This window comes from Saimiri boliviensis, chromosome 15, assembly GCF_048565385.1.
Source record: "Saimiri boliviensis isolate mSaiBol1 chromosome 15, mSaiBol1.pri, whole genome shotgun sequence".
In the NCBI taxonomy this organism is placed as follows: Eukaryota; Metazoa; Chordata; class Mammalia; order Primates; family Cebidae; genus Saimiri; species Saimiri boliviensis.
Genome location: NC_133463.1, coordinates 78,140,922 through 78,429,279, shown reverse-complemented (window position 1 = coordinate 78,429,279; position 288,358 = coordinate 78,140,922). Strand labels below are relative to the sequence as shown.

The following is a 288,358-nucleotide window of genomic DNA, read 5'->3' as shown; positions in this document are numbered from 1 at the left end:
CAGCTACTCAGGAGGCTGAGGCAGGAAACTAGCTTGAACCTGGGGGGCGGCAGCTACAGTGAGCCGAGACTGCGCCACTGCACTCCAGCCTGGGTGACAAGAGCAAGACTCTGTCTCAAAAAACAAACAAGACCCCAAAAAATGAAAAATAAGGAATTGATTGAATGTATATTCTTACAGTAGATTGCTCCACCACTGTTTAAAATAGTAGGTCATATCTGCTAAGAAGGAATGATTTTCAGGATATATTCTTAAGTTTAAGAAAAAAGCAATTCGCAGGAACGTATATATGGTATGCTGCCAGGTACAGGAAAACAAGAACAGGGTATAAGTGTTTATACACACCCACCCACACACATACTCATGCTTGATTATGCCTAAATGATTGCTGGAAGGACACACACACACACACACACACACACAGTGTCGGGGGGAATTCTGTATACTTCTTGGAAAAGCTTAGGGGATTGTGGGTCTTGGGTGGGTGGGAGATATCCTGCTATATGTCCTTTTATATTTCTTTGAATGTTTAGAGGAGATTTAGCAGGTCTCCTAGGTGGGGTTGCATATCCCCCATGGGAGACCAATATTTATTGAGCATTTTCCAAGCACCAGGCAATTACCTGTGTTATCTGCTCACAGGTAAGATAGATCACACAGGTCAGGATGTGAGGATGTGTCCTTATACATCCATAACAAACTCTCCATTGCCTGCTGATAGCTGGACTACAGAGTTGCCCAGTAAATGTGTAATAAATGATCATCTCATTTTGCTTTTCTTTTTATTTCTTTAGAGACAGGCTTTTGCTTGATCACCCAGGCTGAAGTGCAGTGGCATGATCACGGCTCACTGCAGCCTCGACCTCCCAGGCTCAAGTGATTCTACCATCTCAGCCTCCTGAGTAGCTGGGACTACAGGCATGCGCCACCACGCCTGGCTAATTTTTTTCATTTTGTAAAGATAGGGCTCTCACTGTCTTGCCCAGGCTAGTCTTGAACTCTTGGGCTCAAGCGATATTCCTGACTTGGCCTCCCAAAGTGCTGGGATGACAGGTGTGAGCTGCTGTACTTGGCCCATAATCACATTTTCAAGAAGAGGGGTGGTACCTTTGTTGTGCAAAGACCCGTGGCATGCGGATAGAGGAAGGGAAATACATGGCAGCCTGCAAGGTATTTTGGAAACAGGGGTAACCCAGCTGCTTCATAGAAATCTGAGTTATCTGGGAGGCATCTCAAGCCTTTCTCCTTACACTAGTCCCTGACCTCTCTTGAGACCACATGGAAGTATTCAGTCAGTACTAATTTTTCCAACTGTCAGATTCTTTGTTCTGGAAAGCTGTAGCTTGTGTTTCTGGACCACATGAATTGCTGATGTGTTTAGAAACAGCAAAAGCAAGGAGAATTAGTCCTGCGATGTCCTCCTTTTCTGAATTATTTTATCTTTACAACTTTCCCGTTGAGTATACATCATCAAAGGTCTAAGAGGCACCAGCTTCTGTTCACTTAAAAAGAGTGCCCTTTAGGACCTTTCTTCTCAAAATAGATGTTCCCAGAGGTGCTTTTATTGTTATTGTTGTTTTCTGCAATCAGTCACATTTCTAGCCCATCAGGAAATGTTTTATAGAGCCAGAGGCTTTCTCTCTGCCCCTTCCCTTGATCATTTGGAAATAAATTCAGTAAGTAGGTTATTCATCTTGAAAGGGCTGTTTTGATGCTGTTGTGATCTGATCAAGGCACAAATGGTCAAGAAAACTGGAATGAAAACTTAAGCGTATGGAATCAAAATCACAAAAAAATACCTGTGGTATTTAAGAGCGTAACATTATCTGCACAATTCAGATGAAATACATGCAAGTGAGAGTTATTTGACCTTAGCACTTTGCTGGTCTCTTGAGACAGTATTTTGTAGGCTATGAGAGAGCCGTTAAGAGCTTTAAGTATCATTACCCTTATGTGCGACGTGGGATGTAGTGGTTTTAGCTTACTGGAAGATGAATGTGAATCAACAGTGTTATCTGACTCCCCCAAATAGCAATTCCATCTTCACTGCCTGAATAGAGATAGGAAGTAGCTGTTGCTGCGTGAGGCCTTCCTGGACCCAGGTGCTTTGCTGTGCTTATATTGCAGTGTGTAGCATTTAATTAAAGCAATTATCTTATTGGCTTTAAATAACTGTAGTTGTTTGTAGCTATCTCCACATCAGCCTGTGAGTGCGGAAGGATGGTATGGATCACCTCGCTTCATCTGTGTATAGCCAGCGTGCAGCCTACACCACAGCACTTTGGATTTCATTAGTCAGGATTCTGTCGACCTTGAAACAGAATCTCACCTCGAACTGGCTTCCGCAGAAAGGGGATTTGTTGGTTTATGTAACTGAAGAATCTAGGAATGAAACATAAGGCATGGAGGATCCAAGGCTTAAAGTGTTGCCAAGGCTTACACAGTTTTTCACCATCTTCAACGCTGCCTCCTTTTTCTTTTGGATTGTGGTACAAAATGGTTGTCAGCAGTTCTAGCAGGAGGTTAAAAAAAAAAAAAAAAAAGAAAAGAAAAGAAAAGAAAAAAGCCAGTGTTCCAGTAGTTCAACTGAGTCCAACTGTCTCTCTGATTGGTCTTTTCCGGGTAACATGTATGTCTCTGAACCAATCGCTGTGGCAAGCAAATGCGATGCTCTGATTGGCCAGCTTGGATCAAATGCCCTCCCTCTGAGGGAGATTGGGTGCAGCCTGCACCTGCTCAGGTACAGGGACTGAGAATGAGGGAAAGACTGCAGGTTCCCAGGGAAATGAGGGTGCCGTTTGTGAATGGTGGGTAGGCAAAAGCCAAGGACGTCCAATATAGTAGTTTTTTAATCAGTGTTTACTCAGTGAATGAATTAACAGATGAATGAGCAAACAGGAGCGTGCTGCTGATTCTGTGAGCTGGTTATGCAATACCCCGAGTGGGGTTTTAACAGATGGAGCCTTTGCAGAGGGGAGGGATAGAAGAGAGCTCTGAAATCAAGTCATCTGAGGATACCATTAAATTAGCTGAAATATTTAACAAGAAATAGGAGACAGAGGAGACATAAGATCGCTGTTTCCAAACGTAAAGGGCATTCATAAGGAAGGGACATTTTCTAGGTCCCAGATGCTGGGCTAGACACGTTAACGGACATCACCCTACTTTTATTTTCATTTTATTTTATGTTATTTTATTTTTTTGAGATGGGGCCTTGCTCTGTGGCCCAGGCCAGAGTGCAGTGGTACAATCCTAGCTTACTGCAGCCTCAATCTCCCAGGCTTAAGCAATCCTCCTGCCTCCCTCCTGAGTAGCTGGGACTACAGGCACACACCACACTCAGATTTTTTTTTTTTCAGACAGGGTCTCACTGTGTTGCCCAGGCTGGAGTGCAGTGCCACAATCACTGCAGCCTGGACTTCCCAGGCTCAGGTGACCCACACCAGCCTCCCCAAGTAGCTGGGACTGTAGGCAAGCACCACCATGCGTGGCTAATTTTTTGTATGTTTGGTAGAGAGGAGGTCTCCCATGTTGCTCAGGCTGGTCTCCAACTCTTGGGCTCAAGCCATCCTCCTGCCTTGGCCTCCCAAAGTGCTGAGATTACAGGCAAGAGCCGCTATACCCGTCCGCAATTTAAAAATTTTTTATTTAATCTTGATAATTGTTTTGTTAAAGAACCTAGCTCAGAGAATTTAGGAACTTGCCTGGGGTCCTAGGCCTGGGCTCTGACAAGGCCAGAATTCAGTCTAGGTCTGCTAGTTCAGAAGCCCCTCAGATTTCCTGGTATTTGATTTAGCTGCTGCATAGCCAGCAGACTGTACTAAATAATAGGGTTTTGCCATAGTTCTCTTTTGAGAATCTTGATTTCATCAATCTTTGTTTATCCACTCATCCATTTTCATTCATGTACTCAGGAGATATTCCATTGATTGCCTACTGAGGTACTAGAGATAGACCAGTGAATGATTCAAGCCACTGCCCTCCTGGAGCTTATAGTCTGGCCAAGTTCCATATTACTTCTAAGTGGTTCAATGACAGCCTCTAAGGATGTACAGATCTATGATAATACCAGTCACACTAGTCCCACCCCTCTATAAGAAGGCAACCAGCAAAACCAAGAAGCTGGATGGCTCAGTTCTATCTATGCTGTCTGCCTGGGATGCTGCTCCTTAAGGGGCTGATGGATGTTGAGGTATGGGAGGCTCAGTGTGCCTCACCTGTTCTCATCCTCCCAGGCTGGCTCTGCTGGGTGATCTGGGCTGTGTCCCACCACTCTGTCCATATGATAACTTCCTTTTCTGAACCCCAGAGCAGAACCCATGGAATGAAGCAGAGTTAGCTGAATAGGAGGGAAATAAATATTTCTTGAATGAGGCCTCCCCTGCCCAGGGAAGTAGGTATTATTATCTCCATTTTTCAGGGGAAGAAGCTGAGGCTTATTAGAGTCATGATTTGAGCCCAGGCCTGTCTGATGGCTCCAAAATGGTGTGGGCTTCCTCTTGACCCTTCTTTGATCTAGACAGGTCTCTGGAGTTGGGTTTTCAAAGCTTCTGAACTGCAAGATGATCTGCATAGCTGGGATTACAGACGCCTGCCACCATTCCTGGCTAATTTTTGTATTTTTAGTAGAGACAGGGTTTCATCATGTTGATTAGGTTGGTCTCAGTCTTCTGATCCGCCCGCCTCAGCCTCCCAAAGTGCTGGGATTACAGGCGTGAGTCACCATGCCTGCCTTTTTTTTTCCTTGAGACGGTGTCTTGCTCTGTCACCAGGCTGCAGTGCAGTGGCATGATCTTGGCTCACCGCAACCTCTCCCTCCCGGGTTCAAGCTATTCTCCTGCTTCAGCTTCCCGAGTAGCTGGGATTACAGGTGCCTGCTATCATACCCAACTAATTTTTGTATTTTAAGTAGAGACGGGGTTTCGCCACGTTGGCCAGGCTGATCTTGAACTCCTGACCTCAGGTGATCCGCTCACCTTGGCCTCTCAAAATGCTGGGATTACAGGAGTGAGCCACTGTGCCTAACTGAGTTGTTAAGTTTCATTTCATGTATTTCTCTAAAGAAGTACTTATGGAGGGCCTAGGTACAGGAACTGTTAGGCCCTGGGTGACCATGACTGACCAGGGTTTCTGCTGCCAGGGAACTTAAAGTCTGAGTTAAATAATTGGAAGTGCAAAATCTTCATTCAGTGATTTATTCAGCCATGCACCAGGATGTACCAGTTAGGTGCTTTGAATTGCAAGTGACAGAAATCCCAGTTCAAATGGGATAATTGATAAAAGCAGTTAAGTGGTTCACACAACCAGAAAGTGGAGAGGGGAGGATAGGTCAGGGCTCCGCCTACATTTCTTTGTGATCCTCCCAGCTCTGTACTTCTGCCTGCTCTGTTCTCAGGTTGACTTCCTTCAAAGTCTTAAGAGAAAAGAGCTACCATCTCTCTCTAGAGTCACTGAACAAACTTCCTGAGCTTTGTCCTGATTGGATCATTTCAGGACATGCATTCATTTCTCAATTAATTGTGGTGGCAGGGGAAATGGGATAACACTGATTGGCTTAGACCATTCAGGACCTGTCCTTGGAATTGGAGATGAGGTGTGTTTGACTGAAGGATGCGTCTCCATGGGGGAGGAGTGGAGTAGATGTTGACAAAGAGGTGATGACAGCTTCTTAGTGGGCAGTGTGCTAGGATTGGCATACAAATATGAGTAAAAGTATCATCTCTTATTAGACACTCATCTTTTTCTTATTTTTAGAAATATTAATAATAGAGATGGGATCTTGCTAAGTTTCCCAGTCTCAAACTCCTGGGTTCAAGCGATCCTCCTACCTCAGCCTCCTAAAGTGCTGGGATTACAGGCATGAGTCATCACTGGACCAGAAACTCACCTTCTCTAGTGAGCTTCCTGAGAAGGGCATTTACCTAGCCTTAATTGAATGCTAGGTACTCGACAGACATTTTTCAGAGTTAATTCTCATAGTATCCCTGTCAAAGAAATAAGTATTTCCAGTTTACAGATGAGGAAGCAAGTTCAGAGAGCTGGAGTTGCTTGCCGGCGGTCACACGCCACACACACCTAGGAAGCAGGCATGGCGTGGCTGTAGCTGTGGCTTCCACACTACTTCCTCTGTTTTTTTGTGATTGTGGTAGAGAAAATAAATTGTCAATAGAGACCCTAAAAAGGTTTGTTGAATGAGTCTTCTGCAATAATTGGAGCCTTGGGAGTAGTTACTGCTTTTCATTTCAAGTTTTTGTTAAAGGAATCCTGCCTGCCTCTTTTTTTTTTTGAAGCAGAGTCTTGCTCTGTAGCCCACGCTGGAGTGCCGTGGCATGATCTTGGCTGACTGCAACCTCCAACTCCTAGGTTCAAGCGATTCTCCTGCCTCAGCCTCCTGAATAGCTGGGACTACAGGCGCGTGCCACTGCGGGGGGCTGATTTTTTGTATTTTTAGTAGAGACAGGGTTTCACCATGTTAGCCAGGATGGTCTCGATATCCTGACCTCGTGATCCGCCTGCTTCAGCCTCCCAAAGTGCTGGGATTACAGGCATGAGCCACCTTGGCCATAGTTTTTTTTTTTTTTTTTTTTTTTTTTTAAAAAAAAAAACTAGCTGTAGATGGGAGGAAAATTCTCCATCCAGGTTGAGGTAAATAACAGAAATTGAATGAGTTCAAGAGAAAAAGCAGAACCATTGTCAACTGACAATGTCTCCGAAGAGATGATTGCATCAGATAATTTTACAGAAATGGTTTCTCTCTCCTTTTGACTTTTCTGCCTGAGGCTGCCATTAGGTTTTAAAGTAATAGAGCAGCTATTATGTAATTGTGTACAATGCTTCCTTCCCTTGGGCCCACAGTTAACTTGTGCCTTCAAAATACAGAATACAGTTTTTTTGGTAAAGAGTTTATGTAAAGCCAGTGTGATTCCTAAATTAAACTGCCAAAATGAGGGCAAACAAGCTGGGTTTTCGGGCTTTCTCCAGGTTCTGCAGAGATGTAACATCCGACAGATCAGGAAGACGATTTGCTGAAAGTCATTCGTGTGCATGTGCAGAATGTGTTCACACCGCTCCTGCCCACAGTGTGCGTGTGCTGTACTTCACTGCCCAGTGGAAAGGCTCTCATTTGTTCATAGGTCGCCCAGCCTCACTTACTTCCATTCCATCCAGGCATATGCAGTTTCATCCGGGGATAAATCAATAATTTTTTTTCCAGAGACAGAATCTCACTCTGTTGCTCAAGCTGGAGGGCAGTGGCATGATCTCGGTTCACTACAACCTCCATCTCCTGAGTTCAAGCGATTCTCGTTCCTCAGCCTCCCAAGTAGCTGAGATTATAAGGGCGTGCCACCATGCTTGGCTAATTTTTTGTATTTTTAGTAGAGATGGGGTTTCACCATGTTGGCCAGGCTGGTCTTGAACACCTGACTTCAAGTAATCTGCCCGCCTCGGCCTCCCAAGGTGTTGGGATTACAGGCGTGAGCCACTGCGCCCGGCAATAAAAAACTTTGAAAACCAAATGGTGGTTGGTGACAGGTTGATGAATAAGGTTTTCAGCTTAGATGCTGTGCTTTTTGAATTTTTGTGTCTGTTTTTTTTTTCCAGGTTATTACTGATGATAATTGATTTATCTATCCAAATTTCTAGCACATTATGTACAGTGTTTTAAATCTTGGGGACAGAGAATTGAGCAAAGCACAGCCTTAAAAAACGCCTTTAGTGGCCTTCCTCCAACCAGATTTCCCCCAAGTCTGTCCGCGTTGGTGTGATACGTGGGTGCTGATTTACTCTGGGCCTAGCAAACTTTAACTGGACTTGGGGAAAGGTATGAAGTAGAAGTAAACAGAACATGAGAAAGGTCTGGGGTTAAAATGCAGAGGCATAGGCCATCCACAGCGCTCATGCCTGTAGTCTCTGCACTTAGCGAGGCTGTGGTGGGAGGATTGCTTGAGCCCAGTAGTTTGAGATCAGTCCTAGCAACATAGCAAGGGTATTGTTCTCCTGAACTCAAGGGTATTGCTATGTTGCTAGGACTGATCTAGCACCGATAATAATAACAGAAAAGAAAAAAAATAGCCCGGCGTAGTGGGGTATGCCTGTAGTCCCAGCTACTTCGGAGTCTGAAGTGGGAGCGTCACTAGTGCCCTGGAGGTGATGCTAATGCACTCCGGCCTGGGTGACAGAGCAAGAGCCTTTCGAAAGAGAGAAAGAGAGAGCGAGAGGAAGGAAGGAAGGAGGGAAGGAGAGAGAGAGAAAGAAAACAAAAGAGAAAAGAAGAGAAAGAAAAGGCTTAAATGTCAAGTAATGACCAGAAAAACAGGGCTCTGGGCTCATTGTGACCCGGCAGAGGTGACCAATTGGTTTTCATTAGGGATAAAATTTACGGGCTTTGTTACCACACCATAACCCAGCTCACCCTAAGTCATGTAACCACTACTGTCATAGAGGGAGCACGATTCATGGAACCTGGGAGCAGGTGTGTGTGTGCGCACGTGTGCATGCAAAGACATGTATGTGTATATATGAATCTTGCTGCCTCTTGAAACTGGTTTCCAAACTTGTCTACACGTTAGAATCACCTGGCAATCTTTTAAAATCCCAAGCCTCAGGCCATACACTAGATGAATTACTTCATAGACTCTGGGGGTGGGACGGAAGCATTAATAAGTTTTCTTAAGCTCTCTAGGTGATTCTAATGTTCAGGACAAGTTAAGTTCAGGAATCACTGTTCTGTGAGAATTATAATAATATCATGATGATGATTATTTGAGGAGGAGTGGGCATAATGGTAGTGACAGGGGAAGTAGCCATCATTATCATTTACTGGCTGCTACCTATATACCAGGCAGTATCCTGGGTGTTTTACAAAGATGATCACTTCTGATTCTCACTGTGCTCCACTGGACAATTTTGTAGGTGGTTGGAGAAGGAAAGGAGAGGGTCATATCTCTTTTTTTTTTGAGACGGAGTTTTGCTCTTGTTGCCCAGCCTGGAGTGCAATGGCGCCATCTTGGCTCACTGCAACCTCTGCCTCCTGGGTTCTGGCAATTCTCCTGCCTCAGCCTCCCAAGTAGCTGGGATTACAGGCATGTACCATCATGCCTGGCTAATTTTGTATTTTTTTTTTAGTAGAGATGGGGTTTCTCCATGTCAGTCAGGCTGGTCTCAAACTCCCGACCTCAGGTGATCTGCCAGCCTTGGCCTCCCAAAATGCTGGGATTACAGGCATGAGCCACCATGTCTGGCTGAGGGTCATATCTTTCAAACTGATGTCAGCCACAGAGTTGGCTAACCAGATTGTCAGGTGAAAATGAGTAAGATGGGGTTGCTGGGCTTACCTTCTTGACCCCAGAGGGACCATTGTGGACATCCTTAGGGCTGAGATTCAGGGTTTCTTTGTTACCACAGCATAACCTATCCCATCCTGATAGATGGGCTATCCATCCTTTTAATAACCACAGTGGATTCAGGCGTTGGTGTTCAGAAGGACGTTTTGCAACGTGATAAATTGAGGGTGGTTTATTTTGGCTTGCGGCTTGGAAAGAGAGGAGAGTGCAGTAAACCAGGCTATTAATCTGGGGTTGGTTGGTTCATCCATCAAAACCACTTTGTATGTGTCTCAAGGAATCACATTTAATAAATTGATAAAATGCTACCTTGTGTTTTGTAGCACTTTTCTCAGCGGAATACACAGTGCTATGCAAACCTCCTACTGTTGTTAGTCTTTTTGATACACCATAGAAGGTCTGTAAGAGGTAAGTAGGGCATTTTACCATAAGGTAAAATGAGGAAGTAAGTTACCTTGAAATGCTTATCTAACATCTCTATAGATTTCTGAAGTCTGCAGAGATTTCTGATGGGAGCCTTTATGTGTAGGTAGGAGTTTGGCTGGGAAATATGGGAGTGTTGTGAAAAGTGTTCCCAGCAAAGGAACAGCATAGAGAAAGGTGGAACAGCAAGAAACAGTATTTATGTGAACACTGTAATCATTGTTAGCGTTATGACTGAGAAAGATACCATTCCTCGATACTATGGGTGATTTAGAAATCTAATAAAGCCTGCATTTCTACTTATTTCTTCATCATGCAGCACATGTCTTTTTTCTTTCTTTCTTTTTTTTTTTTTTTTTTTTGACACGGAGTTTCATTCTGTCACCCAGGCTGGAGTGCAGCGGCACGATCTCGGCTCACTGCAACCTCCACCTCCTGGGTTCAAGAAATTCTCCTGCCTCAGCCTCCCAAGGAGCTGGGACTACAAGTGTCTGCCACCACGCCTGCCTAATTTTATATTTTTAGTAAAGACAGCATTTCACTATGTTGGCCAGGCTTGTCTTGAATTCCTGAACTCAAGTGATTTGCCTGCCTTGGTCTCTCTTGTGTGTTGTGTGTAATGAGGGCCAAATAAGGACAGCAATTAATTGACCTACTTTTTTTTTTTTTTTTTTTTTTTTTTTTTGAGACAGAGTCTTGCTCTGTTGCCAGGCTGGAATACAGTGGCACAATCTCGGTTTACTGTGACCTCCACCTCCCAGGTTCAAGCGATTCTCCTGCCTCAGCCTCCCGAGTAGCTGGGACTACAGGCACACACCACCACGCCCAGTTAATTTTTGTATTTTTAGTAGAGACGGGGTTTCACCATGTTGGTTGGGATGGTCTCAATCTCTTGACCTCATTGTTCACCTGCCTCAGCCTCCCAAAGTGCTGAGATTACAGGTGTGAGCCACTGCGCTGGGCCTAACTGACCTACTTTTACCCTGAAAGATTATACCAGGTACCATACCAAATGTTGCACACTGCTTATTAATATAGCTATTTCACAGGACTTTATTGATGCCTCAGTGATATAGAATAATCTTTGGAAATAAAGACAGTGTAGACATAAACCCCTCTGATCTTCCCCTGGGTCTAGAGTTCATGACTAGGGGATTGCTCCCTGGACAAGTTCCGTAACCACTTGGGCCCTGTATTTTCATAAACAAAAGTGTTAGGTTGAAGGTGAATTCCAGAGTTTCTTCTGCTTCTAAAATTAGTTGATTTCATCCAGAAACTCTGATGCCCAGGCACTTATAAGTACAAATGGCCTATTAAATTAAGAAGCTTGGGCAGGTGTGGTGGCTCAAGCATGTAATCCCAGCACTTTGGGAGGCTGAGGTAGGCAGATCATGTGAGATCAGGAGTTCGAGACCAGCCTGGCCAACATGGTGAAACCCTGTCTTTACTAAAAAGATAAAAATTAGCTGGGCATTGTGCCAGGCACCTGGAATTCCAGCTACTCGGGAAGCTGAGGCAGGAGAATCACTTGAACCTGGGAGGCAGAGGCTGCAGTGAGCTAAGATTGCACCACTGTACTCCAGCCTGGGCGACAGAGTGACAGTCTGCCAAAAAAAAAAAAAATTTTAAAATTTAAATAAGTACTGAGATGATAGACATTTTCTCCAAGTCTGTGGATCAGGGTTAGACCAGAGCTTGAGCAAGGTAACATTCTCCCCTTTGCCCTCTTCTGTGAATTACATGCTGGGGAGAAGTATGCATTCTCATTAAACATGAAATTGGCACCAGGATTTTAGAGCAGAAGCTTGCTAAACCAGTTACACCTCTTCTTAACTTGGACCATATTGGTTATTTTTTTTAAAAAGCTTATGCAATATCTTTACTTCTGTAGCCTCAAGAAGTGACTGTGAGAACCCCAGCTCTTTCAGAGTTTTAGTTCATGTTTGACTTTTTCCCATCATTCTGTATAAATCTCTGTGTTTCAAATACTACATTACGCACTAGTGACCTGATCATTTAGGCTAATTCTGGGCAGGGTTAAATCTTACCTCCTTGTTTTGCTTATCTGATTCTCTAGTTCTGGCTCTGTGGCCATGCTAGCGATTCACAGTAGTGTTAAGACTTAGGCCTGTGTTGATTCAGGCTGGGCCAATGTCATCTCCTTGACCAGCTACAGCTGTTAAGTGCATGCCTTGTACAGACTCCATGCTCTCACTGGGGATACAGTCATGACAAAACAGTGTGGCCGCTACACCCTCCCGGAGCTCACAGTGTTCAATAACCGTACAATTACAGTGATGGTGTGTGCTGTAAACAAGGAGCACAGAGGTTGAGAGCAGCCCCACAGGGGATCTGACCTGGTTTGCTCAAAATGGCAAATGCATGGCCATGATGAGGAGCCCAGGCAAGCAGTTAGGGGCTGGAGGCATTAAGAGCAGCAAGCGATCTTGAGTACAAGTTGGGACCAGGTCAAGAGTCAGCTAATGAACAGGTCCCTGTTATTGGATAAAGTGCAGGACAAGTCCTTCATCTCCCTGCTCCCTCCCCTGACCTTCCAAAGCTGGAGGGAACTCTTCTAGCCTGTTAATTTTACAGGATGTATTGATATTATCCATGCCATTTATTTGGCAGTTGTGTGTTGCTTTGTATTGGAGTAAGTAGTATGCCTTTCATCTCCTGGAAGAGAAGTCTGTTTCCTACACTCTGTGTTCCCCTAAGTAGGTGGCCCTAGATGGAATGGTTGATGCATCAACTGGCTAATGAAGATGCCTGTGGCACTTCATTTGGTCTCAGAATGTGGGCCATGGTGAAACCCCGTCTCTACTAAAGGTACAGAAAATTAGCCAGGCATAGTAGTGCGCGCCTGTAATTCCAACTGCCCAGGAGGCTGAGGCAGGAGAATCACTTGAACCTGGGGAGGCGGAGGATGCAGTGAGCTGAGATCACACCATTGTACTCCAGCCTGGGTAACAGGGTGAGAGTCCATCTCAGAAAAAAAAAAAAAAAAGAATGTGGGCCTTGTTCTTTTTGCCTTCAAAGTAGCAGATCAACAGAAGGTTCAGAATGGAGGACAACGGTAACACGTAACAGTTCCAAGTGTTCCTTTGTGCTGAAATTTACCAACACTTCTGTGGATTGAGCCAATTAATGGGGGAAATTCTATCAACCTAGGAATAGTTTAATAGATACTAGCTTGTAATTAAAAGTTCAAGGTAAATTACCTTCCCTTTATCTGCATGCTATTACCTACTTTTCTTTCTGCCTGTGTGATTCTATTCCCATTAATAGAGTAACTGCCAGCCATGAGCCTTCTGTTTGCTTTTGCCCCTCCTGTGTTTCCTCATTTTCTCTATCAGGTTTCTCCTTTGACCACTTCTGCTTCCTTTTCTTTTCCATTTTTCTCCGGTCCACACTCTCCCTTTTTTAAATGCCATCTTTTTGGGCAAATAAAATGGTTCAAAACATTAAAAGAAAATAAAAAAAATATGATTTTATTCCCACATTCATCCTGTTATCATTGAGTTTTAACTTCTCTGACCCATTCTACCATTCCCCATAGGGGTACATATTTTATATTAATGATATACATAACTTTGCTTTCTAATATATATGTAACTTTATTACATATTTATTATCTACCTATGTATACATGTAATATACATAATTATAAATGTAATTTTGCATTTTATGATATATGTAGTTTTATACTTTTTTTTTTTTTTTGAGATGGAGTCTTGCTCTGTCGCCAGGCTGGAGTGCAGTGGTGCGATTTCTGCTCACTGCAACCTCTGCCTCCTGGGTTCCAGCGATTCCCCTGCCTCAGCCTCCCTGATAGCTGGGATTATAGGCGCACACCACCAGCCCTGGCTAATTTTTTTTTTTTTTTTTTGTATTTTAGTAGAGACGGAGTTTCACTATGTTGGCCAGGATGGTCTTCATCTCCTGACCTGTTGATCTGCCCACCTCGGCCTCCCAAAGTGCTGGGATTACAAGGTGTGAGCCAGCATGCCGGGCCTGCTATATGTAGTTTTGTACTTTGTTCTTTTAACTTAATATTCACATTTTAAAAATCAATGAATGCTAACTGAGCTCCTAGTATATACCAGACATTGTTCCAGGGGCTGGGTACGCATTAGTGGACAGACCAGCCATAAACTCCTGCTGTCATGGGCTTAGGTCTAGTTCATGGAGAAAGACAATAAACATAATACAAACGATGTTACGAGGTGACAACTGTTATGGAAACAAAGAGTAGGGTTACAGAAGACTGGGGATATTAATTTATAAAATAGTTTCTTGTGTTTCTACCATTTTCTTATGTACTCAGTTGTATGTTGTCCTTGATGTTGATGGATTTTAATTTCCTGAGACCCTTAGGACTAAATAACTTTTTATTTATTTTCTAGACAGAGTCTCGCTCTGTTGCCCAGGCTGGAGTGCAGTGGCACAATCTCAGCTCACTGCAATTCTGCCTCCTAGGCTCAAGATTCTCCCACCTCAGCCTCCAGCAATTCTCCTGCCTCAGCCTCCAGAGTAACTGGGACTACAGGTGCATGCTACCATGCCCAGCTAATTTTTGTGTTTTTAGTAGAGACGGCGTTTTGCCATGTTGGCCAGGCTGGTCTCAAGCTCCTGACCTCGAGTGATCTGCTTGCCTTGCTTCCCAAAGTGCTGGGATTATAGGAGTGAGCCACCGCGCCTGGCCAGAACTATATAACTTTAAATCACGAGAGGACATATGAGTCCTTGAGAGCAAACCCTTTATTTCTGAGGTGAGAAAACAGGTCCAGAGAAAAGAAATGACTTGCCCAAAATCAGACTGCCCCCAAGTAGCAAAGCAAGGACTTACATTTTAATTAAAGTGATTTGCATTAATTCTAAAGATGGTTCTTTCAGAATCCTACTATGCCATTTCCCTATAGTGGGAAATTTAATTTGTGTCTGGTTTTTATTAGAAATAATACTGCAGCTTTATTAAATAGCATCTTAATGAAAGCAAGTCTATTAATAAAAACCATAATAATAAATAATAGGAGATGCTAATACTTATTGGGCTCTTAAATTTTCTGTGCCCTGTGCTAAGCACTTTACATGAAATAATCTACATCTAACAATGAGTACCATTAGCTTCTTCATGTTTTTTTTCTTTTTTTGAAACAGAATTTTGCTGTCGTCACTCATGCTGGTGCAGTGGTACGATCTCTTCTCACTGCAACCTCCACCTCCTGGGTTCAAATGATTCTCCTGTCTCAGCCTCCCAAGTAGCTGGGATTATAGGTGCACACCACCACGGCTGGCTAATTTTTATATTTTTGTAGAGATGGGGGTTTTGCCATGTTGGCCAGTCTGGTCTCTAACTCCTGACCTCAGGTGATCTACCTCCTTCTTGGCTTTCCAAAGTGCTGGGATTACAGGCGTGAGCCACCATGTCTGGACACTTTCTTCATTTTATAGATGAGAAAATGAAGGGATTAAAACTCAAGACTGGCTAAGCCCAGGGTCTGACGGTCAGCTTCTATGATTACAACTTTCCGCATGTGAATAGTAAAACAACTGTCGACAAAAAATCCCCCAAACTCTCAAATTAAAAAAAAAAAAAAAAAAAAAAAAAAAAGCAAATGTCAAAAGCCAAGATAATCAGGTACATGCCTTTATTTAAAACTTTACCAGCCAGGCACGGTGGCTCACGCCTGTAATCCCAGCACTTGGGAGGCTGAGGTGGGCAGATCATGAGGTTAGGAGATTGAGACCATCCTGGCTAACACGGTGAAACCCCATCTGTATTAAAAATGCAAAAAATTCGTCGGGTGTGGTGGCATGTGTCTGTAGTCCCAGTTACACAGGAAGCTGAGGCAGGAGAATCCCTTGAACCTGGAAGGTGGAGGTTGCAGTGAGCCAAGATCGCACCAGTGCACTCCAGCCTGGGCAACAGAGTGAGACTCCATCTCAAAAAAAAAAGAGTTTACCAAATATTTAAGTTTTACCAGCCTTTTACAGATTGTTTCATATGTAATTGTTGCTTTTTATAGCCAAAGACGGTTCAAATTGGCAATTTCCTAAGTTCTACTTATTATTGTAGTCAATGCTCACAATTGACTACAATTGTTAAAGTAGCTAATAATTGTGCCTGTTTTATAGATAAGTAGTATAGTATTTCAAGGGGAGCTTGACACTGAGGGATTTGGTTAATGTTTACAGAAAGGAAAAAGGGATAGGGAAGCAAGGCCGATGGAATGATTTATGCAAAGCAGGCAGCTAAGACTCGGGCGAGAATCCTGGTTCATCTCCTAGTAGGTGTGTGACCTCTGGCAAAGTACTTGAACTGTTTGTCCCTCTGTTTTCTCATCTGAAAATAGGGAGGGAGTAAGTCTCTTTTATAATGTTGTAAGGATTGCATTATAAAAGTGTAGAAATCACTTTCTATAATACTGGCAGAAACTAAGCAATTGATCAGAGGTATTGGCGGTAAAAGTTCCTTCTGTCATTATATTTCCAATTAAATTCTTTTGTCTTTCTTCTAATGACAGTGTTTCTGTAAAACACACAAAAAAATCTTATTTTAATGGCATTGATAAATTAATATACTTTATCAATCTTTTAAAATGTCATTGATAAATTAATGACTCTGGACACAATTAAGAATTCTTTTTCTTTTCTTTTCAGACAGGGTCTGACCCTGTCGCCCAGGCTGAGTGCAATAGTGCAATCACGACCCATGGCATTCTTGACCTCGTGGGCCAAAACAATCATTCTGCCTCAGCCTACCAAGCAACTGAGACCACAGGCTCACACCATCATGCTCGGCTAATTTTCCTTTGTTTTAAAATTTTTTCTACATACAGGGTCTCATCATGTTGCCCAGGCTGGTCTCAAGGAATTCTGGGCTCAAGCAATCCTCCCACCTTAGCCTCCCAAAGTGCTGGGATTACAGGTGTGAGCCACTGCACCTGGCTGGAATTTTCTTTTTCTATAGGCAAAGATTTCATCTAATCCTTATAGTATGCTATGTAAAGTGGGCAGAAAAGTAGAGATTCACTAACCTCCCTGGGTTTTGGGGTCACAGTGGGGTGAAGCTGAGAAACGAATGGCCTACCCAGCCATTTTTCTCCCTTCCGTTCCGCTGGAGCCATCTGTGATTTTGTGGTATCTTGTCCCTTCCTTCAGGTGATGCCTCCTGTGCCTGTGCCTTTTCCTGATGGGAGGGATGGGATTGTCAGAACTAAACATGTCAAGTGAGCGGTGCTTCATGCTGCCGAACCACACCACAGGCCAAAAGAGCTATTCATGGAAGGGGTAGCACTTTCTGAGCATACCCTCTTGGAGTTTTTTTTTTTTAATTTTTTGCAGCCAGTGAGTCTGTAAATGGCGCCATGGGCTTGGTCTGCAAACTGCTTACAGCATCAGTCAGCATGGGGAACAGCCTCTCCCTTGGGAAAAAAACCTCTCCTCGAGGGTAGGGCTTGGGAAGAAGTGAAGGCGTGCAGAAAATCTTTTCCTCTTCTCCCTATTGAAATCTTGGCAAGAAAGCACACTCTTCATTTCTGTTTCCTATATCAGCAGCAGATTCCCAATTTGAACTTGAAGGCATCATCCTTGCTTCGTCATACGTCAGCTTTTCCGGCTGCAAACAATTTTGCTTCTTTAGTTGACGAGGACTCTAATAACTCCAGGTGGTGAATGGGCGGTGGGAAATGCAGTTCTGTAGAAATACAGCTCGAAAGCAATACAAACACAGAGGGAAAACATGGGAAGCTTGGCAAGGGGGAAGTGCTGGAATAAAGCATTTTACCTTTATTGAAATTGAAGAGACTTCCCCTCAGCTGAATTCCAGATTCATTCAATGCTTCATGGTTTAGCTGCTCAGTGGAGTATTATACAGCCTTTAACAGTGATGTGGCTGAAGTTCCTTGGTTAAGGAAGGTTGATAAAGATACACTGTGAGATGAAAGACAGCAGATGACAATTCATTAAATGAACCATTTTAATAAAAATATGTGCTGTCTATATATAGATATAGACAGGAAAAACATTTGGAAGGGTGTCCACATGGTGTGGGTTGTTGGATCATGGGTGTTTATATTTTCTTTCATTTGCTCATATGTATTTTCACATTTTTTGCTGCAATCAACATGTATTACTCGTATAATCAGGGTGAACAGTGCATCGGGCATCTCATTTACTGCTTGGATCCTCCCCTTTTTTTAAAATCCATTTTTTCAGCATATTTAGGGAGGCTCTCCTAGGGGCTGGGGACTGTGGCAGGAACTGCAGTGGGCACAGTGATAGCTCCATCTCTGCTGTCATAGCTGGCATTGTAATGAGAGGTGGTTTTTGTTTGTCTGTGTGGGGATTTTTTAGTTAAAACTCTTTTTTTTTTTTTTTTTTTTTTTTTGAGATGGAGACTTACTCTGTTGCCCAGGCTGGAGTGCAGTGGCACCATATCTTGGCTCACTGCAATCTCTGCTTCCTGGGTTCAAGCTATTTTTCTGCCTTAGCCTCCTGAGTAGCTGGGACTACAGGTGCTTGCCACCACGCCTGGCCAGGCTGGTCTTTAACTCCTGACCTTGTGATCTGCCCACATTGGCCTCCCAAAGTGCTGGGATTACAATCGTGAACCACTGCGCCCAGCCAGTTAAAACATTTTTAAGCTAAACATTTAAAATAATTAGAGTGCCGGGAGCAGTGGCTGACACCAGTAATCCTAACACTTTGGAAAGGCAGGAGGATCACTTGAAGTCAGGAGTTTGAGATCAGCTTGGCCAACACGGTGAAACCCCATCTCTACTAAAAATATGAAAAACTTAGCTAGGCATGGCGGTGTGTGCCTCTAGTCCCAGCTACTTGGGAGGCTGAGACAGGAGCATCGCTCTTGAACTTGGGAGGCAGAGGTTGCAGTGAGCCGAGATCGCACCACTGAACGCCAGCCTGGGTGACACGGCAAGTTTCCATCTCAAAGAAAATAAATATAAAAAAATTAAAATAGAGTTTGTGATAAGCGCTGTGAAGGAAAAATGCCAATGATGTGCTAGGGAATGAGTGAAGGTAGGTGGGGGTTCACCTTTGGAAGGGTGATGGGGGGACCACTTTGAACCTGAAGGTGGAGAAACAGCCAAGTGAGGAGACTGGAAAGCTACTCAAGGTATAGAAAGGAATAGCCAGTGTGAGGCGGTGGGACCCTTTTTCCTTCCTGCAGGTCACCTGAAGGGCTGGGGAAATGAGACTTGGAATTACCCCACTTGTGAGAAATATGTTAGGTTTGCAAATGTATTGGAAGCTCATCGATGAACCTTATGACTCGGAAAATAGAGCCCTAAGGACAGCTTTATGGCTCCTGTGAGATTGGTTAATGTTTTGCTAAATAACAGGAAGGTGTCGGTTTGATTGGTTGCCTTCTTACTTGGGTTCTTTTTGAATAGCGGCTCTGATGTCACCTTTCAGTGCTGGATGAGTTTCTAGCTCTTCCCAGGGGATACTCAGGCCTCTGTCCCCTGTCCTCTTCCCCTTTCTTCATTAAATACTCATCCAGTCCTCATCCCTAAGGCAACACTGCAGTCCCTCACTACAGTAGAAATGTTTGGAAGCTGTCTGTTTCCTCAAGGATTCAGTGTTCATTCATCCTGTGAAAAGAAAGAGGGAATTAGTTGATAGAACTCCCTGCATATTCAATTGAGGAGTGAGAGGTATAGAGAGGCAACAAAAACTCTAGGTGCTTAAGTGTATTGAAAAATGTATTTGAGGGGCTGGGCGCAGTGGCTCAAGCCTGTAATCCCAGCACTTTGGGAGGCCGAGGTGGGTGGATCACGAGGTCAAGAGATCGAGACCATTCTGGTCAACATGGTGAAACCCTGTCTCTCCTAAAAATACAAAAATTAGCTGGGCATGGTGCCTGTAATCCCAGCTACTCAGGAGGTTGAGGCAGGAGAATTGCCTGAACCCAGGAGGCGGAGGTTGCAGTGAGCTGAGATTGCGCCATTGCACCCCAGCCTGGGTAACAAGAGTGAACCGTCTCAAAAAAAAAAAAAAAAAAAAAAAAAAAAGGAAGATGTATTTGAATGAAGACTGGCAGCAAAATATAGAGCCTTCCCTAAGGACAACTGGGCAATAAATCGGGAACCAAAAACATGTTCAGATCCTTTGACCCAGTAATTACAATCCAGGGAACTTATGCTGAGGTCAGACTTTTTTAAAGGGGAAAATAAAGAAAACAAAACGTCTCTAGCAGCAGCAATAGTCAATATTGACATGTGTTTTGGAGCTTTGAAAGTATTTTCTTATACAGTCTTTATGAGAGCTTCCCAACATTTCTGTGAAGTAGATACTCTTATCCCCATTTCACAGATAAGAAGTGAAGATCAAGTGGGTGGTCCCAGTTCACTCTGGCAGATTCAGGCTCTGAGCTCCAGCTCGTGAATGGTTACCCAGTGGGTTTGGTCAGAAACTCAAGGTACAGCTGGGTGCAGTGGCTCTTACCTGTATTCTCAGCACTTTGGGAGGCCAAGGCAGGTGGATCACCTGAGGTCAGGAGTTTAAGATCAACCTGGCCAACATGGTAAAATCCTGTCTCAATTAAAATTACAAAAATTAGCGGGGTGTGGTGGCATATGCCTGTAATCTCAGCTACTCAGGAGGCTGAGGCAGGAGAATCACTTGAACTGGGAGGTGGAGGTTGCAGTGAGTGGAGATCGCGTCAGGCCTTCTGGCCTGGGGCAACAGAGCAAGACTGTCTCAAAATAAATAAATAAATAAATACAAATAGAAAAAAAGAAACTCAAGATATAGTGGTGGGAGTCAAAAAAGCGTAAGGAGAAAACCAAGACTGATAACAGTTATTGAGCTTAGTCTGTACCTGGTTCAGTTCGCAGCATTTTACAAGTTTTTTTTCTGAGTTAACATTACCACAAACTTGTGGGGGAAACTGAGGCTTTCCGATGTTGAATAACTTGTGTAAGTTGTAGAGCAGGTTTCAAGCCTAATCAGGTTACATCCAGAGAGTAGAGGTGGTGTCAGCTCTGCTGTATTGTTCTCTGCATTTGCAAGAATGCTTTGTAGAGGGAGTGAATACATGAACAAATAAACGAACACATGGATTAGGGAGGTTAGGACATTAGAACCAGCTTGTGTGGAGAATCGAACCTCAGGCTCCCTGTGGATGACAGGTTCTTTTCCATAACTGTGCATTTTCTATGTGCAATATAGCAGTGCAGTTGTACAGGCCTCTCCCAGGAGAGCTGGAGCTGTCCTGGCCCTCGAGGCAACACTTCTCCAGCACCTTTTGCCTAAAGGCTCTTTTTCCCTAAAGGCTTAACTCATCCCTTGCCAAATACCCAAAGCCAAATCAGTCTCGGGGGTAAGCCAGGCATGTAGGGTGTGGACCTTTAGCAACTGAAGGAAACTGAGCTATTTCAGCATGATGAAATACTCTGCAGTCATTAAAGTGATAGATGTGACTGTGTAGAAATATGAAAAAGTATTAGGAAAGAGTTACATATATCTGAAGATACCAGTGAAAGCAATGTGCATTTACTTCTTTATTATTATTATTATTTTTTGGGATGGAATCTCACTCTGTTCCCCAGGCTGGAGTGCAGTGGTGGGATCTTGGCTCACTGCAACCTCTGCCTCCTGGGCTCAAGCGATTCTCCTGCCTCAGCCTCCTGAGTAGCTGGGAATACAAGCGTGTGCCACCACGCCTGGCTAATTTTTGTATTTTTAGTAGAGACAGGGTTTCACTATGTTGGCCAGGCTGATCTCGAACTCCTGGCCTCAAGTGATCGGTCTGCATCAGCCTCCCAAACTGTTGGGATTACAGGAGTGAGCCACTGTGCCCGGCTGAAAGCATTGTGCATTTACATGGATGAAGATTGGAAGAGAAGAGGAATGAAAATTGTGTAACAGTATTGGGATCGGGTGGTGTCACCCTCCAGTTTGTCTAAGCCAGGAGCCTCTGGGTCATCCTGACAACCCCAGTCTCCTCTTCCCCCAGATTGAACTTGCAGATTCTGCATCTTAATTCTGGTGTCTGTTCTTCATCCTTATTACCAGTTTCCTCCAGCAGACTCCCCTTATCTCTCCTGGACCCCACAGCAGCCTCTTAACTGGTTTGCTGGCCGTCTGTTCTCTGTACCACTGTAGCCCATATTGGACTCTGTGGTCAGAGTGATCCTGATATAAAACACATCTGATTCTGTGTCTCCCTTGGTTCGAAGCTTCTCTTTATTTGTGGTTGCCTTCAGAAGGCAAGTTCAAATTTCTAACATGGCGTATGATGTCCTTTACAATCTCAGTGTGTCACAGCACCCCCACGATCCTCCCCAACCCTTGGCCCTCTGCATTTTCTTCTTGGTCCTTTCCCCTTAGCTTCCAGACCAAGCTCAGATGTCCCGCCCCCTGCTTTTTTTTTTTTTTTTAAGATAGAATCTCACTCTTGCTCAGGCTAGAGTGCGGTGATATGATCTCGGCTCACTGCAACCTCTGCCTCTTGGGTTCAAGCGATTCTCTTGCCTCAGTCTCCCGAGTAGTTGGGATTACAGAGGCATGTACCACCACGTTCAGTTAATTTCTTTTTCCTTTTTTTTTTTTTTTAAAGTCGAGACGGGGTTTCAGGATGTTGGTCAGGCTTGTCTCAAATTCCTGACCCCAAGTGATCTGCCTGCCTTGGCCTCCCAAAATACTGGGATTCTAGGTGTGAGCCACTGTGCCTGGCCAAAGGTCTCATTCTTTGTGAAGCCTTCACCGCTGTCCCAGGGAAAGTTAGTTCCTCGACCCTTCTAAATTAACGAGTCATGCTATGTTTTAAGTGCAAGGTTACAGCTGTCCTTTCACTAAACTCTCAGCCCCTTTGGAGCAGGGACTTGGTGTCTTACTCTCCTGCTTCCCAGACCCTCAGCCTGATGGCCAGGACTCAGTAAGGGGGCAAAAATGTGTGTTGATTGAATGGATCAATGATTGAGGAAAAGCATTTATTTTCTATAGTGTTTTACAACTGATTCGATAATAAATAAAAATTTCTAAGAAAATAGCACTGAAGGAAAGCCACGGGACCTTCTGAGATGTAAGAAAATAGACAGAGACAATGCAGTGTAGATGGAGAACATAGAAAGTATGGACAGGGTTTCACCATGTTGGCCTGGTTGATTTCGAACTCCTGACCTCAGGTGGTGCACCCGCCTTGGCCTTCAAAGTGTTGGGATTACGGGCGTCAGCCACCACCACACCTGGTCCAGTATTTTATTATTACCACTCCTCAGTGGATTGTTTTCTTTGCTGGACTGTAAGCTCCCTAGGCCAGCGTCATGTCTGTATTGCTCTCCATAGATAAAATTAGGATCAGTGGGCTGGGCGCCGTGGCTCACACTTGTAATTCCACCACTTTGGGAGGCTGAGGCGGGTGGATCACGAGGTCAGGAGTTTGAGACTATCCTGGCTAACACAGTGAAACCCCGTCTCTACTAAAAATACAAAAACTAGCTGGGCATGGTGACAGGCACCTGTAATCCCAGCTACTCGGGAGGCTGAGGCAGAAGAATCACTTGAACCCGGGAGGCAGAGGTTGCAGTGAGCTGAGATTGTGCCACTGCACTCTAGCCTGGGTGACAGAGCTAGACTCCATCTCAAAACAAAGAAACAAAAATTAGGATCAGTGGATGAAAATTGTTGTGCATCAGATTTTTGCTTACCGTAAAACAGGTTCCTCACAGTCAGAGGATGATAATTGCAATAATGAGTTCCCTATAATTGGAGATATTGGAGCTGAACTGGATATTCACATGTTGAAGATACTATGAAAGATTTCTGGTTTTGGTGGGAGATTGGGTTAGAGGTGTATGGTTACTCAGAGCTCATATCTAAGGAACTGTGAACATGTATGAACTCCTCCTCTGGTTCACATGGAGCACAGTGGTCTGTCTGGACCCAGGTTTTCTAAGATTGGATTTTAGTATGTCAGACGCGTGGACCAAGGTTCTTGGATTATGAGGACTTTTCCATCAGCATCAACATTTGCAAAATATCATCTCCAGTTTAATTGAAATTGATGAAAATTATAATAGATACAATATAGAACTCTTGAGTCTTCCTGAAGTATGATAATTAAGGTAAAAGTCTGAGGCCCAGGAATGCTGCCTTTAGCGTGTGCCTTGAAAAAGCCACTTAATCTCTCCATGACTCAACACGTTTCTAAGTAATATGCCCACCATGTTACATACCATTTGGTCTCTACATAACTCAAGAGGAAGACAAAAAGGCTAAATAAGGTAAGGCCTGCCCTTCTGTGTTTTGTGGCAAGGAGTGATTTCTTGGCCTCATATAGTAAGGCGCAGATAGTTCCTGGGACCTTAGCTCTTTGACTAGAGCTTCGTTCATAATCAGGATTTCATGGATGACTCCCTGGTTGCATGAAATTCCTGAAATTTTATGTAAATGTGTCTGCATGTATGTATTTTTCCGGGGAGGGGGCAGGGGAAGGCCATACTTTTGTGGGATTTCAGTTCTGCCTGTGACCCCAAAATGCTTATAATCATTCACCACCATCTTAGTGATCTCCCCAGCTTTCAAACTGAAAATAACCCTGGGAGAAGTAACATTGTCATCTTTTCCCCTTTAGCGTTAATGAAAAAAAAATCAGCTTTGTAACAGGATTAGGATAAACTAGCTAGATGGGATGTTCTGTTTTTGTCTGTAAAGGGGAAGGGATCAGTTATGTCCAAAGAGTGAAAGGGGAATTAGGGAAATAATTAAGAGGCTGCGCCCTCTGTCACATCCAAGTTTCTGCCCACTAGTTATTTTTGCCCGGTGTCGGCCCCAGAATAGGGGTCTGATTTATCTGAGAGTGCTTTAAGTGGCGTCTGATTGTTAATTCTCAGAATCATCATTTTTCACCTCCCAAGGGCGACTCCGCGATACTATCGCAGGCGATAACGGTGCCGTCCCCTGGCGCTGGGCGCCTGCCAGGCACACGTGGGAGGCTCAGTACCTGACCCGAGGGGGAGAGGCGCGCCCTGCAGCCCAGCGGTTCCAGGCGTGGAGGGACTGTGGCAACTTCTCAGGGTTCAGCAACGAGTCCCGAGGTCCAGTTCCCGCCATTCCCAAGCTCGCTAATATGAGGCAGGTCACTGCCACCTCTGAACCTCCGTTTCCCATCTGTACGTCAGGAAGGGTGGAAGACACCAACTCACTCAGACGTTATCTCGGCGCGAAGGTGCTACCCCTTTAAGGAGGCCAGGGGTACAGGGGGGTGGCCACGCCTCCCTCCTCACGCCGCGCCCGCCGACCACCTGTCTCCGGCTTCGCCCCGCCCCTTCGGGGGGGCGGGGAGGAGGGGCGGAGAAGATAGGCTAAGCCTTTACCTTGCGGGGCGGGCGTGCAGCGCATGCGCACGGCCCGACAGGTCCGCGGCGCCCTCACTTCCTGGCATTCCCCCCTCCCCCTCCTCGCCGTTACCCTGTACATCCGGGTCACTTGCCCTCCCCGCTCGGAGCCGCCGCCGCTACCGCCTGGCTCATCGCGGCTCCGCCACAGGGGCAGGTGCTGAGGGGCTCCCGGTCCGGCTGCTGCCGCTCCGCCGCTCCGGACCCGGGGCTCCCCCTAGCGCCGCTGAGGAGCCGCCTCTGCGGCTCGAGGAGGGCGGAGAAGCGGGGCTGAGAGCGCCTGGAGGCTCGAGCGGAGGGTGAGTGATTGGTTTTTGCCATTTTCTCCTCTTCGCTCATTCCTTGCTTTCCTGATCCGCGACCCCATTTTGACGAAGAGGCGGGTGGCGCGGGGCCCGCGCCGGCGCGGGGCTTCCTGCTTCCCCGGCGCGCTGGGCCCGCCCCCGGCCCCGCGGCGCCCCTGGCCCGCTTCCTCCCCGGCCGGCGGCTCCGGCCTGCCCCCGGCGCTCATTCATTCGTGTCTTCCTTTCTTCCGCCCCCTTCCTTCCACTGGCACCTCCACGCGCGCGCTCGCCGCCCCCTCCCACCCCAGTTCCTGCGGCGGCCTGTGACCCTGCGCTCCCCGGCTCGTCCCTTCCCTGGTCCACATTGTCGCCCCACCCCGACTCCCACCACTCCTTCCTCCTCGCGGCCGCTTTTCCTCCTCCTCACCCCGGTTCCTGTCCTCAGCTCCACACCTCCTTCTCCCCCGGGCTTCGCCACGCCCCGCGTCGACAGCCAGTCCTCCTGGTCCCTGGTGTTGAAGTTGGTGTCTTCGTCGCTCCCCATCACTTCGCCTTCCACCTGCGCGGCGAGACCTTCCAACTTAAATACTGCGTTGTTCCTTTGATTAATGCTCAGCGTTTAAAGTCCAGATTCTCAGTCGTAGGGTGTGGTCCTAGTGTGTTTCCAAAACACACAGTTTCTACTATAATTACCCAAATCTATGACTGTCAAACTCTAGTGGAAGTGGCAATTGCTGTGTGTGTGTGTGTGTGTGTGTGTGTGTGAACCTCATGGCTATTTTGGGCCGTACTGAATACCTTTTTTCTTTTTTTTCCTGGAAGACTTCTATGATGGCTTAATTTCCTCAGAGTGTAAAATCTGGCAGAAGATTGTTCTTCTTTCTGCTCCTCTGGATTCCTCCTCACTTGCTCTCTTGACTGATTTGCAACATTACCTGTTAATACATTGCTGTAGGAATGTTTGTTGGTGAGACTTTCTTGTCTAGTCTGTCAACAAAATTTTTTGACAGCGTTCGCGGTGTGTGCAGAATACTGATGCCTGAATACTTGCGGTACCACAAAGTACCATTTTGAATGAGACAAAGGTTTTTGAAATTTGCTTACACTTTTTTTTCCCTACTTCTCTGTAAGTGTATTGAGTTTGCCACCTTTTTACTCTTTATGTGAAAAATGTAGTCAATCAATTTTGTGTTTTTTAAGTCTTAGGGTTTGGGAGATTGGCGTTCAAGAGGAGTGTTTTATATAGCGAAAGGAATTTCAGTCGCTCGGATGTTTGGTGACTTACTATTACAAATTATTTAAGACTAATATTCCTCGAGAAAAACCATGATCCTTTTAATTCTTTAATTGTATTTAATAATAGAAACAGAAGCTTTGTGTCTAGAGCTGCTTGATAACTGAGGCTTATTTGATAGCCTGTTTGTAAAATGTTGCAGTTAACTGAAACTCCCTAATCAGCATTCATAAAATGAAATGACAGCACTTTTTTTTTCATGTGACTTTCATAGTCCATAATAACGAACTCCAAGAGAGGTTCTTAGTCCTGAAGCACACCTAGCTGCATATCTTTATGATGATGCTATTGCTGTCAGTATTTGTGTTAGCATTTTCTAACAGCCTTCGTTTTGGGGGAGGTGGGTGTTAAAAAGGTACTTGGCCGTTTGTCCCTGCTTAGGTTTTAGATAACCACTTCAGCAGTAAGATTTCTTAACTCAGTTGAGAGAGAGAGAGAGAGAGAGAGAGAGAGAGAGAATGTGTATTTGCAGAACAGTTTTGCTAGATAATCTTTAAAAACTTTAAAACTTTGATAGTGATGTAGCTGTTTTTGAGAAAACTCTTGCTTTGTAAAATGTTCTAGGATATGTAGTATGAATTCTAGATTGTATAATTGGATAGAGGCTAGATTTTTCTTTCCCATGAAAGTGGTTGGTTGATCAGAGGGAGGAGTGGTTAGTAAGTTAATTATAGTTTGCCCCAGAAAAAAAATATAATTTCAGATATTAAGTAAAACTAAGTCAATGCAGTTTATTTTTGATGGATTTTTGATTGCTGTTTAACTTAATAGAACTTAAAATTCATTTCTCTGAACATTCCAGGAATAAACAGGTTTTTAAAATTTACAGGTAAAATTAGTGCCCCTTGGGATTATTTCACTCATATTTGAAATGGTCATTTGTCTTTACATGGTAAATAACAGTTGATGGAGAAGCATAGAGAGGTGCCTATTCTACTCCTAGTCTCCATGGGGGAAAATACTGGATTGTCCCTTACATGAGGTTGCCAACTAAGTATAAGTGCATTCAACTGTAAGAACTTAACAATTTTCTCTTACATTGTTTAAGGAAAACAAGACTATATTAGTTGGAAATAGCGTAGTGGCATACATCTTCTTGGTTTTGGTCTCTTCTGTAACTACACCAGAGTTTAGCACAGTGCCAGCCTGGTGCATAGTGGATACTCAGTAATTAGGTTTTGAACAATTGAGTGAATGGCAAGGTCAAAGAGTGTTAGATTCTAACGGCATTTTGTAATTATATGGCAAAAGTTTTTGAAAAAGATGTCGATTGCTCTGAGCTGTAGTTTTTTCAAGTATCTTGTAAATTTTGAAGACTGCTGTATTGAGTTACTTAAGTTGCTTTGAAGTCTTTGGGGGAGGAAGTATAGACATAATTCTGTGTTATACTTTCGTTCATAGAATGGATTCGTTTACTTAGAATGGATATTTGATATATGTATCTTGTCAGCATTCATGAACAACAGTAAGTTCAAATAATTTCTTGTGGATTTAGAGTTTCTAAAAGTCCACATAAATGTTCTTGGATGTGTGAGCTCATTCTTTTATTATGGTTAGTTCACTAAATCCTGGCTCTTAATTATGCGCGATATTGAAGATCTACTGTATGCCAGATTCCTTATAAGCATTAAGTCAGTTTTATACCAACTCTGCAATGTGTAGGTTAGTTGCTATTTAATTCTTAATTAACATTAGGAAAGTAAGGCTCAGAAAGGTTAGATTAGAGGTATGCCATTAGTCATAATTAAATATTTCCAATTAGGTCTACTTGCTCAAGTATACTGCCAAGTGAGAGATCTTGAGACTGGCATTTGAACCTATGACATTTACTTAAATTCTATTTCATTGTGCTAATTTGAGGTCTTGTGTTTTATATTAAGTATTCATAGAGCATACTTAAAACAGCAAATCTCGAAACTTTTTATTTGTTCAGCTGCCATGCAGGATGGATACTGTTCACTTGTTCTGTACTCTCCTGTAAGAGTATACAGGATTAAAAGCTAGCTATAGTTTCATCCCTTTTCCACTTATGCAAGTAATTAGAATGCAAGTGAGTGACATTTGTAAAACTTTTTAAACATGGAAGTCATTCTTAGAATTTTGATTATTTAAATATAAACATTTCTTGCAACACAATGTGGATAATGGTACCATGGGTCAGAATGACTACTTTCAAAGATATTGTGTGATTTTGTTTAATTAGAAGACTTAATGCAGAGATATATTTTTGCAGCTGTTTAATTATTTTGAAAAGATTGATCTTCAGCATAAAGGTACTATTGGATGTGACACTGTGAAGCTTGAGTCCTATACAGTTATTTTCTGCTAATGCAGTCATCTCTTGGTATATTTTAGTTGATGTATTATGTATGATATATATTAAATTCTAAATTGATACAAACTCTTTCTACTGTGTCTAGAGCAGGGGTCCCCAACTCCTGGGCTGTAGCCTATTAGGAACAGGGCTGCACAACAGGAGAGTGGCAGGCCAGCGAGCATTACCCTCTGAGGTCTGCCTCCTTTTAGATCAGCAGAGACAGCATTAGTTTCTCATAACATGAACCTTGTTGTGAACTGTGCATTAAAGTGATCCAGGTTTTGTGCTCCTTAAGAGAATCTAATGCCTGATGATCTGAGGTGATACAGTTTCATCCTGAATCCATTCCCTCTGTCCGTGGAAAAATTGTCTTCCGTGAAACCAGTCCCTGGTCCGAAAAGGGCTGGGGACCATTGGCCTAGAATATTTATTCCTTCCAGTCATAAATTGGCATGTCCTCAGATAATCCAAATTAACCTGAATACTACTTTAGGTCAAGCATTTTCAGAAAACATTTGCTAAGAAAAAAATTATGACATAGTCCCAGATGTCATAATACGGACATAGTATGTCGTATTGTTCCCCAACCAAACTGAGGGTCAGGTTGCTATTTCTTGTGGCCCAATAACGAGATGCAGGTGAACTGGGGAGGAAGCAAGTCTTTATTTTCTGCAACTGATTACAGGGAGAAGGCTTGGAAATTATCGCCAGACCAACTCAAAGTTACAAAGTTTTTCAGAGTTTATATGCCATCTAAGCTGTTTGTCTACATGTAAGTGTGCATTCATCTGAAGATATAAGTGATTAACTTCTTCCTGAAGACCTTCCTCTGGAGCCTCAGTAAATTTACTTAATCTAAATGGGTCCAGTTGCTGGGGTGATTACCCTTATCTTGACTCCTGTGAAATCACAGAGGTTTGGGGAGTTCCTTTAAACCTCCAATAAACTTGTTTGTGGAGACCTGGGGAGTTTCTTCAGGCCCACAATAAAACTTATTTAATCCTAAAAGGCTCCTGCTAAGAATTCCTTCATTATTTTGTCGTGTTTAAGGCCCAGGAAAAGCCTAGGCAAAATTCTTGATGGCCTTTTATTACATCCCATACTTTGTATAAGGGCACTGGCTTTTCATATTTAACTTAATCACTTAGTACTAAAGCACTTGTTTTGGAGGCCTGCATTAGTGAGACCTGGTCTGCCTCAATATGATATAATATGTATTTTGACATATCATAATATGACATACCATAATGTGATAATATAATTTAAGTATTATTTATGCCATTTCTCTGTCTTAGTGAGGATAATAGAGAATCGAATGCACCAGTTTAAATGAAATCAGAAATCTATGACTTGAGGTACACTTTTATAGTTTGTTGACTTGTACCCCAATTGAGAGATTCTTCTCATTGTAACATTCTAGTTTGTATGGACAAAAACATTGAATTTAATTTGACAAATTTGCTTTGTATGATAATGTGAAAATCCTCAGATTATTAAATGAGAATAATAATGTCCCCATTACATGCCTCATTAAACTGTTGTGAAATTTTTATGTTAATTTCAATGCAGCATAATAGGGAAGGCAGCATATAATTTTATTAATGTATTTCTAAGTCAAAGGATTATTAAAAATAACTTTGCTTTTTATCACCTAGCACAATATGTGGAATATAGATTGCCATTAACTACCCAAATAGTTACTGAGCATATAAGTAGGGTTATATTGCAGTGAATAAATAATTTGCGGTTCTTCCTTAAAATAGAATAGAAGGTACGGAAGGAGTGTGAATTCAGTAATATGTGTTACATGGGTACTTAACCTTTTTTTTTTTTTTTTTTTTTGAGATGGAGTCTTGCTCTGTTGCCAGGCTGGAGTACAGTGGTACAATCTCAGCTCACTGCAACCTCTGACTTCTTGGTTCAAGTGATTCTCCTGCCTTAGCCTCCCGAGTAGCTGTAATTACAGGCACACACCACCACGGCCAGCTGATTTTTGCATTTAAAAAAAACTTTTTTATTTTTATTTTTTTGAGATAGAGTCTCACTCTGTCTCCCAGGCTGGAGTACAGTGGTTTGATTTTCAGCTCACTGCAACCTCTGCCTCCAGGTTCAAGCCATTCTCCTGCCTCAGCCTCCCAAGTAGCTGGGATTACAGGCACCCACCATTATGCCCAGCTAATTTTTGGTATTTTTAGTAGAGACGGGCTTTCACCATATTGGCCACGTTGGTCTCGAACTCCTGATCTTGTGATTTGCCCACCTCGGCCTCCTGAAATGCTGGGATTACAGGTGTGAGCCACCACGCCTGGGCCAATTTTTGCATTTTTAGTAGAGATGGGATTTCACCATGTTGGCCAGGATAGTCTCAGTCTCCTGACGTCATGATCCACCTGCCTTGGCCTTGGGTACCTAATCTTAACTAGTCATGATAAAAGCCCCTGTTGTGTTGTCATCTAAACTCTGACCTGAAGAGTAGACCAGTCAGGCCAGAGGGAGAGTATACATGGGGGTACGGAAGAGAGAGAGAGGCAAAAAGCCTAAAGATAAGGGAAGTCGTGTTAGAAACTGATAGGGGTTATAGTATGACAGTAATAGAGACGGTAAAGGAAGAGTGGGAAAGATGAAGCTGAAGAGATAGACAAGAAGTAAACCATTAGGCCAGCTGCGTGAGTCATGTTAACAAAATACTCGAGTTGTCTTTAGGACAGATTGTCCTGACTGCTTTTGGAGAATATATTAAACGTGAAGTGAGATTGGATAGAGGGAGACAAGTTAAAAGTCTGTTGCTTAAGTCCAGGAAAGAATTGATAAGGATCTGACTGGAATATTGATGATGTCAAATCTATAAGATACGATCATTTACTGGATGCAGGCTTCATTGAGCCATTAACTTTGCCTACAGTGGTAGAGTAGGGGATAAAGTTTTCCCCAAAGGGCTAGGTGCCTGCCCTTTTTCTTGTAAAGTTGTGATCCTTCTTGGGGCTAAGGCTAAGCTAGGTGTGTTTCACATAAGTATTTTCCATTGATTTACCACATTGTTAGTCATTGAGTGTAAGGGAACTCACCTTAAAATAGGAATATTAGGCTGGAGACTCGTGAAGCCTCCATGAGTTAGGCATTCAGTTTCCAAAGGAATCCAGAAGCAAGCTAATAGCTGCCTGTCAGGGGGTAAACTTGATTGCTGTGTCAGGGAGGCAAAGTATTCAAAACCCAAAGGGGCACCTGTAGGTGGAGGCTGCCTCCTTTTGCCAGATCCTCTAATCAGTAAAATCATGAGACTTAACAGCTCAAAATGGTCCTTAGGATTGTGGGGCCCCAAAGGTACTAATGCACTTTTTTACGTACAGCTCTTTCTGATTGGAAAGAAAACCCTCACTGGCTCTTAAGTGAGACTTTTAGATAGAGGCATATAACACATCAGTTCTTTTTTTTTTTTTTTTTTGGGAGACAGAATCTCACTCTGTCACCCAGGCTGGAGTGCAGTGGTGTGATCTTGGCTCACTGCAACCTCTGCCTCCTGGGTTCAAGTGATTCAGCTGCCTAAGCTTCCTGAGCTGGGATTACAGGTGCACTCTACCATGCCCAGCTAATTTTGTATTTTAACTAGAGACAGGGTTTTATCATGTTGGTCAGGTCTCAAACTCCTGACCTTAAGTGATATGCCTGCCTCGGCCTCCCAAAGCATGATGAGCCACCATGCCCAGGCTCATCAGTTCTCACTATACATTATGATGTAGAGGCAACAGTAGTACATTGAATTAGCCCAAAATATCCCATCCATAAGTCACATTTATTTCCCTAACTACTGTAAAGCCTGCCCAGACCTTGTTAGCTGAATCTGGGTGTCCGCCTGACAGGACAGATAGAATGGTTACCTCGGTGCCTATTTCCAAGAGAACCATAAAATTTTGAGTCTCTCCCTAAACTTCTCTGGGCAAACCTCCTGGGTGGTATGTCTGGCCTTCAGTTCATCTTGGGGATCAGGGAGCCCTCAGTTCCAGTCCTAACCATCATTGTCGTTAACGCAGAAGAGTCTGGGGGTGGAAGCAGACAGGGATCATGAGTGTGGAGGAGGAGGGAGCAAATCTGTGTGGGTAATCAAGGCTTTATATTCACTTGGGGTCCTTCTCTTGCAGTTTAATGTTTTTGGTCTACTTGAAGCTCTGTAGTTGGCAGCAAGGCCATTATTACTTAGACCATCTCTTTTAGTTGGGAGAATCCTTGGCTCAGCAGTCACAGCCAGAGCCTTTCACCTGGGACCAGGGAGCTTACTGCCCTTACTATGAGGCTTCCCTGCCTCCACCAGCACAGAGGATAGTGAACAACCACCAAATCACCATTTGGGTGGCTAATTTCAGCCTCACTTCTCACTGCTCAGTTTCTAAACATTTAATTCCACTCTCTTCATTAAAGGTAGACAGGTAGGGGAGTCTTTATTCCTACCTTCTTCTTATCCACTACGATGATCACTCTCAGATCCCAGCGTATCTTCCCATGTCCCAGAACTCAGGCTGCAGGGCCTTTATTCTTTCTCTAAGAGTGTTATGACTGTGTCAGCATCCCATCTTCTTTCCCCAAAACTGCCAAGAACCATGATGGTCTGAGATTTTATCCAACTTGCAGGCTAATAAGTTATCCAGCCACATTTTCATGGATTCTGGTAGAAGACATGAAACTCCTATGTTAAAGATGAAGGGCAAATTAGTATTCTTTATAATAGCAGTAGCCAGAGCATCAATCAGCATTTGTTCTTGTTTTCTAAGCCTCAGTCTACAGGATGACGTGAAGAGGACCAGGCAATACTTGCACACACAGTGGGCTACCTTATTGGAGAGAAGCCCTGAATTAAGAGAACCCATATCTTTTCTAATGAGCAATAAGCATGCCTGTCCTTTGCTCTGGGGCAGGCGTCCCCAAACTACGGCCCGCATGCCCCCCTCTGCACTTCAGGAATGGGGGGCACCTCTTTCATTGGTGGTCAGTGAGAGGAGCACAGTATGTGGCAGCCCTCCAACGGTCTGAGGGACAGTGAACTGGCCCCTTGTGTAAAAAGTTTGGGGGCGCCTGCTCTGGGGGGATACATTATATTATACTGGACGGACAGTAAGCATGCTTGTCCTTTGCTCTAGAAGGAGATACTATCTTTATTTCTCAAGGCTGGTTCACTCTATAAACATTCTTGAATAGATACTCTCTAGAGCAAAGAGCAGCTGGTACCTCTGCCAGCACTATATGCAAAAGAGATGCCTATGAAGAATTATTTTTCCTAACGTATGTAAATTATACCTTGTTAAATCTGACATTTGAAAAGGTGGCCAGGCTCAGTGGCTCATGCCTGGAATCCCAGCACTTTGAGAGGCCAAAGCGGATAAGCCACTTGAAGTCAGGAGTTCGTGACCAACCTGGCTGACATGGTGAAATCTTGTCTCTACTTAAAATACAAAAATTAGCTGGGCATGGTGGCGCACGCCTGTAATCCCAGCTACTTGGGAGACTGAGGCACAAAAATCACTGGAATCTGGGAGGTGGAGGTCGCAGTGAGCCAAGATCGTGCTGCTGCATTCCAACCTGGGTGACAGAGTGAGACTCTGACTCAAAAAAAAAGTTCTTGGCATGTGATAAGAACATGACCCGTATTATTATTATTATTATTATTATTGGTGCTGTTCACTTTTTGATCTGTTTTTTTGGGGGCAAAGTTACATGTAATGACCTTGGTGGAAATTTGAGATTAATTTTCTCAAAGACAAGTTTGGTTACTTTAATAACATTTACCAAAAAGTAATGACTGACATGTTTAGACATCTTTCAGCTTGAAAGAGATCACATGCTTTTGAGAATTTCAGGGACATCAAATTTAAGTGAAATATGAGAAAACCACCTTGGGTGCAAGGTGTGAGATTAGTTTGCTTTCGTTGTGTCAAATCACAGTTCTCAACTTTGAATTCTGGCAAATTCCAACATAAATGATGTTAATTAAGCACATTTTCAGGTAGGCTTCTTTTTCTTTATATAAAGGGACAGTATCAATTTAGGTAAATAAGAGAGGCTAGCATAATTAGTGAAGAGAATGTTTACATTCCTTGTTGTTTTTTTTTTCCTTAGGGGAGTAGGGCTCCATAAAATTAGCATTTTATAAATTATCCCCCCTTCCAGTTATTTTCTGCAAACAAGTCTTCTAGAAATGCTATTTTGAAAGCTAACTTGCTAAAGATTATTTGTTACGTTTGAACTTATTTTGATTTAAATGTTAAATACTTAATGTGTTCTGGTATTTAGTAAATATATTTACCAAGTTTTTTTCAGAGTATGGAGAAGTCAGCTTCATTTATTCCATTCATTTGGGTTAAAGCCTATACGAATTTAGAGACTTGGAAACTTAAAACAATCTTCTAGCTATGGAGCTGGTTCTGAGTTGCTAGTGGGTAAAAGCAGGTGGATCCTCGAAAATGAGGGATTTTAGAAAGTCTTTTTGATAATTGGGACTTCCTGTATTAAAATGTGAATATAGTTAAACTACAGCTTTGTCTTTTTATTTATAGAACAATACTTTGAAGCAGTAGTCAAAATATGTAGCCTGGTTGGCAACCCTTTGAAATGGGTGTGCCAGAGTTCCACTATGGTATGTGCGATGGTGACAACTGGCCAGCATTCAGTCTTTGGTATGTGGCAACGACCTCCACATACCAAATTAGCATATTAAATGTGTGTCTTTTAAGAACTTGGTTTTAGCAGATTTTCATTGTTCATGCCTTATAAGCAACTTTTAAAAATAGTGTTTTATTAAAATTTAAGTTTTTAAACCATTTTCAGTATGCCTAGTTTGGGTAGGAAGGTAGCCTATGCATTTAAATAATTTTTTAAAGCAATATTTAAGCACTTCAGAATTCTTCTTAGTTGAGGTCTGCAAGTGGAAATTTTTGTGAAATTCTTTCACTGCCCCTCGTCTCTCAGATCTCTTCTAGGCTCTTGTTAGGGTCTCATAAGTAAGAGATAAACCGTTTTGTTTTTGAAAGAGTAACTGGCTAACAGTATTATAGAAAACTATCCTAAGTCATAAAGTAGGGCCAAACAGATAGCCTAAGACTGTTTATCTGAGGTAGTTTTTAACTTCTGTGTCCAGGTGATATCGCACGTAAAGTCTTGTAGCAAATTTCTGTGCCTTATCTTTAGTTACATCCTTTGCCTCATCTTTTGTAAAATAGAAATTGTAAGTCACCTTTTCATAAGTTATTTGGGGATAGTGGAAAGGAGACTGCCAGAACTATTCACTCACTACTTGCCTTCAAGCCCCTTCTCTTTAGATACAATTTTACTGGATTTCTATCCAAATAATGTTCTAGAGCAGGCTTTGGATAGCTCTGCTTTATTTTTTAGTTTCTGGTGTAGGAATATACATACATAATATACATATTTGTATTCTTTTATTTATTTATTTATTTATTTTTATAAGGTGGGGTTTCACCATGTTGGTCAGGCTGGTCTTGAACTCCCAACTTCAGATGATCTGCCCGCCTTGGCCTCCAAAGTGCTTGGATTACAGGCGTGAGCCACCACACCCGGCCTATACCTGTATTTCTCTTAATGATTCTGTATAGCTGGAGGGCATAATTAATATGGAAGAAAAAGGTGACCTTGTTTTAACCCCCCAGTCTTCTTTGGTAAAGATGTAGAGCCAGTAGTTAATCAGATAAAAAAGATGTACTCTCTACAGGTGAGGGGACGGAAGGCAGCAAAGCACACTGCCATGTGTGTACCTATGCAACAATCTTGCATGTTCATCACATGTACCCCAAAACCTAAAATGCAATAAAAAAAAAAAATAAATATAAAAAAAAAAAAAAAAGATGTACTCTCATGACCCTTAGAAGTACTCCACTAAAGGGTAGAAGGTAAAAATCACTTACAGTACTGATAATGGAGATAAGTGGTATGTGTGCCATTTTGATAAACTATTTTAATTTATGTTTTCATTTAATATGTTTTGTTTTCTCACTGGTTTTTGGCTTTGGCATCTAGAAAAGCCTAATCATTCCTTCAGTAAACATAATTATGTACTAACTTTTTTCACTGTCTTTTTAAAAACAATTTTATTGAGGTGTACTTTATACACCGTAAAATTCACCCATTTCAAATTCACAATTCAGTGATTATTAGTAAATTTATTCAGCTTTGCAACCATTACCGTAGTCTAGGATATTGTCTATTAACGCAGTAAGATCCCTTGAAAGCCAATTCATCTTCTATACTCCTCCCAGCCCCAGGCAACCACTTTTCTATCTTCTAGCTCTTGCACACACTCTGTCTCTGTCTTTGTGTCTCTTGCTCAGTTATTCTTTCCTGGACGTTTTTTATGAATGGAACATAAAGTGACTTTTGTGTCTGTCTTCTTTCATTTAATTTGCAGTTCATGCATGTTGAGTGTGTCAGTAATTTGTTCCTTTCTATTGCTGAGTAGTATTCTATTCTGTGGATATGCCACATTTTGTTTGTTCATTACCAGTTGATGGGCATTTGGATGATTCACAATTTTTGGCTGTTATAAATAATGCTGCTATGAACATTTGTATGCAGATATGTGTGGACGTATGTTTTCTTTTGCATAGATGCCTAGGAATAGAATTATTGGGTCATGTGGAAAACTTATATTTAATTTTTAAAGAAACTGCCAAACTGTCGTCCCGACTATTGGTACTATTTTACGTCCTACCAGTAGTGCATGAGGATTTCAGTTTCTCTGAGTCTTTCCAGCACTTGTCATTATCTTTTTGATTATAATTATTCTACTGGGTCTGAAGTAGTATAGCATTGTAGTTTGAATTTGCATTTCTCTAATGACTAATGATGTTGAGCATCTTTTGAAGCCATTTTTTTCTTCTCCTTTTTTTTTTTTTAAGAGAGTCAGGATTTTATTTTGTCACTCAGACTGAGTATGGTTGCGTAATCACACCTCACTGCAGCCTAGAATTCCTGGGCTCAAGCAGTCCTCTGCATGTTGGCTCATGCCTGTAATCCCAGCACTCTGGGAGACCGACGTGGGTGGATCTTGAGGTCAGGAGTTCAAGACCATCCTGGCTAACACGGTGAAACCCCGTCTCTTTTTTTTTTTTTTAAAAAAAAAAAAAAAAAAAAGGAAAGAAAACACAAAAAGAAAAGCAATCCTCCTGCTTCGACCTCCCAAAGTCCTGGACTATAGGTATGCCCCACCAAGCCATTTTCTCCATCTGTTTTGGTGAAATGTCTGTCAGATCTTTTTGCCTATTTTTAACTGGTTTGTCTTTTATATATTCTGTATCCAGGTCCTTTGTCAGATATATTATGTGCAAATATTTTCTCTCAATCTGTGACTTGTCCTTTGATTTTCTTAATGGTGTCTTTTTTTTTTTTTTTTTTTTTTCTTAAGAGATGGGATTCTTGCTATGTAGCCCAGGCTAGACTCAAACTTGGGGTTCAAGTAATCCTCCTGCCTTAGCCTCCTGAGTAATTGATACTGCAGATGTGTGCCACCATACTTGGCTGTTAATGGTGTCTTTTGAGTTATAAGGGTTTCGACTTGGGTAGAGTCTAGTTTATCTTTTTTTTCTTTTTCCTATTAAGAATGGCGCAGTGTATGAAATCTTTGCCTAACCAAAAGTGATGAGATTTACTCTTGTGTTTTCTTCTAAAAGTTTTCTAGTTTTGGTCCTTGCATTTAGGTCTGTGATCCATTTGTAGTTAACTTTATGGTGCGAGTTAAGTTACTAAGTTCAACTTTTGAATGTGGATATCCTGTAGTCTCAGCACCATTTTGGAGAAGACTATCGTTTCCTCTACTGAATTGCCTTGATATCTTTGTTGGTAATCAGTTGACCACAGATGTTTGGGTTTATGTGTATAGACTTTTATGTATGTTTCATTGATCTATCATTCTTTTAGTACCACATGGCTGGATTACTGTAGCTTTCATACTGTATTTTATTAATGAAAATTCTTGTAAACGTAAATGCTCATATTTATTTAAAAAATTGAAACAATATGGAATAATAAAAGTAAAAAGCAAGAATCGCTATCTAGGTAGTCACTGTTTTGGTGACCATTGTTCTAGGCATCTTTATGCATATATACATGTTATATGGGTACGCACACATACTCTCCACGTTTATTCATAGAGACACATCAGTATTTGCCCACACTCATTGTTCTTGTTTACTTTTTGAGTGAATACATTTATTGTCAGCTTTAAGAGAGAACTGATTATTTTTCTTTCTGCAGGCACTTTTGTAATTCTATGCATTTTTACTGATTTATTCTTAGCAGACTGGAGCTTCTTTGAGCTAAGAACTATGAGTATATTTTTCTTGGTAGCATGTTTAAATGGAATTTACTTCTCATTTCATCTGGTAAAAGATTACCTTAAAACTTTTCTTTCTCTCTTTTTTTTTTGGGGGACAGAGTCTTACTCTGTTGCCCAGGCTGGAGTATAGTGGTGTGATCTTGGCTCACTGCAAACTCTGCCTCCCAGGTTCAAGCCATCCTCCTGCCTCAGCCTCCCAAGTAGCTGGGACTACAGGCACCAGCCACCATACCCAGCTTGCTTGCTTATTATCTATCTATCTATCCTGTCTTCATCTATCTATCTATCTATCTATCTATCTATCCTGTCTTTATCTATCTATCTATCTATCTATCTATCTATCTATCTATCTATCTAACTAACTATCTAATCTATTTGTATTTTTAGTAGAGAAAGGGTTTCACCATGTTGGCCAGGCTGGTCTCAACTCCTGACCTCAAGTGATCAGCCGGCCTTGACCTGCCAAAGTGCTGGGATTACAGGCGTGAGCCACCACACTTGGCTCTAAGACAGAATTTTAAATGTGTGCTCTGTGAATGGATAGCACATTATGTGTAGAACTTGTAACAAAATGAATCCCAAAATCAAGTTTTAGACATTTAAAGTTTTAAGAAATCTGCTCTTGAGTATTAGATTAACTTTTTGGCAGTTGGTGATAATGAGTGTGAAACCAGTGTATATATATGTGTAGTGATACAGAATTTGATTTGCAGTCGTACGAGGATGGATTCCCACTGCAAGCTTAGTTTTATCATGCTAATAAAGGAATAACTACCTTTGTTCTGTAGCATTTCGGAATTTGGTCCTAGTTCCTGTTGAAAATATCTCAGGATCCGGCTTCATTGAAGGGTAACAAGATTGAAATCGCAAATTCTGAAATGTTTCCCTCCTGCTAGTGTAGGTCACAACCCATTATTAGAAACTCCTCAGACATCTACATTTTTCTTGTAGTATGATTTTATGTGATGCATTCATGGTTCAAAATCATATTTAGAGATGTAATGGCTCTAGGACAGGAGACTGTATAGATTATGCTTACTTTTTCAAGATTAAAGTTTAATCTCCGGTGGTGGGGAGCCATTAAAGGTTTTGGACTTCAGAGTGGCACAGTGAGACAAGTTTTAGAAAGACGAACACACTAGTTCAGTGGAAATTTGAGGCGTGAAAAAGGTGATGTGCTTAAATTAGATGATAAACTTGATTGCTTAATGAAATTATGAAGTGTTATCGTACAAGGTTTTAAAAAATTTAAACTTAAATTTTTAAGTGGCATAAAGCGAAAGTGTTAACATTGGCTAACTCTGAGTGGTGAGGTTGTGGATTTTTATTTTCATCCTGCTTTTCATGGGCAATTAGGAAATGTAAAATATGTAATAAGGTGCTAAAATGGGTGGAACTCTTGTATTCTGAGTTTGGCCCTAAGTCAACAGATGCACGTTTCTGAAGTGAGTTGTAACAACACCATGTGTGTGTTTGAAAGAGCCAGAAAATGAATCTTTTGACTTCCAATACCTATCCATCTGTTTGTATAAAAGGTTTCATTCAAAAAGTTGGAGATTAGAAGAGAGTTTTTGACATGAGTTGTTGGAAATTGGAAAAGTTTTATAACCCAGTTGTTGGTATTCTAGGAGACTTCCTAAGTGCTTTCTACCATCTTTGTGGGAAGGATGGGAAGTACTCTCCCTGCAGTAAAGTTAGAGGGGTTTTATAGTAAGACCACTTGGGGAGCTTAATATATAACTTCTGCAATTTGAGGGACACTGGTTTGTTGTCTGTCTAGTGCCTGGAAATTTTAAAGGGTGAAAGAGAAACTGTCTGCTTTGGCAGCACAGCAGAGAAAGCAAGGTTGCTGTGTGGATGGACTGCCAGTCCTCCCGAAGTGTTTTGGACCAGAGATCTGTGTTTCCTAGGGATCACATGAGGGCCACCTGAGAGAAGCAAGACAAATGGGGGAAAACCAGAAAGGATTCCCAAAGGAGATGCAATATAGGAATTGGAGTGAGAGATCCCTAGGTCTGGGGTGGGTGAGAGCTCCCAATTTTCAAGGAACCCCTGAAAATATTCCTGAACAGAATCAACTTTAAACTTTTTTTTTCTTTTTTAGGACAGTCTCATTCTGTCACCCAGACTGGAGTGCAGTGGCATGACCTTGGCTCACTGCACAACCTCTCGGGTTCAAGCAATTCTCTTGCCTCAGCCTCCTAAGTAGCTGGGATTACAGGCGCACACCACCGTGCCCAGCTAATTTTTGTATTTTTTGTTGGCCAGGCTGGTATAGAACTCCTGATCTCAGGTGATCCGTCTGCCTCGGCTTTCCAAAGTACTGGGATTACAGCCATGAGCCACTGCGCCCGACCTAAACATTTTTTGAGTCATGAAGGTGTCTAAGCCCTCTGATAGCACATAATTGCACCACCCAGGGTTAGCAAGGTGTAAAGGAGAGGAGTAAAAGCATAATGCTCTTGTACTGTGTAGACTGAGCTGGGAAAGTGGAGATACTAACTTTAAATGAGAAAAATTCAATAATTATACTAAGGATCTTTCAGTCACTGCAGTCTCGACCTCCCAGGCCTGAGCGATCCTCCCACATCAGCCTTCCAAGTAAGTGTGACTATAGATATGTCCCACCACATCTGGCTAATTTTTTTTTATTTTTTATTTTTTATAGAGATGGGGTCTCCCTGTGTTGCCCAGGCTGGTCTCCAGCTCCTGGGATTAAGTGATCCTCTGCTTCAGCCTCCCATATTGTTGGATTATAGGTGTGAGCCACTGTGCCCAGCTGGGTCTTTCAGTTTTAAAACTCAGATTATTTTTATAACTTGGGAGTGACCAAATTCATAATCATTCACCTAAATGAAAGTTTAGGGACATTAATTGTGGCTACAGAATAACTTTAAAGGATAGTGGTGGACAAAAAGTTGCTTTTTATAGTTACATCCCACAGGTTCAACTTGCTCAGTGTAATGGTTACAATAGTTTTTTTAATTAAAAAAAAATCAAAGAGAATTAATTTTTAGAGGAATATGCTCATAGAGGCATTTTGTTGTGAATAAAATGGCATCAACTTTGGGATAGGCGGATCTGTTCTGGAAACAGATCAACCCCTTATTGACACTGACCTCTTATAAGCACTGATGCACTGATGTGAGTTAAGTAAGCCCCCCACCCTTTTTTTTTTTTTTTAAAGGCACGTTCTCACTCTTTCCTTCTGGTTGGAGTGTGGTGGCATGATCATAGCTCACTGCAGTCTTGACCTGGTCTCAAGCAATCCTCCCACTTGAGCCTCATGAGTAGCTGGGACAACAGGCATGTAAAACCATGCCTGGCTAATTTTTTTTAATTTAAAAAATGGAATCTCACTTACTGCCCAGGCTGGTCTCAAATTTCTAGGCTCAAGCAGTCCTCCTGCCTTGGCCTTGCAAAGTGTTGGGGATACAGGCATGAGCTACTGCAACTGGCCTAAACCAGTTTTTGAAATTCATTTTCCTCATTTACTTTTTGTAAAAAGGTAACATCCCCCGTTTTGCATTGTTTTTTTAAAAAAAGTATGGTCTATAGCAAAATGCATCGTACATAGTAGATATTCACATGTATTAGTACTTCATTTTTCCTTAAAGCCAATATTCCCTATTAAGTGTTTTTACGCATTTTTCATGTTTTACTTCTTCAAAATGTATGCCTTAAAAATACTAAATGGAGGTAGGGAGTTTAGTATATAAGTGGTGTACAATCAAGGTTCTAAGAAATGTTCATCTTAGTATAGCCAAAATTCTACTTTTGATTTGAAATGTGAAAAGTTTTTGGAAAATAAAAAGTAGTTTTACTGACATGTGTGAGGGAAGTGTATGAAATAGAGACTAAATGCAGACTTGGCTGCGTGTGGTGGCTCACGCCTATAATCCTACTACTTTGGGAGGTGGAGGTGGGTGGATCACCTGAGGTCAGGAGTTCAAGAGCAGCCAGGCCAACATGGTGAAACCCCGTATCTACTAAAAATATAAAAATTAGCTGGGTGTGGTGGTGGGCACCTGTAATCCCAGCTACTTGGAAGGCTGAGACATGAGGATTGCTTGAACCTGGGAGAGGTGGAGGTTGCAGTGAGCCAGGATCGCGCCATTGCACTCTAGTTTGGGTGACAAGAGTGAAACTCCATCTCAAAAATATATAATTAACTAAATAAACGTAGATTCAGGTGGAGAATTTTTCCATTACTGTTCTTAGTAGGAGCAGTTTGGAATGTATAACACAAAATAAAGCATCTTGTTACAGAGAGAACACTTTTTAAAAACCAGTATTAGTCTTGTGTTCTTATATTCTCTTTTTTTTGTTTGTTTTTTGTTTCTCGTATTTTCAAAATCTATTTCATCATTCTTTTTATGAAAAATTTTTTAGTTCTTTGATATTTTTTAAGTGATCTTGGTGTTTTGTCATCTTTTCTGGATGTTCTAATGTTCAAATTTTATACTTTGGGACTTTAATTATCCTGGAATCTATTAAATATCTCAAAAAACTGATTTATACCATCTAATTTTTGAGTATCTTTATTATCTGTATTTATACTTCAGAGTTAACATTTGTAACATAGATTCTGCTTGTTTGTAGGAATGCCTTTAAATTGGGAAGGAAATTACAGTTAGTTTTCTATTTGAGACCAGAATATTCTTTATAATTCATTAATGGGTTCTTGGTTGCAAGAGCAGAAACTGACTGGGTAATTTGCATATAAAAGGAGTTTATAGGGATGATGACATGTAGCTCACAGAATTGATGGAGAGAGTGGAAATCCAGATTCACAAAATGAGCAATAACCAGAGGCAGCTGAGCAGCAAGAAAATACTGCCCAGATGGTGTTACCCGAACAGTATTATTAGTGCACTGTGGCCTCTGGTTTGCCACTGTGAATCGTTTCAAGTGTCCTTGGTCTTTGGATACAAGGTCTTGGGGTGTAGGTGTAGTATTTGTCATCTGACCTCTTCCTTGAACTCCATACTTCTGTTTCTGTCATTGCCTTCACAGCATCTTCAGATTGGTGGCTCATAGGTCTCTCAAATTTAACATGTCCAAAACTGAACTCCTCTTCTTTTATTAATCTTCACACCTACTCCATTTCATCCAGTCAAGCTGTGTGACAGAAAATATTTCCTAATCTGGATTTGTCTTGCTTTGTTTCCTGATAGAGTTAGTTTATATATACTTGACAAGTTTATTACATAGGGTAATGTTGAATACATCCCATTGCATTACATCAGCAGGCATATACTGTGTACATTTTTGGTGATACTAAATTTTATTCTTAAATTAAGATGGTGTCAGTGAGCTTGGGCAACATGGTGAAACCCTGTCTCTACAAAAAAATACAAAAGTTAGCTGAGTGGGGTTGTGTGATCCTGGAAGATCGAAGCTGCTGTGGGCTATGATCATGTCACTGCACTCCAGTCTAGGCAAGAGAGTGAGACTTGGTAAAAGGTCTCTGGTGATACTTTCAGACCATATGAATACCTGGTTGCCCAAAACTTTTAACTGAATCGCGTAACATAGGAGAGGGCAGACAGTCAAATAATGGCTGTTAATGCACATCCAAATAATAGCTATTAGTTATTATCAAGAAGTTATGGAAGAAGAAGACCCTCCTATGTTAGTTTCAGTTTTTAATGCAGTAGAGGAAAGATAAGTAAATTATGAATTTCAAATTCTAGAAAGAAGCCAATTTAATCAGGATTAACAATCATTCTCCAATTCGGACTGCAAAGGTGACACATGATGGCTATAAGTAATTTAACTTTTTAAAATAGATAAGACTAATGTCTGAATAAAAGGTACAATAGGAAGGAGGCTGAAAGAAATGGCTAAGATATTGATGATCTGTTAACTTTAGTGATCAGTACTTTCTCATCTATCATTTAGCATATATCAACATTTTTCTCCATTTTTATAGTTTTAGTACCTAAATTTTTTTTCGTTTTCTTGCACTTTACAAAATATTTTTTCTGTTAATTCAAGGAAGCAAAGTCTACTTTCTAAATGGCTAAAACTTTGTCTCTTGCTATAATAAATCTATCTCTGTAAATAAATTCCTAGATACTACAACTAGTAAACTAAATAAAATCTAGGATATGTAGGTGCTTCTACATTTGTTGAAAATCAAATGAAATGGGAAAGGGGAAATTCTAAAATGTACAGGTTTTTGTAAGGTATTAATGAATGGGTAGAGTAGCAGAAAGTAAAACATCCAGGATGTTATGAGTTAATGGTTTCAGAATTTATTTTAAAATCATATTTTGTTTATTTTATCTTTTCCAGTCTGAAATACCTAGGTAAAAATTACTGATGATACAGAAGTTTGTGACATAGCAGTCGAAGTACAGCTATGGCACTCATTCTGATTGTGGGTGCCTATCTGTTAAAAATCATTTAAACTAAGATGTTTAAGTCTAGGAAATAAAGAAATAGCCAAAATGTGAAAACACTGAATATTTTCTGCTTAATTATCTCTCTGAAACTTAAAAGTGCTAGGAAAAATAAAGTTCTTCTACTGAAGAACTACAAGCTCTTTTGAGAAATTAATTGAACATATCTGATGTGATACATTTATAGTTGTGTTAATTTGAACTAATTAGGTATCTTGTGGCTGTTAATGAGCACTTGGGAGAAAAGCTCATTAAGACACATAAGGTAATTTTTAAAAGAGAAGAAGATAGACCAAAAAAACCCCCACTACATAGGACATTTAACAGGTTGGACTATGTGTTTTAAAGATAAAGGTTTAATACATAAATATATATTCTAACCATGAAAGAGTAATTTTTAGAATAGTACGTGTTCTTTTTTTGAAAGTGTTTTCCCCTGACTTGGCTTATAAGTTCAGACTTGATAGTCCAAATTTGGAATTATATAAAGCTATCCAATAAGCAGAAATAACAGAAGGGCAAACAGATTAAGGTTCAAACATGTATAGCAAATGGAATAGAAATTATTGAAAAAATTAGTGCAGTTTTGTATTTATTTATTTTTCTTCTTTCCCGATTAAACATGTCAGGAGGTTTTGTATTTATTAGGACTAAAAAGTCTTATTCAGTGTTCTTCTGAATTCTTGGAGATGCCTCAGTCTCAGTTTAACAAAGCCTTTTTTTTAAGGACTTTAGTAGTATTTTATTATGTTACCCATTATTAATCAGATAGGTAGTAATTAAAATGCTTCTTAAGGAGAAGAGAGGATTTTCCTTTTCCAGTTTAGTGAATATGCTAATATAAATCATAAACTTAAGTTATTTGACTTAATTTGAAGCATATAAAAATGTCTTTGGAAGTTACTAGTAGTACTGGTGTTTTTTAAAAATACGTAAAGCACCCAGATTGCTCCCTTCTCTAGCGTTCTCTGACGTTCTCCTCTAGACATAATTAAATTACTCCCTCATCTGTTTTCCCATAGCAGTTTAACCACAGAACTCTAGTGTAGCATTTTATTTAATTGTACTGTATTGTAGTAATTTGTTTACATGTCATATCCTAGACTATAGTCTTCACAAGGACAGGTCTTATTTTTACACTACATTGTCCGTAACTGATCTTTGTTGAGTTTTGAGGACATGTTAAAAAACATTATGTGACAAAGTATTTTTTGTAGTCTTAAACAAAAATCTATTGTTTTATTGCTACCAAGACATGCAGTAACATATATTACCACATATCAGATATATAGTATCTCTCCCGAATGGTTATCTATGCCTGTTGTTGCAGTTGAGTTTTGTCAGTCCAGAAAAACTGTATCTATCTGTAGGCTGGGCAGGCACAGTGACTCACACCCATAATCCCAGCACTTTGGAAGGCTGAGGAGGATCACTTGAGGCCAGGAGTTCGAGACCAGCTTGGCCAACATGGCAAAAACCTATCTCTAAAAAAATAAAATAAAATAATTTAAAACTATATACAACCATGGTGGACACACCTTAGAGTATTTCATTTAAAGTCTCTTTAATTTTTAATAGAAGAAATTATATATTTTTCTAAATTTTGTCAGTTATCTGCTACCAATACATTGACCTCTCCTTATCTCTCTTTTCCCCAAACAAATCATTTAAGCAGAATGGCAGCCTTTTGGGACCTTAACTCTAGACAAGTTGCATTTATTCTAGTGTACTTACGTCTTTTATTATATTTGCTTACTCATTCAGCGTCTATACTTTGAAGCCTGTGTGATGTGTCAGACATTGTGCTTAGTGCAGAGGGGAGTATGGTAACAATGAACAGGCTGTGACAGCCACTTTGAGTCACGGAAAAGGGTCCCTCGTTTTGATGAGTGATATGATGTACTCTGGGGCCTTTTGAGAAGATTTTTAGCTCGTACATGGAATATCCTTTTCTCTCACGCTGTCCTGTTCTCTAAATTTCTATTGTAATTGTAGTCTGTAACAATACTTTGGTCTTGACATAATTATTATGGATTTGTTACTTTTTATATATGCAAGTGTTATCTTCACAGGAAGTCCTTAACTTTCAGGATACAGATTGTTGTTTTCTTTTTTCAACCCTTAGAAAATGTAAAAATCATTCCTAGTGTACAGGTAGAACAAAGAGCCTTGGGATTAGGCATGGTCTGTGGGTGGTTTGCAGACCCTGGCTTTAGATAGACAAAGCAATATTATCATATCTGGGGTTGGTCACTTTTCTATGTAAAGTTTCTTAATCTGGGATTGGGCAATCCTGGCTATGTATTAGAAACATTGTAGGGCTTCTTAAAAAAAAAATGCCATGGCATATGGCAGGCTTGGTGAATAAGAATCTGCTGTGGTTGCTTTGTGGCATGCATAGTTAAAAACAGGATGGTTAAAAACAGGGTGACGGTGTTTGTGGATGATTGCGGGGCAGCCGTTATTGATAGTACTGGCCAGCGGTCACTCATAACACGTGAAAATGAAGTAATACGAGGTAGGGTGGATTTTCTTTTCCCAAATTTTTTGTTATTAAATCATTGCAGTAGTAGGATGGATTTTCTAATAAAACTAGAGCTGAAGTATTTAAAGCAATAATTATGTTTCTTATCAAGCTGCTTTAATGGCCAGGTGAGGTGGCTCATGCCTGTAAATCCTTGCACTTTGGGCGGCCGAGGTGGGCGGATCACCTGAGGTCAGGAGATTGAGACCAGCCTAGCCAACATGGCAAAATCCCATCTCTACTAAAAATACAAAAATTAGCCAGATGTGGTGGTGTGCACCTGTAATCCCAGCTACCCAGGAGGCAGAGGCTGCAGTGAACCAAGATTGCGCCACTGCACTCCAGCCTAGACTTCTTCGTCTCAATCAATAAATCTAATTTAACAGTACATAAACAAGACATTTAAGAGCAATCTGGGAAATATTTCTTTAAAATTGAGTCAGCCTGAGATCTCTGTGTTCTATGCCATTGCAGTTATGGATATATACTACTCAGAAGGATGATGTGTCGATATGTGATCAGGTTTCTGCATTAGGAAGATTGTTCTAATAATATTATAGACAATGAGTTAGAATAGGTTAAAGTTGCAGCGGTGAGACCCAAATAGGCTACAGTAGGAATCCTGTCTTGAATTGCTAGTTCAGTGGTTGTATGAATAGAGATCTTTAGGAAATAGAATGGTCAGTTTTTTAGGTCTTAAAGTACAGGTAAGAATGATGATTGTTGTTTTCTAACTTGGATGGATGAATGGTATTTACATATATTAATACATCAAATTCTTTAAGATCAGAGCTTAAATCTTAAACATTTTGCTATTTCTAGAACCTAGCACACTATCTGCCACATGGTAGATATCTAATAATAGCTACAATTAAGTGAATGTTTTCTTTGTGATTTTTCCTAAGCACTAAACATGCATTCTCATTGAATTTTATTTAATGCTTGCAACAGTGCTTAAAGTCTATTAACTCCATTTGAACAGTGAGGTAACTAATGCTTATTAGCTGTGTGATCCTGAATTACGGTAATTGTCAGAACTAGGATTCAAACTGGTATTTTACTGGTTTCAAAGCCTCTAGACCAGGCGTCCCCAAACTACGGACCGCTGAGGCCATTTATCCGGCCCCCCGCCGCACTTCAGGAAGGGGCACCTCTTGCATTGGTGGTCAGTGAGAGGAGCACAAGATGTGGCGGCCCTCCAACGGTCTGAGGGACAGTGAACTGGCCCCCTGTGTAAAAAGTTTGGGGACGCCTGCTCTAGACTAAAACTTTTTTACCTATAATGTGCTATGCTGTTTCCCTTTGTTGTAACATGCTTACGTACTGCATATTAAGTAGGGTACAAAAGACCCGAGAAACAAATTTTGTCTTCCCTCAGTAGTATAACTAACATCGGCGACCAATGAGTAGCAGTGTATTATTGGGTGAAAATGCTTCAGAATTGCGGGGATTGAGGTGGGTGGGCTGGATGGAGTCCTAGGGAAAAGCCTGTTGAAAGTAGGCATAGCTTTAAATTGACCTTAAAGGATAAGACCCTTTTTAGGAAGAGAGGAATACCTTTTCAAGAGGAGGAAACAGATTTCAGGACTGGAATGGGCATAGGCTGTTAGGGGGCTCTGCTCTAGTAGCTTGCGTATTGGGAGTAGTCTGAAATCAGAAAGGATATTCCTAAGTGTGCCAGTTTGAGAATGTATCCTGAAAAGTATATAGAGCAGTGATAAGATAAAATCAGCGTCTCATAGTGCTTGACTAATGCTAGGTATTCAGGTATTTGTGAAACTGAAATGAAGTGGAGAGAGAACTACAGAAGTAGGTTAACCGTTTAGGAGATTATTGCAGTAGTTAGGCATGAGAACAGAAAAACCCGAGCTACAGGAATGACAATAAATACGAATTTAGGAGAAACTGAAAGCAAAGGAATAGGAACCCTTTTTAGAAGGAGGTTGGGTAGATGACTTTCATTTCAGAAGAAAGTAAAATAGAAGATTTGCATTTTATTACTGACTCTGCCCAAATTTAACCTTTCTGGGTCTCAGCTTTCCCATTTGTGAAATAAAATTGGGACAGGATATGATTTTAAATTGAAATCCTAAAGCTTTGTTTTTGGCTTTAAAACTTGTCTCTGTGGGCTTTTCTTTTATTGAACTACTTCAGAGATTACCTATATGCCAGATTTCAAAATATAAATATGAATGTAATAGGATGTCTCAAGTTCTAAAGCTCTGAAATTACGGGCTTCATCTAAGACCCTGTTGATATAAGTACTAATAAAATAACTTGTCAAATGCTAATTAAATTTTGATTAAATGAAATATTATTGGACTAAAATTCTAAGTGTTTTCGTAGGAGATGAGTGAGATAATTCTTCTGGAGACTCTAGAAGTTAGATGCTCTAGATTACAGAGTAAATATGTACATTAGAGTAACGTGGGTCTTGGAAAATGCAATTTCTCTGGCTTGACCCCCAGAATTTAGTGGGTTGTGGCAAGCCTGAGAATCCCCTTTTTTGGCAGATACAGATGGTCCATGGGCCATTTAAAAAAGTTTTATTAAGCATACAGTTTGTTGAGCTTCAACATAGTTAATCACCCATGAAATCATCACCACAATCACGATAATGAACATAATCACCTCCAGCGTTCTTCCTGCCTCCTTCAAATCTATCCACCCTACTTGCCCCTAGACCCCAGTCAACCACTTGTTTATTTTCTGTCATTGTAATATTAGTTTGCATTTCCTAGAATCTTACATTTTTATTAATTTTTTTTTAGAAATAGGGTCTCACTCTGTTGCCCAGACTTGACTCCTAGAATCTTACATATGAGGACTCATAGAATATATATTCTTTTATGTCTGGCTTCTTCAACTCAGCTTAGTGATTTTAAGATTTATACTTATTATTGGATGTGTCAGTAATTTGTTTCTTTTATTGCTGAGTAGTATTCCAGCATATGGAAATACCAGTCTGTCCATTCATTTGTTGATGAACATTTGGGTTGCTTGCAGTTTGAGACTACTATAAGTAAAGTTGCTGTGAACATTAGTATATGATTCTTTATATGAACATATGCTTTCATTTTTCTTGGATAAATACCTAGATGGAATGTCATATGGTAGGTGTATATTTAACTTTTTAAACTGGCTTTGCACAAGTGTATAGGAATTCATTTGCACCGTATTCTCACTAGCACTTGGTATGGTCATTTACAATATTTTTTTAGCCATCTGGTATGTTTTCAGTTTGCATTTCTCTAGTGCCTGATGGTGTTGAGCATCTTTTCAAGTGCTTATTTGCAGTCCATTTCACGTTGGTGAATTATCTGTTTAAATCTTTTGCCTGTCTTTAAATTGGATTGCTTTCCTTCTTAGGTTGTAAAAGTTCTTTATACAGGCAGTTCTCATTTTGTGCTGTGGACTGTAAAAATACTCGTGCAGGCTTAAATTTTGCAGAGCAATCTTAGAAATTATGTTGTTCCATGATTGTTAGAAATTTTCATCAAAACATACTCTTATTGTTGTAAAATGTATTGGGAAATGGATAAAATAGTAAAACTAGTATTTTACTTAGTGAAGTGTTAATTTAAACCTTGAGAAATAAAGTGTTTTATTTTTTCATAAAAATCTTTTCAAGAGTAGTTAGAAACATGCCTGGTTTCTTCTTCCCTGTTGTACGGTGTGGAGTGAGCATCATTTCTAGGCTTTGGACAAGTTGTTATACTTCTAAGTTTGGATCAGCTTCAAACATTTTATCCATTACACCTTGACTATCAAGAAATATATGTGAGTTCCTTTAATATGAAGGTTTTTTTTGCTGGCGTGACTTCCTCTGAGACTGTCATCCTTTTCACCATAACCACTCTCTTCGTTTATGTTAATCAGTTTACCTTCAGAAAGTTCCTCTGGCTGCATATTTAGTCTCCCTGTTGACAGCAGTGTCAGCAATCTCACAGTCAACTCTTTCTTTGTAACTCCATTTATATTCCATTAGAATTTTACTTCTAGCATTATTGATTTTGTTTCTTTGCTTCACTTTCATCTTTGTTGGCAGATCTTCTCTTTCAGGTACCCTTGTAAAAAAAGAATCTCATTGGTTTGTCACTGGGAGACAGAGAAGTAACACAGCTACATGCTCTGCAGTCTGTGCATTTAGTGAATAACAGGTGTGCAGTGACCAGACACTGACAGACTTTAAAAGAAGTGATATGATTGGCCATGGATCAGGGTATAAAAGGTTGGAGAAAAATATAAAACTATGAAGTGTTCTATATTTTCAGTATCTTCATTTCTCATTACATTGAAAAAAGACAAAAACTAGACGTTTTAGAAAAAGTGTGTTTACGGTTATGGTCTATATAATAGTAGTGATGATAATGACATCAGCTTGCATTTATAGAGTACTTACCTGTCAGGGACAGTTTTAAATGCTAAACATATTCTTATTTAATCCTCATAATAACCCAATTAGGTGGTAGGTATTAATATTATCCCCATTAGGGAGAGAGAAATTTGTCCAAGGGTAAACCTCACAGTTTGGCCCCAAAGCCAATGCTTTATTTATACTAGTGCTACTTGAAAGTGCACTTTGTAAACCAGCACTGACTGTTCACATCTAGTCTGTAAAGAATTGGAATTTACATTTTTTAATCTTTAAAAAATTTTTTAAAAAAGATTCTTTTTTTCCCCTAATAATTTCTACAAAAGCATTGGATCATGGTAGCTGGAAATATTCTAGCAATGACTTGTCATTGAAAAATGTACTTTAGTTTTCTTAAAAAGAATTAGCCAATGAATACATATATACGTATTTTAAATGTTTCTATCAAGAATTGCAGGCTGGGCACGGTGGCTCATGCCTGTAATCTCAGCACTTTGGGAGGCCGAGGCAGGTGGATCACGAGGTCAAGAGATTGAGACCATCCTGGTCAACATGGTGAAACCCCGTCTCTACTAAAAATACAAAAAATTAGCTGGGCATGGTGGCGCGTGCCTATAATCCCAGCTATTCAGGTAGCTGAGGCAGGAGAATTACCTGAACCCAGGAGGCAGAGGTTGCAGTGAGCTGAGATCGCACCATTGCACTCCAGCCTGGGTAACAAGAGCGAAACTCCGTCTCAAAAAAAAAAAAAAAAAAAAAAAAAGAAGAAGAATTGCAATTAATTGAACAACTTCTAGTTCTGATTACTATGGAAAAGCTTTTACTGTAATTAAAACACCGTGATGAAAGACCAGGTTTATCTAAAGAGCTTTTGCTTTTTTAGGTGTGATTTTGAAAGTGGAGCAGATTCCTGAAAGTCAAGGTATTGCATGGTAGGATTAACTTTTGTGCTTTGTATTTAATCAGTTTCTTTAGTAGCAGTAAAGAACATACTTGTTTTCTGTCACCATGACACATAGATTAGGAATTCACTGAGTCATGTTACCTGAATGACTCTTTAATATGCTTTCATTAGTTCATTTTGTTAATATATAGAATTTTTTGGGAAAGAAAAAAATGATTTGCAAGACAACAAAGGCCCAGCCTGGGCAACTTAGTAAGACCCTGACTCTAAAATAAAAAGATACAAATAAAGAAAGGCAAATTAAAATAACCCAAGTCTTTGTTTTCATTCAAATGCACCTTCTCTGTTCCCAGTTCTCACCTATCCCCAAACCCAGAGTGCATCTCTGCATCTTTCGAGGCTGGTGGATCACCTGAGGTCAGGAGTTCAAGACCAGCCTGACCAACATGGAGAAACCCCGTCTCTACTAAAAATACAAAATTGGCGGGGCTTGGTGGCGCATGCTGTACTACCAGCTACTCGGGAGGCAGGAGAATTGCTTGAACCCAGGAGGTGGAGGTTGCGGTGAGCCGAGATCATGCCATTGCGTTCCAGCCTGGGCAACAAGTGTGAAACTCTGTCTCAAAAAAAAAAAAAAAAGGCTTTGATAGAAAAATGGGAAGGACTAAGTCACACAATTGTGAAGAAAAAATAGCTGACCTCAGTAGTTTAAGAAACAAATGGAGAGAGGATGGGCTAGGTGACTTGTGCCCATGATTCCAGCGCTTTTGGAGGCTGAGGATGGAGAACAACTTGAAGCAAGGAGTTCAAGGTTACAGTGAGCTATGATTGTGCAGCTGCATTCCAGCCTGAGCAACAGAGCGAGATCCTGTTTCTTTTGTTGTTTTTTGAAATGAGGTCTTGTTCTGTTGCCCATGTTTGAGTACAGAGGCAGTCGTAGCTCACTATGGCCTTGAACTCTTGGGCTTAAGCCATCCTCCTCAGCCACACCTGTGGTTGGGACTACGGTTGTATGTTACTAGATCTGGCTGTTCATTTTATTTTTTTGTACAGATGGTCTTGCTATGTTTTCTCATCTGTTCTCAAAATTCTGGCCTCAAGCGATCCTCCCACCTCAGCCTCCTACAGTGTTGAAATTACAGGTGTGAGCCACTACACCTAGCCCCTGTCTCTTTAAAAAAAAAAAAGGCGAAAGAAGGCACCACTTGTCAAGGATTATGTGAGGTTGGCCAGTGCATCATTCTGTCCAAAATTACATTCTAATTAACATTCTAATTTAATTCTAATTAATTCTAAAGTTTGGGCCAGGGTACCTGGCACTGACTTAGGTGTATTTGTGTCTTCATGTTTGGGGGTTATGTTTGTCAGTAGGCAAGAGTGTGACCCTTGTGTGCAGGGGCGTGCGTATGCACAGCCAGGGTGTTTGCTTGCTGAGGTCCTTAAACCCCAACCCAGGCAGAGCTATATTGTATAGATGTTCAGGTTGTGTCATAAAATGATAGTTAATCAACATTTTTATATTAGACTGGGATAATATTTTCTAATCACACAGATATTTATGTGCTTATGGAAGTCTTGGGCATACGATTGTGTATAAGAGCAAAAGTTTAGAAAAACCTGAATGTCCAGTAGTAAGAAAATACTTGAAAAAATGTGGTGTACCCATGTGACGAGTTGGTACGTAAAGACTAAAAGTGGTATTTTGGCAGCGGTTTTAATGATTTGAAAATATTGCTCATGATATGAATGATAAAGCAGGACAAATACAAATAAATGGTGTTAAATTTTATAAAAATATGCATAAGAGAATTTAGAAGAGAATAATTGTTAAAGTTTTGGTTGTGGGATTATAGGTAGTGATACTTGTTTCTTTCCACTTTATGTATTTCGTACAGTGAGCATGTTTTACCCTTATAAAAAAAAGGGAAAATGAAGTTTGTAAGACATTTTTAGAATCTACAAAAATCAAGTCATGTTCTGAAAGCCTGGCGTTACCTAGTTAACTGCTATGGGAAATTTACTTTTTCCTGGAGATAATTTTGAAAAACTTTAAAGATAATGAGAAATGTTGGTATTTCAATTCTTCTGGAGCATGGGTTTACAATAGAGATTAAGATTTTCTTGGCCAGGCATAGTAGCTGATACCTGTGATCCCAGCACTTAGGGAGGCTGAGGTGGGAGGATTGCTTGAGGCCAGGAGTTAGAGACCAGCCTGGTCAACATAGTGGGACCCCATCTTTATTTTATTTAAAAATTAAAAAAAATATATCTGCGAAAATAAAATTTACTGATATTGTACTAATATTTAGTATTAATATTTGTACAATATCCAGATTTCTATTTTTCATATATACTTTGATACTTGTTTTTATATAAAAAATGTACTTCTAAGTATATCAAGGAGTGAGGCTCTACATGTAACCATTGAACTTTCTTCTGATCAAACTATTTTGTAGTAGTAAGCATAGTGTAGGATGACATAGAGGAAGCCTTGGGTGTTTGAGCTCTGGTGCAGATTAGACATGGTTTCCTTAACAATACTATACTTGAGATTTAGTGTCAATAGATATATATTATTATAATTTTAATATTAAAAGGTAGTGACCATGTTCAACAGAACTAACAGTTCCATTAATCTGTACACTTTGAGTTTATTTTTGCTCTTTTACAAAGGAAAAGGATGCATAGATAACCTAATTTAAATAAGTGAAAAATCTGCATTTTACAAATAACAAAGCATGCTCAAATAACTTAATAATTTAAATAATTGAAAATGCAACCCAGGTCTGTCTCATTTCAGAACCAGTTCTCTAAACGATTTTACTGTATTTGCCTTTTATTATTAGGGGCTATACATTTTTTTCATATTTATTGTTTTGCCTTCCTGTTACAAATTGTCAGGGTTATTTTTTTTTCTGTTGTCTACGTGGGATTATATACACTCCCATGAACTATTTAAGACATTTTAGTATCCTTTATCTTTAATTTTTACGAGATTGATCTGTCTTTCCACTTTAAATTTCTTATAGTGCTTTATATTTTAGCATATTATTTCTCCAAAGATAAGTAAGATTCTGTGTTCTATTTTCTGAGATTTAGTTTTGAGAAATTATATTCAAATCCATGTACTCAGACTACTATATAGTCTGAGAAGGGTCTATCTTAGTTTTCCATATTAATGGTACTTATTTATTTTTTTGGAGACGGAGTCTCAGTCGGTCACCCAGGCTGGAGTGCAGTGGTTCGATTTCAGCTCACTGCAACCTCTGCCTCCCAGGTTCAGGCAATTCTTGTGCCTCAGCTTCCGGAGTAGGTGAGATTATAGGTGCACACCACCACGCCCAGTTGATTTTTGTATTTTTAGGAGAGATGGGGTTTCACCAGGTTGGCCAGGCTGGTCTCAAACTCCTGACCTTAGATGATCCACCCACCTCAGCCTCCCAAAGTGCTGGGCATACAGGCATGAGCCACTGTACCTGGTCAGCAGTGAGATTTATGTACCATCATTTGAAATATTACAGAACTATAAACATGATTGACAGAATGGTCTGAAGTCATAATTAATGTCTTGCTGGAGGCAAGAAAATTTTAACGCTTAACTTGAATAATCTCTAGGTTTGTAGATTTTGGATGCCTGGATTATCCAATTTAAATATTAGTTAATATTTACTATTTATGACCTGATATTTGATTTCTAAGGGTGAATACAGTTACAAGTGTTTTATTGTTTCTTGATTTATTAAGGATTAGAATTTTTCCTCATGGTTTTATGCAAGTGGCCCTGTTTTTTCCGCTGTGGTTTATAAAAGTGGTCAGTCAAGCCACTTTGTTTATTTCTGGTTCCCTGGAGTGAGCTGTAGGGAAGGAAGTTTTATCTTTGGCAGAAAAAGCAGTAAAGTGTTTATTCATTTCACTTTTAGTAATACTGATCCAAGGCAAGCTTTTGAGGAAAACTAGAGCAGTTAGGCTTCGAGCGTGACTCACATTTATGGACTAACTCATAAAAGTGAAAGATGAAGGATTAATACAATAATAAAATGTAGACAATGTGAGATTCTAGAGCAGAAGTCGCAAACTAATGGTTCGTCCACGTAGCCCTCAGACTGTTTCATTTGGCCTACTGGGTATGTCTGACTTATTTCATTAGTTGCTAACGTCTAAAATCTGTTCACGTGAAGGTTGAGCTCTGGATCACCTGTATTTTTAGCATGGCATGTTGATAGCAGTGGCACCATTTAGATAAACACACAGTTGTCTGTTTGCCTAGTTAACACTTATCTCAGGTGGCCCCAGCCAGCCAACTTCATATGCATTTTTGCAAACTCTGTTTTAGTTTCTCGAATATGAAATAATAGTAGATCTATAATGCTCATGCAACAGAATCTTCAGCCTTGAGTTAGTAGAGATAGTAGGCTCAAGGATTTTAGGTAGTGAGAGTTTGGGTGGAATATGGGGTGTGCAAGAAAGTGTAGTGGAAATTAAGAAGTAGCATCCAGTGAGGTAGGATGAAAAGGGATTATGGTATCATGGCAATCAAGTGTCTTGACCTAGTTTTATCCCAAAAGCAAAAACTGAGACAGCTGCTTTTTTGCAGGTAATTCATTTGCACACCTCTCAAGAAACAGAAGTTGAAGGACTGGAGCAAGTGAACTAGGAAAGAAGGAACACCAATCCAAGGGTGCGTTACTGAGCTATTCAGTTTTGTGAGCAACTGGGGCATGATCCTGAGGAAGTCCTCTAAGAAAGCAATAAGTATATCCCTTTTTTTGGGAAGAAGGTGATACTTATCTGCTAGATCCCATCTCGGTGTTAACACTTTCAAATTTTCAGATTTGTTTATGTCTCTGGATAGCTGAAGAATTCATGTAGACATCTCGTATTGCAAAGCCCCAGAGCAGAAGGTTAACCACAGATAGTGCAGTCAGGAGGAGGTACCTCAGCTAGAGTGAAAACATGAGGCTTTTTCTTGGTAGAGTGATCCATATACCTTCTCCAAGGGGTTAATATCTTTATTTGCCTCTTATAACCTTTTTTTGCAAAGTTATAATAAACTCATTCTGAAGATTTTATTTTACCGAAAATTGTGTCTTTGGAATTGTAAAACCCAGCCTGGCATGGTGGCTCATGCCTGTAATCCCAGAACTATGGGAGGCCAAAGCAGGAAGCCCACTTGACCACCAGGAATTGGAGACCACCCTGTGCAACATAACGAGACCCTTTCTCAGCAGAAACAAATGAACGAATTGAGTGAATGAAATAGTAAAACCAATCCTAGAGAGGCATTTGTGGTTCACTTGAATTTTGCCAAATGTGTCCTTGGCAAATAATAGGTTATTGTCATGGAGTAATGATTTTAGAACCTTTAGTAAAACTGATTATTAATACACTGAAACTGAATGAACTTAAACTGTGATAAGAATATATAAATATGCCTCTTTTGATAGTTTTAGGCCCCTGCTAAAGAGGAATTAATGACTTTCCTTTTCCTTCTTTTTTGAGACGGAGTCTCTCTGTGTCGCCCAGGCTGGAGTGCAGTGGCATGATCTTGGCTCATTGCAACCTCCACCTCCCAGGTTCAAGCGATTCTCCTGCCTCGGCCTCCTGAGTAGCTGGGATTACAGGCATGTGCCACCATGCCAGGCTAATTTTTGTATTTTTTAGTAGTGACGGGGTTTCACAATGTTGGTTAGGCTGGTCTCGAACTCCTGACCTCGTCGTGATCTGCCCGACTCGGCCTCCCAGAGTGCTGGAATTACAGGTGTGAGCCACTGCGCCTGACTTTGACTTTCCTTTTCTTACCCTTTGCTTCATAAGCTATAATGAGAATTGTGTACTTGTCTTGGTACACTTTTTACTCTTTGAGTGTATTGACGATGACAACTGGGTTGTCTTATCTATTGTTGTTTTCCAGGGCTTAATATACTGCCTTACTCTAAATAGGTCCTCCCTAAATGGTGGTTGAGTTAATTCCAAGGAAATAAATATATGTGTATATGTATAAAATGTGCATGTGATGGTGTTCGTAAACTTTAAAGTTAGCTGTAATAAAAACTTGTTTTAAAGTATAATCATGTTTTAGACTTTCTTCCTTTTTTTCTTTCTTTAAACAGATAGAAGGACAAGGACAGAATCACCAGCACTGGCTGAAGGTAAATATGTCTTTGGGGGAAATGATTATTCAAATACAAATGAAAAGTTACGATTTCAACAAAAACTTAACACATTATATATAATTTAAGGAAAATGTTCTATGCACAATATTGAGCTACTAAAAATATTATTATGAAATATTGATTGTTTAGTTTTGGCCTCAGAATAGGAACTGGTGGGGAAAATGTAAATTAATTAGAACTTTTTTTTAACAGCTTTCTTTCAGTAGGAGAGGTATGTGTTTTCCTTTGAATTAAGTCATTTTAGCTATCACCAGTATAGTTGATCAAGAAGGGTCTAAGCCATAATTTTAGTAAAGTATATGTATGTACATATATATATTTTTTTTCATTGAAAACAGAAGGGAAGACACTTTACACATTACCTGAAGAATTCTACCTGTTAGTGGTTTTTGTCCATTTTTAAAAAACATCTTAGAAGCAAAGAATAGTTATCAAAAAAATAGTTACTATTTTATTTTTTTTTATTTTTTTTATTTTTTTTTAGACGGAGTTTTGCTCTTGTTACCCAGGCTGGAGCGCAATGGCGCGGTCTCGGCTCACCGCAACCTCCGCCTCCTGGGCTCAGGCAATTCTGCCTCAGCCTCCTAAGTAGCTGGGATTACAGGCACGCGCCACCACGCCCAGCTAGTTTTTTGTATTTTTAGTAGAGACGGGGTTTCACCATGTTGACCAGGATGGTCTCGATCTCCCGACCTCGTGATCCACCCGCCTCGGCCTCCCAAAGTGCTGGGATTACAGGCTTGAGCCACCACGCCCGGCCAAAAATAGTTACTATTAAAGGGTCCTGAGCACTTAAACATTTGTAATCCTGGAATTATTTTAATTATAACAAGTTATTAAGTATTCAAAAGGTAATTTTTTTTTACAGACAGACTTTGTGCTCTTAAGTGAAAATGACTAGTTTAAAATCCCTTTCCATGTTCTTTTTTGTCATAATCAGAAGATATTTTTTTAAGACTAGCTGGTCAGGCCAGTCGTGGTGGCTCACCTGAGCCTGGGATGTCCAGGCTGCAGTGAGCCAGGTTTGCATCACTGCACTTCAGCCTGGGCGACAGAGCAAGACCCTGTCTCAAAAAACAAAAGCAAGCCTGGGTGCGGTAGCTCATGCCTGTAATCCCAGGACTTTGGGAGCCCGAGGTGAGCAGATTACCTGAGGTCAGGAGTTGGAGACTAGCTTGGCCAACATGGTAAAACCCCATCTCTACTAAAAGCACAAAAAATTAGCTGGGTGTGCTGGCACGCACCTATAGTCCCAGCTACTAGGGAGGCTGAGGCAGGAGAATTGCTTGAACCCGGGAGGTGGAGGTTGCAGTGAGCCGAGATTACCAGCACTCCAGCCTGGGCAACCGAGTGATACTCTGTGTCAAACAAAAAAAAAGAAAAAGAAAAAACAGCCCATCATTTTATTAGAGCTGGTATGACAGTTACTACCATGACAGTCCTTCAAAATTGTCATAACCTTGCTTACTCTTATTTTACAGTTCAGGGGTTCTTAACGAGTATTTTTTGTGCAAAGGACATCTTAGGCAATCTTAATGAAGCTTGTGAATCCTGCCTCAGGATAATGATTCTAATAATGATTCATGATTATATGAAGTAAACTACATAGGATTAAGAAGGAAATGTTATATTCAAAAACCATTAGCAAATACTATATACAAATTTGTGATAAAGTAATATGTGTGCTTCTTACATTAATATGTATGTTTTTTATGTTAGAGAATAAGCATTAGTAAATGTGCTGTGTATCATAATTTTAAATAGATATTGTCTGCAAAAATTGTATGAAAATATCCATGGTTTCTATTAATGACAAATTCATAGGTTTTCTAATACTACTGTGGTTTGTTACTTACATTCTTGATTGAGGGAATTGCTAATTTTTGCATAGAGGTTAGTGAAAATGTTGCCCTCCATATTTACAGATCCCTGAATTCTCTCTGTGTACCCCCATATTAAGAACCTTAGTTAGTGAAAATTTAGCTAGACCTTTTTCCATCATACTTCAGTAAGTGTAGTTTTTCATGTTCTATTTAACTGATATTAAAGAAGTAGTTTCGGGCTGGGCACAGTGGCTCATGCCTGTAATCCCAGCACTTTGGGAGGCCAAGACAGGCAGATAACTTGAGGTCAGGAGTTTGAGACCAGCCTGGCCAGCATGGTGAAACTGAAACTCCGTCTCTACTCCAAACAGAAAAATTAGCCTGGTGTGGTGACACCCCCCTGTTATCACAGCTACTTGGGAGGCTGAGGCATGAGAATCACTTGAACCTGGAAGGTTGCAGTGAATGAAGATCTTACCAGTGTACTCCAGCCTGGGCGACGGAGCTGGACTCTGTCTTTCTGAAAAAAAATAAAAATAAAAGTATCCTAATAGTGTAGGCTAGAAGTTTGTGAAATAGCTTTGAAGAACCTTCTGTTTGCTGGTCCATAATAACAGAAACAACGAATTCTGTGGAGAAAGAAAGTAGAAAATGAGTTTGAAGCCTTGGCGACTTCCTGCCTTCAAAGAACATGAAGTAAATATGTGAAAAACAAGTATCAGGGCTGGGCGCTTGGTAGCACACATCTGTAATTCCAGCACTTTGGGAGGCTGAGGCAGGTGGATCACTTGAGGCCAGGAGTTTGAGACCAGTCTGGCCAATATGGCAAAATCCTGTCTCTACTAAAAATATAAAAATTAGCTGGGCATGGTGGTGCACACCTGTAGTCCCAGCTACCTAGGAGGCTGAGGCACCAGAACTGCTTGAGCCTGGGAGACAGAGGTTGCCGTGAGCTGAGATCATGCCACTGCACTCCAGCCTAGGTGATAGAGTGAGACCTTGTCTCAAAAGAAACTGCCATCCCAAAACCCAAATATACAAAACAGGAAAAAACCTATGTTTTCTTAATACTTCAAAATTTTAAGAAGAGAAATGCGATCATTGTCATAGGAAGGATACAAATGGTAGTGCCCTGATAATTGTGTTCCTAAAACATGAAAAAGGTAGAGACTTGCAGAAAGTCACCAGCTGTGTGGCAGTTCCGTCAGTAGTATAAGCTGTACGGTGGTAAGTGCCAGCATGATCTAGAACAAGCCTAGAATCATGTCCCCGAATCCCAATCCTTGCCCAGCAGCTGATAGCTGACTACAAATAAAAGGGAATGACAGGTCTGTTGAAGTTTGGTTAATGCAAAAACAGCATTAACAATCATTTTAAAGGGGACATAGTGGGAGACTTGACTTTCGTTTTTATTTCCTTTGTTGTGGTGGTACTTGATTCTTCTGATGTGATGTGGGCCTGATGCCATGTTTTAAAGATGTTCTCAGAAGCTGCACTGCCAGAGTCAGTGGATTAAGCCTCACATTTTGTTTTGTTTTGTTTTGTTTTGTTTTGTTTTGTTTTGGTTTTTTTTTTTGAGACGGAGGTTTGCTCTTGTTACCCAGGTTGGAGTGCAATGGCGCGATCTTGGCTCACTGCAACCTCCGCCTCCTGGGTTCAAGCAATTCTCCTGCCTCAGCCTCCTGAGTAGCTGGGATTACAGGCACGCGCCACCATGCGCAGCTAATTTTTTGTATTTTTAGTAGAGACGGGGTTTCACCATGTTGACCAGGATGGTCTTGATCTCTCGACCTTGTGATCCACCAGCCTTGGCCTCCCAAAGTGCTGGGATTACAGGCTTGAGCCACCGCACCCGGCCCTAATTTTTCTTAATTCTTTTGGATGAATTGTATGTACCACAGTAAGCTTTCATTTATTGACTTAACATTTATTTAGCACTAACATCATGCAAAGACCTCTGCAGGGTGCTTTGGATACAGAAGTTAAGATCACACTCAGGGAGAAGGTTCCACTGCCCTTAGTCCTGTAGCCCATAGTGTTTAATAAGGTCTTTGTTATGCATATTCCCTTAAAAAAAAAAGAAAATTAAAATTTTAAATTGAGGCTAGGCCGGTGGCTCACGCCTGTAATCCCAGCACCTTGGGAGGCTGACGCAAGTGGATCAGCCCGGCCAACAAGGGGAAACCCTGTCTCTACTAAAAATAGAAAAATCAGCTGGGTTTGGTAGCAAACGCCTGTAATCTTAGCTACTTGGGAGCCTGAGGCAGGAGTATCACTTGAACCTGGGAGACAGAGGTTGCAGTGAGCCGAGATTGCACCACTGCATCCATCCTGGGCAACAAGAGCGAAACTCTGTCTCAAAAAAAAAAAAATTAGTTGAGGTCTTGCTGTGTTGCCCAGGCTGGTCTCAAACTCCTGGGCTCTAGCAGTCGTCCCACCTCAGCCTCTCAAACTGCTGGGATTATAGGCATTAGCCACCATGCTTGCCCCTAGAAAATCACTTCTAAACTTGATTCAGAAGCTAAATTCTTGACATTACTAAATAGGAGATGTCTTGTTTGCAATTCTGCCAATGCGAACATACTATGTTGGATATTATATAATTGGTAACTTTCTTTTGACCTCATTTGACTGTTGTTTTAAGATACTTTATATATTTAATGGTTTGTTCAGTAGTACAGGGATTGTGTTTAGTTTATTTGCAGGAGGTCAATGAAAATTTAAACCAAGGAGAAAAAATTAACAAGTGGGTAACTTGCAGTTTAGTACAAGAATTGTGTGGTTCTCGAGGGTAGAATTCATGTCTTAATTGTGCTTATTCAGTCATTGGCTTAAGTATCTACAAATTTTTCTAAAAATTGACAAAAGTCTAAAATTTAAGTTACGTAGAGTTACTTAAGCAGTGGCAAGATGGCTGCTTGGCGTAGATATATTGTAGAATAGATTCATAGCAAGATTAAACTGTCAAGATTGAGTCTTCCATTTGACCATGGGACGGTCCCTTCCTGGTCTGAGAGTCTCTTATTTATTGATAGTGAGATATAAAGCCATTCTGTCTGCTGTGTTTCACTCCCCACAGTGACTATAATGTTGAGAAGAGCCCCCCTAGTCAACCCCAGAAATTAAGGGATACTTCAGAGAATACCTTATCTTTTAACTCAAATTATGAATGAAAGAAAGCAGAACAATTTTTAAGGATCTCTTACCCATTTCAGTCATAGAGAGGTGACTAGGAAAGGCATTTTACTTCTATATGCCAAATTCTGGCAGATTTCCTTTTGATTGTGGGCCTCCTGCTTCCCGCACTTTGTCCTTTTCCTATGAAATCTCCCAGGAGACGAAGGACTGATGGACAATTTGTCCTTTCACTGCTACAGGCCTCTTGGCAGTGAGGACTTTTAAGTTTCTTGCTTTTTTGCTGCTGTTTGGTGACTGGAAGAGGCACCAGAGACTCTCAGTCTGGGGAGATGGGTGGCATGTTTATAAGTAATGGATGAGAATATCTTTGTAGCCCATAGTTACTCTCTGCAAAAACAGAAAACTAGAATTGCTTCTTCTGAAGATGACTGTTGAAGATTTTAAGGATTTGAACTCTATAGTGCTAATGCGTAAGAACATGAGAAACACCACTGAAGATTAGTTCAGAGGTAATAAAGAGTGTTGTGGGAAAATACCATTGCTGTCTAGGCCAGCTTTAATGTTTTAGCAATAAACCTTTGCCTGTTAACCTTGTCCTCGATTTTCCTAATGTTTATAGAGCTTATATTTGAATTATCCCTTCATAGGTAGGACCAAGGGATTATTCCATAAACTTAGTCCCTAATTTGTTAAGTTGCACTTTGTTTCATTTGACCTAAAACTACTCTTTTTATGGGATGCCCTTAGTTTGGGTATTCTCTTTTTGGATAAATAAGCTGTTTTTTACTTGAATTGTCCATTCATTAATTTGACAAATATTTATTGAGTACTGCCTTTGTGACAGAATATCTGTTAGAGGCTAGAGTTTCAAAGATGAAAACAGATATAGACTTCTTAGACGTTCGGAAGAGCTTTCCTATAAAACTCATTGAATAACTGACATGGTATATTGTTTATAAATGGTTCTAAAGAATAGGAAAAGCCTGTGTATACAAATATGCTTGACAGCAAAACCAGACAGGAACAGAGAGAAAAATTATAGGTCAGTCTTATAAAATAATCCAAGGTGAAATGTTAGCAAAACCAAATCTAGGAATGTGTGTGTTTTTTTTTTTTTTTTTAATGACCAAATAAACCAGGCGCAGTGGCTCACGCCTGTAATTATAGCACCTTGGGAGGTGGAGGTAGGAGGTTTGCTTGAGCCTAGGAGTTCAAGGCCAGCCTGGGCAACAAAGGAGACCCTGTCTCTACAAAAAATAAAATAAATAACCAGGCAAGGTGGCATGCACCTGTAGTGTCAGTTGCTTGGGAGGTGGGGACAGGAGGATCACTTGAGCCTAGGAACATGAGAGGCTGCAGTGAGTTATGCTTGTGCCACTATGTTCCAGCCTGGGCAACAGAGTAAGACCCTGTTTCATTCATTCATTTATCATAAATAAATAATAAACAACCAAGTAGATGTGATCTCAGGAATCCAAGAATGGTTTAGCAATAGAAAATGAATTTATATAATCTGTCATATTCATAGATTAAATGACAAAATGATTGAAATTAGAGGTGGCAATTATATATTTAATACAAAGTCAAATCAAAACCCCATCAGAATTTTTCGTAGAATTTGACAATCACATGAGTGAACAAAAGGGCAAGAATAACTAAGGCATTTTTGAAGAATTGTTACTTAAACAAGCACAGACCATGAAGAAAAGGTGAAAAACTGGACTATTATGACAAACAGCACCGTACACCAACTTATGTTGGAGCGTAGGAGAATAGGAGAAAGTATCTTGTATATAAGCACAAAAAGATTGGTATCTAGAATTTCTTTCTTTTCTTTTTTTTTTTTGAGATCGAGTCTCCCTCTGTCGCCCAGGCTGGAGTACAATAGTGCAGTCTCGGCTCGCTGCAACCTCCGCCTCCTGGGTTCAAGCGATTCTCCCACCTCAGCCTGGCATGTGCCACCACGCCCAGCTACTTTTTGTATTTTTCTAGAGATGGGGTTTCTCCATGTTGATTGGGCTGGTTCTGAAATCCCCACCTCAGGTGATCACCTGCCTTGGTTTCCCAAAGTGTTTGGATTACAGGCGTGAGCCACTGTGCCCAGCCGGTGTCCAGAATTTGTAAAGCTGCCACGTGCGATGGCTCATGCCTGTAACCAGCACTTTTCGAGGCCGGGGTGGGGAGGATTGCTTGAAGCCATGAATTTGAGACCAGCCTGGGCAACAGGGTGAGACCCTGCCTCTGCAAAAACAAACAAACAGCCCCCCCACCCCCAACACACACACACACACACACATTAGCTGAGCATGTTGGCAGGTGCCTACTCAGGAGGCAGAGGTGGGAGGATCGAATGAGCCAGAGTGATCAAGGTTGCAGTGAACCATGAGCATGCCACCACACTCCAGCCTGGGCGACAGAGCAAGACTCTGTCTCAAAAAAAGAAAAAAATTCCTGAAACTCAATTTGGAAAAAAAAACAAAAGAGTAGTATGACAGTTGAAGTTGAGTTAAGGAAACGTATCACTACAAAGATATTAGAAAAGCTGGAAGAGCAAAAGGAACAAGGGAGAGAACAAAGTAGCAAAGATAAAATAAATTTTGGTGGGCGAGGTGCGTTGGCTCACACCAGTAATCCCAGCACTTTGGGAGGCCGAGACAGGTGGATCACGAGGTCAGGAGATTGAGACCATCCTGCTCAACATGGTGAAACGCCATCTCTACTAAAAATAAAAAAAAATAGCTGGGCATGGTGGCGTGCAACTGTAGTCCCAGCTACTCAGGAGGCTGAGTCAGGAGAATCACTTGAACCCAGGAGGTGGAGGCTGCAGTGAGCCGAGATCATGCCACTGCATGCTTGCCTGGGTGACAGAGCAAGACTCTGTCTCAAAAAAAGAAAAAAGAAATTGTGATGCTGCTATTACCAGAGACAAGCTGCTGCCACCCACTAGGCTGGACCCTACAGGCTGCACCTGTCCCTAATTAGGGTATTGGATGCTGGGATCACCCTATTCACACTGCTCCTACAACCGCTAGCCTGTTCTAATCAATAACGTCTCTCTTCTCCTGTCTTCTCACCCTCCGGTGCCTCCTATTGACATCATCTAACAGGAAGCCAGCTGGCAAAGATGTCTGGGAAATGTCATTTGCATTCTCAGCCCCAGCAGTGCAGAAAGGTAGAAGTGGCGCTGAAAAATCAAAAAAATAAGCATCATAAGTGGCAAAGGAAATGAATATATACTTCACAGATGGCTCATGTAAACATAAAATACAAAGAGGTGCTACTGATAATCAAGAAACTACAAATTTAAACATCAATGAAACATTTCAGACTCTAAAAATTAAACTTGAGGTTTTGGAGGACAGGAAAAAGGAAATCTTTCTACCTGTGGAACAGAATTGATGGAAGTACTTAGGAGAGCAATTTAGCACCATCTAGAAATGTTATAGTGCCTTTTCATTTTTAGATAGCTGCCCTGTAGAAATCTTGTACATGAGCTTAAGTATGTAGTGTGTGTATGGAGGTGTAAAGCATAACCGTTAATATTTAAAAGTGGAAAACAATCTCATTGTCCGTCATAGAGGAATGAATAAGTAAATGGGTTTCTCTGAATAACTGAATAATATGTAATAGCTAAAATGAATGAACATATTAATAGATAATTTTTAAAACCATTGAGTGAGAAAATCCAGTTTTCAAAGAATATGCACAGTATATCATGTATGCAGATTGAAAAGCAGAGTAATACTATATTGTTTATGATGAATACATACCTTTGGAATAAAAATCTTAAAATATGTTTGGCAAGGAAACCATATTGGAAAAAATAAAAAAGGCCTAGTGTGATGACTGATGCCTGTAATCCCGACACTTGGAGAGTCTGAGATGGAAGGATTCCTTGAGGCCAGGAGTTCAAGAGCAGCCTGGGCAACATAGTGAGACCTCCATCTCTGTTTAATAGTTAAAAAAAAAAAAAAACAAAAAAAAACTGATTATTTTCAGTGAGAGAGGAGAGAAGGGGAGGAAAGTTAATTGAAATAAAATTTATTATTTTGCATTCATAGATTTTAAAATAATGTTGTTTGCAAAATGAATTCACAATACTGTATTTGTCTAATGATAGTGCATTTTCAAGAGAAACTTTCGTAGTCAGTCCTTATAAAATAGGTCATTTTGAGTTGTTTGTTTTGCCTATTTCCGTCACATCTCATTCCAGAAACTTCTGTATTACTTGCCTTAAGACTTTGTGCTAACCCTTCTCATATTCTTTGTCTGTGCTTGATGCAAGCCATTGTAGCAGGATGTGTTTCTGTGCTTTCATGGTCTAAATATGTGGCTCTCACACTAATTTACATTGGTGGTTAAACTCTTCTTTTATCTACCTCCTGTTACACAGAAGGTGGTTTAACTTTTTATGGCTGGAATCACGGAAAAGTGCCGGTAACCTTTGAATCATACTCAAAAGATTTCGTGACAGTCTGATCTAATACTGTGGTTCACTTCCCTGTAAGGAACAGTATTGGTTTCCTAATTTATTATATCCATTGCACATGACCCAACAGAAATAGGTGAAATAAGATTTTTCATTCTGTAATATGAAGTCTAAGTGTATCCATCCACTAGGTGTCAGCATTAGGTAAGGTGCAGTGGAATGGATGTAGAATAATGGCCAGAAGCTGGGTAAGAGATTTAGTCTAACAAGTAAATTGACTTGTATAAAGTCACACATTTTGTGGTAGAGTCAGAATCAGAAATCAAGTCTCCCAATTTTCATTCCATTGTTCATTCATGTCACATTTATTTAAGTCACATAACTTAACTGCATGTCATTTAGTAGCTAAAATTAAAATATATTGATCTTGACATTTGCTAGGGATTCATGGGGAGATTTTAGTATTACTGTGTTGCTGCTAACACTGGCACCCAGGAATACCTGAATCCTGTTGTGCTAATCACTCTGAGTCTTACTTTACATTTCGCAAAAGATGGAGAATGAAAGGACCACTGTATTAATCGCTAAACTGGTACTTGATAGTGATGAGTTAGATAGTGTTAGTAAGGTTAAGGATTAAGCTATTCTCTAGAACTTCTCTGAGATCAGTCAGATTCCAACCAGGAAAGCAGAACCATTTTTAAATGAGGGATTTTAATATATGTATTTAGTTCACAAGTGTTGGAAACCTGAGCCAAAAGAGATGCCTGAGGTAACTTAGATATTAATAGAAACCACAAGAAGCGGCAGTTACTTTTTGGGCTGAGGGAACAAAAGGGAAGAGATGGATTTGGGAGAATTTAGGAGCTTAAAGGAAGAACCCGATAGGCCTGGAGTTTCAGACCTTTGAAGGGGACCAGACAATGCACTGCTGCTGGGAGTTCCACAAGAAGCTAGAGCTTAGCACTCTAGCCGTCTTGCTGCCGGAGGAAACTATGACAGGACTTGAAAGGCCCCTTTGTTTTTCTTCTTCCCACCTTTCAATTTCCATTTGGTGACATTTTCTTTTCTTCTTTTCTTTCTCTTTCTCTCTCTCTCTCTCTCTTTTTTTTTTTTTTTTGACAGTCTCACTCTGTGGCCCAGGCTAGAGTGCCGTGATGTGATGATCTTGGCTCACTGCAGCTTCCACCTCCCGAGTTCAAGATTTTTGTGCCTCAGCCACCCCAGTAGCTGGGACTATAGGCACGTGCCACCACACCCAGCTAATTTTTTATATTTTTAGTGGGGACACAGTTTTACCATGTTTTCTAGGCTGGTCTTGAACTCCTGACCTCAAGTGTTTCGCCTGCCTTGGCCTTCCAGAGTGCTGGAATTACAGGCATGAGCCACTGTGCCCAACCTGCTTTCAAGTGATGATACGGTTTCTTAGAAGCAGTTCAATAAACAGACTTTGGGCAATATTTGATGTGGATGGTACCTTGAATATTTCAGAAGGGTTACTGAGATTGCTGATATGATGTAAGTCTTTGTAAAATTGTTACTACTTTGGCTTGTACGTGCAAGTTTCTACAGTCACTTAAGAAATGTTCACCATTAAGTCTTAGATCTAGAAATGTGGCAGTGGAGTGATGAGAGGCAGTTTAAACTGCCTTTTCAGGACAGCAAAGCTGTGTAACTTTCTGCCTTCTTTTAACCTTTGATTGCATCTACCTATCTTCAGCATTTCCCGTGGAGTAGATCGATCAAAAGAATCTTTTCCAAATGCATCATATCATAGTTCTGTAATTGTTCTCTAAGAGCCCATCAATTTTATTACTTATTAAGCAGATGCCAACAGGTAGATTACTTTCTCTGAAAGAATTGCTTATTAGTAATTTTTTTCTGTTGGCATTATCTTCAGAGCACAATATTAATGCTTTTTAAATGTTAAGGCAGCCTTTGAAAATATATGATAGCTGCTGATCAAAGCAGTTTCAGAATCTCATATATTTTGTGGTATGTCTTTGGATGAATAATTAGGAAAGCAATTCACTATATTTTTACTTATAAAAATATTTTATTTTGTTATGTTTTTGTTATAATTGGCCTTCATCATGTTGTTCCATTGTCTTTGACAATTGCATCATACTTTTCAGTATTGATTCTCCATTTTCTTAATATTTTTTAGGGTTCACTATATGTGTTATATGAGCACCAGAAATTTCTGTGTTTTTAATTAACTTGTTTAAGTGACAGGGTCTCACTCTGTCTCCCAGGCTGGAGTGAAGTGGCATGATACTGGCTAGTGAGCTGTAGTCTCAAATTCCTGGGCTCAAGCAATCATCTTACCCCAGCCCCCCAAGTCACTAGGACTACAGGGGGACACCACTGTGCCCAGCTAAAACTTTTTTATCTTTAGTAGAGACAGGGTCTCACTTTGTTGCCTGGGCTGGTCTTGAACTCCTGGCTTCAAGCATTCCTCCCTCCTTGGCCTCCCAAAGTGCTGGGATTATAGATGTGAGCCACCTTGCCCAGTCAGAAATTTCTTGGCAGATAAACAAAGCAGAAACAGTTGAATTCCACATTAATCCATCATCTCAAATTTAGATTCCACTAGGTTTCACATGTCTCAATGTCTGATGTGTAAGACAAAAATAGCATATTTAATATTAAGTAATTTTTTTGCACGGAATACAACTCAGGAATATTTTATAGTAAGATGTTTTCTAGAAGACCTTTTTGCCTAGGATTCACAGCTTAGATAAATGTTAGAAATTACTACTTTTTATTTTATTTTATTTATTGTGACTTTTTAGTGATAATTTTGATAAGTATTCACATATTTTTAATCACCATAGATTCGAAGGTGTAGGACATTAATACAGTGTCATAATGTCATACAGTGTCATAAAACATTCTTCTGAAATTTGTTTTGAAATTTTCTTAGAACAAAGTATGTTTTGAGTATCTCCTTTTTTCTCTAACAGTTCATATTTCTTTTCATTTTTTATTATATTACGTGGGTTGAAGGTGATACTGTTGTAATTGATTTTGGAGTTTGTCCTCATAAAATTTTGACAGAATTGACAATCTGCTTTTAATTTCTTCTCAGAAGATGTGAAGAGCTTTCAAATAAGACTCTATCGGAGAACTTGCTGTGCAGAGGGAATTAATTAAAACTTAAACCTACGTTTTGAAGCTTACTATGTTTAACATTATGCTGTTCTGTTTTACAAAGATTGGAATTATGACATAGGCTAGTCTTTATTTTTTTCTTATTTCTATTTTGGAGTCACACTTATGCAGCCGTCCCCAAACTTTTTACACAGGGGGCCAGTTCACTGTCCCTCAGACCGTTGGAGGGCCGCCACATACTGTGCTCCTCTCACTGACCACCAATGAAAGAGGTGCCCCTTCGTAAAGTGCGGCAGGGGGCCAGATAAATGGCCTCAGGGGCCCGCAGTTTGGGGACGCCTGCACTTACATCTCTCAAAGGATATACAGACTTACCTCTTGAGATATTGTGGGTTCCATTCCAGACCACTGCAATAAAGTGAATCATGTAGATTTTTTGGTTTTCTGGTGAATATAAAGGTTATACTTATACTGCAGTGTAGTCTATTAAGTGTACCATAGCATTGTTTCTAAGAAACAAAGTGTATACCTTAATTTAAAAATACTTTATTAATTAAAAATGCTGACAATTATCTGAGCCTTCATTCAGCAAGTCTTAACCTTTTTGCTGGTGGAAAGTCTTGCCTGGATGTTCATGGCTGCAGACTGATCAAGGTAGTAGTTGCTGAAAGTTGGGTGGCTGTGCAATTTCTTAAAATAAGCTAACAATGAAGTTTGCCACGAGTTGACACTTCCATGAAGGATTTCTCTGTAGCGTGTGATACTGTTTGATAACATTTCACCCTTAGTAGAACTTTCAAAATTGGAGTCAGTACTTTCAGACCTTGCCAGTGCTTTTTCAGCTTTCTTGATGTAATACTCATTTTAACAGTCTAAACAACATCTTCACCAAGAGTAGATTTCATCTTAAGAAACCATTTTTGGCTAGGCATGGCGGCTCACGCTTGTAATCCTAGCACTTTGGGAGGCCAAGATGGGCAAATTGCCTGAGCTCAGGAGTTCGGGATCAGCCTGGGCAACATGATTAAACCCCATCTCTGCTAAAATACAAAAAATTCAGCTGGGCATGATGGTGTGCTCCTGTAGTCTCAGCTAGTCAGTAGGCTGAAGCACAAGACTTGCTTGAACCTGGGAGGTGGAGGTTGCAGTGAGCCAAGATTGTGCCACTGCACTCTAGCCTGGATGGCAAAGTGAAACTCTGTCTCCAAAAAAAAAAAAAAAAAAAAAAAGGAAAGAAACCATTTTCTTCACTTACCCGTAATAAGCAACTCCTTGCCCACTCAAGTTTTTATCCCGGGATTGCTATAATCATGGGATTACAGCAATTCAGTCACATCACATCTTAAGGCCCTTCTGAGATGAACTTCTGCTGTAGTTTCCTTGGTATTTTCACCACACCTGCGATTCCTTTCTCCGTTGAAGTCTTGAACCCCCTCATAGTCATCCATGAGAGTTGGAATCAACTTCTTTCAAACTCCTGTTGCTGTTTTGATCCCTTCCCATGAATCACAAAGGTTCTTAATGGTATCTAGAATGGTGAATTCTTTACAGGAGGTTTTCAATTTGCTTTGCTCAGATCCATCAGAAGAATCAGTATCTATGACAGGTTTAGCTTTAAGAAATGTATTCCTTAATTAGTAAGACTTAAAAGTCAGAATTACTCCGTGATCCATGGGCTGCACAGTGAATATTGTGTTAGCAGCATGAAAACACCATTCATCTCCTTATACATCTCTGTTAGAGTTCTTGGGTGACTAAGTGTATTGTCAGTGAGCAGTAATTTATTGAAATGATTTTTTTTTTTTTTTCCTGAGGAGTAGGTCTTAATAGTGGGCTTAGAATATTGAGTATACCATTCTGTAAACAGATATGCTGTCATCTAGGCTTTGTTTTTCCATTTAGAGAGGACAGACAAAGTGGATGTAGTGTAATTCTTAAGGATCCTGGGATATTTTATTTTGAGATGGAGTCTCACTCTGTTGCCCATGGAGTGCAGTGGCACGATCTTGGCTCACTGCAATCTCTGCCTCCTGGTTCAAGCAATTCCCCTGCCTCAGCCTCCTGAGTAGCTGGGATTACAGGTGCCTGCCACCACACCCAACCAATTTTTGTATTTTTAGTAGAGGTGAGGTTTTACCACGTTGGCCAGGCTGGTCTTGAACTCTTGACCTCCGGTGATCCAACCACCTCGACCTCCCAAAATGCTGGGATTACAGATGTAAGCCACTGTGCCCAGCCTCTCTTTCTGTTTTTAATCATGTATTTTTTCAGCAAATACTTAAGAATACCAGCTATATCCCAGGCAGTGTTCTAGGTGCTCACGATAGAGTGGTGTACAAAACAAAGCTCCTGCTTTCTTCTCAGAAGACAGAGTAAATAGATAAGAATAATAGGAGTATGTGTTAGATGGTGCAGATCATCAGTTTGGGAAGGGGATAGAGAGGAGGGTGGAAGGGGAAGTTATAGATCGGTAGGTAGCCCAAGGATTCTCTTTGAAGAGGTAAGGCCTTACTGAGCAGCGGAAACAGCAAGCAGGCTGTTGTGGTTAGATTCACATGTGTGCAGTGAAGAGTGAAGGGAGATGAGGCCAGAGTATGTCAGGGGTAGATTATCTAAGATGTTGTAGGACCTCTGTATTAGTCTGTACTCACATTGCTGTAAAGAACTACCTGAGACTGGATAATTTCCAAAGAAAAGAGGTTTGATTGGCTCATCGTTCTGTAAGCTGTACAGGAAACATGGCTGGGGGTGGGGGTTTCAGGAAACTTAGAATGATGGAAGGGGAACAGGAAGGAGGCACATCTTTCAAGGCTGGAGCAGGAGGAAGAGAGATGGGGGAGGTGCCTCACCCTTTAAAACAACCAGACCTCATGAGAATTCACTATCACAATAGCAAGGGGGAAGTCCACCCCCATGATCCATTCTCCTCCCAGCAGCCTTCTCCTCCAAAACTAGGAATTGTAATTCGACATGAGATTTGTGTGGGGACACAAATTCAAGTAATACTCTTCTGCCCCTGGCCCTTCCCAAATCTCATGACCTTCTCACATTGCAAAAGACAACCAACGCTTCTCAGCAGTCCCCCAAGTCTTAACTCATTTCAGCATTAACTCCACATTAAGTCCATAGTCCAAAATCTCACCTGAGACAAGGCGAGTCCTGTCTACCTATGAGTCTTTAAAATCAAAACGAAGTTAGTCACTTCCAAGATACAATGAGTGTAGAGGCATTATCTAAATACTCCCATTCCAAAAGGGAGGAATAGGCCAAAACGAAGGGGATATAGGCTCCATGAACACCTGAAACCTAGCAGGGCAATTGTTCAATCTTAAAGGTCCAAAATAATCTTTGACTCCATGTCTCACATCCAGGTCACACTGACGTAAGGGCTGGGCTCCCAAGGCCTTGTGCAGCTCTGCCCCTCTTGCTCTACAGGTCTCACCTCCTATGGCTATTCTCTGTGGCTTTTCTAGGCTCATGTTGGTGGATCTACTGCTCTGGGGTCTGGAGCATGGTAGCCCTCTTCTTGCAGCTCCACTAGGCAGTGCCCCAATGAGGACTCTGTGTGAGAACTCCAACCCTACATTTCCCCAGCACACTGCCTAGTAGAGGTTCTCCATGAGGGCTCCGCCCCTGGAGCAGACTTCTGTCTGAACATCACAGCATTTCCATACATCCTCTGAAATCTAGACAGAGACTCCCAAGCCTCAACAATTCTTGCTGTCTGCACACCTGCAGGTTTAACACCCATGGAAGCTGCCAAGGCTCGTGGCTTGTACCCACTGGAACAGCAGCTTGAGACATAATCTAGGACCCTTTTAGCTGTGACTGGGAGCAGTGTCCCCAGGGCAGCCAGGCCCTGGACCTGGCCTGTGAAACCATTCTACCCTCCTAGACTTCTGAGTCTGTGATGGGAGGGGCTGTCACAAAGGTCCCTGAGATGCCTTCGAGGCATCTTCCCCGTTGTCTTTTGATTTGTCATTGAATTTGGACAGAGACACAAATTCAAATCATGTCAACCTGGTAAAGGATTTAGATTTTATTCTGAGTGTGATGGTAAGTCATTGCATGACTTTGAGCAGACAAAGGATGATATATATGTTTAAAAGAATGCTTTGCCTCTTATAGTTAGAAGAGATTGTAGGAGAAGACTGGGTTAGAAACAGGGAGACCAGCAACCTTGGCAAGAAGTGAGGGTGGCTAGAAGTAGGGAGGTGTGGCAGTGGGGGAGGTGAGACATGCTGCCCTTTAAGCTAATGATAAGTGTGTTGAGAAGGAGGAGGAGAGTGTCAGGGCAGATGCCCCTGACAGGCAAGGTAAGGTGTGAGGGCTGAGTATGGACGTTGGAATTAGCAACGTGGAAGTTACTTGATGGCCTTCTCAGTGCAGTTTTGATGGTGAGGTATGGGGATAAAAGCCACATTGCAGCAGGTTTAACAGAGAATGAAAGGAGAGAAATAAAAGATGCTGAGTGTTAAGACTATTTCTTTTAAGGAATTTTGCTGCAAAGAGAAGCAAGGGAATAGGGTGGGAACTGGTGAGGGAAATAGAATCAAGGAATTTTTTTGTTTATGTTTTAAGATGGGAGAGAGAAATGCATATATGCCGAACAAAGAGTACTGAAAAAGAAAAACTGAAGTAGGAAGGAAACTCAGGAGAATATATTGTGTAGAATGTCAAAATTGGAAGAAAGCATTTTCAGGAAGGGGTGGGTGATTAACTGGGTCAAGAGCTGCTAGTTCAGTAAGTTGAAGTGTGAGCATTGTCTTTTAGATTTAGTCAAATGTAAGTTTTGGTGTCCTTGACAGGGACAGCTTTATTGTAGTGTGCATAAAAGCCTGATTGGAATGAGTTGAAAGAATAGGAGTTTGAAGAGTGGAAAGAAACAGCTACAGACAGTTCATTTGACATGTCTTGCTATAAAGGGGACAGGAAAGGTGATGTTGTAGTAGAGAGCACATGAAGTCCTTGAGCAGACGAAGGCAGGTTGGAGAAGTGGTGCCTCAGAGGAAAGGTGGTCCTTCAGGAAACAGGTACAGAGGGTGGGCATGTAGTTACTCATGAAGAAAGAGTAGTAGAAAAGATAGATGTTTCTGTGTTTCACGTGTGAAAAATAGGTCATTTCCTGCAAGTGAGAATGAAGGATGGGTGGGTTGTTGGGGGTTTGTGGTTGGTCTTTCTTTCTTTCTTTCTTTTTCATTTTCTTTCTTTTTTTTTTTAAAGAGATCATGAGGAAGATAAGATTTTTTTTTTTTTTTTTTTTTTTTAAATGTGTGGAATAATCACCTGGGAAAGTGGGAGAGGAGATTGAATGAAGTAGCAAAACTGAGAGTTCACTTCAGGTTGGTAGTCCTTTGTTAAAAGCAGAAGCTCTCAACCACAGGCAATTTTGCCTCCCAGGGGACATTTGACAATGTCTGGAGGCGTTATTGGTTGTCACAGCTAACAGCAGAGGTGATAAGAAGGGTCTCGTGGGTGGAGGCCCAGAATACTGCTAAACAACCCATAAGGCATTAGACAGTTCCCCACAGCAAAGAATTGTACAGTTCAAATGTTAGTAGTGCTGAGTTTAAGAAACCCTGATTTAAAGTGAAGTTGGTCAGTGTATTTTTTACCTTTCTGTCCTCCCCCTCCTTCTCACGAGCCACTTACACGTTTATAAGCTGAATGTGAAGAAAACTTTCACTAAACAATTAGAGTAATTCAGATTGTGAGAAGCATGCTGAAGAAATAAGCTGGGTGAAGAGGTAGGTGGAAGATTATCACTGGTAGGAGTTACAGCCAGTGCAACTCCTTTGAGAAGATTGGCAGAGAAAAGTCTTCAAAGAGATGCCTTTTGAAATGAACCCTGAAAGATGGAAAGAAGCCAGCCATGGGAAAATCTTTGGGACTAGCATTCTAGGAAGAAGAGACAGCATTAAAAAGTACTTGAGGAGGAAAAAGTGCAGTAACAACATCTCTTAGGAAGTTTCTAGAGAGAGGAAATACTATAGTAATTGTAGCATGTAGTTCTGTTTCTATTGGCTTCTGTTCTGTAAGGAAACTTAATTTTAAATGTTTTATGGGAAAGTGGTCTAAATGTATTTAAGTGCCTTTTGTGAGCTTAAAAATACATGCCACAGACTACCAGCCAGGAAGGGCATGTTCCTTTCCAGATAAGTTGTCAACATGGAAATAAATATCTAAGGGCTCATAGTGAAAATATTTCACCATACATAGGACAACTCTTGAGTAAACTGGGTCTGGATTCTATGTATTTGTGTCAAATATATTTTTAGCTTATTTAGTAAATGCAATATTTAGTTTAAATCCAAGGATTACAATAAAAAGTAATTTGAAAGAGAATTCTTTAGCCTTTTCCTTCTAAATTCAGATAGTAAGGCTTAGTTTATTATTCTAAATTATAATGTTCGTTATTTACCTTAAAGTAGTACCACCAAAACATATCAATAGTGTTTTGGGTCAAGTTTTATATAGACTGTTTTAAAATCTTAAATCCTTTGGTATCGTTCATGTCAAATGTGTTTATTCATTCAAAACTTAGAAATCTTACTAGACTTCTTTAGATGAATGTGGCAGAAATCCAACTCAACTAAAGAGCTAAAAGGGATATTGGTTTAAAGAAACCAGGATGTCTTAAAACCAGAGGAAAATCAAGCAACCTGACCAAGAGAAGTGATAGCTGGAACAAGGGAATGAATGGAAATTAATGACTCCAGGACACTTTCTAACACTTTGTACTGTAATATTGGTTCATTCTCTTGTGACCGACTGTCATCCTCTATGGCAGGAAGTATGACTGTGGCATCTGCCCATGCCTCACATTCCATAGGTTCTGCTACTGGGAACAGAGCCTGCAGTTACATTGCTCTGACAGCTGCAACAGTAATAGTAAATAAACTGCTGGGCATGGAACTAAATGTTGTGCTTATATTAACCCATTTAATGATTTTGGGAACACTCTGAGGTGAATATTATTATTATGCACCTTTTATACCTGAGAAAACTGAGGAATGGAGAATTTGAAAAAAATTGACTAAAGTCACAAAGCTTGGGAGTGGCAGAGCTGGGTTTCAGACCCAGGCAGTCTGGTCCTACCTAAGCTGATGATTAACCGCTGTCTTGTTAGTTGAAAACAGTCACAACGAGAGGACAGAAGGGTTTATTTTGGTTTTTGACTGGGTTAAAATATAGTAAAATAGGATTATGGTTTTAATTTTTTGTTTATTCTTATACAGGATAGGAGAACAGATAATGCTGCAATGGAGCTGTTTTTAGACTTTTAAAACTTTCATGACTTGCTGTTCAAAGAGACATTGTGATATGGGCTGCCTACGTAGCATCTGTCCTGTGTGCTGTGTGGTAGAGGGAACTTCTGCAATGGACAGCAGTTGTTGTAGTGGTTCTTAGGGGTGATTTTGCCCCCAGGAGACATTTGGCGGTATCTAGAGGCATTTTTGATTGTCACAGCTTGTGTGGGGGGCAGCTACTGGTGTCTAGTAGATCGAAGCTCAAGATATTGCTGTTTTTCCTACAGTGAGAGACAGACTCCCATAACAAAAGAACTCCTCAGCCCAAAATATTAATAGTGAGAAACACTGTGTTAGATAAACTGAGCCATTTTCAATCTAAGTATCTGTGTATGGTGTAAAGAGGCAAGAGATTCTCAATTCTTAAGAGAGTAAATAGGTCAGGACCAAGTCTGCTGTAGTGGTCATATGCCCAAGTATGAGGATCACATTAGCCTGGGGTGCCTGGAAAGAAGGAACCATATACAGAGGAAGAAGTTTACAGAAGGAGCTGTAGGAAAATGGAGCAGACATACCTGGCTAGTTCCAAAAATTTCCCCAAGGTTGGACTGTGCATACAGGTAAAAAGGTAAGGAAACCTGATCTCCCTCTTCTTTATACCTGATGATGGTTTCCTGTTAACACTACTAATTTTAGGACAACATTCCAGCAATATTCTTGACAAATATGGGCTTTGTTCTGATTTATAACATTGAACTTTGTTGATAAAGACTCAGGTTTATGTTGAAATAAATAGAGCCATTATTACTTTTAAAAGGTTGTTTTGTGATATTTAGGTTTTAATTACAGCAACAGCCAATATTTATTAAATGTTTTCTGTGTGCCAGACACTAAGCTGAGTCAGTGCTTAATCTCATTTAACCGTTATAAAAGGCATTTAAGATAGTTACTATAATTATCTGTGTTTTACCAATCAAGAAATGAGTCCTCAGAAGGGTTAGCCACCATCCTTAAGGTCAGACAGCTAATAAGCTAGAGTTGAATTTCTGGTGTGATTTCATAGATCAAATTCCTAAAACCAAATGGTGTGCTGCCTTTTTCCTACTAAAATAATTATAGTCCCTTCTCATGATATATTTTTCATCTGTAGTTACAATTTTGATACTATGAGGTAATTTTTTTAAAAATTTGGTCTCGGTTCTTGTTAGTGAGAAAATTTGTATATGTTTGGAAACAGTCATTCCATGTATGTTGGAAAGCTTTTAAAAATTAAAGCTGTGAAATATGCTATTTCCAAGTGGTTTCTTCCAAAATGTATTGAATAACTTTAGTAACCAATTTCAGGTAATTATTTGGGTGTGATGATTTAAAAAAAATGTTTTTCCTTTCCTTTAATATAAAAGCTTGGTATTACTAAATGTTTTACAATGTATAAGGTAATTAAGATGAAATATTAAATATTTCTCTCTTAGCTTTAATGTCACCTAATCCATTTGTGTAAAATATTGTACAAAATCAGACCACTGAAATTCAGTGTAATAAAAATATTAATATAAAAAAAGATAGATCTCTCTCTCTCTCTTCCATTGGGGGAATATTGTTTCAAAAGAGAAGAACCATTCAGTACTTACCATATGTGAATAAATTAGATTGCTTTTGACATTTTATAAAAAATTTCTGTTTCCATACATCAGACTTTGATCTTTAAAGCAGGTAACTATTACACGCAGGCATTTATTTCCTCATGGGAAGCTTACAGTTAGAAACAAATGCTAATGTGTAAGAAGTAGGGGATGCCACAAGTGACAAGAAGTGCTAACTTTTTTCAAGCTTTTTGTATTGAGAGTGAGTGGCAAGTTGCATTTTTTTTCTTAATAAAAATGTTGTTTTATGTTTTGCTTTATTTACATTTGCCAACAACGGGATCTTTGGAGAAAAACATTCAGCAGTTGGAGGATGAGTGTAGCAGTTGGAGGGAGGAGAATGTGGGTCGCTGTGATACCGTAGCTTGCCTTCCCTTTTGTCACTCCACCTTCCAGGTTTGAACCTGGTTTCCTGGATGTTTCTGACCCCATTTTCCACTTTCATCCTCACTGCATTGTGGCAAATCTTGGGCAAGATTTATGCCAATGCTGTATATTTACTTTTTTTCCTCTGCAAACTTAGTAACTTGAAATAATTGCTGGCTCCCAGTTGTGCTTGTTTGCTGTGTTAACTTTTAAGTTCCATACGTGGTATAGTTGTATATAGTTGATTATTCAGTCTAAGAGTTAAATAATAAATGTTTGATTAATCTTAGGAGATAGAAGATATCAAAAATATTTTATGTGTGGTAAAGTTTTTTTAGATGAGTCATTAATTGATAACTTTCTTTAGTCTTTAATGGTTAAATGTGGTTTGTCTTCTTTGTATTCCCAATAGGATTTGATTCTGCAAGAAGGAAAATATCCCTATTATTTAAAAAATAATGGTCTCTATATTTACTTATTTGAGAAATCTAGTTTTGCTGTTAATTTAAATTGAAAAATATATGCCTCAAAAATTTTAAAGGAGTAACACTGACATAGATAGCAACAAAATGTAAATATTGCAAGTTATGTGTCGAAATCTAATCCTTTTTCCCATCTTGCTTTACGTAACTTTTTTGATAATGTGGAAAAGAGGGACAGGAGCTATAAACTCAGAGCCAAATGTGCTTTTGTTGTTCCAAATTCTCATTGCCAAAAGCATATAAACCTGCACCTGTTGATAATTATGAGCAAGCCAGCCTTTGCCAAATCCCAGGCCTCTGCTTAAAATTTTTTACTGGAACTAAATGATGTTGCCATTTTTATTTTTAGGTTTGCTGGCATGGGTAATCTCATTAAGGTGCTAACCAGGGACATAGACCACAATGCAGCACATTTTTTCTTGGACTTTGAAAGTAAGTCTCTTTAGCCCTTCACAGCTGGTGCATAATGGTAAAGGTGAAAGATGAATTATACTCACACCACAGTGAAGGCCAGCCAGAGTATTTGTTAATTAAACATGGGGATCAAACAAAGGTTGCATGATTTTTTTCTTAATTGTAGGCAAACATCACCATCATATGTATAATTTAGTTTTTCATTTGCTAAAATCATGTTGAGTCTGTAGCCAGTGCTGTCCTTTCATTAGTCCATGAAGCAAGTAGCCTTATGATGAACATTCTAATAGTATGCTTTAGTGACTATGTCAAACAGTATTCACTTATAATCCTATAACAATTTCATTTTAAAAATCAGAATTGTGCTGCATATCTTGAATCAGTACTCTCCATAACCTCCACAAATTATTAACAATCCAAATTTGGTTAGAAATATATGCTTTATTTAATCTCATGCAGGAAGTAAGTTTTACATTATACTGTTTTAAGATGAGATGAAAAGGTGAGCTGCGGCCAAATATATTAATATTTGGCTTTGAAATAAATTGTTATTTCAGTGCTATGCTAACAATATTAAATGTAAATAATTCTTGATCAGAAATTTCTTTTTCAGAATATTAGCACTATTGGAATACTTAAAGAATTTTTCATTATAAGGCCATTAATGAAACTTGTCTTGGGAGAATTTTGAGAAGAATTAGAGCAACAGTTGTGCCATTGTGTACAGGAAAACCACATTTCACCTCTAGGTCCTACATACCAACACCTTGAGAACCCGATTTGCTGTCTGCCAGAGCACATTCTGGGTAACCTGAAGAATGAATTCATGGCCTAATGAACACTTACCCTGTGACTATTTTTCTTTAAGTAAACTTCAGATGTTCTTTTTTATAAAGGGATATTTTCTCTTTTCTCATTCTTGTCTTGACAGGTACCTTAACATGGGGAATCTTCTTAAAGTTTTGACATGCACAGACCTTGAGCAGGGGCCAAATTTTTTCCTTGATTTTGAAAGTGAGAAGATGATTTTATATCTATTTATCTTTGCCTGCAGTAGACTGCGTTTGTCTTGCACTAAATGAATGTTTCCACTTCGCCATCTTTTTAACTGCTTTGCATGACTGAGCTATGAATTGTTTGTAAATTTCTGGTGCCTTCTAGAACTGGAAGTCCTATTTTATAGATTAAATTGTGATGATAAAATGTCTTTATTTGAGTTTTTATAAGAGATTTTATATCTCTTAGTTGGAGATTATTTTGTAATTTGAGATCTATTCTCTAATGAAAACATTTTTATGCAAAAATTTTGTTGGAAAGGTCAAATATTACCTCAAGATTTATTAATAGAAGCAGTATTTGGGGAAAACTTTTATTGTAGTCAAGAAAAATCGACAAGGTTTCAATTATTCTAGTGTGCATATTTAAGTATTTCAAATATCAATCTGTTCATGAAGGCCATTCAGAGCTCAGTAATTTGGGCATAATATTAAAAGGTAAGTGTGAACCTAAATTATTTAATCTTTGCAGATAATTTGAAAAGTTAAAAAAATGGAATGTATTTATTTCAGGAATTTATTTTTTCTAACTCTAAATAAAAGGAAAAATAATGGGTTCACAGACCTTTAAGTAATTTGCCTTCTGTTTGTTTTATGTTGCATGACCTATTGTAATATGGTCTAAGAGTGGCAGGTAAGTGTCATTGACCTCAATGCATGTTGCAAAGCTTTTGCTTTTGTTGGCTGTTGATACCGCTTTAGCTTGTCTGGTTGTCCAATTGAGAAAAATGATTAAATTGATGTTTTAGTATGAATGATGCTATTTTAACTGATCAATAGAAAATTGTTAGGAAAGGGTGAAGAGGTATTCCTTAGGTTTTACATCATGTGATCCCTTACATTTTTATTTAAAGTGTTTGAACATATTTTTATATACTTAAAATTTAAGGTGTTTTCTGATTTTAAAAACAAAACAAACAAATCATTTAAAATAACCCCCCAGAAAGTCATTGCCTTCTCCTGCAACTTCAATTTAGTTTTTATGATTTTATGTAATTTATTCTATTTTATGAATCATTTTAAACCAGGGCAGTTCATATGAACACATCAATTTATAGCTTATCTTCATTTTGTAGAATAATTTGTGGTCTCTGGTTATTTTTTACTTTTATTCCATTTCTATAAAGAATCTGTTATAGTTGGGTGCTGTGTACAGGCTGGTAAAAAATAGTAATATCAATATCAGGTCCATATGAAATTAGGTTTCAAAAGAAATTGGGTTTTTAGAGGAAATACTGTTAAATATTAGATAAATATTAGTTTTCTTGACCCTTCTCAACAATTTACCAGTGCTATTTTAAGTGCATGTTTAGCATGACTTTTAATCAGCTTGGGGATGTTGAGCAGATTGCTGACTTGAAGATATTCTTTCAAATGAGGCAACTTACATTAGAGCTGTATTTTAGTTTATTTGCATCTGTTTCCAACTTGGTCTTGTGTATTTTTCTGCTCTTCTGTCTCCCTTTTCCTCTTTGTCTCAAATTCCTTATGTTTACAGAATCTTGGCTTTGATTCAGTCAAGATCTTGTTCAAGACTTGGCACTTGATCTTTTTGTAAGCCTAGCATTATATTATGGTCAAGTGGGAAGCATGAATTTCAATGTAGTATTTAAAAGATTATTTGCTCTTGGCTTTCCATTTTGTGGGAGTGTTTCAATGATTTTAGATACATACACACACACACACACTTTTTTTTTTTTGGATATGGGGTCTCACTCTGTCCACCAGGCCAGAGTGCTTTGGCTGTATCTCAACTCACTGCAACCTCTGCTTCCCTGGCTCAAGGGATCCTCCCACCTCAGCCTCCAGAGTAGCTGGGACTACAGGCACATGTGACCAAGCCCAGCTAATTTTTCATATTTTTGGTAGAGATGGGGTTTCACAATGTTGCTCAGGCTGGTCTCAAACTCCTGAGCTCAAGTGATCTACCCACCTTGGTCTTACAAGGTGCTGGTATTACAGGTGTGAGCTACCACACCTGGTACATTGTTAAAATTTTAATAATAGTGACAGGAAATGGTTAAAATTGCAAACAACAACAATAATAACCAATAATATAGAAGTACATATAAAATATTAACTGTAAAGGCAGATATTGTTGCCTGTGTCAGCCAGTGTAGATCTTTTGGTTTTATACTTACTGGCATACTATAAATGAAATTTAGTGATGACATACTGTATACCAGACTAGAGTTTGCCCATTGTTATTTCTTATGTAGATTTTTAGATAGATTTTCTTTTGATTCTAACATTGGCATTATCTTAATTTCATCTCTCATCCATTTGCACATTTTTCTTTTTGGAAATAATTCATTTGCGAAAGCTGGCCTTATCGTTAAGCTACTATAGTGACCTTGGCCCATCAGATGGGTGCTCTCTGAAACTGTTTTATACTGTTTTGTAGCAGACCCCAAATTGTCAACATAATTGATTTGCTAGTTCCCAATAACTTAAGATATAGCCACATTATTTTTGCTGGAGTAATTCTACATTGTTTATTTCTAGATGCACCTTAATATTCATGTCACCAGGGTAATTTAGTTTTACTGTTTCCATTATTCTAATTGGTTAAGACTATCCCAGTATATCTCTGCAGTTGGGACACTATAGAAATAATTCATGCAGATTTCCTGGCTATTTGTATCATATTATATATAAAATTGAAACGTGATTTAATGGAATCTTGTAGTTTGCAAAGTAAATGATTTAAAGTAAATCATTACTCTCTTAATTTGCTACTCCCCTCTCAATCCCTGTAACTGTTTTTCACTTCGGTTCAACATATCTTTATGGCTTGCCTCCTGTATACCAGTAGGTGCTGGGGATGCAAAATAACTAAGATACAACCCATACCTTTGGGAGCTCTCAATCTAGTAGAAGAAGATAGAATTGAAAGCTCATAATTTTGTTTTGTTTTGTTTTTGAGACAGGGTCGGTCTCTCACCCATGCTGGAGTGCAGGGGTGTGATCTCAACTCACTGCAGCTTTGACCTCCCTGGCTCAAGCGACCTTCTCACCTCAGTTCCCAACCGAAAAGTAACTGGAATTACAGGCACCCACCTGCCAGAAAACTCATAGTTTTACTTACATTATTTATTTTAAACATTATTTTCAACGTGTAGCTCAGGAAGATACTAACTTTAAATGTCAGTCAGTAGATTGGGAATCATCGTGGAAGACCTTTTTTGAGATGGAGTCTCACTCTGTCACCTAGGTTGGAGTGCAATGGCGTGATCTTGGCTTACTGCAACCTCCACCTCTTGGGTTCAAGTGATTCTTCATCCTCAGCCTCCTGCCTCAGCCTCCTCAGCAGCTGGGACTATAGGCATGCAGCACCGTACCTAGCTAATTTTGTGTTTTAGTAGATACGGGATTTCACCATGTTGGCCAGGCTGGTCTCAAACTCCTGACCTCAGATGATCCACCACCTTGGCCTCCCAAAGTGTTGGGATTACAGGTATGGGCTACCACACTTGGCCCCTCATGGAAGACTTTCTGCTGTTGACGTTTGAATTGGGTTTTGGAGAGTGAATTAGAATGTTTTGAGCTAGTACAGTGAAGAACGGTAGAAGGAAGGAACAACATGGACAAAGACCTTAAGGCATGAAATGTTTTTCTGCATTCAGTGAAACATTATTTTTCGGTCTTGATAGAAGAGTTTTTTCCTTAGAACAGATTACACCTATATGATCAGATTTTATTTTGTTTTTGTTTAATAATAGTTCAATTAAAATAAGCCCAAAATTACTCCATTAAATTTGGGAGCAGTTATGCTAATGACAGCATATAAAAAGCTCTGAATGGAGCTAGGTGTAGTGGCTCATGGCTATAATTCCAGCACTTTGGGAGGCCACAGCAAGAGGATCTCTTGAGTCAAGCAGTTTGAGACCAGCCTTGAGCAACATGGCAAGACTCTGCCCAAAAGATTTTTTTTTTTTTACAAAACTATCTGGGAGTGGTGGTATGTGCCCCTGCAGTGAGCTATGATTGCTCTGCTGCCCTCTAGCTTGGATAGCAGAGCGAGACCCTGTCTTAAAAAAAAAAAAAAAAAGGGGGCACGGTGGCTCACGCCTGTAATCCCAGCACTTTGGGAGGTCGAGGCGGGTGGATCACGAGGTCAAGAGATCGAGACCATCCTGGTCAACGAAGTGAAACCCCGTCTCTGTTAAAAATACAAAAATTAGCTGGGCATGGTGGTGCATACCTGTAGTCCCAGCTACTCGGGAGACTGAGGCAGGAGAATTGCCTGAACCCAGGAGGCGGAGGTTGCGGTAAGCCGAAATCGCGCCATTGCACTCCAGCCTGGGTAACAAGAGTGAAACTCCGTCTCAAAAAAAAAAAGGAAAAAAGGCACTGAATAGGGGCCTCTATAGCCTCTTCTAGTTCTTGGAATTTCCCATTTTATAACAAAATGCTAATTTATAACTTATTCTGATGACACATCTTTACCTTAGTAACTCCTGTATCTACTGGGTCACTAAATTCTAGTTCTTGGGAGGAAAGAGAATTTTATTTATTTTTTGTGTCCTTTCCCAATCTTAGCATAGTGCTTTTTAAATGATAGAAGTTCAGTATGTATTTGTTAAACTTGATTTACTTATCTCCAGGTAGATCAAAATAAGAGAGTAAATAGTGTTAGTCATTTGTTAAGGGAGAAATAGCATGTATTTTCTCTGATTCTGTTATAGTGCCTTTCCATTGAGTCATACATTTCCTCTATTTCTTGTGTCCTTTGTGTTACTTGTTTCCCCTTTATCATTTAGAAATACTGGGACCTGCTCTCACTTATTTTTCCATTTATCTCTTGCAGAGTTTCAATTGCTTTTGTCCTGCACTTTGAAATATCTTTATTCTGGTGGCATCTTTCTTATATTTATTTTTCTAAAATGATATAGGATGATATTTACTCAGAAATCAAAATGCATAGTAGTCTTCCTTAATTCATGCTGGAGACTTATTTATATCTCTGTACCCTCTCATTCATTCAAAATGTATTATAGAAAATCTACTAGGTACTGCGTTTACATATGTACCAGTGGAACATACTATACTTTCTGGTCTGTGTCTTGATGTAACTTAGAGGTAGATTGCATAGATTTATTGAATGAATTACTGTAAAATTAAAGCAGGAAGATCTCTTACCCCAATTATAATTTTTATGTTGACTTTTAATTTTTTCATTTCATAGTTCTTGCTTCCTTTTGTACTATAATGACTTCAATTTTAGCCGTTACTTTTAGTGACTCTTTTTCTACCCTCCACCCTTAAGGTAATTAGTGTGAAGTTATTATAATTTTTTAATTTATCTTCAATGAGAACAGTTGAAACATGCCTTAATTTCCTTTGAAGAGCTTTAAAAACTAAGCTCGATGATTAATGAATATGTCTACTCTCAGTAGTAGATAAATTATTTTACAATTTTGAATGTGCTTTTGTGAAATGTCTAAACGATACTTTATTTATTTTTTGAAATAGTAAAGCCATTTTTTTCTGTGGAATATCAAAGTGACAAGTCTTGGTTGCATTATATAGTACCGTTTTTCGGGAAAATCAAAAAAGCTTTATTTTTTTCCAGCCTTTCCCCCTTCCTAATATTTCACCCTTTTGCATGACTTGCTTTCAGTAAAGTAGTGCTTACCTGTCTGCTATTTTCTGTTTGTCTTCATTTCTACAGCAGTCTTCAGCAGCTTTCAAAATTATAAATGTGACTTTCCTGTGACAGTCTAAAAAATGTTTAATCATTGTGGTGCTGGGTGTTTTTCTCACCCTAAAGGGAAACTTAAATCTTCTCTATTTTTAAATTTCTTGGTACTTATTAAACCTTTACTAGTTACTAACCACTTACAAGGTCTACTTAAGTCTACTTGATAATGTTTCGTTTGTATGTAAGTCTCAGTGTCACATTTTTATGTTAACAGTCAGTCACCACAGCCAAAATACATAGTCTAGCATTTTCAAACTTCACAAATACCTTTGATACATGATAGCTAAAATATTGTCCTTTGTCATGAATTCCCACTTCATGAATTCAAACTAAATACATGTCTATTATTGATGTTACGTCTGTAGTTTCACAATTCCATATGAAAAAGTGTAAGACTGTCGTTTTTTGCATGTAAAAATTATTTTTCTTTGCTACATCTGATGTAAGTATAAAAGTTATGAAGTGTGTGTGTGTGTGTTTTTTTAAAGTGTATGTCTAACTATTACATTGGAAAATACGGCAAAATGTAAAATATTTAGCAGTAAATCATTACTGCTAAATAACAAAGCTTGATCTATAAGAAAGCTAACCATTTAGTTGCAATATCAGTATTTGTTCCTAGTAATAATACCTTTGTAGACTTGGATAAGAGAGTCTTTTTAATTTTTCAATTGGCTCCTCTTGTATATTTATTTTGTCACAGTATTTTCTTCCTAAAAAAATGATTTCTGAAAAGAAATTTGAAAAATGAGGGAACAGTTATGTGAACTTGTTCTTAAGTTGACTTTGCATATGAATGTTACTTTATTATTGTTGCTGTAGTACTATTTTACATTTGTTGAGTTTAAATTTTGGTAATGTAATTGTTGATTTTTAAAAAATATGTTGTATATTTTTGACTATTTGGCAGGTTGAATTATGACTTGCTGCAAGCACAAAGTAAAGTTACAGTTTTTGAGGATCTTTACACCCAGTTTCATGTGTAAACAAAGTTTCTTTACAATATTCTAAGTAAAGGAATAAAAACATCATTGTGTGTTTGTGATGAGGTGAAAAGGAGCAGAAAAGTCTAGTTAACTAGTTTTATATGATTGGTAGACAAAGATTTATCAAAAACCTTCTTTTTTGTTAATATTTTTCAACTTAAGAGACCAGTGTGTTAGTATTAAAAACGTTCCTACTTCATCTTATAAATTTGGACTGATTCCTTTCCCCTCATAAGAGAAAATTTTAGCATGGAGGAATTCTGCCAGTCATTTTTCTCTGAAACATTATAATCATAATGTTTATAATTTTAAGTGCTTTATGCCTTACCTGTGGTGCTGAATGTGGCCTGCTTGGAAAGATTTATGAAAAAAAATCTTCATTTTCTCTTTGAGTCCCCCTTTTTTCTTAAAATAAGAAAGATTTGTCCTTAGAGAACAAATGACCAATATTATTAAAAGCAACTGTTAACTTGAGTCAAGCAGAGATAAATCCACATTTAGTCATCCATTAACATATATTTTGCAGCTAACACCACAGGTGGTGAAAATGCCCATATGTTTGTGTCCCTGATTCTGCTTTTTATAACTGTAATTCTTCCTTCATTTTTCTGTTACTCCCAAGTGTGTAGGAACTCAGATTTTCCTTTAGTATTTCAAAATTTCAGTAATCAGTTTGTAGTGTAGCTTGAAGTATCTTGTTTTCAGCAGCTGAGTAATTGTGGAGCAGTTTTATAATTTGAACTCCTCTGCTTAGGAAACTTGACCTTGTTACATCAGCACAATAGTTCAGTGATATTCTCTTGGGTTTGTTTTTAGATGTATATATCCTCCCTTCTTTAACCTACACTATCATATATGTTGAGACACTTTAGAGTGATCCCTAGAAAAGGGGGAGCGCTTAAAAACGATTCTTTTAAAGTTTTTACTTTTTTATATCAAAACCTAGTCATTAAAAGTAAAATGAACTTCGTAGGAAAATAAAAATAGTTTGTCTTAAACTATAGATAGGCAACATGCTTTAGTAGGCTTTTATTTCTTTTGCATTAAAATTGATCATTTGATGCATTTACAGTTATAGTGATGATTGTAGTAGAAAAAGTCATTGTTAAGACTATCACAATTAAAATTTTTAATTGCAATTCTCAGATTGGTTTAATACACCAGGTCCTAATTTGGAACTTAAACTAAGTAAGTTTGGTGTTGCCTTGTTTTCTGTAGTATTTATACACTTGAAGCTAGTCATTTAAATGTTGAAATTGGAATGTTGAAATATGGAAAAAGTATTAGTCTTTTCTTAAAAAATGCAAAGTTAACCATGAATAGAATTAACTCATCTTTGGAAATTGGGGTTGTTAATTGCTTACAGCTACATATGTATTTAAAAAAAATCATGTCACTGTAAATTTTCTTGTGCTTTCCTGCTATTTAGATGCCCAGCCTACAGAGTCTGAGAAGGAAATTTATAATCAGGTGAATGTAGTATTAAAAGATGCAGAAGGCATCTTGGAGGACTTGCAGTCATACAGAGGAGCTGGCCATGAAATACGAGAGGTAAAGCACATTTATGTGTTTTCTAGTTAACTGAAACTTACTGTCCCACCTCTTTGTAATCTCTATTGTTTTCTAGACTTCAAAATTCTATATTTTATATTAAGTATTATATTTGGAGGATGATCACTTGGCATTGTTTCAGAAGTGATTGCAGTGCGTTCAGCGTAAAAGGAAAAGCTGTGTTCCATTAATAGGTAGTTTTTATATATTAAGACAATTTTATTTACTTTTTGGTTTGCTGTTCCACCTGTAATTTGCAGTATTTATGTGGTGCTTCGTAGGAGAAAGTTGAAATCATCCTTGTAGCCAGGACACCTTCCCCATGACTTTACACCACAAAGAAAATACGTAATGTGGGTCACCCTCAACTTTTCTCTCCCAAAACTCTGAGCTTTTTCAAGTTTTCATTCATCTCATTTTTTTGTTTCTTCTATTTTTCAGAAGAATTTGTGTCCTTGTTTCTTTCCAAGACTAACTTCTTTACCTATGTTCTTCATCCCTCTTTTAATTATTTCTTCTGTTTATTAAATGTTCTGTCTTTTTTCTTTTACTGACTCCTTCCCTACAGCACATCCTTAGGTGTCCAGTACTCCCCAGAGGAACTCCCTGTCCCCTGGGCCTTCATCTCTCCCCTTCTTGTTACTACATTTCTTGAAGCCATTGCCCATGCTGTGTTTCTTGATTCTTCCCATCCTCTGCTTTGCACGTTATTCTCTATAACAAAGAGTGCAGAGGTCATCAAAGTCACTCTTTGGGACATACATTCCATATCCACCTCAATTTCTCTTCTGACATTTAGAGTACTAGTGAAGGCAGAATCAAGTGCAGACACCAAGAGGTGATGATTCAAAACATATGATAGTGATTGACTGAATGTTAGTGTAAGGGAAGAGACAGTTAAATGGTTCCATGGTTTTTATTTTATTATATTTTATTTTATGTGTTTTACTTTGAGACAGGTGCCTAGCCTGGATTTTTTTTTTTTTAATTGCAGTATTTCCCATTGGGAGAATTACTCTGCTTCTGTGTGTGGGAAGGCTATGCTGTTTCCTCTAAAGTCTGTTCATAGATTTGATTGCGTATTAAGAGTCATTTATAATCTTCTAGAATAGAGTATAGAGGTAGAAAAGTTTATATATAGGATATATCAAAAGAGACTTTCTGGGGCTGTGAAACTAGGGGCTCATAAAGCTGTGAGCTAAGATTGAAGTTTTGTATAGGATGCCGTAGTCACTTAGTAGTGCTGTTTTCCTGAGAAAATAAAAGACGTAGCCATACATAGTTCACTCATAAATAGTCCATGATTGGTGATGTCAGAAAGTAAATAAAGTTTAAAGGAAAAGAGAAAGTTTATATAGAAAAGTAACACTGAAGAACACCAAAATATAAGGGAAGAATTAAAAGCAATGGTAAGTGATTCATCTTACCAGGCTTGAAACAACATATAAAGGTACCATTGTTAAATGATGGTAAAGGAAGTAATAAAAGAGAAAGAGGCATTAAAATATAAAATATGTAAGCTAGAAAACTGAAAAATTTCATTGAAATCTGTAGATGGGGAACAAAATGTAACAAGAGTTGAAGAAATTTCTGTTGAGAAGTTGATGTGGGTTTAATGATACAAAGAGGAAAGATTTCTGAATAATAGATACAAATTAAGAAAGAAAGGTACAAATAAAAGTTGAATATATACCAAATATTCAAAGAACTGATGTGTTACAACAGTCGTAGGTCAGTATTAAGACTTATTGTTGCTAAGAGTTAGAGCAGCCAGCCATTCTACCTATGAAAAAGCACAGACAATTGAAAAAATTGTCAGCTTTTCTAATAAGGGCACATCACTGTGAAGAAGTTTTGGTTGTTTTATGTAAAAACGATAATCTCAGTCAGTGCAAGAAGTATTGTAAAATGGTAATCTTTTTGGAGGTCAGCTTGGCAGTATATTTAAAAAAAAACTAAAATTGTTTATGCTCCTGCAGCAGGTACTTTTATTCTATAAAACATTTCAAACAACTAATTTAAGAGGAAATGTCAATGTAAAAACCTGTATGGCTGCCTTATTCATAGTAGCAAAAATGTGGAAGCAATTCAGTTATTATGAAGATAAAATTAGACAATCCATGTAAATAGCATAGCACTGTGTCTGATACAAAGCTAACTTAACATAAACTGAGAGTTTTCTATTATTACTATACTCATGATGTTCAATTATATATTAATATATCTTAGTTTAATATTTTATTAAACATTGTAAAATAGAATATCCTTTGATATAAGATAGAAGGTATTAAATAAACAATGCTTATTGTCTAGGATTGATCACCTAGAGCAGGCGTCCCCAAACTTTTTACACAGGGGGCCAGTTCACTGTCCCTCAGACTGTGACTGTTGGAGGGCCGCCACATACTGTGCTCCTTTCACCACCAATGAAAGAGGTGCCCCTTCCTGAAGTGCGGCAGGGGGGGCCAGATAAATGGCCTCAGGGGGGCGCAGTTTGGGGATGCCTGACCTAGAGGGAAATAAGCACTTTCCATTAATGTAATATGTCTATAACTGTTGTAACATTTTTTGATAAATTTTTTTAAAAATACAGATGGGGTCTTGCTATGTTGTCCAGGCTGGTCTTGACCTCCAGGCCTCAAGCGATCCTTCTGTCTCAGCCTCCCAAAGTGGTAGGATTATGGGCGTAAGCCACTGTGCCCAGCCAATTTTAACATTTTTGAAAATGAGTTATACCTGCTCCATAATAACCTCACTATTGACATTTACTAAGTGCCCTTTTGCATGTTGGTCTATGATGGGTATTGACCCCAGACCTTATCTAACAGAAGTGAAATTGTTGTGAGAGGACAAGAACTTAGAAGTATGAGGAAGAACCATAAAATGTTTATTATAAGAGAGCAGCCAGTGTCTTCAGTTCTAAATCTAGGCAAGGCAGGGCCAGGGAAATAGTTAGCTCTGCCCAGTTATGAAAATGGGTGACATTTGCTAGAGCATTTTTATGTTGTGAGAATGAATTGATATTTAGAAAAGCATTTTTAGATCCTTGCGCGAGAAAAATTGGATAGACTTCTTTAAGAAAAGAAAATAACATTTTAACATTCATGAATTTGCTTTTTTATGGTTGTTATTGTTTTTAGTTTAGACATTTTTTTAGACATTTGTTCTTTTAGTTGAACAACCTCTATATAAAGTCAAAATGTATGGTTTAAGATTTTTTTTTAGTAGAAAGAAATTTAGATCTCAGGAACTTCATAACCAAGCCTTTTGAATTTCATAGAGAAGACAGGAGAAAAACTGGTCCAGAGAAACAGCGTTTAAATTAAAGCCAACAAATCCAGAATTTAGAAGAATTATGCAATTTCTTTTCTGCATTTCATTCACACTCAAATTTACCCTGGGAGCTAGTAGCCTAGTCTACCGAAAAACATGGTAAAAACAGAAATGCAGTGCATTGTGGTGTGTGGATGTTGGCACATACCTGATGTTCCAGCTTTGTGGAATGATAAGGATTTTAGGGTAGTTTGAACAGGGACAAGAAAAATAACTGCAGACAACACATATGGTTCGATTGGAAACCATGAACTTATATTGACTTCAATTATGACTAGTTTCTCTGTAGCCTATGAGAGTGGATGGAGTGGGTTGGCTCAAGATATTTTTATTTGTAAGGCTAACTGGTCTAAGAATGATGTGCATACTTCTAAATAGCCAACTACTTTTCCACTGATGTGGCTGAAGGGATTCATAGTGGTCACAAATTAGTGTTATTGATAAGTATTTTAAAAGCTTGATTAAAGTTGACTTTTTCTACCCTCACACTAAAAAGGTATTTATCTAGAGCTTACTGGCTTCCCACCCTAGCATTGATTACTAGTTTGTAAAACTTTAGGGTAATAATTCATATTTATGTAACATTGAGTTTCACAATACACCAGTGTAAATAGCCCTACTGACTATTAGCCATTGATTTCTGTAGAGTTGTGGCATTGGAACTTTTATGTGAACTTAAAATGCTACTGTGGAGACTGAGGCAGTTTTGTTTAGGTTAACCCAGATTTGTTTCATCCCTAAGAAAAGCTTCTTGCAACACATTTATTCTTCAGAGAAAGAAGGCTTCTATTGGGTTTAAGCATCATTTAAAAATATTGAATAAAACATCAGTTTGAAAATAGTGTCAGGTTTATAAATTGCTGAACCAATATATAGCCCATTAATTCAGTTTGCAGCTGATTTGTTCCACACATCCTTTAGATCTGTCTGGGTTCTATTTTGTTTTGCTTTCCTGGTTTTTTGTTTTTGTGTGGCTGGAGTCAGAGTGCTAGTGCCTTGGGAATATCAAGACATGTCAAATAAGCTCTTGTTTCTAAGCAGGCCCCTGCTTTAGTTCTGAATTTCAGGTGGTGTGCTTAGTTTGTTTGAAGTTGTTAGTGGAAATAAATCAGGTTGTTGAAAAATGTGTTCACTTCTGTAAAGCAGTAAGAAAAGCATATATAGGCAAAGATATAGCTAAGAAAATACTATTTTTGGAAATAAACTTCTACATTCAGAAAAGATTACTTAATGATTTGAAAGACTGGGTGTAGAAGAAGTCATATAAAGATTATGTTTTCTCGCCCCTTTCAGATCTGAAAACCTACACCTAGGTTTTCATTTTCTTCTTCAGGAAAGCCTGAGAAAAGTTGGCATGTAAAAGAGGATTTTAGTTACAGAGAATAAGTGGCTGTGACAATTCTTTTTTTCTGAGATGGAGTCTCGCTCTGTCACCCAGGCTGCAGTGCAACCTCCACCTCCCAGGTTCAAGTGATTCTCCTGCCTCAGCCTCCTGAGTAGCTGGGATTATAAACCTTGTGATCTGTCCGCCTTGGCCTCCCAAAGTATTAGGATTACAGGCCTGAGCCGCCACGCCCGGCCGACAATTCTTAAATCACAGTTTCAGCTTGATTTAGGTTCTTAAGTGGTAGGTAGTTTTCTTAATGCAAGTTTGGACCCTGGAATTTGAATTATTGGAAGTTTCTTAGCTTGTTCCCAGAGTTGGCATCTTCAGTTATTGCCTTACTTTCTGAGTTTTTTTTTTTCTTTTGCTGAAACAATTCTTTGACAAAGAAATACTAAGAGACTCTGTCTGTGATACGGGAAACAATATGAAGTATTTTCTTTTTATGGATCTGCTAGGCACCAAGGCATAATATATTTAACAAATGTATTGGACCCTTTTTAAGATTTTCATTTTGTTCTTATCTATTGCAAGGATAAATAAGAATGTATTATAATAGGTTGAAATATCTATGGAATTGAAAAGACCCGCTCTTAGCTCTCCTTTATGGAGTGTCTGTGGGGTTGAGAAGACTCACCCTTAGCACTCAATATAGAATATTCAATGCTCATCTGGGCATGGTGGCTCACGCCTGTAATCCCAATACTTTGGGAGGCTGAGGTGGTTCTAACACCTGAGGTCAGATGTTCTAGACCAACCTGGCCAACATGGTGAAACTGCATCTCTGCTAAAAATAAAAAGTTAGCTGGGCATGGTGGTGCATGCCTTGTAGTCCCAGCTACTTGGGAAGCTGAGGCAGGAGAGTTGCTTGGGCTTGGGAGGTGGAGGTTGCAATGAGGTGAGATCATGCCACTGAACTCCAGCCTGGGCGACAGAGTGAGACTCCATCCCAAAAAAAAAAAAGAATAGTCAACACTACACTTGTGGTTCAATATTCTGTATTTCATAGATTATACCAGGGTTTCCTGTGTTTGCTAAAACCTGCATTTTAATGTAAAAATGAACCTTTTTGATTTTTAAAAAATCTAACTATTTTTATTCTTTGGATTTTGAAGGCAATCCAGCATCCAGCAGACGAGAAGTTGCAAGAGAAGGCATGGGGTGCAGTTGTTCCACTAGTAGGCAAATTAAAGAAATTTTACGAATTTTCTCAGAGGTTAGGTAAGTTGAAAGTTTTGTAATTATGACTTCCCTAGTGAAAAAGATGTTTATTAGTTCCAGAAGTTTAGAGTAATTTATGTTCATAATGCTGAATTTGGCTTAGAATCTGTTTTCTAAGTAAAGCAATCTTGTTAGACTAGAAGATTACAATGTAATCTTATCATTTCCTTCAATCCTGGCCTTTTAGTTCATTTAGACCATTTTTGTCCACAAATTATTTTCCTCATCTTCTGTGGTTTTACATACATGAACCTGAGCATAATCAGCAATGATTTTAAAAACACAAAAGTTTAAATAACCAAGGACTTGAGGATTAGTTTTCCATATTTGGGAAAAGGACTTACTGTAGAGATGGAGAGAGATTCTACCAAGAGATTTCTCATAGTAGGACCTACCTTTGTCATGCAAAGAAATCAAGGAGACTTTCTTGAAATTTTTGCTGGTTATGCTCAACGCATGTATCTAAATAGAAGATGAGAAATAGGCTGGGCATGCTTGCTCATGCCTGTAATCCCAACACTTGCAGGCTGAGGTTGGGAGATTGCTTGAGCTCAGGAGTTCAAGACCAGCCTGGGCAACATGGCAAAACCCCATTTCTTAAAAAAATAAAATAAAATTAGCTGAGTGTGGTGGCACATGCTTGTGGTTCCATCTACTCTGGAGGCTGAGGTGGGAGGATCACCTGAGCCCGGGAGGTCAAGGCTGCAGTGAGCTGTGATCACCACCGTACTCCAGCCTGGACAACAGAATGAGACTCTGTCTCGAGAAAGAAAGAAATAGAAAGCTAATGATATATTCAACATTGTCTAGGGAGTTATTAAAGCAAAAAGAATTTAAAACAGTGTGCTTTTTCCCTTGCTTGGGAAAAATTATTCCAGGTCAAAATTGTGTCTGCAATGAGTGAGCAAAATTGTCACTCTCTTTTTTGTAAGAGGAGGGGGCAGAGCAGGTAAGATTTAGCCAGTTAGCTCCTTGTGTGATTGTAAAGATGTAAATATGAAGCACTTTATTTTGTATACACATATGCACAGGGAGGAATAGTATAGGTGTGTGTCAGAAATTAGGATGATTTGAATGTAGTTAATTCCTTAGCACATACTTCCATATAGTTTGAATTTTTGAAATGTATAAACATGTTACAAATTCATCATAAGAAAATTATACTGTGATTGTTTTTTAAATACCTAAGCCAGAAACCAGGAAGTATGTACTGTAAGATCCCCAAGTCATACTGGGGATCCAAAGGCTGAATTTAGACTTGAGATGTTATTGTCTGGCCCACATAATTGTAAAAACTTCTAATTAGTTGCCAGATTTCACACTTGGTCACTGTATCATTTTTTTTTCTTTTAAGCTTCCAACAGTAATAATTGATGTGCATGTTAGCCAGAACCACATGGCAAACCATTTCTGTCTCCATTAGTTAGGACCTGTGCTTCCAAGTTCATGATAAGTTTTATTGCTTCATATTTTTTAATATCTTACTCTGTTTATTTATATTTGCTACTTGGCCACTTGTGTTTGTAAGTTCCATTTTTTGAAAATGCTTATATTCTTAGCCAGGTGTGGTGATGCATTCCTATAGTCCCAGCTGCTTGGGAGGCTGAGGCAGGAGAATCAATGAACCCGGGAGGCAGAGGTTGCAGTGAGCGGAGATCGTGCCACTGCACTCCAGCCTGGGCAACAATGCGAGACTCCGCCTCAAAAAAAAAAATGCTTATGTTCTAAAAAAGAAAGTAAGACAATTGCTATTTTCCTTTTGCTGCAGTACAGCCTATTAAATGTCATGTTAAGACAGGCAATAGTTTGGGTAGAAATGATTGTGTAAATTATCTTTTTCTTACTGGAAATAAGAATTTATTTTCCCAATTTTAGAATTAGTTCTTTTTCAGTGTTTGTCTTTCAGTCAAGTGTCCTTATAGCTTTGTGCTTTATAACCCAGTCAGCCCGGCTTTTTCGTCTTGGTTGTCTTGTCTACTACAGACAGCTTTTCTTACGTAGGTTTCTGGCTCCATTTATAGTTAAATTGCTTTCGATGGTGCTCAGGTGCTTTTCAAGCTCATCTTGGTCTTTTAGCATTTCCAATAAACAGAATAATTGTAAAATAGGCCAAACTAGTTGAATTTAAATGTTATATTTTTACCATGGAAATTAATTGGTCTTGTGGTGTATGTCCCATCATGGGTGCTGTCCCAGCACATGTGGTATATGTCCCATCATGGGTCCTGTTCCAGCACATGCAGCACCATGGAGCACTATGCAAGTATGAAGATGCACATGGTCCTTCAGAATCTCTCAGTTCTAAGAAGAGGGATTCTTGGTGTGAGCACTACAGATAAACCATGGTTACACTTCAGAAGACGGACCCTGATCCCTTGCCAGTCTGCATATTTATAATGGGACAGGGGAAGGATTACCTGCCTCATTTGAAGGTACTCAGTTTTGCTGACAGAGTTTAACCGTACTGCCCTGGGAAACTTGCTGTACTTGCTTGTTTTGGTCTGAGGCCGTCGAGCCCCTCCTGTTGAGGCAGCTGAAAAAGAAGGTTGTATGCTCAGGCAGTAGACAAACTGCTTTGTCTCTCCTCAGTCTTCCTTGTGCTTTAGGGGCTTACATTAGGGACTTCCTCCAAGGGTCATAATGAGTAAGTCCCTCCAACATGTTAGCTTCTTTTTGCTGGTCTGAATTTATCAAAATGTATTTTAAAGGCCCCAAATGCCCACCTTACTTGTGGTCCTAACTCTCGGTTGTCATAAATCCTCTACAGTCCATGTCCTTGGGTTCTCCTCTGAGGATCTGAAAGTAGATAGATAGCAGTTGGTAAGAATAAATGGCTGTTGTCTCTAAAGAGAAACTCTCTCCAGGGACCGCCTCTTCCTAGTCGTCTACTTACTCTTCCCTGTCCTAGTTTGTGGACTGATTTGTGATCTTAATCATTCCATCTAGCTGTCTTTTCCTTGCAACCTTCTTGTATGGTTTTGGCTCCCACATTCATCTGTCAGCTTCCTTTAGTTCTTCCAGATTTTGGGGCTTAATAGACCATTCATTTTCTCCTGGTCATGTGCTTTTTAAAAAATCATAATCACATGGTTTTGTTTTAGGAGCTTCATCCAAGTCCAATCCCTAGGTCATCTTGTCTTTGTCCTCTGTCTCTTTCCAACTCATCCAGAGACTTCTGGGACACTTTCTGTGGGGTTCTTTGTCTCCAGTTTCTCTCTTGAGACAAAGCGTTTTAGGCTAGTAGGACTGACTTGTGCCAGCACAGGCCTGCAGGATCAGGCTGATCTAGCTGCTTCAAAGGCAGATGAGCAGATTGATCATCTTGAATTTCCCTTTCATCGTAGATCTACCATTGAGAGTCCCAGCCATTCATAAACAAAAGTTCTGCAACTGCTGGTCACTGACCATCCCAACTGAGCCAGGTGACCTGACTCTAATCCCAAAAGTGGTAGAGAACTTGAATGCTGAAATTAACCCTGAGACTTGATAAAGTCTAGGCAAATGCAGTTTGTTTTTTTTTTTCTGTTCTGTGTCTCTCTTACTTTGTTTTCCACTTAACACCAACAGATGGAATGAATCTTGGGAGAAATAAATCATTTTTTAAAAACCCAAAATGTTTGACTTTTAATTGATCTTCTTCACATCCACCGTCATACCTCGATACACCATCCATACCCTTACTATCCATGCTCCACACTGCAAATGAAGTAGTGTTTTAAAATGCTATCTGATAACGCCACTCCTCTGCTTAAATGATTTCTCCAGGGAGGTTAGGATGCCAAGGCCAGACTACTTAACGTGGTACACAAATTATGTGTGTATTATCTTAGTTCTGGTTATCCGCCTCCTTGCCCTCTGTATTCCATCTACATTGGTGGTCTTGCAGTTCCTCGAGTATGTCATGCTCTGGTCAGTTCAGGGTCTGGCTCCTTGCCTTTCTGTCTGCAAGCTCATGTTCATCCTTGCTATATACTTCAGTCTCAGTCCAGGAGTCACTTACTCAGGGAAATCTTTTCCTGGGTCTTCCATTAGGTGAGGTCTTATTGTTATACCTTTACGCTGTACTGTGTATTTCTTTCCAGCACATATCACAACTGTAGTCATTTGTCTGTCTTTTCTCTATATAATAAGGCTCCATATAGGCACAGGGAGCATGTCTGTCTACATCCATTTCCCAGTGCTTGGCACAGGGTAGCCAGTCAATACGTTTTCTGACTTACTGGGAAAAAAAAAAAAAAAAAAAAGGATGATAGCTGTCATTTGGAGTAATTGCAAGGATGAGAAATGATGTTGGTGAAGTATCTAGTTCAGTACGTGGTATATAACAGACACATAAGAAGTACTTACTATTGTTTTTAATCAGTAATGTTTATGAGGTTACAGAAGTAATTGATATTATTGGTGGTTATCAGGAGGTTAATGTTTTATAAGGTTACAGAAGGCTACATACAATGTTGCTTTATTTCAGAGACAGTTTATTGTGGTGGAAAGAATAGGGCTTTGGAATCAGAAATGCCTGGCATTTACTAGCTATAACTTTGGGCTCTAAGCTCTTTGAAACTCATCTGATCCATCTGCAATGACCATGGCATAGTTGATAGTGAAAATTATTTAAGTTATGGGCTGATGACCTGACATAAAATTTTAAATTGATCATTAATATTTGTTTATTAATCTGACATTTATTAACATCAGATCATAATTTAACTCTGTAAGCTCTTATTTTCTCTGATCAGAATCTAGCATTATTTTCCAGTTCTGTGATCTGTAACTGAATTAGTTTGATTTCTGTGGCTTTTTGAAGTGAAATACTAGTATTTCCATTATCAAACACAGTATTTATTAGTCTGGCATTCCATAAGTAGCACTTATTTCAAAGGGACCATTTTGCTCACGTAATGAATTAGAATATTTATATTGTAGTCTTGAAATACCAAGTTCTAAGACAAGAAACTTACTGAAATACATATTTTGTTCTCTTCAGTAGCTGAAGGAAAACAGTTTGTGTTTATGAATAAATGACATATTCAAAGTATGAGAAATTGGTAATTGATTCATAGGCATATGCAGACAGTTTGGGCACAGTGCCACTGAAGAAGTTACTCAGTTGTAGGTAATAATTACCATTTCATAAAACCAAATTCCACACTATGTGAAATGATTAAAGCAACATAAAATTTGCCCTTTGATCTTGGTGTTTAATTCAAATTCACTTCTGCACTATTTTCAGTCTGGGTTTACAGAATTGTAAACCCTTGAATTAGTCCCTTTAAGGTTTTTATTCTGTTAAACAGTATTCAGAATGTATGCAGTACATTAGCAGTGGCAACATTTAAACTTCTTAATTAGTTTTGATTATATTTAGATCATCTGTTTTTTAAAGAGAGCTTTTCTGAGAATTAATATTTATGAATTGTTCACTTTTTAATAAATATCACACAGATACAAACAACTTAATGTTCTTATCAATTTTTTTCTTTAGAAGCAGCATTAAGAGGTCTTCTGGGAGCCTTAACAAGTACCCCGTATTCTCCCACCCAGCATCTAGAGCGAGAGCAGGCTCTTGCTAAACAGTTTGCAGAAATTCTTCATTTCACACTCCGGTTTGATGAACTCAAGGTAGAATTATCTATTGGCCCTGATTGTTACGAAAAGCATGAATCTTTTAGTGAGTACTAGGAGGAAGAACCGGGAAACCTTGTTAAAATGTATTTAAATAATGACTACTAGACCTTAATAAAAATGGAAAACTGGATTTAGAAATTATGACTGGTCTTTTGATATATGGCAAAGACCAAATTATTGAATATTCAGTCTCAATCTTTTTATTTTTTTTTGGAGATGGAGTCTTGCTCTGTCACCCAGGCTGAAGTGCAGTGGCATGGTCTCAGGTTACTGCAGCCTCTCCCTCCTGGGTTCACACGATTCTCCCACCTCAACCTCCAAGTAGCTGGGATTACAGGCATGCGCCACCACACCCAGCTGACATTTTATTTTATTAGAGACGGGGTTTCGCCATGTTGGCCAGACTGATCTTGAACTCCTGATCTCAGGTGATCCACCCGCTTTAGCAGTCGTCATTTAACTTTGTTTAAAAATTACCTCTGAAAGGAAATGTTGAGCTTCTTTTCTCATATTGTTTCTTTTCTGCTCACCCACCCCCCATTTTCAACATTCTTGTATATGAACATGTTGCTAAAATTTCCTCTTTTCCCCTTCCTCCTTTCTCTCTTCTTTTCTTTCTGTTTATCTCTGTCATTGTTAGTAGTGTTTGGAACTATAAATACTTTGTTGTTAAAAAGAGTGAACCTAAAGGAATAAGCACTAGGTGTCATACCAAGAGACCTGAGTTCCAGTTTACACTCTGCCACATATCCCCAGTCATGGGATCCTGGGCAGGTCCTTTGATTCTTCAGGGTCCCTGGTACCCTGTCTAGAAAATGGAAGAGCTGGATTCAAACTTCAACATTTTATGATTGTATCACAGTCAGATTTTTATGTAAAATTCTAGTCTGAGGGTTGCTCTGTTGACCGTATCTACATACTTTTATTGTAATAACTAAAAAGTGCCTAAGTAGTCCTTTTTGGTTTTGTTTATTTTATAAACAATCTTTTGGTACATTACCTGAAATTACTGAAAAGGGAAGATATACTGCCTGTGACTGAAAAACAGTATTTTGTTTTATATGTTCAGTAAGGACTGAACACAGTTGTAAGCCATCTTGGATTATACCAGTTCTAGTTCTTAAAATGATAGTATAAATTAGGGAATGTTTTTTACTAGTTAAAACTAAAGATTTTTCACTTAATTTTTTACATTAGCATTTAGTACCTAACACATTTTTCTTCACAAATGTCTTCTTCAGATGACAAATCCTGCCATACAGAATGATTTCAGCTATTACAGAAGAACATTGAGTCGTATGAGGATTAACAATGTACCGGTAAGTTAATATTTTGAATTAGGGGGATGATAAGAATAACTTAACACTCAGTCTGTTCATTTTATTATTTTATTTGTTCATTCAGATAGTGTTAAAGCTAGTAATAAAGTTAGTAATTATGGGCAGCCACAGCTGTAGGAGGAAAGAGCAAACTGTAACAAACCATATGGTGTTTACCTGTTTTTCTTCACAGTCTCAAATTCCCACAAGTACTTCAACAAAATTGCTTTTCTGTATAACATTAATACTTATAAAATTTCTTGATGTACTCTCTTTAATTGTACCGAAATTTTGTGAATTCATGGTTAGGAGTTTTTTGTCTCTATATTCTTAGAATGGAAGAGTCTTGTAGAGAAATTGATGTGGGTTAATTTCTTCGAGAGAAATCTTGAACCCAAGTCAGTTTTCCTCCAAGAAATTAGTGGTTAATGCTGACAAGAGGGGGTAGTGAGGTCATGGCCTATTAGCACATCTGTGTCTGATGTGGCTGTTTGAGAAAATGGCTTGTGTCTGCTGCTTGGCTAGTGTAGCATCTCTTCTGGCTCCTTTAGGTCTGTTAACTTCTCACCAGCCTCCTCTTAAGCTGTTTATTACTTTTTTACCTCCAAGGAACTAAATACCTTAAGTAAAACCAGCACGGAAGAAAATATTAAATTGTTCTCTATGTATTCTGAGAACCTTCCTGGTGATAATTGGTCTGAAAATTTTCAAACATCGACCCTTGTTTCAAGTAGATAGTTTAATAGAAAAATACTGTAACTCTGTAAGAAGTGATAAGTGCCATAAGAGATTTAAAAATACATATATCAAAGACAATCATTTATTTTCTTTTACCTTGAAAAAATATTTTAGGAAGTGCTTGCACTAAGGCACTGAGTTGGAGGAAAAGATTCCACTTTAAGAAACATCTGTTATTTGCATCAATTTGATTTTGCATAGACCAGTTCCTGGTGTGAGACTGACCTTAACATCTGTCTTTTTCATACCCACCATGTAAAATAAGGTAAAAGCAAAACAGCCAATCCGATACTATAGCCATCCTTGCCATCACTTAAGGCCAAAGACATTAGTCATCTTAGTTCTGCCTTTTACCCTCAATAATTACAGGTAAAAGCCACTTGTTTTCCACGGAAATATCTCTGAAATGCCTTCTCTCTCCATCCTCCTTTTTGTCTCCCCTCCTGCTATTCCAGTAGGGAGCCTGATTCTCTCTTTTTCTGGCAGTCATTCTACACAGCATAACTCGTTTTCTGAACTACCGTCTTTTTCCATTTTGGTACAGTCCACCCACTATCATCAGTTAATTTTCTTGAGGAAATCAACTTAGTTGTCATTCCTTTTGTCAAACACTCTAAATGGCTCCCCATTCTACATAGAAGAAAAATATCAACTTATGCCAGCATTTAAAGCACTCTGCAGTCTGACCCCAACCTGTATCTTGCATTGATTGCTGCCCCTTACTATGCTCAATTACTGAATATGCTGAATTACTCTCTAGGGAGTCATTTGAAAACATGCTCTTTCCCCTGCCAGGTTGGAATACCTTGTTTACCTGCCCAGTGTCCCCTGCAAAAGCCTAACTCTTCTTCTGCGAGTCCTCCTTAGTTTATTCTAGTCCAACTTAATGTTCCTCCGACTCCCTTTTTCTGTCATTACTTGTTCGAATCTTACCGTGGATGTTGTATGAGTACTTACTGTTCATAATGGAGGACAGGGTACACGTTTATAATCATTTTTCTGTCCTCCGTAACATTTAGAATCTCTTGTATATAGTAGACAGTTCATCAAGGTTTTATTTAATTCCTTAATATCATTTAAAATATTTTTGAAGAGGTTAATTTTTTTTTTAAAAGGTGCTTCAGATCATTTGTAGTCTTTTTTTTTTATTTTAAAAAAGAATATTTCAGTATTATGTATACATGAGGGTCATAAATGTAATTGAGGCAGGCACCCTGTCTGGGTTCTTTTATAATTCTTATTATATGTAATAATTTGTGAACTGACATCAGATGCTTTTATCTCCCTGCAGGCAGAAGGAGAAAACGAAGTAAATAATGAATTGGCAAATCGAATGTCTTTGTTTTATGCAGAGGCAACTCCAATGCTCAAAACCTTGAGTGATGCCACAACAAAATTTGTATCAGAGGTAAGCATTGTCTAGGCAGGTATTCTTGTTATTATTCGTGTTGTTACCCATCCCCCTGCTGCAGCCATGATCTCAGCAAGCCCAAGACGTTAAGTACCATCTTGAAGCCAACAGACTCCCACATGTATGTGTTGAGTGCTGACTTTCTTCCGGGGCCCACATGTGCACACCTGTACACCTATTTGCAGTGTCTCTGGAGGGATGGTCAACTTCTCAGTGATAGCTGATAGCACGGCCAAACCAAACTCTGGGTTGCCTTTTGCAACCCTGCCCTTTCTTTAGTTTTTTTCTCTCTCAGTAGTACCAGTGCAGGTAAGCACCTACAAGTTATGTCATCTTAAATTCCTTTCTGTACCTCACTCCATACATGTATTCCATCAAACGGTCTTGTTGGCTTTCCCTCCAAAATATTAATGTATCATGAATCTGAAAACTTACTATTTTCTTGCCACCAGCCACATCAGACTTCTCTTCTGGATTACTGCATTGATGTCCTGACAATTCTTATTTCTTCCACTCTTGCCCCTATATCGTCCTTTCTCCATAGAGCAGCCAAGTAATCTTAAAACATAAACCGTTTTCCCTACCTCCTCCACATAAAATGTTCCCAGTGACTTCCTAGCACTCTTAGGATAAAATCCAACTATTGCATAGCCTATAAAACTCTGCACCTTTCACCCCCCGTCTGCATTGTTGGAGTTGTTCTTACACAGCTAGAATGCAAGAGCCTTTCGGAAGAGTGCTGTCCTCGCTGTCTTGCTCATAGCTGTATCTTCAGTGCTTGGAACAGTTGCTTTAGAGTCTAGTGCATTATTTAGGAAATTAGGAGTAGGAACCAGGTTTTAAAGTTAATAAGTTTTCGTATTATGCTAAGTAATAACTGTTTTTTGAATTATGCTTAAGTAATAACTTGGTTACTTTTACTTTTTTTGTTCTTCATATACTTCTACAGAATAAAAATTTACCAATAGAAAATACCACAGATTGTTTAAGCACCATGGCTAGTGTATGCAGAGTCATGCTGGAAACACCGTGAGTATCAGCTGATCTTTTTCACTTTAACAGTGCTGTTGAGATGACTGGCATTTCAAAACATGTTTATATATGAACATGTTTTAGCTGGAAGGTAGAAAGTAAGTATATTCCAAATATTGAATAGTAATGTATGAACAAACTTAAAATAATTTGGCCACTTAATGTAACTTCTGGTTAAGTGTAAAATAAAGTTGGTCTTCAGGTACCTCAGACCAGTCAGACTGACTTAAATTCTTAGTTCTCTTCTCAGACAGAAATGTAGTGGCTTTTTTGTGGCTGGGATGTAGGAGAAGAGCTTTAAAGCTCCTTGGTTATACTTACCATAAACATTCTTTTTCCATATTTAGAGAATTCTGTGTTTTGCCAAAGGGCTGGAATTACTCTTCTGTTTATCTCTTTTTTCTCTCAATTATTAGTCGTCACTCTTTTTTTCCAACACAAACCTGAATTCTCTTCTTTTTCTCTCTCCTCTCTAAAGCATTTATGATGTATGACAACAGTGTGTCCTGGCTGGATTTTTTCCTGTTAGCAGGCAGAAAGATTCCCTCCTGGATTCTAGAATAATAAATACAGTCATGTGCTGCATAATAACGTTTTGATCAATGAAGGAGCACATAAACAATGATCCAAAGCACTATGCTGTACATCATCTCATTGGAAAATCTTAGGAAATAGGAAGGCAACTATCCTCATAATCCTCTTCCTCCCCCCACCGCCAGTTTCAGGGAGTGAGGTCCTGGCAAATGAAGGGACACCATCCATATGCTTGGATGTCTCTATCCTGGTTCTGTACTCTTTCTACTATGATATACTGCCTTCTATATGTAGATAAAAGTTTAATTTTCTTTTTCTCAAATGAGAGAAGAATATGATTGAGTTTTAGTAAAATTGAAATCCAGTAACACTAAAAATGTGTTTAGATTAAGTTAGCCTGTAAATAGCAAACCTGCTTGCTCTATTAAGCTAGTGATTTTTTTTTTTCCCCCTCAAAAGTAGTAATAGCCTTTACATAGTACCCATTCCCACCTTTTACTTAGGGACTACATCGATTTCTCTGAAATTGTTGCTATTAGTCAAGCAGCGGACTAACACACTAATGTTGGTACAAATATTATAGAAACCAGAATACATGGGTGATGACTTTTCCTCTCACCACCTTCTCATCTCTCTAGGGATCTCACTGTGGAATGAGGGGTATAACATTAGTATCCCTTTTTAGAGATCAAAGGGGCAAGTCAGCATCAGCTGAAAGTTGCATCAGCTCATTAAAGAATTTTGTATCTCTTTCAGGGGGTTGATGTGGAAAGGAAAACAGACATAAGATTTGAAGGTATCAGTGTAGCTACTTGTGAACTTACTGCATTAAACTAATTGATAGAAATTTGAATAAAATATTTTAGAAGAAGGTTTTTTTTTGTTTTGTTTTGTTTTTTTTTTTTAATTTGTAATGCACTTCTTCCATGCATATCTTATCTACCCTTCAGGGAATACAGAAGCAGATTCACAAATGAAGAGACAGTGTCATTCTGCTTGAGGGTAATGGTGGGCGTCATAATACTCTATGACCACGTACATCCAGTGGGAGCATTTGCTAAAACCTCCAAAATTGATGTAAGTTATTTATTGTTTGATATAAATAATGTCAAACAAGTTTCTCCATGGAAGCCATAGGCTTTTATAAGAGCCAGCAAGCTGAACTGTCATAAAACTCAGATTTATAGTTTGTGAAGTGTTGGGCTTTCGTCTCCTCTGTCCTCGTGCTGTATTTTCTGTAGCCTGTGTTCAGGTGGAATGGAATGATTGTAGGATATGAGTGCATTGTCTATTAAGTACCTTCTGGAAGGCTCCTACTACATATTTGGCAATGTAAATACATAATTAGATATTAGTTTGAATCATGGCCTTTAATTCCTTTGGACAAAGGCCATTTCGAATAAAAATGTTTATTTCAAAATGCATGTAAAAAGTCAGTCGTGCTGCTGGGCATGTTGGCTTTGTGCCTGTAGCCCAAGCACTTTGGCAGGCTGACGTGGGAAGATCACTTGAGCCCAGGAGTACAAGACCAGCCTGGGCAGCATAGTGAGACCCCCATTTCTACAAAACAAGAGAAAAAATTCGGCAGGTATGGTAGCACACACTGATAGTTACAGCTATGTTGAGAGGCTGAAGTGGAAGGATCCCTTGAGCCCACGAGTTCCAGCCTGCAGTGAGCCACCATCACACCCCGCTGCATTCAGTCTGGGTGATGGAGAGAGACCCTATCTTAAAATTAAAAAGACAGCCAGTAGTGGTGCTCCAGTGGAAAAAGATGAAAAGTTAACGTATTTTCCCTCCCCTACCCAGTCATAATAATTTGTGACTATAGTTGGGTTTCTACTTTTCTTCTCTCTGTAAAAGTTTGTATTAGAAATAGTTTTCTAATTTATCTACTTTGTAGTTTCTTTCCCCATCCTCTCATGTCTAGTTCATTAATGTTTGATGAGAATTGTCTTTCTGTTTCCCTTTCATATCTTAGCATTTCAGATCTCGATTACTGATTGTTAGCCACACTTCCTGTGTAAAGAGAAATTAGCTAATAGTTACTGTATGGTTGCCATGTCCCAGGAATTTACATTTGTTCTCTCTTGTGACTCTGGAAATACTCTTAGGATGTTAAGTGTCATCTCCCCTTTACTGACAGGGCAACTAACGTTTAGCAGATTCAGTAATAGAATTGCTAATAGGCTGGGCGCAGTGGCTCACGCCTCTAATCCCAGCATTTTTGGAAGCCGAGGTGGGTGGATCACCTGAGGTCAGGAATTCAAGACCAGTCTGTCCAACATGGTGAAACCTCATGTCTACTGGAAAAAAAACTACAAAAATTAGCTGGGCGTGGTGGCACACGTCTGTAGTCCCAGCTACTTGGGAGGCTGAGATGAGAGAATCGCTTGAACCCAGGAGACAGAGATTGCAGTGAACCGAGATCATGCCATTGCACTCCAGCCTGGATGACAGAGCGAGACTCTTCTCAAAGAAAAAAATTGCTAGAGAATGGTAGAACCCACATCTCTCTGGCTTCTAAAGCCTGTGCTTCTGCTATACCATGCTTTTTCACAGTAACCAGGCTAATACATCTTAAAAATCATCGTCATCAGGTCATTACCTTTTTAAATAACCTATAAGAGCCTCCTGCTGCGAGGCATAACAGTTCCATATGACTCATCCTGGCTTTCAACTTCTCTGTACCTCCAGTTCCAGCCCTGAAAAATTCCTCTCTGTCCTCTGTGTGATACTTTATGCCATGGATTTTTCTGCCTGAAAGCTCCTCTTTTCCTTAGTACCATATTCATCCTGTCCTTTAAGTTGCCACGCAGCACCTTTTGCAGGAAGTCTTCGCTTAGCAAACCCTTTGTTTTTCATTGCATGTGTGGTACTTTTAGTTTGGCTGATTTTGTTCTGAAAAAGTTTGTTTCACCAAGTGAGAATAATAACACTTAGGTTGGTTTTTTCTGTTCTAAGAATAACTAATTTGACACAGTATGTAACCTCTTGGGTTCCGTAGTTGTGATCTTGATTTATTTTACTATTTTGAAAAGGAATGTTACATGAAAAAAATGGCTGTTTGACCTTTTCTGTTTTCTTCCTTAGATGAAAGGTTGTATCAAAGTTCTTAAGGACCAACCTCCTAATAGTGTAGAAGGTCTTCTAAATGCTCTCAGGTGTGTATATGTATGTGTACATACATATAGAAAAAATCCGTAAGGAAAATGTTTGGTTTATGTTTATGTAAAGAAAATGCATTAAGTATGATTAGGACATAAAAATAAATGTTCAAGCTAGAAGTAAGATCTTATTTTGCTTACTGGTAATCTTGCTTCCAAATACGGGTTACTGTATCTTACAATGAGGAATGTGTGTGTATATATGACAATACCGGCTTCATTTTCTGGTTGAAGATTTTGGCTTTTACTTGTTGCTGCTCTTGAAACAAGAATTACTTTTTTTTTTTTTTTTAATAAAAGTAATATACGCTAATTATAAACACAATTCAGGAAACATAAAATATAAGTAAAAAGAAATAATGTAATTTCACCATTTTGAGATAAACCACTATCAGCAGCTAGCCTTCAAGTTTTTTCTTTACACATGTAGCTAATAAGAGCTCTATGTAGTAGTCATCCTTTTACAAAATGATACCATACAAAGTGTCTTGTAACTGGCTCTTTCCTCTTACTATAATTACATTTGTGTTTGGACTTGTGTTCTATTATTTTTATGTATTTCTTAGAATAAAAATTAAACAGCCATTACTTAATGTCTTTTCTTAGCTTAGTTTTTACTTAATTTAGTTGCTAAAGCTTCTTTGAATGCCGGAACTTTATTTAAAGACAGAGTCTCGCCGTGTCACCCAGGCTAGAGTAAAGTGGCACTATCTTCACTTATTGTAACCTCTGTCTCCCAGGTTCAAGTGATTCTCCTGCCTCAGCCTCCCAAGTAGCTGGGATTACAGGCATGTGCCTGTATTTTGTATTTTTAGTAAAGATGGCGTTTCAGCATTTGGCCAGGCTGGTCTCAAACTCCTGACCTCAAGTGATCCACCCACCTTGGCCTCCCAAAGTGCCACTGTGCCCAGCTACTAGAACATTTTTAAATGAAAATCTCAGTTCTTTATAACTACATGACTACAGAGATTTTTTTGACTACAGAGATTTAATTGGTAGTATTCATATGACATAAAAGATGATGTCCCATTACTTGATTATTTTGGGTTTAAACACAAAAATTATATGAACACAGAAATATTTAATGACATTTACTTCATAAAATGTAGGCTGTATCATTTCAGCTAAGTAGAACTGTCAAATGACTTACGAGAAAATTTTTAAAATAGGTTTTAAAAGATTATGTAAAGTGTTGTATAAGCAGTTACTGCCTGTTACTGCCTGAGTAAAGGAGATCTGTGATCCATCAGCAAAATTAAGGAACATAATTAAAAATTCTTAAAATGTCAAACTATTTTAACCACAAGCCTATTTTTTAGAGTTCTGTATTCTTGGGGTTTTTACAATGCACACTTCAGTGGTTTTACCAATATTTAAAGATATAGAGTCTTTCTTCCTTGGTTTCTTTCTGAATACTCCCTGTGTCTTAGCCTGATTTTTCTCACAAGCCTCCGTCTTTCTGATTGGTCAGGCTGTTTAAAGCCAGCAAGCAGCAGGAAATCTTTTTTTAAAAACTTAGAGGTAATTGAGGTCTAGGAGGTTTTAGGATTCTCCAGCTTAAAGGGAGTATGCCTAACACAGAATCTGCTTTTTCCTTTAAGCGTAGTTCTGTTTCCTTTTCCTTAGAATGAAAGCAGAAGAGGGCAGTGATGGCGAGTGAAAGACGGTCCCACACAGTAATCTGTGTTTGAGGGAGACGGGAGGGAAGGAAAGTGCCATAGAGGCAGAGTCACCTGCCAGTTAGGAACATTTTCTTTCCTGATAATAATAGCTAATGGAAACTAGTCTGACTTGGGGCTCAGGCACTTTCCTTTTAAACAAACACCCTAGCTGATGTAGGTAATGCTGATACTTTGAAAAACAGTGCTTAAAGTAAAGCCATCTAGCCTTTAATATGTTTTACTGAGAGCAAAGGTTTAGAAAGCATTTTGTAACCCCAAAAGTACTACACAAGTGTTACACATCTCCACAGAATAGAACTTACTTTTGGAGAATTAATGACCAAAAGATTTTAAATGAGAGAATAATTGCATATGTATTTATAGGTTTGTTTTGAATGGTTTTCTGTAGTAATTATTCATATAGAATTTTCTGTGCTACTAAGAGAAAGCATCAAGCCATATGTCCATTTTACAGGTGGAAAAATGGAACCAAATACATTTAACCATAAGAGGGAAAGAAAGAAAGAGCTAGAGCCGGGAGTTCAGGTTCAGTAGTAGATAATTGTCTTCTTTATTAAATTTAAGAGTAAAGGTAAAAATTGGTTTTCTTTGGTAGAAAAGTCATGCACTTGGAAAAAAACTTTTGTTTTTGTGCACAAAGGGAAATAATGCCATATATCTTCATGTTTTGTTTTCACATATATTAGATATTGGCCTTTTCTTGATAAATGAGTGTAGTGATGCAGTGTGCTCTGGATTGGCTTTGTCCAAAGAAGGAAACTAAGATCACATCCCACAGAAGGAGCAAGAACTTGTTTCCTGGATAGAGAGGAAAACACTTAACCATTCTTTGAATAGCACAGTACATTGCTGAGTAGTGATGCCTTTACCTACTCTGCTGTAGAAATTTTACTCTGCACATTACTTGGCTCTTTTCATTATCTGGTTGTATAAAGAAGTTGGGGAGAAACAAATGAAGAAATGGATTTTGAGAACCTCAGGCGTCTGTAGGATTTTGTGTAATTGCGTATACTTTGCATAAAGAGAACAAAAAGGTTAAATCCTTGTGACATCACTTAGCATTGAGTGTAAATATTCCTTTATGGATTGTTTTTCTTTCCAACCTGGCCATCTACTTTGTCTTCCTTCCACAAATATTTATTGAGCACCAATTATGTGCCAGACATTCTGATATCTGTTCAAAAACATGAGAACAGTTTGGGGGTGACTTCTCAGTAACATTGTAGACAGCATATCAGGTACTTTATAAGCATTCTTCAGTTTTTAAATTGATTTGAAATGAACCTAATAGGAGTTTAGAAAAAAGATCTAGTCCTTAAGATTATACGTGGAATTCTTGTGAACCATAATCGGTCTATCTGGATTATCTCCAAAATGTAGTCCACATTGACACATTGAACACCTGTCTTCACTGCTGCTGTAATCTGGTCCAAGCCTTGACATCTGATCATCTAACACTTAGTGCTCAGTAACAGCCCCTTATTTAATGCCTCCCTGTCTCTCCTCCTGTTCCCCACAGCTCACCCTCACCAGCCAGAATGATAAAACTTTACATTGTATCACACACCATCTCCTGCTTAATATGCTCCACTGGTCTTCATTGCACTTAAAATACTCTCCAAACTTCTTACTATGTATGATCTCAGGGTGTTCATGTGAGATGGTCTTTCCCTGTCTCTGTATGTAGCCCCTTTTTGTTATACTTTCCTCCTTTGCTGCTAGGCTTTATCCCATTACTGATATTAGTGTATCGTTACCTTTCTCCGTCTGCTGGTTGTAAGCTTCTAGAAGAGTGTCTGAGACATAGTAGGCTTGCCTAGTGGATTTTTACTATTTAAGGGAATACTGTCGTGAATCTTATAATAATCACTCTTAGTGATTCCTTTTTTGGATTCTTATGTTGGATTTGCATGCCTGTAGCAAAAGACATGCCTAGAAATAGGGCACTTGGAGAATTGAGACATTTTAGAGATATGATAGCTGTAGTAATTGCGGTGTCTTAAATACAGAATAGAACAGGGATTGGAGCACTTTTCTGTAAAGGGCCAGAGAGTAAGCAGGTATTAAAGGCTTTGTGGGCCACGTGGTTTCTGTCATAGCTCCTCAGCTCTGCCACCATAGCAAGAAGGTAAGCATAGATGGTACATGAATGAGTCAACATGGGGTGTTTCAATAATACTTTTATATGTAAGCACTGAAATTTGAATTTCATATAATTTCCACAAGAATACATGAAATGTTACTTTTTCTTTCTTCCTTTGCCCCCTAGTCATCCAAATGTGGAGAAAAAAAAAAAAAAAAGGCGCACAGCCCACACAAAAATTGGTGGATTGGATGGCCTATAGGCTGTAATTTGCTAGCCTCTGGGATAGAACAGCATTGTCTTCTGAGTGAGAAGTTACAGCTAATCATTTACTTGAGAGCTTAACCAATCATTTCAGCAAAGTTGCTGTAACTAAGTTAAATAGCTCCTGGCTCTTCAGTTAGACAGGTGGTGAGGATGACAGGCTTTGCAGAACCTGAACAGGGTCAGAGCTACAATGAGAAGCCATAATTCTGTGAGTTTTGCTGAGACCAATTCCTCATCCTGTCACAATTAGAGAACGCGATGCTGATTCTTTTTTAAATTTCCTAAAATTGGTCTTTTTTTCTTTTCCCTTTTTAGGTACACAACAAAACATTTGAATGATGAGACTACCTCCAAGCAAATTAAATCCATGCTGCAATAACAGTTCTGGAGTAAGCACCTGCTGTAGGCAGAAGACAGTATTCTGCAATGACTGAGAATGCACAGTTTTTTAGTGATTGCAATTACTATCTCATTTATTCTTGCTTTTATTTCTTTCCTCTGTTCCTCTTCCCTCTTTTTTAATCATGTTCTTGTTCTTAAGACTTCTTTTCTGTGCCAAAATCAGTAAAGTTACACTCTGAAGGGATATCATCCTTTCAAACAGGCCATCTAAGGCAGCTAAGTATGCATTGCATTGGGATCTCTACTGAGAAAAATTCTGTGACTTGAACTAAATATTTTTAAATGTGGATTTTTTTTGAAACTAATATTTAATATTGCTTCTCCTGCATGGCGAGACTGCCTATTCTGCTATTTAAAAACCCTCAATGACTTTATTTTCTACTGCCGCCTTTTTCATGTGCAACCAAAATGAAAATGTTTAAATTAACTGTGTTGTACAAATGGTACCCAACACAAAACTTTTTTAAAATTAGTAATACTTTTGTTTAAAGTTTTAAGTTTGCATTTTGACTTTTTTTGTAAGGATGTATGTTGTGTGTTTAACCTTTATTAACTAACGTTAAAAACTGTGATGTGTGCGTAGAATATTACGTATGCATGTTCATGTCTAAAGAATGGCTGTTGATGATAAAATAAAAATCAGCTTTCATTTTTCTAAGTGTGGCTTGGTTTACTGATGTTTTGTTTTAGGCTTCTAAAGTTTTCCCCATGTATGTTTGTATGGAATGCATATATACATTACATGATTTTTTTCTTCTTTTAGGGGAGAGCCGGGTCTTTTCAATAGAATTTTGATCATTGTCTATGTATATAATTTTAATTGCTTTTAAAATTTTGCTAAGTATATTAAGACCAGTGATCTTTTCATTAACTGGACTTTTATTCTTAATTTCCTCTTGTATGGATGTAGTAATGGAGGGAAAACCACATCCTTGCTTGATTCTCAGTTTCCAGGAGAGTGGGTAGCAACATGAAGACAGAATAGCCCTTTAATCCTGGAAAGAGAATGATTGTTAAGAGGCACTTTCCAGGAGAAAACCGGAGGCCATGATCTCAGTAGTGGTAGAAAACTAACATATTTTTTAGTTTAAGATCATAAAACCTAAGTCATGAAATCTAAATCTCATGGTTGGAGAAACTGCTTAAAGGTTGTCCTGTTCAACCATGCCAGTATTTTAAATATTTAGGAATATCTGAGGTATAAGACAATTAAAGTGGTTCACCATGGAAGAGAATCACAGAGGCTTCCATCAAACCCTTCTAGATTAATAGAGCCAGATCATGGCACATGCAGCTTCTCAGGATCACATTCCTGCTGATCTCTGGCCCTCCTGCTCACTGCTCCCCCACTTCACACGCTGTTCTCCAGCCAGGCCTGACTGCTTGCTCTTCACAAATCGTTCCATTCGATGTCACTCCCCTAACTGTGGTCTGGCTGGTCCCTGAATCTGGCATTCCCTTCCCTGCCTTGTGACCATCTGATGAACACCAGCTTTCATCTTTGAAGGGTTAGCTTCTGTGACCTCCTTCATGAAGTCTTCTGATGACATTGGCCATATCCTTCTAGGCATTTTCTAAGAGTAGTGTAATGGGTTGAATAGAGGCCCCCAGGAGATACATTGACTGGGAACCTGCACATGTGACCTTATTTGGAAAAAGCGTTTTTGCAGATGAAATCGAGGATCTGGAAATGAGATCAACCTGTAGTAGGGTGGGCCCTAAATCCAATGACAAACTCTTATAAGAGAAAAGAAGGAGCAATAGACACAGAGCTGAAGGCCACGTGAAGATGAAGGCAGAGATTAGAGCAATGCATCTGTGAGCCAAAGAACCCTAAGAATTGGAGGAAGTCACTAGAAGCTAGGAAAGAAGCATGTCACAGATTCTCCCTCAGAGTCCTGAGAAGGAACCAACCCTACCAATATCTTGTTTTCAGACTTCTGACCTCCAGGATTGTGAGGGAATAAATGTGTTGTTTTAAGCCATGCAGTGTGTGGTATTTTGGTACAGCAGCCTTAAGAATCTGATACATGTATCTTGTAAAACATCTCTGATACTTGCTGTGCTTCTGGCTGTGTTTTCTGATTCTATGAGAGCCATAGTATCTGGATGCTGGAGAGAGAGTCTGTGAACTTGAGAGAAGGGCCGTGTCTGATTTTTTTTCTTCAGTGTTCCAAGGAAGGATCTTGCACAGTACCCAGATTTGGAGAGGTGCCAAGTGAATGCTTCAGTGGACTGAATGAATACAAATCAGTAATGACGCAGCTGGAATGGACGCAGTGACATTGCTGTGGCCTGTGCAGTTCACACAGTTCACACTCTGCATGTTGAAGAATAAGTGGACAAATCTCTAGCCCAGGGGCTAGCAGACTGGTCTGTGGGCCAATTCACCCACCATCTGTTTTTGTACAGCTTGTAAGTTAAAAATGGTTTTTAAAAAGGTTGAATAAAATCAAAAGAATAATATTTTGTGGCATGAGAAAAGCATATGAAATTCAAATTTTAGTGTTCATAAATAAAATTTTATTGGAACCTAGCCTCATTTGTTGACACATTATTTTCGAGACTTTTGCACAACAGCAGCAGAATTGTGACAAAGACCATATGGCCCTCAAAAGTGAAAATATATTTACTATCTGGCCCTTTCCAGAAAGAATTTTCCTCTCCCTCCACTAGTTCCAAGAGTAGGTTTATCTGAAAACCTAGTGTAATTGAAGCAGAGGGCCGCAGTGTGATCAAAGGACACAGCTCTGCAGCCAAAAGATGACTCAGCCTTAGCTGTAGTACTTGCCATCCAGATAGCCAAAGAGCGCAAGCAGGCATTGTCTCTGCTGTCTCTAGTTCTCATGTCTGTCCTTGGAGTGAAGGATTTTGGGGGTAGGCATGGACTCAGCCAGTGTATTAGTCTATTTTCACGCTGCTGATAAAGACATACGCAAGATGGCACCTTACAAAAGAGAGGTTTAAGTGACTTAGTTCTATGTGGCTGGGGAGGCCACACAATCATGGCAGAAGGTGAAAGGCATGTCTCACCTGGTGGCAGACAAGAGAAGAGCTTTTGCAGGAAAACTCCCCCTTATAATCATCAGATCTCATGAGACTGTCATGAGAACAGCATGAGAAAGCCCTGCCCCCATGATTCAGTTACCTCCCACTGGGTCCCTCCCACAACATGTGGAAATTCAAGATGAGATTTGGGTGCAGACACAGCCAAACCATATCAGCCAGGACTAATTACTGCCTACTGGAGGGATTTATGAGTCTGCTCTGGTATAGGCAAATCCTTTGAACCCCAGTCTTGTCTCTAAACGCAGCTGGTTAGTGTGTCTCTACTCATCCTACGCCCCAGCCTTTTTTCACAATTTGGAGAAATCCATTGCCTCATCTCTTCCACCAAACGTGTCCATAATTAACTCACCACTGCCCCATTTCCACAGCCCTCAACGTAGGTAAGTGGAACTTTTCTACTGGCTGGCTTCTCACCTTAAAGATTTGTACTAAGAAACATTCTGGACCATTTTAAGATTGCTGCAAGTATTTTAGACTTGTCATAAGGATTAATGACATTTGTAGTCAAATCTAGGTCTTTTGAGTTGAAATGTCATTTCCATTTGAGATTGCAGTTAACTGCAGTTTTGAAGTTCTTAACTTTTCGAAGAATATTTCAAACCTCTGAGTAAGATTTAATCACAGAAGATGCAATGGGAAGATCTGTGGGTCAAGGGTCAGGAGACCCAAGCCATATCTCTACTTTGGAACTCTATTTTCCTCATCAGTAAAATGAGAGAATTGAAACATGATCTCTAACACTGAATCCAAGTCTCACATACTGTCTGCAAAAGCAGTAGTAGTGTGAATACTTAAAAGACAGGCTTTAGTCAGTGGAGGGTTAGTTTATTCTAACTAATAGCAGGACGTGCTATGGAGTTAGCTTTCCTCAGACATGGCACCTTCTGAAGCGGACATCACCCTTCAGTTGTCAGGTTTTCAGAGCTGAAAGTAACTACTCTAAAGCACGTGGCGAATCCCCTTTGTTGTATCTGTTTAACCTGTGAAGGTGTACAAAGCAAGCCTTTCCGCCTCACTGATGCCCAACCCTGATAGGACCTTGATGCCTTTACATACGTTGTTTTCTTCTCTTTCTGAGCGCCTCTCTGAATTCCCCACACCTGCCTGAGAAAGCAATGCTGGACTGTCCAGATGCTTGAAAAAGGGGAGTCCTAGAGCTTGTTCAGCTCCAAGGATGCCTGTCTTCCTGTTACCAGCTTCCCAGGGCCTCCTTTGTAACAGTCATCACAACTGGAATGAACAAGAGTGTTAACAGTATCATCACGGGGTAATAGCTGACCGCCAGTCGCTCTATGTATGATCACCTTTAATCTTCACTACAAGCCTGTGTGTGGGAGGGATTAACATCCTCACTTAACGGGGTAATTTTACAAGAGAGAGGATCTCAGAGACAGGGCAACTTGCCCAGAGCTACACAGCTGTCAGTGGCAGAGCAAGGCACTGAGCCAGGCACCTCTGGAACCAGCCTCTACCATTCTCAAGGAAGCATCCTGATCCAACGTGGGACCCTAGCATAACAGGTCCAGCCCCCAGTTCTGGACAGGTGTGTCTAATGTCTGGGAAGCAATCCTGACAGCAATAAAAGAATGTGTGAGCCAGTCCAGGCTGAGGCCCCTGGCCACCTGTGGCCACTGGAGGGCCAGCTGCATCCTGGCCTGCACGGAAGCTCTGGGAGGCAGCCCCCTGGAGTCAGCACAGCTGGCCATGTTCCGAGGCTCCAGTGGATGCCGGAAACCACAGATAGTAGCACCCCCGTATCTTATGTTTTACTGATCTGATAACCCAGACAGCCACTTCAAGTGATTCTCCTGCCTCAGCCTACCAAATGGCTGAGACTACAGATGCCCACCACAACGCCTGACTAATTTTTTGTATTTTCAGTAGAGACAGGGTTTCACCCTGCTAGCCAGGCTGGTCTTGATCTCCTGACCTCGTGATCCACCCTCCTTGGCCTCCCAAAGTGCTGGGATTACAGGCATGTGCCACTGCACCCATCCACATCAATATTTTTTTTAAAGCTCCACAGTGGATTTCTGTTTGCACCTAAGGCTGAAACCTCTGCCCAGGGTTTCAAACCATCTGCCCTGCTGTTTCCTCAGGGAAACCAGATGTCTCAGGGAAACCACATATATGTATCAGCTGGTCTTAGGCTGAGTCCCAGGGAGGAATCTTCCAGTCTTCTGCCTGGAAGGCAAAATCCTGGCTGCCTGCCTGCCTTTTGGGAACCCAGTAGAAGCTGGGCTGAATGGAAGTAGTCTTACAAGTGTAAATGATCACTTCTTTCTTTCTTTTCATTTCTTTTTTTGAGACGGTTTCACTCCCGTTGCCCAGGCTGGAGTGCAATGGCATGATCTCAGCTCATTGCAACCTCTGCCTCCTGTTCACAAGGGATTCTCCCACCTCAGCCTCCTGAGTAGCTGGGACTACAGAAGCACACCACAGCACCTGGCTAATTTTTGTATTTTTAGTAGAGGTGGGAGTTTCATTACGTTGGCCAGGCTGGTCTCAAACTCCTGAGCAATCCTCCCACCTTGACCTCCTAAAGTGCTGGATTACAGGCATGAGCCACTGTGCCCGGCTTATTCCTTTATTTTCAGTTCGATATCATTGTTCACAGTTGTGCCAGGTGATACCCAGCCTAGTGATTCTGTCTTCTGCTCAAGTGGGGGAGGGGCAGGCTCCAGCTCTCAAGCAAGGGACATCTGAAGATCTGATCTGCTTCTTAAAAATACTTTTTCGCTGGGGGGCGGTGGCTCACGCCTGTAATCCCAGCACTTTGGGAGGCCAAGGCGGCTGGATCACAAGGTCAAGAGATTGAGACCATCTCTGCTATGGCAGTGCGGAAGGGAAATGTGGGGTCAGAGCCCCCACACAGAGTCACTACTTGGGCACTGCCTAGTGGAGCTGTGAGAAGTGGGTCACCGTCCCGCAAATCCCAGAATGTTAGATCCACCAACAGCTTGCACTATGCACCTGGAAAAGCCACAAACACTTAATACCTGCCCATGAAAGCAGCCAGGAGGGAGGCTGTACCCTGCAAAGCCATAGAAGCAGAGCTGCTCAAGGCCATGGGAACGCACATCTTGCATCAGCTGGCCTGGTGTGAGACCTAGAGTCAAAGAAGATCATTTTGGAGCTTTAAAATTTGACTTCCCTGCTGGATTTCAGACTTGCACGGGCCCTGTAACATCTGTTTTGGCCAATTTCTTCCGTTTGGAATGGCTGTATTTACCTAATACTTATACCTTCATTGTATCTAGGAAGTAACTAGCTTGCTTTTGATTTTACATGCTCACAGGCAGAAGGGACTTGGCTCGTCTCAGATGAAACTTTGGACTGTGGACTTTTGGGTTAACGCTGAAATGAGTCAAGACTTTGGGGGACTGTTGGGAAGGCATGCCTGGTTTTGAAATCTGAGGACATGAGATTTGCTGGAGCCAGGGGCAGAATGATATGGTTTGGTTTTGTGTCCCCACCCAAATCTCATCTTGAATTGTACTCCAACAATTCCCACGTATTGTGGGAGGGACCTGGCGGGAGATAATTAGAATCCTGAGGGCAGTTTCCCTCATAGTGTTCTCATGGTAGTGAGTAAGTCTCACGAGATCGGATGGTTTTATCAGGGGCTTCTGCTTTTGCATCTTCCTCATTTTCTCTTGCTGCCGCCATGTAAGAAGTGCCTTTTACCTCCTGCCAAGAGTCTGAGGTCTCCCCAGTCATGTGGAACTGTAAGTCCAATTAAACTTCTTTTTCTTCCCAGTCTCAGGTATGTCTTTGTCGGCAATGTGAAAACAGACTAATACACGGACCCAGCAGGATTCTTGCAGGCCAAAGTGATCAGACATCGCCTGGCGGGTGGTGGGCAGTGAGGATTTTGGTCAGACACTGAGGGTGCCCAGATATTGGGGGTGGGGATTCTGGCTAAACTGACTTAGCAGGATTCTTCATAAAACTTGGGTACTGCAGGACAGATACGAAGTCCAAAAGTCAGCCTAGTTGGGAAGACGATTAAGGGAAGCCTGACTACAATTTGGTTAAGGAGAAATTATTTGTCAGACTTCATTTTAGTTTAATTATATCTGCAAAGACCCTATTTCCAAAAAAGGCCACATTCTGAGATCCCTGAAAGACAGATTTTTGTGGGGGTGACACTATTCAACCCCGTGCAGTATCTTTATACATATTTTTCTAAAAAAGAACACTGAGATAGTGTTTTTAAAATTTTTTTTTTGAGATAGTGTCTTTAAAAAAAAAATGCTTTGTATTTCCTGATTTTCTCATTCCCTTCCCACCCAATTTAGGTAAAAAATGGACTCTGCTCATTGTCTCAGGGGAAGGAGGGAGCCGGGCAGAGAACACGGAGGCTGGGGGGCTGCACCTCAAGGTCCATGAACCAGAGAAGGAGGGTATTTGGGGATAGCTGCAGAATGCCTTCCCCTGAGTCTCACTGCAAGGCCTGGGGTACCTTCACGTGCCTTGTCATTTCTTTTGAGATGAATGAGGCAAGGAGAGAATGTTCCTGAATAATGTCATCAACTGGTGGGTGGAAGGGAGGAATGGAAATAAACACATAGCCTGTTACTGACTGATATTACTCAAAGTTCGAATCATTCTTTACACTTCACAATTATTTTTCACATCCAGAATCACATTCAAATGTCATGACAATTCTGTTACTGAAGCAGATGAGTAAAATATTTTGAAGTTCATCTCAATTTTACAGAGGAACGGAGAGGTTGAGAGACAAAGGACACACAGCAGTACTAGGGTGTGGATGCTTTTTTTGTTTTCCTTTGCTCTAAATCAGTTCTACTCAATAGAAATATAAGCCACACATGTAATTAAAATTTTCTAGTAGCTAGTTTTAAGAAGTAAAAACAAATACAATTAATATAATATATAATATTTTATTTAACCCAACATATAAAAAACATTTCACCAGATCATCAATATAAATGTCTTTTACATTATTCGTTCTCGCACTAAACCTTTAAAATCTGGTATGTCTTTTAGTCTTACAGCACATCTGAATTTGGGATAGTTACATTGCTGGTGATTAATAGCCACGTGGGATAATTGCCATTGAATTGGACAACACGGACCTAAACCAGGTGCTATTCTAACTGCATTATCCTGCTTACCCCTGAAGAACAAAGAGAAACAAAAGGTATTGAAATACCAAGTAGTATGAGAACAGAAAAGGCTTGTATCTTCACTGGTTGCACCAGGCTGAAGGGACTGTGACCACCTGAATCTCATATGAAACACTTCTTGCCTTGTATAATAATTGTTGTGCTTTTGTGTGTGCCAGCAATGAATGCCCTAATTTTCTTCTAGGTACTTCTGATTTGAAATTCTCTGTCCTGAACTCACCAGGAATTTTTGGAAGATCCAAGTATTCTATTATTTTGGTACCTGCTCTCCCTTTCCCCACCTGCCTCTTGCCCTTTGTGTATCAAGTATCCTGATACTGCGCTCTCTCATATATATGAGAGGAGAGAGGGAGAGAAGGAGGGAGGGAGAGAGGAGAGCAGAGAGAGAGACTGAGAGAGGAGACAGAGAGATTTCAACAACGTGATGAGGTTGACTATTACCCTGATTTTAGAATAGAGGGAAAGCAGAGAGGGAGAGGGAGAGGGGAGAAAGGAGAGAGAGGCTGGGAGAGGAGAGACAGAGACTCACTCTGTACCCAGGCTGGAGTGCAGTGGAGTAATCACGGCTCACTGCAGCCTTAACCTGCTGACCTCAAGTGATCCTTGCACCTCAGCCTCTTGAGTAGCTGGGACCACAGGTGCACCCAGCTAATTTTTAAATTAAAAAAAAAAAAAAATTAAAAGCCTCTTGAGTAGTGGGACCACCATGCATGGCTAATTTTTAAATTTTTTATAGAGACGGGTAATATGGTTAGGCTTTGTGTCGTCACCCAAATCTCATCTTGAATTGTAGTTCCCATAATCCCCATGTGACAAGGGAGAGACCAGGTGGAGGTGATTGAATCTTGGGGGCCGTTATCCCCACGTTGTTCTCATGATAGTGAGTTGTCACGAGGGCTGACGGTTTTATAGGGGGCTCTTCCCCACCTTCTCTGCACATTTCCTTCCTGCCAGCTCGTGAAGAAGGCGCCTTGCTTCTCCTTCGCTTTCCACTATGATTGGAAGTTTCCTGAGGCCTCCCCAGCCACGCTGAACTGTGAGTCACTTAAACCTCCTTCCTTTATAAATTACTCAGTCTTGGGCAGTTCTTTGTAACAGTATGAAAATGGACTAATACAACAGGGTTTTATCATGTTGCCCAGACTGGTCTTGAACTCCTGAGCTCAAGCAATCTGCCTGCCTCAGCCTCCCAAAGTGTTGAGATGACAGGCGTGAAGCATTGTGCCTCGTGCATCCTAATATTTTGCTAAAAATTACGAGCCATATGGGGACAGCTGACCATTTCCCATCCAAAAACCAGGAGTCTCTATTTACTGCAGTGGCTGTCAAACGTTAGCTGCATCAGAATCACCAGGAGGGCTTGCCCCCAGAGTTTCTGAGCAGGTCCAGGGTGGGGCCCCAGAAGGTGTAGGTCTAACAAGCCCTTCCCGCTCCGCAGCCGCCACCACCCCTCCTCCCCGCATGTGTGGCTGGTGCTGCTGCACTTTGAGAACCGGGACAGAGGTGGCTTGGGGTCAGCCTGAGAGTGGGGGTCTCTGTTCTCTCCAAACCCTGCCCCCCAGCTCCGAGTGCCTTAATTGACCCAGAGTCCCTCAGTGTGACCTCTCAGGCCAAGGCACCTTCTGCTTGAAGAAGTGCTTTTCCTGCTGCTCGTTCCTCAGGCGCTGGCTGAGCCAAAGTGACTGCACCTGCGGGGGCGGATCTGCGCTCCTCTCTCGGACCAGGCCTGTTTGGATGGCAGAGCCTTGGGGTACCTGAGTGTACAGTTCCCCGGAGGCCATCCCGGAACAGTTGTGTAGACGAACACAAGCTCCCGCTTTCTGAGTGCAAAGTGCCAGCCAGGTGCTTCCCAGGTCTTAGCTGATTACAACAACGCGATGTGGTTGACTGTTATCATCCCCATTTTAACAATTAGGATTAGCTGATTTCAACAAGGCGGCGAGGTTGACTGTTACCCTGATTTTAACAATTAGGAATTAGAAGCGCAGGTTCCATTACTTGCCCCTGACACACCACTGGTAAGTGACAGCGCCAGGGCTTGCACCCAGGGCAGTCTAGCTATGAAGTCTGGCGTCTTAACCTCTGCGCTATGCTTAAAAACAAATGAACAAAAAACCACCGCCAATAAAAAAAACCAGCTTCAAAATCGCTGAGAAAACAGTGCATGTTGATTGCTGCTCTCTGCTGCCGCCCTGTGGTCTTACATCGAGAAACAGTTTCCGCCTGAGCCGCCACCTCCTGTAGTTCGAGTTACCAGAGCGGGAAGAAATAACCCAGCCGCCGGGCGGGCCGATGGTGAGCTGGCGGAGCACGGCTGGGGGTCACGGGCATCTGCCAGGGACAGCTCCAGGGTGGCTGTTTGCACTGTAGCCACTGCTAATGCGGCTGATGACGGTGACCTGCAGTCCGGGTTTCAGCAGGGTGGTCTTGCCTCGATGACTGCCAGTTCTCATGCCAGGTTCTCTCCCGCCTTAAGATCTGGGGTGAGGCCGGGTGCGGTGGCTCCCGCCTGTCATTCCAGCACTTTGGAAGGCCGAGGTGGGTGATCACTTGAGGTTAGGAGTTTGAGACCAGCCCGGTCAACATGGTGAAACCCCATCTCTACTGAAAAATACAAAAATTAGTTGGGCGTGGTGGCGTGTGCCTGTAATCCCAGCTACTTGGGAGGCTGAAGCAGGAGAATCCCTTCAACCCAGGAGGCGGAGGTTGCAGTGAGTCGAGATTGCATCACTGCACTCCAGCCTGGGTAACAACGAAGCAAGACTCAGGCTCAAAAACAAAACAACAACAACAACAAAAACTGGGTGTGGTAGCACACACCTGCAATCCCAGCTCTTTGGGAGGCCGAGGAGAGTGGATCGCGAGGTCAGGAGTTCGAACTGGCTGACGTGGTGAAACCCCATCTCTACTAAAAATACAAAAATTAGCCGGGCGTGGTGGCACACACGTGTAATCCCAGCTACTCGGAAGACTGAGGCAAGAGAATCGCTTGAACCTGGGAGGCGGAGGTTGCAGTGTGCCAAGATCGTACCACTGCACTCCAGCCTGGGTGACAGAGGGAGACTCTGTTCTCAAACACAAACAAAAGATCTGGGTTTCAAGCCACCAGCCCCACAAGAAACGGCACAGGCCTTGCGTTTGGTTCCTCTTTGTTGTGGTCTGAATGTATGTGTCTCCTCCAAACTCACACTGAGTCCCTCACTGCAGTGTGACAGTATCTGGAAATGAGGTCTTTGGGAGGTGATTGGAGTTGGATGTAGTCATGGAATGCAGGGGGCTCTCATGACGGAATTAGTGCCCTTATAGGAAGGGACACCACAGAGCTTGTCTCCAGCGTTCCCACTGTCTCCACCAGAGGACACAGTGAAAAGGTGGCCTTCTACAAGCTACGACAAGAGCCCCCACCAGAACCTGACCACACTGGCACCTTGATCTTGGACTTGCAGCTTCCAGAACCATGTGAGAGAAATTTCCATCCTGTAAGCCCCCCAGTCTAGTATTTTGCGATACCAAATCTGTCTGATAAATCTGTCCTCTCTAGAGCTTGGATGTTCAGAACATCCATGTTCATGGAGGCTGGGCTCCGTGACAGCCTCAGTGGGAGCTCTGCATAGAGAGATGGAGGAGCAGGCAGTGCTGCCTATCTGTTTAGGAATAAAGGTGTGCATAGGGCTGGAGCTTCTCTTGTGCAGTGTCTCGGGGACCCGAGGAAGATTCATAAGACGATGTCCTGCCTTGACCCAGTGGCCGGTGTTCCTTGACCACTGACCACTTCCTCCCTTGGCCACCTAGCTGTGGCTCCATCTGGGCCTGGCCTCTACCTCTCCTCCTCAAGTGTTGCTGGGGTGACCCCCCGGGTTTCCAGTCTACTACTCTTCAAGCACAGCAGAGCCAGAGTCAGAGAAACCTTACTTTGAACCCCAGCTCTGTTTCTTCCCAGCTTTGTGACTTTTGGAAAGTTACTCCTATCCAACAGTGGGCGGGACGGTGGGAGGAAAGGTCTCACTATGCACTCCTTGGATCACTGCTGTCTGACTCTGCTGTGGGAGCCTGGGATGGGCTTCCTCGTCCAGCTCAGTCACCAACCTGTCTGGTGACATGGAAGGCATTGCAGCTACCTCACTTCTCTGAGCTTCAGAAAAGCAAAGGAGTAGGCTAGGTGATGTTGAATTACCTTCTAAAAATAGATAAGGCAACTCCTGTGAACTCCTGACTTTTTCTCGTGTTCTCCATGTAAGGTCTAGGATTCCACTCAAGTCCATGGTTTACTGGAAACAGTTCTGACCTCAGATAGAAGTGCCAACTCTGTCTCCAAATGCTGTGTGATCCCAATCAAGTCCCTTGGCCTCTGTGCACCTTGAGGTCTGGCCAAGGGCATGATACTTGTCCTACCTATTTCATAGGTGTGGCATGGGGACGCAATGAGATAGTGGATGGGAAAGTGTTTGGATAGGCCAAAGCGACACAAATGATGCCAAGACTTTTTTTTTTTTTTTTTTTTTTTTTTTTGAGACAGTCTCATTCTATAGCCCAGGCTGGAGTGCAGTGGTGTGTTCTCAGCTTGCTGCAGTCTCTACCTACAGGTTCAAGTGATTCTCCTGCCTCAGCCTCCTCAATAGCTGGGATTACAGGTGCCTGCTGCTATATCCAGCTAATTTTTGTGTTTTTGTAGAGACAGACTTTTGCCATGTTGCCCAGGCAGGTCTTGAACTCCTGACCCCAGGTGATCTGCCCATCTCGACCTCCCAAAGTGCTGGGATTACAGGCGTGAGCCACCATGCGTTGGCCATGAGTGACGGTCCCCTATCCCTGGTGCTGAATTGGTTTCTCTCTGTATCTCTTTCTCTCCCTCAATCCCTTCTCCCTGGAGAGACAGTATAGCACAGTAGTAACTTTGGGATAAGATAAACATTAGTTTGAATCTCAGCTCTGACTCTTACCAGTTTCATGACTTTTGGAAAGTTATTCACCACTCTGAGTCCAGGCGTCCTCATTTATAGGATAGGAATTCTCTCTCTTAACTGGATGGAAGATTGAATGTGTTTCTGTGTGAAGTGTCCAGCATGTAATTTAGTACCTGGTAGATACTTCATAAATGTGAATTCTCTTCCTCTCCTCTCTCCTTTTTCAAAGGTGACAGTGAGACTTCCTGGATCTTTATTCAGATATTCAATAGGAGATGAGGTTGTATTATTTTTTGTAATTGAGGATTATTTGGTTACAAAAGATAACCAACCGCCTTAAGGGAGAAAAGGGACACAAAGATATACAAGGGGCGTTAAATAGCACTTTTTTTTTTTTCAGTAGCAGAAGTTACCAAAAGGCAAGGACATGAATGGCAAAGGAAAGAGGGTGAATTCGTGCTTCTCAGCTTGGCAAACTTTCCTGTCGCTCTTAACTGACGCTGTAGAGGCGCTAGGAAGGCGAGTGAGTCAATTCTGAAAGATGACACTAAAAACCTTCAACTTGTAGAACAGGGGAGGTGAGAAGTGCGTGCTTCCTAGGGCATGACCCCAATCTTCCCTTGAAAGCAGAGCTCTCCCTGGGCAGTTCTGTGCCCCATCAGAGACATGGAAAACTTCTAGAATGTACTCTTCTGTGTTTCCCCCCACCCCCGGGTGGAAAGAGAAAAATAAGTGGAAGACACCTAGAACTAATTTTTGTGATTTTAAAAAGCAAACAAAAACTACCCCAGAACATTTTCAATACAGGTGAAAACAGAAGATGTGAATGAGACATGACCTGGCCGGCAGGAGGAAGCGGAAGTCCTCGTCCACCTCACAGGCGGGGTTCAACCCAAGGCCTTAGTCAGTCTTTCCCTCTCATCTGCTTGGGTGGGTGGGACATTAGAGGCCGGAGAGGTGGGATGGAGGGTGGGAAAGAGGGGCCTCTGGGAAATGCTGGGGATGGCAAAGTTATCTGAGTGAAAGGTGACTGTCACACCTCTGACCCTGCTCTCAGGCTCTGAGTCACTTTTTTCTCCCTCAGGCGAGGCAGGCACTGAAGACTCTGGAGGAGGGAATCCCTCCAGGCTCTGCTCTTGGGAGGGTCTCCAGGATGCTGAATAAAACATCCCAGAGGCTGGGTCTCTGAGGCTGGAGGCTGGAATCATCCACTCCACTCCAAGGACACCCTCCATGATCAACGGGTGCTTACTTTCCAGGCCTCAGGCTCAGTCTACCTCACTGGTGAGTTATCCCAGGGAGTACCCTGACCCTGGAGACAGGTGTGACGTGAGGAAGAAGATGACAATATTGGAAAGGCTGTGGAGAGGTGGCGTCTAACCCATGCCTCTCATGAGGTCGAAGGCCAACCCTGTGACTCTCCCACCCTTCCCCCAAATCACTGTCACACCCATTACGGCTTCAAGGAGGTAAAGGAGGTGGGGTCTTGGGTTGAGCCGTAGATTGCTTGAGTCCTCACCCGGCTCATTTAGGTAGCACTGCCAAGGCCATCTGAAGAATCTGAGGGAGCCTGTTCTAAGTACAGCAGGCAAGTATTATTGGTAATAATCATAATACCATATGTCATGTAATTCGCCATGTCTTCTGTATTGATAGGTGATAACCAAGGAGTGAGGGTGAGGACTGCCTATCTCCCCCAGGAAATTCCAAGCAGCCTCCTTATGTGGAAGCTGCACTCCCTGGCCCTCGTTATGCCTTGGGCCAGAGTCCCTAATCCTTCTCATCGCTCTGGTATCTTGCTCACTCCTCCTCCCGCATGTATCTTGGTGGTCATATCTCCTAACCCTATCTCTTTACAGCTTTGATCTCCCTACGGCAGCTGTGAAACTTCTTACTGTCCATCAGGTCCTGTAGCGCTCCTCTGTCCCCAAGCATGACCAGGATACTATAGAACATGACACCCTGGAGGTTTTTTGTTGTTGTTGCTGTTGTTGGAGTCTTGCTCTGTCACCCAGGCTGAAGTACAGTGGCGTGATCTCAGCTCACTGCAACCTCTGCCTCCCTGGTTCAAGGGATTCTCCTGCCTCAGCTTCCTGAGTAGCTGGCATTACAGGCATGCACCATCACACCCAGCTAATTTTTGTATTTTTAGTAGAGACGGGGTTTCAGCATGTTGGTTAGGCTGGTCTCCAACTCCTAACCTCGTGATCCACCTGCCTAGGTTTCCAGAAGTGCTGAGATGACAGGTGCGAGCCACTGCACCTGGCCTCCCTCCTCTCTTCTAAGTCCCTTTGCTTTTCCCGATGTCTGATCTCTAACCACTATGAGAGAGATGGATCCCCAGGTAATCCCCAACCTAACACACACGCGTGTGTGCATGCGTGCACGCACACACACACACGCACACACCCACACACCCACACACCCCTACCCCTATCCCTATCCTGGAGTTCAGGGGAGAAAGGCTAGATTCCATGTGGCCCCATGGCTAGTGAGTGGTCAGGGGTAGGGGAGAGTGGCAGGTGGTGTAGAAGCCTGTCTGGGAAAGGTTCTCTGTGGGTCGTTGTGGGCTGAGCCCCCAGTGGGGCTCTTAGGAGCATGTGTATTAGACTGTTTTTGCATCACTATAAAGCAATACCTAAGGTTGGATAATTTATAAAGAAAAGAGGTTTCTTTGGCTCACAGTTCTGCAGGCTGTACAGGAAGGACGGTGCCAGCATCTGCTCCAGGAAGCTTCCAATCATGCCAGAAGATGAAGGGGAGCCAGCCTGTCACATGACAAGAGCAGGAGCAAGATAGAGAGAAGGGGGAGGTCCCAGCCTCTTTTAAACAACCAGATCACATGAACTAACTGAGCAAAGGAGGGGCTAGAGCTAAACTATTTGTGAGAGATCTCCCCCTATGGGCCAATCACCTCCCACCAGGTCCCACCTCCAACACTGGGAATCACATTTCAACATGAGATTTGGAGGGTACTAACATCCAAACCATCTCATTTCACCCCTGGTCCCACAAATCTCGGGTCCTTCTTACATTTCAAAATATATTCTTACCTTAACTCATTCCAGCGTGAACTCAAAAGTCCCAAGTCCCAAAGTCCAGAGTGTCATCTGGAGATAAGCCCCTTCTACCTATGAACCAGTGAGAGCAAAACCAAGTTACTTACTCCCAAGACACAATGAGGGTACAGGCATTGAGTATATATTCCCATTCCAAAAGAGAGAAATTGACCAAAATAAAGTGGCAATAGGCCCCATACAAGTCTGAAACCCAGCATGGAAGGCATTACATATTAAAGCACCAACATAATCTTGACTCGGGTCCTGCATTCTGGTGTGAGGGATGGGGTCCTAAAGCCTTGGGCAGCGCTGCCCCTATGGCTTGCTAGGGTGAAGCCCACATGGCTGCTCTCATGGGGTGGAGCTGAGTGCTTGCAGCTTTTCCAGGCAGGGCTGTAAGCTGCTAATGAAGCTACCATTCTGGGGTCTGGAGGGCAGTAGCCCCTTCTCACAGCTCTACTAGGCAGTGCCCTGGTGGGAACTCTGCGTGTGGGCTCCAAACCCACATTTCCCCTTGGTACTGCTCTATTAGAGTTTCTCTGTGGGGGCTCCACCCCTGCAGCAGACTTCTTCCTGGGTACCCAGGTTTGTCCACACATCCTCTGAAACCTAGGTGGACGCTGTCAAGCCTTTTTCACCTTGCATCCTGAGCATCTGCAGACTTATCACCATGTGGAAGCTACCAAGGCTTAAGGCTGGTGCCCTCAGGAGTGGTGGCCCAAGCTGTACCTGGGTCCCTTTGAGCCAAGGAAGGAGCTGGTGTGGCAAGGATGAGGGAAGCCATGTTCTGAGGCTGGGCAGGGCAGTGGGGCCCTGGGCCTGGCCTACCAAACTGTTATTTCCTCCTAGACCTTTGGGTCTCTGATGGCAGCGGCTCTCTGATGACTTCTGAAATGATATTGAGGCCTGTATAGGCTATTATTTTATTTTTTGAGAGAGAGTCTCGCACTGTCATCCAGGCTGGAGTGCAGAGGTGCGATCTCGGCTCACTGCATCCTCCACCTCCCAGGTTCAAGCAATTCTCCTGCCTCAGCCTCCCAAGTAGCTGAGATTACAGGTGCCCACGATCACACCCGGCTAATGTTTTTGTATTTTTAGTAGAGATGGGGTTTCACTATGTTGGCCAGGCTGATCTCGAACACCTCACCTCATGATCCACCTGCCTCAGCCTCCCAAACTGCTGGGATTTCAGGCGTGAGTCACCATGCCCGGCCTAGGCTATTCTTGCATTGCTATGAAGAAATGCTTGAGACTGGGTGATTTTTTTTTACAAAGAGGTTTAATTGGCTCATGGTTCTGCAGGTCGTACAGGATGTGTGGTGCCAGCATTTGCTCCTGGTGAAGGCCTCGGGAAGTTTCCAATCATGCTGGAAGTTTCCAGCCAGTATACCACATGGCAAGAGCAGGAGCAAGAGAGAGATTAATAGAAGAGAGAAGTCCCACACTCTTTTAAACAACCAGATTTTGTATGAACGAACTCGGTGACAACTCACTTGTCACGAAGGGATGGAACTCAACCATCTGTGAGAGATCCACCCCCATGATCCAATGACCTCCCACCCGCTCCAGCCTCCAACATTTGGAATCACATTTCAACATGAGATATGGAGGGGACCAGCATCCAAACCATATCGGCATCCAAAGGGGGTCAGGCTTAGCAAGACCGAGCTCTGAAACTCCCATACTTGAAAGGTTTTGTGTTTATTGTCATTTGAGATGAGAAGACTCATTGGAAGAAGAAGCCGCCTGGTTAGGAAAGCCAAGGGAAGCCGAGGTCATTGCCGCTTAGTCTTTCATGGGTCTGTGCTGCAGCCTCCCTGGCTTCCTCTGCCAGACCAGGTGGGGCAGCTCTTCTTAATGTGGTCTGGCTCCCCTCCCCTTAGAATCATCTGAAATGATTGTTACATTGATCTCTGAGCTCATTGAATCTTCAGAATCAGAATCTTTCTCTGAAAGAAGGCCTTAAAATCTGCATTTATTATTTTATTTTATTTTATTTGAGATGGAATCTCCGTTGCCCAGGCTGGAGTGCAGTGGCGTGATCTCGGCTCACTGCAACGTCTGCCACCCAGAATCAAGTGATCCCTCTGCTTCAGCCTCTCAAGTAGCTGGGATGACAGGCATGCGCCACCACATCCGGGCTAATTTTTTTTTTTTTTTTTTTTTTAAGTAGAGTTGGGGTTTCACCGTGTTTTCCAGGCTGGTCCTGAACTTCTAACATCAAGTGATCTGCCCACTTTGGCCTCCCAAATTGTTGGGATTATAGGTGTGAGCCACCATGCCCCACCAGAACCTGCACTTAAAATAAGCCCTTCTGGTGGTGGCTCTGCCCTCTAGCATTGGAGAACGAACTGCCTTTATAAGGGAAAGAAGACGGGCTTCCGCCCTGCCTTGTCATGCCCGCTCGTCCTCCTGTTGGCTGCCCTTGGTCTTACTGTCGTAGGGCCTCCTTCACTCCTCCACTCTTAAGCCTGCCCTCTTCTTGGGTGATTTCAAATTCATGGAGAGAAATGTGCTGAGGTCTCAGGGTAGCATAAGACCGAAAGTTAAGTGTTTAGGAGGGAAAAGCGCTTTTCAAAGAGAATAGAATCCGATACAAAGAGACCCCCCCAGACCGTGGTGTCATGGTATCCAGGGAGAAGAGAGTTCCTAGCATAGAGTGATGAAGCTGTGTTTGTTAGTGGCTTATGAGTAAGTTGGCCAGAGGGTGGCTGGCAGTGGTTGAGGTGTATGGAAATGCCAGGGGAGGAAGTGACAACCCAGCGTGTGTAAATGACTCTTGAAGTATGTCAGCTGTGAGGGACAATGGGTGGGAAGAGGTGACAACTAACGGAGGTGGAGGGGCACTTGGAGAAAAGGGTTTATGGCAGAGACCTGAGCGTGTTGTCAGGTGAGGGGAAAGATCCTGCTGAACTGGATAAAGTGAAGATGAATTGGAGTCAGTGGCATTGCTGGACATGTATCTCCATTCCTTGCATCAGCTAGGGAGAGAAGGTCTCATTTCCATTTTTTTTTTTCTTTGTGAGAGAAGGCTGTGTAAGGACAAATAGAAATTAAAAATAAGGCTAATTCTCCCAGTTGAACATAAGGGAAGAGACCTCCCTGGCCTCCTTTTTCTTACAGCGTTTAATTTAAAAAACTTGTGAGTACTTTCTCTTCTCTGAAATGTATGGATAAGGCATGGTGGCTCACGCCTGTAATCATAGCACTTTGGGAGAGAAAGCTTTGTAAGGACAAATAGAAATTTTAAAAAAAGGCTATTAAGACTAATTTCCTCTCAAGTTACAAAGCAGAGGCTATTGGAAATTATTGAACAGCTGCGCACATTGTTTTCCTTCCTGACTTGCTTTGAGGGTTAAGTCCTTGGTGTCAGGCTAGTGTTTCCTGGACTTGGCACAAGCCAGGTTGGTCCCTTGTCTCCTAGGCGTGGATTGTGTTCAGAGATGCCTCCTCGCTCACCTCTCAGGAGTCAGGTCGTGACTTGCAGGCTCCACTACTAAGAGATTAACCTTTTGGGAGTCTGACTTCATTTGCTTCACGATTGTGAACACTTACGAAATACGCTGTTTTTGAAAATGGCGTTCTTTCCCTCTCTGAATTAATATCACCTTATGGTTCACCATGATCTTGAAGAGCACTGCTATTTCCTGGTGCCCTCAGCAGGAGTCTCTGACGTCTCTCTAAAGTGTGAATCTGATTCTCAAGCCTCCTCTTCATTAGAGAGCTGCTTTGGATATGTTTGCTCTCTGTCGAAGCAGGGTCTGCTAGGTGCACAAGTTTGGAGGGTTCATCCTTTTTCTTTTTATGGCCACCGACACGTGGTAACTGACACCAGGACACTCCCTTGACCAGATACAGTGAGTGACACTGTAGATCTAGGCAGCAGAGTGTGAGTGTGAGTGTTGCAGGGTGAGGGCATTTGGTCATCTCAGAAGAGCTGAGCCCCAGCTGAATCAGGGTGGTCTCCAGCTGGGACATGGCATTTGGGAGGGGAGAGGACCAGGACTCTGGGAGCCGGTTGTGTTCCCAGCAACTCACCATCACACCCAGGTGTGCAACTGACACAGATGGTTCTGCCCACGTGAAGTCTGAACCCAAAATATGTGTGGCTGGGGACTGCGTTTTGAGGCTGGTGAAGGAGGGAGAGATGTGGATAACACTCGGCCTCTGTCCTTAGGGCACAGTGTCTGCAGTTTTGTTTGTGATTCTGCTGTCGTTGCCTCATAGGACCTTAATCTGGGGTTATGGGTAACCTGGGGAAAGCTCTGTGACTGTTTCAGTTGAGTTGTTGAGAGAAGTAGGAACTCGTAAGACTCGAGATAGTTGGGGTTAGAGCCAGATTTTGGCCAGTGCTAAGGACATCTCTGAGCTGGGCACCTTTTCTTCCTTCCCATGTATGAGACCATCTCTTGTATTTGCCAGTAGCAGCATTCAGCTGGGCCATGCTCAGAGGGAGCCGTGGGTGGTAGGCTGTGTGTGGCCCAGGCCGTGAGATCTGTTGCTCGTCCTCCTCCCTGGGCAAGCAGAGCAGCAAAGTTTGCACACTGATAGTCTGTCTCTTCTTGCTTCTTAGGAGAAACAGACACCACCCTGAACCCCTACAACCTCATCCGCTTACCACCTGCTTTCTCCCGGATAATCAGCTGCTGCTTTTTATAGGCTCTCATCATGCCTTGTGGTATAGCTGGTGTCATCTCTCTCACTTTGAGACCTTCTCCCTCGCCTTGACCCTGGAGATAGAAAATATGCCTGGAATGTTATATTTCTTTGACTCATAACACTCTTAAAAATCAGGTTATTTTTAATCAAAGTAATACATCCATGTAATTTTATTTTTTTAATTCAGTGCAATACAAGGCTGCTGAAATTTATGCATGTAATTTTAAAGTCAAATAGATCTAGAAAACTCTTGAGAAAGACACCAGCCCTTCCCTGCTCTTGCCTTCCCTACTCCTGGTCCTGATTACAGTTACTGTTCTTTTTTCCCTTCCTTCATCCAATATTTACCTACACATTTCTTAATTTGACATTTATATTGCAATGTTTTGATTTTTCCAGATTAGGTATATTACTGACTTTCTTCTCTTGATGATGTAGATTTTATTTTCCTATTCTTTCGCTACTCAGCCCCCACTTTTCCTTCTCCCCCTCCTCCTAGAATATTCATGTCTTGGTGTCTAAGAAATATTCACAGTTGGGCCAGACTCAGTGGCTTGCATCTATTATCCCAGCACCTTGGAAGGCCAAGGTGAAAGGATTGCTTGAGGCCCCAGCTCTGTAAAAAAGTTTTTTTAAAAAAATCACTGTTTACTGTTGGTTGGGACTGCTTCTCCTCACTCTAGAACTTCCTTTTGTCAGTTAACGGAGGGGATGAGCCTACTCCTCATTCCTGAGACTAGTGATTGTTTCCAGGGACATGAGTCAGTAGATCTCCTGCCTGGTGTGTGTGGGGTTTGTGTGTGTGTGTGTGTGTATGTATGGAGGGAGTGGAGTCAGGGTACACAGAGCTGAATGAAGTGAATGGGGAAGAGGGCTCTGTTTCCCCACTCAGAATAAGATCTTTCGCTTATTCCTCCTTTTCCAGTTGGTCCCTCATTCCCATCCTTCATTATAACCAGTGTCCCCAGTTCCAGAGCCTATATTATTTTGCTTTCTCCAGAGTCTACCAGGACGAATGAGGATCATTCCATGGCTACAAAAGCATGAAGGAGATATGGGACCCTAAGTGTTCCTTACCTATATTTCTAACCAATAGTTTTACTTTCAGCTCTATTTATATCCTCTCTTTAGAGGTAGCCAGTGCCTCCAGTTTCTGAACTGGGGATTCTTCTTTCTAGACCTTCACCTGATTTATTTGGGAGTCAAAGTTCTGATTGCCAGCGTCTATTTCATTTCTGTAGTCCTTTTTTTTTTTTTTTTTTTTTTTTTTAGGTGGGGTCTTGCTCTTGTTGCACAGGCTGGGGTGCGATGGTGTGATCTTGGCTCACCGCAAACTCTGTCTCCTGGGTTCGAGCAATTCTTCTGCCTCAGCCTCCCGAGTCGCTGGGATTTCAGATGCCCGCTGCTGCACCCAGTTAATTTTTTTGTATTTTTAGTAGAGACGGAGGTTCACTATGTTGATCAGGCTAATTACGAACTCCTGACCTCATGTGATCCACCCACCTCGGCTGCCCAAAGTGCTGGGATTACAGGCATGAGCCACCGCTCCCCGGCCTGTCTATTCTTTATCTTGTGAATTTTGATATCTCTTGTCTTCTGTTATTTCCATTCCTTTTTTCCCGTGTTTATAGATTTGTACTTTGTTCAACAGTAAGTTGCCAATAAGTTCCGTGAATGTAGGAAGCAGAGTTTATTATCTTCGTATAGAAATGAAGTGCGGTTTGGTTCTGGAACTTCTTTTTTAGTGTTATGGTTTGAGTGTGTCTCCTAGAAGTTTGTTTGTTAGAATCTATTTTCTCTTTTCTTTCCTTTTTTTTTTTTTTTTTTGGTAAGTCTCGCTCTGTTTCCCAGGCTGTAGTGAGTGCAGTGGTGCAATTGCAGCTCACTACAACATCCGCCTCCTGGGTTCAAGCAACTCTCCTGCCTCAGCCTCCTGAGTAGCTGAAATTACAGATGCCCACCACCATGCCTGGCTAATATTTGTAATCTTAATAGAGGCAGAGTTTCATTATGTTGGCCAGGCTGGTCTTGAACTCCTGGCCTCAAGGGATTCTCCTGTCTTGTCCTTCCAAGGTGCTGGGATTACAGACATGAGCCACTGCACCTGGCCTGTATGTTAGAATCTTAATCCCTCAAGCAGACAGTATTGGGAGGTGGGGCATTTAATGCCTTTCTCATAAGACTGGGGAATGGATTAGTTTCTGCAAGAGTCAGTTGGTGCAAAGGAGCAAAGAGAGGTTGCCTCTCATGTTTCGCTCTCTTTTCAGTTCCTCATTTCCCCTTCTGCTTCTCCATCATGTTGTGACACAGATGCTGAGCAGACGCTGGTGCCATGCTTCTTGAACTTTCCAGCCTCCTGAATCATGAGCCAAATAAACCTCTTTTCAAGTTATGCTGTCTCAAGTATCCTGTTAGAGCAACACAAAACAGACTAAGGCATAAAATTTGTTTGAATTTTATAGACTCCTTTTAAATTAAAAATATTATATCCAATACTCAGCCTCTGTCTCCCCTTTGATATGTAAATATATTTTTAAAAATGGTATATTATTTGTGCCAACTTAATTTCCATAGTGTTGGTAATTTAGGTACCCTCAGTTGTTTATAAGACATATTTGTATGTGGAAAATTACCGATTCAAAGAATATGAACTTGAAAAAATAATTTTAATACCTACTAACACAAGCTTAGAAATATTGTAGTAGCTTATGTTCCTACTGATATTTATATGAGTTCTGGTCTTGCTGTATTATTGGCAGCACTGCAAATATTTGTATTTTTACAAAACTTTAATCTGGGTGTGGAGGCTCAAGCCTGTAATCCCAGTACTTTGAAAGACTGAGGAAGGTGGATCATTTGAGCCTGGAATTTTGAGATTAGAAGTTGAGATGTGTGGCAAACAGTTTCTTCAGTTTACTCTAAATTTTTCTGCATGACTTTTTCAGGCACCCACAGTTATTTGATATAGTTAAGTCTGATACACTGTTTTTTTTTTCATTGCTTTTCCCATAACTTATAAAATTGCACTACTTTGATTTTCAGTCAAAAGCATGAAGAGCAAAATGGTGGAATGGGAATTTCAGCCTCATCTTCCACAGAATCATTGATTTAAAGATGACATATGGACAAAAATCCCCTTATGAAAAGTCCAGAAGCCAGTTAAGAAATTGTGGTAACCCAGATGAGCACAAAAACGGAGAACAGCTGCATTGAAATAGGTAAGAAGAGAAATTTCACTGTATCTGTGTCAGCCCTCCTCCAAGCCAGCAAAGCTCTGTGCTATGAGAAATCACCTTGGCTCATGACTTCTTTAGTGGGTAAGGAAGAGTGAAACCTCTTATTCAACATATCAGCCTTCTGTGGTTCTGCCCAGAGGACTTGTTTCTGTTCTCACTGAAATGCTGCAAGCATAGTTTGACTATCTGGAAGCAGCCAAGGACAAAGAAAAGAGGTAGATGGCTTACTGTAGGCAGCAGGGCTCTGCTAGATTGGACGAAGGTGCATAACTCTGAGATCTGTTTTCAAGGGGAGAGGAAGAATAGTAGAATGTGCATTAAATGTCTCAGTCTTTCAGTGCACTGCCCTAGGGAAAAGGGGCAGATGGCTTACTGCAGTCGACTTGGCTTTGCAAGTTTGAGAGAAGGTGTGTAACCTTCAGCTTTCTTTCCCAGGAGAGAGGGAGAGAATGGGGTGTGAACATCCATAGAAAATGTTTGGGAGGCTCTTAAAATCTCTAGCCAGGCTGATTAGTGTAAGACTTTCCCTTTGAAGCCATTCCATAAAGACTAGGAGAGGTGTCTATTTCTTCAAATGTGTCTACACCAATACAAAGTGATAAGGAAGAAGAGCATGAGGGAACTACGATATAACCAAGAGAACAAAATAAATATCCAGTTACAAATCCCAAAGAAATAGAAATCTTTAAATATCTGACAGAGAACTCAAAACAATAGTATAAAGAAAGCTGGAGAGTTACAAGACAACACATCTAGACAACTGAATGAAATCAGGAAAATTATAAATGAACACAATGAGAATATCAACCAAGAGATAAAAACAAAACCAAAAACAACAACAACAACAACAACAACAACAACAACAAAAAAAAAAAAAAAAAAAGAAAAAAAGAAGAAAACAAACATTAATCCTGGGCCTGAAGAATATAACTGAACAAAAATCCAATAGAAGGTTTTAACAACAGACTTGATGAAGCAGAAGGAAGAAACAGCAAATACAAAGACAGGTCATTTAAAATTATTTAGACAAATAAATAGAAGAAAGAGTTAAGAGAGCCCAAGGGGGCCAGCTGAAGTGGCTCATGCCTGTAATCCCAGCACTTTGGGAGACGGAGGTGGGCAGACTGCTTCAGCTCAGGAGTTCAAGACCAGCCTGGGGAACAGAGTGAGACCCTGTCTCTACAAAAAATACAAAAATTAGCTGGGCATGGTGGTGTGTTCTTGTGGTCCAGCTACTTGGGAGGCTGAACTAGGGACATGGCTTGAGCTTGGGAGGCAGAGGTTACAGTGAAATGAGATTATGCCACTGCCCTGGGTAACAGAGTTAGACCCTATCTCAAAAATAAAAAAAATTAAAAAAGAGAGAGAGAGCCCTAGGCACTTCTGAGATACCATCGATTAAACCAACATACACATTTTGAGAATACCACAAAAACAAGAGCAAAGAAGTGGTAGAAAGCTTATTTAAGAAAATAATGACTGAAAATATCCAAATCTGTAGAGAGAAGTTTGCATCCAGATTCGTGAAGACCCCAAAGTCCCCAAATAGAAGAACCTAAGGAAATAAAACCCTGAGAAACATTATCTCAAATTGTCAAAGGTTTCTTCTGAGTTTTCTTGTGAAAAAAAATTTAAAAATTGTCAGAAGTCAAAGACAGAGACTGAATTTTTAAAGCAACAAGACAAATGCAAATCATCATGTACAAGGAAATCACCACGGGATAATCAGTGGATTCATTAACAGGAATGTTGGAGGCCAGAAATGAGTGTGATGATATAGAAAAAGCCCTGGAATTAAAAACACTGCCAACAAAGAATGCTGTATCTGGCAAAAGTGTCTTTCAAAAATGAAGGAGAGTATTTTGCTCCAGATAGCTGATTATAAGCAGTTAGAGTATTCCTCTTTTATGGAGAGAGAACAAAGTAACAGCTAAGTATTAGCTCTTTAAACAGACCATCTAAGAGATCATGCTGGGATTCACCAAGGAAGCAATGGGATCCTTGGAGAACAGAGAGGAATGAAGCCCCCTAATGTGGGCATGATTCCACAGGGTATTCACCCTTCTGCCATGAACCTTTACAATTCTGAACATAGGAGAGCCAACCTGACTCCCCTCGGCCTCCAGACCAACACAGAGTGCTGTCTGGAGTCTGTGTAGAGGTACTGCTCATGACCATGTGTAGCCCTATGGGCCTTTGATCTCTGAGCAGCCCAGCACCAGCTGACATAGCCCCACCAACAAGGAAGGGCAAGCTGTGTTGCATGCTCCTAGGACAGATGCTGCAGTGATGGTACTGAGTGGTTGACAGACCATGATCCCCCTTACTCCTGCTGCTCCTCACTAGGCAGCATGGTCTGTCAACTAGTCAGTTGAACAGCCTTGCACCCCCAGGATGAGGCCTACTTGATTGTGATGGATAAGCTTTTTGATGTGTTGTTGCATTCAGTTTGCTGGTATTTTATTGAAGATTTTTGCATCGATGTTCATCATGGATATTGGCTTGAAATTTTCTTTTTTAGTTGTGTCTCTGCCACGTTTTGGTATCAGGATGATGTTGGTCTCATGAACTGAGTTAAGGAGGATTCTCTCTTTTTGGAATTTTTGGAATAGTTTCAGAGGGAATGGTACCAGCTCCTATTTGTACATCTGGTAGAATTTGGACATGAACCTGTCTGGATCTGGATTTTTTTAGTTGGTAGGCTATTAATTGCTGCCTCAACTTCAGACATTGTTATTGGTCTACTGAGGTATTCAACTTCTTCCTGGTTTAGTCTTGAGATAGTGTAAATGTCCAGGAATGTATCCATTTCTTCCAGACTTACTGGTTTATGTGCATAGAGTCGTTTGTAGTAATCTCTGATATAAGTTTGTATTTCTGTGAAATAGGTGATGATATCCCCTTTATCATTTTTTATTGCATCTATTCTATTCTTCTCTTTTCCTTTTTATTAGTCTGGCTAGCAGTCTGTCTATTTTGTTGATCTTTTCAAAAAACCAGCTCCTGGATTTATTGACTTTTTTGGAAGGGATTTTTGTGTCTCTATCTCCTTCAGTTCTGCTCTGATCTTAGTTATTTCTTGTCTTCTGCCAGCTTTTTGAATTTGTTTGATCTTGCTCCTCTAGCTCTTTCAATTTTAATGATAGGGTGTTGATTTTAGATCTTTCATCTTTTCTCATGTAGGCATTTAGTGCCATAATTTTCTTCTAGACACTGCTTTAAATGTGTCCTAGAGATTCTGGTACATTGTGTCTTTTTCATTCCCATTGCTTTAAAAGGACATCTTTATTTCTGTCTTCATTTCATTGTTTATCCAGTTGTCATTCAGGAGCAAGTTGTTCAGTTTCCATGAAGTTGTGTGGTTTTGAGTTAGTTTCTTAATCCTGAGTTCTAATTTGATTACACTGTGGTCTCAGAGACTGTTATAATTTCCATTCTTTTGCATTTGCTGAGGAGTGATTTACTTCCAATTATGTGGTCAATTTTAGAGTAAGTGCAATGTGGTGCTGAGAAGAATTATATTCTGTGGATTTGGGGTGGTGAGTTCTGCGGATATCTGTTAGGTCCACTTGGTCCAGATCTGAGTTCAAGTCCTGGATATCCTTGTTGATTTTCTGTCTCATTGATCTAATATTGACAGTGGAGTGTTACAGTCTCCCACTATTATTGTGTGGGAGTCTAAGTCTCTTTGTAGGTCGTTAAGAACTTGCTTTATGTATCTTGGTGCTCCTGTATTGGGTGCAGGTATACTTAGGATCATTAGCTCTTCTTGTTGCATTGATCCTTTTACCATTATGTAATGCCCTTCTTTGTCTCTTTTGATCTTTGCTGGTTTAAAGTCCATTTATCAGAGACTAGGATTGCAATCCCTGCTTTTTTTGCTCTCCATTTGCTTGGTAAATCTTTCTCCATCCCTTTATTTTGAGTCTATGTGAGTCTTTGCATGTGAGGTGGGTCTCCTGAATACAGCACACCAATGGGTTTTGACTTTTTATCCAATTTGCCAGTCTGTGTCTTTTGACTGTGGCATTTATGTTGTTTATATTTAAGGTTAATATTTTTATGTGTGAATTTGATCCTGCCATTTTGATGCTAGCTGGTTGTTTTGCTTGTTGTTGACACAGTTTCTTTGTTGTGTTGATGGTCTTTACCATTTGGTACCTTTTTGCAGTGGCTGGTACTGGTTGTTCCTTTCCATGTTTAGTACCTCCTTCAGGAGCTCTTGTAAGGTAGGCCTGGAGGTGACAAAATCTTTCAGCAACTGCTTGTCCATAAAGGATTTTATTTCTCCTTCACTTATGAACCTTAGTTTGACTGGATATTAGATTCTGGGTTGAAGGTTCTTTTCTTTAAGGATGTTGAATATTGGCACCTACTCTCTTCTGGCTTGTAGGGTTTCTGCTGAGAGATCCACTGTGAGTCTGATGGGCTTCCCTTTGTGAGTAACCTGACCTTTGTCTCCGGCTGCCCTTAATATTTTTTCCTTCATTTTCACCTTGGTGAGTCGGACGATTATGTGCCTTGGGATTGCTCTTCATGAGGAATATCTTTGTGGTTTTCTCTGTATTTCCTGGGTTTGAATGTTGGCCTGTCTTGCTAGGTTGGGGAAGTTCTGGACAATATCCTGAAGAGTGTCTTCCAGCTTGGATTCATTCTCCTCATCGCATTCAGGTACACTGATCAAATGTAGATTTGGTCTTTTCACATAATCTCATATTTCTTGGAGGCTTTGTTCATTTCTTTTCATGCTTTTTCCTCTAATCTTGACTTCTCATTTTATTTCACTGAGTTGTGTTCAATCTCTGATATCCTTTCTTCTGCTCGATGGATTCAGCTATCGAAACTTGTGTATGCTTTGCAAAGTTCTCGTGCTGTGTTTTTCAGCTTCATCAAGTCATTAATGTTCTTCTATAAGCTGGCTATTCTAGTTAACATTTCATCTAACCTTTTTTCTACGTTATTAGTTTCTTTGCATTGGATTAGAACATGTTCCTTTTGCTCAGAGAAGTTTGTTATTACCCACCTTCTGAAGCCTGCTTCTGTCAATTTATCAAACTCATTCTCCATCCAGTTTTGTTCCCTTGCTGGTGAGGAGTTGTGATGTCTTGGAGGAGGAGAGGCATTCTGGGTTTTGGTGATTTCATCCTTTTTATGCATGTTTCTTCCCATCTTCATGGATTTATATACCTTTGGTCTTCGAAGTTGGTGATTTTGGAAGGAGTCTTTGAGTGGACATCCTTTGTGTTGATGATAAAGCTATTTCTTTCTGTGCTTTAGTTTTTCGTCTAACAATCAGGCCCCTCTGCTGCAGGACTGCTGGAGGTTCACTCTGCACCCTGTTTGCCTGGGGATCACCTGTGGAGACTGCAGAGCAGTATGAGTTGCTGCCTATTCCTTCTTTTGTATCTTCGTTCCAGAAGGGTACCCACCAGATGTCAACCAGAGCTCTCCTTTATGAGGTGACTCTTTGGATATATGGCAGTCAGGGAGCCCCTAGAGGAGCCAGTCTGTTCCTTATCAGAGTTCAAGTGCTGTGCTAGGAGCTTCGTTGTTTCATTCAGAGATGCTGGGCAGGTATGTTTAGATCTTCTGCAGTGGAACTTACAACCCCCGCTTTTCCCAGGTGCTCTGTCTTAGGAAGTTGTAGCTTTAATTGTAAGTCTATCACATTTCTGCCTTTTTTCAGAGATGCCCTGCCCAGCAAGGTGGGAGTCTAGTCACAGTCTGCCTGTAGAGATGTTGCTGAGCTGCCGTGGGCTCTGCTCAGCTGTCGTGTAAACTTTCTTGCAGTTTTGTTTACATAGGTAAGGTTTGGACTGCCTCAGAATGGCAGCCTGCCTCACTAATGGCAGCCTGCCTCAGTAATGGTGGCCTGCCTCAGTAATGGCGGCCTGCCTCAGTAATGGTGGCCTGCCTCGGAAATGGCCAACTGCCTCTGTAATGACCAACTGTCTCTTTAATTGCGGGCATCCTTACCCCCATGGGGCTCGAAGGTCCTGGGTGGAGCACAGTCTGCTGCACTGGCTGTAACCCTCTCAAGCCAGTGGGTTTCAGATTGCTGGTCTTTGTGGGGTTGGACCCACTAAGCCTGTTCCCCTGGCTCCCTGCCTTCAGCCCCCTCCCTTTCAGGGTAATGGGCGACTCAGGTGTCCATCTCACAGGTGTTTCAGGTGCCAGTTAAAAGGGCCACCTGGATTTGTGCCAGTTTTTGTGCTGGAAACCTGTGGTGCCAGCTGAAACAGCCATGCTGGAAACCTGCGGGGCTTGTCAACCGGCAGGAATCTTCTGGTCTGTGGGTCACAAAAACTGCAGGAGAAGCGCAGTATCTGAAACAGAGTGCCAGAGTGGCTGAAAAGCCCCCAGTGGTCTTCGTTGGGTAGGAGGGACGGGTTCTCAGGTTTGCTGTGTTCTCTTGGTGAGGCAGCACACCACCCTGCCTGTGCTCACTCTGTTTGGGCTACACCCACTGTTCAACCAGTCCCTTTAAGATGCACCTGATACCTTGGTCGGAAATGCAGAAGTTGCTTGCCCTCTCTGCCTCTCTCGCTGTGAAGTGTGCTCTGGAGCTGCTCCTATTTGACCATCTTGGTGGCTGCCCCCCTTTTTTTTTTCTTTTAAAGATGGGGTCTTTTTCTTCCTCTGTCACCCAGACTGGAGTCTGGCAGTGGCAAGATCATAGCTCACTGTAACCTCAACTCCTGGGCTCAAACAGTCCTCCCACTTAGCCTCCCAAGTAGCCAGGAATACAGGAGCATGACCCCCTACCCAGCCACATTTTCTTTTTTTATTTTTGTAGAGATGGCATCTCACTATGTTGCCCAAACTGGTCTTGAACTTCTGGTTTCAATCAATCCTTTTGCCTTGGCCTCCTAAAGCACTGGAATTATAGGTGTGAGCTACCACACCTGGCCTATAACTCATATTAGTTCTCGAAACTGTGACATGGTAAAAGCCCCATAAAACTGCATAACTCAACCACACCTTGGCTTTCTGTTGAAACTGCTCTCTATAACCCTGATGTGACAGGCAAGCAGTCCAGACCCATGCCATCTTGGCACCTGCGACTTGTAATAATTAACTAAGATGTGTAATTTCCACCCTACCCAGACAATGTGTAAACTAATGCTTATCTTGACTTCTGTGAGCCGCTTAAGTAACAATTAGAATGTCCAAAGCCCCACACCCTTTCCCCATCCCAGGAGGTAGTTTACAGGATGTCCAAAGTCCACTGGCCCTCGGAATATCCAAAGCCCTTTATCTCCACCCCTGCCCAGGAGGTGGTTTACGGGCAGAAAAGGTCTCGACACCCTCCTTTCGGGGCCACGGGTTGGAGAGACGCAAGTCCTCTGTGGCTGCGGGCAATAAAGACCCTGCAATTTAGCATACTTTTGTCTTAGTGTTAAATTTCTATGCTCACTCCAGTACAACATCTGGAGGCCCAGTGAGACTTTATCTTCATCCATCACCAGACAAAAGCTGTCCCAGAGTCTCACCTGGGTGGCCGCTGCCACCTCAGGGACCTCTAGGGGAGGTGCCCCCTGACACGTTCCAGGGCCCCAAGAGTTCTGGCCCCGTGGAGGACAGGCGGCTACCCATTCAACATTCACCCAAAATTCCTCGGGGTCCCAGGAACCTCTGGAGGTAAGTCAGGTCTGGGGACTGGTCCATCAGTGGGGCCTGAGTCAGGGGACTGGATGTGATCATTGCAACTCTGACCAGGCAAGCCTACCATGAGATGTCACTGGAGGCTCGGGTTGCCTCACTGGAGGCTCAGGTCATTTAGTTTTTGGTTGTTTTTCATAACCTTGGTGTGAATGAGAGAGTGAGTGTGTATATACGTAGTCCCACAGCTGGAAGGCTACCGGGCTTGTATGGGCCTTCACCCGCAGTTCCACGGGAACATCATAGGGCATAACGGTGATTCATCTCAGGACTAAAAATTGTGAGGTGACCAGGCCCAGGGTTTATACGGGTACACCTTAGCCAAGACGCTCTGAAACACCCTCCAGGGACATGGCTGGGCAGGCATCAGACTGGTCTCTCTCAGGGGACACCCACCCTGTGTCCGTCTATCTCTTATGTGGTTCTGTCTTTATTGTAAGTCCTCTAGTTTCCCAAGGCAGTTACTAGCTGATATACAGAGGTTTAAACCTGTTACTCTTAAAGTAAATATTTGGCCAAGTAATCATTAACTTCAAGGAACTCCAATTGAGTTTACACCCCTGGAAATAACTGTTCTCTTTCCTTTTCGTCTTCTTATTCTATTATTGAGGCCTCATTCTTCTTCTTTTTCATGCCCCCCACCCCCAAAAAAAAAAAAAAAAAAAAAAAATTCTGCCCCTGACAACTTAGGTGTAGTTTTTTTCTCTGTCTTAGAAAATCAAACTTTAAATAAAAAAAATACCAGCCCTCTTTGCCCGTTTAAGGTGAAAAAGGAGTAATTGCCTCTTCTGTCAAAAAAAAGACAGAAAGATGAGAGAGAGAGAGAGAGAAAACAGAGAAGAGAGGAGAATAAGACAGTAAATAGAGAAGAGAGAGGAGAAAGGAGACAGAGAGACAGAGAGAGAGAGAGAGAGAGAGAGAGAGAACAGAGAAGAGATGAGACAGAGAGAAAATAGAGGAGAGGAGAAAAAGAGGAGAAAGGAGACAGAGAGAGAGAGAGAGAGAGAAAGTATTGAAGAGAGGAGAGAGAGGAGACAGAGAAGAAAGTGGAGGAGGGAAAGAGAGAGAAAGGAGAGAGACAGAAAAGTAGGAGAGGGAGAAGAGAGAAAAAGAAAAAGAGAGAAAAGGAAACAGAAAAGAGAGATAAAGAGAAGAGAGAGAGACAGAGAGAGGAGAGAGAGACAGACAGAGAGGAGGGAGAGAGGAATTTAATACTTTTCAGAGTCCCTGTGTGTGAGAAGCATTTTTTTTTTTTTTTTTTTTTTTTTTTTTTGCTGACTGCCAGCTCTGCCCAGCTTGGGGAACTCAGTCACTGGGGCTTGACTGCCAGCTCCACCCAGCTCAGCTGGCAGTTTCTGCAGCTTAAGAAAGCTTTCTGACTCTTTGTAATGCAAATGCCCTGTTAGCACAGTAGTTAAGGTATAGGACCTGCAACTGCAAGGTTGTTGGTTCAACTCCTCAGTAAAGTCAGTCACGAAATTAGTGAAATTTCTTGAGGGAATTTAAAAGCTAAGGAAAAACCAATAAGGTTGTCTAGCTCCTGGCCTTGTACCCCCCTCCAATGCATAACAGCCAACTTCAAGTTGGGTTCTCAGGCCAATATGGGTTAAAATTAACCCCTGAAAAGCTCTGCTCTTTATGTAAACTAAAATGGCCATCTTTTGGAGTTGGGTAGCCAAATACTAAGACCTACAACCCCAAAATTACCCAGGCTGTATAAAAAATAGTCGCAGAAACTCCTAAATACCCTGGCCAGTTTCCATACATCAACCAATAGTTGAATGTAGTCCAACAACCACCCCCACACTCCCACCACCATGGCTAAAGCACTGCATAAAACAGGCTAAACTTCAGGTCATGTTAGCTGGCCCAAAGAAGGCCCCTACCATGCTGACCATTCTCCCCGCTCCAGAACAAAATCTAGAATTACCTCCACCTTACTTTAAACTCTCTGAACAGGGGTCCCAGCATCCCTCCCCAGACAGCACTGGTAGCCAGCCCTTGTCCCCACTCCACACCTGTAGTGAGATTCCATGCCCATATCCCTCCAAGAGGTGCCCCCAATGGAAGGAGGTAGCCAGCTGGGGCTGCCCCTTCTTCATCCACATCCCCTTCTCCTCTAGGAATTTATACAATTGAAAGGCTCAACACCCTCTGTTTTCTAAAAGGCCCCAGGCACTCACAGGGCTCCTAGAGTCTGTTTTACAAACCCATCACCCCACCTGGGATGATTGTCAACAATTGCTCCTAGTATTATTTACTGCAAAAGAAAGGAGCAGAATTAGACAGGAGGCCCATAAGGCCATCATTAGGACAGGGGCAGGCTTGGCGGAGAACCACCGGGAGCAAATGAATAAAACTTTCCCTTCCACGCGACCCCAATAGGATCCAAACACCTTGGCGGGTCTACAGGCTCTGAACAATTTTCACCGGTACCTATTAAAAGGGGTTAAGGAAGTGGCCTGCAAGCCCACTAACCTCTCCAAGGTAGGAACTGTAACTCAGGGTCTGCAGGAGTCACCGGCTGCCTTCCTTGAGTGTCTACAAGATGCTTATCGCACCTACACTCCTGAATGTCTAGGCAGAAGTCTGCTACAGGGGTGGAGCCCTTATGGAGAACCTCTACCATGATAGTAAGGAAGGAAAACGTGGGGTTGGAGCCCTCACACAGCGGGGCACTGCCTAGTGGAGCTGTGAGGAGAGAACAACCATCCTCTAGAACCTAGAATGGTAGATCCACTGATGGCTTGCACTGTGCACTGGAAATGCTGCAGGCACTCAATGCCATGGAAGCAGCCATGGAGACTGTGTCCTGCAGAGCCACAGGGGCAGAGCTGACCAAGGCCTTGGGAGCCCATTCCTTTCATCAGTGTGGCCTGGATTTGAGACATGGAGTCTTGCATTGGCACCTGTATCCCCTTTGTTCTGGTCAATTTCTTTTTTTTTGCAATGGGAGTATTTAGCAAATGCATGCACCCCCATTTTATCCTGGAAGTAAATAACCATTTTTTATTTCACTGGCTCATAGGTGGGAGGGATTTGCCTTGTCTCAGATGAGATGCTGGACTATGGACTTTTGAGTTAATGGTGAAATGAATTAAGACGGGGGATTGTTGAGAAAAGTGGATTGTATTTTGCAACGTGAGAAGGACATGAGATTTGGGAGACATCAGGGGCAGAAAAATATGGTTTGGATTTGTGTTCCTGTTCAAATCTCGTGTTAATGATAATTCCCAGTGTTGGAGGAGGGGCCTTGTGGGAGGTAATTGGATCATGAGAGTAGATTTCCCCCTTGCTATTCTCATGATAGGGAGTGAGCTATCATGAGATTTGGTGGTTAATAACTGTGTAGTACCTCCCCCTCCTTTAGTATTCTCCCTCCTGCTTTGGCCATGTAAGACTTTGCTTTTTGGGGAGGGCTGCCAGTGGAATTGTGGAAGGACTATAGCGAGACAGAAACTTCCAGCTGAACTTTGTAAAAATTTTGGCTGAGCATGCATTTTCCAGGGCAGAATTCAGGGCTGGGGGCAAACAGGAAGTGCACATTCGAACACAGAAGCCATGGCAGGTGGGAAGGGGTGAAGTCTGAAAGCCATATCTGCTTTCTCAGCAGGGAGGCTTATAGCCTGGGACAAGAACTCAGCCCTGCATACCAGCTACCTGGATACAAATCTAGTACTTTGGTGGAGCATGGTGGAAGTGAGACTGGCCTTGCTGGCTGCATGGGAGCTGTCTGAGGCCCATTATGGCTAACTTTCCCCCACTTCCCTGGTGACTTGTATGATGGAGCAGAGGCAGCCATAATCCCTCTGGGAACATAACTCCACTGGCCTGAGAACCACCAACCCCCACAGTGGCTGCAGCAAATCTTGCCCAAAGAGAGTCTGAACTCAGATATGATTAACTTTGCTCCCAACAGATGGTCTTTCTCTACCTGCCCTGGGAGCCAAATACAAAAGGCATAATCTCTTGGAAGCTCTGTGGCACTGCTCAATGCCTGAGAAATCCAAATGCTTATCTAGGCAGGCTTGTATCCCCACTATACTACCACAGCTGATGCTCTCTTGAAAGCACCATCTCCTTGCTAGTGGTCAGCAAATTCAAGCTTTTGGAGCAACTCATAGAAAATCCTTGCTTCGAAAAAGGAGAAAAAAATAGCTAATTCCACTGTCTGCAACATCCTGGATAACACAGGTCCTGAGTCTGTCCATGTGACAACCTCACTGCTAGCACAACTGGCATTTGAGAAAACCAGCACACTAAAAAAACTACAACCAAGGACCCTCACAGAGTCCACTCCACTCCCCTGTTGCCTCTGCCAGAGCAGGTGTTGCTATCCATGGCTGAGAGACCAGAAGACAAATCACATCCCAGAACACTTTGTGCACATTCCCCAGTACCAACCCGGAGCCTGGAAGCTCCACTGGGTGGCTAGACCCAGAAGAGCAATAACAATCACTTCAGTCTGGCTCCTAAGAAACCTCATCCCTAGGGAAGAGGGAGAGCAGAAAATCAAGGGATCATCCTGTGGGACAAAAGAGTCTGAGAAGCAGCTCTTGAGCCTCAGATCTTTCCTCTGACATAGTCCTGAATGAGAAGAAACCAGAAAAACAGTTCTGGTCATATGACAAAACAAGGATTTTTGCCACCTCCAAAAGGTCACATGGGCTCATCAGCAATGGATCCAAAACTTAAAGGTGTAGCAATCCTGTTTACAGTTTCTCCTGCAGGCACTTTACTGTATCTTGAAATCCATTGAAAGTATTTGGAAAAGGCATGGCTTTAGGCAAGTGTTTAATTCTTTTTGTGAATCCTCTTTTTATTTATCTTTAAAATAAAGATTGTTGCAAGATTGGATTTAGATAATACATGCATGGTATTTAATACAGAGGAGGCATTAAGCACAATAATTCCTGTTGTACAGAGCTCCACATGCAGATAGTTCAGAAGTGCTTCCCAGGACCCTGGCACTGATGCCTGTCCCTCCTGCTAAAGTTGTTTTTCTTGATGTCCAATAGCTGAATTCCAAATTCAGCACATATGCCAGAGGAATATGAGCCAAAAAAGTTGTTTTAGCTACTCATGCTGGGAATCCACGAGTCCAAGACTTGCTCAGCTAGTTCTGTATGTAAAAGGAAATGGGAGTGGCTTCTGAAAAAGCCTTTTTAATTCTGATTCAGGAGATATATTATTAAATGCTACTTGATTTTGTTCCATAGATTTTTGGGCTGAGAAGGACTTGAGAGGTAGGGTTCTGTGATCCAAAACTAGTTTCAGACTTACTCTTCTGGAAATAAAGAGGGCCCTCCTTGTGCTTATTTTTCCAGGATACTGCATTGGAAACTGACCCATTGGTGAGAAGAAAACAGTGAGTAGAATCATATTGATCTGGTCCTGGAGTTTGACAATTTCTGCTTGGCAGCAGGAGGTCTGAAGATGGGAAGGGGCCCTACTCAATTGTACTATTTTTCTCTCTCTCTCTCTTTTTTCAGACGGAGTCTCACTCTGTCACCCAGGCTGGAGTGCAGTGGCGCTATCTCAGCTCACTGCAACCTCTGCCTCCCGGGTTCAAGCAGTTCTCTGCCTCAGCTTCCCAAGTAGCTAGAATTAGAGGTACCTGCCACCACACCCAGCTGATTTTTGTATTTTTAGTAGATACAGGGTTTCACCATCTTGGCCAGGCTGGTCTTGAACTCCTGACCTTGTGGTCCACCTACTTTGGCCCCCTCGAAAGTGCTAGGATTACAGATGTGAAGCACTGTGCCTGGCCAATTTCTCTACTGGACAGAAGGATATACAACCTGGTAAGTCCTAATGGGATCAGGGGATGAAAAAGAAAAGATAATATCATCAGTGACAAAAATGCTCAGGATGAGTTTGTGAAATGAGTCGAAGATTTTTTTTTCCATACATAATTTGACTGAAAAGAAAGTTAAGTTCTTCTTAATCATGGAGAATTCCAGATAGTATGTAAGGCTTAGGAATATATCTCTGATACATTAGTGCACAGGTCCGGTGTTAGAGAAGCTTCTTTTGTTCTCACTATTCTGTTATCCAGTGACCTTTTACGCGGCTCATATCAGAGAGAATTGAAATGGTCACACCAGAACTTTTACATGAACTGTTAAAAATTCTATCTCTCTTCATTATTAAACATTTTTAGAATGTTCTAAACTGAATTCCATATAGTTAGAAATTTCTATTCCTATTTGCTATAATTGCAACAATGCAATTATACTTTTAGTTATTTTTAAATGTACAATTACTTTTGACTATAGTCATCCTGTTGCGCTATCAAATACTAGATCTTATTCAGTCTTTTTGACTACTTTTTTTTTGGACTCATTAACCATCGCCACCTCCCTCCCACATCCTAATACCCTTCCCAGACTCTGGTAACTATCATTTTACTCTATCTCTGTAACTTCAATTGGCTTAATTTTTAGCTCTCATAAATAAGTGAGAACATGAAAAGTTTGTCTTTCTGTGCTGGGCGTATTTCACTGAATGACCTCCAGTTCGGTCTATGTTGTTGCGAACAACAGGATCTCATTCTTTTGTATGGCTGAGTAGTACTCTGTTATGTATATGTGTCACATTTTGTTCACCCATTCATTTGTTGGTGGATACTTTCATTGCTTCCTGATCTTCATTATTGTGAACAGAGCTGCAACAGACATGGGAGTGCAGATATCTCTTCAATATACTGTTTTTCTTTCTTTTGGGTGTATATCCAGCAGAGAGATTGCTGGATTGTATGGCAGCTCTATTTTTAGCTTTTTGAGGAAGGTCCAAACTGTTATCAATAGAGGCTGTACTAATTTACATTCCCAAAACAGGGTACAAGGTTCCCTTTTCTCAACCTTCTCTTCAGCATTTTTAGTACTTGTCTTTTGGATATAAGCCATTTTAACAGGGGTGAGACATCTCATTGTAGTTTTGATTGATATTTTTCTGATAATTAATAATGTTGAGTACCTTTTCATATGCCTGTTTTTCACTTTTGTGTATTCCTTTGAGAAATGTCTATTCAACTCTTTTGCCAGTATTTTAATCTGATTATTAGATTTTTTCCTATAGAGTTGTTTGGGCTCCTTATATTTTCTTGTTATTAATCCCTTATCAGATGGGTAGTTTGCAAATATTTCCTCCCATTCTGTGGGTTGTTTTTTTCTGTTGTTGATTGTTTCCTTTGCTGGAAGGAAGCTTTGTAACTTGAGGAGATCTGATTTGTCAATTTTTGTTTGGTTGCCTGTGCAGCCAACAGTGCAGCCTTTCTCCATTGCTTGTTTTTGTCAGAGTTTTCACAGATCAGATAGCTGTAACAGACAAGCAATGAGAAAAGACTGCATGTTGGCTGCATGTTATGTCTTCTTCATTCAATAAATTGTGCTGGGATACCTGACTAGCCATAGGCAGAATATTGAAACTGGACCATTTCCTTACACCATACATAAAAATCAACCCAAGATGGATTAAAGACTTAGATGTAAAACCCAAAACTATAAAAAAAACTCTAGAAGACAACCGAGGCCAGGCGTCCCCAAACTTTTTACACAGGGGGCCAGTTTACTGTCCCTCAGACTGTTGGAGGGCCGCCACATACTGTGCTCCTCTCACCGACCACCAATGAAAGAGGTGCCCCTTCCTGAAGTGCGGCAGGGGGCCGGATAAATGGCCTTGGGGCCGCATGCGGCCCACCAGCCATAGTTTGGGGACACCTGACCTAGGCAATACCATTCTGGACAGAGGAACTGGCAAAGATTTCATGATGATGCCAAAAGCAATCACAATAAAAGCAAAAATTGACAAATGTGATCTAATTAAACTTAAGAGCTTCTGCACAGCAAAAAAGCTATGAACAGAGCAAACAGGCAACCTATAGAATGGGAGAAAAGTTTTACAAACTGTGAATCTGACAAAGGTCTAATATCCAGCATCTATAGGAAATTTGAGCCAATTTATAAGAAGAAAAAACCCCATTAAAAAGTGGGCAAACAACATGAACAGACACTTTTCAAAAGAAGACATACATATGGCTAACAATCATGTGAAAAAAGCTCACCATCACTGATCATTAGAGAAATGCAAACCAACACAACAGTGAGATACTATCTCACACCAGTCAGAATGGCTATTACTAAAAAGTAAAAAAAATAAAATAACAGATCCTGGCAAGGTTGAGGAGAAAAAGGAATGCTTCTACACTGTTGATGGGAAAGTAAATTAGTTCAACCATTGTGAAAGACAGTTTAGTGATTCCTCAAAGTCCTAAAGACAGAAATACCATCTGACCCAGCAAGCTCATTACTGGGTATATACCCAAAGGAATTGAAATCACTTTATAGTAAAGACACATATGAGTATATTTATTGCAGCACTATTAACAATAGCAAAGACAGAATCAACTTAAATACCCATAAATTGTGGACTGGTTAAAGAAAATATGGTACATATGCCTCATGGAATACTATGTAGTCAAGAAAAGAACAAGATCAAGAACAGCTCCCAATGGAGCTGGCAGCCCTTATCCTTAGCAAACTAACGCAGAAACAGAAAACCAAATATCTCATGTTTTAACTCATAAGTGGGAGCTAAATGATGAGAACACATAGGTTCATGGAGGGACCAACGCATATCCTCTACTGGAAGGTAGAGGATGAAGTGTGGGAGGAGGGAGAAAATCAGGAAAAGTAATCAATGGGTACTAGGCTTAATACCTGGGTGAAGAAATAATCTGTACAAGACACCTCAGTAACAGGAGTTTACCTATATAACCAGCCTGCACATGTGCATTTGAAACTAAAATGACCCCTTAAAGTAAAATAAAATAAAACAAATTAAAATAAATCTCTCTCTGAAAAAGAAAGAAGAATTTCCCTGACCTTTTAGTTGTTGTAGCCGAAAACCAAAATCTCTCTACGACAGGTTTTGAGAGCATCAGGCACCATTCATTTATAATACCACTCATGATTTATGAATATGCATGTGCTCACTAGTAAAATCATTTGGTGAATATTTGTCTTTATCACTATGCTGTAAGCCCCAAGAGATTAGAGGCCGTTCTTATATTGCTCACCACTATATTGCCAATTCCCCAGAGAGGGCCTAGCATCTAATGTGTGCTTATTAAATGTTTGCGGAATGAATGAGTAAACAGGCAAATCAACAAATTGATTAGTGAAGAACCAATTTCCCTGGAATTGTAGCAAACCATCCTTTTCATAGATGTTGTCTCTACCTTCACTGTAGACTAGGACCTGATCACTTCTCATCACTTTGAGTGCAATGCCCTGGCCTCATCTCTCACTAACGATTACCTGTAGTATCACAAAACTGCCCTAACTAGACTCCCACTTCTGTCTGTACTCCCTTACTGCATGCTATTGTCAACACAGCCACCATAGGCATCTCTCTTCAAAAGACGCATCACATATGTCACTTGTGTGCTCAAATCCCTCTAAAGACTTTTAATCTCACCTCAAGTAAAAGAGAGTGACGAAAATGACCAAAAGGGCCTTCACCAATTTGCCCTCAGTTTCTTCTGACCTCATCTTCTTTCCTTTCCACCTAACTTATTCCAGGCATGCATTGCTTCCAAGTCCTTGCACTTGCTGATTTCTCTACCTGGTATTTTCTCCACGTAATGTTCATTGTTTATACCCTGCCTCCTCTACATTATTGTTCAAATGTCACTTCTCAGTGTGGCTTTCTCTGTAAAATTGCAAACACCAACATAATGTCTACCACTACTCATGTCATCTTAACATAAGCCCTGCCTTCCCTCTGGTCCTTTAGTTGATGATAGTATTCAGCTCTTCCTTATTCCCGTTATTTAGAGTATTCCCAGATTAGAGGTGAGGAGATACCCAGGCTTTCCTACTCCAACCACAAGGGGCAATGAATTTCACTGCAGTGCCTCTGTTAGAAGCCCAAATTGTCTTTAGAATCCCAAAGTTGGAAGCCAGTTGTGGTGGTGTGTGTCTATAATCCCAGATGCTAGGTAGGATGAGGTGGGAGAATCACTCGAGCCCAAGAGTTCAAGATCAGTCTGGGCAACATGGCAAGACCCCATCTCAAAAACAACAAAAAAATGAACTCGAAGTTGAGAAAGTTACAATGTAGTCACTATTTTAAATTAAGACCTGCTAATCTCATACGTAGATCTTTTCCTTTAGGGGAAATATCAGTAATTGGTGAGAGTTTAACCATTTTCTTCTCCTCCCAACTGAACTTTGTGTTCTTCTTTCATCTCCCCTAGCAACAAGTTCTCTATGTTCCAACGCATTAGCAAAAGTTTGGTCAAAGAGGTTGGAAAAGATGACCTGACGCCTGTCAAATGCCTAACCCATGCCACCAAATTACGTCAGTTTGCTGTATTACAAAAGATGAACTATTCTCGTTCATTGTTTTGGGAAAAGTGTGACTATATTCCACTTGACTTCTCCCTCAGTGACATCCTGGAGTCAAGTTCTTCAGTCCCAGGTATCATCATCCAGAGACCAAGGAAATGAGGGGTAAAAAATATTGCTGGTCAGAGAGAGAGATGGCCCAGCATCCAAAAATAACTGAGTGTACCCCAAAAGGAGCTCTCAGGACCAGTGTTGCCTGTAGGCAAGGGGCAAGGAGCAAGACAAACTGAGACAAATTGAGAATCCTACTAATTGTCTGGTCGTAGGTGTTCATTAGGTCATTTGGTATTTGCTTCAGGGTCATGAGATGAAGATGTTATTCCCACTTTACATAAGAGTAAGTAGAATGCTATACAATTATCTGTTCAAAGTTATGTACCTGAGGGCTGGGCACTGTGGCTCATGCCTTTAATCCCAGCACTTTTGGGGGCCGAAGTGGGCAGATCACTTGAGGCCAGGAGTTTGAGACCAGCCTGGCCAACATGGCAAAACTCTGACTCTATTAAAAATACAAAAAAAAAAAAAAAAAAAAAAATTATCCAGGCATGGGTAGTCCCAGCTACTCGGGAGGCTGAGGCACAAGAATTGCTTGAGTCCAGAAGGTGGAGGTTGCAGTGAGCTGAATTGTACCACTGCACTCTAGCCTGGGTGACAGAGTGAGGCTCTGTCTCAAAACAACAAAAACATACAACAACAACAATTAAACAAAAAACAAAGTTATGTACCTGGGAACTGGTAGAACTGAGATCCAAACCCAGGTCTGTCTGACTCCATATCTTAAACATTTTCTGCTCCTGTGTGCTGCCCTCTGAGGCTGGGTGCTGTACCTGCTGCAGAGGAGACAGCGTGCCTGGAAGGATAATCCTATGGGTATTCCACATTGTACGTTTGACACCAGTTTCTCAGGGCGAATATTCTATCTCTGTCACACAGTGCCCAGTGGATTTAAACATTTTCCCTCTGTGGTAATTTACATTCACATTAATTGATTAGTTATTTACCAACAGTTTTAAATGAGTAGGAGGGTTGGGGCAAAATAGGTCTTTATTACTTCATTTTACATACCAGCTGTTCTTGGTTAAACCTATGAATTCTTGAATGGATTCTTGGCTAAACCTATGGCCATCTTTTCTTTCCCCAGATAATGATGTGAATGGACCATTATATTTCGGTGATACTATGATCCAGAAATGTGAGGCTGGCATAGGTGTGAACGTTGGTGGAGAATTGAGTGTGTCAGGGGAGGCCTCTGCAGACCAGGGAGGCTCCCTCGGGTATCAGATTGTGACCATCTCAGCTCCAAACCTGGAAGGCTTTCAAAAAAGGTGAGGCCATGGGAGAGGAAGGGGATGGATCAACCCAGGGGGTGCTTTCCTTGTACATAAAAATGCATCTAGCAGGACTTGTTGCAGGGATCAAAATCAAGATGACAACATCCCAGATTTTGCTACTCTTCTTGAGTATTCATACCTTCTGTTACTCAAGTAATACTTACTAGTTACCTAACAAATACTTACCAGAGCAGTAATTACCCACTACTGTGTTGTTATATTCTGGGGACAGAATGAAAACAAGACAGATATAAATACCTGTCATATTTAAGAGAGAAAATAAGCAATAAAAAATAAATTAACAAAGTATTAATTTAAGTGTGATAAATTAAAACTGTTTAAATAACATGTACATTACTGTCTTTGGATTTATTTTTATTATTTTCAGCTGTATTGAGGTATAGTTGACAGATAAAATTGTATGAATTAAAGGTGTATAATGTGATGATTTGATGTATGTATATATTGTGAAAAGACCACAATAAAATCAGTTAACATGTCTATTACATCACCTAGTTATCTTTTTTTTTGTGGTGAGAACATTTAATATCTACTCCCTTAGCAAATTTCAAAGATACAATATAATATTGTTAATTATAGTCTGTGTACCCTTTGACCAATGTCCCTCCATTTTCCCAACTTCCTAGTCCCTGTTAACCACCATTATATTTTGTTTCTATAAGTTTGACTTTTTCAGGTTCCACGTATATGTGAGATTATAAAGTATTTGTCTTTCTCTGTCTGACTTTTGTTTAGCATAATGCCATTCAGGTTTATCCATGTTGTTGCAAATAGCAGGGTTTCTTTCTTTTCTATGGCAGAATAGTATTTCATTGCATACACATACCACAATTTCTTTTTCCATTCATCTGTTGACAGGCACTTAGGTTATTTTGGTATCTTGGCTATTGTGAATAATGTTGCAATGAACATGGAAGTGCAGATATGTCTCTGAGCTACTGATTTAGTTTTCATTGGCTGTATACCCAGAAATAGGATTGCTGGATCATATGGTAGTTCTATTTTTAGTTTTTTGAAGAACCAACATACTATTTTTCATATGGCTATATCAATTACATTCCCATCAATAACATACAAAGATTTCCTTTAATTCACATCTTTGCCAACACTACTCTTTTTGTAAAAGCTATCCTAACAGACGCAAAGTGATGTCTCATTGTGGTTTTGATTTGTATGTCTCTGATAAGTAATGTCGAGCACCCTTTAATGTGCCTGTTAGCTGTATGTATGTCTTTTTTGGAGTAAATATTTATTTAGGTCCTTTGCACATTTTTTTTTTTTTTTGGAGATAAGTCTTGCTCTGTTGCCCAGGCTGGAGGGCAGTGGTGTGATTTTGGCTCACTGCAACCCCCACCTCCTGGGTTCAAGCAGTTCTCCTGCCTCAGCCTCCCTCGTAGCTGGGACTAACAGGTGCACCCTGCCACACCTGGCTAATTTTTTATTTTTATTTTTAGAAGAGACAGGATTTCGCCATGTTGCCCAGGCTGGTCTCGAACTCCTGAACTCAGTCCTCCTGGATTGGCCTCCTAAAGTGCTAGAATTACAGGCATGAGTCACCCTGCCCGGCCGCCCATTTTTTAAATCAAGATTTTTGTTTTTGCAATTTAGCTATATGAGTTCCTTATACATTTTAGATATTAACCCTTTATCAGGTATATGGTTTGCAAATATTTTGACCACTCTGTAGGTTGCATTTTTATTCTGTTGATTGTTTTCTTTGCTGTGCAGAAATTTTTAGTTTGCTAGAGTACCACTTACTTTTTCTTCTGCTGCTGGTGTTTTGGTGTCATATCCAAAAAATTGTTGCCATACCCAATCTTGAGGACATTTTTCCCCCCTTTTTCTAAAAATGTTTTAAGGTTCCATGTCTTATATTGACATTTCTAATCTACTTTGTTGATCTTTGAGTGTGATACAAGGTAAGGACCCAGTTTTAGTCTTTTGCATTCGAAAAGTCTTTTGCATGTGAAAAGTCTTCAGTCTTTTGTTGAGAAAACTGGATGGTTTCCTCAACACCATTTTTTGAAGAGTCTATCCTTTGTCCCACAGTCTATTCTTGTCATGCTTGTCAAATATTGGTTGATTATACACATATGAGATTATTTCTTGGCTATCTACTCCACTGGTTTATATGTCTTTTTATGCAAGTTCCATACCCCACTGGTTTATATGTCTGTTTTTATGCAAGTGCCATAAGTTTTAACTTCTACAGCTTTGTAATATACTTTGAAATCAGGAAGTATGGGATGTCTAGCTTTGTTCTTTTTTTAAAATATATTTTTTATTGTACTTTAGATTCTGGGGTACATGTGCAGATCATGCAGAATTGTTGCATAAGTACATACATGGTAATGCGGTTTAGTGCCTCCATCCCCATGTCACCTCTATCTGGCATATCTCCCCATGTCATCCCTCCCCTACCTCCCTACCCCCCTACTGTGTCTCTCCTAGTTCCCCCCAACAGACCCCAGTTTGTGATGCTCCCCTCCCTGTGTCCATGTGTTCTTATTGTTCAATACCCGCCTATGAGTGAGAACATGTGGTGTTTGATTTTCTGTTGTGTCAGTTTGCTGAGAATGATGATTTCCAGTTTCATCCATGTCCCTATAAAGGACACAAACGCATCGTTTTTCATGGCTGCATAGTGTTCCATGGTGTATATGTGCCACATTTTCCTTGCCTAGTCTATCATCAATGGGCATTTGGGTAGTTCCAGGTCTTTGCTATTGTAAACAGTGCCACAATGAACATACATGTAGATGCGTGTTTATAATAGAATGATTTATAATCCTTTGGATATATACCCAGTAATGGGATTGCTGGGTCAAATAGAATTTCTATTTCTAGGTCCATGGGGAATTGCTACACTGTCTTCCACAATGACTGAACTAATTTACAGTTCCGCCAACAGTGTAAAAGCATTCCTGTTTCTCCACATCCTCTGCAGCATCTGTCGTCTCCAGATTTTTTAGTGATTGCCATTCTAACTGGTGTGAGATGGTATCTCAATGTGGTTCGATTTGCATTTCTCTAATGACCAGTGAGGATGAGAATGTTTTCATATGTTTGTTGGCCTTATATATGTTTTCTTTTGAAAAGTGGCTGTTCATATTCTTTGCCCAATTTTGAATGGGTTTGTATGTTTTTTTTCTTGTAAATCTGTTAGTTCTTTGTAGATTCTGGATATTAGCCCTGTGTCAGATGGGTAGATGGCAAGAATTTTTTCCCATTCTGTTGGTTACTGGTTCACTCTAATGATTGTTTCTTTTGCTGTACAGAAGCTCTGGAGTTTAATTAGATCCCATTTGTCTATTTTGGCTTTTGTTGCCAATGCTTTTGGTGTTTTAGTTATCAAGTCCTTGCCTATGCCTATGTCCTGAATGGTTTTGCCTAGGTTTTCTTCTAGGGTTTTTATGGTATTAGGTTTTATGTTTAAGTTTTTAATCCATCTGGAGTTAATTTTAATGTAAGATGTCAGGAAGGGGTACAGTTTCTGTTTTCTGCACATGGCTAGCCAGTTATCCCAACACCATTTATTAAACAGAGAATCCTTTCCCCCTTGCTTGTTTTTGTCAGATTTGTCATTACCTTAGCCTTGTAGTATAGTTTGAATCACAGGTAACGTGTTGCCTCCAGGTTTGTTCTTTTTGCTTAGGATTGTCTTGGCTATGCAGGCTCTCTTTTGGTTCCATATGAAGTTTGGTGTTTTTTTCCAGTTCTGTGAAGAGGGTCATAGGTAGCTTGATGGTGATACTGTTGAATCTGTAAATTACTTTGGGCAGTATGGCCATTTTCACAATATTGATTCTTCCTAATTTTCCATCTGTTTGTGTCCTCTCTTATTTCCTTGAGCAGTGGCTTGTAGTTCTCCTTGAAGAGGTCCTTTACATCCTTTGTTAATTGTATTCCTAGTATTTTATTCTCTTTGTAGCAATTGTGAATGGGAGTTTGCTCTTCATTTCATTCTCTTTTAGTCTGTTATTGGTGTATAGGAATGCTTGGGATTTCTGCACATTGATTTTGTATCCTGAGACTTTGCTGAACTTGGTTGTCAGTTTCAGAAGATTTTGGGTTGAGGCAATGAGGTCTTCTAAATATACAATCATGTCGTCTGCAAATAGAGACATTTTGACTTCCTCCTTTTCTAATTGAATACGCTTTATTTCTTTTTCTTGCCTGATTTCTATGGCTAGAACTTCCAATATTTTATTGAATAGGAGTGGTGAGAGGGGGCATCCTGGTCTAGTGCCAGATTTCAAAGGGAATGCTTCCAGTTTTTGCCCATTCAGTATGATATTGGCTGTGGGTTTGTTGTAAATAACTTTTATTATTTTGAGATACGTTCCATCTATACCTAGTTTATTGAGAGTTTTTAGCATAAAGCCTGCTGAATTTTGTCAAAGGCCTTCTCTGCATCTATTGAGATGATCATGTGGTTTTTGTCATTGGTTCTGTTTATGTGGTGGATTATGTTTATAAACTTGTGTATGTTGAACCAGCCTTGCATCCTTAGGATGAAGCCTACTTGATCATGATGGATAAGCTTTTTGATGTGCTATTGCAATCGGTTTGCCAGTATTTTATTGAATATTTTAGCATCTATGTTCATCACGGATATTGGCCTGAAGTTTTCTATTTTTGTTGAGTCTCTGCCAGGTTTTGGTATCAGGATGACGTTGGTCTCATAAAATGATTTGGGAAGGATTCCTTCTTTTTGGATTGTTTGGAATAGTTTCAGAAGGAGTGGTACCTATCTGGACCCGGGCTTTTTTTGGTTGGCAGGCTATTAATTGATGCCTCAACTTTAGCTCTCGTTATTGGTTTATTCAGGGTTTCAAATTCTTCCTGGTTTAGGCTTGGGAAGATGCAAGTGTCTAGGAATTTATACATTTCTTCCAGATTTACTGGTTTATGGGCATAGAGTTGTTTGTAGTAATCTTTGATCATAGTTTGTATTTCTGTGGAATTGGTGGTGATATCCCCTTTATCGTTTTTTATTGTATTTATTTGATTCGTCTCTCTTTTCTTTTTTTATTAATCTGGCTAGCGGCTTGTTTTGTTGTTTTTTTCAAAAAACCAGCTCCTGTATTTATTAATTTTTTTGAAGGTTTTTTTTTTTTTGTGTCTCTGTCTCCTACAGTTCTGCTCTGATCTTAGTTATTTTTTGTCTTCTGCTAGGTATGAGTTTTTTTTAATCTTGCTCCTTTAGCTCTTTCAACTTTGATGATAAGGTGTCAATTTTAGATCTTTTCTTGCTTCTCATGTGGACATTCATAGCTATAAATTTTCCTCTAGACACTGCTTTAAATATGTCCCAAAAATTCTGATATGTTGTATCTTTGTTCTCATTGGTTTCAAGAACATCTTTATATCTGCCTTCATTTCATTTTTTATCCAGTTAACATTTAAGAGCCAGTTGTTCAGTTTCCATGAAGTTGTGTGGTTCTGAGTTAGTTTCTTAATCCTGAATTCTAATTTGATTGCACCGTGGTCCGAGAGACTGTTTGTCTGTTCTTTTGCATTTGCTGAGGAGTGATTTACTTCCAATTATGTGGTCAATTTTAGAGTAGGTGTGATGTGGTGCTGAGAAGAATATATATTCTGTGGATTTGAGGGGGAGAGTTCTGTAGATGTCTATTAGATTTGCTCGGTCCAGATCTGAGTTTAAGTCTAGCATATCCTTGTTAATTTTCTGTCTGGTTGATCAGTCTAATATTGACAGTGGAGTGTTAGAGTCTCCCACTATTATTGTGTGGGAGTCTAAGTCTCTTTGTAGGTCACTAAAAACTTGCTTTCTCTATCTGGGTGCTCCTGTATTGGGCGCGTATATATTTAGGATCAACAGTTCTTCTTGTTGCATTGATCCTTTTACCATTATGTAATGCCCTTGTTTGTCTCTTTTGATCTTTGTTGGTTTAAAGTCCATTTTATCAGAGTCTAGGATTGCAACTCCTGCTTTTTTTGCTCTCCATTTGCTTGGTAAATCTTCCTCCATCCCTTTATTTTGAACATATGTGTGTCCTTGCACATGAGATGGGTTTCATGAATACAGCACACTGATGGGTATTGACTTTTTATCCAGTTTGTCAGTCTGTGTCTTTTGATTGGGGCATTTAGCCCATTTACATTTAAGGTTAGTATTGTTGCATGTGATTTTGATCCTGCCATTTCGATGCTAGCTGGATATTTTGCCCCTTAGTTGATGCATTTTCTTTATTGTGTCAATTGTCTTTACTATTTGGTACATTTTTGGAGTGGCTGATACTGGTTGTTCCTTTCTTGTTTAGTGCTTCCTTCAGGAGCTCTTATAAGGGAGGCCTGGTGGTGACAAAATCTCTCAGCAATTGCTTGTCTGTAAAAGATTTTATTTCTCCTTCACTTATGAAGCTTAGTTTGGCTGGATATGAAGTTCTAGGTTGCAAGTTTTTTTCTTTAAAGATTTTGAATATTGGCCCCCACTCTCTTCTGGCTTGCAGGGTTTTTGCTGAGAGATCTGCTATGAGTCTGATGGGCTTCCCTTTGTGGGTAAGCCAACCTTTCTCAGTGGTTGCCCTTAGTTCCATTCAGAGCTTCTGTATAGGTACATTTAAGTCTGCTGCAGCAGAACTCATAATTGCCTCTTTTTCCAGGTGCTCTGTCCTAGGAAGGTTGGCTTTATTTGTAAGTTCCTGGTGTGCTGCTTTCTGTTTTCAGAGATGCTCTGCCCAGCATGGTGGTAGTCTAGTCATAGCCTGCCAGCACAGATGTTACTGAGCTGCTATGGGCTGTGCCCAGCTGCTGTGTGAACTTCCTGTTAGAACTGCCTCAGTAATGGTGGTCTGACTCAGTAATAGCAGACTGCCTTGGTAATGGCGGACTGCCTTGGTAGTGGTGGACTGCCTTGGTAATGGCTGACATCCTTCCGCAAACTGAGCTGGACTATCCCAAGTCCAGCTGTGCTTGCTGAGAAACTCTTTATCTAGAGCATTTCAGATTGCTGGTCTTTGTTGGGGGTTGGTCTTGCTGAGCCAGCTCACCTGGCTCCCTGTTGCAGGCCCCTCCCTTTTTTTTCTAGTTCAATGGCAGCTCTGTATCCCAGGCATTCCAGGCGCCTGTTGAAATGGCTGCCTGGATTTGTGTGAGTTTTTGTGTGGAGATGCACAGTGCCAGCTGAAACAGCTGTGCTGGAAACTTGTGGCACTTTTCAGCCTGGAAATGTCCTGGTCTGTGGGCAGTAAAAACTCTTTTGGAAATGCAGTGATCACTGACTCTCTGCATTCTTCTCGCATTTGGCCATCTTGGAGCTCTTCCTAGCTTTGTTCTTTCTTGAGATTGCTTTAGCTATTCTGGGTCTTTCCATAAGAGTTTTTTTTTTTTTTTTTTTTTTTCTATTTCTGTGAAGAATGTTATTGGTATTTTGATAGGAGTTGCATTTAATCTATAAATTGCTTTGAATAGTATATTTTAATAATATTAATTCTTATCCATGAGCACAAATATTTTTTTGTTTATTTTTGTCTTCTTAAATTTCTTTAATCAATTTTGTGGTTTTCAGTATAAAGATATTTCAGCTCCTTGGTGAAATGTATTCACAAGTATTTTATTATTTTAGATGCCATTATACATGGATTTATTTTTTATTTATTTACTTTTTTTTTTGAGACAGAGTCTGACTCTTGTCACCCAGGCTGGAGTGCCACGGTGTGATCTTGGCTCACTGCCGTCTCTGCCTCTGGGGTTCAAGCACAATGCCTGCTAATGTTTTGTATTTTTAGTAGAGATGGGGTTTTGCCATGTTGGCCAAGCTAGCATCAAACTCCTGAGCTCAAGTGATCCACCTGCCTCATCCTCCCAAAGTGCTGGGATTACAGGTGTGAGCCACTGTGCCTGGCTTATAAATGGATTTTTAAAGATAGTTAATTGTTAATGTGTAGAAATATAACTGATTTTTTTAATGTTGATTTTGTATCCAACAACTTGACTGCAATTATTTATTAGTTATAACATTTTTAAAATTGAGTTTTTAGGATTTTTTATGCATAAGATGTCATATGTAAACAGAGGCAATTTTAGTTTTTTCTTTCCTATTTAGGTGCTTTTTATTTATTTATTTTTCCCTAATTTCAATGGCTAGGACTTCCAGTGCCATACTGAATAGAAGTGGTGAGGGTGGACATTCTTGTTTTATTCCTTATTTAAAAGGAAAAGCTTTCAACATTTCAACATTGAGTATAATGTTAGCTGTAGGCTTTATTATGACTATTATAGCCGTCATTATGTTAAGGTACATTTCTTCTGTATCAAATTTGTTGAGTTTTTATCATGAAAGGATGTTGAATTTCATCAAGTGTTTTTTCTGCATCTGCTGAAATGATCATATGTATTTGTCATCAATTATGTTAATGTGGTGCATTATATTTATTGATTTGCATATGTTAAACTATCCCTCTAGGGATAAATTCCACTTGATCGTGGTGTATGATCCTTTTAATGTGCTGCTAAATTTGGTTTGCTAAAATTTTGTTAAGGACATTTGCATCTATATTCATCAGACATATTGGCCTGTAATTTTCTTTTCTTGTAATATCCTTTTGTGGCTTTGGTATTAGAGTAATGCTGGTATTGCACAGTGAGTTTGAATTATTCTTTCCTCTTCAATTTTTTGTAAGTGTTTGAGGGGGATTGATATTAATCTTCTTTAAATGTTTAGTAGAATTTGCCACTGAAGGCATTTGGTCATGGGCATGTATTTTGGGAGCTTTTTTGGTTACTGATTCAATTACCTTACTTGTTAATGATATCTTCATATTTTCTATTTCTTCATGATTCAATCTCAATGGGTCACATATTTCTAGGAATTTATCCATTTCTCTTAGATATTCCAGTTCACTGGTATATAATTGTTGATAACAGGCTCTTATGATCCTTTTTATTTCTGTGGCATCATTTGTATCGTCTCCTTTTAACTACATTTTTATTTATTGAAGTTCTTCTGTCTTGGTTTGTCAATTTTTAATTTTTTTCAAAAAACCCCTCAGTTTTCTTGACCTTTTCTATTGTTTTTCTATTTTCCATTTAATTTATTCTGCTCTAATATTTATGATTTCCTTCCTTTTGTTAATTCTGGGCTTAATTTATCCTTCTTTTGTAGTTATTGAAGGTGTAAAGTTCGGTTGTTGATTTGATCTGAATTCTATTTTCTTAAGGTAGGTGTTTATAAACTTTCCTCTTAGAACTGCGTTTGCTGTATCCCATAAGTTTTGGTATGTTATGTTTCATATTTGTCTGTCTCAGATGTTATCTGCATTCCTTTTTGATTTCTTCTTTGACCCCCAGGTTGCTCAGTTTAATTTCTACATATTTATGAATTGTCTGAAATTTCTTGTTGTTATTTCTAGTTTTGTACCATTCTTATTAGAAAAGATATCTGAAATAATTTCCATATTCTTAAATTTGTTAAGACTTATTTTGTGACCCAACATATGATCTATCTTGGAGAATGTTTCATGTGCTCTGGAGAAGAATTTGTAGTCTGCTGCTGCTAGGTGGAATGTTCTGTATATTTCCGTTTGGTTCCTTTTGACTACAATGTTTTTCAAGTTTTGTATTTCTGCATTGATTTTTTTTTTTTTTTCTGGGCGACCTGGCCATTAGCAAGAGTAGGTATTAAAGTGTCCTACTAATTTTGTATTGCTGTTTATTTCTCCTTTCAGTTATGTTAATTTGATTTATATATTTATGTGCTCTGATGTTTGCTGCATATTTGTAGTAGTATCATTATATAATGGCATTCTTCTATCTTATTACAGTTTTTGACTTAAGTTCACTTAAGTCAGATAAACTTATATATATATATATACACATACATATATATAACACTATAGTGTTTTATATATATATATGTATATATGACTATATATACATCCACACATACACACACACACACACACACACACACACAAATATATATATATATATAAATATATTTGAATGAAGGTGGCCATACATACATAGACACACACACACACACACACACACACTCACTCACTCTCTCTCTCTCTCTCTCTATATATATATATATATAGAGAGAGAGAGAGAGTGTGTGTGTGTGTGTGTGTTTGTGTGTCATCTTTTGCATTAGATTTTTTTTTCCCATCTCTTCCCTTTCAGCCTGTGTATCCTTAAAGCTAACACAAATCTCTTTTGGGCAGCAAATCATTGGATCTTGCTTTCTTATATATTTATCCACTCTATGTCTAGTTTGGAAAATTTAATCCATTTACATTTAATATAATTATTGATAGGTGAGTACTTAATATTGTCATTTTAATTATTTTATGACTTTTACAGTTTTTTTCTTTCCTACTTTCTCACATGCCATCTTCCTTTGTGATGTGATTACTTTTTGTGTTAGTACGCTTGATTCCTTTCTCTTAATTTTTTGCATACCTACTATAGGGTTTTCCTTTGTAGTTACAATGAGGCTTACCTAAAATATCTTATACTTACAATATCCTATTTTATGCTGATGACAACTTAATATTTGGGATGTTAATTCTTTTTGAAGTGTTCAACTGATTTGGGACATTTTTGAGACTGTCTCACTCTGTCACCCACACTGGAGTGCAGTGGCACAATCTCAGCTAACTGCAAACTCTGCTTCTAAGGTTTAAGCAGTTCTTATGCCTCAGCCTCCCAAGTACCTGGGACTACATGTGTGTGCCACCATACCTGGATAATTTTTTTGTATTTTTAATAGAGACAGGGTTTTGCCATATTAGCCAGGCTGGTCTTGAGGTCCTGGCCTCAAGTGATCTGACTCCTTTGAACTCCCAAATTGCTGGGATTACAGGCATGAGCCACTGTGCCTGGCCTTTAGCTTAATTTTGATTGTATAAAAAGCATTATATCTTTACTTCTTCCCCTCATTGATGTTTTAGCGTTATTGATGTTATGATTTACATGTTATTCATATTGTATATCTAATAACAAATTATTGTAGAGTTATTTTTAATATATTTAAGACATTTTTATGTCAGAAATGAAAACTGTTTACGTACCACATTTAGAATATTATAGAATTCTGACTCTGATTATATGTTTTCCTCTACTGGTGAATTTTGCACATTAATGTGTTTTATGTTGTTAATTAACATATTTTCATTTCAACTTGAAGAACTCCTTTTTGCATTTCTTGTAAGGCAGATCTAGTGGTGAACTTCATCAGCTTTTGTTTGTTTGGGAAAATCTATTTCTCATCTCTGAAGGACAGCTGAGTTTTGTATTCTTGTCTGACAGTTTCTGTGGTTTGAATGTCCCCTCCAAAACTCATAATGAAATTTAATTGTTATTATACCAGTATTAAGAGATGGGGCTTTTAAGAGGTGATTGGGCCATAAGTGTGCTGCCCTCATGAGCTGATTAATATCATTATTGTGGGAATTGAGTAGTTTTGACGGGAGTGGGCTCTTGACAAAGGGTGAAGTTCAGCCCTTATATTCTCTTTGTCTTGTGTGTTTGCTTCTGCTTTTCACCATCTTCCATGAGATGACATTCACCAATGCTGGTGCCATGCTCTGAGAACTTCCCAGCCTCCAGAACCATGAATCAAATAAACTTCGGTTATTTATAATTTAGCCAGTTTGTCGTATTCTCTTACAGCAACAGAAAACAGACCAAAACAGCAGTTTTTCTTTTCTTTAAGTATCTTGAATATATCATCCTTTCCTAGCCAGATTTCCTCTAAGAAATTTGCCAATTGTCTCATAGATACTCCTCTGCATGCAATGAGTAGCTTTTTCTCTTGTTACTCTCAATATTTTCTCTTTATCTTTTGATAATTTAATTATAATGTGTCTTGGTGTAGATCATTTTGCGTTCAACCTATTTGGAAAATTTTTAGTGTGATAAATCTTGATGCCCACTTCTGTCTCAAAATTTGGGAGGTCCCTTTCCTTTTCCTTTTCCTTTTTCCCTTTCCTTTCCAAATGGTCTTGCACTGTCACTGAGGCTGGAGTGCAGTGGCATGATCCTGGCTCACTGCAGCATCTACCTCCTGGGCTGAAGTAATCCTCCCACGTCAGCCTCCTGATTAGCTAGAACTACAGGTGTGTGTCACCAACCTGCTTAAATATTTATTTTTTGGGAGAGATGTGGTCTCAGTATTATACTCAGGCTGGTTTTGAACTCCTGGACACAAGTGATCCTCCAACTTTTGTCTCCCAAAGTGCTGGGATTATAAGTGTGAGCCACTGCATCTGGGTATCATTATTTCTACAAATAAGCTTTATATCTCTTTTTCACTCTCTTATATTTCTGGAGAATATTATCTTTTATTTCACTTGATGGTGTCCCATAAGTGCTGTAAGTTTTTTTCACTCTACATTCTGTTTTCTTTTTATTCCTCTGATTGGATAATTTCAAATTTTTGCTGAGTCCACTAATTCTTTTCCTTGATTGAATCTGCTGTTGAAACTTTCCAACATTTTTTCAGTTTAGTTACTATATTCTTTATCTTTAGGATTTAAAAAAATGGTTTCTATTTCTTTGTGGAACTAATTTTGTGTATTGTTTTCTTAATTTTGTTTAGTTGTCTATCTGTTTTTTCTTGTAGTTCATTGAACTTCTGAATTCTTTGTCAGTTTATTTATAGATCTCCATTTCTTTAGAGTCAGTCATTGGAGCTTTATCAGATTCCTTTGGTGGTAAGTGTTTTCCTGATACTTCATAATCTTTGTACCCTTGTATGTCTTTCTGTGCTTTTGAGGCAGCAGCCACCTCTTCCAGCCTTAACTGTTCATATCAGTGGAGACAGACCTTCACTAGTCAGTCTAACCTTGGGTTCTAGATGGACTGGCTATTCGTGTTCATGAGTAAGTGTGGCTGTTTATGCTCTTCAGTTGGTGGAGCCACTGCCTGCACCCTGAGGTGGAACTGCTGGCTGTGCTTCATGGTTGGGTTGGATCATTGGCTGGGTTCTGTGGTCAGGAAGAGCTGTTGGTTAGACTCTGCATTCAGGCAGGGGTACTGGCTGGGCTCCTTCATGGGGTGGGGATTTTGACGGGCTTTGTGTCAAGTAGGGCAACTGGCTGGACTGCACAATTACTTCTTGTCAGATGTTGTTGCAGCCTGTGCTCCTGGCTTTGTGATACTGTTGTTTAGACTATATATTGGACTGGGCTTTTGGCTGGGCTCTGAAATTGCCCCTGGTTGGATGGGGACCCATGAAGTGCTCCCTGACTGGGTGTACTGCTGGCTGACTGTCACGTTCAGATGGAGCCATAGACTAGGTTTTGTAATCAGTGGTGGTCTCGGGATGTGCTTTGTAGTTGGGCAGGCCACAGGCTGGGCTCCATGTTTGGGTAGGGGCACAGGCTGCACTGTGTGTTTGTGCTGGGTCACTGGCTGGGAACTTGATCCAGGTAGGACTACTCACTTTGCTCCATGGTCAGTCAGGGTCACTATGAACTCCCACATTGGCTGGATTTGTAGCCTGTGTCCCATATTTGAATGTGGTTGTAGGCAGAGCTTCAAGGCTGTGTTGGGTTGTTGATCAGGCTCCTTCATAAGGCAGGGTAAGAGACTATGCTCCACAGTTAGGTCTCCCAAACAGATATGTAAATCTGAAAGTCACCAGCTGGACTTCCTGCTTGAGTAGGGCCTGGGGCTGGGCTCTGAACTTGGGAAGGGTCACTGTTTGGGACTTCCTGGTCAGGCCAGGTCAGAGCCTGTGCTCTGCAGTTAGGTGTGGTTGTTGGCTGGCCTCCGTATTTGGGCAAAGTCTTAGGCTGGGCCTGAGGCTGAGCAGAATTGTTGTGGAGGATCCTTGGTCAGTTGGGGTACAGGCTGTGCTCCACCATTAGGCAGGGTTGCTGGCTGGCTTTCCTATCTTGCAAGGAACTTAGGCTAGGCTCTGAGGCTGGCATCCGCAGCCAGGCTGTACCACTTGCTAAGGATGCAAGCCAGACAGACACTGCCTACCATACTTCCTGGCCAGATAAATTTGTTGGCTTTGGTCTGCAGGTAGGCAAGCTGCTGGCTGGTCTCTCTGATTGGGTGCCACTGCTAGTAGGAATGCAGTCTCACTGCCAAGATCCATGTGGTAATTGCTGAAGCCTTGATCACTTCTTTGCTTCTAGATGACCTGAGGTGGTCTAGTCCTGCTGATTCCCTCAATGTTCTCTGTGGCATGGGACATAGCTGGACCTCCTAGGATGTGCTTTGGAATGCTGTTTGAAGCTGGATACCCACTTTGGCTCTCTTTTTCCCACTGAAGAAGTCATGGGCCCAGGGGAACTCCATCCATGTTGTGATGGCACTTGGGGGAGGGGTGATACTGCAAAGTTAAACCATTACTTTTACCGTTCTAATGAGGCTGTGTGTGTGTGTTTCAAGGGGGCGCTTCAGTCTCACCCTTGGGTTCTGGGATTTTTACAAGAGCATTTTTGTCTGTGGATAATTACTAACTGAACTTTCTGTGAGGTAGTATATAGCCAAGGACCTCTCATTCTGCCTTCTTGCATATGTTTTATCTGTCCTGGGATTTAATTTACCTTCTTGTACGTTGGAAAAGATGGATAACCAATGATCCATTAAGGGCTAAACAAAGGTAAGTCTTCATGCATGGTAGAAACAGATATGTAAATTTAAATAATATTTTTTATCAAGGAAGAAACTATTAAGTAAGCAAGTAACTAAAATCACAGAATGTTGAAATCAAGGCTAAAAGTTACTTTGACATTCCACAATTTCTCTATGCCTGCCTTTTTTGGTGAGAATTAGAGGTAACATTTGTAAAGACTGTTCATGGTGCAAAACAGCATCTGAATTTCTGTAGCTCACAGAAAGAGAAGCATTTTTCTCACAGAGATATCTTTTATTATTTAAAGAGCCTGTAATTTCACAGGTAAATATTATTTGCCAGAACTAAAAGAAACAAGGCAGAACTAAAACTTTTACATAGAAAAGGGAGTGAGATGGTTTTAATAAATGGGATGAGGGACGTGTAATGTGTTTTCACCTATAAATGTTTTGAGGGATGCTCAGATAGTAATACAAAGGATGAGGTAAAAGAGACTGGGTGGAAGGAAGGGAGTCCATTTAAATCTCTCTTTGGATTTAACAGTTGAACTGACATGTACAATGAAAAGCAAGCAAAGTAGGAAGAAAGCGGTCCTGATGGGGTGTTTAATATCCTTGGGGTAAAATAGAGCTTGGTGTTCTCAGGATAAGGGGTGAGGTCAGTGAGTTGGAACCTTAGACGACCAGGATAAAGGAGGTACAACATGAAACTTGGACGAGAAGTAGGTGTCAGATAACATAGCATCTGAGGACACGGTAAGAAGTTTAAATTTTATTCCAACAGCAACGAGAAAAACCTAATATTGTGTGCTCAGTAACCTCTTCCACTGAAAAGAAAATTAAGAGTCCCTCAATATTCCACATGACTTTTGTATAGGATACTGAATGGCTGCCTTGAGTAGAATCAAGGTTGAGCCTCAGAACTGAAATAGAGATAAAATCGATCTTCAGTCCTTCAAACCATTCAGATATCCCTGGAAAGTACATCATCAATTTCAGCCCTACCAATCCACCCACCAAGGACAATAAATCTGTAACGGTCACGAAATCATTCAGAGTCCTCCTTGCTTCATCCCACTTTATCTGCTCCCCAGCCCCTCTGATTGTGCTAATGGACATATTTGGTATGAATACCTAGCTTTCACAACAGGACCTCCTAAAGACTGTTCTCAGTTATCTGGAACTTTCTGCTTCTAGCCCTTTTTTTTCTTAGAGACCCTAGTGCTGAACTTCTATAAATTATACCTTAACAGAACCAGTATAATTTAGTAAAATGTAGATGCCTTTAACAATATGATATATATACGCTCACACCTGAACCACCATCAATGGAATCTTCTCCATCCTGTATGTCAGATAAAACATTCTGCTGCCCTAGGTACTTGAACACCCATTGGTGACTCACCTACCAAGGTCTAAAAGCATTGCACCCCTCCCAAGTCTTGAGGAGAAGGGCACTCAGAGTAACCTGAAAAGGCATCTCTTTCCCACTCTGACTCTCCTCCTCCTTCCTTAAATCACCAGGAAACTGTTGCATCCAGAGCCAAAATATCTAGAGGAATGTCGGATGAGAAAGGGCAACCTGTACGTGGTGACAGATGCTGTTGAACTGATCAGTGATACTCTGCTGTGGGACAACAGAAGTAGCAATCTTTCCGGGAAGATTTCTCTTTGGATTACTTCTGTCAAGGTATAAATTTGTCCTGAAGTGGGATTGAAATACAAAATAGTACAGCCAGTCCTGTCAACCATGCTTCATTTCCCAGGGGGCTCTGGACTAATTCCCAGGGATTATGAGGGGTGGAATCATTATTTCCCACTTCTCACATGTCAGTGTATCCTGACTTCTGATCTGAGAGTATATCCTAATAGCTTCCAATACAGTGTTTTAGTATAGGGGGTCATGCAGTATTGATAAAATCAAAAATATATTTAATTATTTAATATTGTGTTTTGCTTTGGTTAAATGATAAATTCAGCAGAATCCAAATGTGTGGCTGCTGTGTTATATAGAGTCTAGTTTTATGGCTGGAAGAAATGAGGGACCACTAACACTAAACCCCAGTTATTAAAGTACTTTAAGCTCTAAGAAAACCTGATAAATGTTTCAAGGAGTGAAATCAAAGTATCCTCAAGTTCATGAGACTTATATGAGTCATTCACAATAACCAAGTATATTTTTAATATTAATACATTTATCAAATATTCAGATCAAGTATGGGAGAAAGACATATAAAGTTTGTGTGTGTTATAATGTGCTTTTGCACTACGTCTGTGTAATTGATCCCCACTTAAGAGCTTTAGAAACTAGAGAAAAAAATCTGATATGCGTACTAACTTTCCTAATGCCAGTGAGTTACGACTAAAAAGTAGACAAATGGTAACAGACCCTGGACAGCAGGAATAGTGGACTGCCACCTGCAGCAGGGGAGAAATTTTAGAAACAAGAATCCCCAAAAAGTTCAGGAGTTGGAGGCACTAGCTACCTCTGAAGATAGGGTATAGGTGGGACTGAAAGTAAGAAATATTGATTGGAAATCTTTTAAAATTTAAAAAGAATGTTTGTGGGTATATAGTAGATGTAAATATTTATGGGATACATGAGATATTTTGCTACAGGCATATAATGTGTAACAATCATTTCAGGGTATCTTTATAAAGAACATTCAGAGCCCAAATCCATTCCCACCTCTACATAGCCAGGCAACTACCCTCATCCACTCTGGAAGAAGACCTTCTGAAAAACTATTCACTATGGGCTCTAGATTTAGGGAGACTAGTTACAGTGATGGGTGGAGGTGAGAAGCAACATTGCAAAAGGAGAATAAGTGCACATCCTCAGTGGGAGTGAGGACATTGAGCTCACTCAGCTCCAGGCATCATGTCCCTACCTTTTCCACCCCCACAACACACAGCCTAGGTGGGAGATTAAAGAATTATTTCCTAGGAAAATTAACCAGTACAAAAGAAATAACTAAAAAAACCCCAACAGCTGGAGACTCCAAAGAGATAGCTTAATCCCTGCCTGGTTGCCCCAAATAGAAACCTCTACTCGACATATCCTGCCAATGCATGCTTAACAGCTTTCCTGCTTCACTCGTTAGTAAAACAGAAAAAAAAATCACGGACACTTGAGGAAAGCCTAAAACACAAAGCAAAAACACTTTGAAATCAGGAAATTAGAGGAAACAAAGATGACATAGGGAGGTAAGAAATACTTGATCCCCCTAAAGACATGGTGTTTTGTTTCCATGAAAGGATAGTGCTCTGTAAAAAGGGTATTTATGGCTCTTATAAATTAAAAACAGAGTAGTAGAAATTTATTGTTCTTTTTCTTAAATAGAAGAGTCAAAAAGCAAAATCAAAGAAATTTCCAGGAAAGAGTAAGCAAAAAGATAGGAGAATATTCATAAAAAAATTTGGAGGCCAGGCACAGCGGCTCATACCTATAATCCCAGCGCTTTGGGAGGCTGACACAGGTGGATTGCTTGAACTCAGGAGTTCAAGACCAGCCTGGGCAACATAGTGAGACCTTGTATCTACAAAATATAAACAAAAAATTAGCCAGGTGCTGTGGCACATGCCTGTAGTTCCAGTTACTTGGGAGGCTGAGGTGGGAGAATTGCTTGAGCCTGGGAGGTTGAGGCTGTTGTGAACCGTAATTGTGCCACTGCATTCCAGCCTGGGAGACAGAATGAGGCCCTGTCTCAATTAAAACAAAACAAAACAAAACAAACTTGAGGATCAGTCAAGGAGATTTAACTACTCCTGAATAATAGGAGTTCCTGAAGGGGAGAACAAAGACATACTGCAATGGGGAAAATCTTTCAGGAAAAAATACAAGGAAGGTTCTGAGACCCAAAGAATGTGTTTCCAGAATCAAAGTGTCCGCTGAAGGCATGGTTTCACAAGTCAACATAGATTCATACCACAAAACGTAAGTGTGAATTTACAGAACATTTACCCCCAAAAAGAAAACCATAAATATTTCTAAAAGGGAAATAGTCATATTCCAGAGAATTCCAGCCTTCAATTCTATGCCCAAAATATCAAGTATGAAGTAAAATAAAAAATGCCTTTAGATGCACAAGGTCTCAAAAAAATGTGTTCCCCATCTGCTCTGAAGATAATGAGTAAAGAGACAGAGAAGGCACAGGGACATCACATTAACTAATAAAGGAAAGGTTGGGAGTGGGGAAAAGCAGTTTCCCCCTGAGTATAAACAGTGAATATTAACTTAAACATTGAGATATGAATAGGAAGATAGAAAGGAAATAAGGAATGAGGGAAGAGAAGGAAAACAAATGTATCATAATAAAAAAGAATAAATAGATATACTTAAATTTGGAAAGAAATAAAAACATGGCAATATCAACATGAAATTGAGAAATGGGAAGATGAGAACAGGATGAAATAAGGAAGAAAAGCAGGGATTGGAAATCAAAAGTCAGCAGTAGGGAGGATGAGAGCAGGGAATGCTGGTGTTTTTCCTCAGGAGCTTTCTAGAGCCATCTGACCCTTACAATGACATACATTTAATACTGTATCATCTGGTTTCTCTCCTCAGGGTCAAAGTCAAGGAAAGATTTGCAAAAAGAAGGAGAAGAAGCTAACTCTGAAGAAGGGCATGGTGATGGCATATAAGAAAAAGCAGCTGATTTTTGAGGAAAAAGGCAGGTGTAAGCAGAGCTCAGCGAAGCAGATGGGGGTAGAGAGGGGTGTCTGCTTCTCCTGAGAGAGAAACGAGAGGAAAATAACCATAATATGCAACCTTTCCTGCTCTGCCTATCCAAGGAGATGTATGTATATTTCTTACTGTCCAGGGCACATACCCATCCTACCACACAGAGGCACTTCCAAGCATGGCCTGGCTGAAATGCAGCTATTGACAGATACAGAGACAGTCTCGTACAGGGAAAATAATCCAATTTGTTCATCTTGGACTATTGTTAGCACTGGGCAAGTCCAACCCTAATCCTAACCATCCTTATTTATTTAAGCATCCTCAGCAACTCATCAGCCACAGAGGCTTACCCAAGGTTACCCATAACCCCAGGTTAAAGTCCTATGAGGCAACAACAGCAGAATCACAAACAAAACTGCAGACACAAAACCCTCAGAACATAAGGCTGAGTTTTATCCACACGTTTCCCTCCTTCACCAGCCTCAAAATGCACAGTTCCTGATCACACACTTTGGGTTCAGACTCCATGTGGGCAGAAGCATCTGTGTCAGTTGCATGCCTGGGTGTGATGGTGAGTGCCGGGAACACAACCAGCTCTCAGAGTCCTTGTCCTCTCTCTTCCCAAATGCTGAGTCCCAGCTAAAGCTCATTCTAGTACAGATTGAGCTCAGCTCCTCCTTCTCCCACACTCACTCTCACAGTCTACTGCCTAAAGCATCTTCACTGCAACATGGTCAAGGGAGTGTCCTGATGTCAGTTACCTCTCATCAGTGGCCATAGACAGAATAAGGCTGAACTCTCCAATCTTTCACAGCTAGTGGATTCTGGCTTCTGGAAAACTGACCATATTCAAAGCAGCTCTCTCGAGAGGAGAAGGGATGAGGATGGGATTTCCACTTTCAGGACTCTTGCTGAGGGCACCAGGAGATGGTGGCACTATCAAAAGTCATGGTGAATTATAAGATGATTTTAATATATGTGATAAGACTATTTTAATATATAACATAATATGATTTTAATATCTTAATATTGAAGGAAAAGAAAAGGAGCCCTAGTTTCAAAATATCGTAGTCATCAACAACGAATCAAAAATGATGTGGTCAGGTGAAAGAAGACTCCACAGAACATGATGTGGTGGTATCCAGATAGAATCAAATCAGTTTTCACTGGTGACTGAAGCCAAGTGGACTCATTGGAGAATAAACCACAGTGGAGGAAGTGTGAATGCGAAGAGAGAAAATGGGGAACCAGTGTGTAGATGACTTGAAGAAAGTTGGCTGTGAGGGGACAATAGGTGGAGGAGGTGATAACTAAAGTCTCTGTAGCTTGGGGAAAGGGGTTTATGAGATGGCAAAGATGTGAGCCTGTTGTCAGGCTACGGGAAAGATCCTGATGAACTGGAAAGGGTGAAGATGAATTGGAGTCAGTTGCATCACTAGACATGTATCTCCATTCCTTGCATCAACTACGGAGAGAAGATCTCATTTCCATTTTACAGATGTGGTGTCTGACACAGAGGAGTGCCACTCCCCCTGCTAGTAGTCAGAACATGACTTGCAGTCACTGCTGTGAGGTTAGCTTTTCTCTAACTTCATTCACTCATTTCCTCTAAGCTTTTCAACACTTATACAACATTTTTGTCTTCTTCATGGGCTCTTTCCCCTGTTGAACACTTGCACTTCAGTATTAGGTGAGTTTTAGACCTCAGCACCTTTCTCTACATGGAATGTGAAATCATCCAAGAAGATACCAGATCGGGAGTGGTAAGGAACGCAGGTCAGTAAGAAAAGGGCAGCAGGAGGCAGTCCTACCTCCTGAAAGTCAAAGGAAGCTGAGTTCCTTTACCCTATCAAGGTAATTTCTAAATGTTGGATGGCAAAATGATTACCCAAAGTGCTGATTTAAATGCAGATTACAGGGCACCCTTCAAAGTGATTCAGAAGACACAGAGGGAGGCCAGTGGTCAGATTTAACAGCATCCCAGTGATTTTGATAGAAGGGGTTCCCTGATCCAGGTACAGGGTATGGGAAAGACTCGGGCAGAAATAACAAGTCTCCTAATGAACTTCTTTTCCATTCAGCCATTCTCATCACAGATGATACTGGACAGCGCACCTTTCAAGATAGTGAGTTCCTAAGTCTGGTTTATTTTATATTAAAAAAAAATTTTTTTGTGAGTACATAGTAGATATATATATATATATATATATATATATATATATATATATATATTTATGGGGTGTGTGAGGTGTTTTGACACAGACATGCAATGTGCAATAATTAAATCATGGAAAAATGGAGTATTCATCCTCTCAAGCATTTACAGTGTTACAAGCAATCCAGTGATACTCTTTTAGTTTTCAAAAAATGTACAATTAAATTATTTTAACTGTAGTCACCCTGTTGTGCTATCAAATGCTAGGTACTATTCATTCTTTCCAGCTTTTTAAAATGTGTCTATTAACCATCCCTACCTATCCTCCAGATCCCCCCACCCCGACCCTTCCCAGTCTCAGGTAGCATCCCTGTGTGTTCAACTGTTTTGATTTTTGCATCTCACAAGTAAGTGATAACAAGATGTTTGTCTTTCTGTTCCTGACTTATTTCACTTAACATAATGATCTCCAGTTTCATCCGTGTTGTTGTAAATAATAGGATCTTTTCTTTTCTATGGGTGAATAGTATACAACTATGTATATGTACCATATTTTCTTTACCCATTCATCTGTTGATGGACACCCAGTTTGCTTCCAAATCTTGACTCTGTGAACAGTGTTGCAACAAACATGGGAGTGCAGATATCTCTTTGGTATACTGATTACCTGCCTATTGGTATATTTACCCAGCAGTGAGATTGCTGGATCATAAAAATGTGTAGCTCTATTTTTAGTTTTTTGGAGAAACGTTCTCCAGAGTGGTTGTACTAATTTACGTTCCCATCAACAGCATTTGAGAACCCCTTTTACTCTGCATCCTCCTCAGCATGTGTTATTGCCTGTCTTTCGGCTATAAGCCATTTCAACAGAGGTGAGATGATATCTCATTGTAGTTTTGATTTGCATTTCTCATATGATCAATGATGTTGAGCACCTTTTCATATGTTTGCTTGCTATTTGTATGTCTTCTTTTGAGAAATGTCTACTCGCATCTTTTGCCCATTTTTAATAAGATTATTAGATTTATTTCTATAGAGTCATTTGAACTTCTTAAATATTTAGATTATTAATCCCTCTCGAATGGGTAGTTTGCAAATATTTTCTCTGATTCTGTGGGTTGTGTCTTCACTTTGTTGATTGTTTCCTTTGCTGTGAAGAAACATTTTAACTTGGTGTGATCCCATTTTTCTATTTTTGCTTTAGTTGCCAGTACTTGTGGGGTGTTTACTCAAGAAATCTTTGCCCAGACCATTGTCCTGAGGAGTTGCCTTAATGTTTTATTTTAGTAGTTTCATAGTTGGAGGCCTTAGATTTAAGTATTTAAATGATTTTGATTTGATTTTTGTATATGGTGAGATAGGGGTTTAGTTTCATTCTCCTGGATGTGGATATCCAGTTTTCCCAGTAGTATTTATTGAAGAGACTGTCCTTCCTCCATTGTATGTTCTTGGCATCTTTGTCAAAAATGAGTTCACTGTAGGCACATGGATTTGTTTCTAGGTTCTCTATTTTGTTCCATTGGTCTGTGTGTCTTTTTTTTTTTTTTTTTTTTTTTTAATGCTAGTACCATGTTGTTTTGTTTACTACAGCTCTTCAGAATAATTTGAAGTCAGGTAATGTGATTCTTTTGGTTTTGTTCTTTTTGCTGAGGATAGCTTTGACTATTCTGGGTCTTTTGTGATTTCACGTAAATATTAGAATTCTTTTTCTGTGAAGAATGTCATTGGCATTTTGATAGGAATTGCATTGAATCTGTAGATTGCTTTGGGGAGTATGGACATTTTAACAATATTAATGATTCCAATCCATGAACGTGGAATATCTTTCCATTTTTTTTGTGTCTTCTTTAATTTTTTTCATCAATGTTTTGTGGTTTTTGTTGTAGAGATCTTTTACTTCTTTGGTTAATTCCTAGGTATTTGCTGTTATCCCTATCATCAATGGGATTAGTTTTTTTAAATTTCTTTTTTAGAGTGTTCACTGTTGGCATATAGGAATGCTACTGAATTTTGTATGTTGATTTTATATTCTTCAACTTTACTAATTTGTCATTCTACTAGTGTTTTTAGTGGAGCTTTTAGGTTTTTTCAAATATAAGATCATATCATCTGCTATCAATGATGATTTGACTTCTTCCTTTCCAATTTGGATGGCCATAGGATTTTCTCTTGCCTGATTGCTCTAGCTAAGACTTCCAGTACTATGTTAAATAGCAATAGTGAATGTGGACATCCGTGTGGTGTTCCAGATCTAAGAGGAAAAGCTTTCAGTTTTTTTCCCCATTCAGGATTAAACTAGCTGTGGCTCTGTCATATATGGGTTTTATTATGTTGAGGTATCTTTCTTCTATACGTGGTTTTTAAAGGGTTTTATCATGAATGGACGTTGAACTTTGCAGAGTACCTTTTAAGCATCAATTGAAATGATCATATGGTTTTTGTCCTTCATTCTGTTGATATAATGCGTCACACTGATTGATTTGTGTATGTTGAACCATCTTTGCATACCTGGGAAAAATCTTACTTGCTCATGATGAATGATTTTCCTTCCTTCTCCCTAACTTGCTTAACTCTCTTTCTCCCTTTCTTTCTCTTTTTTCTTCCTTCCTTCCTTCTTCTTTCTTTCTATTTCCTCTTTCTTCCTTTCCTTTCCTTTCCCTTCCTTCCCTCCCTCCTTCCTTCCTTTGTTCGTTTGTTCTTTCGTTCATTCGTTCCTTCCTTCCTTGCTTTCTTTCTCTCTCTCTCCTTCCTTCCTTCCTTCCTTTGTTCCTTCCTTCCTTCCTTTCTCACTCCCTCCCTCCTTTCTCTTTCTTTCTCTTTCTTTCTTTCATTCATTCTTTCTTTTCTCTCTCTGCTTCCCCCATCCCCCTCCTGCCCCTCTCTCTTTCTTTCTTTCTTTTTCTTTTCCTTTCATTCTTTTCTTTCTTACTGGGGTTTCACTTGGTGCTCAGTCTGGAGTGCAGCGGTGTGAACATGGCTCATTGCAACTTCTGCCTCACATGCTCAAATGATCCTCCCACCTCAGCCCCCAAGTAGCTGGGACTCCAGGCTTGTGTCACCATGCCTGGATAATTTCTGTATTTTTTGTAGAGACACGGTCTCACCATGTTGCCCAGGCTGGTCTCGAAGTCTTGAGCTCTAGTAATCTGCTTACCTTGGCTTCCCAAAGTGCTTGAATTACTGGTGTGAGCCATGACACCTGGCTATAAATGATCTTGTTAATGTTTTGTTGAAATTCAGTTTGCTGGTATTTTGATGAAAATTTTTGCATCAATATTCATCAGACATATTGCCTATAGGGTTTTTTACTTTTTTTTTTTTTTTTTTTTTTTTTTTTTTTTTTTTAATGTGTCTTTGACTGGTTTTGGTATCTGGGTAATACTGGCCTGATAGAATGAGTTTGGAAGTATTCTCTCTTCTATTCTTTGGAATAGTTTGAATAGAATTAGTATTCATATTTTGCTTTAAATCTTTGGTAGAATTCAGCAGTGAATCCTTCAGGTCCTGTCCTTTTCTTTACTGGGAGACTTTTTGTTATAGCTTCAATCTCATTACTCATTACTGATCTGTTCAGGTTTTACATTTCTTCATGTTTTAATGTTGGTAGGTTCTATGTGTCTAGGAATGTATAATTTTTCTCTAGATTTTCCAATTTATTAATGTAGGCACTTATAACTATAAATATCCCTCTTCGTACTGCTTGGCTGTGTCCCACAGCTTTTGGTATGTTGTGTTTCTATTATTTCCAATATTATTTGTTTCAAGAAATGTTTTAATTTCCTTATTAATGTTTTCCTTGACCCACTGATCATTCGGGAGCATATTGTTTAATTTTTATGTATTTGTATAGTTTCCAAAATTCCTCTTGTTAATTTATAGTTTTATTCTATTGTGGTCAGAGAAGATGGTCAATATTATTTCAATACTTTGGAATGTTTTAACACTTGTTTTGTAACCTAACATATGGTGTATTATTGAGAATGATCCATGTGCTGAGGAGAAAAAAATGTGTATTCTGCAGCCTTTAGATGAAATGTTCTGTAAGTATCTGTTAGGTTTATTTGTTCTATAGAGCAGAATAAGTCTGATGTTTCTTTCTTGAGTTTCTTTCTGGGAGATCTGTTCAGTGCTGAAAGTAGGGTGTTGAGGTCTCCATTTGTTACTATCTCTTTAGTGCTCATAATCTCTCTTTAGCTTTAATAATATATCTCTCTTTAGCTCCAGTAATATTTCCTTTATATATCTGGGTGCTCCAGTGTTGAGTGCATATATATTTACCATCATTATATCCTATTTCTAGATTGATCCCTTTATCATTATATAATGACCTTTTTTTTGGCTCTTCTTACAGTTTTTGTCTTGAAATCTATTTTGTCTTATGTAAGTATAGCTATTCCTGCTATATATATATATATATATTATATATATATATATATATAATATATATAATATATATAAAAATAGCATATATATACATACACACACACACACACACACACACACATATATATATATATATATATATATATATATATATATATATATATGACTTTAGGTTCTGGGGTACATGTGCAGATCATGCAGGATTGTTGCATAGGTACATACATGGCAATGTGGTTTGCTGCCTCCATCCCCCTGTCACCTATATCTGGCATTTCTCCCCATGTTATCCCCAACCTCCCTACCCCCTGCTATCCCTCCCCTAGTCCCCCTCAACAGGCCCTAGTGTGTGATGCTTCCCTCCCTGTATCCATGTGTTCTCATTGTTCAACACCCGCCTATGAGTGAGAACATGCGGTGTTTGATTTTCTGTTCTTGTTTCAGTTTGCTGAGAATGATGGTTTCCAGGTTCATCTACATCCCTAAAAAGGACACAAACTCATTGTTTTTTATGGCTGCATAGTATTCCATGGTGTATATGTGCCACATTTTCCGTGTGCAGTCTATCATCAATGGGCATTTGGGTTGGTTCCAGGTCTTTGCTATTGTAAACAGTGCTGCAATGAACATACATGTGCATGTGTCTTTATAATAGAATGATTTATAATCCTTTGGGTATATACCCAATAATGGAATTGTTGGCTCAAATGGAATTTCTATTTCTAGATCTTTGGCATGGAATCTCTTTTTCCATCCCTTTATTTTCAGTCTATATGAATCTTTATAGGTGAAGTGTATTTCTTGTAGGCAGTAGATCATGGAATCTTGTTTTCTTTTTTAATCCATTCAGTCACTCTTTATCTTTTGATTGATGAATTTAGCCCATTTACAATTAATGTTATTATTGATAAACAGGGACTTACTCTTGCCATTTTGTTACTTGTTTTCTGTTTGTTTTGTCACCTTCTTTTCTTTGTTTTTACCTTTCTTTTGGTAAAGGTGATTTTCTCTGGTGATGTTTTACGTTTTTTGAATTTTGTTTTGTGTATCCATTGTAAATTTCTTGATTTGAGGTTACTATGAGACTTCCAAATACTCTCTCATAACCCATTATTTTAAACTGATGAGAACTTAACATTGATTGCATAAACAAATAAACAAGCAAAAAAAAAAAAAAAAAAAAAAAAAACTAATAAAAACTCCACACTTTAGCTTCCCACTTTCTAACTTATTGTTGTCTTTATGTCTTATTGTACTATGTCTTGAAAAGTTGTTTTAGTTGTTACTTTTGATTGATCCATCATTTATTCTTTCTATGTAAGTGTAGTTTACACAGTATAGTTATATATTATTATATTATGTATAATGTCATATTATATATATAATGTAGTTATGTATATTATAGTTATAATGTTTGTGTTTTTCCATGTGCTTTCTATTATCAGTGAATTTTATGTCTTTAGATGATTTCTTCTTGCTCATTAATGTCATTTTCTTTCAGATTGAAGAAATCCCTTTAACATTTCTTGTAAGATAGGTCTCATGTTGATGAATTTCTCAGCTGTTATTTGTCTAGAGAGGTCTTTATTACTCCTTCATCCTTGGAGGATATTTTTTGCCAGGTATACTAGGATAAAAGTTTTTTTTTTTCTTCAGCAATTTAAATATGTCATGCCACTCTCACCTGGCCTATAAGGTTTCCAGTGAAAAGTTTGTTGCCAGACATATTGGAATTCCATTGTATGGTATTTGTTTCTTTTTCCTTGCTGCTTTAGAATCCTTCCTTTATCCTTGATCTTTGATAAATTGATTATGAGATGCCTTGAGGTAGTCTGCTTTGAGTTATATCTACGTGGTGGTCTATAACGTACTTGTACTTGAATATTGATATCTTTCTCTGGGTTTGGGAAATTCTTTAATATTAGTCCTTTGGATAAGCTTTCTTACCTTATCTCTTTTTCTATGTCCTCTTAAAGGCCGACAACTTTTAAAGCTGTCTTTCTAAGGCTATTTTCTAGATCATATACATATGCTTCATTGTTTTTAATTCTTTCTTCTTTTGTCTCTTCTGACTGTGTATTTTCAAATAGACTGTCTTCAGGCTCACTAGTACTTGCTTATGCTTGACTGAATCTGCCATTAGTGACTCTCATGCATTCTTCAGTTTGTCAATTGCATTTTTCAACTCCAGAATTTCTACTTGATTCTTTTTGATTATTTCAATTTCTTTTTCAAATTTACCTGTTAGAATTCTGAATTCCTTTTCATGTTGTCCTTTGAGTGTCTTCAAAACACTATTTTGAATTCTTTATTTGAAAGGTCACATGTTTCTTTCTCCAGGATTTGTCTCTGGTAGCTTATTTAGTCTGTTGGTGAGGTCGTGTTTTCCTGGGTGATCCTGATTCTTGTAGATGTCTTTTGATATCTACGCATTGATGAGTTAGGTATTTATTGTAGTCTTCTTAGTCTGGGCTTGTTTGTGCCTGTCCTTGAGAAGGTTTTCCAGATATTCAAAGGGAGTTGGGCTCCCTGTTTAGTATCTCTGTGGTTGTTGCAGATTTGTAGAGGTTCTGCTTTGGTGGTCTTGAATAAGATCCAGAATAACTACCTGGATTTCCAGGCAAAGAATCTTGTCCTTTCCCCTTACTTTCTTCCAAACAAATGGGATCTCTCTCTCTTTGCTGAACCACCTGGACCTGGGAGGGTGGTGATGCAAGCACCCCTGTGGCTACCACCACTGGGACTGCACTGGGTTGGACCTGAAGCCAGCCCAGTGCTGGGTCTCACCCCTGGCCTGCTATAACCACTACCTGGCTACCACCTGTGTTCACTCAAGGCCCTAGGGCTCTACTCTCAGCAGGTGATAAAGCCAGTGAGGTTTTTGTACTCCCCTTCAGACCAGTGAGTATTCTCAGGCCCTGAGTGGGTACAGAGATGCTGTCTGGGAGCTAGGGATTGGAGTAAAAAAGCCTTATAAAATTTACCTTATGTTCTACTCTACTCTGCTAAGCTGTCATTCATAAGACATAGTTTTTCCCACTCACCCCTCCCCTTCTCACAGGCAGAGGTCCCTGCAGGGGTTCTGTCAGGCCATTGCGTATGTTTGCTAACAGCTCATGGGCTCATCAGTCAGCTTGTGGTAAATTATAGCTGGACTGGGTCTCACCCTTTAGGGAAGTGGGCTCTCCTCTGGCCCAGAGCAGGTCCAGAAATGCTGTTGAAGAGCCTAGGCCTGGTCCAGAGGGCCCCAAGAACCTGTCTGGTACACTGAGTCACTGTGGCTGAGCTCGTACCTAAGATGCAAGACAAAGCTTCCTTTACTTTTCCCTCTGCTTTTCTCAAACAGAAGGAATCTTTTACCACAGCCACCACAGCTGGGAATATGCTGGGCACACCTTTAGTCAGCACATCTCAGAGCCAAAGGCCCACTACATACTACCTTGGTACTGCTGCTGGCTATTTAGGGCCCAGTGGTTCTTTATTCAGCAGGTGATAAATTCTGCCAGGACTGTGTTATTCCTTTCAAGGCAGTAGGTTCCGTTTTCACCCAGGAGTGTCTAGAGATGTTTTCCAGGAGTTAGGGCTTGGAATGGGGGCCTCACAGCTCTGCCCAGTCTCCTATCCTACTGTGGCTGAAATGGTATCCACGATGCAGGACAATATCCTCTGTGCTCTTTGCTCTCTTCCACTTAGCCAAAGGGAATAACACACTTTTATTGCTGTGAGCTGCTCTGCCTGGGATTAAGGGCGGGGTAGCACAAGCACCTTTTGTTAGCGACCCCAACTAGTGTCTCTCTAGGTCATGTGTTACTCTAGTCCTCTGGCTCTGAGCCCAGCTCAGCATCAGGAATTGCCTAAAAATTGCAGTCCTCATGTCCTAGATTGACCTTTATGTTCTCCTAGGACTCCAGAACACTTTGGCTGGCATTAGTGAGTCTTACCAGGAAACTTGAGTTCTGAAAGAAGGAATGGGCAATTACCCTTTTACTAGATCTGGTCCAAATGCTCCCTTTGTGCACTGGCACTGATTGAGTCCAGCCTGGCTCTGCTCTCTGCTATGCAGCACTGAGTTCAATATAATGTTATCCAGTCATGGTGCCCTCTCTCTCCCAAGTGTACAGAATTTCCGAGAGGCTAGGCTACTGTGGGGCGAGTCTACTGATTGGTGGCTACAGCTCACTACCATCTCTCCAACCCTCTTCAATGCCTCGTCCAATGATATAAAGTTAAAACTGGGTACTGTGATTGCTCACCTGATTTTTGGTTCTGTGATGGTGCTTTTCTTTGTGCATATAGTTGTTAAAATTTGGTGTTTGTGTGGGGTGTATAAACCATGAAGGTTTCTATTGCACCATCTTGCTCATCCTCTTCTGTCAGGTGTTTTTCCCCCCCTAGAACTTAGGCACTGCTTATCCCTGACCCCCTTTGTATTCCCACAAGAGCCCTGCTTGGGCACAGCTGCCACAGACCCACAGAGACATTCTCCGAGTCAGGCTCCTCCATTACCTGCAACTGTCCCCATCCTCTGACCCAGTTCCTGTCCCCCGGGGCCACAGGGAAACCAGGCTTCCTCCTTTAAACATTGGGATAGATGTGAGTTTGTTGGGGAAAGAGTCTGCCTGGGGATCCATCTCTCTGGGGAAGTTTTTCAACTGAACTGATGGTACATGTGAGAAAAAAGGGGAGGAGAGAAGAGTTAGAGGCGAGACCAAGAGGGAAATAAGTCGCCGAGGAAAAGTGGTGGTAGGCTAATGTTTGATGAGTAAACACCTTTCTTTCTCTTTCCAGTGGTATTTTGTGAAGCCTGCACTTATTTAGGTGAGTGGAACCTGGCCCTCCCCTCCCAGGACAATCTGCACAACAAAACCCCGCCTGATTGCCTTTGCTACTATTACCCAAGATCCTGGGGTCTGGCCTCCTGGGATAAGGGCAGGAGCAGATAGAGAAGAGGGGTTCAGGGAAAGTAGGGCAAAAGGCTGGAGAAATCTAGTCTTTGAGCCTCTTTGGTAAGGAACTTCATTTCTCTTTTTATCATACTAACTGGGTGACATCCTCCCAAGAGGTGAGTGTGAATTTGCTGGAGGTGAGGACTGGGATCCCATCCTGCACACAGGGACAAGTAAGGCAGATTGCCCCTGCCTTGCCTTTGGCACTGTTGCCTTAGGGCCTGGCCCGTGGTCATGTGGAATGGGAAGGGTTCAGAAAGGCTGGATAATGGAAGGATGGGCAGTGATGCGCGCAGGAAGAAGTTAAGCAAGAGGAAGGAAGTGGCAGGAGAGCAGAACCCTCCAAAACATCTCAAAAGCAAATTTGGTGGGGATAAGGAAGGGAGATGCTGACTTGATTCTCCTTCTAGGATGAATAGAGGAACCCCTCCAGCAAAATGAGTATTTATTAAGGGAGACCCTGGGGCTTCTGGGTGGGAGCTGCAAGTCTGAGCACCCAAACTGGTAGTTTTTCATGCCAGTCAGAAACTGAGGTCCATTTCCAAATTTACACTTTGCTCATGAAACAGACATTTATTGAGGACTTATTGGACAACGAGCATTATTCCGAACCTGAAAGTTATGGCAGTGAACCAAACAGACATAAATTCTTACCTTTGGAGCTTCCAATCCAGTGATCTCTCATCTCAAGCAGATTACCCTGAGGGCACCTGGTGCCTCCTAGGAGAGACAGAGAGTCCCAACATGCAGCCCCAGGTTCATTCTTCATAGACATTGAGGATTCTGGCAAAATTACATGATAATAAGGGTAGCTTATATGTGCCAAGTGTCTTACACACATGTATTCTCTCTCTTGTTTTTTTGAAATGAGGTATTACTATGTTGACCAGGCTGGTCTTGAACTCTTGGCCTCAAGCAGTCCCCCCATCTCAGCCTCCCAAAATGCTGGGATTATAGGCATGAGCGAGCATGCTTGGCCTACATAAACTCTTATAATGCTCATAGCATCCCATTTAACAAATATGGAAACTGATTCCAGAGTACCCAAGATTTTTGCCTCTAAAGCCCAATGCTAGATTTTACAGTATTCCTGACATGTTCTAGAAATGACCACTTTGTCATTCTCTTCCACCTGTGGTGATGTCATTTCAGAATCTCAATCTCTGCTCCCAGTATTCTGTTTCCTCCTTTCAGAGCACTGGATTGTCCATCGTTTTAGCTTCTTGTGACAGCTCTGTTCCCAGAGCTCAAGCATGCCATCAGCAGAGGCAATTTTGGTTAGCAGCTGAAAGGGATAGAAGAGTTTGGCTCATATTCCTGCAAACAGGCTGTCATTCCGTGGATGTTCTAATCAAAGAATTGTCCCCACTTTCTGGTTGGTGTTGATGCCCGAGAACAGATTTCAAGGGTCTACAAGAGGAGGTTTCCCGGAACATAGAGGCACTGGCCCAGCTCTCAAAGGATGTTCAGGTTGTCGTGTTCTCTAGTATCCTGGTCATGCTCAGAGAAGGAGAGGATCTTCAGGACCTGATGTACACGGTGAGGGGTTCCACAGTTGCCTAGGTCTGGTAAAAGCTGTAAATGGGATTGTTTAGGAGATACGACTACCAAGTTACATGGGGGAGGAAGAATAAGCAAGATGCCAGGAGGATGAGAAAGACTGGGGACTCTGGTACCCAGGCACAGTGTGCCAGGATGTGCCACCCGCCACATACTGAGGCTGCTTGAAATCCCCTGGGGGAGGTAGAGAACCCTTACTCCTACCCTTTGGTTATCATCAGTAGACACAGGCAAATTATATAATATTACTGTTATTAGTAGTAGTATTAACAATAATACCTGTTTTCTATAGCTGAAATTGGACAGCTCAGGTCATTTGGATGGCTCTGGTAGTGCCATCCTAAAGATACTTCAACAGAATTCAAGCCATGCATTGTCTAAATCAAAGGAAGCCATTCTGTATCTCCTTGAAGCCATAATGGGTAAGAGTAATTAAAGGGAAGAATGGGAGAGTCATAATGTTGGTCCCCAGAACCCAGAAAAAGCTGCGTTACATGCCATGTCTCCAAAGCCCTTTGAATGCCATGGACTTGTCCTTATATCACAGCTCTCTCTAAGATCAGAGGGCTCACTGTGATAACTTGCCATATGATAGAGGATGAATTTAAGGTCTAGGAAGTCACCAGCTCATGTTCATCCACAGATCACTGGAGGTGGGTGATTTCAGCCTTCAGCCCTTGAATCCCATCCTTTTGTCCTTCTTATTTAGCATCCTGGAGACCATTCTCAAGGACTTCCCAGGGCAGAGAATTTGATCTTCAAGTCTAATGGGTTTATTCCTCTGTCTTAGAGTTATTCTCTCAGGGGGTCTCCTGCTTTAAGGTAGGAAGAAAAATCTGAATTCTTCACTACTGTCTTTCCCCACATGTTCCCTACCCTCAGTGCTGAGTGACATCCAACACGATTTGCTGGCCTGTTCCATGGATAAGAGGATCCTGCTTCAGCAACAGGAGCTGGTGAGGACTTCCCAGGGACCAGAAGTTCAGGGAAGGGGATGAGGAAACCAGAGTTAAGAAGAATCATTCTGAGGAAAGACAGATGATACAGGTTTATGCCAAGAGAGGATTCCCGATCCCAGGGTGGCCACTGGGAAGTCACTAGTTGCAGTGTCCTTCTGGAGACCTGACCCAGTGGGTATGAGTCTCCCTCAGGAGGGTCTCAGTTTCCATGGCAATCCCTGTGGCATTCCCCAGCAGGTCTAAAATAGCCACATAGGAGCACCCAGGACTTTGAGGTCTAAAGGGATATGATAGTCCTGCTCTAGTTACACCATTACCATCTGCTGATCACTCCTGCTCTAGTTACACTGTTCTGATTTGCTAATTTCTCTATTTTTCTCTCTTCAAGTATATGTATATATAAATACATACCTTTATATGCATATACCATATACATACATATGTGTATATACGTTTAGAAATAAAAACACCACTATTCTATAAGGGGAGTTTTATTTTCACCATTTCATAGACGTGGAACCTGATTTCCAATAACTTGATCTACTGAACATAGGATGTGACCAGCATGTTACTCCTGGTCCTCGGGATCCCAAAGCTCTTGTTCCTTCTATTATCCTCCATGGGCCCCTGGCTGCTGGGGTAGAAGCTTTCTCTTCCTGATCTTAAAGGCTGGGCTGTAGAATCTGATCATCCTTCTTCTAGGTAAGGAGCATCCTGGAGCCAAACTTCAGAGACTCCTGGAGTATTCCCTTCACCCTCAAGCCGGAGCTCCTTGCCCCACTCCAGAGAGAGGATTTGGCCATCACCTATGGCCTGCTGGAGGAGTGTGGCCTGAGGATGGAGCTGGATAGCCTCGGGTCAACCTGGGATGGAGCTGTGAGGATGCCCCTCTCTGCCCTCTATGGGACTCTCTCATTGCTGCAGCAGCTGGTTGAGGCTTAAGCCCTCCCTGATGGGCAGTCAGTCCAGAGATGCTGGCCCCTGCCCAGTCAATGCTGTGAGTGTCTTTAGGGGTGCAAGAGACAGGGCTGTGCCTCTCTGCTCTTCCAGGTCGAGTAGAGACAGCCATGGGTAGAGAATTTAGGAAATGTTTTGTGGGTGGTGGAATACTCTATATATTGACAAGGGTTTATATATCTGTCAAAACTCCTCAAATAGTATGTTAAAGATGTAAGCATTTCATTATGTTTAAATTTTACTTCGAAATAATAAAAACAAATACTCTAGTTCATGGTGTGCATTTTGAATGGTTTTGGGCAAAGTGTACCGGTAATATTAGATAACTTACACTGAAATGCAACAAAAAGTAAGTTGACTTGGTAATAGACAGATGTGTGACCAAGGAAATGTGATAGAGTATTAATAATTCGGGAATATGGGTGAAGAATATAGAAGAGTTTTTTTTTTAACTCTTGAAACATTTTGTGAGTTTGAAATTGTTTCACATAAAATGTTAGCCCCCAAATGTGTGTGTGTGTGTGTATGTGTATATTCCTCAATTACTAACATTTTGTCACATTTTCTTGGTCATGTATCTGTCTCATCCTGTGCTCTCTGTGTCATTTGCTAATGCCACCTGGCCTCCTGAGCTACAAGCTGGGAGTCCATCTTGACTCATCTCTCTCCTTAACCCCCAATCAACACAGTCCAGCCGACTCAACATCACCCTCCTCTTCTCACCTGGACAGTGGGTCCGGTGCTCCCAGCTGGTTTTCCCACCACCATCTTGTTCTCTTCAAATTCTCCTTAAATCCTGGAGGTTCATATCACAGCAGGCATGGGGAATAATTAAAAAAAAAATGCAACCTTTATATGTCACTCCTCTGCCTAAAATCCTTTAGAAGCCCCCTGTCATCTAGAATCATCAACCAAGATTTCAAACATGTTGTCTCATCAGAATCACATTGGCCTGCATTTTCACATGACAATAATCAAGTGAATAATCACCGTTCACTCCAGTGTATTCCAGTAATCCCTATTGCTCACATCGTGTCTCACTTTTAGATGGTGTTTACTTATTTTCTGCTAAAAAAAAAAGGCAAGGAAATGTATTCTCCCATCTTGCTCTTCTACCATCTGCTATCTCCCAATTATTTTATTATTTGTAAATTGATTGTAACCATATTCCTCAGGAATGTAACCAAGGAGTGTAACCATATTCCTCAGGGTTGTTTAGTGTTCATTCTTTAATTTTTTTTTTTTCTTTTGAGACAGAGTCTTACTCTGTCATCCAGGCTAGAGTGCAGTGGCATGATCTTGGCTCACTGCAACCTCCACCTCCCAGGTGCAAGTGATTCTTGTGCCTCAGCCTCCTGAATAGTTGGGATTACAGGCATGCACTATTACACCCAGCTGATTTTTGTATGTATTTATTTTTTGTAGAGATGGGGTTTCATAATGTTGGCTAGGCTGGTCTTGAACTCTTGGTCTCAAGTAATCTGCCTGCTCTGGCCTCCCAAAGTGCTAGGATTACAGGCATGAGTTCACAGACTATTTAAATTTATTCATGGGTAACTAACAGTCATTTTATGCCTTGAATGGCTGTGATCAAATCATTTTTTCAGTCGTTCTTCACTCCCTGAGTCCCTTCATATTTGAAAACCTTTGCCTCTTGTCTTATTCTTGAGAATCTCATTGGAGAGAGATTATAGTCAAACTTCTTGCCCTCAGCCTTTTGTGGCCATGCAAAGGTCTCCTGTTGACTTATTGATGCTTTGAAGAAGATCAAGGCCAGTAAAATTTTCTCAGACTCTCCACAAATACATCTAAATGTATGCCTGAAGAATTCTTTCTTCATCCTTGAAGTTAAGCACTTTAACCAGGCAATACCTGTGTCTCAGTCACTCAGTGTCACTTTTCCTGGGACACTGTGCCTTTCAAGCTGCAGATCCAACTTAGGAAAATTTCCTGTTATAATAATAAAATAGCTTTTCTCTTTGTTAGGTTCTCTACCTCACAGATACCAATCGTCCTTTAGGATTCTCCATATATTATCTTGTCTAATTCCTGCACCTTTGATTTTTCTTTTTCATCTGCATTCTCTGAGATCACGGCAGGTCTTTCCTCTATGTCTGTAACTCATCTCTCAACATAATTCCTTTCCACTTTATCAGTTCAGATATGGTGTTGTGATCTTCATTTCCTTAACTTTGCAGTCTCTCTTTTCACGTATTTCTGCTGTTTTACCTTTGCAATTTTGAGGTTTTGCCTTCTTAAAGTATTTCTCTTAAATTCTTCTATGGCACAAAACAGTTCTTTTTCTTGAGCTACGTTTTCCATCTGAATTGATTCCTCCACTCTCTTCTTTTCCTGTAGTGTTTTGTATGGAACCTCTGTCACCCCCCCAACCTATTCCCCCGTAATGCTCATCACAGCTCTGCCCAAACTCTATTTGTATAAAGACAATAGGGTAAATGAGTTTTTCTCAACTCTCTTACCGATTAAATGAGATGGCTTCTGTTCCTCTGCAAACTATGGATTGAAAACTGTGTTTTCCAGTGCTTAAGGTCATGGCATGTGGAAGGGAAAGAGGGCTCACCTGGGGCTTTGGACAGTCTTGGTTAATTGCCCAGCCTCTCTTGCACCTTCTGTGATTTTAAACTTTCTCTGTACCTGAGTTCCCTTACATCATAAAGGGATTTTACCCTTTTGGAAATGACTTCTGGCATCAGTGACCTGAATTCATACAAGGAACTCAGGTCCTTTGGTCAATCCTCGTACTGATTAGATTGTGGGATCATCATGGCAGGTGATCTGAGGTCAGATTTCTTACTTCCTTCAAACTAGGGTGAATGAAGCTGGTCCTTCATTATTGGAGAAACTGCAGGGGCTCCCATCCGAAACCCTAGGATTGTTGCATTGAGAACTTTTTTTGGCCCATGAACATCTGCTTTATTCACTCCATTTCTTTATAGGCATTTAAACATTTCCACCCTGCTGGGATGAGATCCCTGACATCCTTTCTCTCTCTCCTTTATTTCGCCCTTTTCATGTTTCCCCATTTTCTTAGGAACTACACCAGTGTTCTTCCCTGTCCGAGTTTCAGCATAACATTTCCCTTTGGAAATGGCTTTTAGGCTAGTGGCTATATCTCGGGTGGGCCAGAATCTGGACTTGATCCAGCATCCGGATCTTCCCCAACATATTCTTTCCCTGAGGACCCTGAGTCCTGGGGCCGTAGTCAGACCAGCCAGAATCTAAGCTTGGCTTGCTATTTCTTTCATTTTAGCTATTATTATGGATCACAATAAATAAGGAATTGTATGTTTTGCTCTTTCTTGTTACTTTGTGTTTCCTGATGCATACAAGGAGCCAGGTTTCTTAGGAGATGGAGCTCTCTTTTCCAATTCCATTGCTGGCAAGGCTCAGTGACTCATGCCTGTAATCCCAGAGCTTTGGGAGGTGGAGGTGGGCGGATCACTTGAGGTCAGAAGTTAGAGACCAGCCTGGTCAACATCGTGAAACCCTGTCTCTACTAAAACTACAAAAATTAGTCAGGAGTGGTGGCATGTGCCTGTAGTCCCAGCTACTCTGGAGGCTGAGGCAGGATAATTGCTTGAACCCAGGACATGGAGGCTGCAGTGAGTCAAGATTGTGCCACTGCACTCCAGCCTGGATGACAGAGCAAGACTCTGTCTCAAAAAAAAAAAAAAAAAAAGAAAAATTTTGCTTAACTCTTATCAGTTAAGATAAGGGTTAGTATTTAGAAAACAAGACCCTCAACTTCCATTGTAACTGATCACTGCATAGCTGCAATTTTATATCACAGGTTTCTAGGGACTAGGTAGCCATTCAGGAATCAATGTTTATCTCTCACCCTTTTATTCTTTCTCTTCCCAAAGCACATGTTTCAGTGAGTCAGAGTCACTGTAGCCAATATGACTTTTGTGAGATCAGAAAACAACACCTGAAATTAACTACCTGGAGTCAGGCTGAATTTTACAGACTCAGGGCACTGCTTTCACCTCAGACACGAGCTGCAAATTTGCGAGTTCCCAGAACATCTTCACTTTTTACCAGCTGACTACAAACTTGGGGTTTCTCACTAGACCCTCAGGTTCAATAATTCACTAACACAACTCACAGAACTCATTGAAAGTGTCATACTTGCATTTATGTTTTATTATAGCAAAACAATACAAATTGGAATCAGCAAAAAGGTTGAGTTATATAGAGTGAGGTCTAGGAGGTTCTGATATGTGAGATTTGTTTATTTTAAAAATATATTTTATTGTATATGTTTAAGGTATATGACATGTATGGCACACATATAAACAGTAAAATGGTTACTGTATTAGACTGGTTTCATGCTGCTGATAAAGACATATCTGAGAGTAGGTAATTTATGAAGAAGAAAGAGGCAGGCAAAGAGGGGATGAGAACCAAATGAAGTGGGAAACACCTTATAAAACCATCAGATCTTGTAAGACTGATTCACTACCATGAGAACAGTATTGGGGAAACTGCTCCCATGATTGAATTACCCACCACTCAGTCCTTCCCATAACATGTGGGAATTATTGGAGCTACAATTCAAGATGAGATTTGGGTGGGAACACAGCCAAACCATATCAGTTACTATGGTAAAGCAGATGAACATAACTGTGAAACTTCCATGTCCTCAGGGACAGCTCAGACTCTTGGCACATCTAGGTATACAGGATATCATCCATCAGGAAAGCTCACCTGAAGCAGAGACCTCAGCATGTTGGTGCACGGAGGAGTGGTGTATGTAATTAAGATTTTATATTTCAAGTCTATAGTTTTTACAATGTAAATGATAGGAAGTAAAACTCCATTTTGGTAAATGTTGTCTGGTGGTGATATGCAGAAAGTACAACTCTAAGCTATGTCCTCAATGGGCTGTATATCAGATTCCTAAGATTAAGAAGGCTGGGTATGTGACTTTTATGAATATTAGAGGAGGCAAAAGTAAAATAAATGCATTGTGAAGATTGTCAACTGAAAGGAATGTGACTATTCTGTGTGTCAGTTCTGGGATGTTACTTGAAAGTTATAGGTGTGGCAATTCTGTTAACACAGTCTCTCCTCCTTCAGACACATCACTTACTCCTGTAAGCCATGGGGAGTAAATAGAAAGGGAATGGGTTTTGGGCAAGATGTTTTCTTTTTCTTTCTCTTTAGAATACTGATGTAAGATTGGATTACCTAATATATGCAAGGTGCTTGACAGAAAGGAAGTGTTAAAAACATTAATTTCTCTTGTAGAAATGTCCAGACTCCCACAGCCAGGCCGTTCAGAGTTGCTTCCCCGGGTCCTGGCCCTTGAACTTGCCCCTTCCCCTGATGCTGATGTCTGCCTTTCTTGCTGTTTCTTGCTGACATACGTAGACTGAGCCCCTTGTTCTCCAGGGAGTGGGAAAAAAAGGGAGGATAATAGACATATCAAGTTAGGATTCTCCAGAAAGACAGAACAATATATATATATGAGACTTATTAGAGGAACTGGCTCATATCACACAAGTGTTTCCAAAACACAAAAATAAACATTGGCTTTGTTGGGCCTGTACTATATGGAAGGGGTGTCCTTTGGAGGAAACTTTGCAGTTTGAGTTCCTTGGTGGAACAATTTGTTTTCTTTTGCATATATACACAGTAATGGGATTGCAGGGGTGGATGGTAGTTCTGTTATAAATTGTTTGAGACATCTACAAACTGATTTCAACAGTGGCCAAACTAATTTACATTCCTATCAACAGTGTATAACCATTCCCTTTTTTTCTGCAGCCTCATCAGCATGTATTGTTTTTTTGACCCTTTAATAATCGCCATTCTGACTGGTGTGAGATAATATCTCATTGTGGTTTTGATTTGCATTTTTCTGATGATTAGCTATATTGAGCATTTTAAAACAACGTTTGGTAGCCACTTGTATGTCGTCTTTTGAGAAGTATCTGTTCATATCTTTTGCCCATTTTTTGATGGGGTTATTTGTTTTTAGCCTGTTCATTTAATTAAGTTTCTTATAGATTCTGGATGTTAGGCATTTGTCAAATGCATAGTTTGCAAATGTTTTTTCCAATTCTGCAGGTTGTCTGTTTACTTTGTAGATTATGTCTTTTGCTGTGCAGAAGCTCTTTAGTTTAATTAGCTCCCACTTGTTGATTTTTGTTTTTATTGTAATTGCTTCCAAATTCAATCTTGGAGATTTCATTTCTCCAGGAATTTATTCACTTTCTCTAGATTTTTTAGTTTGTGCATATAGAGGAATTCATAATAGTCTCTGAGGATCTTTTATATATCTCTGAGACTGGTTGTCATGCTACCTTTGTCTTTTCTGATTGTGTGTATTGGATCTTCTGTTTTTCCTTGTTAATCTAGCTAGTGGTTTATTTTGTTTATTATGTCAAAACAACTTTTGCTTTTGTTGATTTGTTGTATAGATTTTTGGGTCTCAATTTTGTTCAGTTCCACTCTGATTTTAGTTATTTATTATCTTCTGCTAGCTTTGGGGTTATTTTGTTCTTGTTTTTCTAGTTTTAGGTATGATGTTAGCTCATTAATTTGAGATCTTTCTAATTTTTTGAGTTAGCCATTTAACACTATAAACTTTCCTTTTAACACTGGTTTTGCTGCATCTCAGAGATTTTGGTATTTTGTATCTCTGTTTTCTTTTATTTCAGGGAATTTTTTGATTTCTGCCTTAATTTTGTTGTTTACCCTCAAGTGATTCAGGAGCAAGTTGTTTAATTTGCATGTAATTGTGTGCTTTTGAGAGATATAGATGTTCTTCTATTTTTATTCTACTCTAGTCTCAGAGTATGGCTGGTATGATTTCATTTCTTTTTTTTTTTGAGTTTATTGAGACTTGCTTTATGACCAGGCCTGTGGTTGATCTTGGATTATGTTCCACGTGCAGATGAGAAGAATATATATTCTGTGGTTGATGGCTGTATTCTCTAGATGGCTATTAGGTCTGTATTAGGTTCTGTAGAGGGACAGAATTAATGAAATAAGCACATGTGTGCACGCACACACACACACACACACACACACACACACACACACACACACGAGTTTATTAAGTATTAACTTACATGATCACAAGGTCCCACAATAGGCCATCTGCAGGCTGAGGAGCAAGGAGAGCCAGCCTGAGTTTGAAAGCTGAAGAACTTGGAGTCCAATGTTCGAGGGCAGCAAGCATCCGGCACAGGAGAAATATGTCAGCTGGGAGGCTAGGTGAGTCTCACCATTTCACATTTTTCTGCCTGCTTTACATTCACTGGCAGCTGATTAGATGGTGCTCACCAGATTAAGGGTGGGTCTGCCTTCCCCAGACCACTGACTCAAATGTGAATCTCTTTTGGTGACTCCCTCACAGACACATCCAGGATTAATACTTTGTATCTTTTAATCCAATCAAGTTGACACTCAGTATTAATCATCACAAGGTCCAAATGGTCAAGTATCAATTTAAGTCCAGAATTTCTTTGTTAATTTCCTGCCTCAATGATCTGTCTAATGCTGATAGTTGGTGTTGAAGTCCCCCACTATTACTGTGTGGCTAAGTCTTTTTGTAAGCCTTAAATACTTGTTTTGTAAATCTGGATGCTCCAAATGTTGGGTATGTATGTATTTAGGATAGTTAAGTCTTGTTGAATAGGAAACTTTATTATTATATAATGCCCTTATTTGTTCTGCTTGATGGCCATTGGTTTAAAGTCTGTTTTATCTGATAGCAGAATAGCAACCCCTGCTCTCTTGTGTTTTCATTTGTGCAGGAGATCTTTTTCCAACCCTTTGCTTAGAGCCTAAGAGTATCATTACATGGGAGATGGGTCTCTTGAAGACAGCAGATGGATGGGTCTTGTTTTGTTAATCCAACTAGCCACTCTGTGACTTTTAACTGGAGCATTTAGACCACTTACATTCAAGGAGCTGGCTACTGTGTAGACGTGGGGTTGCTTTCTAGGGTCTGTAGGCTATGAGCAGGTATTGTTCTTTCATTTCCAAGTTTAGAACTCCCTTACAGATCTTTTACAAGGGTGGTCTAGTGGTAACAAATTTCTTTCATGTTTGCTTATCTGGAAAGGATTTTATTACTCCTTTTGCTTATCTAGAAAAGATTTTATTTCTCCTTTGCTTATGAAGGTTAGTTCGGCAGGATATGAAATTCCTGGTTTGAAATTCTCTCCTTTAAAAATGTGAAAATAGACTCCCAATCTCTTCTGGCTTATAAGGTTTCTGCTGAGAAGTCTGTTGTTAACCTGGATGGGATTCCCTTTGTATATGATGTGACCTTTTTCTTTTTCTTTTTTTCTTTTTGCAACAGAGTCTTGCTCTGTTGCCCAGGCTGGAGCACAGTGGCATGATCTCAGTTCATTGCAACCTCCACCTCCTGGGTTCAAGCAATTCTCCTGCCTCAGTCTCCTGAGTATCTGGGATTTCAGGTGCCTGGCACTGCACCCAGCTAATTTTTGTATTTTTAGTAGGACAGGGTTTTGCCATGTTGGCCAGGCTGCTCTCAAATTCCTTACCTCAGGTGATCTGCCTGCCACAGCCTCCCAAAGTGCTGGGATTACAGGTGTGAGCCACCATGTCTGGCTGTAACCTTTTTCTTTAGCTACGTTTAAGGGTTTTTTTTCCTTAGCATTGACTTGGGACATTCTGGTAATTATGTCTTGGTGCTTCTCATTTTACATAGTGTCTCACAGGTGTTTCTTGGATTTTTTGTATCTGATTTTTTTGTATCTTTCTAGCCGGATTATAGAAATTTTCTTGAATTATTTCTTCAAATGTGTTTTCCAGGTTGTTTGCTTTCTCTCCTTTTCTCTCAGAAATGCCAATAATTTGTAGGTTTGGTAGCTTTACATAATCCCATATTTCTCAAAGACTTTTTATTTATAAAAAGTCTTTTTTGTTTATTTTTGTCTGACTGGGCTATTTCAAAAACTGGTCTTCAAGCCCTTGCTGAAATTTTTCTTCTGCTTTGTCCATTCTATTGATAAAAGTTTCAATTGGGTTTTGCAATGCCTTAAGTGAGTTTTTCAATTCTAGAAGCTCTGACAGATTTCTTTTTAAGATGTTTATCTCTTTCTTCATTTTCTGGATTGCTTTAGAAGTTTCTTTGTGTTGATTTTCAACCTTGTCTTGGAGCTCACTGAGCTTCCTTGCAATCTGTACTCTGAATTTTTTATCTGCCATTTGTGAGTTTCCGTTTTGAGTAGAGACCATTGCTGTAGAGTTAATGTGATCCTTTGGTGGCGTCACCACATTTAAATTTTTTGTACTGGTTCCTTCTCATCTGGAGACTCTGACATTTCTAATATTTGTAATTATTTTAGTGTGGATAGGAGTTTTTTTTTCTTTTTCTTTATTTCCCTATAATAGTATTATTTTTCTTTCCCTTTTTCCCTTCCCTAAGGGGTGTGACTGACCCAGAATGTTGGGTAGGGTTTTTTGGCTTTCCTTCTATAGCCCTGTGTCCTTCTTTCAGCAAATTTTATATTGCACTGTGAAGTTGGATCTACAAGCCAGTAGATGGTGCTTACAGGTAAGAGCTGGTGCAGCCAGTGTAGCTAGGTATATACAGGTATTGATCGACTTACGACCTATGCAACTTAAGACCATTCGACTTTACGACCACAATCTCTAGCCATGACTGCTCCACGTCTGGCAGTGCAAACGTTGCCCAGCTGGGCAGACGACAGTGCAGACCAGCTTCTGGCAGCACTACCATCTCCACTTGCACCATTTCAACTGTTATCCCAGACTCGGTTCAGCAATTTGTGTTTTGTGTCTTGGATATTTTTCATCAAACCCCTCCCAAGATGTCTACCAAGAGGAAATTGTCTTTGTCTATGCCACAGCCTGCCAAGAAGGAAAGAAAGGTCATTGATCTCGACACGAAAATGGAGGTAATTAAGCAGTACGAAGGAGGCAAGAAAGTGAATGTGATTGCACGTGATACGAAGTTATCACACTCGACTGTGTCGATGATTTTGAAAGATAAAGAAAGAATTTGTGAAGCTGTGAAAGGTTCTGCACCCATGTGATCAACAGTTATAACAAAGCAATGAAGTGGGCCCATTCACGAAATGGAGAAATTGCTGTATATTTGGATGGAATATCAAATTCAAAAACGGACACCATTAAGTCTTTTTAGTGCAGATGAAGGCGAGAAGTCTATTTCAGACTCTGAAGGAGCGTGCTGGAGAAGATTACAGTCAAGAATTTGTAGCAAGCACTGGCTGGTTCCAGAGATTCATCATTTCACAGTACTGTACATATAGCCTACTCAACTTATGACCAAATCGTGTTACGACCAGTCTGTTGGAACCAATCGTGGTCGTAAGTCAAGCACTGGCTGTACTTGATCCTTGTTTACCGGCAGAAGCTCTACGTTGCCCCAGACAATGAACTGATTCGTGGAATGCATAGTGGTCTCAGCTCCCTGCTCAGGGAAGCTGGGGGGAGGTGATGCTCATCGGGGTCCACCTACAGGTCTCCTGATGGCAGGCACAAGCACCTGTGCTGAGGGAGAATCCAGTAGTTGACTACCAAGCACCCAGAGGTGTGCCTAGGTGTGGAGCTCAAAAACCTCCTCTGTCCCATGTTCTCTGTATGGTGATGGAGGCAACCCAAACTCTAATCCAAAAGAGTGCATGCTCCAGATGCCTGGAGATCGGCCTGACTATGTAACAGAGATGACTCCTCTGCACCAGAGTCTCTGCACAGAAACAGTGTGACAGGTCAGCCTGCTTATCAAGTTGAGTGGGTGTTCCAAGTACCTGGAGGTCTGCCTGAGTGTGGAGTAGAGAGGGCCCTTAGCACCAAGATCTCTGTACAGGAAAAGTGGGGAGACTCAGGCTGCTGATTTGGGCAAGCAGGTGCCCTGAATGCCTAGAGATCTGCTTGGGCATAGAGGACTGAGGACCTTGCTGTACCACAGTCTGTGTCCATGATGGATGGGAAGCTTAGGCTGCTGGTCCAGGCCATGTATGCTCTGAATGCCTGGATTTCTGCCTGGGGGTGGAGTGAAGAGGGCCCTGCTGTACCATGACTTCAGAAGAGCGGTCTGGTCACCCAGCAATGGCATATGCAGGTGGGTTCCAGGTTGCCAAGATGGCCCTGGCTGAAGTCTTGCTGCCCAAAAGAAACTGCGGCTGTAGCAGATTTCCTCTTGCCCAGACTTGTGATGGAAGAGAACACAATTCTAGAACCTACTGCTGAGGTACTTTCCACAGCTCCGACTGTGGAGGCTCCTACCCCACTCCAGAGCAGCTGCCCCAATCTCTTACGCATGACTAAAATGCATGCACAGTCATCCTGCTGGGTCACCAAAGAACGGATGACTTTGTATGCACCTAGATTACAAATGGCATCCTGATCTCAGTCCTGAGTCTGGGAATATGTCTGTAGCTTTTCCCACTGCCATTCATTCACGGTGGCTTCAAACATCTCCCCAAGTAGTTCCATGGTTTGAGAGAAACGACGTGCTCTCCCTCAGCCTGTCTTTCTTGGATCCTCATGGAAAGGTGAGTTACAGAGGGAGGTACTCTGCCTCTCTCATGTCCTGGGGCTTCACTCACTTTTATCAGCCATACACTGTCATGGGGGCTGTTTGCTGGCGTTCTCCTCCCTGGGATTTGGAACGTCCTTCACAGTTCTGGTGGATTCCTATTTTCCTTCTTGTATTAAAGCTCACAGAGTTGATCTTTATGCACTATCTTGCTCTTTCCAAGTGGCTGAGCCATGCTAAAAGCCTCTAATCCACCGTCTTGAAAAATAATTGTGTCTTTTCTTATAAGGACATAAGTCATATGTCCTTATATGCCCATTGTAAGTCATGGATTTAGGGCTGACTCTAATCCAGTGTGACCTTTTTTTTACCTAAATACATCTTCAAGGGCTCTATTTCCAAATAAGGTCACATTCTGAGGTTCTGGGTGAATGTAAATTTCCAAGTAAACTTTCTTGATTTCAGAGGCCATGTGTGTAAATAAATGAGTATGTATTTGAATAGGGTTGTGTGTGTGTGTGTGTGTGTGTGTGTGTGTGTGTGTGTGTATGTATATATGTATGTGTATTGGATGTGAGAGGGAAGTTGCCAGAAGACTGAGATGTGGGGGTGTTCCATTACAGCCATTTAAAACACTATTCTGGACATATATACAAAATCTGAGCCACTGTAACTGCGTTTGCAGGCCACAAGTTTGGGATCCTTCCTGGGCCAGAGAAATAGATTTGAATTTGTTCCAAGTAAAATTCAGTCATGGAGACTCTGACTGCTAGAGGCAGGGGGTGGGTGGGGGAGGCCTGGATTGGAAGGTAGGTACCACATTGAGGAAGTTTCTCTAATCATCCAGGCATAGTATGGAATACTTTAAAAGACAGGAGCTTGAAAAGCAAGTGTATTGAATTGTAGTTTAAATAGATGCCAGGAATACCTTGGAGGGAACTGAAAAAACTTTATTGGTATATCAGATCACATCTTTGTGATTTTTCTATTAAATGACAGTGACTAGCTGTATTTTCTAGTAATTTTCCAATATACGCCAGAAGGTGGCAGCATTGTCAAACAACCAGATGCTTGGCGCTGCCTGCCACTCTATTGGCTTTGGGACCGACTGAATTCAAGGCCATCTCCTCTCTCTCACCCGCTGCTCTCCTGCCTCCCCTCCTCCATGACTTCATTCTTGCCGAGTTAACATGGAGTGGGCTGGGAGAAATGGGGCATTGACAGAGGGCCTAACACTGGTCTCCTTTTACATTAATATCCTCAGAATCGAACCTCCTTCTTAAAACACTACATTGATTGTATTAAATATCTCCCTTAAAAATCTCTGGGAGGTAAGACCAGAATGATGAGGAACTTAGAATAATTTTCCATATTTCAGAAAAGCCATGCCTTGGTAAGATGTCAACTACCTATGCTAGGATCATTACGGAGTCTGTGATAAATCTGATTGTCTCATGCTGAGCAAAGACCTGGGTTGGGAGTTTCAGATATTTTTCTATAAGCAGAGAAATATTATCTCTAAATAAATTTAACCAATTACTCTCTTTCAAAACATTGGAATCTTGGTTAACACACAAACAAAAAAGCAAGGGTGGTGAGAATCTTGGGATTCGTTATCTTGGTGGATACAAAGGTCGTCTTCATTTAAAAGATTTCTGATTAGAGCAGTAGAGCTAACCAAAAAAACCTGGGTTTGGAGTTTGCAGCCTCTGGTAAAGAATTCAAAATATTTGAGCTTTATTTTTCTCAGCGCATTGGGTTGCTATTGACACAAATTAAATAATGTGAATTTAAAAACCTAGTATAGCGTTAGCACATAGTTGATGCTCAACCAGCTTTTCTTGAATGAATGGAATTAACAGCAATAGCAATATTGAATTTTAGAGGCCTGCTGTTTACCAGATATTGTGGTCATGGCAAGACTCAAAGGCAATGAATGGAAAGAAGAGAAGAATATGACTCTTTGATCTGAGACATTTAAATTACTATTTTTAATATTTAGATATTGGGAATTGAACACATTTGAAACTGCCCCCTGGCTCTGGAGCGGGGTGATAAGTAATTGGGATGCCAGGTCAGATGCCACTTTTCTTACATACCTCACAGCATGTGGCAGAGTATACAATATCAACTCTGGAAATTGAGCCATTAGAAGGAAGGGAATGTGTCTTTGATTTGAATACAGGTAGTAATCTCATTACCTGAGGTGGCAGGGAAGGGCAAATCATGCTTTTAATCTATACCAGCTTTATTGTTAGGGAACAAGACAAAGATTTGCGGTTATTATTCACCATCTCTTATTTGAGGACACGTATTTAGCCTGTGCTCAAACAGTCTAATAAGATACTTGATGGAGAGAGAGTGCGTGTGAATATGAAGGCGGAGAATGTTAGCACCATGGTCTTCCTCCTGAGCTTTCTCAGGCCAGCAGAGGACAGGAGCAACCACGACAGCTCAAGTTGGAAAGGGGCTGAAGAGTTAACTTGTTCAACTGGACTTGTATTCTCAAATTCCTTTTATGATATTGCTTCAGGAGCACTTCAAGGAAAACTCCAAGTAGAGCTTGATGTCTTAGTCCCCCTGTGCCACCTTGCAATGCCTTTTCCTCCTCATGAGAAGCTGAGCTTCTCAAACTATGCCCTTTGTTAATTATTCTTTCTTTGAATACGTCACGGCCCTGTATTCCTTCTACATGTAGCTCCCTCCCGCCCCAGTAAGGGAGGAGGATGATGTAAATGCTCATAACATTTTTTCCCCTGTAATTTCCAAAAGTTCTTTTTTGGATAATTATGTTTTCTAATGTTTTTTTGCTAAAAGGCATCATTTGATTGAAGAGTTATACTTCTGTTTCTGGGTGTGAACCTATATAGATTTCTATAAAAATTAGGAAGCAGCTTGTCACTGAGTTGTTACTCATTGTTTATTGGATGCAGACAAGATACCAGGAATACAGGAGTGAATAAGACAGAAAACCTGCCATCCAAGAGTTTGTAGTTTAATAAGCTGTCATCTCAGACAAGGTGAAAGAAGATTGTATTATCTCTTGCTGCGTAACAAATCACCCTCAAAACATAATGGCTTAAAATAATAAACATTTGACTTGTATTTTCCTCTTTCTGATGGTCAAGAATTTGGGAATGGCCTGTCTGGGTGGTTCTGGCTGAGGGTCTTACATGTGACTGCAGTTGGATGTTGGTAAAGGCTATGGTCATCTGAAAGCTTAATCAAGGCTGGAGAATCTGTTTTGAAGATGGCTCTCTCACATGGCTGTAGGCAGTAGGCCTTAGTTCCTAACCATGTGGCCTCTCCATAGATGGCTTGAGTTCCCTCACAACATGGCATCTGGCTTTCTCAGAGTGAGTGATTGCCTCAGGATGCAGCAAGCCTGGCTTTCCCCAGAGGCCATGGTTGCCTCAGGATGCAAAAGCAAGCCCTCGTACCCACACATTAATTAACTAGTTCAACAAATATTTGTTGAGCACCCACTATTTTCTAGAAGTTCCAGCTTGAAACATACCTCATTCTTTCCTCGCTGAGAGTCTGGAAAAAGTAAAAATACTTTTAGCTTAGTTAAAAATTGGAAAGGCCAGAGTTGTAATATTTTCTGGAGTCATTAGTAGAGAAATAAACCATCTAACCAAGGAAGGAGTACAATCCAACCAGTTGCAAATAAACAGTGCAATTGTATTAGATTCAAGTGTGCTCTGGGTCTCTCTTTATTTCGGAAATCCTTGTGCCTTTTTGATGGTTGCCTAGCAACCAGAGCTTTGCTCAATTCACACCAGGAATGTTTGAGCAGAGTTGCTCAATAGCATTAAAATTCACTGGGTCTCCCAAGCAGTAGGAAAACTGCTAGATGGTGAGCCCGGATGGCCACCTAGCAGTGCAGAGGGTGAGCATCAAGGTGGGAAGATCCTGGATGGGGATAGAATTTTTCTAGGTTGGGAGGAAGAGTGTGCATGCGTGATGGCAGTTCTACCTATGGTTGGTTAAGAGTGGCGTGGTTCACATCTAGGAATAGATAACATTTGTTTGAAAATGTTCTTGGTGTTTGCTTTCAGCAGTGCTTACACTGAAATGGAAATGACACAGAAAAATAGAATCTGGTGAGTAAATCCCTCTTATTTGTGAACATTCTACAGCTTTATGATTAGAAGCTATCAATTTTAGAGTTCTGGTGCATAGGTAATTTAAATGAGCTTACTTATCAAAATTTTCACTGACCCCCTGCCCCCAAAATATGATTAGAATCCTTTTTAAAAATGTGTTTTGAAAAGTTAAATTCATCTGTATGCAAGACTATGCTGTATGTAAGACTCTAGGTTAAGTGAAGTGGAAAAGATACTGTTTGGCACTTATCATTCACTTATCCAATAAATATTAAGGGTACAATTTTCCAGGTACTCTGTTAGGCATTGGAATATAGACACCAGTTAAAGAGACACATTCCTTGTCCTTCAAGTATTACATTCTAGTGCGGGTCATGACATATGAGGAAGAGAGAAAAACTCACATAGTTCTCCTGGGGCAGGAGAAGTGCCAAAGGAGTCCAGTAGGTGAAATAAAGATTTTGACAGCTACACAGGAAACTCAGAGTTGCCAAATTCTGCCTTTCTGTCTGCTTTGCTGTGAATTTCATCCATGACAGACGAATTCTTTTTTTTTTTTTTTTGAGATGGAGTTTCACTCTTGTTACCCAGGCTGGAGTGCAATGGCGCGATCTCGGCTCACTGCAACCTCTGCCTCCTGGGTTCAGGCAATTCTCCTGCCTCAACCTCCCGAGTAGCTGGGATTACAGGCACGCGCCACCATGTCCAGCTAATTTTTTGTATTTTTAGTAGAGGCGGGGTGTCACCATGTTGACCAGGATGGTCTCCATCTCTTGACCTCGTGATCCACCCACCTCGGCCTCCCAAAGTGCTGGGATTACAGGCGTGAGCCACCGCACCCAGCCAGGTGAATTCTTATGTAACAGACTTGTTTACAAGCTACACTAGCCCAAGGTGTCCAATTGGACTACCAGAAATAAAACTAACTCCATCACTCACTCACATTGATTATTCATTAAAGCTTCACCTCTTTCAAAACCTCTACCTCTCATTCAAGGAGGGCTCAGAAATTTTTCACACATGCTTGGAAATTGCTATTCCCTGAGCTCTGGAGGGCTTCTAGGGAGGAGTCATTTAAGACTCATGAACAGTGGGAAGAAATAAGCAAATGTATCTTAAGATTAATTTGCAAACAGGGAATAGAGTGACTTAAAGTGGAATGAAATTGGAATTAAGAAATACAATAAAGAAGCATACTGGAGGGATATTTTGTATGTTTTTAATTTATTTTTGACTAGCTGTTTTTTTCTCAGTTTAGGGTGGTACCTCTTCAGTTCTGCTTTGGGGGACCATCTTTTCTACTCTTAGTCATTGTGATTTGGTTGGGGTTGATCTAACCCCTACTCTGGGGATGGGGTTAGTAGCCTAAGTCTGGCCAAGGAGAAAACATACAGCATATTGTATGAACAATCATTCATAGCATGTTAGCTGGAACCGTGAGTGAGGCATCCTCTTGCCAGTGGGGTTACCAGTTGGTAGAATGTAAGCCCCAAGCTGTGTTTGTTATTTATTATATAAGAAAAAGTGACTGGGAGTGCTGTCAAGTCAGAGAGAACTAGAGCAGTGATAATATGGAGAGTGATATTTGGTAATAATGAGGACCTGGATCCAGCCCTGTCTGATGTCTAATTTTCAGTTACATTTGCCCACAGATGATTTTATTAAAGGCAATTTGAGTTGGAATTTCTGCCATTTCTACAAGAAGATCCTGGGCTAATACACTATAATATTGAGCAGTATCAAAGCTTTAACACTAACAGTTGTAAAGTAATTAAAATTGGGGATGCTATTTAGAAGAATTACAAAAAAAACATGGTAGATGAAGGAGAGAGGAGTAAGGCAGTAGAATTTGCCAGCTTCAGCCAGATGATTAAGAAGATGGTGCTGTCTGTTCTTAACAGAATCAAAGTTGAACAATGAGAACACATGGACACAGGGAGGGGAGCAGCACACACTGGGGTCTGTCAGGGGGAAATATGGGAGGGACAGCGGCGGGTGGGGAGTTGGGGAGAGATAGCATGGGGAGAAATGCCAGATATAGGTGATGGGGAGGAAGGCAGCAAATCACACTGCCACGTGTGTACCTATGCAACAATCTTGTATGTTTTTCACCTGTACCCCCAAACCTAAAATGCAATAAAAAATAAAAATAAAAATTAAAAAAAAGAAACCTAAGGAAAAAAGTCAGGAAAATGATTTGGAGTAAGGCAAAGGGGTGGGAGTGAAACCTATTTTAGATACATTGAGTTGCTAGTGATGGCTGGGCATCTAACCTAGCGGTTGAAAATTTAGACTGAGTCAATGCAGAGATCATTTCTAAAGTGGGAGGCAATAATTAAAAATGATGTAGTGAGTAAAATCATGAAGGGAGAATATGGTGGCTGGGTAAGAAATGGGCCACTGGAAGACCAGGTTTAGGATTCAAGAGGAAAAAGTGAAACCAACGAAAATGGACTCTTGTCCCAGTGCCTTTGCATGTGGTGCCTTGATCCCCTGCAATCCACTACTCTTAATGTCAGTCACTTCTGTAAGACAGTTCAGATAGAACTCCTTCCAGGCTGTCTTCTCTTCCTGTCCCGTCTTGTGCACCTGCGGTTGGGCTTCTCAGTACGTATTTCAGTTTCCCACTGCACTTATCATGTTTTATTTTCAGTATGTCTCTCAGTCTGCTTCTGCAACAGACTTCACTAGAATTTGAAATCAAATCTTCCTGATTCTAGAATACATGCTTTTCCCACTATGTTTTGCTGTAATGATTTTTAGTCTACTTACAGTGTAGGACAATTGAGACTCTCAAATGAGATGATACATATGAAATTGCTTTGAAAACTACAAATTAACATGTAAGTATATAAGCTGACATTACTACTATAAATCTGTTATTGACTATATATTTGTGTGCATTTAAAGTGACATTATTGCAAATGTAGACCATATTTGTGCACATGTGCATTAACATGTAATAATATGTAATAAAGTGTATATATACATATAGAATAACACTAATATTTTACGTATGTGGAATTATTCTTATATGTATATACATATATATTTATGTGGATGTGAATGTGTGTATATTTATTATAGTACTAAGGAGACAAGTTATTGGCTTTTAAAATGTATTCTATTAAATGAAAATTTAGACAAAAGACACTTTTTTTGATATGTCCTTTTATCAGAACATTGTAAATACTCAAATTCATAATCTTGAATGTTGATAATAACAGTAATTATTCACTATATGTGAATTTGTGGTCTTTAGACTACAAAGCATGATCACAGGCACTATTCTACTTGTTCTCATCAAAATACTGTGAGGGTATTTGATTCGTATATTGGGAAGTATTGGCTTTGATGTTTGGCAGACTATGGCTTCCACTCTGGATCCTGTCTACTTTCTAGCTTGGCTATCTTGAGCACATTATAATAGCTACATGATTGAGTTCCTTTTCTGTTCATATTCTTTTATATATTGTTTTAATTTTTCATAGGGACTCATAACAGGTATGTATTGTTCCCATTTATGAATGAAAGTACTTGTTATTGGAGGAGTTATGTGACTTGAATTTTTAATTTTTATTTATTTATTTTGAGATGGAGTCTTGCTCTGTCACCAGGCTGGAGTGCAGTGAAGATATCAGCTTACTGCAACCTCTGCCTCCCAGTTTTGAGTGATTATTGTGCCTCAGCCTTCTGAGTAGATGGGATTGCAGGTGCATACCACCACACCCTGCTAATTTTTGAATTTTTAATAGAGACAGGGTTTTACCATGTTGGACTGGCTTGTCTCAAACTCCTGGCCTCAAGTGATCTGCCTGCCTCAGCCTCCCAAAGTTATGGGATTACAGGCATGAGTCACCATGCCTGGTCACTTGAATCTTTTCTAAATGTATTGAGTTGGCTGGAAGTGCTGGCTCATGCCTGTAATCCCAGCACTTTGGGAAGCCGAGGTGGGCAGATCACAGGTCAAGAGATCAAGACCATCCTGGCCAATGTGGTAAAACTCTGTATCTAGTAAAAATACAAAAATTAGCTGGGCATGGTGGCACACATCTGTAGTCCCAGCTACTCGGGAGGCTGAGGCGGAAGAATTGCTTAAACCTGGGAGGGGGAGTTCGCAGTGAGCTGAGATTGTGCCACTGTGCTCCAGTCTGGCTACAGAGCAAGACTCCGTCTCAAAAAAAAAAATATTGAGTTATTTTATTGCCCAAAATCTACCTCAGTAAGTATTTCATGTGCTCTTGGAAAAAAATGTGTATTATGCTTATATTGAGTGGTGGATTTTATAAATGTTAATTTGGTCAAGTTGGTTGACAGTATTGATCAAGTCTTCAGTTTCCTTACCAATTTTCTGTCAATTTGTTTGATTATTTACTGAATTAGAGATATTAAAATCTTAAACCATAATTGCCAATTTTTCTACATCTCTTTTTGTTGAATCAGCTTTTACTTCACATATTTTGAAACTCTATTAGGTGTATAAACATTCAGAATTGTTATGTTTTCTTGTTGATTTGATCTCTTATTATGAAATGAATATTACTTTCTTTGGTAATATGTGTTCTGAAGTCTATTTTATCTGAATTTAATATAGCCAAATGCACCTTTCTTTTTATTAAGTGTTTTTATACTTTAAGTTATACTTTAAGCTATGGGATACATGTGCAGAACATGCAGGTTTGTTACATAGGTATACACGTGCCATGGTGGTTTGCTGCACCCATCAGCCCGTCACCTACATTAGGTATTTCTCCTAATGCTATCCGTCCCCTACCCCCCTGCCCACTGACAGGCCCTGGTGTGTGATATTCCCCTTCCTGTGTCCATGTATTCTCATTTTTCAACTTCCACTTATGAATGAGAACATTCAGTGTTTGGTTTTCTGTTCCTGTGTTAGTTTGCTGAGAATGATGGTTTCCAGCTTCATTCACATCCCTGCAAAATACATGAACTCATCCTTTTTATGGCTGCATATTATTCCTCGGTGTATGTGTGCAATATTTTCTTTATACAGTCTATCATCGACGAGCATTTGAGTTGGTTCCAAGTCTTTGCTCTTGTGAATAATGCTGCCATAAACATATATGTGCATGTGTCTTTATAGTAGTATAATTTATAATCCTTTGAGTATATACCTAGTAATGAGATTGCTGGGTCAAATGGTATTTCTTATTCTAGATCCCTGAAGAATCGCCACACTGTCTTCCACAGTTGTTGAACTAATTTGCACTCCGACCAACAGTGTAAAAATGTTCCTATTTCTCTACATCCTCTCCAGCATTTGTTGTTTCCTGACTTTTTAATGATCCCCATTCTAACTGGCATGAGATGGTATCTCATTGTAGTTTTGATTTGCATTTCTCTAATGACCAGTGATGAGGAGCCCTTTTTCATATGTTTGTTGTCTACATAAATGTCTTCTTTTGAGAAGTGTCTGTTCATATCCTTCACTCACTTTTTGATGGGGTTGTTTTTTTCTTGTAAATTTGTTAAGTTTCTTGTGGATTCTGCATTTTAGCCCTTTGTCAGATGGATAGATTGCAAAATTTCCTCCCATTCTGTTGGTTGCCTGTTCACTCTGATGATAGTTTTTTATTTTTGTTTTTGCTGTGCAGCTCTTTAGTTTAATTAGATACCATTTGTCAAGTTTGGCTTTTGTTGCCATTGCTTTTGGTGTTTTAGTCATGAAGTCTTTGCCCGTGCCTATGTCCTAAATGGTACTGCCTAGGTTTTCTTCTAGGGTTTTTATGGTTTTAGGTCTTATGTTTAAGTCTTTAATCCATCTTGAATTAATTTTTGTGTGAGGTTTAAAGAAAGGGTTCAGTTTCAGTTTGCTGCATATTGGTACCCAGTTTTCCCAACACAATTTATTAAATAGAGAATCCTTTCCCCATTGCTTGTTTTTGTCATGTTTGTCAAAGATCAGATGTTTGTAGATGTGTGGCATTATTTCTGAGGCCTCTGTTCTGTTCCATTGGTTTATATATCTGTTTTGGTATCAAAAAAGATATACTATACTAACTATATAGTATATACTAAACATAGACTATACTAAAAGGTATGGTACGGTAGCCTTGTAGTATAGTCAGGTAGTGTGATGCCTCCAGCTTTGTTCTTTTTGCTTAGGATTGTCTTGGCTATATAGGGTCTTTTTTGGTTTCATATGGAATCTCAAGTAGTTTTTCCTAATTCTGTGAAGAAAGTCAATGGTAGCTTGATGGGGATAGCATTGAATCTATAAATTACCTTGGGCAGTATGGCCATTTCCACAATATTGATTCTTCCTGTCCATGAGCATGGAATATTTTTCCATTTGTTTGTGTACTTTCTTGTTTCCTTGAGCAGTGATTTGTAATTCTCCTTGAAGAGGTCCTTCACATCCCTGGTAAGTTGATAACACCACTGAGCCTACAGAAATACACATTACCATCAGAGAATAGTATAAACACCTCTATGCAAAGAAACGAGAAAATCTAGAAGAAATGGATAAGTTCCTGGACACATACAGTCTCCCAATACTAAACCAGGAAGAAGTTGAATCCCTGCATAGACCAATAACAAATTCTGAAATTGAGGCAGTAACTAATAGCCTACAAACCAAAAAAAGCCCAGGACCAGAGGGATTCACAGCCAAAATCTACCAGAGTTACAAAGAGGAGCTGGTGCCATTCCTTCTGAAGTTTCTTTTGATTGGTATTAATACATTATATCTTTCCCAAACTTTCCATTTTTAATCTGTTTGTGTCTTTATATTTAGAGTGCATTTCTTGTAGAAAGCATATGGTTGCATCTTCCTTTTTTCCACATTCTGAAATCTCTGCCTTTTAACTGGGATATTTAGTTCAGCCTTATGACATTTTTGACACATATTCTACTTGGACATGTGTTATAAAATGGATACTACATTGTTGCTATTTTTGCTGAAATCGATTAGTTTGTTTAAAGGTATTTAAATAATAAAAAATCGTATATGTTTATTCATGCAGTTGCCACTTCCAGGGCTATTAATTTAATTGTGTAGATCCACCTTTCCATCTGATGTCATATTCCTTCTGCCTAAATGATGATGTCTTCTTGTATTTCTTGTAATGCAGCTCCACTGGTGAATAACTTTGTTTAGTTTTCATGTATTTGTAAAAGCTTTCGTTCTGGCTTTATTTTAGTTTGATTTTGAAGCTCATTTAAGCTGGGTATAGAATTTTAGGTAGATAGTCTTTTTTTTCAATACTTGTACTCAGGGTTTTGAGATTCTTGTTCTGTGGGTTTACAGATTTTATAAAATTTAGACATTTTAGACAAATATTTCTCCCAAAATTTTTTTTTTTCTGTCTCCTATCACTCTCTTTTAAGGACTCTAATTACCCTGTTTGATGCTGGATATTTTTGTGTTCCGATATTCTAAAGTCTTGTTCTGGGATGCAGTTAAGTTACTTGGAAACATATTTTGGAGCATTGCTCTGAAGTCTTTTTTCATAGGCTGGACCAGAACAGTGTTTAGTCTAGGACTGATTATTTTCCACTACTAAGTTAAGAAGACCCTCTGAGTACTGTCTACTGCCCAGAAAATCATAAGGCTTTCACTTCTAGCTTAGGAAAGAGACACTGTTTATATAAGCCTGTGCCATAATGTTTATATTATTTTAGTGGTTTCTCTGAGTATTACACTATACATACCTAAATGTTCACATCTATTTAGAGTTAATATTTTATCACTTCGGGTAAAGCATAGAAGCCTTACCATCATCCAGGTCATTTTACCCTTACACTTGGTGTTATGATTGACATATATATTGTGTCTATTACATTGGAGACCTCCCAGTGTTAGAATTTTTGCTTTCAATAGTTATACGTATTTTTAAGAATTTAATAGGAGAAAAATAATTAATTCTGAAGTTTTATTCCTTTTGATATAATTCCTCTTCAGTCTGAAGAGCTTCTTTTGCCATTTTTTTTTTTAACCAGGTCTGTTGGTGACAAATCCTCTTAGCCATCTTTCATCTGAGAATGTCTGTATTTTAGAAGACTTTGACCATATAATTATAAAATATGTGCTTTTATTTGATGAACATTTTTTTATTTAAATTGACTTCTTATTTTGGAGAAAAAAATTTGGACAAAATGAAAATTTAAATCACTGCCATAAATGGAAAAATCAGTATCACTTGCTATAATTAGATGGCAACAAAAACATACACAATGAAAATAAAACATGATGAAAGTCTCTTTTGCCTCCCAGGCACTGGTCATGAAAGAAGCTCTCTCTTTGTAACAAGTTCCCTTTGAGAAACACTGGTTGGATGAAAGGATGCATCAATGAATGAATAAAAACAGACTATTTCTGTCTTTTTATTCATTGAATAAAGATTTATTGAGCCCACATTCTGTGATGGGCACTGAACTATCTCTGGGGTTGCAGTAATCATGGGACAGACAAGGTCTAGGCCCTCCCAGCACTGGTAGCTCAGTGTGAAGAAATGGATCCTACCTTCACCTGAGAGTGGGCTTTGATGGGTGAGGCACACTTGAAAAGACGTAAAATGGAAAGGTTGTTAGAGATGAAGCTCCATTGCCAGTTGCTTCAGGCTGTCACTCCCTGTCTGCAGCATCCCAGATTTTTCTCCCCTGCAGCTTGACCTCAGCTGAGATGAGTAGTGTTTGCTGCTTCCTGTGATGTTTGGAATCACCTTTTAGTATTATAACTGTCTGCTCCAAACATTTTTACTTAGCATTTAGTGAGAGCCCGACCTTTTTCCACCCAAGGCCATTAGTTATATCAGTGGGCTCTGTGTGTGTGCTCTTAGTCAGAATAAATCCCCCCTGAGTCAGGGGCAATAGATCATGGGCTCCATCATTTATGGCCTATAAATTAAAGGGTGGCTGGGAAATCTGGCTTCTGTGCCTGGCCGCTTACTCCTCAGATACACAGTGTCACTCTTTTATCGGGGGCTGGTGGGAGGAGACTGTTTGGTCTCCTTCTGAACCCCCTGAAAGACAGTATTTACTGGCTATGGAAATACCTTCACCGCATGTTTATTTCTTTGAGACACTCTGCCCTAAGCTCATTGGATCCTTGTTCTTGTCTCTGTCCAGAGCTGTCTGGGCATTTAATGGCCTTGGGTGGTATGTTCTCCACATTTCCAAGGCTCCTCAGTGGCAGCAGAATAGGCTTTTAAAAGCCTCACCACACCCAGAGTGTTTGGGGTTTCATAATGGCAAAGCGTGGCTGTCTTCTGCACTCTGGAGGTTGCATTCCTGAGACAGGGCGTTCCTCCCTTTCCATTGAGGCCACAAGGCTCCATTGATGGCTGGGACTGTCCCCTCCATGCTCTCTGAGAGCCTCAGCACCACTCTTGGGGCTTCTGCCTCCCCTCGGCCTGTCACATCACCTTCGAAAACAGATGCACGGCTGTGAAGTCGTAGGTTTCAGGATGGCTTTGCTGTTATAGAGAGATTGTTCTCAGAGACATCTCTGTCAAGTTCAGATCTTGGAGCATTGTGCTGTCTCCATATTTGGAACCAAAGTGCTGTCATGTAAAGCAGTTCTAGGATGCCTCTGTTTAGCCCATAGTGAGCTCATGAGGATCCAGGGAGGAGTGAGGAGCACAAGTGTGTGAGTCTGTTGCATTCAAGGGATTGCAGAGTTAAAGGCACAGCAAAGATCACTGGTCCAACCGGTTACCAGAGGGCAGCACCCTCACCCCGACATCCCTGACAAGTGCTCATCCAGCTTCAGTCTGAATGTATTGGACCCTGCCTGAATCCCAGCCTTCGTGAGCTCTTCAGTGCCAGCTGGAACCTCTCAGCCTCATTTATGTCTCCCCTCATGCCAATCTCTGAGCCCCACTGCTACCCTGAGGCAGGAGAGTTTTAAGAAACTCTAGATGAGTCAAATGAAATTCAGCTTCAGGTCCCACTTGGGTTGCTTGTGTAATATTTATCATCTGTTCAGGTATCTGGGAACTGGGATAAACTTTATCTTGATCCCAGCCACCTATCTCGCCCTTAGTCTCTGTGCCCAAGCCCTTGTTTTGCTAACATATCTACTTCCCAGCCATGCCTTGCCCACATGGGATCTTCCTCCCCAAGATTTATAGCTTGTCCTGGAGCTGCAGCCCAGTGATTTGGGTCTTGCTGGCTGATGATGGACCCCCTAGATATAGACTTGTATAGAGCACAACTTGCCCCGTTTTCTTGCTGCTTTGTATTCCTGTGACTGCTGGTAACCCTAAGCTAGCACCATCATTAGAAAATAGGCACAGCACCAGAATGGGCCTGCTGGGTTAGATGCCTTTCTGGGAATTGTATCTTGGCCCATGCATGAAATGTTTAATTTCAAGTCCTAGACCAGGCGTCCCCAAACAACGGCCTGTGGACTGCATGCGGCCCCCTGAGGCCATTTATCCGGCCCCCCGCCGCTCTTCAGGAAGGGGCACCTCTTTCATTGGTGGTCAGTGAGAGGAGCATAGTATGTGGCGGCCCTCCAGTGGTCTGAGGAACAGTGAACTGGCTCCCTGTGTAAAAAGTTTGGGGACGCCTGTCCTCGACCATCCATCAGTCTGTATTGTCTAACTGCAACTAATCATGATATTCCTGTATATCTATCAAAAATAAACCTCCTAAAGTAGAAACGTATTCAATGATGAAATATGCCATATATTGGATAAGTACTACATGCTGGACACTTTGCTATGGATTTTATATGCATTATGTCCCCCAAAGCCTATGAACTAGGCATTGTTATTATTGTTATTATTTTTATTTAATTTAGTTATTTCTTTTTTTGAGATAGGATCCTGCTATGGTGCCCAGGCAGGCCTCAAACTCCTGGGCTCAAGTGATCCTTGCTCCTTGGCCTCCTAAGTAGCTGGTCCTATGGCTGTGCGTCATGATGCCAGGTCCTTTTATTCTTACTCCTAGCAGCAAGCTGTGACTCTCCAGAGCACAGGCACTATAACTGGACTACCTGGATCGAAATCCCAATTGTGCCTCTTTTTAGTTGGGTACCTTGGATAAGCTGCTTGGCTTCTTTGTTTTTCAGTTTTCTCATTTATAAAACGAGGTCAACTACTGATCACTTCAAATGGTAGTATAAGGACTAAATCAGTTGACGCTTTTAAAACATTTAGAACAGTACCTATTGGCCTAGAGATGTCAAGTAACTTGCCCAGCACACACAGTAAGTAGCAGAGCTGGGACTTGCAGGAAGGACCCTTTGGCCCCTCCCTTGGTATCTCATTGTGCCCCCTCATCAGCCTTGAAACCCCTGGGTTTGGCCTGGGTCACCTCTTTAGATGACAATTCTTTGCAACAGTCAGGGACTTGCTTTCCTTGGTTTTGAACTCTTCACACTTCACATGTAGAGACGACGTCATTAATCTGCTTATCAAGAAAAAACAGTTTCTGTGTTGTCCTGGCTAAGAGAATGGAACTGGCTTTTGGAATACCGGGATCTGGTAGGAGGCACTGTCACTTCCCAGCTGAGTGATTTTTGGTAAGTCAACAAATCTCTTCCACCTTCAGTTTTCTCATCTGTAAAAGAAAGAGAATAAAATATACCTTGCAAGGCTACTGTGAATTCAACTAGATGACATGCATAAGAGAGTGACTGTGAAGTAATTTTGTTAACTTCAGTTTTCTCATTTGTAAGGTGGCATGATTGGACATGTATTTAAAGATCAAGTGAAAAAAATTCCTCTGAAGAGCTTAGCACACTGCCTGTCACAGAGCAATTACTCAATAAATGCGACTATCATCATCATCACCAACACCAGTAAGATGTCCTAATCAAATGTAAACAAATATTTGATTGTTTTCCTCTGATGAGGGGTTTCAGCGAAGGCATCCGTCCGACACCCTCCCGTCCTGGACAAGCTGGTCCAGGAGGACTGCATGAATCTGCAAGACGGTTGCCCAGCATTACGGCATGTAATATGGCTGTGAAACAGACTTTCCCTCTGCCTGAAGATAACTAGTCTCTAGGGGACATCAAACCTGTGACCCTGTCTTCATTAGCCATGTGAACTTACTGGCCTCATCTGCCCTTGGTAATAATTCCTGCCAGGTCACAAAGAATATCTTTCCCCCATGAGCCTTGGGTTAATAGCAACCTTTGACCCTATTCACTTAAAAGGTAATAAGCAACAGAAGCATTCATTCATCCAGCAAACATTTATCAAGGGACATTCTTGAGTTTCTTAGTTCATCATGACTCTGTGTGCCTGCTGCTGACTCTTTCAGGCTGCCACATTCTTCCCAAGATAAGAACAAAGTCAGGTATCTGAGTTTTCCTTGTACTGGGGCCATTCATCACCTTTTCTCTTCTCTCCACACCCAATCGAGTCAAGAACTCACATTAAAAAGGCTTTGAGCTGATGACTCTGAAAAAGCCCAGGACCCTGATTCCCCTTCCTTTATGATCCCATTAGCAGGCTGATGGTGACAACCATGTGAGCACGCCAAATACAAGAAAGCATCACTGACAAATACAGAACACATGTTGGCAGGCGCAAAGATGTGGCACTTCCTTTAAGCCGGCAGGTCTGTTGAATTCAGTTCAGTCCAGCAAGTTTTGGGTACGTGCCTATTTGCTCATTCATTCAATAATTCATTCATTCATCAATTTTTTTGAGTGTTGTATACACACACCGTACTGTGCTGCATGCAAGGTTGGAAACAAAAGAAATCTATAATGTTCTCCATGTTGGCATTCTAGTGGAAGATACTGTTTGCATTCGCAAAGCACTCAAAAAAAAAAATACATGCATGAGAAGAAAAATATTTACTTCATTTATCATTTATGCTTGCATCCATTCATTCAATTTGTTAATTACCAACTGTGCATCATGCACAGTGCTAAATGCTGGTACCCAAAGATGAACAAACAACAAAGACATAGTTTCTACCATCACAGAAATTTGGAAGACTGACTTAGATGAGATGATCAGGAAACACCACAATAAAGGTGAGACCTCTATGGGGAGAAAGAAGTAGCTTTGCCACCAGTGGGGAAAGGGCATTTCAGACAGAGGGAAGAGCATACGCAAAGCCTTATTGTAGGAAAGAGATGGACATTTTTGAGAAGATATTTTGAAAATAGGCAAGTAGGGTTGGAAAGTAATGATGGAGGGGGGATAGCAAGAGATGAGGACAGAGAATTGGGAAGGAGTCAGATAATGCAGAGAGCTTTGGCAGGTCGTGATGGAAGTTTGCAGATATATAGCTAGCTGCATATTTATCTATCTATCATCTATCTATCTCTATCATCCATCTGACTGCCTCTCTCTCTCTCTCATCTATCTATCTATGTATCATCTATCTATTATCAATCAATCAATCAATCAATCATCTATCTTTTGAGGCCAAAAGGAAACTTTTAAAAAGTTCGAAGCTGAACACTGTCATAATTTAATCTACTGTGTGCCTCTGATGTGTCAGGATTTGTGCTGAGGACTCTGATGATAAAATAAACAAACACTACCGAGACTCACTGAGTTTAGAAATTCATCCAATGTCATGAATCCCTTTTTCACAGTAGCATTCAGCCAGCTGAATATAACTAATTGCTACAATGTGTGGGATAAACATTAAAAAAATCAGAAGGGGAATTCAGTGACAGCTGGAAATAAAAGCCCCATAGATGGGGTAAGATTTGTTCAGGACCTTCTTGGACTCAGAGAGCAGGAATGCATTCTGAACAGGGAGAACAGAATATACAAAATGAAGGGGGATATGTAAGGAAAAACAAAGTGAATACTCCCTTCTTCATGTGTTACCTCATTTAGCCTCTACATCTCTTTGAGGCAGGTATTATTTTCCCTATTTTCAGATGAGGAAACTGAGGCCCATAAAGTTGCCTAGCTAAGGACATTCAGCCGGTAGGTGGCATGGACCATTGCCCAGAGTTGGAAAGGTTTTCAACATCTGGCTGGTGAACCAGAGAGAAAACTAGTGGTTCACCTATAGCTGAAGAAGACTTGGTGCTAGAGGAGACATTTCAGCTCTTTTGTTTGCTGTTATTTAAGGATTACATTCCCAGTTTCCATCTGGCAAGGATTGAATAAAGGCCAGGAGTGGGCCCTGCCCTTGGAGAAAACCCACTTGGCTGCATGGCCAGTGCTGAATCCATTGCCCCTGACTTCTGTTCCTATGACAACTCTCACCAGCATGAAAGACAGCCCTTCTACAGCCAGCAGCGAAGTTGCTCAGGCCTCAGAGTCCTGGTGGATATGGAAATGTTGTCTTGGCCATTTTTCCCTTTCTAGGTTCTAGGACATTCCCTGAGGCTGAGCGTAGAAAGACTGTAACTGCTTTCTTTTGCTTTTCCTCCCAAATTCCTCTCTGAGTCCTGCAGGGAGATGGAGCCTCATTTGCCATTCTCTCTGAAGAGCTTGACGTTCTTTTCTCTTTGCTAAGGCAGCTCCCATAAGCAACCAATCTCCCCTCTTTACCTGGCCTAACTAACCTGGGTCTTTAGGGCTCTGGACCCCGCATCTCAGTCAGCCTTCAGCAACTGTTCCCTTGGCTGTGAACTCTGGGGCCCCTCTTAGCAGAGATGGCTTTAGGGGCTTGTCCATGACTCATTCTTGGCTGAATCCTCTGCCACCACAGTCTTAAATTCTTAGTCTTCTTGTCTCTGAACTTGTGTTTTGTGAGTGGAGTCCAACGGGACAATGAAGCCTGCACTTGAACAGAGGAGAGATTCACAGTCTGGGTGTCCACAGTACCTCACCATGCCATTCACATTGGGGCATTCATGATGCCGCTGAGCACAGAACTCTGGCAGACCCACGATGCCTGGGAGGTCAGCATGACTTAAAGTGCATCCAAGACAGGCCATTTGAACTAGAGCTTACTTTGAATGCCAAGAGAAGGCAATGGCATTCCAAGAAGCATGACCCACCAAGGAATTCTATCCTCTGATCTCTGTTTTTATTTGTGCTACTACCTTGTATTGGTCAACCACGTATGCCAAGAATGATGGTTGATGAAAAGTGAAGATAAGATGAGCCATAGTTTCCTTTCCTTGAAGTCCTTCCTTACTCATCAGTAAACCAAAGGTAGAAAGCACTGGTAGAATACATGTGTATCAAGAAATGTAATAAAAACATTTGTGCTATTTCCATTGTTCTGATAAGAATAGCTTTGTGCTGTTTCTATTGTTTTGGTAAGAATGAAATACAGACTACCAGTTTTGAATTACATAATTTTGGTGATTCTGCATTTGAGTTAAATGCTCCTATATTTGCATTTAAAACTGGCATGGCATAATATAAAGATGAACAGTAAAATTAATGCTACTTAGATTTTTTCCTTAGAATAACGTTGAGTAACAAATGCAAAACCTTCATCATGTCTAATTGAAAAAGAAACCGTGAAAGGAAGAAAAAACCTTTATATTTTATTTCCTATTAGGGCATGTTTTCCCTGCATTTTGAACAGGAGGCTCTGTATTTTCATTTCCCATTGAGCCCTGCAAATTGTGTAGCTATCCTCGCCTTTAGGACTTATCCAATCAAGTATTTTTTAGATGCCTGATCAGCACCAGCCACATGACTTATCTGGGCATTTTAAATTTTTCTATCTAGGTTGAGACTACGGCAGAGCTTGTCTTGGTTCTTCCCATCTGATCACGTCATCCTTCCAGGTAGTGGGAATCCAGAGATAAACAGACGCAGCCCTAATCTGGAGGAGTTTACAATGCCGTGAGGGGAAGTGACAGGTAATGATGCCTGGGGAGCACAGAATGGGGGTATCACCACATCTGGAGGAGAGAGAACACTTTATTATTAAATATTCACTTTATTATTTAAATATTTCTATTTTATATTTAAATATTTAATAATAAAACACTTTATTATTAAATATTTAAATATAAAATAAAAATTATTAAATATTTTCCAGAACTTAGCACAGTGCCTGGTACACAGAGAATGCTCCATAAACGTTTGATGAATGAACAAATGGTATAATGAACACGAGTGCCCTATTAACCGTTGATTACTATGGAAATAGTAGGGTTATCTTTAATGGTAGGGGACATACAGGTGGTAGAGAGAATATGGCTTTCCAAAGGTCAGCTGGAGCAGAGTAACATAGTCTCTCTTTTGTCCTAATGTGTTTTAACTGTTTTTTTTTCTTCCATGAACTTTTTGGGGTATTGCTTTTATACTTGTAGCATGGGGTTTCCATCTTGAGGATGAGGAATGCTGCCTAAAATCAAAGGCCTGCGAGTGATTCCATCTTTTCTTCCATAGATATACAGTGAGTGCATGCTAAGTGCCTGGCTCCATTTTTGGACTGGGAGGAGCAAGTATCCAGGCCAGGAAAGGACTTTGAAGTCATTGAGTGCTGTAGTTCCCAAATACAGGCCCTCAAACTGGTGCTGCTGAGTGATGTTTTCACTGCTTTACAGAAGACTGAGTAAAAGAAAAGTGATGTTTAGAAAACTAGTGTTAGACTTTAAAGCATTTCCTTCTTCTGAGATCATGTTTTTCCTTCTCTTCTGTTAAAATATGCTTTTTTGGATTTTTGTTTACAGAATGACTACAACAGTGGATAATTGAATTTGTTGTAATATCCATTGTTGGCAAAAAGTTGGCAATCCTCTGTAATTCCTCTGATTTTTCTTTTTCTTTTTTCCTGTGGAGAAAATTTGTATTTGTCTGAGAAACAGAAAATCTGGAAAGCATCCATGTCATCCAGTTTCAATTTCTCTACACCTGAGCCCCTGCTCCAGCAGCATCACCTTCCTAAACAGACACTAAGAGTCATGCTTCCAAGGGCAAGGGAACTCCCTACCTATTTGTAAAAATTATTTTTAAAATGTCTTCATTTTAATGACTATTCTTATTTCCCTAGAATTTCCAATATCAGGTCTCTGTTCATCCATATGAATATATTGATTGATTGATTACTTGATTGACTTTTAAATCAAGTAGAACCAATAACATTTATTAAGCACGACCTTAGTGTCAAACATCCTTCCAGGACCTGAAGACACAAGGATGAAGGTGTCAAAATAGCCCTTCCTCTATTTGAAGACAAATTCTATGCCGCCTCTCTTCTGCTCCTCCCCTTCACTCCACATTGCTCTGCATCCAGTTAACTGTCTCTGATCTTCAGACCTTGATATGATTTGGCTGTGTCCCCACCCAAATCTCATCTTGAATTATAGTTTCCATAATCCCCATGTGGGCTGGGAGGGACCCAGCGTGAGGCAACTTAATCATGGGGATAGTTACCCTCATGCTTTTCTTGTGATAGTGAGTGAATTCTCCCGAGATATGACGGTTTTATAGGGGGCTTCTCCCTCTTTTGCTTGGCACTTCTCCTTGTTGCTGCCATGTGAAGAAGGCTGTGTTTGCTTCCCCTTCTGCTGTGATTGTAAGTTTCCTGAGGCCTCCTCAGTGATGCTGAACTGTGAGTCTATGAAACCTCTTTCCTTTATAAATTGCCCAGTCTCGGGTATGTCTTTATTAGCAGCATGAGAACAAGCTAATACAGCTTAATACCTTTCATATAAGAAGGTATTAAGCTTCTACACCATTTGGATCCATCTCCTTTGAATGCCCTTCAGTTTATTTAAATTTCTTTAAAATAGTTCCCCTGAAATTGAGATATACCATGTGTGGTCTCATTAGCGGCAATTATACAAGGACTGTCACCTCCACTATTATATGTATTATATTTCCATTAATGCAGCCTAAAGAATGATTACTTTATTTGGCAGCTGCAACACATCATTAATTATAATAGTAGTTGATTATACAGTGTTTTCTATATGGTAGCCAATGTTCTAAATAAATCACATGTACTAAGTTATTTAATCCTTTCAATTATTTTATGAGTAGGTAGTTATCTTTATAGAAGAGGAAACCAAGGCACAGAGAGGCCAATGGTTTAGGCCTGAGTCCTTAGAAGAAGCCGCGTCTTACAAACGGACAAAATGTCTATGAGAAGCAATGAAAGTGCTTGACTTAGATTCTAAAGCCAGGATGAGATTCTCCCAGGTTGGGGGAGTCAAGTGGAATTTGTAGGCTCCATAGCAGTGAAGATTCAGGAAGCTGAATACCAGGGAGCTGGCAAGAGCCACAGGAAGGGGTGCTGGGTGATTGTCAATGCAGATGGGACCCGAGGCAGCCTGGCAAGGGATTCCCATGGTTAAAGCTTGGCTCCGAAGCAGCAGAAACTGTCCAAGCTGAAGGGCCTGGGGACCAGGACTTGGGCATCTGTGCAGTCCCCTGTGTGGCAGGAGATAATGGCCAAGCTTCAAGACTCTAACCTTGAAGTGACCATATTAGGGGGCTATTCCAAATGACTGAGGTTATGGCATTGGGGTTTAACATAGAAATTGCTTGTTTATAGTGCCATATTTGTGTGACACAGGAAAAAAGGAGGGAAGAAGGAAGGGGCAGAGGAAAAAGGGACAGAGGGAAGGGAGGAGAGAAGGAGGCAGGAAGGAGGGAAGGGAGGAAGGAATAAGAGGTGAGGGAGAGGGAAAAAGAATATCAATCCAGCTTCCCCCTTTTGATGCCCCCTTTCTCCCGGTTCTCTCAAGGCAAGCAGCGGTCTCAGCTTTCTTCCTGCATGAGTGAGAGAGAACAGGCTGTCCACAGACAGTCACAAGGAGCAAGGAGGTCATTAGCTGCAGTGATTTATTGCAGGTCAAAGTGCTGCACTTTTGTGCCAAACACAGAAGCCCTTGAAGACTCATGATGAATTAGAAGCCAGATACTGTTAGGGGAGCTGCTCAGGGCTGGGGAGCAGCAGGGCTCACTGGGCAGCTGTTCTTATCTTTGCTCTAGATGACCAGCCAGGCCAATGATTTCAGACAACTTTCTTCTCTTTGGGCCTCAGTTTTCCAATCTATAAAATGAGAGGCTGAGCAAGGTGATTTTCTTTTGGGGAGTATCACTTTTTTCTGCACTAATACTACTCTGTGCTAATTATCATTCGTGAATAACACAACACTCTGATCGTCTGCTGCCTCGGTGCTCCCTTCGCGGGACCGGTGACAGCAGATTGTGGTGTCCATATCATGTTGCTTCCCTTGTCTCCTTTTCTTTTGAAGCCCAAGTTCGTCACCGAGGCCCCGAAACACTGGCTCATTTCATGCACTGGGCTCTTGCCACCCGATTCTCTACAACCCAGTTCAGCTCCCCTTATTCTCCCTAGGCATCTCTGAGAAATGGATTAGAGATCTTTTATTCTATCTCAGAGTATTAAAACCTAACCTTTAGAATTAAGCATAGCACAGAGAAAGGCACAGCTTTTCTTCATTTTCCCCCTTTAGTCATAAGCTATTTAAGACATTCATTTCCCATTCAAGCTAGCACAGTTCTCGTGTGGAGTAGAAGGCATGATCATATAAAACTTTAAGCTAATACTGAATATTTCAAAGGAGCATCCTTTTTCCACAAGGCTAATTTCGACTTCCATGACAGATTTCCATCATCATTGAATTTTCTCCTGCCATTTGGCCAGCTTCCTTTGTAAACTCTGAAAAGTTCTTACTTGCCCAATTTCTCCTTCCTGCCAGACCGCATATGTGTATGACACCTGAGAACTTCTGGAGACCTTAAGACTCTCTCTCCTGCCATGTAGTCTTAGGGGACAAGGAGTTAGCTCAGATGATGGAGCTCTTTGGGGCCAAGGGTGGCGTAGGAGGGCATGGGATGGGATAGGGGAAAGGCACCAAGCGATGAGAGGAGAGCTGGGATCCAGAAGGCCACAAGGAGAAATTCACAGGGGCAAGACAAATTTATAAAGGGTCCTCCTGCAGGCAGACTTGTCAGTGTGTAGGGCTTGGCTGATGGAATATAGCCAGGTGATGTGGGGATATAAAACCAAATTACTGTGCATAGCAGCTGTGCCAAGGGGTTATTGAAATGAAGATGCTGGAAGCTAGCCTGGATATAGGGCAGAAGCAGGAAGTTCTGAGAGAAGAGGGCAGTAGGGCCACATGCAAGAGTTGGTCCTAAAGAGGGGCTTTCGGACAAGGACCTAGAAAAGAAGCAATACTTTCAAAGTATGTTCTGGGGACCACCTCCCTAAACATATCACCTGGGAATACTGGTTAAACATGCAGATCATCAGCTCTCTTCCTTTAATACGTGTAGGAAGGCAGGATTCCTACATGTACGAAAAATTTGAAACCAGGTCACTAGGAGGCTCAGGACAAAATAGATCTCTTCTTGATGGTGTGGTCCAGCTCAGTTTAAAGAAAAAGTACAGGACAGAACTGAACTTTGACTCAAACACAGGCTGTCATGGGGGGTGCTTCAGTCTTGGCAGAGGCTGGGAAAGAAGGGGCTTTTGACCCTGAAGAGCTCTGGGACCATCTCAGACAGCATCTGTGAAAGCGCACGGCTTAGCGCCTGCGGCACATCAACACATCGTGGGTGCTCCAGGAACAGCCGCTCCATCCCTCCTGGCCCCATGTGGGTGCAGGGATGAACAGGATGTTTGCAGATCGGACTTGTTTCCAGCTGTCCACAGAGCTCCAGGGCACTTCTGCAGTCTTTGCAGTTCAGCATAGCTCCCCATGAGCAGCTGCTAAGCATCCTTGAGCTCCCCTTCCCCACACTTGTGCAGACCAGCGGCACCCTCTCTCAGTAGACACCCCTGGCCTCCTTCCAAGACCCTGTGATGGATACGCCTCTTCCTGAAGCATGGTGCAGCGTGGAGAGGTGATTTTGATCCTGCTCCTCAGCTGGGTCCAGCTGTTTCCAGTTTGGTGAGGACCTTTTACTTACAGCTCTTCATTTGTTCCAGGATAAAACTCAATGTTCACTTCAAGGTTTCTAGACCACCCAGGGTTTCTCTCAGGCCCTGTTGGAAGAGGCCTTGGAAATGCTTTTGGCTCTGGAGGCCACGTTATGGGGGGTAGGGGGGAGATGTGGGGAGGGGAGCAAGGTTCAGCAGCAGTAGTGGGGCCAGGTCTGGAAGGAGCATGTGCTTTGGAGCTGGGCTGACCTGTGGATCCTGGCTCTGACTAGCTGGTTACCTTGGACACGCTGGCCCTTGGACATCAATCCTTGTCTACATTATGAGAATCCCATAATCTTCTCCACAGGTTTTTGTGAGGATTAAATGAAATGACGTGAATGCTGGCATTATCTTTGCTTTGTCTGTAACCTCTGCAAAGATGGAAAAGTGCACTTCATTACCAGGATGAATGCCATACTATTTCATGACCATGCATGGAGACAGAGTCCAGAGGACAGGCGAGAGGGAGCTCTCCTTCTCACGCAGGTATGGGCATCCCTGAGGCACTCCGCCATGAGCTCTCTCGTTTATTCTTTCTCCCCCAGCAGCTTCATGGTGCACCCCTTTGCCTATGCCCGCTCCCCACTAAGAGTTCATCCTCTGGGTCCACTGGTTCCATCTTGCTCTTCTTTGCACTTAGGCTAGGATGAGGGCCTTAGCTCATGTAAGGCCCTTCTGCAGCTAGGGTGGGGGGCAAACAGGGAGTGGGGATAGGGGCATAGTAGGAGAAGACTTTCTCTTGTCTAAGAGTGGAATATCTATAGGACAAATTTTACTTTTTTCCCCCTAATATTATGTTACTCAATTCCAGCATGCTATCATATTAAGCCCGGAAACACCCTCCCAGGAAAATAATGGGAAGGATAAAGAGACTCCATCCTCTTATACAGGCTCTAGTGCCATGACCGGAAGCCATCTCAGTGGCCATCATTATAATATTTCCAAGGGCAGGCTAAGATTCTGAACTTGGCCAGGCGTGGTGGCTCAGGCCTATAATCTTAGCACTTTGAGAGGCTGAAGCAGGTGGATCACTTGAGCCTAGGAGTTTGAGACCAGCTCTGGCAATGCAGTGAGACCCTGTCTCTACAAAAAATTAAAAAATTAACTGGGCTTGGTGGCACATACCTGTGGTCCCAGCTACTTGGGAGGCTGGGGTGGGAAGATTGCTTAAGCCAGGGAGGTCGAGGCTGCAGTGAGCTGTGACCGTGCCACTGCGCTCCAGCCTGGGCACAGAGCAAGATCCTGTCTCTAAAGAAAGATTCTGGACTGATTTCTCTAATTTACCAATGAGGAGATGGTGAACTGATGTGCCAAAAACGAAGTGGCTTAAAACAGAGAACAGGTGGTCATCTAAGGAGTCTTTGGTCCTTATGAGTAGGGGGTGAGAAGCATGGCTGTGTAGAGCTAAGGTATTAGAAGGCCATGGAAACAGACTAAAATATTATCTCTGGCAAATGATAATGTGGGAATCTAGATTTTCAGTCCCAAACACAAACAGCAACGAGAAGTCAAGTACTCAGAGATGGACACTGGCCTGTGACCACCATTAATCAAAGCTCGGAAAAGATGGATTCTTCAATAGTCAGCTCTTTTGGGAAAGGAGTGCCACGGATTTTTAATGGAAAGAGTGATACAACTATTGAGTACCTACTTTTGCAGCTAACACTTGAAATTAGTATGTTTATCTTCCTTTTCAAGATGGAACAATGAGGCTCAGAGAGGTTAAGTAACTTATCTGAAGACACACAGTAATTTGTAGGAACAGATTTCAAACACCAGGCCCAGTGCTCTTTCAATTCTATTATGCTGTCATTCAAATGAGAGATATTAAAGGGAAATAAGATTACCTTCTTATTCACATCTGCATTTGTATTTGCTGCCGCAAACATTGTGGCTTATAACAACATGAATGTCTTAAAGTTCTGGAGGTCAGAAGTGTGAAATGAACCTTCAGGGTCTAAAATCAAGGTATCTGTCGAGCTGAATTCCGTCTGTACGCTTCCTTGTCTTTTCCAGCTGCTAGGGGCCATCTACATCCCTTTGCTCATAGCCCACATCACGTGACCTTTTCTCCCTCTGCTTCCACTGTCATATCACCACCTTCTATATCTGATTCTGATCTGCCTGCCTCTTAGAAGGGCCCTCGTGATTATATTAGACCTACCTGGCTAACCCCAGATAATCTCCTTATCTCACCATCCTTAACCATATCTGCAAAGTTTTTCTGTCATATAAAGTGACATTCACAGATTCCAAGGGTTAAGACTTGATCATCTTTTGGAGGGGCATTGTTCAGCCTACCCCAACATATAAGGACTATTTTGAGTCAGTGCATTCTCAGGGTAATCTCCCCCGCCCCCCTTTTATACTATATATTCCATGTTGTTCAGTACAGTTATTTAGAATGATCCTCAGGGCTTTATACCTGATGATAATCATTTATACTTATTGAATGCTCACCATATATCTGGTGCAGCTTTAAGCTCTTGACTACAGCCTCAGTCAATACACACCATACCGCAGGAGCTCAGTACTATTATTACTTACATTTTCCACTTGAGGAAAATATGGCACAGAGATGTTAATCATTATGCCCTAGATCACTTAGGAAGCAGCAGATGGGGACTCTGACTGTCTGGCCTCAGAGCCTGTGCCTTTCACTGTGAAGTCACCTTCCATGGCTCTGAGCTCCAGGAGAACAGAGCTGGAATTTGTTTTACTGACCGTTGTACTTGCTGTGTGTTTCTATATAGTGTCACAGTACTTCTAGGAACTAAATAAACACGCTATAGTAATGGAAGCATAGAACATCAAAAATCAACAACTTGATATTTTTCTGAGTGTAGTAATTTATTAAGAGAAAAGGAATTAGGTGTGTTAGAAAGATGATCAAACCCAAGGACTAAACTAACTGGTATTTTGCTTACTTCTCTAGTAAGCAGAAAATTAAACCTTTTCTCTTTTACTAACAACTTCTGTGGCATATTTTGGTGAATAGAGCATCTAGTGTGAAGTTCTCCCTTCAGGTAGGTATAAGAGGTAAGATAAACATATTCATTTACAGTGTTGGCTGCAAAAGAATACAGTACGCATTCATCAGTTGTATCACTCTATCCATTAAAAGTACCTGGCAGGCCGGGCGCGGTGGCTCACGCCTGTAATCCCAGCACTTTGGGAGGCCGAGGCGGGTGGATCACGAGGTCGAGAGATCGAGACCATCCTGGTCAACACGGTGAAACCCCGTCTCTACTAAAAATACAAAACACTAGCTGGGCGTGGTGGCGCATGCCTGTAATCCCAGCTACTCAGGAGGCTGAGGCAGGAGAATTGCCTGAGCCCAGGAGGCGGAGGTTGCGGTGAGCCGAGATCGCGCCATTGCACTCCAGCCTGGGTAACAAGAGCGAAACTCCGTCTCAAAAAAAAAAAAAAAAAAGTACCTGGCAACCTCCACTCCTTCCCTCAAAGGGCTGATTATTTAAAGGGCCCAGCTTTTCCGGCCTTTCATCAACGGTGGTTCAGGTGCTACTGTCCATTTCTAAGGATAGTGTGAGATTATGATCGTGACTCATGATGGGCACTTGGGGCTTGGGACCTGGCCCTTTAAATCAGTCGGTAGCAAGGGCCCTTGTCTCTCTTCTGTCTCTCCTCCTTGCCTTTGACAGGGGCTTGTTCCTTCTCCCCTTGCCTTCTCCATTCCTGGAGGCTGTTAGGCCCACACCTGTTTACTTCGCTGCAGTTTGGGCCCAAGAACCATATTAGTGTCAGTGCTTACATGAGACCAATCCTAGGAGTTTGGGCCTCTAAGCTCATTTTTCTCTTGGAGAATCTCACAGCCTCATGTATTCCTGGGCTGTCAGTGGGTCATTCATATGATGAGAGAGAATGAAACAGGTCCCCTATCAGAGCTGCAGTCAAAGACCCAAATGTGGAAATGCTATAGGGCTTCATCCGGGTGTAGGCAGGTTTGTGGTCACATATGTGGGGTCAAGAGGAAACTGGGTCACTCCAAACAGCTTCTCCCAGTGAGCTCTGAGGGGTCCCATCCTCTTCCCCAATGAGCTTTGCCTGGCCATGCCTTTTTTTTATTGAGCAGATTCTCTCTCAAAGTTTGAAGATGCTAATTAATCACACCTGTTTTATTACTCTGTTATTGACAAACTGGGAGATGAGACAGGCCGTTGGACGTGAAAAACCAATCAACGTAATTATTATTAAGACTACATGGGGGAACACTGCTGTGCTGTGAGCCCCACATCCTCATCTAAATGGTGGCAAAGCCCGTGATCTGGTTAGGAGGGTCTCTGGGCCTCGCCTTGCTAGTGGCAGGGCTGGGCCTGGAACTTGGGAGTCCTTAATTACCTACCAATGCTTGTTACATACCAACTTGCCCTTTTGCCACAAGACGGCTTAAATCACATCTAGCCCTCCTTGCTTTCAATGGGGTTCAGAATCCGATATTCCCTGGTAATAGGTTTAATGTTTACATTTTTGTAGCTACAGGGATAGTGGAGTATTTAATAGGGGAGGGGGAGGGGTGAAGGTGCTGCTGGGTTAGGTTGCTACACGCGTCTAGACCGAGAAGCTCCCCAAACCTCCGTGTTTATTGGAGTTGTAGGTCTGCCAACTTGAACAGCCTCCTTGAGCTCTGTGGTGACACCGTTTGTGTCCTGCAGATGGAGATGTTACTACACAGAAGGAGTCTGAGACAGTGACTTAAGGGCCACCACCTCCCTTTCCCGGAAAAAAAAAAAAAGAAAAGGAAGCTTCTTTTTTCTTGTTCCTTCTTTGAAAAATGGGGCAAGAGCTTTCAAAATGGATGTATATGTCCAAGCTTTAGGTAAGATTTAAAATGAATTTGAAAGAAACCATAGTCTCCTCTCAGGCTTATACGATCTTTTCCCTTTGCTGGGTTCAGCAGCATCTATGAGCCTTTTCTCCCTCCTTCCCTCCCTTCATCCCTCCTTCCCTCCCTTTTCTCCTTCCTTCCTTCCTTCCCTGTGTTGGTATTGCTTTATTTATTTACCACGCGGAATTTTAAAACAATGTAATATAGATTGGGAAAGGTGACGTTTGTACTTGTTAATTGTGCATATAATTTCCTTTCAAAAACTGTATAAGAAAATAGAAAAGACTAGAAGGAAATCTGCCACAGTGTGAACAGCGCTTTCCTCCCCTGGAAGGTAGGTTCATAAGGAACTTCTTTCGGTATTTTATTGATTTTATATTTTACATTATTGCACAAAAAGTTGACTTATTTTGGTGTACAGTTCTATGAATTTCAACACAGGAATTTGCATAACGGCCATACGCGGCTTCCCCTCCTCCTTCTACTCTCACCTGCCCTTTTCAGTCTTCCTACCTCTCTCCCCCTCTCTCTGTGCATTCCTTCCTGCTTTCCTTGGCTGGCTTGTCTTTCTCTCAATGCTGGCGTTTCAGCTTTTTTACTTTTATTTTTTAAAGTAGGGACTCTATCCTGATGGTGTCCTTATTCACTCGTAAATTCTCTTGTTACCTTCATGCCAAATGGCCCCCAAACTGCATCTCCAATCCAGATGTCTCGTTTACACTCCAGATCCACTTGCTGCACACCTTTTGGACATCACCTGGATGTCCCATAAATAATTCAAACGGGACATGTCACCAACTAAATTTATTGTTTTTTCCCTGATACGGGCATGTCTCTTGCATTCCACGCCTTTCTTAAAGGGGACGCTGGACAACTCACCTCCCAAGCTGGAAACCTCAGGGGCATTTTTGTGCTCTTTCTATTGCCTCCTGCATACATCAATTGCCAAGTGCCATGTGTGGTGCGTTAGAGGTGTCTCTTGAGCCATTGCTTTGTCTCTATCGTCACTGCCATTTGCCTCCTTCTGGGCCCTCTGTCTGGCCGTATTTGTGAGCATTCACTTCAAAAACCTCCTAATTGGTGTCATTGCCTCTAGCGTCTCTTGTTTTTTTATCCACCCTTCCCATGGCCAGCATGGGATTTGCCTTCATCAAACACAGATGCGATATTTCACTCCTGTGTTAAACTCCTTCCATAGCCACGGGAGGCCATTCCAGGTGCCATCTAGAGCTTCCACAGTGACCCTGGGAAACTTCGTCAGTCTCGTCTTCCTCTGCCCGGCTCCATGGCCCAAGTCCTCTCTCAAGATCCACTGTGTGGATAGGGCACCCCAAACACTCCATGCTCGGAAAGCCCAGGAATTTTCTTCCAACAAGAAACCTTCCACTCTATTGTCAAGAAAGAGTTAAAACTCCCTCCTCATGCAGCTGTTCTCAACTCTTCCAGGAAATTCTCATTGTGCTTTATTTTGGACTCTCCTGCATTCTGATGATTAGGAGGTGGGAGTTACTCCCCAGAGGGCAAGGTCAGAACCTAAAGGACCTTCACAATATGAGAAATGGCCAGAAAATAACAGAATGAGATAAGGACCAAGAGAAAGATGGAGTAAGAAATAAAGGAGGAAAATGAAGGTTAAAAAAACGATGGTGGCGAGCTACCACGTGATACAAGGTGGCATGTGATTCACCTAATTCAGTTTTCACAAGTATCATAAGAATTTATTTTTCAGATTGGGAAGGTAAGGTTTAAAGAATTTGAGTAACTTTACCCAGATAATACAGTTTTGTGAGTCTAAAGGTTTGTGCTTTGCAGTATAAAAATACTTGTTCACAGGTGCTCATCAAGTTGGCTCCTGGGGGAGCAGTTTCTAAGTCAGAACATTTCTTTTTTTATGAGAAAGGATCTTACTCTATCATCCAGGCTGTTGTACAGTGGTATGATCTCTGCTTACTGCAACCTCTGCCTCCCAGACTCAAGTCATCCTCCCATCTCAGCCTCTCCAGTAGCTGGGACTGCAGGCATGCACCACCATGACCAGCTATTTTTTTTTTTTTTAAATTTTTATTTTTTGTAGAGACAGAGTTTTGTCATGTTGTCCAGATCTTGAACTCCTGAGCTCAAGGGATTCACCTACACCCACCTTGGCCTCTCAAAGTGCTGGAATGATAAGCATGAGCCACAGTGCCCATCCAGAACACAGCTTTCTTTGGAGTGTTGACGTAACCAAGTAGAGTAGACCTGGAGTCTTTGGCTAATGGCAGACATTGTCCCCTCAGATGGTTGCTGACATTCAAATGAAACCTCTTCAGCACAAGCCTTCTAAAATCCCTTGAGCCAAGAAAGATGTGAAAACCGGCTCAGTGTGGGTGAGACTGGGCATTCGCAGCTGTTGCCCAAGCCCTTCTTCTCAGAATGAGTCAGTACCTAGCTTGGAACAGGGAGCAGGGTGTCAAGCTCCCGAAGCAAGACCACCTCTTGGTCCTGCCAGAGTTACTCCTGGAAAGTAGTTTGATTTCCTAGAATTCTGGACATATCTGCTTTCAAATGCAAGAATTAAAAAACAGTCTAAGTCCAGAAGGCAGGAGGACAGCTGGTGGCACACCCTTTGTCCCAGAATTTGGGAGACCTGGCTTTAGGTTGGGCACTCACTAGCTCTGTGGTTTGAACAAAGAACTTAATGTTTCTGAGTATCTTAATGCTTCCTTGTCAAATGCAAGTCATAATGCTTACCCCGCAGGTGAGGATTTAATGAGAACACAGCATTTGGCATTGGCAAATTACATGTCTAGCTCTTCCAGTAGCCTGTGAACTCCTTGGGGACCAAGTGTCTTCTTCATCTTCATATGTACATACATATTTTTTTTAACAGCAAAATAAACAGTAAAGATACCATGTATTAGGGGCTTCATAACTCTTAATAAATATAAAATATTTCTTCTAGGATTCTGAAGATAATACTCTTCTATATTAAATCATTCATTCATTCATTCATTTATGTATCTATTTGTTTTTTAAAAAACAACGACACTTACAGTGTGCCAGGCAGGTATGTGGGTTCTTGGTGATGAAAAGACAAATACAGCCTCTACCATCAGGAGACTGAAGTGCTAGGTACGGACATGATCGTTGCACAGACACACAAAATGCACAAGTACAAGGTGTGGTGAGTTCCAGGAAGGAATAATAAAACCAGGCAAAATGGATGACTATGTTAAGAGGAGGGGCATAATTTGATTTGTGAAAGGTGGGCAGGAGAGGCATTTCTGAGGTGGGGACATCAAAACTGAGACCTGAATGATGAGCAGGAGCTTGCCAGACAAAAAGTTGGTCTGGGGGCATGGGGATGGGTGCGGGGGTGTGGCGGGGGTGGGAGCAGGCATTCCAGGCCAAATCAGTTCTAAAGTTGGTGTTGTTTTTGTTCCTCTCAAGGGAGATTAGTTCTGGAACTACCTTTTAATAAGGGAGTTTCACAGCATGTGCTCCAAAAGGAATCGTAGAGTGAGGCTCCAGGCCCTCGGCAAGCCGCAGTTTTACCGTCATTATACAAGGAGAGCTGCATCAAGACAAGCGAGGCCAAGGTCCTCAAGGTTTTGGGAGAGAGAGGTCTCCATCAAGGCTCTAGGGAGCCATGGGCAGGAGGCTGCCAATAACAAAGAGACTTCTGTTCTCCCTGGCCTGTCCTATACCCTGGCCCAGAGGCACAGTCGTTAGTTTGACCCTCCTTCTGCTGTGTCTGTGTGAAGACCCCCACTCCAAACTACTTCAATGGCAGGAGGCGACTGGGAACAGCTGGGAACTGTTGTTAGCTTCTGGCAACATCCTGGAATTTCTTCCTTGTGGATCCCGTGCCCCCGAGCTGCTGGGGGCCCCTGACTTGACCTGGAGTTGAACTTAGCTGAAGGGTCCAGGGCTAGGGGTCGCCACCTTGTCAGCCCTGATAGTAGCGTGAAATTGCACAATCTTTCCAAGAAAGCCGAGGCTCCCTTTCTAGCCATCCCTGGGGCCGGAAGACTATCAGAGGCTGTTTTCTGCAAATCCATTCACGTTTTCCAAGGGCAGGATAGCACAGGAGAGAGTGACCAGATAAGACACTTGCTTTGTTCACAAACACCCTGAGGAGGTCCCTTAAGAGATAGCAAAGCTCCTGGTGGGGATGAGGCAGAGCAGGTTTGCTTCAGATAAGATGCTGGTTGAGGGATAATGGTTGTTTTCAAGGGAGGAAACACAAAACATCCGTTAATGGGGTTTGTCCAAGGATGAACTTTTCATTCACAGAATTAGAGAATGGGGAGTTGCAGCGATTCTACTCTAACTCTTTCTTTTATAAAACAAGCAAAAAGAGGCAAAAAGAGGGGAGGTGACTTTACCTAGATCCCACCGCAAGTTAGGGGTAAAACTCTGTAGATCCGGAGGCTCTGACATAAAGTCCATTGTTTTCAGCTACTGAGTTCCAGTATTTCACCTCTCCATCCTGTCATTTCTCTGTGTTTTTATTGATTAACTAATCCATCCATTCATGCATTCCTTCATGTGTTTGCTCATCAGTGTTTATTCAGCGTACATAGGCTGACAGTTCCTCAAGGAATGGATGATGTCATGAAGGAGATGCCCATGAGTGCACAGCAGAGGGATTAGCCAAGCGGGATGGGAGAAGCAGAGACAGGGCATTATCACGGTGAGACTGAAGAAGGCTTCATGGGGAAGATGGCATTTGCGCTGAGCTTCAAGGTGGAAAGGGATTGCATTTGTTGAAGAAGAGGACAAATGCTTTAGCACCATACTTCTAGAAGTAGCATGCAGAATGAATTGAAGAGGTGAGACGTTGGCACCAAAGAGACAAGTTACAGCACTTAATTAATTCAACAAATCAGCAATAGATGCTTCATGTCTTCAGAGGCTGTCTGTGGTCTTGGCCATTGTGGGGATGTTGAGATGTAAAGACCTGGACCCTTTCCTTAAGGAACTGAACTTGCCAAAATGCAAATGTGCTCAAATAACATAACGAAATGCAAAATGAACACAGGACTGGAAATTGTGAGCTCTGGGTTTTAGTCTCACTCTGGCATTGATCTGCATGGTGTTTTGGGGCCTTGATTATTTCCTTGCCTGTGAGATGGTGAGGTTAGTTCTGCCTTCCTGTCCCAGGGAAAAGGCAAAGGCAGCGTCCATCTCGAGCCTCTTCCTTCTCAGTTGTTTGATCATGAAAAGTCATTTCATCACACCAGAGCTCAAGTCCTCGCTTATAATATGGGGGGAGTAAAAGCATGTCCCAGGGAGTGTGAGGATGATCTAAAACAGCTGAGGGAGAGTGCAGAGTATGCTACCTGGAACAGAGCTGCTAACATGCTCATTCTTGGCCCACACTCCCATGGCTTTGTTTTTTCTTGGAAGGGGTGAATGGAATCAAGCATGGTAATATACATGAAATCTCCTTCTAACAGGAAGTGCCCTGCATAAATGCCAGGGAAATCTTGTGTAGATTTCTACATAGGAGAGTCTGGGGGCTCCTAAGGCTGATCTCTGGGAGGATCTGTGCATCTCATTGTGTCTTTTCTTTCTTTTGGTTCTAAGTCTCTGAACAGCCCTTCCCCTGGAGGGCTCTTTAGACAAAGGAACTCCTTTCCCAGAAGCATGCAGAAGGTGACAGGCACGAATACAAAGATAAACCTTTCTTGACTTTCTGGAGCAGAGATAGCTTCAGACATTCTGCCTCATTCTTTTTTTTAAAAAAAATTATTATACTTTAAGTTCTGGGGTACGTGTGCAGAACGTGCAGGTTTGTTACATAGGTATACACGTGCCATGGTGCTTTGCTGCATCTATCACCCCATCATCTACATTAGGTATTTCTTCTAATGCTATCCCTCCCCTATGCCCCCACCCCCTGCTATCCCTCTCCTAGCATCCCAACCCCTGACAGGCCCCTGTGTGTGATGTTCCCCTCCCTGTGTCCATGTGTTCTCATTGTTCAACACCCACTTATGAGTGAGAAAATGTGGTGTTTAGTTTTCTGTTCTGTGTTAGTTTGCTGAGAATGATGGCTTCCAGCTTCATCCATGTCCCTGCGAAGGACATAAACTCATCCCTTTTTATGGCTGCATAGTATTCCACGGTGTATATGTACCATATTTTCTTTATCCAGTCTGTGATCTGCCTCATTCTTATGGGGACCTGTCAGCCCAGTTCTTGGGTCAGAAAATGGTTCTTTGTAGGTTAACATAAGCCACAACCAGTAATGACTACTTTGCTCTAATCGTTTCATCAAAGCCTTTTGATCCTTCCTTCTCCATTGCTCTCCCATCCACCTCCGCTGTTCAGCCTTCCTGCAGCTCCTACGTACTGCACGCCTTCGTCACTTCCTGCTTTGCCTCTGAAGCCAGCATCCGACTGTGCCTTCCTCTTCCCAGTCCATGCTTCTCCCCACAGCTAAAAGAACCTTTCTGCTTTGATCACGTGATTGCTGTGGAAGTGAAACATGCAGAGAACCCCAACGCGTGAGGAGTCTGCAGCCCTTTATTTGGTTGATCTTTGTCTTGAGAGCTTCTCTGCTCTCACTTTGCTTTGTTTTCATAGAAACAGTTATTTTATTATAATTCCATTTTTTTTTTTTTCTGCAGAAAGATTAAGTGCAAGCGCTTGACATTCAAGGTAGCCTCACAGGGAATCCAGCTTTTCCAGCTTTCTATGACAAACTCCTTCAAGTACATTGTAGTGATTAAGGGGATGGACTTTCAATCCTGACTATGTTCAAGTCTTACCTCTGCTGCCTATCAGCTGTGTGATCTTGGGCAAGTTACTTAACCTCTCTATGCTTTGACTTCCTTATCCATACTTTAGGAATAATAATACCTCATTACCTCACAGCGTTATCCCTAGGGTTAAATGAAACTAATTATCTATGTAAAGTTCTTAGAACTTTGCTTAGCACAGTAACTACTCAGTAAGTCCTATCCCTTCCAGAAACCTCCTTCCTAGCTAAAGTCATCACTGTTAGCAGCCCCACGTGTGCTTTTGACGTTCCTGCCTCTGCGATGTCAGCTGCTCCTTTCACCTGCCTGCAATGATCCCGCTCCTTCCCTTTGACTTTGTCCAAGCTCCGCTTGTCCACTATGGCTAAGGAAACTCCGGCAATTGCTTAGGACCTCTATGGCTGAGGAAACTCCTGTAATTGCGCAAGACCTCTATGGCTAAGGAAACTCAGGCAATTAGTCAGGAGAATGAGACAGAACTCACCCTGGTTCCTACAGGTGAGTTACTTACTGTGGGAGGTCACTTGGCTTCTCCACATTTCAGCAGGCCCCTCGGTGATACTTAGACCTTGTGAAGTTGTTGAAAGAAAAATCCTCAAATTCTGGCAGGTAGTAGGTATTTAATGAATTTATTAAGCCAAGTCGTGCTAGTCCTTCCTACCTGAACTTCGCCTCTGAACTCGTCTCGTAATTACTGATTCCATTATGTGTTGACCATTTAGTTCTTTGTATCACCTCATCTTGTCTTCCTTTTTTTTCCTGCTTGGAATGATTATTGTAATCTTATGGCCGCTTAGTTGTTTGAACATACACAGTATCCTACTCACCACATTGGGGCTTCCTGAGGGAAGAGCTTGCACAGACATTTCTGACATGATCAGGGTTTTAACGTGCAATCCCTCCATGCTAGGAGCTTGGTGAGGTGCTTACACTTTTAAGGACTTCATGGCTTTTGCTGTGGTATGTCGGCTTGGTGCAGCCCAGGGCTTTGAGGCTGGAGCTCTCTCTTAAGTATTGATGTTTTTGGACCTTTGCCTTTCGGTGAGGGACTCCCCCACCTAAAGCTTTGGACTTTTTCTAGCTGCCTCACTGAGCAGTTGTGAGGCTGACACCAGTCCGTGAGTCCAGAGCTGGGTCAGAGCAGATAAGGGCTTGTTCTCAGAACCAGCATGGTGATCACTGGGTGTCTTCTCTTCATTTTCTTCTCTGTGAAAACATGTGCCTTGTAATTTGTGTTCTGAGAAATATCTCAACGGTCCTGTGCCCTAAACATTTCCTCATCTGAGATAAGGTCTGGATGTTGGCTCTAAGGAGGGGAAAAGTTACAGTGGAGAGGAAGTTCTGATCAGCAGGAAGGTTTCCCAAGCAATGACACTACCTCTGGCAGCAATGGCCTAGAAATTGGGCTGCCTCGGTACGGACCAAGACCAAGGCCATTCCCAAAGGAAAGGCTGACAGCATTGCCCAGGCGTCCTCTTCCCTGCCAGGCATGGACCTTCTGAGGGACGTGGGGGCTAATGTACCTAGAGAGAGGCACTGGACTCTGAGAGGTCAGGGGGGCTGGTGGCTGAGGCTGCTGCTGATGGAGCTGGTGGGCCCTGGATAAAGACCCAGAGTTCAAGACTCTGGTCTTGGCCGTCAGTTCCTCACTGTATGATGATCCTGGGCATGTCACTTAATCTTTTTGGAACGCAGTTTCCTGCCTAGAAAACAAGTATGCCCTATCAGTGGTTTTACAATTATTTTTTCAATCATCAGAATGCTTTAAAACTTTTTTTCCTAAACCAGTTGTATGCATATTCCTAGTTTATACAACAGATAAAAAGAGCAGTTCTGTATGGAGGAGTTCGGGCCCCCAGGGGCCTGTGCCAGGTCCTTCTGTCATGTTGCCGTGCATGCTCTGTCCCCTGGAGCCCGTCCATGCTGACCCGGCTTCCCCAACACAGTTCAAGCCCTCTGGACTAGCTTTGTTCCCAGCTGCGTGTTCTGGGCCTACCAGTCTGCTTGGCTGATTTTCCCCATTTCAGTGGTTAATGGGAGAGCAGTGCTGGTGTGCAGAGAGAAGCCAAATATTTCACCGAAGGATCCACTCCCAGATGAAGCAGAGGATGCTGGTCAGCGTGCATTGACTGAATATCGGTCCCAGTTTTGTATCAGAATGAGCTGTGAATTAAAAAAAATATACACCTTTAAGGGTCCATCCAAAGCTTCACTCGAATCAAAATTTGGGGCTATTATTTTGAAAAATAGGAAATGGTATGTGCATCCCCTCCTCCTAACAAATAAACAAGCCTAAATCAAAATATTAAAACCCTGATTCTGGAGCTTTGGGTGGGCGGGTGGTCTCCAGGAGGCACGGGCAGAATGAAAACGGACTTAAGTTAACTTGGAGCATGGTCAGGGCAAGAATAATACCAATAATACGATGAAGCACTTACTACGGAAGAGGTTCCATGCTTAACATGCCACGAAACAGGTGGATCCTCCTTTCCTAGGGCTGTTTTAACAAATGACCACATGCTTAATGGCTTAAAAAGTCCCCCAGAAATTTGTTTGCCTAGAGTCCTGGAGGCCAGAGTACAAACTCAAGGTGCTGGCAGGTCACACTCACTCTGGCGGTTCTAGAAGGGACTTTGTCTTAGCCTCTTTCGGCTCATGGAGGGTCCGGAAATTCTGTGGCTTGTGGCTGTATTATTCTTGCCTCTACCTTCATCTTTTTTTTTTTTGCATGGATTTTCCTTCTTATGGTGTCTCTTTCTGGTGTGGTAAGGACACTTGTCACTGGATTTAGAGACCACCTGGATAATACGGGATGATCTCATCTTAAGAACCTTTACATAATTACATATCTATTGGGGTGGGAGACAGCATTTAACCCACCACAATTTGTTATTAACACAAACTGAAAGATGAGAAAGCCCAGGTCCAACCCATGGAGGTAACTTGCCCATGGCCACACCGCTGGTGAGTGGCAGAGCTAGGCTGGGACTCACCCTCAGGCCTGCTTTATGCTTGTCTTCTGCAGAGCCTGTCACACAAACGTCCAGGGAGTGTGTGGAACAGGCAGATGCAGGACTGCCATTGGGGCCAGCTTGCAAGACTCTGCTTTACCTACAGAGGGTGCTCAATGTCTGTCTGTTATAGAGGTGGTTCTTGATTCTGAGACCTTGACCAGCACTTCTTGGGGGTGGTAAATTAATTAACCTGCCTCTGTATCTTTAGGACAGTGCAGGAAATGTCAGATAAATGGAATTATTCAATGCCTATAAGAAGATAATGTTCTCATATGTCCATGGACCTTTACAGGGTTGATAGCTTATTGTTAGTGCATAGATGCTATAGAAAAGGCTGTACGGGAAGACAGAGCTTCCTCTGAGAGACCCTGGTCCATGCTTCCGTTCTTGCTCTAGCCACAATCTGCCTGAGGGACTTCAGATCAGTCACCCTGCCTCGACTTCCTAGTATATAAAATGCGGCTACTGATAGATTTTGCAGAGTATTTTTTTTTTTTTTGAGATGGAGTTTCGCTCTTGTTACCCAGGCTGGAGTGCAATGGCGCGATCTCGGCTCACCACAACCTCCGCCTCCTGGGTTCAGGCAATTCTCCTGCCTCAGCCTCCTGAGTAGCTGGGATTACAGGCACACGCCACCATGCCCAGCTAATTTTTTTTTGTATTTTTAGTAGAGACGGGGTTTCACCATGTTGACCAGGATGGTCTCGATCTCTTGATCTCGTGATCCACCTGCCTCAGCCTCCCAAAGTGCTGGGATTACAGGCTTGAGCCACCGTGCCCTGCCTTTGCAGGGTATTTTCATGCTTTGTTGACTTACAAGGGTCCTGTCTGAAGGCAAAGGGAAGTAAAAGAATTTCCAGGCTCCTTTTAGCCCTAGGGTTTTAGAAAAAAAAATTAGACATATTTTGTACCAGCAGATGTAAGCACATATTGTAACTGTGAGAATAACATGACATAGAGGACAATCATGCTCTTTTACTTAGATTAGAACAAGAAACATTTTGCTTAAACTTCAAATAGAGAGGGAAGTTAGACAAGAATCCCTTTGTGATGTCAGCAGATGTATTTCATGGGAATGGGGGCTGAGACAGACTTCTCGGAGGAGTTTGGGAAGGAAGAGGGCTGTGGGTTGCAGAGGGCGGGAACAAAGCCTGATGAAACATTTTGACATGAGGAAGACTTTTCAAACTGTTAAAGCTGTGGAACCCAGCAATAGGTGACTTGGAAATATGACAGGGCCTCACAATCAACAAAACAGAGGCCAGACTCTTAAACCCTTGTGTATTATTTGAAGGTCATTCTGCCTCATATACATATATTAATTGAGATGGAGTTTCTCTCTCGTCACCCAGGCTGGAGTGCAATGGTGCGATCTCGGGTCACTGCAACTTCCGCCTCCCGGGTTCAAGTGATTCTCCTGGCTCAGCCTCACAAGTAGCTGGGATTACAGGCACTCGCCGCCATCCTCGGCTAATTTTTGTATTTTTAGTAGAGATGGGGTTTCATGATGTCAGCCAGGCTGGTCTTGAACTCCTGACCTCAGGTGATCCACCCACCTTGGCCTCCCAAAGTGCTGGGATTACAGGTGAGAGCCACCACGCCTGGCCTCTGCCTCATATGTATCCAACCAGTGTAGACCTGGGATTTGGAGTCAGACAGACCTGTGTTAAGTTTGTGCATTGCCATTTGTCAGTTTTTGACCTTGTACAAGTTACTTACCCATCCTGAGTCCCAGGTTTCTTGGCTGTGATAGTGATAAGAGCACCTCTCTTCTGAGGTTGTCTGTAAGGGTTAGATGAGTCAAGGCATGGTATACAATGGTACTTGGCCTATAAGAAACATTTAGAAGTTCTGATATATGTGTAGGAAACCCTGCTATCCTTGTGTATGCCATGTCAACAGTTTGACCAAAAGCTGAGTTGGGGCAGGAGAGTCTTCATGCTATTTAATGACAAATGCTTTCAGCATTTCAAAATGGAGGTAAATTGAAACTTGATGTTTTTGCTCAGACACCATTAAGTTGAGGCAAGGCTTGGAGGAGCATCAGGAAATTCTCCTTTTCTGTGACTGTAGGTCTAGGGCAGGGTGTTGGAATGTCCCTACCCCCTGGCTTCCTTCTGCTGCTTTAGGGACTGTCCACAGACAGGCCAGATCTCAGCCATATGAAACACCACTCAGAAGGCAGGAATGTGCAATCCGTTCCAAGCTGGAAGTGACTTTCATGTGACAGGCTGCACTGCTCTGTGACTCTGTAACTAATTTTTTCCTGCCCTGGAAACTCTCCAAATTCCTGGGATGTGATCAATTGACGAAACCACTTCAGGTCACATTCAGGGGAGTGCTGTATCTGCAATTGGGTGTGACAACTTCCAGCATGTGGAACGTTCAGGCTCCAAGTTTCTTTATGTTTTTCTCTACTCTTTTCAGGCAGGTCTTAGGTAAGGAACACGCAGAGAAACCCTCAAAGTTGAAAGAAAGTTAAGACAAAAACAAGAGCTGGAATTTCTTGACTGAAGAGGTCACTGTACATGGCAAACAAACGCTCAGCTTATCTTTACTCAACTGAAATAAACGGAACTAAACTGAATTGCTGTCAACGTATTTATATGAGTGTGTCTGGGACATTCATCACCGTAAAGGTGGTCTTATAAAAGGAATATTGCTGTGTGAACCCAGACACTAGCTCCTAGTGTTAGCTGGGCTCCTAACTCACTCTGAATCTTTGGGCAAGCTGCCTAACTTCTCAGGAAGTCCATCTTTCTCTCTCTAAAATTAGTTGGGCTTATAGTTTCCTTCGCTGTTTACAAGTCTTTGATGTGTTTTCGAGAGCTGCAAAAATTCACCAGTGATGGATTCGTAGTAGGGTTCATAAAGGTCTCTTACGTTTGTATATTGCTTCATTATTTCCTTTGCTATTTAGAATTGATTCAACCTGACAGGGAAGGTTATGTTATCCCAATGAATAGTTTGGAAAACTGAGGCTCAGATAAATTGAGGGATGTGGCCAGGCTTTTTGGCTGGTGACTGGGGGAGGTGAGAATACAACCCGGATCTCCTGACATCTGGTCTGGAGTTCTTTCCTCTTGACATGTAAGGTTGTGAGAGCCCATATCTGATCACGTCTGCCCTCCATCAGAGGCAAAATCTTGTTAACTCGGTTCTGCTGAATCATGATCTGACCTCAGGTAGCTCTTCATAGACTCTCAATGGGAGTTAAATTTTTAATAACATGTATTACATGTTGAAGATGCAGATTTCCAAGGTGAGCCTAATGACAAGGGATGCAGAGGAAACACGGATATCGGAGGAGTTTAGGTTAGAAACCACGCAGACCTGGTGGGCATCTCTTCCACAGTTAACTGGCTGCTCCTTTACCTTCATTTTCCCATCTTTAAAATGGGCATTATAATATCTACCGTTTTAGGGTCCTCAGTACATTAATTCTTTCGCTCTCTTCATCTTAGTCATTTGTAAACAATATTCTACATTCCTTACAAGTGATGCCGTATGGGACATTGAATGATAGGTGATAGTAGTATATTGCTGTGTTAGACAAACGATACACGTAGTATGTTTTCTGTGAACTCAATTTGTATGAAATGCACAAAGTACACAATAAAGAGAAGATTGATCACACACGGTTAATAATGGCCTTCTAGAGGCCGTGGAACTACAGGTGCTTTCAATTTTCTTCTTATTGCCTTTCTTCTTTTACTTAAATATCTAAATTGGCCACATACTAATGTGATAATCAGTTTTTAAAAGTTCTTTCTCTTAAAGGTGTAGAGGTGATGATTCTATGTGATTGGGAAAAAATTGAATAACCAGCTTTCTTTCGAACGGTTGTTCAAAAGACTATTTCCAGATATTTTAAAAACAAGCACAAATGATGTTTTCAGGAGCAATTGCTAACAACCACCACCACCCCCCCCTTTTTTTGTCAGTGAAGACAGCCCCAGTCAGCCACCCGTGGGTCCGTGGTGTTGAGGACACTGCCCAGCGCAGCCGGGGCCTGCACTCCGCATCTCCTGCCTGCCAAGCAGCTGTGTTCTGAGCAAACAGCGTGATGACACTCACCTGCAGGAAACGGAAACGGGGTCATGGAGTTGGGCTGCAGTCCCAGGTCGGGGGCACAAAGAGATGGTGGTGCCACGGTTCCACCCCAACGTGCGGGTCAGCCTATCAGGAAAGGGCCAGGACGATGCCAACAGAACGTCCGTTGCTCTTAGTAACGGGGGACAGTGCTCCAGCTGTTGGGTAAGTCCTGGGCGAGATGCTGTCACAATTACGATTTGGCCAGAACCCGCAGTCCTGGGCTCAGGTCTTGGAACACAGGGGATGCCGATGGGAGTCCCCCCCAGCTTCGTAGTGAGACTGGGCGACAGACGGAACGGCAGAGAGAGAAAATGGTGCACACGCAGGGAGAGGTGAGGAGTGAACAGATACTCTCTGCCCCAAAGTGTGTTTTTGCCACATTTCTTTTAGCCTCATCCGGAGCAGAGAAGGTACCTTTCTTCGCAGTGGTCCCCCCCCCAATTTGAAAGTGAGATAACTTTATTTCATACATGGATGTGCATTTTCATTTTGACTTTTGGTTTTTAGTGTATGTCCTTCACGGTTGAGTTTTGTTTTGTGACAAGAGACTGTTTTTCCATTTCTGACAGAAACGGTTCTTTTAAAAAGACATTGCTTTAGGTAAAAAAGGGGGTTACTTAACATGTTAATATAGCTAGTGTGTGGAAATGGCAAAAATCTTCAAGTGATGCAAACAACTGAAATATGGACATCACTTTTCTTCACTGGCCTGCACGTGGAAAGACTCGGGTCCCTGCCATCTTACCTGCTAATTAGGAGAACATCAGTCAGTGGTTCCCAAACGTTGGAATCACCTGGGTGTGGGGGAGCTTCGAAAACTCCTGCTGCCTGTTTTCTACCCCAGAGATTCTGATTCAATAGGTCTGGGTGTAGCCTGAACTTTGGCATTTGTAAAAGAGACCCAGGCGATCCTAATGTCAGGCACTTTAGGAGCAAATCCTTTGGCGTTTCTGAGCCTTAGCTTCCTTTCTGTAGTTTAAGAGTGTTGAGCAGGCGTCCCCAGACTTTTTACACAGGAGGCCAGTTCACTGTCCCTCAGACCGTTGGAGGGCCGCCACATACTGTGCTCCTCTCACTGACCACCAATGAAAGAGGTGCCCCTTCCTGAAGTGCGGCGGTGGGCCAGAGAAATGGCCTCTGGGGGCCGCATGCGGCCCGCAGGCTGTAGTTTGGGGACGCCTGGTGTTGAGTGTCTGCTAAACAGGATTTGTCCTATTCATATTCTTAAAAAAAAAAAAAAAAAAAAAAAAAGCAAGCAAGTGCTTTCAAGTGAATGGCTCAATGTTTTCTCCCTGAAAGGGACTGCTGGACAGCATGAGACACTGGGTTCTAGATGGATAAGACAACAGGTCCAGTCTGGGGCTTCTACTGCAAAGCAGAGAAGGTGGAACTGAAAATGGAGAGGAAGAGGATACCTGGCAGAAACTCTTCTGGCTGGGTGTGGTGGCTTATGCCTGTCATCCCAACACATTGGGAGGCTGATGCTGGAGGATCACCTGAGGCCAAGAGTTCAAGACCAGCCTGGTCAACATGGTAAGACTGTCTCAATCACCACCACCACCACCTCTTTCCTCTAAGCCAGTTTTACTGATAGTTTATATATTCAGACAGAAATGTTGTGGGGTGGGGCAGAGCTAATGTGTGTATCCAAGAGGTAACGGGCTGCCATGGGTTAGAAGAGTGACTTCAGACAAGCCTTGTTACCTCTTTGGGTTTTAGTTTCCTCAGTTGGAGAATGAGGGGTGGATGAATTGATCCAGACAATGCAGTCCCTTGCTGACTCGTTTCCACCCTGCCTCCAGGGTAGTCCATTCTTGGCTTTTTGCCAATGAGTTCTTCAGATGACCAGTAGATGGCAGTAGAGGCTTTTGAATGAGACTTTCGGGTTGCTTGTCTCACCTAGTTTCATCCTCCCACCCTGACACTGCTGGGAATGCTGCCCTGGAAAGATTCTCTGCTGCCTGCAGAGCTGACAGCTGCTGCCCGAATCTACTCATCTGTGAGCCACCAAGGGGCAAAGTTTAAAGGAACAGCACTTCTTAGCTGTTCACAGTTCAACTAGGGCAGGGCAGAACAGGACCAGCTGGTGCTTACAGTCCAGTTACTTCTTTGCTCTTTCCCTGGGGTCAGAACTCACCTGTTTTTGATCTTTGGCACATTTTCCTGCAATGATGAATGAGTGAGGCGGGCTGGGATTGAATAAGAGGATTTTTAGAGTAAGAGAGCAACCCCGGCCATCTTTAGGGCAACACCAGTTTTTCAGAGGAACTTATATTTGCACATGACGATTTTAAAAGAGCTTTCATATACATTAACTCATTTCATCTTTGAAACTACCCTTTGAGTTCCATAGAAGAACAATTGTGAGTTTCAGTAGGTGAGAATGCAGAGTATCAGGGTAAATGGGAAAGTCATTTTTTAAAGTCAGCCTCTCTAAGGTGGTGATCAGAACTCAAACCCAAGTCATCTTTTTTTTTTTTTCTTTTTTTTTGATGGAGTCTGACTCTGTCACCCAGGTTGGAGTGCAGTGGTGTGATTGTGGCTCATTGCAACCTTCGTCTCCGGGGTTCAGGTGATTTTCTTGCCTCAGGCTCCTGAGTAGCTGGGATTACAGGCACCATGCCTGGCTAATTTTTGTATTTTTAGTAGAGATGGGGGTTTAACTATGTTGGAAAGACTGGTCTCAAACTCCTGACCTCAAGTGATCTGCTTGCCTTGGCCTCCCAAAGTGCTGGGATTACAGGCGTGAGCCACCTGGCCTCGAACGCAAGTCATTTTGCAACTTAGTGCAGTCTTTTCTATTGAGGAAGGCATAGCAACTAACGTGCCCCATAATTCGAGTTCCTGTAGGGTTATACATTTTAAAGATCTTTATCATTTACTCGTTATGTGTCCGGCACTAAACCATGTTCTGAGAATACAGAGCTCAAAAATGAATAATGATCCTTGCATACTGCTCTCTATGTTCCAGGAACTGTTGTAATAACATTAAAAATAATTGCCAATTTAATTCCTCTTAATAGCCCTTTGAAGTAGGTATTGCTTTAACCCAGTTTACAGATGAAGAAACTGAGGCACAGAGAAATTATGTAACTTGCTACAGTAAGTAGTGAAGCCAGAATTTAAAGGCAGGCAGTAGCATACTTTTTCTTTTTCAAAATAGCTACTGAGTTCTAAGTCACATACTCCATACTTTGCCTATTTATGGTGTATAATTCAATGGTTCTTAGTATATTTGACAGAAGTGAGCAAACATCACAGTCAATTTTAGAACACGTCTCATCCCCCTAAAGTAAACCTGTACCCACTAACATTTGGGACGTGGTATTCTTAATGGCTATACTATATTCTATTTCTATGGATAACACATGATTTTTGTCTTTCAAGAGTTCTATTGCATTCAGGACACATAGATTATGACACTACAGTGCAATAAGCACAATGACCGTTGATGCTTAAAGAGCAAATAGCTTACAGCAGGCATCCCCAAACTACGGCCCGTGGGCCACATGTGGTCCCCTGAGGCCATTTATCCGGCCCACCGCCGCACTTCAGGAAGGGGCACCTCTTTCATTGGTGGTCAGTGAGAGGAGCACAGTATGTGGCGGCCCTCCAATGGTCTGAGGGACAGTGAACTGGCCCCCTGTGTAAAAAGTTTGGGGATGCCTGGCTTACAGTATAATACAGAGCCTCAAAGTAAGGACTTTTACAGAGGAGAGAGAGTGAGAAAGATGAGCTTGAATATTCTGCTTATAATAGAGCCATGATTAATGCAATAAGTACTCCTGGAAGTTAAAATGATGTTCACAGACGGGACACTTAGCTTTTGTATGCTGGGGTCACTTGTTGTGATGTTACCAGATTAGCCAACAACTTCTCTCAGCCCCCGTGGGGAATATGATGGGGATGGCTGGGTGGGCAATGAGTGCGGATATATATAGCCTGGGATAAGCAGGGAAGGTCACTACCTAGTGCCTGGAATCTGGGAGGTCATGAGGAAAGGCTTCACTGTTACTCTCAGGGTCAGCCTGGTGTGATGCACACACCAGTTCAGCAGCCAAGTTTATCTAGGATATGCCAATATCACAAGTTACAGAAACTTGCAAGAAGTAGCAACAGGACCCAGGAGCTCACAGCTGGGTTTTCACTTAATCCTTGGATAGTGTTGCCTCAGCTTTTCAAATTTCTGGTGTTTATGAAGATCCATAACAGCTGGCTGCAAACCCAACTCCTGAGAATCATTTCTGGGAGAATGCTGAAGACTGTATTTCAATTTCAAGAATGGTGAGAAAAGCGCAGTTGAAAATCTCATTTTAGTAACTTTAGAGTAATAATAATGGCTGCCATGTATTGAATGCCAGATGGGAGGTTAGAGTTGTTTTTTTTTTTTTTTTCCTCACTTATTTCACTTAAATCTCATGATCAACCTATCAGGATCACATTCTTCCCCCACCTTAGTGGTGATTAGAATCAGAAGAGGGGAGGTATTTTGCACAAGGTTTACATAGCTAGGAAGCGAAGGGCTGGAATTCTAACTAGGGTGATCAGCTCATCCTGGCTTGGCTGGCGCTTTGCTGGTTTTAAGACTGAAAGTTCCTTATTCCAGCAACCACTTTAGTCCTGGGTAAGCCGAGAAGGTTGGCCAGTCTAGCATCTAGGTCTGTTGGGTTCTTTCTCCTGTGCCCTGCAAACTGCGACACTCCCTCGACCCCTCTCTTGGTAGCAGTCCGTGGTTTGGGCTCCTGTGCAGAGCCCCTTAGGGACTTGCTATGCTCCTCCCTATCTGTCCCCAAGTGCCTGCTGGCTGGAACTGCCCTGAGCCCTGTCTCCTTCCAGCTGTTTCCTGGCCCCCTCAATTGCCTGCTTTCTCCGGTGATAGTTGCTCTTGTTTTCATGTCAGGCCTTTTACCGTTTATCTGTTTGGAGCTTTCCCCAAGCACCCAACCCGCTGCTGGCTATAAAGATTTGGGGACCTGGGCCTGACTTCCAGCTGAGCCACCTTCTGGCTATTCCCTGGGGAAGCCACCTCCCCTCCCTCGAGCCTCTGCGTGCTAATCCGAGACTGGGAGGATAACTGTGCTCAGGCGCGAACACCGCTGTGGTGTTTAACTTAAAGGCAAGATCGGAACATGGATTTTTTTTTATAGTCATTCTTTTTTTTTATTACACTTTAAGTTCTGGGGTACATGTGCAGATCGTGCAGGACTGTTACATAGGTATACACGTGCCATGGTGGTTTGCTGCCTCCATCCCCCCATCATCTACATTAGGAATTTCTCTTAATTTTATCCCTCCTCAATCCCCCACCCCCCGCTATCCCTCCCCTAGTCCCCCAACTGCCCCACAGGCCTGGTGTGTGATGTTCCCCTCCCTGTGTCCATGTGGAGAACATGGATTTTCAACCTGAAAGGCCTTGCACATGTTGGTTGTTGCTGCTGCTGGGTGATTTCCTTTCCTTGCCTCCCTCTGAAAGGAGAGGTGACCTAGTGGCAGTGTGGACCCTGATTTAGCATGGGGGGTTTTGGAGTCTGCTAGCCTGGCTACCTAGCTGTCGTGTGTCTATCTTGTCAGATTTCAAAACAGGGTTTGTGAGTGCCTGACTAATTAGTTGTGAAATACTTAGTCTTGTGTGCTGGGTTTTGGAAACATGTGTCTTCCAGTGGGCCCAGGACACCCGGCCAGGAATGCCAGCTTACTGTACTGTGAATAGGTATTGGTGGCACAAATGAATTAGCGAATGAATGCGGCATGGAAAGTGCTGGATGGGTGATAGGGAGTACATTAGAATGGAAGGTAAAATTGCTCTGTAAAGGTGTAAATATCAAATGCAAAGAAGCCAGTTTCTCACAAACCACTTCAACTGTTTCCTAGAACAAGGCAGCTTATAAAGAAACACCTTAACTCAATAAATAAATAGTAAAATCATTTATAGGATTGCCTTACTCTGTCACCGAGGCTGGATAGAGTGCTGTGGCAATCAAAGCTCGCTGCAGCCTCTAACTCCTGGGCTCAAGTGATCCTCCAGCTTCAGCCGCCCAAGTAGCTGGGGCTACAGGCACACACCAGCAGACCTGGCTAATATTTTGTATTTTTTTGGAGAGATGGTATCTTGCTAGGCTGCCCAAGCTGGCCTCAAACTGCTGGCCTCAAGCAATCCTTCTGCCTCAGCCTCTTAAAGCACTGGAATGGCAACCATCGCACCCTACCCCCCTTATCTTTTTATCTTCAATTCTTTTCAGTTTTTACCATCTCTTTGTTATGGTCATTTCCACATTAACCCCATTCTGGATGTTCAGCCATTAACTCAGGCTAGAGACGAGCCATTTTTATGATGTTTATTTCAGAAGCTTGTAAGTAGGTTGTCTTTTTCTTCTCTCCAAATCAGTCCAGAACTCTTGGCCATTTTCAATTATTTGTGTTATTTTATCTTATCTCACGGGTTCCCTCCGCTCTGTCTCCTTCTGGTTTCTTTCTTCCTTTCAGACCTCTTACATGGGAAGATCCAGGGCTCCACACTGTGTTCTCTTTATCTAAATTCCTTCCCTTGGTGATCTCATTCCATCTTTGAGCTTCAATTATTATTGACATTTTATGGCTCTCAAATTTATATCTCTGTCCCAAACTTCTCTCCTGAATGCCTATATTCAAGTGCCTGCAAGGCTTGTTCACCTGCATTTTTAATAGATATGGAAACTTAACATGTCCCAAACTGTACTCTGGCTTAAGCCTCACCCACCCTTCCTGATCTGCCCCTCCCTGTTCTTCCCCATCCCAGCTGAGGGCAGCTCCATCCTTTTGGTTGCTGAGATCTTTAAACTCTGGAGGTGTTCTTGAGCCATCCTATCACTCACCCTCACTTCTGTTCTGGCAGCAAACCCTTTAGTTCAACTTTAAAGTACCATAGTTCCACAATACCAAGACAGAGATTATGTCACCTCTTATAGTAATATCTCCAAATTAGGGATGTGTCCCACAAACAGTGACATCTTGGCTTCAGTAAGATATGACACATCCAGGATTTGGCCATTTCTCAGCCCTCCACATGAACACCTGGTTGAAGTCACCCCAGTTTCTCACCTGGAAGACTGCCATGGTCTCTCTGCCTCTCTCTTACAATCTGTCATCTATTCTCAAAAGACAGCTAGGGTGGATCCTTTAAAGCACAAATTAGATCAAAACCTTCCAATGACTTCCCATGTCATACAGAAAAAGCTGATGACATGATAATGACGCACAAGTTCCTCTGTGATCCAGTCCCTGTTTTCCTCTCTGACCTCATCCACCCTTATACATTCCTCAGGCTCGCTTCTCCTGCCACACTTGATTTGTTGCTGTTCTTCAAGCAATTTGGACTTGTTTCCACCTTCAGGCTTTGGCAATGGTGGTTTCCATTCTTTAGAGCTCTCTTCTTCCCTGAGCTAGCTGCTTGGGTAATCCTTTTACCTCTTTCAAGCTTTGCTCAAACATCATCTGATCAATGAGGCTTACTTTGACTGCTCTAATTAAAATAGCAACAAATCCCTTACCCTGGCTGGTACATTCCCATTCTCTGCTCTCTGTCACACTTGACACCCTGTAGCATACTTTAGAATTTACTTAGAAACACCTGTCTTCTATTACAAGAATGTAAGGTTCACCAGGGCATGGATTTTTGCCTGTTTTACTTACTGCTGTATCTCCAAGCACCGAGAGTGGGAACTCCTAAATATTTGTTGAATGAGTGAATGAATTTCAAATTCAACAAAAGCCGCAGAAATCAGAGAATAGAAAGTCACGCATGCAGGCTTGTCAGACACACTGGCATGGTTTGGGTGACAACTTTTTCTCTCCCTTCCATCAAAATAAGACTCCCAAAGCTGATGCTATTATTGAAAGCAGCAGTGGGGAACAGGGTGGGAAAGATGGCTCATGAAGAATAACAAAGTCAGCACTTCCAGTGAGCTTGGGTAAGTCAGAAGCTGGGCGGCTGTGTGTGACTTCCATTAATCATCCTCTTCACACCATAGCAATACAAGTGACAACTTTTGTCTGTACCTCCTGTCTTCAGTGCCATGATATATGACCTGTAGAGAGTCCTAGGCACTAATAGTTGAAGAACCCCAAAAGACGAATGCTCACATCTTGACCCTTGAAGGAAGAGTTCGTCATAATGAAGGGTGAATGGACCATGCAAATATGCATTGGCTTTGATCTCTCCATCCTGGCCTGGTGGCTGTTATCCTGGAAGAAGAGATGGTACTTGTGCATAGTAGCTTTGTGTCCATTTGGTTTCAGGGCATGATTCTTTGAGAAGTCAACTGGAGAGTAGGGCAGATGGGGCAAAGTTATGAGATCAGGCGAAATAGTAAGATTCAGAACCTCTCTGCTGTACACCATCCATTCTCCTTTTCACGCCCTTCCACCACAACAGAGGCTGTAGGCGACAGAGCAGTATTACAGATAGAGATGAAGACTTGGTTCAAGAATCTTATTTTGCCATTTTCCATACCCTTGGGCAAATTATTGATTTGTTTAGCTTTACCCATGATTTATAAAGTGATAATCCCTTGTAGCGATATACAATTTTAGTTATCACAAATGGCTTTAGCCCTTATTAGCTAGTATGATCTCAATTCTGGAAGATTAGGAAAGCTGTAATTACCTCTATTTTACAGTGAAACAAACTCGTACAATTCAGAGAATTCAAGCTATTTTTCTGAGGTTACAAGGCTTATAAATAGAAGAGACGAAATAAAAGTTCAGCTTTTCTCTCTTCTAAAATTTCAACAGTCTTTCAGGCATTCAAACCTAACTCACTGACATTTAAGTATAGTAGCTCATGATAATCATTCCAGGAAAGATTTTCTTAAAAATCAGAAGATGGAAGAAGAGCTTGAAGACACTGGTAACCAGAAGGTCTGAGCTCCAAGTTACTAACTAATCCAGGCCGCCTAGACCAAGTAAACAAAGGAAGGAGGCAGCTTAAGTTTTACGAAAGCATGCTGCATTCCAGAATTCAAACGTTAATTGAATATCTATGTATGTTGACAGTGTGCTGGTTCTGGGAATGCAATGATGAACAAGTTCCAATTCTTGTCCTTCAAACGGGCTCAGAGACTAGCGGAAGAGTTAGAGTGGCGAATACATGAATTTAAGAAGGCATCCAGTGGTTTGGGTTCACAGGTGACAGGGAGGGCAGATGAGAGGAAGATTAATTGCAAATAGAAGAATTGCAGATTGTATTCTGGAAAGATTCAGAGTAAAGCTGAAAGTGAGGCTGGAGAGTCTAAGACACAGTGAATGCTTCTTGATTTTCTCCCTCCCTTTCTCATTATGAGTCTCAAACACATTCTCCTTATAATTTTTACTGAAGGCTCAATTATGCTTTTTCCAGGGAGGGTATCTTTATAGTTCTTCATCATATGTACACCCTGGCCCATGGGGACATGCAGACCAATGGATGTCCTTTTTGAGTTGTCAGTGAGAGTAAACCCGGGAAACTTGCAGAAGCTGGGATGACCCTGATTAAGAACGACTCCCTTTTGCAGGATGACAAGATTGTGCCTACCTCAACATATTTCTGTCCTGAAATAATTCAGTTTTGCTAAAAAGGCAGAAAGGAAGAGAGTAACCTTCTGGAAAGTGCCCCTGAGGTGTGAGAGCAGATGTGAACATTAGTCTGAACAGTTTAATGAGCCAGCTCTGGGGATCACTCCCAGCAATGTACTGGGATGTTGATAAGACATTCCTTATTCAGAGGCCACTTACCAGCTTTGTGACAAACATCTGAGAACCAGGAAATGGTCAAAAAAAAAAAAAAAAGACTCAGAGATGATGTTGTCAATGTCATAAAGTTCTTAGAGAGCTGGGTGTGCAGTGGCTCGAGCCTGTAATCCCAGCTACTCAGGAGGCTGAGGTGGGAGGATTGCCTGAACCCAGGAGTTCAAGACCAGCCTGAGCAATACAGTGAGACTCTTTCTCTAAGGAAAAAAAAATCCCGTGGAATAAAGCCATGTGCTTCTGGCTTTGGCACAGAACTTATTTATTCTTAGAAACAGTCCTCACTTGGCAATCTGGTTCCCAAGACATAGCAGATTAGACACAGAACATTTAAAAAGTGTGAAGAGGAAGGGGCTGCAAGGTTCTGCTCAAGAAAGCTGTATAAAATCTGGAGACCTAGGCAGAGTGCAACCATCCAGAAGTAGAGAAGACTCAGTAGGTGCCAGCCTTCGGCATTCTGTGCAAGGACAGTAGTATATGATAGCTCAGTAATCCCCATAGCTTTTGCAGTGTGGTAATAATGACCTTGGTCACTGAACAGGACTAAAATGATGTTTTAATATCTCCATTTACAAAGCTAAGAGAGGTGAGACACTTTTCCTTCCAAAATAGCAAAGATATTTAATTATACTTCAAAGTTTTTATTTTAGTTTGAAAGAAATCATTTATCAGAAATGCCTTGTTCTTAGTAAAATTAGACTAATGAAGTATGACTTGTACTCCTGTTTGAAAAGGTCGCTGCTGTCAAGAGGCAAAGCAGAAGCGTTCTGTGGGTCAGGATGTCTGTGGAGCCTGAGAAAGCAGACAGAGCAACAAAGGAGTGAGGAAAATAAAGGGGCTGTGAGATATAAACAATCTGAAGAGTGAGTTATGGCTTCAGCTAGGCTTCCAGGGAGCGTGGGGAGATAAATCTGGAGATGATAAGAGAGGTCACGTCATGGAGGGCCTGAAATGGTAAGGAAATATTGAAGGATGTTAGGGGAGTGACGGAGTCAGATCTACATTTTAGAATAAGCATTTTGGCCATCACAGCGTAGAGGGTGGAATGAGTCTATTTAGATGTTTGACTGTTCTGTCCATTTTCCAGAATGTCTCCATTGTCCCCAAGCATACAGACCAGCAAAGTGACTAGAGGAACACTCAGTTCTTCACCTGTGATCTGCTCAGTCAGTAGATAAGATTGGGTAGGCACATGGGTATCAGGACACGAAGCTCCATCAGCTGTTGGCACTTATCTTGGGCAAAACATTTCTCCCCATGAGATTTCCTTTCTTGATCTATAATAATCCCTGCTCTTCGTTTCTCATGGGACTTTTGTGAGAATCCAATAAATGTGGAATCAAAAAGCGTTTTTATGTAACAAAGTACTATCCTTTTATTCCATTAAAAATATCTCCAAGTACCAAGATGGGCTTGAAATAAGAATGTGATAAACATGTACTTGGTTCGCTGAATTCTGAAGCACGGCTTGGATCTTGTGTTGGATAATCATGGTTTGCCCTCAAGATCCATTTTCTACCCTTCTCTACATCCTCTGCCCCATGAAATTGACCTCTAGCACCTGTATCATCTGGCATTTTTTTGTTCTCTGGTTTCTAGTTTGGTTTGGCCAATGGAAGGAACAGGTGGATCGGAGGATGAGAGAAGGACAGAGAAATCAGGGTACCTGGTCCGCTTGCCCACTCCTTGCTGGGCCAGTTTGGTCAGGGCTGTTTTCACCAGCTAAGTCTGTATCTCCTGTTGGGGGTCTCCCCCAGGCTTTTACTCTCACTAGATTTGGACACTGTCCCTGTTCAGGGCTCAGTGTGGCAATGGCTCCCCACTGCTGCCTGTCCCTGGGTTCTACACGATCCTTTTCTGGTACTCCTAACTTTGGCTACACCTTTACAAACACTTCCTCCATGAACGTCTCTGCCATTTATTTTGAGGGTGCCATCCAATGGACTCTGGTTTCTGTAGACATCACAGGACTTGGTATTACATCTCAGTTTAAATTCACAGAACTGTTTAGAGGACCTATTTTGTGGCTGAACTTTCAACCAGTTTTGGGCTTCTGTGTTGATCTTCAATTCTCCCTAACTCTAAGGGATTGGAAATTTGTAGACCCTGTGCTTAGTGCTTACTCAATCCAGCTTTCTTTCCCTCCTCTTTATTTTAAATTGACTTTATTGAGGGAAAGTTTTAAGGCAAGAAAATGCATATATTTTAAAAGTACAGTTTGATGAGTTTTGAAAAATATATATGCCCATAAAACCATTGTGACAATGGAGATATAGAACATTTCCATCACTGCAAAAGATTTCCTTATTCCCCTTCCTACTCAGTTCCAGCCCTAGGCAATGGCTGATCTGTTTTCTGTCACCATAGATTAGATTTATCTTTGTCGGCAATTCATATTAATAAAATTGTACAGTACGAACTCCTTTATGTTTGGCTTATCTTGGTTAGAGTATTGTTTTGGAGATTATTTCATTTTGTTGCAATAGTTTATTCCTTGTTATTGCTATGTGTCAATTCATTCATATATTGATGAACATTTGGGTTCTTTTCAGTTTTTGCCTATTACAAATAGAGGTGATATTAACACTCAGGCACAGGCCTTTGTGTGGATGTGTTTTCATTTCTCTTAGGTAAATATCTAAGAATGAAACTGCTAGATTATATGATAAGTGTGTGTTCAGCTTTATAAGAAAGTGCCAAGCAGTTCTCCAAAGTGTTTGTATCATTTTACATTCTCACCAGCAATGTGCAAGAATATTAGTTACTTCCTTGCCAGCACTCATATTGTCAGTCTTGTTAATTTTAGACATTTTTAAAAAAAGAGATGGATTCTTGCTCCGTCACCCAGGCTGGAGTATAGTGAAGTAATCATAGCTCACTGCAGCCTTGAATTCCCACTGCAGCCTCCCAAGAAGCTGGTACTGCAGACATGCACCACTATGCCTAGTCCAATTTTAGACATTCTAATGGATGTTGTATTTGTCCATTTTCATGCTTCTGATAAAGACATACCTGAGACTGGGTAATTTATAAAGGAAAAGAGGTTTAATGGACTCACAGTTCCACATGGCTGAGGAGGCCTCATAATCTTGGTGGAAGGCAAAAGGTACATTTTACATGGTAGCAGGCAAGAGAGAATGAGAGCCAAGTGAAAAGAAAAACTAGTGGAAATTTTTGCAAAGCATTAGATATCATGAGATTTATTCGCTACTATGAGAACAGTATGGGGGAACCATCCCAGTGATTCAATTATCTTCCAACTTGTCCCTCCCACAACATGTGAGAATTATGTGAGCTACAATTCAAGATGAGATTTGGATAGACATACAGAGCCAAAACATATCATTTGTCCCCTGGCCCCTCCCAAATCTTATGTCCTCACATTTCAAAACCAATCATGCCTTCCCATCAGTCCCCCAAAGTCTTAACTCATTTCAGCATTAACTCAGAAGTCCACAGTCCAAAGTCTTATCTGACACAAGTCAAGACCCTTCCATCTATAGGCTGGTAAAGTGAAAAGCAAGTTAGTTACTTCCCAAGTATAATGGAGGGTACAGGCATTGGATAAATATACCCATTCTAAATGGGAGAAATGGGCCAAAATAAAAGGGCTAAAGGCCTCATGAAAGTCTGAAATCCAGTAGGGGAGCCAAATCTTAAAGTTCCAAAATGATTTCCTTTGAATCCATGTCTCACATCCAGGGCACACTGACGCAAGAGGTGGGTTCCCTTGGTCTTGATCTCCACCCCTGTGGCTTTGCTGGGTACAGCCTCCCTCCCAACTTCCTTCACAAGCTGGTGCTGAGTGTCTGCAGCACATGGTGTAAGCTCTTGATGAATATACCATTCTGGGGTCTGGAGGATTGTAGGCCTCTTCTTGCAGCTCCACTAGGCAGTGCCCCAGTGGGCACCCTGTGTGGGGGCTTCAGCCCTACACTTCCCTGCCACATTGCCCTAGCAAAGGTTCTCCATGTGGGCTCCCTGCTGCAGCAAACTTTTGCTTGGACATCCCGGCAATTCCATACATCCTCTGAAATCTAGGTGGAGGCTCACAAACTCCAATTCTTGACTTCTGTACACCTGCAGGTTCAGCACCATGTGGAAACTGTCAAGGCTTGGAACTTGTATCCTCTGAAGCCATGGCTCAAGCTGTACCATGGCCCCTTTTAGCCATGGGTAGAGTGGCTGGGACACAGAATACAAAGTCCCTGGGCTGCATGCAGCAGGGGGATTCTGGGCCTGACCCATGAAACCATTTTTTCCTTGTAGGCCTCTGGGCCTATAATGGGAGGGGCTGCACAAAAGTCTTTGACATGCTCTGGAGACATTTTCCTCATTGTCTTGGTGATTAACATTTGGTTTCTTCTTACATATGCAAATTCCTGCAGCTGCCTTGAATTTCTCCTCAGAAAATGGTTTTTCTTCTCTATCACATCATCAGGCTGCAAAATTTCCAAACCTTTATGCTCTGTTTCCCTTCTAAAACTGGATGCTTTTTAACAGCAACCAAGTTACATCATGAATTGGGTTTTTCTATCACATCATCAGGCTGCAAATTTCCCAAACCTTTCTGTTCTGTTTCCCTTCTAAAATTGGATGCTTTTAATAGCACCCAAGTCACATCATGAATACTTTGCTGCTTAGAAATTTCTTCTGCCAGATACTCTAAATTATCTCCCTCAAGTTCAAAGTTCCACAAATCTCTAGGGCGGGAACAAAATTCCACTAGTCTCTTTGCTAACACATAGGAAGAGTCACCTTTATTCCAATTCCCAACAAGTTTCTCATCTCCATTTGAGACCACCTCAGCCTGGATTTAATTGTCCATACCTTTGCCAGAATTTTGGTCAAAAACATTCAACAAGTCTCTAGGAAGTTCCAAACTTTCCGACATCTTCCTGTCTTACGAGCCTTCAAGACTGTTCCAACCTATGCCTTTGACCCGGTTCCAAAGTCACTTCCACATTTTTGGGTATCTACAACAGAGCCCCACTACCTGATACCAATTTACTATGTTAGTCTGTTCTCATGATGCTGATAAAGACATACCCAAGACTGGTTAATTTGTAAAGAAAAAGAGGTTTGATGGACTCACAGTTCCATTAAACTGTGGCAGGGAGGCCTCACAATCATGGTAGAAGGCAAAAGGCATGTCTTATATGGCAGTAGGGAAGAGAGAAAATGAGAGCCAAGTGAAAGGGGAAATCTGTTATAAAATCATCAGATCTCATGAGACTGACTTACTACCATGAGAACAGTATGGGGGAAAACACCCCATGATTGAATTATCTCCCACAGAGTCCTTCCTTCAACATGTGGGAATTATGGGAGCTACAATTCTAGATGAGATTTGGGTGGGGTCACAGCCAAACCGTATCAGATGTGTAGTAGTATCTCACTGTGATCATAATTCTCTTTTCCATGATAACTAATAATTTTGAGCATTTAAAAAATACTTATTTGCCATGTGTAGACTTTGTGAAATGTTTATTCAAATGTTTTGTTCTCTTTTTTGGTTTAGCTGTTTTGCTCATTACTGTGTTGCAAGTTCTTTCTATATTCTGAATACAAATTCATCATCAGATATATGTGTTGTGAATTTTTCTTCCAGGATTTTCCAAGTATTTTCTCAAGGGTGTCTTTGAATTATGAAGTTTTAAAGTATTAATGGAATTTAACTTATTAGTTTTTTCTTTATGCTTCATTTTCTGAGGCGTAAACTATCTCTGCCTAACCCAATCAATGCTGCAGATGTTCTCTCCTGTGTTATTTATAATTTTAGTGGTTATATTTAGGTATATAAATCATTTTAAGTTAATTTTTGTGAATATAGTTTGGTAAATATTAAAGGTTATTTTATTTTTCCACATAAATATCTAGCTTGTACTGTTTGTTGAGAATATGTCTTTGCCTTGTTCCCAAACTTAGAGGTAAAACACTTAGTCTTATTATATATGATGCTAGAGTAGGTTTTTCATGGCTACTCTTTATCTGCTTGATGAATTTCCTTTTCTAGTTTGTTGACTTTTGTCATGAGGAGTTTTTGACTTTTGTCAAATGCTTTTTCTGTATCAATGGACTTGGTTTTTTTCTCTTTATTCTGTTGATATGGTGAATTGTATTAGTTAATTTTGAACTTTAAAGGAGCTTTGAATTCCTGGGAGTCACAGTTTGTACATATTATATTAAATTCCTCCCAAGCTAAGCTAGGACTTCCTTTTTTTTTTTTTTTTTTTTTCTGAGACAGAGTCTTGGTTTGTCACCCAGGCTGGAGTGTAGTAGCATGATCTTGGCTGACTGCAACCTCTGCCTCCCAGGTTGAAGCAATTCTTCTGCCTCAGCCTCCTGAGAAGCTGGGGATGACAAGTGTGCACCACCACACTGGCTACTTTTTATACTTTTAGTAGAGATAGGGTTTTTATCATGTTGGCCAGGCTGGTCTTAAACTGCTGACCTCAAGTGATCCACCTGCCTCAGCCTCCCAAAGTGCTGGGATTACAGGTATGAGCCACCATGCCTGGCCCTGTCTTCTTTTTGATTCAGCTATAGGGTTGCTAATTTTTTGGACCCTACAGGTGCATACAAGACATGAGATGCTGCCACGTGTTATGGGAGTGACCTGATTGAGTTGGGTACTGATTCTCACTTCTCCTGTGGCACACTCTTTTTACTTTTAGCTAGCAATATATCCCTTATACCAAATGACAATTATTGTTTTCCTTCTGCTATCTTAGCATCTTCCCGACTAGATTTGAGCTTTCTAAGAGCTGAGACTCCGTCTTTATCATTTTGGTAAGCTTGGTGCCAAATGCATGATAATATTAAGAAGAACAATAATAGCTATAAAGAGACACTTTGCTTCCAGCATCTCGAATACTCCCCCAAACTCCATTAGGTAGGCATTCTTAAACTATTACAGATGAAGCTCAGAAAGGTCGAGTCTTTTGTCCCAGGTAACCTCACTGATAGGTTCAAATCTGTTATTTAAAGCATATTCTCTTTCTACCTTGTTGCAGAATCTTTTACATGGTAGGCTATTAAATAGTTGTCAACTGATTGGCTGCATGAATACGTGAGTGAATATATTAAAGTAGCCTTTCTCTCTTTTTTCATGAATGGAAGAGGTCTACCTAATGAGAAAAAAAGTCTTCTTGGGAACTGGCATCTTGGGAAGGCATGAGGGAAGAGGAACCAAGGGGGGTTGGGGGGCACTTGCTAAAAAAAAAAGAAAAGGAAGTATAAACCATAAATTTACTTGACAGGGTTGCATCTCTGTGGCTTAGACGTTGGCCACTTCATCTTGGCATGACTATTATATAACAGGAGGATGGAGAAATGGCCGGAAAGTATTGCTTCCTATTACATAACTCTTACTATGTGCCTGACAGCATTTCTGATAATGAGGAGAACAGAAAGTATGCCTGTCTTCGAGAGAAAGGCTTTAAGCTTCTTGCAGGAGAATGAGCCTGGTCTTCAGCCGTTTAGAGCGTTAGAGTACTGACTGATTTCCTCAGAAAGCCTCAGACTGTCTCCCCAGTCATGGTTCTTCACACCCCCTTCCCCAGGGAATGGTTGATATTCACAGTCCTCAGAAACACTTTTAACATCTTCTAAATAAGTGGTCCTTCGGAGCCCAAAGGGGAACTTCTGGCAGAGAAGGCACTAGAATATTTGAGGTTTTGTGAGTTCGTCAAATCGGTCTCTGCTGAGCTGGGCCATGTATTTTTGCTTCCCCAGTTTGGTGTTTTAGTGATAAGAAATTGAAATACTTTTAAAATAGTTATTCCTTGTTTGGTTAGCATGTTGCAGAAACCTATATGATACAATTGGCATTACCTGGCAGGCTCTGCAGTGGCCTCTTATCAGATTGTACTGTGTACTGCTACCTTGTAGGTCAGTTAAGGTCAACCTTCAGAGCACCCAATCCAATAGTGCTTTTCACCTGCACCACTTCCCTTTGACCTAATAGAGTCTCTCCAATGGCCAGCAATTGTTCTGTGTCAATGTGTGAAACCGAATGAAGCCATGCTGGCATCTTCCATTGTCTTTACATGCAGTTTCCAGCAGCATTTGATGATGCCAGCACCTCCAAAACCTCTCTGGAATCCAACTGCTTCTTATTCTCTGCTCTGCTACCTTTCCATGCAAGTCCCATTCTGGTTTTCCTTCTTTTACTCTTCTGTCTTTAGTGCCCATTCAGCATACAGAAGCTGGAATTAACATTTTCAAACTTATGAATTAAAGCATGCCACAGTACTACTAAAAACCTTTACATGCTTTCTGTTGTATTTGGAGGATCCCATCTCTTCCCTGTGCCTTTAAGGCCTGATGTGATCTGGTCCTGTCAACCCTTTAACTTGATCTCCTACCACTCTTGTCCCTGACATGCTGGCCTTCCTTCTGTTCTTCAAACACAAGTTGCCTTAGGCTCTTTGTTCTAGATCTTCTTGCTACTTGGAAAGCTCTTTCTCAGGATCCTGGCTTGGCTGGTTCATCAGTTTTCTGATGTCATCTCAAATATCTCCTGCCTTGCTATCCTATCTAAAGTTGCCTCTCATTCTGTCTCTAACCTGTTACCCTGCTTTATTTTTTTTCATAGAATTTACCTGTATCTCTATGCTTTTGTCTATTTCCATTTGTTTCCCTGCTTATTTTCTATTTCAGTAGTTGGCAAACTACGGTGGGTCAAATCAAGCCTGCCTGGTTTTGTAAATAAAGTTATATTGGAACATGGCCTGGCCTGTTTATGTATCGTCAATGGGTGCTTTGGCTCTTGTCGAGTAGCTGTGACAGAGACCATCTGGACTCCAAAGCCTAAAATATATACTATCTGGCCCTTCACAGAAAAATTTACTGACAACTGCTGTCTTCCTCCACCGCTTACCTGTCATGCTCATGGCTAATTCCCAGCACCTAGTACAGTTCTGGGCACATGGTGGTGCTCAGTAAATATTTGTCTGCTGAACTTAGTCAATGAAGAAACAGAAGACATTGCGACTGGTTTTGACGCCAGGTGTGTGTGTCTTTTGACCCTTTATTTCTTGCAGGCAAAAGGAATTGGGCACCATATATATGTTGACATGTATATGTACATTTTTTTGTCCTGGAATGAGAAAATAGTGAGGCAAAATAGTGAGGACAGTAACAGGTTCTACATCCAGACAGATTGTTGTTCCAAACCTGTATCTGTCACTTAGTGTCAGTATGGCCTTGGAAAACACAGTCAACCTCTTTGACTCAGTCTTTTCATCTTGAAAAAGGAGAAACTGGTACTTACCTTTCATGGTTCCAGTGAACATTTTAGGGATACCATTGACTGACTTCCGATGTCTAGTTAAGATATGGAATGTGTAGAAGACTATGCTTAGCTTTCATAAAGGAGCTTGAAGGAACAGAGTGCAATGAAGTCCGAAGAATAGATACCAACATTTTGACAATTCAGTTCAATTCAATCTGCTAGTCCTAGAGACACTGATTAGGCACCTCTTGTGTTGCAGGCACTGTGCTATGTTACAGGAATGTAGAAACTATCCAAGAAGAGCTAAACAACCCTCAAATTCTTGAGTATCTAGTATGCCCAAGGCCAAGTGCTTCATGCTTGGGAAGGCAAAGACAAACAAGACATAGTCCCAGCCATGCAGGCTTCTGATCTTACAGAAGGGATCAGAGGAGTTCAGCTACTGCACCGAACAGTATAGCACTACACCTGTTAACCTAACATTTGAAGGTTAGAAGAACCACAAAAGATATGCAAACATCAAAGAAGATTGAAAGAAGGGAATATGACCACATTAGGTTTATTTTTAGGTTTGAAAGGAGAGGCCTACAGTATTGTCAGCCTTTTTTCTTTGTATAATCTTCAGTCACCTATGATTTTACTTTTAAATGTGCTTTATGTGTCACATATTCTGATAAATCTTAATTAAGCTTTTTTCCCAAAGAAAGTGAGCAATGTATAATACATTTCAAAAACTAATAACACAGATGTCTTATTTTATTACTTGAGGGGAAGATAAGTAAATTTATGATTATTAGAAGCATGCTAATTAAAAAATATATATGTTTTAGCAACAGGATCTTGTTCTGTCATCCAGGCTGGAGTTCAGTGGTGAGGTCATAGCTCACTGCAGCCTGGTGCAAGTGATCCTCCCATCTTGGCCTCCCGAGTAGCTAGAACTACAGGCATGTCCCACCACACCTAGTTAGTTAAAAAATATATACTTTTTTGTAGAGATGGAGTCTTGCTATGTTGCCCAGGCTTGTCTTGAACTTGTGGCCTTAAGTGATTCTTCTCTCTCAGCCTTCCAAAATGTTGGGATTATAGGTGTGAGCCACCATGCCTGGCCTCAATTTTTTTTTTCTTATGTAGAAAGAAATTTGAAGGATTGCTTTGGGTGTTAGTGTGGTTAGTCACTCATGGTTCAATTAGACAAGCTTATTTCCACCTGCGTCTTTTACTTCAGATTTTGTGTATTAACTGAAGAGCTTGTATGATCATGGACGTGAAGACTACTCAAGGAACTTATTCATTCAGTCTCTTTTTTTTTTTTGAGAATACGTAAAAAAAACTTGCAGATACAATCCCAGAACTTGTAGATACAGAGATGAACAGTCTGTATTTTAAAATTCTGAATTCTAAGCTCATTCAATGCTGTATTGATTTCTTTTGAATGAAAAATCAAGAAAACTGTATAAATTAAGAAGCTCACATTTTCAATCATTCATGGAACACAAACTCTGCATGAGACACTAGGTGCTAGATAATCAGTTGAGCACAGTCTCTGCTCTTTAAGAGCTTATGGTTTTGTGAAAGACAGTGATAAATAAACAGTTACTGAAGAGTATTTTAATCTTTATGATTAAGAGGCAATACATTGTAGTCCTGGATTCAAACCTCAGGTGTACTCCTGACAATCTGTTTGATCATAGGCAAGTCATTTAGCTTCTCAGTACCTCAGTTTCTTCATCTGTAACACAAAGATCATGATAGTCTCTCATTTACAAAGTTATTGAAGGGGTTCCATGAGAAAACAGTACTTGACACATAGTAGGTAATCAAAAATGCTACTGAAGGAATCATATGAACCTAATGGAATATAGAGTAGAGGGTGGGATGCTTAAACATAGGTTTCCCACTTTTCAGAAAGAATCTTGCCTAAAATTTTCTGTTGTGATCTACGAATGATGTTTCCCTCTTGTGAATTTAATTGATTCTCTGTGACATCTAGTCACTCACATTCCCCTTTTTTTCTTTCTCTCCTTCATTGGATTTCTCAGGGAGTCCAATGAGTCTAATGTATTTCTGATTTTGCCTAATAGTGGGCATCCATAGCATGGAAATAGCAGCTATTTAGAAAATTAAATAGCCATTGTACTATTCAATTTCCATTAACAGAATCATTTGAGACTTTAATATTCCTTCGATTAAGGAGGAAGTTGCAGGTAACATACTACATTCACTTTGCATAGTCAACTGATAGGGAATATCAGTAAAGTTACGAAGTCAGCAGTTAGGGATTATGTTAGCTTCAATCATAATTTATTAGGCCATGGGAGGACATGGTGATGTTCACATCCCATATAACTGGGTACAATATATTTCTAGCAAGCTATGGATAAAGAAAAGAATGTGTATTCATTTATTTTCTGGCCACTGGGTTGCAACTATGTGCTAGGCCCTATAGTAGACACTGAGAATAATGTAGTAATTGGGACATTTCACATCTCATCTCTGCCCTCACAGCAATACAAAGAGATATCTGGTCCTTATTGTTTTGGAGGACAAAATAAATGATATTAATTTAATACCTTGTATGTTTACCTTGTGATTTTTCAATTCAATTCAGTTCGATTCATTGTATTTCAGTTTAGTTCTACATATCATTTTATTATTATTATTAACTACAGAGTTTATTTGGATTTTACCATTTTCCCCATAATGTCCTTTTTTTTCTGCTGCAGAATCCAATCCAGGATGCCATGTTGCACTTACAGCTGTTGCTTTCTTTTTTTCCTAACTTTATATTTTGAAGTAATTACAGCTTCATAGGAAATTATAAAGATAGTGGCCCCACGCATCCTTCATCTAGTTTCTCTCAGTGGCTCTATCTTACGTGATTATAATACAGTATTCCAACCAAGACTTTGACACTGGGGCAATGTGAGTGAGTAGTCCTACATCATTTGTCACATGTATAGTTGTGTAACTACGACTGCAATCAAGATTAAGAACTGTCTCATCCCAGCAAAGATCTCCCTCCCCACCACCCCTCACCCCTAAACTCTGGCAACCACGAATCATTCATCTCTTATTTTGTCTTTTCAAGAATTCAACTTATCATTTACTGATCACCTAATCTGATCCACTTTGAGAATGACCAGCTAAAAACCAGGCAAATGTGCCACTGACTTCACGCAGGCTTGAATCAGGTTTGAGAGTTTGTCTGTGTAAAAGCCAAGGCCAGAGTCTTTGGGTTGCAAGTGACAGATACCCAACTCTAGCAATTTTAGGCCAAAAGAGAAATTCTGGGGATAGCTCATGTGACTGAGGTGAGTGCAGCATGTATTCAGGCCAAAGGTAAGGGAAACATCACCAAGATTTGCTTTCCTACTGTGTTCTCTCTCCTCTTTCTGTACCAGCCTTATCACCTCCTACCTTAGTCTGAATTTTCCACCTGGTAGAGGAATATAGTGCTAGAGTCCCGCTTTCCATCACTGGGGAGCAACTGAGACTTTGTCCATTAGGTCCCTAGTTGTAAAATACCAGGAGGGGCTCTTATTGGCCCAACTTGGGTCATTTGCAGTTATTGTCTAATTGGTGAAGTGACTGCATTGACTTGCTTTCATAATTATCTGATAAACTCCTCCTGGCATTCACATAGCACTTTGAAATGTGGAAGAGAAGAAGTTCCTAAGTAACTTCTGATTATGTAATAAATTTCTTATCCGATTAAAAAATTAATGCATGTCCACTCTAGGGAATTTAGAGAATAAAATATTAAAGTATAAAGAAGTACAGTCATATGCTGTATAATGATGTTTTGGTCAATAACAGACCACATAAACAACAATGGTCCCGTAAGATTATAGTGGAGCTGAAAAATTCTTATCAGCTAGTGACATTATGGCCAGTGTAGTGTCAGAGCACAATGTATTACTCATGTGTTCATGGTGATGCTGCTGTAAACAAACCTACTGTGCTGACACTCATATAAAAGTATAACATATACAATTATATACAGTACATAATACTTGATAATAAATGACTATGGTACAGGCTTATGTATTTACTAAACTATATTTTTAATCACTATTTTATGGTATATTCCTTCTACTTATGCATAAAAAAGTTAATGGTAAAGCATACTTAGGTCCTTCAGGAGGCATCCAGAAGAAGACATTGTCATCCCAGGAGATGACAGCTCTATGTGTGTTATTGCCTCTGAGGACCTTCCAGTGGGACAGGATGTGGAGGTGGAATAGTGATATTGATGATCCTGATCCTGTGTGGCCATATATTCATGTCAGTAAGATCTCTCTGTTACTGCTAATACTGTATCAATTCCATGGTATAGATTTTCCTTAACCACTGATGTACGTTTAAATCATGTCGGGATTTCGGGGCTAGGGGAGGGATAGTGGGGAGTGGGGGATGGGAGGGATAGATTTAGGAGAAATACCTAATGTAGATGATGGGGCATGGATGCAGCAAACCACCACCACGTCATGTGTATACCTACGTAACAAACCTGCACATTCTGCATATGTAGTCCAGAATTTAAAGTATTAAAAAAATGTGTTGCAAAATAAAACACCCATATAAAAAAGTGCATGATATAGCTTGGCTCTGTGTCCCCATCCAAATCTCATGTGGAATATAATCCCTAAGTTTTGATGGTGGGGTCTGGGTAGGAGGTGATTGGATAATGGGGGCATATTTCTCCCATGCTGTTCTCATGAGTTCTTACAAGATCTGATGGTTTACAAGTGAGTGGCACTTCCTTTGCATATTCTCTCTCTCTCTCTCTCTCTCTCTCTTTCTCTCCGCCCCCCCACCACCATATGAAGAAGGTCCCTGCTCTCCTTTCACCTTCTGCTGTGATTGTAAGTTTTCTGAGGCCTTTCATCATGCTTCCTGTTAAGCCTGTAAAACTGTGACTCAATTAAACCTATTTTCTTCATAAATTACCCAGTCTCAAGTAGTTGTTTATAGCAGTTTGAAAATGAACTAATACAGAATATTAGTACCAGGAAAGAGGGGCATTGCTATGAAGCTACCCGAAAATGTGGAAGCAACTTTTGAACTGGGTAATGGGCAGAGGTTGGAACAGTTTGGAGGGCTCAGAGGAAAAGAGGAAGATGAGGGAAAGCTTAAAACTAGAGAGTTGTTGATGGTTGTGATCCAAATTCTGATAGTGATATTAACAGTGAAGTCCATGCTGAGGTGGTCTTAGATGGAGATGAGAAACTTATTGGGAATTGGACCAAAGGTTACTCTTGCTATGCTTTTATGAAGAGACTAGCAGAATTCTGCCCCTGCTCTAGGGATCTGTGAAACTTTGAACTTGAGAGGGATGATTTAGGCTATCTGGCGCAATAAATTTCTACATAGCAAAGCATTCAAGAATTAACCTGAATGCTTCTAACAGCATAGAGTCATATGTGTTCACAAAGAGATGGTCTGAAATAGGACTTACATTCAAAAAAGGAAGCAGTGCACAAATTTGGAAAATTTGCAGCATGACCATGTAATAGAAAAGAAAAACTCATTTTCTGGGGAGAAATTCAAGCGGGCTGTAGAAATTTCCATAGGTAAAGAGGAGTTGAATGTTAATAGCCAAGACACTGGAGAAAATGCCTTCCTGGCATATCAGAGACCTTTGAGGCAGTCCCTCCCATCATAGGCCTGAAGGCTGAGGAGGAAAAATGGTTTCATGGATCAGGCCCAGGGCTCTGCTGCTCTGTGAGACCTTGAGTCATGGCACCCTGCATCCTAGCTGCTCCAGCTCCAGGTGTGGCTAAAAGTGGTCAAAGTACAGTCAAGGCAGTGGCTTCAGAGGGTGCAAGCCTTGATGGCTTACATGTGGTGTTGGGCCTGTGGATGTGCAGAAAACAAGAGTTGAGCTTTGGGAGCCTTCCCCTAGATTTCTGAGGATGTATGGAAACACCTGGATGTTGGGGCAGAAGTCTGCTACAGGGGAGTAACCCTCATGGAGAACCTCTACTAGGTCAGCGCAGAGGGGAAATGTGGGGTTGGAGCCCTTGCACAGAGTCCCCACTGGGCATTGCCTAGTGAAGATGTGAGAAGAGGGCCACCATCTTCCAGTCCCCAGAATGCTAGATCCAACAACAGCTTGCCCCATGCATCTGGAAAAGCTGCAGGCACACTACCATCCTGTGAAGGCAGCTGCAGGGGCTGTCCCCTGCAGAGCAACAGGGGTAGAACTGCCCAAGGCCTTGGGAACTTACTTCTTCCATCAGCCTGCCCTGATGTAAGACGTGGAGTCAAAGGAGATCATTTTGGAGCTTTAAGATTTAATGACTGCCTTGCTGGGTTTTGGATTTGCATGGGGCCTGTAGCCCCTTTGTTTTGACCAATTTCTCTTTTTGGAATGGGAACATTTACACAATGCCTGTACCCCCATTGTATCTTGAAAGTAACTAACTTGTTTTTGATTTTACAGGCTCATAGGTGGAAGGGACTTGCCTTCTCTCACATGAGACTTTGAACTTGGACTTTTGAGTTAATACTGGAATGAGTTAAGACTTTGGGAGACTGTTGAACAGGTATGACTATGTTTTGAAATGTGAGAATAACATGAGGTTTGGGAGGAGCTAGGGGCAGAATGCTACGGTTTGGCTCCGTGTCCCCACCAAAATATCATGTGGAATTGTAATCCCCACATGTTAAAGGTAGGGCCTGGTGGGAGGTGATTGGATCCTGGGGGAGGATTTCCCTCATGCTGTTCTCATGGTAGTGAGTAAGTTTTCATGAAATCTCATGGCTTAAAGATGTGTGACACTTCCCCCTTCGCTCTCTTTCTCTCTGCTCCATGATGGGAAGATGTGCCTTGCTTCCACGATGATTGTAAGTTTCCTGAGACCTCTCATGGCATGCCAAACTGTGAGTCAATTAAACCTCTTTTCTTTATAAATTATCCAGTCTCCGGTATGTCTTTATGGCAGTATGAAAATGAACTAATACAATGCATAAGACAACGATTATAAATAACTTAAAAGTGTATGCGCGTGTAACTCTGTCCACACTTATGGCTAGTATGAATGAGAAAATAAGTTTCTCTTTGCTGAGTATCTGTGCCCAAGTATTCCATTTTCAATGTTGCGGAAGTCTATCCTTAGTCCCTTCCAGATCATGCACTTTCCCTGGAAGTAACCATTATCATGTATTTTAATGACAATCACTTCCTTGTTGTTATTTTAAAAATTATAAATAAGACACATGTTCATGGCAACATAGACAATACAGAAGTTTACAAGATAAAAGTTAATTTCTCCCAGCACCCAACCTCTTCTCAGAGGTAGCCATTTTCATCAGGGTAGTCTATTTCCTCTAGACCAGTGCTATTCAATAGAACTTTCTGCATTGATGAAGTGTTCTATTTCAGCTCTGTTTAATACAGAAGGAGCTAGTCACGTGTAGCTACTGAGCATTTGAAATGTTGCTAGTTTAACTGAGCAACTGACTTTTAAATTAAAATTAATTTATTTTTTGAGACAGAGTCTCAGTCTGTCACCTGCGCTGCTGAAATCCAGTGGCATGATCTCAAGTCACTGCAACCTATACCTCCCGGGCTTAGGTGATCCTCCCACCTCAGCCTCCAGAGTAGTTGGGACTATAAGTGTGCCACCATGTCCAGCCAATTTTCATATTTTTTGTAGGGATAGGCTTTTGCCATGTTGCCCAGGCTGGTCTCGAACTCCTGGGCTCAAGCAACCCAGTGCATTGGCCTCCCAAAGTGCTGAGATTACAGAGGTGAGCCACCATGCTCAGAGTTAATTTTAATTAATTTAAATTGTAATAGGCTCATGTGACTAGTGGTTACATTGGACAGTACTTTTTTATAATTTTGAAACACTTTTTGTTTTTGGGTTCAATGGTTCCTTACAGTATCTTACACATGAAGAAATGCACATCTCAAGGAGACAAGGAACAAGCCCAGGTCTCCAAGACAGCATTTGCAGAAGTCCTTTCTTGAAGCCATAACCAGTGCTCTTTCCACATTACTCTTGTAGAAATAATCAACAACACTACAAAGGTCATCTGTGCATGTGACTTCAAAAACTATTATTTGTCTCAGCCTACAGTCTGAGCTGGAATTTGAGTAGCCCACTCAGGGTTTTGTGTGGTTTGGTTTCAAAAAGGGTGGGGTAAGAGCTGATGCTTCCCTTCCCCAGTGACCTTTTTTCTCTGGGTCTACATCTATTTTTGAAAGCTGAATTTTGTAGCTCTATAGACTGGTGTTATCACCAAAGTGATCTCACTTTAAAAGTTGTCATTATTTCTTCTTCTTTTGAGACAGAGAAGTAAAAAAGGAGAACAGTTTCTGTCTGAGCATGAATTAAGTGGCATATTTAAAAATCGTGGTTCATGACCTTCTAATTGTTTGCCATCAGGTTCATGTTGAAAGAGCTTGAGCCAGGGGCTGCCAAACCTGAGTCCTGGTCCCAAATCTGCCATAGTAGCAGATAAATAACTTGATGAATTGTCAACCCAGGGACTGGATGGAAGAGCCCCAGAAGCACCATCTAAACTCTGAGGGTCTAGGTATTTCATATTTATGGATTAAATAATAAATAATTTCCATTGCCTTTACCACATAATTGAAATTTTCTTTTCCTTAGACAAGAAGGGAGGTGTAGTATAATACTTATCTTGGTAATCTTAGCTCTTAACAAAATAACTCATCCAGAGCAGGTACTGGAAAGTGTAGTCCTTGAATGAGACAAGAAAGGAAGGTAGGTAGAAAGGAAGGGAGAAAATAGAGGAATGAAGAAAGGTGGAAGGGAAGGAAAGAGAAAATAAGCACTCTTGTTAACAATTAATTACTTTCCATACCTTGTCTCATTCTTTAATCCCTCCAACAACTGGGTAAGTGATGTATCGATGGAGAACCTGAGGGTCAGAGAGGTCAAGTAACTTGCTGAAGTCCACACGGCTGCCAAGGAGTGGTGTTTCTTCTTCTCTAGTGGCAACTTACATAGCTAGAATTCAGATTCCCAGATTACTACTTCCATTCCTAAGGTTGCTAAGAATGGGGACATTAGTGTCTTTGCTGAGTACCTGTGACCCAAGAAAAGCCCCACAGTTGACCTGAGAAAGATAAAGTTCTCAGATCTGTTCTTTCTTGAAATTCTTTCTCTTCTTGACATCTCTTATAGGCCTTTTGGCTAAGTTCAAGTGTAGACATCAAGCAAATTTTAAAGCAGGTTCCAGGGCTGACCTCGTGCATATGGATTTGGAGAGGGGGCATCTTTCTCAGCTAGAGAAGTATGTTAATTTCACAGAGGCCTTCTCAGCAAGTTGATGAGGCTATTCTCTGAACTTTTTAATCTCATCTTTTGTCTGAATTTAGAATGGGTATGTTTCCCCCTTTAAATATCACCCTTCTTACAGTCCTTTCTCATCAAAGTCTTTGTTGTAGATGATTATGCCAGGAAGGGAGAAGGTGGCAGCTCACCAAGCTTGGGAAAGGCCAGAGAGGAGGAGTGACCCAGTCTCAGGAACCCCTGACTCCTGAGGCCCCATCCCCTATGATGCCTTGTATTTGAAGGAGTCTTTGTAAAGTTGATGAAGGGAAGTGGGCCTGGGGACTGGCTGTGCCCTTCTTACCCACAGTGCTCAGTGGGGCTTGGGTTGCTTCTAACGACCACCTGAGAAGAGGACATACTTAGCTGGAAAACAGCTGCCTGTCACAAAAATGAGGTGATGAGAGAAGGTGCCGGATTCCAGCAGTTTTAGGTTTATCCACCAGTCCCTGCCTCTTGGGGACATCCCTATCACTGTGCCCCATTCTTTGTAGGGAGCTATATGAACCGACACTTAAGATAATAAAACCAGTCACATAGTCTCCAGGTCACAATCCAGGTCTATAAAGGGTGAGAAATAAGTGACTTATTGGAAAAATTCAAAAAGTGGTAAAATAAAAAGGAGTTTCAAGGTAGTATAGTAAATTATTTAAGGGGAGTACATTGTCATACAGACTGTGGTTTGAACCCAGACTTAGCCTTGCTGAGACTCAGCTCTCTGCAATGAGAATTAGAGATCAAAATCTCTCAGGCAGCGTGAGTTCTTACTAAGTGGTGGATACTCGAATGAATATTTGAAATCAACTAGTCTAATTCCTCATTTGGATGAAGAAAAGTGAGTCCCAGAGATGGGAAGTGACTTGGTGAAGGTTGCACAGTAAGCTAATAGTGAAGCTAAGATGGAAACATTTTGCTCTTGCTGCTAAAATCAAGTGCCATCAGAGGAGTTCTGTAACCAAAGTCCCTCTTTATTTCAAAAGCTGGATCTGGGGTGTATACAAATTGGGAAATAGTATCATGCACATCTGAGAGACTTGAAAAATGACTATGCATTCCCTTTGGATTATTATGATTATATTTCTGGATGGTGTTTTCTTTGGAACAGAAATGAAAAACTATAATTTCTAACCTGAGAGCTGACATTCTGAATAGTTACTACTGCTTGAACATGGAATGATGTAGAGACTAGTTCTGTTTTTGGAAAGAAATATAAAAATGGAAAGAAACCTTAAAAATGAGAGATGGGAGCTGTTTGTTCTTGTAGCCTAAGGCCACCAAAGTCTAGGATCACCATTTTGATTAGGAATATCTTGATAGGATTCTTTTCATTGAATTCCTGGCTGGTTTGAGTTGTGGGGTAAGGGATGTTTTCTATTTTGTATGATGAGTCAGACACATTGCACAAGCTGAGATTGTTAGAGGCTTATAAATGACTATTAATATAGCCATGGTTTTATGATGTTGTCCAGCCCTTGCATGATCGCCTGTAGTTCTTGTGAGGCTTTGAAAAGAGAGGTCTTTTATCACTTATATTTTTCAGATGAAGAAATCGAGGCTCAGAGGTAACTTGCCAAGTGTCATTAGTGCAGGAAGTGGCTGAGATGGGGACTGAGACATGAATATTCTGACGTTATGTGAAATCCTTTATGCTCACTTCAAGAATGGAGACAATCACAATGGGCTGGCTGCTTTTGGGGTTAGGAGTATAGGGTAGGGTTTGCCCTATGCTTCTGAGCGATAGCTCAGGGTGGCAGCTGACTGATTTTTCTATCCATTCACCTAGGGGCTTAGCGCCCCTTCTGCCTCTTCTTCCTTCATTCAAGAGAGGGCAGGTGTGTGTGTTCATTATACCCCTGACATAATTCCCTTTTAGTAATTATGTCCCTTTAATTTAGCCATGATAATGGGGATTCTTCTTTGCTCCTGATTCCTGGGGTCCTAGCTCCTGCCTTATGGCCCTGTTCCTATCACTGGGTTTCAGCTTTGTGCCACTCTCTTCCAGACATGTTGGCTGCCTTTTCTTGCTTGCTCACAGAAGTCTGATTTTGCTTAGGTGTCTGCTCTCTGTGAACATCAAGAAAGGCTGGGCTCTGCAATTGCCCCAGGGTCAGGGAGTGACTACTGATTGGTCTAAGCCAATAATCATGGAACCAATCACTTCACAGTGATAGGTTTAGGTATTGGCATGTGAACTTAGTTTGACCAATGAATGGAGATCTGCTCAGGGGCTTCCTGGAAAGGTTTTCCTCGTTTTCAGAAAGGAATGTTGGATGCTCTGCTACTGCTCCTGAATACTGACGTGCCTGTATATAATGATTGCAACTTCAGTTCTTGGTTGGGTGACCATAAAGGGTGCAAAGCTGAGGAGAACAGGCTGGGCATGGCAACATGGCAGGTTGGAAGTAAACCTGGGTCCATCATGAAATTATTAACCCTCTGAAATAGCCATCCTGTTAACATTCCTCTTTCAGTCCTTCTCTTAGTGTTTGAGCCATTAGATTTTTTCCACCTATTACTTGCAGCCAAAAGCATCCTCACGATAAAACACAACATCTCAACAATCAGTCTGCTTACCTACTACTTTCTCAGGATTTGCCTTTAGGGCCTTCACATTCTCCCTTTCCTGAGATCCCCTGCTCAGGAATGTGACCCATTCAATATCTCAGGAGAGGAGCTGGGAGCTGGGAGTGGGAATGGGGTGCCATGGGAGGGCAGTGAGCTTACAAAAGAGTGCTGCCCTTCTAGTACCTTCTCTTGTGTCTCATGGCCTGACTACCAACACTATGTGACTTAATGCCTTTCAACAAAAAATTAGCTTCGGAAACAAAGTTGAAAAGTGCTGCTTTTGGAGAATGGACCTAGGGCAGAAATCATTACCATTCCTGCTATTTCCTGCCTACTGCTTTTTCAAAGAAAACCCTCTGACATAGTCTGTTTGGTCTGCTATGACATAATACCTTACACTGGGTAACATAGGTAACTTATAAACAACAGAAGTTTATTATTTATAGTTCTGGAGGCTGTGATCAAGACACTAACAGATTGGGTGGCTGGTGGGGACTTGCTCTTTGCTTCAAAGATGGTGCCTTCTAGCTGTCTCCTAACATGGTTGAAAGGGCAAACACGCTCCCTTGGGCCTCTTTTATAAGGGTACTCATTCAATTCATGGGAATGTAGGCGCTATGTGGGCCTCTGCTTTTGCAGAAAGTGAAATTCAAAACCTCCTATGGTGCAGTGGGGGTCCCGAAAACAGATGCCAGATTAACCCACATCCTCATCCATGCCAACACCAGCTCTGCTTCTTTACAGATGAGAACCCACTGTGGGGCAGTTCTGCTGTGGTTTCTTAGCTTCAAAGTTCTTGAAAACTCAAAGCTTTTTGGTATCTTTCATTTGGTGTAATTAGAATTAATTCCTATGAGTAAATGCTAATGTGGAGTAAATTCTACCATGTCAGAAATTACCAAGAGAATCAATATTCGCCAAGAACATTCTTTGTGACAGGCACCGTGTTAAGTCTTTTACATACATTGCCTCCCTGAATCTTCACCAGTGATTCAATTATCATCTCTATTTTGTTTTGAGGAAATTGAGGCACACAGAGATTAATTTGCCCAAGCCGCATAGCTAGAAAGTGGTGAAGCCAGAATTTAAACGTGGGCAGTCTGACTTCAGATGGCAGGCACTTAACCACTGTGGTTTTCTCATTGTAACTAATGACTACCTTCAGTTTACAGATGTGGAAAATGAGACTCAGAGCGGTGAAATTATTTGACCAAGCCACACAGCTAGTAAATGATAGAGCCAAAGTCTCATCTGAGGCTTCATAGTGTTTGTGCTTTTCATTGTGGAACAACTTCTCCCTGCTGCATGGTTGTATAGGCAGCACCACATATGTGATGTGAAGTATCTGGTTGCAGCCTTGAAACAATGTCATGCCCTATGGCTTATTAGTTCTTCATTTACAGATAAGTCGAGCAGAGTTAAAGTAACTTGCCAAGAGCACAGAGCTCTGTGTGTGGGAGCCAGGCTCCCATCCTTCCCTCATGGGTTGGCCTTTATCCTGAAAAACTCTTCCCTCCATTCTTGTCTTTGCCAAATCCTGGGCATCACTTGTATCTTAACTCAAATGCCACTTCCATAGGGAGACTGTCTCTGTTCCTCTAAACTAGTTTAATATCCCTTTTGTGGAGATTTTTAGTGCATCCTTTAATTTTCTTTCTCACTTTTAAATTAACGGTTTGTGTAATTATTTTATAAATACCTGTTTCCCCTAGACTGTCTACTCCTCGAGGGCAGAGCCCACATTAGCATTGTTTAGCAATATTGCCAATGCTTAACCCAGTGTTTGGCATATAGCTGATACTCTGAAAGTGAGTTATTATTGTATATAACATAAATATATGTACATGTATATGTTTATGTATAAATGAGAATTATGAGTGTCATAAATGTGTGTGTGTGTGTGTGTGTGTGTGTGTGTGTGTGTGTATGATAGTCATTAGTTCCACCCAGTTCTTTTTCATTCATGCATCAATCACAGAGATGCCAATTAGCAGCATGATTGTTTCAGCTCCCTGATTACTTGCTTTTGGCAGACATTGCCAATCAGTCTCCATACTCTCTTTTGCTGAGACCCAAGGGAGCCTCTAAATCCTTCTCAAGGCAGTGTTCCAGACAGCTACTATCAATTAATTGGACTTGGCCCAAAAGATGAAACATGGACATCCTGAGTGAGGAAACTGTTCTCAGTTACTACGTGCAACTGTAGTTTTCTGCAACTGTAGTTTTCTGCAACTGAAGTCATCTGGGAAACTAAAAAAATATGAATGCTCTCTGCCCTTGTCCAAAGATTCTGATTAATTGATGATGGATTCTAATGGGCCAAGAATCACCGGCTAACCAGATGGTATCTAATCCGAATGGTTGTTGCCCCAAAGTTTTTTTTCCTTGGCCAGGAAAGTTCTTTTTGATTTCTTTTATGTGGAATGTGTAGTTACTCTACTGTGGCAGACTGGGCATTGAAGGTACAAAATAATGAAAAGATTGGTCTTGATTCCTTAGTAACTCTTATAATAGTGAAAGAGACAGACAGGCATAAGGAACTCTTGAAGGAGGCAGATTGTTATGAGTTAATTTATGGATGTATGAAAATATGGGACAAGTGTGTCAGGGGAAGAAATAAATTCTACCTGAGAGGATCTGTGGAAACTTTTTAGAGGAGGTTGGAGTTGAACTAGCTCTTAAGGGACAAATGACAGGAAAACCTTGGTGAGTTCAAATCATAGGAGACTTTGATTACCAGACAAAGCTATGTGGAATCGGTGGAGCAAAGGAAACAACATGATTTTCAGAGTTGCCCTTCAGGAAATAAACTTTGGTAGCAGGATGGGGGATGCATTGGAGAGGGACAATGAGACAAGAGTGTCAGTACAAAGTCTTGCATCTGATTCATGGCTGTCGACATGGAGTTTAGAGGGGGAAATCATACATGCATGAATTAGAAGTGAAATGTGATTTTGGCAATATGGGAGAAATGTTGAATACGACTCAGAAGGTAAACTTATGAAAATGAATTGTATACTTTCCGTTATTGTTTTGCATTACACTGTGAGCTCATTGTAAATAGCAGTTACCATTTATTGCATTCTTAACTTGGCCCTGGTACCATGTCAAAAGGCAGAAAGATTGGGCTTGATTCCCTGGTAGCCCTCGTGCTAATCTTCTCATTAATCCTCATAACAATTCTACTGAACTTTCTGTCATGTTATTTCCATTTTATAGACAAGGATACTGAAGTTAGAAATATATTAAATGATTTTCCCAGGGTTACAAAGCCAGTAAGTGGCAGTCAGGAAGCAAACACATAGTTTAATCCCAGAGCAAACACATTAAAGTGTTATAACTGTCTTAACTACTTCTCTACTCCAGTGGTTCTCAGAGATGATTTTGTGGCCCCCACCATGGGGGACATTTCGTAATTTCTTTAGATAGTTTTGGTTGTCTCAACTTGGGGGAAGTGTTGCTATTTAGCATGTTGAGGCCAGGGATTCTGCTAAAAATCCTATGTTCACTCCAGTGAACATTCCCACCCTGCCCCCAAGAAAGAATGATCTGATTCAGAACGTCAATAGTGCTGAGGTTGAAAAACCTTGTTCTATTCCCAGAACCTACCTCAATGCCTGGCACATAGTAGGCTCAATATACATGTTTGTTGAATTAAATAGAACTAGTGAACACACATTCATGTGCATATATTTATATAAATTTAAATATTATGGGAATAAAGATCCTTGCAAGTATACATACTTTAATCCTGACGTAGCCTCCTGATCACAGAAACTTCACTGTGTGTGTCGTCTTCATTTCCTGTCAAACCTGCAGCTTTGTGATGATGCTTCTCATTTATTCTATTCCAAGTCTTATCTCCTGTAATTATGCTGTCTCCTGGTTTGGCCATCGTCCCATGGATAGGAATTTCATGTTAAATCTTCCAGTTGCTGTACTGACTTAGGAAAGATTTGGGGTTTGTGTGTTTTTCTTTCTTGTTCCTCCCCCATCCTGTTGGAATTCATTGCATCATCCCTGTACTTTCCTAGCATGATTACATGGTATGGAGTAGCTGGGAGTTGGAGGAGGGGGGGTGTCAACGTCGACTTTGGAGGATGCCCTGTCTGCTTTAGCCCACCAAAGAAACCCCCTAAATAATCAAATCCATGTCAAAGCTCACTGAATGAAGTGATTGTGGCTGGAAGCCTCGGTTCCCATCCAGAAGATGACATATTCCTGAACTTGGTGATGTGGGCTTGAAAAGTTCTATTTCCTGTTGCAAACCAAATGGACTTTGCAAATCCAACCTGATTACATTACCCTGTATCAGATTTCCAGATGACAGCTGTTGCTCAATCTTCTCCAACCCCCTCCCCTGTTTTGCTCTGGGATTTTTAATTAAAAATGTAAAAAAAAAAAAAATGACAGCTACTTAAGAGTTTTGCTCATTTTCACATTTTCTAAATTTCTTATTTTTAGTTCATTCTGTCAAAATCATCTTTGTTGCAGCTGCAGTTAGGGAGAAAGATACCTAAGTTGCATGGCCTTCCTTAGCAATAGAGAGATTTTTGGGAAAGAGCCGGAGAGTAGGGAAGTCATCTGGATCTGCAGCATGATGAGATTTCGATTAGCTTCTCCAGTGAACCCTAAAGTCTGGTTGTAGAGGTTAACTGCTTTTGATCTAGCCAGATTCTCCAAGGAGGCACAAGGACAAGCTAGTGAGCATGGACGTTCACTGAGACCTACATCTTCACTTTCATTTGGCCTTCCTGATCTTCGGAGCTATTGGATGCTATTGTACATCATACATCCACTGGCCTAGAAGATCAAGTGTAAAAACCAGCTGGAGGTGAGGAAATCACTCAGGACCACTCTCCCATCCGTTGCTCCACATACGATTTTATTTGATTAATGGTGTTAGTGTCAATAAGGGTGCATTGTATTAAAAATAACAAGGAGAGCAAACAGACTGGAGAGTTCAGAGGTAAAACGTTAGCCTCAGACAGTGCTGTTGCCAAAGACTTAATCTCTCTCCATTTTCTGCCTGGTTTCATACTACGTCTCCTTCTGGTTTTGTACCCAAGACACATACCAACTGCTCCTGGAATGACAGTTCTCCTTAGTCTCTTCCAGCCGATGTGAAAAACTTCTTTCCTGAGATTTCTCAGCGTAAGTCTTGAGATTCATTCTGAATTGACTAAAGTCACAGAAGTGTCCTAAAGCATGGCCTAAGTTATGAGCTCTGTTCCTGGAGAGCAGACAGAAGTCAGACCATTGGGAAGGACGGGAGTAGACAGCGAGGAGGCAGCCAACCAGTGTCCACTGTGAAGTTTATGCTTAGTCTTCTTGGCCTTCAAATCTCAGCAATCTATTAAAGTAATGGCTTGACCTATTTGCCTTCCTTTGTATTTGAGGAGCCTCACTACTGTATTTCAGACTCTATGATACCCATTTGCTACCACGGTCGACATTACCACTGGCCAGAAATCTAGACCTACTGCTTTTTGACAGGGAAGAAAGGGTGATGAAATTTTGACAATTTTAACTGCGAAGCATTTATTTTTCAGAGAAATATTACTAACAAAAATGCATTAATAAATTCACTCATTCATATTTATTCATTCCTTTATTCTAATGCTTCTTTATTCTTCAACCTTTTGTGTACCTATTTATCCCATAAAAACATCTGTTAAATATCGATCACAGCCAGTCACTGTGCAAAATATTCAGACACTAGAATTAACAACACATCAAACCCAAGGAGTTCAAAATGAAGTAAGAGGTACATACATAATTAACAGTCATGAAACAGCACTTCCCTAAACTCCAGACCCTTGTGCTTTTCTTTGTGTGTGTGTTGCTAGTCAGTTTCTACTTCCTATTTCCCTTGTCTAAATGTTCTCAGCTTGTCACTGTTTTACCCTATTTATGATTCCTGTTTTTCTTTAACTTAGCAAGATTATCTTGCATTCTACTCCTATGACTCCATAAAATTACTAATAAGATCATTGCATTGCACGTGCATCTGGGGTCACCTTAATAAATATGTGGTTGATGACCAAAAGAACTTCAATCATTTCAAAATGGTTTCTCAATTTCACTGTGGCTAAGACTGCTCCTTATGCAGGGAATTTTTTTATTTTACCATTGCTAGAAAAGGGAAACCTATGTTTTTATTTAATTGAATTTAGATTTTTTTTTTTAAAGTCACCTATTTTCTTTCTTTTTCTTCTGGAAGAAGAGCCCCATAGAAATACCAGTGCAGTGGAAAGAGAATGAGACTTAGATAGATCTAAGTTTGAACCTTTGCTTTGCGATTTCGTAGCTCTGCTTCCTTGATTTCTAACCTCCTTGAACTTACTGTTTTTTTTTTTTTTCCATAGCAATAGCTCTTGTACAGGAAAGTGGGGAGGATCACGTTAGATATGCGTGAGAACACTTAGCACAGCACTTGGGGTGTAGAGAGCTTGATAGCACTTAATCTCCTCTCTGTTTCTCCTTTTCTATTTATTTCTTACTTTTGTCCAAAACAGTTTACACTCTGTAAGAATAGGTAATCCCAGCACTTTGGGAGGCTGAGGCAGGTAGATCACCTGAGGTCAGGAGTTGGAGACCAGCCTGATCAACATGGTGAAACCCTGTCTCTACTAAAAATACAAAAATTAGCTGGGCATAGTCCCTGTATAGACTACATGCATAGACTATATGCATCCCTGTAGTCCCAGCTACTCGGAAGGCTGAGGCAAGAGACTCACTTGAACCTGGGAGGTCATGGGGTTTTTGACAAGTGAGCAATCTTTGGGTAGTGACTTTCAGCATGTTTTTGATGATGACTTTTATCTTGTGGCATAAATGAGTATGCTATTTTGAAAAGTTTGAAAACAAATATGCAACTTTTGTAATTTTTAATCATGAATCAAGTATGCGGTCATGAAAATGAGTGTAGCGAATGAGGAGCTATTATCTTTCTGAAGCAAAGTGACATACCCTGAGCGCTTTTAGCTAATGAAGCTCTCTGTGTTCTATGTTGTATCTTAGTGGTTTGTAATGTTAGCAGACCCACAAAGAAGTAACTATTGTCCTCAAACGTAATGAGAGAGAACAATATTCATTTAGCAGCTTCTATGAGCTAGGCACTGTGCTATGTGCTTTCTGCTTTCACATATATTTTTTTAATCCTCCCTAATAAAACATCCCAGATTCTTGGACCTTGATCTCAAGAGAAGAATATGATATTGCTGTTGCTTGAGCAAGCTTTTCTGTTTCACCACTGGCATCTCTAGCAGTTGTTGTGGGAAATCTCTCCAAAAAGCCAGGCATAACAATTGGTAATGCTTCACACATAATGGGCCCACTTGCAGATGAGATTACAATTCGCTTCTCACATCCATTCTGAGAAATACAGATCTTTACATTGCCTGTTTATTTATCTGTGCTTCCACTTTCAGGTCCATGATCCAAAAACCAGAATTTGTAACAATATTTATAAAAATCTGCTCTACAAAATACTATACATTTATGAGCTACCATTTCAATATTATTCTGTATTATTTTCTTATAAGTAAACAAAATTCCGTGAATTTAGCTGACACTAGAGTTCTGTAGTTCTTGCTGCCCTAAAAAGAATCTCCTAAATTCATCCCCTTCTCTCCATTTTCTAGATCACAGTTCCAATCCCATCTATTTCTCACTACACTGTTGGAATAATGGGAGATGTTTTGAGTGTTTGCGATGTACCAGACACTGTTTTGGGTGCTTTGCACATATGATCACACTTAATCCTAATGCCATCTTTAGAGATAGGAAGTATTTGCATACTCATCTTTGGAGCTAGAAACTGAGGCACCAAGAAGTTAATTTTTTTGTCCACAACTTGTGACAGAAGTAGGAACCAAATTCAGGCAGATTGACTTCAGAGCTCATGCTTTGGGCCATGAACCACTTTGGTCACAACATGTATGCAAGTTTCTTAACTGGTTTCCCTGCATTCACTCTTGACCTTCTAGGAAACTTCTCCACCCTGCAGCTTGTTCAAAGCTTGTTCTGTCTACAACACAGTATTATTATCAGCTATAGTCTTCATGCTGTACATTACATCTCTGGACTTCTTCATCCTACATACTAAAAGTCTGTATGTACACTTTGGCCTCCTTTTCCCTATTTCCTCCCACTTACTGCACTAAGAGAGTAGATTTTGGGTGCTCTTACAGTAATAACAAAAGGTAACTATGTTAGGTGGTGGATAGAATGATTTGTTTAACATTAGTAATGATTTCACTATGTATATGTATATAAAAACAACTTGTGTCCTTGAATATATATTGTAAAAAATTCATTCTGATCCTATCATCCTCTTGCTTGAAATCTCCAGTGTCTCTCCTCTGTTTTAAGTCTAAACTGCAGACCCCTTTTCATGGCCCTCAGGGCTCTGCATTGTCTGGCCTTGCCCACCTGCCAGCCTCATCTTGCTATGGTCACCTTTATCCTGTCGGCTTTAGGTCTGTGGGTCATCTGATTATGTAAAAGAATATATGGTGTGCTCTCCTTCTACAAGGGCCCTTGCAAGAAGCAGTTTTTCCACCTGGATTGCTGAGATTGCTTTCCTTGTATTCCAAGTTTCAGATCTTACCACCAGTAGCGCTCTCTTAGTCTTGGACGTCCATGACCCTTCTCTGTTTGTGTTTTTCATACCTCCCTGATTCTCCATCTTCATCCCCTTTGTACACTTCTCACCCCTTTTGCTTCAGGAATTGAAGCCAGTTCTTGCCTCCCCTCAAGTCTTCCACCCCTTCTCA

At 41.0% G+C, this 288,358-nt stretch overlaps 2 protein-coding genes and 2 long non-coding RNA genes across 30 annotated transcripts in view; 3 read left to right on the top strand and 1 right to left on the bottom strand.

Annotated features, from left to right (window-relative positions):
- The window catches only part of CYRIB (CYFIP related Rac1 interactor B), a 169,092-nt gene extending 52,538 nt beyond the window's left edge, over positions 1 to 116,554 (top strand). For 3 of the 22 annotated variants that reach the window (XM_074387120.1, XM_039464495.2, XM_039464494.2), the window contains exons 3-14: positions 58,165 to 58,248; positions 59,681 to 59,719; positions 83,334 to 83,416; positions 91,577 to 91,698; positions 97,531 to 97,636; positions 103,119 to 103,255; positions 104,503 to 104,580; positions 106,610 to 106,726; positions 107,679 to 107,758; positions 109,246 to 109,372; positions 111,389 to 111,459; positions 115,810 to 116,554. In XM_074387120.1, coding sequence (XP_074243221.1) covers positions 83,344 to 83,416; positions 91,577 to 91,698; positions 97,531 to 97,636; positions 103,119 to 103,255; positions 104,503 to 104,580; positions 106,610 to 106,726; positions 107,679 to 107,758; positions 109,246 to 109,372; positions 111,389 to 111,459; positions 115,810 to 115,873 — 975 coding nt within the window. In that variant the 5' untranslated portion in view covers positions 58,165 to 58,248; positions 59,681 to 59,719; positions 83,334 to 83,343 and the 3' untranslated portion in view covers positions 115,874 to 116,554. Of the gene's footprint in view, positions 1 to 25,204; positions 25,432 to 53,549; positions 53,599 to 58,164; positions 58,249 to 59,680; positions 59,720 to 82,337; positions 82,421 to 83,333; positions 83,417 to 91,576; positions 91,699 to 97,530; positions 97,637 to 103,118; positions 103,256 to 104,502; positions 104,581 to 106,609; positions 106,727 to 107,678; positions 107,759 to 109,245; positions 109,373 to 111,388; positions 111,460 to 115,809 lie in introns of those variants that run through there. The other 19 variants (XM_074387130.1, XM_039464502.2, XM_039464501.2 and 16 more) reach the window with 13 other exon arrangements.
- On the bottom strand, positions 14,983 to 19,623 carry LOC141581499 (uncharacterized). Its single transcript, XR_012514184.1, has 3 exons — positions 19,165 to 19,623; positions 16,808 to 17,702; positions 14,983 to 16,299 (listed from the first exon to the last, which is right to left on the bottom strand). It is a non-coding gene; the product is annotated as an uncharacterized LOC141581499 (long non-coding RNA).
- A 30,680-nt stretch (positions 116,555 to 147,234) lies between the features above and the next one.
- Positions 147,235 to 211,177, top strand: GSDMC (gasdermin C). Of its 4 annotated transcripts, none has more exons than XM_074387119.1 (13): positions 147,235 to 147,617; positions 152,966 to 153,006; positions 153,291 to 153,442; positions 157,900 to 158,123; positions 159,192 to 159,375; positions 175,486 to 175,651; positions 178,529 to 178,640; positions 180,727 to 180,771; positions 189,969 to 189,998; positions 191,526 to 191,665; positions 191,979 to 192,108; positions 192,569 to 192,642; positions 193,348 to 211,177. In XM_074387119.1, the coding sequence occupies exons 4-13, from the start codon at positions 157,913 to 157,915 to the stop codon at positions 193,585 to 193,587; spliced, it is 1,332 nt and encodes a 443-aa protein (XP_074243220.1). In that variant the 5' UTR covers positions 147,235 to 147,617; positions 152,966 to 153,006; positions 153,291 to 153,442; positions 157,900 to 157,912; the 3' UTR covers positions 193,588 to 211,177. The 4 variants fall into 4 exon arrangements, with proteins under 4 accessions (XP_074243220.1, XP_074243219.1, XP_039320283.1 ...); XM_074387118.1 differs by having other exon boundaries at positions 153,131 to 153,442; XM_039464349.2 differs by lacking the exon at positions 153,291 to 153,442 and having other exon boundaries at positions 178,529 to 178,634.
- A 93-nt stretch (positions 211,178 to 211,270) lies between these two features.
- LOC141581498 (uncharacterized) lies at positions 211,271 to 283,985 on the top strand. 3 transcript variants are annotated; one of them, XR_012514182.1, is made up of 6 exons: positions 211,271 to 224,956; positions 230,312 to 230,490; positions 248,558 to 248,870; positions 250,008 to 250,241; positions 274,151 to 274,253; positions 274,531 to 283,985. It is a non-coding gene; the product is annotated as an uncharacterized LOC141581498 (long non-coding RNA). The 3 variants fall into 3 exon arrangements; XR_012514183.1 differs by lacking the exon at positions 211,271 to 224,956 and adding an exon at positions 228,938 to 229,972; XR_012514181.1 differs by lacking the exon at positions 211,271 to 224,956 and having other exon boundaries at positions 230,173 to 230,490.
- Positions 283,986 to 288,358: the final 4,373 nt, after the last annotated feature.

Bases quoted from the DNA above. Each gene is read 5' to 3' on its own strand.
- GSDMC (XM_074387117.1), top strand. From the start codon at position 157,913: ATGTTCCAACGCATTAGCAAAAGTTTGGTCAAAGAGGTTGGAAAAGAT. The intron at 189,999-191,525 runs GTGAGTGGAACC...GCCCGAGAACAG, and splicing joins TGAAGCCTGCACTTATTTAG to ATTTCAAGGGTCTACAAGAG. The intron at 192,109-192,568 runs GTAAGAGTAATT...CCCTACCCTCAG, and splicing joins TCTCCTTGAAGCCATAATGG to TGCTGAGTGACATCCAACAC.